Source organism: Mirounga leonina, unplaced genomic scaffold (genome assembly GCF_011800145.1).
Source record: "Mirounga leonina isolate KUSES-001 unplaced genomic scaffold, KU_Mleo_1.0 Mir_168, whole genome shotgun sequence".
Lineage (NCBI taxonomy): Eukaryota > Metazoa > Chordata > Mammalia > Carnivora > Phocidae > Mirounga > Mirounga leonina.
This window is the reverse complement of record NW_023270426.1, coordinates 23,209,696-23,454,206: the sequence shown is the minus strand read 5'-3', so window position 1 is coordinate 23,454,206 and position 244,511 is coordinate 23,209,696. Positions and strand designations below refer to the sequence as shown.

Genomic DNA, 244,511 nt, shown 5'->3' with positions numbered 1-244,511 from the left:
GATCAGCGCCATAGCATAGACTGACCCGGAAGGAGGTCCTTAGATCCACTGCAACGTTCCCGTAGAAGGAAGGGACTTGTCCAAGGTCACACAGCTCCACAGAGGCAAAGCTGGGATTCCCTGAAGTCCAGGGTCTTGTCAGATCCCTTTCTAGAAGCCTCGTGGTAACAACCTGGGCACCTGCTGGGAATGTGTTTCCTTGAGCATGTCTCGGGCATCCCTGAGATGACCTTTCTAACCAAGGCCCCAGCAGGATGACAACTTGAATGTCTCTTAGCCACAGACGTGTCACTTATAGGAGAGGTACTCAGCCCTTGCTCTGCATGGTGAATTGTTACAAACAAGCACTGCACCAATCACCTCAAAAAACACGCAGGAGTTAAAACAAACGGTTTCAGATCACTGTCAAGGAGCAAGCGTAGAAAACCTATTCTGCAGTTGCTTTTTAAGAGGTAGAGGCAAAAATTAATTCACTGAGCAACTAGTATGTGTTGAGCCATAGGTCACGACCTGTGAGATAAAAGACCAGGCCTAGGCCAGGAGGTACTTACCTGCCTGGAGACACACTGGAGAATAAGGATTATTTTCCTGGTGGGTGATGCCCACATTCTCAACATCCCAAGGTTTTCTTTTCTTTCTTTTTTTTTTTTTTTTTAAGATTTATTTGATAGAGCACACACAAGCAGGGGGAACGGCAGGCAGAGGGAGAGAGAGAAGCAGGCTCCCCACCCAGCGGGGAGCCCCATGCAGGACTCCATCCCAGGATCCCAGGATCCTGACCTGAGCCGAAGGCAGACACTTAACTGACAGCCACCCTGGCATCCCCATCCAAGCGTTTCTGATTCTAAAACTGTGTTCTTTCCTCTATCTGGAAGGGACCTTGGAGGTCATTGATTCTAACCTGAATTTAGACAGATTTTAGAAACTGGAGCTCCTAAGGGAAAAGTCCTGCCAAATGTTGCACGGTATGTCAGTGGCAAAATTTATACTGCCTCACCTACTGAGTAAAGGTTGGACCAATAGGGCAGGCCAAGTGGGCACAGCAAATCAAAGGAGGGAAAAACTGCATCCAGTCGTCCAAGGTGGGTATATTTGAGCTTGGAGGTGAAAATGAACATTACACAGTCCCAAAACTTTTCATCCTAAGAATTGTGATGGAATAGGTACAAAAATGCCCATTGGCCAGATTTTTTAAATCTTTTCTTCAACAGTAACATTTTTTGTATTAGAAAAACTATATATTTTTTGCAAGAAATATAGATAAGCAAAAAGAAGGAAATAAAGCCAACCATACTCTCATCATTTAATGATTAACCATTTTGGACATTTGGTTTATGCCTTCCCGTCTTTTTCCTTACATATAAATATATACTTTTATTTGAAAAAAGTAGAATCATGCCATAATACTATTTGGTAATCTGCCTGTTGTAAAAAAAAAAAACCAAAACTGTATGTATTTAAGGTCTACAACATGATGGTTTGAAATACATAAACATAGGGGCACCTGACTGGCTCAGTTGGTAGAGCATGCAACTCTTGATCTTGGGGTTGTAACTTCGAGCCCAAAGTTGGGTGTAGAGATTACTTTAAAATAAAATATTAGGGGCGCCTGAGTGGCTCAGTCAGTTAGGTGCCCAACTCTTGATTTCAGCTCTGGTCATGATCTCAGAGTTGTGGAATCAACCCCTGTGTTGGGCTCCACACTCAGTGGGGAGTCAGCTTGAAATTCTCTCTCTCCCTCTGCCCCCGCCCCGCTCATGCGCACCCGCTCCCTCTCTCTCAAATAAATCTTTAAAAAACAAAAAAATATTAAAAAACAAAATATATATAGTGAGATGACTATTACAGTCAAGATAATGAACATATCCGTTGCCTTGCTTTTTTTTATAGTGAGATCTTTGATAATCACTTTTATAGATTTTATATATTTTATTTTAGAGAGAGTGTGAGTGAGAGAGCGGGGGCTGGGGGGAGAGAGGAGCAGAGGGGCAGAGGGAGAGGGAGAGATTATCTCCAGCAGACTCACTACTCAGTGCAGAGCATGATGTGGGGTTGATCCCACAACCCTGAGATCATGACCTGAGCTGAAACCAAGAGTCAGATGCTTAACCCACTGAGCCACCCAGGTGCCCCTTGATAATCTACTTTTAAAATAAATAATATATAGTGAGTTGTGGGATTTATTGTATGACCAATAAATCTTTGGCTTACTTTTCCTTTCAGGGCCTATACTTTCTCCTGCTTACCAGATCTTCACAGAAAAATGGGAAAAAATGTAATGGTACACTAAAATCTGGATATTTAAAAATAAAGCACTGTATTACTAAGTTCATTATTCTTCCTTCTTTCTTTATTTTTAAAGTAATCTCTACACCCAATGTGGGGCTAAAACTCACAACCCTGAGATCAAGAGTTGCATACTCTACCATATGAGCGAGCCAGGTGCCCCTATATTATTTTAAATATAAAATAAGGACTACCTTCTTACACTAAATATCAATAATGTGCTGAAGGATTTGAGAGCCAGAAGAGTCAAAGGAGCTCAAAAAGTTTCGTTGTAACCAACAGTTTCTCTTTTCTGAAGATTAAATTCTGCCTCCTTATAATATTTAGCTACCCAATTACACTCTGTTTTATCCTTATACAATTCATCAGGAAGACCTTATCAAGACTTTTTGACAGTAATTTATCTCAGCTGTTCTCAAGCACTCCCTAAAGTTTTCTTGGGGGCTTTCAGCCTGGAAAACCAACAGCCTGGTCATTCAATCTAAAGACAGTCCCCCCAAACTCCATGTCCTGGAGAGGAGGTGGGAAGATAAGGAACACTTGAATGGAAGGCTATGCATATACAGGATGTCCACCAACTCTCTTAGTCATTTACTTTTTTTTTTTTTAAAGATTATTTATTTATTTATTTGAGAGAGAGAATGAGACAGAGAGCATGAGAGAGGGGAGGGTCAGAGGGAGAAGCAGACTCCCCACTGAGCAGGGAGCCTGATACGGGACTCGATCCTGGGACTCCAGGATCATGACCTGAGCCGAAGGCAGCCGCTTAACCGGCTGAGCCACCCAGGCGCCCAGTCATTTACTTTTTTAAAAAAGATTTTACTTATTAGAGAGAGAGAGCACGAGTGGGGGGGGGCAGCAAATGGAGAGGGAAAAGCAGGGTCCCCGCTGAGCAGGGAGCCAGATCCGAGGCTCAATCCCAGAACCCCGAGATCGTGTCTCCAAGATCATGACCTGAGCCAAAGGCAGATGCTGAACCGACAGAGCCACCCAGGTGCCCCTCTCTTACTCATTATTATTTGGTATTATTCAAAGAGAAAGATTAAACAATTTTAAAATGTGACTCTGTTGGTTTTAAGCCTACTGCATAAATAAAGGATTTACCTATCTGTAAAAGTGGCTTACATAACAAAGGATGTGCACAGGTCATATATATATCAAGCATGCATGTTGTGGGCATGGCAGGGGGCGGGGAGATTTGTAAAGATAAGAACAGAAAAAGACTCCGAATTCCAGAGTAGTATGGGATCCTGGGAGAGAAGGAGAGGGGGGCTGTCCTGGAGGGGGAATGTCTAAGGACAATGAGGCAGAAGAGGTGGCAGAGCCAAGTAAAGTCCTGAGTTCTGAGGATTTGGTTCTCACAATCTGTAGCTTAAAAGGGCCCAGCCTTTTCACTGCTGGGAAGTGGGAGAAGACCCAGAATTCAAGACCCAATGGTTTTAGCAGCAAACAAGATGTATAGTACAGCCCTGCTTGTGTTTTCAATAGTGTATAGCGATGACAAAATATAGATGATATATGTGGTATACATAGAGAATAACATCTGTATTTGGTGGTTATCTGAGAGGGAATTATGAAGGACTTCTGCTTTCTAAGCCACACATTTCTGAAACGTCCAGTGTTTTATACTGAGCATGTATTATTCTTACATAAAGTAAAAAAGTAAAAGTTTAAAAATCTAATAATGTGTAAAAGCAAAAACTTGGATACAACCTAACTAGTTGTCAACTGGGAGAGGTTAGAGTACTGATCACAGATTCAGCCTATAGAATACTATGCCAGCCTGAAAAGTATCTTAGATCTGTATGTCCCACTACAGAAGAAATAGCACAGTACTGTTGAGTTAAAAAAAAAAAAAAAAAAACTGCAGTGAAATGTAGTTGATATAATTCCCTTTGGGTGGATTAAAAAAATGTCTCAGTGTTATATATATATAAAAGTCATGGAGCTGTACACTTGAGATTTGCACAATTTAAGTTATACCTCAATAAAAGGGTTTTTTTTTTTTTTATCTTCATGAAATTCTGTTGTGTGTGTCTGTATGTATATATGTTAGAATGTGCATAGAAAAAATCTAGCTAAGCAGAGGCCCCTGGCTGGCTCAGGGGAAAGAACCCGTGACTGTTGACCTACAGGTTGTGGGTTTGAGCCCCATGTTGGGTGCAGAGATTAAAGAAATAAATTTTAGGAAAAAGATCTAGGGGCGCCTGGGTGGCTCAGTCGTTAAGCGTCTGCCTTCGGCTCAGGTCATGATCCCAGGGTCCTGGGATCCAGCCCCGCATCGGGCTCCCTGCTCCGCGGGAAGCCTGCTTCTCCCTCTCCCACTCCCCCTGCTTGTGTTCCCTCTCTCGCTGTCTCTCTCGCTGTCAAATAAATAAAAAATCTTTAAAAAAAAAAAAAAAGAAAAAGATCTAGACAGATGAAGACCGAATTTTTAACAGTGATTACTTATTCCTCACTTGCCCCATGCAAATATTTCAAAAATAAAGTTTAAAACAGTGAATGTATAGAACTTTATGTGTAGTATGAGTCCACTTAGGTAAAACATTATTTACATTTTAAAATAATAAGCATGATTTGCTTTGGTTATTAAAAACAACAACAACAAAAGAAATAGAAAAAAAATTCTTTGTCTTCATTGGGGTTTCCTAAATCACCCCATTGATGCTGCCTTACCTCCCTCTCGGTGGGTGGGTAAAGAACACGAAGTGAGGGCGCCTGGGTGGCTCAGTTGGTTAAGCGACTGCCTTCGGCTCAGGTCATGATCCTGGAGTCCCGGGATCGAGTCCCGCATCGGGCTCCCTGCTCGGCGGGGGGTCTGCTTCTCCCTCTGACCCTCCTCCCTCTCATGCTCTCTGTCTCTCATTCTCTCTCTCTCTCAAATAAATAAATAAAATCTTTATAAAAAAAAAAAAAAACACGAAGTGAGAACATACCAAAGGCTTCAGGCCAGTTGTGCCCAGTCTAGATGATGGTGTTGCTGATGGCCCTCCAATTGACACTGAGGAAATGGAACTTCTTGGTTGAAGTCCATCTTGTTTAAACAAGAAAGCGGACAAAACTTTAATGCTATGGGCTCACGACCTTGTAACATCGGCACTCCTCTGGGGGAAAGAACTGGGATTCGGCGGTGAAGCTCCGCGTGAACGTTATCACATTTTAAACGTCTATTGTGACCGACGCCCTAGAAGCATTCCTTGGGAAAGATTCTTGGTCCAGTAGAAGTAAGGCATGTGGGACGCCAGGCACGGGGACCTGGTAGGCGAGGCTGGATTTGAGAAGGATCAGCCGCGCGGGAGAAAGCAGCCTCTGCCGCCGGGCCCCTCCCTCCAGCCTCCGGCTCCGACCCGTGCCCGGTCCCCGGTCCCCGGTCGCCGGCAACTGCCGCGCTCGGGAGGGGTGGGGCGGGCCCCCACCCGAACTGCGCCCTCCCCCTGCAGCCGGTGCCCCCTGCAGCCGGTCCCCCGTGCACTCCACGAGCCACGCGGATTTAGACGGATGGTTGGTCCCAAAGGAAGCTGAATAGCCAAAGAGAGGAGCACGGGGGCCGCACGCTGCCAAGATTTATGCTTCAGAATAATGGTGGTGACTAGTGGATAACCCACGTCCATCATTAAGGCGTGAAAGAGGGGGTGCCTCACGGGCTTTACCTTTTTCCCCCAAAGTGAAAATTTCTTTAATAGGTTTATTATAAAAGTAACATGTGTATTGTAAACGAGTCAAACGATACAGAAACCCATGAGCTGAAAATTAAAGCCCGCTTCCCCCATTTCTACCTTCCCAGGCGTAACCACCATAACAAATGGTGTGTGTCTGTCTAAACTTTCTTTTTTTAAAAGATTTATTTATTTATTTGAGGTGGGGGGAGTGGCGGGAAGGGGCAGAGGGAGAGTCTCAAGCAGCCTCCCTGCTGAGGGCATGTTTGTCCAGACTTTTTTTTTTTTTTTTAAGATTTTATTTATTTTTTTGACAGAGAGAGACACAGCGAGAGAGAGAACACAAGCAGGGGGAGTGGGAGAGGGAGAAGCAGGCTTCCCGCTGAGCAGGGAGCCCGATGCGGGGCTCGATGCGGGGCTGATGCGGGGCTCGATCCTAAGACCCTGGGTTCAGACCCTGGGATCATAACCTGAGCCGAAAGCAGATGCTTAACGACTGAGCCACCCAGGCGCCCCTGTCCAGACTTTTTAATGTAACAATTGTATGGCTAAATATACACACGGTATGACATAGTGGTTAAGAATACAAGCTGACGGGACGCCTGGGTGGCTCAGTCGGTTAAGCGTCTGCCTTCGGCTCAGGTCATGATCCCAGGGTCCTGGGATCGAGCCCCGCATCGGGCTCCCTGCTCCTTGGGAGCCTGCTTCTCCCTCTGCCTCTGTCTCGCTCTCTGTCTCTCATGAATAAATAAATAAAATCTTAAAAAAAAAAAAAAAAAAGAATACAAGCTGACTTTGACAATCACCCCTTAACCTGGACCTCAGTTTTCTCAAATACAAGATGAGGATAATAATAAATAATAACTGCTACTTAAAATGTTTTTATGTAAGTGGACTCATACTACACATAAGGTTCTATACATTCACTGTTTTAAACTTTATTTTTTTTTTAAGATTTTATTTATTTATTTGAGAGAGAGAAAATGAGAGACAGAGAGCATGAGAGGGAGGAGGGTCAGAGGGAGAAGCAGACTCCCTGCCGAGCAGGGAGCCCGTTGCGGGACTCAATCCCGGGACTCCAGGATCATGACCTGAGCCGAAGGCAGTCGCTTAACCGACTGAGCCACCCAGGCACCCTTAAACTTTATTTTTGAAATATTTATAGATTCACAGAAAGTTCCAACATGCCCTTCTAGTACAATATCAAAACCATAGATTGATGCTGCTATAATGTGCATATCGTTTAATGTCATTTTATCCCAGGTGCATATTCCTGGAACTACTGTTGCAGTCAAGATGCCGAGCTATTACATTACAACAGCGATTTTTTCAAGGCACCTCTCCATAGTCACATCGACCACCCTCCACCCCAACATCTCTAACCCCTGGCAATTACTAATCTATTTCTATTTTCCAACTCTATAATTTTGTCACTTTAAGAATGTTAAGTAAATGGAATCATACAGTATGTGACCTTTGAGATTGGCTTTTCTCACTCAGCATAATGTCCTTGAGATCCATCCAAAGTGTGTAACAACATTTGCTCCTTTTTATTTCTGTGTAGTATTCCATTCTATAATGTACTTAATTTTTCTTTTTTTAGAATATCCACATTTTGCAATCTCTAATGAATTAATTGATTGAGGCATGGAGCATAAGTGGGTGCTAACTTTTTAGAAAGAGACCACCAGACACTATGTGCTTTCTTTTCTTTTCTTTCTTTTTAAGATTTGTTTATTTGGGAGAGAGAGAGCACGCATGAGCAGGAGGGGCAGAGGGAGAGGGTGAGAGAATCTCAGGCCGACTCCCCGCCGAGCAGGTAGCTGGTTTCGGGATTCGATCCCATGACCCATGAGATCGTGATCTGAGCCAAAACCAAGAGTCAGACGCTTAATTAACTGTACCACCCAGGCGGTCCGACACTATGTGCTTTCTATTAGAAGAACCCCACATTGGGGCGCCTGGGTGACTCAGTCGTTAAGCGTCTGCCTTCGGCTTGGGTCATGATCCCAGGGTCCTGGGATCGAGCCCCGGCATCGGGCTCCCTGCTCAGCGGGAAGCCTGCTTCTCCCTCTCCCACTCCCCCGCTTGTGTTCCCTCTCTCTCTGCCAAATAAATAAATAAAATCTTTTTTAAAAAAAGAAGTACTCCACACCAATTATGAAGTACTCTTTTTTTTTCTGAAAGATTTTATTTTTAAGTAATCTATGCACCCAATGTGGTGCTCAAACCCACAACTCCGAGATCAAGAGTTGCATGCTCTACCAACTGAGCGAACCAGGCACCCCAATCTTGCCATCAAATCTCTACATTCAACTATAAAGTAGCAAGGAGTAGAAAGGAAAACATGTCAAGACTACCCCTTGCAAACCCAACCAGGAAAATCCAGATTTTGAGAAACTGCATGACAAACATCACAATTTCTTCAGCAAATAAATTGCAAATGAGCACATTCTCTCTCTCTCTCTCTCTCTCTCACACACACACACACACACACACACATAAACACATAGATGGAGGATACTTATAAATCAAGGGAAATTTAAAAATCCCCACCAAACTTGTACATACTCATAGAGCATTATTAGTCAAAAAATGGAAACAACCCTAACGTTTATCAGCTGATGAATGGGTAAACAAAATGTAGTATATCCATACAATGAAATATTGCTTAGCAAAAAAAAGTAATGAAGTATTAATACATGCTACAACATAGATGAACCTTGTAAACATGAAAGTGAAAACCTTATAAACATAACCAGTGAAAGAAGCTGGTCACATGAAATGTAAGAATAGGCAATTCCATAGAGATACAAAGCAGATATGGAGAAATGAGAGAATTGGGGAGTGATGGCCAAGGGGAGGGAGTTACTTATGGGGGGGGGAGGATTAAAGTGTTCTAAAATTGGTTGTACTGATGGATGTACAAATCTGCAAATACATTAAAATCTACTAGATTGTACTTTAAATGGATGAATTGTATGGTATGTGATTACATATTAATAAAATTGTGAAAGATATTTGAGAAGCATATCAATCAGTCATAATGTATGGTCCCTACTTACATTCTGATTCAAACAAACTTAAAAAAGATACTGATAAAATTGGAAATTTGAACACTGACTAGATATTTGAGGATATTAAAGATTTATTACTATTTTTTAAAGTGTGAGAATACTGTGGTGATTTTTTTAAAAGACTTTATTTATTTATTTGACAGAGAGACAGCGAGAGAGGGAACACAAGCAGGGGGAGCGGGAGAGGGAGAAGCAGGCTTCCCGCGGAGCAGGGAGCCTGATACTGGGCTCAATCCCAGGATGCTGGGATCATGACTAAGCCGAAGGCAGATGCTTAACGACTGAGCCACCCAGGCACCCAAGACTTTATTTATTTTTTTTTTTTAAAGATTTTATTTATTTATTTGAGAGAGAGAGAATGAGAGAGAGCACATGAGAGGGGGGAGGGTCGGAGGGAGAAGCAGACTCCCTGCAGAGCAGGGAGCCTGATGCGGGACTCGATCCAGGGACTCCAGGATCATGACCTGAGCCGAAGGCAGTCGCTTAACCAACTGAGCCACCCAGGTGCCCCCAAGACTTTATTTTTAAGTAATTTCTATACCCAGTGTGGGGCTCGAACTCATAACCCAGAGATCAAGAGTTGCATGCTCTACCGACTGAGCCAGCCAGGTGCCCCTGGGGTGATTTTTTTTGTTAGAGTCATTTCTTTCAGAGATACATACCGAAATACTTACAGATGAAATGATGTCTGGAATTTGCTGCAAAATAATACAAGAAATAAGCAAGTGGGAGTGCAAATGAGACAAGACTTCCTATAACACAGTAATTGTTGAAAGCTGTTGAACAAGTAATTGTTGAAGGGCTCATTATAATCTGTTTTCTACCTTTGTCAATGTTGAAAATTTTCCATAATAATAAAAATACATATCAATAGACATATATTTTTTTAAGATTTTATTTATTTATTTGACAGAGAGAGAGCACAAGCAGGGGGAGCTGCAGGCAGAGGGAGAAGCAGGCTTCCCGCTGAGTAGGGAGCCCGATGCGGGGCTTGATCCCAGGACCCTAGGATCATGACCTGACCTGAAGGCAGACGCTTAACCGACTGAGCCACCCAGGTACCCCCAATAAATGTATTTTCATGTCAGTACATGAAGACCTACTTCATGCTCTTTAAGAGCTGCCTAACCTTCCATATTTATTTAGTCAATTATCTATTAGAGGACGTTTGGATTGTCTCCAAATATTTAATATACTAAACAATACCTCAGGAAATATCCTTGTACAAATGTCTCTGCCCAAGTAACTGACTATTTCCTTAGAATAAATTCCTAGAAGTGAAAGTGCTAGGTGGAAGGATGTGCATGTTTTAGATTTTTGTATATATGGGGAGATTGTTCTCTAGAAAAATCCTTGAGGTTATCTGTTTCCTAACACCTCCAGGCACCCCTAGAATAATATGTTGGTCATTAGCAATCTTTTTCTTTTTTTTTTTTTTTAAGTTTACAGCAATATAAGTTATACACCATCAAATTCACTCATTTCAAGGGTACAAGACTGATTTTTAGTATATTTATAGAATTATGCAAACACCCCAGGAACTAATTTTAGAATTCTTTTTTTTTAAATTTTATTTATTTTTGAGAGAGAATTACAGAGAGGGAGAATGAGAGGGGTGAGGGTCAGAGGGAGAAGCAGTCTCCCTGCCGAGCAGGGAGCTCAATGCGGGACTCGATCCCGGGACTCCAGGATCATGACCTGAGCCGAAGGCAGTCGCTTAACCAACTGAGCCACCCAGGCACCCCTAGAATTCTTTTATCATCCCATATCTAGTCACTCCTTAATCGTACTCCCAGCCCTAGGTAACCATGAGTCTACTTCCTATCTCCATAGATTTGCCTTTTCTAGACATTTCACATAGATGGAATCATAGAACATATGTTCTTTTGTGTCTGGTTTCTTTCGCTGAGCATAATGTTTTTGAAGTTCATCCATGTTGTAGCATATATCAGTATTTTGTTCCTGTTTATTGCTAAATAGTATTCCATTGTATAGATATGCCACATTTTGTTTATGCATTCATCAGTTGTTTAATAAATTGTTTAATAAACAACATAAATTCTGTTCCCACTTTTTGGCTCTTGTGAGGAACACTGTTATGAACATTCACATGCCAAACCTGTGTGGACTTATGGTTTCATTTCTCCTGGGTAGATTGCTGGAGGTAGAACTGCTGTGTCCTATGAAAATTCTATATTTAACATTTTGAGAAATTGATCAACTGTTTTCCAAAGCAGCTGTACCATTTTACATTCCCACCAGCAGTGTATGAGGATTCTAGTTTCTCCACATTGTCACCAATTCTTATTATTATCTTTCTTTTTAATTTTTTATTTATTTTTAAAAGATTTTATTTATTTATTTGAGAGAGACAGTGAGGGAGAGAGGGATCACAAACCGGGGGAGTGGTGGGGCAGAGAGGCAGAAGGAGAAGCAGACTCCCCGCTGAGCAGGGAGCCCAATGTGGGGCTTGATCCCAGGACCCTGGGATCAAAACCTGAGGCAAAAGCAGATGCTTAACCAACTGAGCCACACAGGCGCCCCTGTTTTTTTTTTTTTTTTTAAGATTTTATTTATTTATTCATAAGAGACGGGGAGAGAGAGAGAGGCAGAGGGAGAAGCAGGCTCCCCGCTGAGCAGGGAGCCTGATGTGGGACTCGATCCCAGGACCCTGGGATCATGACCTGAGCTGAAGGCAGACACTTAACCATCTGAGCCACCCAGGGGCCCCCCTGTTTTTTTTTTTTTAATTATTATTATTATAGGGATGCCTGGCTGGCTTAGTCGGTACAGTATGCTACTCTTAATCTCAGGGTCATGATTTCAAGCCCCACATTGGGCATAAAGCCTACTTAAAAATATATATATATTTTATATATATATATTTATAGTCATCCGAGTACGTGGTATCTCATTGTGGTCTTGATTTGCATTTCCCTGATGGTTAATAAGGTTGAACATCTTTTCATGTGCTTATTGGCTATTCGTATATCTCCTTTGGAGAAATATCTATTCAAGTCCTTCACTCATTTTTAAAATTGTATTGTTTGTCCTTTTATTCTTTACCATGTATGAAGTGAAAAATTGTTTCCATTTACATTTATTTAATTATCATTAAATTGGACACCTTTTCACATATTTATTGGCCAACTGTATTTTTTTATTTGTGAATTTTCAGGGCTTATAAGAGCTCTTTTTACATAAAAAAAGATTAAATCTTTTTTATACATGTTAAAAATACTTCCCCAAATTTTTCATCTGACCTCAGCAACTGTGCATGCCATCTTCATACAAATAGCCCAAACAGCTCAGGGTAATTGGGTTATAGACAGACACTTGATCCTGCCCAAGAACACCTAGTAATTGGTTCTAAAGCTCAGCTGATCTCCCCTAGACCTTTATCATCCTCTATCGTCAAGCCATATTGAAGCAACCCATTGAAGTCACTCTCCCTTGATTACGGCATCCAATCCTGCTCCTGAATAATCAATCCCCTGCAAAGAGATACAAAGATAATAAAGCTTTTAGTCCCAACTCACCCTCCTTCTCTTCTAACAACAAGAACCTGAATAATCTCATTTATTGAACACTGACCAAGAATGCCAGACACTTTGCTTTGGCACCTTATGCAGATCATTATCTCTCTACTGTTATGTTCCTCAGGTAACAGATGAGGAAATGAAGCGGGGGGGGGGGGGGGGGTGCTTTAGTAACACGCCCAAGGCCACAGAGCTAGGGAGTGGTGTGGCTGGGATTAGACCCGGGTCTATCTGACTCCAGAGATGGTGCTTTTGCCCACTGAGCTACATTTCTGCAAGTTTTGTAGCCACGGCTTTCTGTTGGCTTCAGGTGTGCTTGAGAAGGAAGGCCAAAGCACAAAGGCTGGGAAATATCCCCCCAGTGAATATTTGACATTAGGAAATTGAGTGGAGATTCTGAATCCTACCACCCCACCCTGAAATGGAGGATGATTTTTTCAAGGGTGGCTCAGTTTTCTGTCATTCTTTCAACAAATAGTTCCTGAGCATTTAAGAATGCCTGAACTGTGCCTGGCACATATCAGGTGATGGGTCAATAAATATTCGTTCCATGAATGAATAAATGAATGAGTAAATGAACAAATGGGCGTCTCCTGTGTTCCAAGCATTGTACCTGGGCCTTGGGATACAATGAATAAGACTGACCTAAAGATGCTCATGGTTAAGTGGGACCATGATATATAGGGCAATTATAATCCTGAGACAAATACGTAAGAGATTTTAATCCTGTGGGATAAACTCTAGAGCATCAGCAGAAACAGCAATCGTTTTTACTGCACCCTGACTCTAAAGTTTGCCTCATTAAAATTCTCTTGACTACCCTATGAAGGGAATACTATTTTTATTTTATGGATGAGTAAACAGTTTCCAGATGAAGAAACTAAGGCTTTGGTAGGGATAGGCACAGGGACCCATGTGGCACAATGCAGGGGTCCTAATCCAGCTTGTGGGTTTCAGAGGCGTCTTGGAAGGGAAGACTTCGCATCTGAAACCCAAATTAGAGGTAGGAGGTAACCTGGCCTGGGTGAAGAGAGGCCGCCTTTCCAGGTGGAGGGAAAGCATACACAAAGGCCTGTGAGTCAGGGGGAAATAGCTGTGGCCTCTCCTTCTGCAGCACTAGCTTCCATGGTTCAAAAGTCCCAGAACAAGCATCTGCTCTGTTCCAGCTCTTCTTGTGTTCCCCCAAAGGCTTTTTCGTCATCTTGCAGACCACAGCCTGCAACCAGATTGCCCTTTGGGAGTACCCCGTCCCTCCAAATACTGCCAGGCTCCTGGGAATGGGTGGCCGAACTGAGGGCGACCAGAGCAAGATTGGTGTGGCCAGCTGCTGACACTAAAGCCAGACCAGAAGTCAAGCGTGTGTGTGTGTGCGCGCGCGCACGTGCGGTGTCCCCTCGTGAGCCACACCCTCCCCTAACAGTATCACTTAACATGGATGATGGGAGGGAAACAAAATCCCTCTTGCAGTCTAATCTCAACGGTTTCTACAGCCTGGTCAGCTCACTTGTTTGAGTTCTGTAGTGAGGGGATGTCATTTTTTTTTTAAAGATTTTATTTATTTGTTTGTCAGAGAGAGAGAGAGACAGCACAAGCAGGGGGAGCGGCAGGCAGAGGGAGAAGCAGGCTCCTCGCTGAGCAGGGAGCCCGATGCGGGGCTTGATCCCAGGACCCTAGGATCATGACCCGAGCTGAAGGCAGATGCTTAACGACTGAGCCACCCAGGCACCCCAAGAGGATGTCATTTTTAAGGCCCTCCGTAGCTTTTGCTTTTTCCACGTGGTTCCAGGCACAGTCAGTCAAACTCTGTGGCGGAGAGAAAGCAGCAAAGGGGATGGGAGTGGGGGCACCGGCCACTCTTTCTTGACTCTGCACCTATCTCTGGAGACCCGGGTGCTGTCTGCTGGCATCCGGAGGTAGGGAGTTTGGGGGGTGGTGGTGCATTCTCACCTGGCCCAGCTTGAGAGTGTGGTTTTCTCACCTCTTTCCACCCAGATCTTTTTTTTTTTTTAAGATTTTATTTATTTATTTATTTGACAGAGAGAGAATGAGTGAGAGAGAGCGCACATGAGAGAGGGGAGGGTCAGAGGGAGAAGCAGACTCCCCACTGAGCAGGGAGCCTGATGCGGGACTCGATCGCAGGACTCCGGGATCATGACCTGAGCCGAAGGCAGTCGCTTAACCAACTGAGCCACCCAGGCATCCCATCCACCTAGATCTTTATACTTCTCCTGCGAAGGCCCAGGGGGACTGTTGACCCCTTCCAGAGAAGGAGACAGTAGGGTGATTGGGCTAAGTTTGGAACTGGGCCTCTGCCTAGGGTTTAATGATCATCACAAAGGTCCTCCTGGCTAGGGTACAGGAGTTTGGGGCCTCCTAAGGGGATTTCACATTTAGGATCCTCAGGCCTCCTTTGAGGGAGTATCCAGGCTGGGCCTTCAGAGATGGCCAAGTAATGCATAACTATGGTTCCTTACCACACACAGTAGCAGATCTTCAACACTTGGCACTAAAAATAGCTAGCCTTTATTGCGTGCTTATTAGACACCAAGCCCCTCACAACTATGTTGGGCAGAAGATACTGTTACAGGCAAGGGAAAAAAAAGGCTTAGGGTCCTTAACTGCTCCAAGTGACAAGGCTCCCAAAGGGCTGGGCTGGCATCGAAAGCCCAGGCTGGGACTCTGTAACCAGTGCTTCTGCCTCCAAGCCAACTGTACTTCCAAACCTTCCTGCTGGTAATTCGTATTCCCCTGACCTCCTTGTATCAGGAGTTTTTCCCAGGCCTCTCTCACCTCTGGTCCACCCACTGGGATTTTCAATAGCCCCCATCATCAATCATTGTCTCTCCAGTTATTCAAGACCCTCCTAGGGACACGAAGGGATTAATTCCCCAATCCCTTCTAATCCAGCTACCCCTCCATCCTTTCTAGAGCTAGCCAATCCACCTAAAGGTCAAATGTCACCAGTGCCAGAGGAGTAAGCCTCCCTCATCACAGGGTCAGCTCCTGGAGAAGGTTGGGAGGTGGCCTAGGCTGAAGCTTCAAGCCTTCTTTTGCCAAGTTCCTCCTTCCCAGGGTGGCCAAGTCTGGATCCATCCCAGGCAGCCCACCCAACAGGGCTGAGCGTGGGGGAAGCTTCTTATCTTCAGAGCTCTTGCTCACCTCTGGCTAGCTCTATGTCCTTAATCAAATCACTTGGCTCCTCTGTGCCTCAGTGTCCTTATCCATACACTGGGAATAAAGATAATACCTACCTCCTCAGGCTTTGGTGAGAATTGAATCATATAATGCCTGTAAATCATTTAGTACAATGTCTAAAATGAAATCCCGAGGAAAAGCAGAATAGTTTAGGTCATCAGTTTAGCACCACTGGCTCTAATCTCCCATTCCCCAGGGATAGGTTTCCCTCCCCTCCTAAGGATCCCTTGGGAGGCCCTGGTTGGTGGGGAACTGAGACAACATACAGGGAAGTTGGAGTAGGGGAGCTAACTGGTTCCATATTTATATGAAATATTTTCTAGCTTCACATCCCAGGGCTCCCTAGGAATAGCTGCAAACTCAGGCTGGCTTCCTCTCCTCCTGCCCACCCCTCTCCACCAACCACCAGGTTTATCTCCTAACTTGACTCCTAAAATCTCTCTTTTTTTTAAGATTTAATTTATTTATTTGAGAGAGAGAGCATGCACAAACAGGGGGAGGGGCAATGGGAGAGGAAGAAGCAGGCTCCCCGCTGAGCAGGAAGCCCAATGCAGGACTCGATCCCAGGACCCTGACATTGTGACCTGAGCCGAAGGCAGACGCTTAGCCAACTGAGCCACCCAGGTGCCCCTTGACTCCTAAAATCTGATACTAAATAGGCCTATCTGTATTTTGGCAATATAGTTAAAAATGGACTCCCTTTGACCCAACAAATCCACACCTAGAAATGTACCTTGAAATAACTAAGGAACCTCGCAAGGATTTTGTTATAAGGATGGTCCTCTCGTGTTCTTTATAAGCAGAAACAAGCTCTGTGTCTAATGATAGGTGATTGGCCACACACACACATCTATCTCTACCACAACAGTCTATAGCCATCACAATTTGTGCCGCAGAAGAAGGTTCTAGAGCTAGGAGCAAGTGTTCAGAGTATGTTTTGTTTAACTTTTCATATTTTTGAGGGAAATGATAAAATTTATATGAAATATTTCTTTTTGTTGCTTATTTGTAGTTTCTAATTTATTTGCAACTGAGCGTATATGTATCCTGTAATGAGAAAGAAAAGCCCACATTTGGCAAAACTTGAGTAGAGATGGGAGTTGAAGGACTGGCTTTATAGTTAGCCCCTGGATATAGGGGCCGGATGGATTCCCGGCTCCCTGTGGCCCAATGAACTCCAGAATAAGAAACCCCAGCAGATCTAAAAGTTTGGGTCAAAGGAGAAGCAGTAGCAACAAAGAAGACCCAAGCACTTCTGTGGTCCCTTTTTGATACTCTTTGGCATCAGCAGTTGTGTGTTTGGTGATCTGGAGAGTTGGGGACACCACCAGGCAGGGTCAAGGAGGGCACTTCTCTTTTTCTGATTGGAATAATTGATGCTTTCTCATTCTCATGCAAATGGACCTCCAAGACAAGTCCTCAAGGAGCTGCCTTCCATTCAAAGGGCCCTTTGTTGTTCACTGGCAACCTAAAGGTCTGAGCTACCTCCTCCAGAGGTGCAGCCCCTCCCTCCATCTTTCTCCCATTGTTGTCCCCCCTCCATTGTCCTCTGTTTAGGTGATGAACCCAGGCTATCTGTGAAGGGGAGAGGGGGATGCTCATTTCTACTCAGGGGTGCTGTGAATGATGACTATAGAGATCGAATGGGGGTAGTTCATATTTGTTGGGTATTTGTTGGGGAGCCTGCAGAAGGCTTAGAGGATAAGCTGGATGCTAGACTTCTGCATCTTCAACAGCCTCTTGAGTAAGTATTTTCTGATTACTCCCTGCATGTCATGTTTAGCACTAAGCACTTTCATAGTATCATCTGATGCCGGTTTCGGCCTCTAAGCACTGCACCACATTGCCGGTCCCTAGTTCACATAATCCTCTCAGACTTGTCACATCTTGTCCTGATGACTGACTCATCTCTGTCATTAGACTGTGAGTCCCAAGACGGCAAGAAGAACATTGTTCTATCTGTCCCACCTATCGAGCATTGCTCAGCCCAAGGTCTAGAACACATATTTGTAAGTCCTGGGGAAAGACTCAGATGGTTGGGAAGGAGTTTAATACTGCACGTCCTTCAGCTCTGTGAGATTGGCCAGTTCAGTGGAGGCTTGGGATGACCTGATTGGTGCGAGAGTGCTGAAGGACATTGGGCGTGAATAAGGGCATATCAGGTTATTTAAGGAGTCTGCTGGGGTCCAGATTACTCGCAGAGACTGTCGATTCAGACCTCCATCAGCTCACATGGTCCCAGGTCTGGTTGGTCTCCTCACATATGCTTGCCTCTGGTTTTCAGGGGACCAGATGCCAATGGGCAGGTGACTCAGTGGCATCCATTCCCACATCCAGAAAAGTTGCTCAAATAGGTGTGCAGCAATAGCCTCCAAGAACCTGTAAACCGGTTCTGTCTGGAGACCTGATCTGGTTCCTTGGCGGCGGGGGGGGGGGCGGAATGGTCTCCTCAGGACCTGGGCACCTGTTGAGCTAAACGATGAGGGAAACTCTTCTTCTTTGCTCCTCACTCCCTGCTCCTCTTCTCTTTTAATATCCCAGCTCAATCATCTCCCCAGCTATTTCTGTCCCTGTAACTAAGCACAGAGTTCTCAAACATATTCATAATTGTGACATATTGTTCCTCAGTCTTTCCATTTTGTTTCTGATAATGCCGTTCTGGGCATCTTAAAACTTTGGAATCGTTGGGGAGTTTGACAGGTAGGCTTTTGAGATGGGACCCAAAAGTGAGGAGAGAAAATGGGAAAGGGTATTCAGGTCAAGGCACAGAGAAGTCTATGAAAAAACCAACAAAAGATGTGGGGGAGGAAGAGATGGGAAATGACAGGAAATGAGACTGAAATGTCCTTGCGGGCCAAGCTAAAGGTTTGGACTGGATCCCGAGGGCAGTCAGAAGCCATTGAAAAGTCTGGGTCAGTGACTGTATTCCAGCAACAGAAAGAGAAATGTTCAGATAGCTGATACGTATTGACCACTTGCTTTATAGTGAAAAAGATGATTAATTTAGTCCTCCTAACAATCTTATGAGTGGTATTACCATTTCCATCTAATCCGAAGGGAAACTGGAGCAAGAGAAGATTGTTTCCTCAAGGTCAGAGTTAGGTGTTGATTCTGGAGTCCATTCCTTTACTCTCGCGCTGGCGGATCTGAGAGAGCGCAGGGTTCAGGGAAGGGTTCTGGAGAGTGCAGAAAGGCCAGCCAGACTCCAGGACTGCCTGGATGTGGGTGTGAGGACGACAGCCCTCTCGGGAATGGAGCCAAGCTTTCGGCCCTGCGCACCCCAGAAGCGTGCAAAAACGCAGACTCTCTGGGCAAAAGCGCGGTGGCGGGGGCCAGAGGCAGCCAGGCAGTGGCCCCGGCTCCGAGAATGACGGCCCCGCCGGGACAGGGCCGGACCTGTTGCCCAAGCGGAGCCGGAGCCGGAGCCGGAGCGGTGGCCGGCAGGCCGGCCGGGTCTTCCCGCTCCTCCCCCGAGAGCCGAGCGCCGCTGGCGGGGCCGAGGACTGTCGGGAGCAGTGCCACCTAGCGGAGGCGCGGGCCTTGGCACCCGAGCATCATGAGGTCACCGCCCTGAGGCCTGCCGGGAATGGCAGAAGCTGGCGGGGGGGTACCAAAGGGACAGAGGAAGGGTTTGGAACCAGCTGCAGTCTGGACCTCTGTGACCGCTGTCCAACTGTGGACTCCGCGCGCCGGAGCGTGGGGCCGTCCGACTCCGGTTCCGGATGTGTCGTCCCCACCCCTATCCTGTGCGTCCTTGGGCAGCAGGCACGGCCGCAGCGGTCTGTCCCTCTCACCCCTCAGCTTCCACATTGGATCCCTTCCTCCCTGCTTCACACTCCTCCAACTTCCCTTACCCGATTTTGGTTTCTCCCACACATTCCCCTGCCTTCTGGCTGCTTTCCTTCTCTTGTCTCATCACGGGGTCCTGTGGATGCTCCAGCGGCACCTCCTCTCCCAAGTCCGGCTTCTTCTCTGTCCCCACTGCCTCTTTCTTGACTCAGGCCAACATCCACTCCAGGCTGGAAGGCCACATCAGCCAGCAGTACAGCTCTCTTCCACCCATTTTCCACATTGCAGAGGGGTCTTCCTAAAGATTCTGGTGCTCCCAGGATGAACGTTCTTCAGTGGCTTTCCTGTTACTTTGGTATAAAGACCAAACACCGTCCGACCTACCAACCTTTCACAGCGTGGCCCCTGTGACCTCCAGCCCATCTTTCATAATGCCTTTCTCACATGTTGAGCCACAGTCCCACCTATATCAAAATCACTAGTGGGGCTTGTTAACTGTGCTGATTCGGGGTCCCCACCCCGGGCCCTGGAAGTGGTACCCATGTTTAACAGGTCTCCTGTGGTTGAGACTCACTTCTTGCAGCTCCTGAGAAATGCCAGGGCTCTTTCCCCCCTGGCCTGCACGCACAATCCCCCCCGCCTAGAGACTATACCCCACCCATTTCCTTCAGATCGAGTTTAAAAGCCACCTCTCTCCTGCCCTCTGCAAGCCCTGGGCTTTCTCCTAAAACAGCACTTACTAACTGGAGTTTTGTCTGTCTGCTCCTTTGTCTGACCCTCCAATCACAACGTAAGCTCCAATGGCAAGGTGACTGGCAGAGAAGGGGCTCAATAAATACTTGTTGACTATTGAGTGAATGAATGTCTGGGAATATTCCAAGCTCAGGGTAACTCTAGGACCTGGCATGATGGCATGAGAAAGAAGACCAACCCAGAATAAAGGAGCCCTAAGGATGGAGGAGAGGGAATGATTGGGCAGCAGTGGGCCCTTCCAGTTCCCCTCACACTACTACCCGCAGAGGTCTGGTGCAGGGACACACGCCTCCCAAGGAAGCCAAAGAGAATCTGTGCCTATATATCAGCTTTCTTCTCTGTGGCCTCATGGACCTATCCCTCCTCCTCTGCTGAGGGTTTTGAGTCCCCCTTTCCCCTCCAGGTCATCTGGGGATGGCATCTTTGTACTCCTGGCAGCACCCTGTCTCTCTGTTTTTTGGCCTGTTGGAGAGATCCCAAGCCCACTCCATACAAATGATTCACTGCAGCCACAAGGAATGGAAGGCCAGAGAGCCAGCCTCAGACAGCAGGGCCACCCCCTGTCCAACCTCTAAGGAAGTCACTAAAGGAAACCAGCCAGCAGGTGCCCTGTAGAGTCAACACAGACCACTGCTGTGTCCTGAGGCTTCTCTGGATACAGAGTCAAGGTACTCTAACTGATGCTCCCAGGGGCCCGGGGGGCTCAACTGATCGTCTGCCTTCGACTCAGGTCCTGATTCCAGGGTCCTGGGATCAAGTCCCACATTGGGCTCCCTGCTCAGCAGGGAGTCTGCTTCTCCCTCTGCCCCGCCCCCCCATGCATGCTCTCTCTCGCTCTCTCTCACAAAAATAAACAAGTAAAATCTTAAAAAAAAAATCCTTATACCACTGCCCTCAAAGATGTCTCCATCTAGATGGGGGTTGTGGGAAGGACTTGTATTGGGTCTACAGCGATGATAATAGCTGCCGGGATTCTTTTTTTTTTTTTTTTTAGAGAGAGAGAGCAAGTGAGAGGGGAGTGGGGGCAGAAGGAGAGGGAGAAAGAGAATCCCAAGCAGACTCCAAGCCCAGTGCAGATCCTGATTCGGGGCTCCATCTCATGACCCTGAGATCATGACCTGAGCCGAAATCAAAAGTTGGACAGTCAACGAACTGAGCCATGCAGGCACCCCTGATTCTTTTATTTTTAAGATTTTATTTATTTATTTATTTATTTATTTATTTATTTATTTATTTATGAGAGAGAGCATGCATGAGTTGGGGGAGGAGCAGAGGGAGAGGGACAAGCAGATTCCCCACTGAGGGAGGAGCCCAACACGGAGCTTGATCTCATAAGCCTAGATCACACACTGAGCGGCAATCAAAGGGTCGGAGGCTTCACCGACTGAGCCACCCAGGCCCACCCCCCTGATTCTTATTGAATGCCTACCATACGCTGGCACTGCTCTAAGCATTTGACATGCAGCCTGTCTCACACCTTCAACAATCCCTTTGCAGATGAGGAGAATGTGGCTCCGGGAATTGAAGCCTGTCCATACAGTTGAAATGATGGGTATGAAGCAGAGTGGCTGAGAGGTGGGCTCTGAGTGAGTTGGGAGGGAATACCCCTTCAGTTTGGGGTAGAGACAGTGCCCCAGCTCTTCAGCCGGAAGGGAAGATGCATGCTGGGGGAGCCACCCGTGCCTGGTGAGCCCTGCTGGCCAGGCTAAGTTGCTTGTACTTGTTCCTCTAGGCTCCACACCAACGGCTCCCTTCCTGTTTCTATCTTAGGGGGTCAAATGCTATGTTTTGACCTAAAGAACCGAAGCTGGGGGTCCTGGCCCTGCTACAATCTGGTTGGGGGCCTTAGGCAGGTTCCTGCTCTCTCTGGGCCTCAAAGTCCTCTCTTTGAAAGGAGCCTTACTCAGGCACTTCTAACCCAGCCCATAGGTCTCTATTCATAGCTCTAGAGCACAATTAAGCTCAGATGCAGGAACAGCTTTTAGTTAACTTTAGCCTTTTCCTAAAATAGCCCTTCCCCCCCCCCTTCGCATGTGCCCCTAGGACAGGACAGACACGGAGGAGGGAGGAAGGAGAGAGATGAGATGCCCTTCTGTCTGTCTATCCCTGAGCGGATGAATTGTCCAGCCCTCTCCTGCAGTTTTGGTTGGTCCTCTTGATTAGTCTCCAGGCCCATAGAGGCAGTATCTCTTCTTCCTCCTCTTCTTTACCATCTGTATTCACTCACTCATTCATTCATTCATTCCTTCCTCAAAGGTGAGGGCCTCCTGTGTACCAAGCATTGTAGTAGGCCCTGGGATATAGCCACGAACCAAATGGACCAGTAGGTGGTAGGGCTGCTTCTCTGCTAGTCCAAATGGCCACCAGGTGTCACCAGTGCCAGCCATACCTCCTCTCCTGGGCATGAGAAGAGATGGGTTGGGAAGAGGAAGTGTGGGTGGCTGAACTTGACCAGCTGGGCTCAGTCAGTCTGAATCACAAGCAAGTTCCTCAAGTGGAAAAAACAAATTTACCTCCTTGCCCCTCCCCCACCAAAAGACACCCTCATGACTTCCTCAAAGCCCATCTTGCCTGGGACCTTGGGAACTCACAAATTCGGCAGCCCATCCCTCACAGAGAGCCTACCATGCTTCTTGTAAACTCCTTTGGTGATCACAGCTCACTACCTCATAGGCAGCCTATATTATTAGAAGATTCTTCCTGATTTAGAACCCAAACCTGACACTTTGATTTGTCTTAGTTCTGCCTTCTGTGGTTACAAAGAGGAAGGCTCTTCTCCCTCATACAGCCCTTCAGACATTTGGAGAGATTGCTCAGGTCTCCTGAGTTTGTTTGTTTATTGTTCATGACTCTATACAGAGCATTTACTGTGTGTCAGGCCTTGGGGCCACAGCAGAGAACAAGCAAGGTTGATGCTGCCCTCCATGGCATATAGTCTTATAGAAACCAGCAACCAGCCAGCAGTAACAATAAAGCATGCACAAGGCCAAATAGGAAAGATCTGGACTGACACAGAGCAGGAGGCAAGGCTCTTACCCAGCATGAGGTCTGGGAAGACTTCCTGGGGAGATCTCCTTGTGGTCAGGTGAGCAGCTACAAGGCTGTTCAAACGCCGAAGTTTTAAAGAAAAATTAGGGAGGTGCCTGGATGCTTCCGTTGGTTGGGTGTCTGACTCTTGATTTAGACTTGGGTCGTGATCTGGGGGTCATGGGATTGAGCCCCATGTCCGGATCCATGCTCATCGGGAGTCTGCTTGAGATTCTCTCTGTCTGCCCCTCCCTCGGCTCATGCTCTCTCTCTCTCTCTCTCAAATGAATAAATAAATCTTTTTTTGTTTAAAGATTTTATTTATTTGTCAGCACAAGCAGGGGGAGCGGCAGGCGGAGGGAAAGGGAGAAGTGGGCTCCTCAGCAAGGAGCCCAATGTAAGACTCGATCCCAGGACCCTGGGATCATGACCTGAGCCAAAGGAAGACGCTTAACTGACTGAGCCACCCAGGCGTCCCATGAATAAATAAATCTTTTTTAAAAATAAAGAAAAATTGGGAGAGTTTTTGCTCATGTCCTGAGCTTAGTCTGCTCGTCGGGAAATACAGCATCATGGGGTGGCAGGGGGGAGGGTTGGGGACAGAACAGGGGACAGGAAGAGCCATCTAGGCAGTGAGAGAGAGCATGGAGTTTTTTGGGACGCTGACGAGGCCCAGTCTGGTTGGAGTGCACAACTGAGAAAGGAGCTATGAGACAAAGGGCCCCCAAAAGAAGGAAGAGACAACTACTAGGCCTTCAACAGCTTCTAGACACCAGTGTCTAATGCCCAGATCTGGTCTGATGTGGGGTGTGGGGGAACCACAAGGTCACCTTCCATGATGCAGATCTACCTTCCCATGAGCACAGCCCAGGAAGGCAGTGGCCTTTTGATGGCAAGTCAAACTGCACCTGAAGTCCTCTAAAGCCCTTAAGGATGCTTCACTCAAACTGCTAAAAAGCCAGAGCGTCCCCATCTAAGGATCACACAGCTGAATTAATGAACCTCAGACTGAGCTGTTTTTTTATTGCTCTCTGGCTCATTTCTCCCTCAGTTTTGATTACTCCCACAATATGTGTTCATTTTAATAAACATTTCTAAATACAATAAACAAAATGAAAATCCAAAATTACCTTGTGTTATTATATCTATTGCTGTGTAACAAATTACCCCAAAACTTAGTCGCTTCAAACAACAAACACGGATTATCTCACAGTTTCTCAGATTCAAGAATTTTGGGGTTGCTCAGTTGGGTGGTTCTGGCTCAGAATTTCTCATGAGATTGCAGTGAGGCCGTCGGCCAGAGCTGCAGTGATTTGAAGACTTGACCAGGGCGGGCAGTTTCACTTTCAAGGTTGCTAATTTGTACGCCTGGCAAGATGTTGCTGGTGGTTGGTAGGAGGCCTTGAGGCTCACAACTTGGACCTTTCCATAGCTGCATGCGTCTCTTATGACAGGGCGGCTGACGGTCCCCAGAACGAGTGATCCAATTAGTCCTATACTTGGGAGGGGATTAGTCTCCACCTTTTGAAGGGAGGAGTATCAAAGATTTGTTGATCTGGTTTTTTAAAATTTTATTTTATGTAAATTCAACTAAATAACAAATAGTGTATTAGTAGTTTCAGAGGTAGAGTTCAGTGATTCATCAGTTGCATGTAACACCCAGTGCTCATTACATCATGTGCCTTCCTTAATGTCCATCACCCAGTTACCCCATCCCCCACCCCCCTCTAGCAACCCTCGGTTCATCTTATTTTATTTTTTCCTCCCTTCTCCTATGATCTTCTGTTTGGTTTCTTAAATTCCACATATGAGTGAAATCATATGATAATTGTCTTTCTCTGATTGAGTTATTTTGCTTAGCATAATACCTTCTAGTTCCATCCACATCATTGCAAATGGTAAGATTTCATTTTTTGATGGTTGAGTAATATTCCATTGTATATAAATACCACATCTTCTTTATCCATTCATCTGTGGATGGACATCTTGGCTCTTTCCATAGTTTGGCTATTGTGGACATTGCTGCTATAAACATTGGGGTGCAGGTGCCGCTTCGGATCACTACATTTGTATCCTTTGGGTAAATACCTGGTAGTGCGATTGCTGGATCGTAGAGTAGCTCTATTTTTAACTTTTTGAGGAATCACCATACTGTTTTCCAGAGTGGCTGCACCAGCTTGCATTCCCACCGGCAGCATAAGAGGGTTTGCAGATATGTTTTTAAACTTCCAGTTACCCCAAATCTCTTTCCAAAATAACCATTATGAACATTTTGTTGTATTTACAACCAGAATATTTCTCACTCAGAGATATACATCTACTTTAAACAAAAAAAATGGGATCATAATATAAGTACTGTGGTTTACTGCTATTTTATTTAATGTTGGAATAGGTAATAATGCACACAAAATAAAATTTAAAAGGTACAAAAGCACAAAATGACATGCAGCTGCAAGTGAGTCTCCCTTGTTCCCTTGCTCTCAGCCACTCAGCTGCCCTCCCTGATGCTCACCACTTTCACCATCTTCTTGCATATTACAAATATATAAGCAGAGCTACTCTTTGGTTTCCACACTCACTGTTCTGCAGTGTGCTCTTTCACCTCACTATATTATTGCTCAGATATTTCCGTATCAGCATATAGGAAACTGCCTCAATTCTTAAAGAGCTATAGAGTATTTCCTTGAATGGAGGCACCAGAGCTTACTTAATATGAACTCTTTTGTGACAAGTTCTGTGACTTCAAAACATACTCTAAGTGTCCTTCAGTGTCAGCAAGTGTACCTGCCCACCCTGCCACTCTATGGATGTACCATCATTATTTGAACTGATCCTGTGGTGTTGAAAGTTTGGGTTGTTTCCTATTTTCTCATTTTTCTCTATCTTGCTTCTAAAGCAAACAGCATACATCTACTGAGCCTTTTGGGACTACTCATCAGAAGCTTGAAATATGCATATAATCTTTAACCCAGCAACCCTACTTCTGAGAATTGCTCCTAATAACCAGAAAAGTGAGTGTGCAAAGATGCACTTCCTTAAGTTTATTGCAAAGTTTCTTAGAGTAGAGAAAAATTTAAAAGAACCTAAATGCCCAATAATAGGTGACTGCTTCAATCATGATTCATAATTCTATGCTATAGAATACTGGGAATACACCAAAAATTATGATTTTATTTTTATTGCCCTACAAATATGCCTAATAATATATTCCTTAGTTAAAAAGCAGGATACAAAACAACAGATCTAGTGAAATTAAGAAAACAATTCCATTTATGATAGCATTAAAAAGAACAGAATAGAAAACAGTTTGGTGTTTCCTCGAAAGGTTAAACATAGAATTAGTATATGACCCAACATTTCCACTTCTATGTATATGCCCCAAAGAATTGAAATCAGGGATTCAAACAGATACTAGCATATGTTCATAGAATGTTCATAGCAGCATTACTCACAATAGTTAAAGGGTGGAAACAAGCCAAGCACCCATCAACAGATGAATGAGTAAACAAAATGTAGTGTGTGTGTGTATGTATGAATATATTATTGATCCATAGAAAAGAATCAAGGTCTGATATATGCTTGTATATGGATGAACCTTGAAAACATTATGCTAAGTGAAATAAACCAGACACAAAAGGACAAATATTGTACAATTTCATTTACATAAAATATCTAAAATGGGCAAATTCATAGAGACAAAAAGTAGATTAGAGGTTACCAGGGGCTGAGGCGTAGAGAAAATAGGGAGTTATTGCTTAATGGGTAGAGAGCTTATTTGGGATGATAAAAAATGTTAGAAATATGTAGTGGTGGGGTGATTGTACAACAATGTGAATGTAATTAATGTCACCGAATTTTACACTTAAAATGGTTAAAATGACAATTTTTATGTTATATTTATTTTACCACAATAAAAAATCCAAAAAATACCTGTGAATAAATTAACAAAAGAAGTGTAAAACTTATACTCTATACACTATAAAACATTGCTAAAAAGAAATAAAGAAGATCTCAGTAAATGGAAAGACACCTCATGTTTATGGACTTGACTTATGTTAGGATGGTGATACTCTATTAGATTCATTGCAATCCCTGTCAAAATTTTAGCTGGCATCCTTGCAGAAGTTGATAAGCTGATCCCAAAATTCATATGGAAATTTATGGGACCCAGAATAGCCAAAACAATCTTAAAAAAGAAGAGCCAAGTTGGAGGACTCACACTTCCCGATTTCAAAACTTACTACAAAACTATAGTAATCAATATGGTATGGACTGGCATAAAGATAGACATACAGATGAATGGAAAAGAACTGAGAATTCACAAATAAACTCTCACATTCTCGGTTGATTTTTTTAAAAGGTTTATTTATTTATTTGAGAGAGAACGAGAGAATGAACAGGAGGGGCAGAGGGAGAGGGAAAGAGAATCCCAAGCAGATTCTGTGACAAGCGCAGAGCCCAATGTGGTGCTGCATTTCAATATCGTGACCGGAGTCAAAACCAAGAACTGGCCATCCAACCAACTGTGCCACGCAGGCGCCCCCCAGTTGGTTGACTTTTGACAATAGTGCTAAAACGATTCAACAGAGAAAGTCTTTTCAACAAATGATGCTGGGACAACTGGATGTCTACATGCAAAAGAATGAATGTGAACCCCTAAGTCATACCACATACAAAAAACTCAAAATGGACCAAAGACCTAAATGTAACAGTCAAAACTATTAAATTCTAGATGGAAACATAGGTTTGAATCTTTGTGACCTTGATGAGGTGATAGTTTCTTAGATATAGTACCAAAAGGACAAGAGACAAAAGAAAAGATAGATATTTAGATCTCATCAAAGTCAATAAATTTTGTTGTTGTTGTTGTTAAAGATTTTATTTATTTGACAGAAAGAGAGATAGCGAGAGCAGGAACACAAGCAGGGGGAGTGGGAGAGGGAGAAGCAGGCTTCCTGCTGAGCAGGGAGCCCGATGTGGGACTCCATCTCAGGACCTCGGGATCACTACCCGAGCCGAAGGCAGACGCTTAACAGCTGAGCCACCCAGGCACCCCAAAGTTAATAACTTTTGTGCTTTAAAGGACACCACAAGGAAAGTGAAAAGACAATCCACAGAATGGGGGAAATTTTTGCAAAGCACATATCTGATAAGGGACTTGTATCTAGAATATAAAAAAAAACTCATGATAATTACAATAATAAATTATTATTATAATAAGAAAAAGACAAATAACCCAATTTTAAGAATGGGCACAGGATACGAATAGACAATTCTTGCAAAAGATATATGATGGCAATAAGCACATAAAAGGATGCTCAATATCATTTGCCATCAGGGAAATGTAAATCAAAACCATAATGAGATACCACTTCACACCTACTAGGATGGCTACAATCAAAAAAGATAGATAAGAAACAAGTATAGGCTAGAATGTAGAGAAATTAGAACCCTCTTACAATGCTGGTGGGATGTAAAATAGTGCAGACACTTTGGAAAATAGTCTGATGGTTCTTCAAAAAATTAAACATAGAGTTACCATATGACCCAGCAACCACACTCCTAGGCATATACCCAAAAGAAATGAGAATGTATGTCCACAAAACATTTGCACATAAAGTTCATAGCAGCATTATTCATAATAGCCAAAAAATGGAAACAACTCAAATGTCCTCAATTAATTAATGAATAAATAAATGTAATATAGTTACACAATAGGATATTATTTAGCAATAAAATGGAATGAAGTACGGATGTATGCTACAATGTGGATGAACCTTTAAAACATAAGAAGACCGACGCAATAACATATTGTTTGATTTCACTTACAGGAAATGTCCAGAATAGGCACATCTGTAGAGACAGAAGGTAAATTAGTGATTACCTGGGGTGAGGTTGGGGTGAGGGTGGCTGGGTGGTGATGGCTACAGGGTTTTTTTGGGGGGGTGATGAAAATGTTCTAAAATTGATTGTGGTGATGGTTGCACAATTCTGTGAATATATTAAAAAGTAATGAATTATGCATTTTATTTTTTAAAAGATTTTATTCATTTATTTGAGAAAGAGAGAGAGCGAGAAGGAGCAGGGAGAGGGGCAGAGGGAGAAGGAGAAACAGACTCCCTGCTGAGCAAGGAGCCCAACTTTGTGGGGCTCCATCTCCAGACTCCAGGATTATGACCTGAGCCAAAGGCAGACGCTTAACCAACTGAGCCACCCAGGCGCCCCTAATTTTACTTTTTTTAAGATTGAATTATTTATTTTATTTATTTATTTTTTTAAAGATTTTATTTATTTATTTGACAGAGAGAGAGATAGCGAGAGCAGGAACACAAGCAGGGGGAATGGGAGAGGGAGAAGCAGGCTTCTTGCCGAGCAGGGAGCCCGATGTGGGACTCAATCCCAGGACCCTGGGATCATGACCTGAGCCGAAGGCAGACGCTTAACCAACTGAGCCACCCAGGCGCCCGAATTATTTATTTTAGAGAGAAAGAGCATGAGTATGAGGGGCAGAGGGAGAGGGAAAGAGAATCAGAAACACACTCCTCACCGAGCACAGAGCCCGCCGACTTGGGCCTGATCTCACGACCCCAAGATCACTACCAGAGCCCAAACGAAGACTGGGATGCTCAAAGGATTGTGCCACCCAGGCGCCCCTGAATTGTACATTTTAAATATATGAGTTGTATGTTATGTAAATTATATCTCAATAAAGCTGTTAGCATAAACGAACAAACAAAAAAGCAACTAGATCTCTTTGCCCTGCTGGATACCTCCTTCTGGGAGGACATGGGTCCATTATTCACTCCCTATGCTCCCCCACCCCTAATCATGCATCTTCCAGCCTCTCCTTCTCTATCACATCTACTTGGATATTGTCCTGTCCAAGAAAGATCATGACACACTATTGGGCTCCATGATCGGGCAATGGAAGGAAGTGGCTGGGGTCAGGCTCAGAGCCACCCATGGATGAGACATCAAATCTGTGTCTTGAGCCCATTTTAGAGGCCAAGGTGATCGAAGCTGGCAACTCCAAGAGTGTGACTCTCAGTGTTGCTGTTGCTGCTGCTGGCGGTGGTTAGAATGAGTAATTACTGAGCATCTAGAGCAAGTCATGCCTACAAGTGCAATGTTTCTTTTTATCCTCCTGACAGTCTGATATGGTAAAAGTTATTACTTACCATCCTCATTGTAACTAAGGCTCAAAGAATTTAAATAACTGGGCCAGGGTCACATAGCTAGGAGAGGCAGAGGCGAGATTGGATCCCAGGTATACCATAGTCAACTGATCTTAAATCCCCCCCAAAATCCTGTCCTAGCAGGATTCAGGGACCTGACACATGAATATCAGGGACCTGTAAACATGGAAGGGGTTGTGTGGGCAAAAGGGCAGCTCCTCAGAGGCCAGAGGTCTCCCAACCCCACTCACACTCTGTCTCAGGCCCAAAGTCCCCTAAATGAGTGTGTAGGGGTTTATTTCTCTCTCAGGAACACTGATGACGCATTTCAGGGGAGACCCGTGGGAGCTGTGACTGGGCTGGAAATGGAAATGTGTAGCGCTGGCCGACAAGCACTCGTGGGGTGTCTGGAGGGAAGAAGCAACTACCAGCAAGTGAGGAGGAGGCCCCGGCAGCAAGCTGACCCATGGAGCAGAGCTATCACGCTCCCCTGGCCTGAGGGAAGCAGCCTGTGAGCCGGGGGTGGAAACTTGGGCCTCAACTCCCCCTGGGGCCCTTAGGTTCCTCCTTGGACACCGAGGCGTTCGGTCTGGAAGAGCTTCAAGTTCCTTGCCTGTCAGTCCAGCTGTCCGTCTGAGCGCTGAGGAAGACCCCAGGCACGCAGCTGTTGTGATGCCCCTCGGCTCTGAGGCCCTGGTCACAGACCCACTCCCTCATCCCCTTCCTACACCATAGACCCTCTTAGGGGTTGAATTGCGTCCCCTAAAAAGATACGTTGAAGTCTTAACCTCCCAGCACCTGTGAATGTGACCTTATTTGAAGATAGCGATTTTGCAGGTGTAATCAAGATGAAGTCATTAGGGTGCGCCCTGATCCAGTACGATGGGTGTCCTCATAAGAAGAGGAAAAGCCATGTGGAGACAGAGATGCAAAGTTGAGGAACGTTGTGTGACAGAGGCCGAGACTGCACAGCTGTAGCTGTAAACCAAGGACCACCTCGGGGCACCAGCAAGGGGAAGAGGCCAGGGAAGATCCTTCTCTTGAGACTTCAGAAGAAGCATGGCCCTGCCAATACCTTGACTGCAGACTTCTTGCTTCCAGAGCTGTGAGTCACTTTCTGTTTAATAAATTTCTGTTGTTTTAAGCCACCACATTTCTAGGGCTTCTGTAGAACAGCCCTAAGAATCTGATACAGAACTCCGACATGCTCACACGCTCCCGCCGCACCAGCCATTTCTCTGTTCCTCCACGGACCCAACTCCTTCCCACCCTTTTACATGTGATGCTCTGTCAGAAGGTTCTACACCTGCCCTTCTCTCCAACACCCTTGCCTTGCTCCTTCCAAACTCAGCTTAAAAGGCATTTCTTCAGGAAAGCCTAGACTTGGGTATTCCAGGCTCCCCTCAGAACAGCAACAGAAGTGCGCTCTCTGAAGCCCTCGCCACATCTGTATGTAGTTAATTCCTGGTGCGGTCGCGTAATGCCCGCTGCCCGTGCCCCCGCTGGGGGTGTCATGACAGTGGGGCCTGGCCTGACATATTCACCAGCAATCCTACCCCTCGCTCCTGAGGCAATGCTGGGATTTTTTTCTTTTCACGACATACTCTAAGCATGAAACAAACAATACGTGTTCAAATTGGGAAAAGAAACCCAAGAAAACATAATGAGCAAACATGGAAAAATATGCTAAAAATCACCTACATTCCTTTTTTTAAAAAATATTTTATTTATTTATTTATAAAATAAATAGTGGGAGAGGGAGAAGCAGGCTTCCCGCCGTGCAGGGAGCCCGATGTGGGGCTCCATCCCAGGACCCTGGGATCATGACGTGAGCCGAAGGCAGACACTTAACGACTGAGCCACCCAGGCGCCCCAAAATCACCTACATTCCTACTGCATAGAGTAATCACTGTTGGCATTTTGACATATGTGCTTTCAGACCTTTTTTCATGCAAGATATATTTCTTAAAATGCAATTATACTGTATTATATGCTGCTTTTTTTCCAGTAAGAAATGTATAAAAGGCATGTTTAAGAGTCAATAAATACAGGGGTGCCTGGTGGCTCAGTTGGTTGGGCGTCCGACTCTCGGTTTTGGCTTGGGTCATATCTAAGGGTTGTGGGATCGAGCCCCGTGTTGGGCTCTGCGCTGGGGCTGGGTGGGGAGTCTGCTGGAGATTCTCTCCCTCCCTCTCCCTCTGCTCCTCCTCCCCTAAAATAAACAAATCTTAAAAAAATAAAGGTCATTAATACAAAATTACCTCATCATTTTTGGTGCCTACGCATCCTTCTACTGTAAGATGAATCACAATTTAGTTAACAAGTCCTCATTGTTGGGCATTTAGATACCTTTCAGTTTTTCTCTGGTGTAAACAATACTGCTACAAACATCTGAAAAATAGGTATTTTTGTGCCCTTGTCTGATTCTTTCTTTCTTTCTTTTTAAGATTTTATTTATTTATTTGACAGAGAAAGACACAGTGAGAGAGAGAACACAAACAGGGGGAGTGGGAGAGGGAGAAGCAGGCTTCCCGCGGAGCAGGGAGCCCGATGCGGGGCCCGATCCAAGGACTGTGGGATCATGACCTGAGCCGAAGTCAGATGCTTAACCGACTGAGCCACCCAGTCGCCCCTTGTCTGATTATTTCTTGACGAAGCTTTCCTAGAAGTGGATTGCTAGGTCCATGATGACAAGTGTGTTTTTTAAAGCTTCTGAGGCATAGTGGCAACCTGCCCTTAAAAATAGAGGAACTTCAGGGGCGCCTGGGTGGCTCAGTCGTTAAGCGCCTGCCTTCGGCTCAGGTCATGATCCCAGGGTCCTGGGATCGAGCCCCGCATCGGGCTCCCAGCTCCGTGGGAAGCCTGCTTCTCCCTCTCCCACTCCCCCTGCTTGTGTTCCCTCTCTCGCTATGTCTCTCTCTGTCAAATAAATAAAATCTTTAAAAAAAAAAAAAAAGCGCTCACCCCTGATGCCCCCGTAACTCCATAAAAAAAAAAAAAAATAGAGGAACTTCTATTTTAGGGAGATGGGATGAAGGAAGGGATGGGATGAAGAACACGTTTGGGGGAAACAGTGACCAGTGTAGAGCCGCAGAGCAGGCAACCGTGGGGCCCCCTGGGGGAGTGGGTCCTCCGTAGCCTGGAGGCCCTCGGCTACTTGGCAGAGCTGGCTCTTGGGGCTGGGAGGACTCTGCTCAGGCCTTCTTTTGGGCACCCTTGATTTTCTTTGGTTTTGATGTAGCTGAGCCCTTGCTCACCTCACGGCGTCCCTTTGTGAGCCACTTGTAGGGAAGAGAAGTTGTAGGGGCCTCCCCCATTTATAGGAAGTGATTTTCACAAACAAGAGTTTTCAGGAAGTCTTGTTCCTGGGAGGCCAGTGTCATCTATGAATGCGTGTGTCACCCACCTTGTTTCTGGCTGTGATGTGGGGAAGGGTCCAGGCGAAGACTCTGACCTGGGCGGAATGAACGGCTGCTGCCCTGTGGGGGCCACCCCAGTCCCCCCTCTAGGCCTGCCCTGTCCTCAAATCAAATCAGCTTCTCAGTTTGCCGGAGAGCAGTAGAGACACCCCCGGCCACCCCAAGAGAACCTGTAGGCATGAAACTTGGTGCTGGTACCTCCTACCCCTTCCCGAGTAGGGAAGGCACAGAGCAAGCCATTCACCGCACTGAGCCTCAGAGGGCTCCCCTGTAAAATGGGGACGGATACTATATCTATCTTCCAGAGTGGCTCAGTGGATTAAGTAACATACTGTGTGTAACACTTAGCATCATATCTGGAACATGGTAAACACTTTATGGTGATGATTGATGGTGAGGCTCCCCAAGACTGCTTTTTTGGCTAGAATCACCGGGTTCTCTCTGAGAAGTCAGAGGCATGGCTACTTGCTGGGGCAAGCCAGAGCCCCACTCCCCTGAAGGCTCTCTGCTACTACAAAGCCTTTTACCCGAAAGGCTGCTGTTACAGGAAATAACTTTCATTCTCCTTCCGCCTTCCTCATACCACAGTCTTCAGAAAAAGAGGATCTGCGTCTCGAAATCAGAATAAAAATCAGGCAGGTCAGTGTGGTGTGGTGTGTGTTCTGCCTTTGTCTGGGAGCGTGTGGAGTCCTGCCTGGGTGTTGGAGAGTCTGTTTGGTCGTGGGGGCTTGAGGCGTTCAGGGTTGTGGCCGCAGGGGACAGTGAGGGGGAGCAAAGGGCAATGGAACGAGGGCCTCCTCAAGCTGCCCTCCCCATACCAAGACTGGGGCATGGCTCATCAGAGCTCTTCCTCCCTTCCTGGGGAGCAGGAAATACCCTCCTCTCCTAAGCTGTGGTCTGGTGAAATGCCAGGGCTGGAATGCTGTGGAGAAAGTTTAGATTGTTTTTTAATGTTTCGTTTTCAGGCCTTACCCAGAGAGGCTGGCCTTGGTCGCTGGGAGCCATTGCACTAGACCTTCTCTCCTTGTCATCTTCCAGAAATAACCTACAGTCTCAGAGGTAAAAGGTAGGTAGGATCGGGAGAGTGGAGCATAGGCTCCAAGGCTGAGGCCCCCCGAGACCCAGAGATGGGTCTGCCCTGCCTGCACCCGCAGACTGTGGTGTCACCTTTGCTGACTAAGGTCTTCCCTGGGGTGGATTCGGGGGGAGAGGGAAGCCCAGGTTCCCAACAGTCCCTAGGTGGGTGGCACCTCACAGGATATTTTCGGGTCTGGGTCTGGGACAGTCACTGCCTTCTTTCTTCTCTACAACCTGTGGTCTTCCTGGGGTTGGGTAGGCTGTAGATATATGAGCACATGCACTTCTCCCCCTGCTCCCTTTACAACAAATCTCTCCCGGACAGGAGCGCTGGGATGCTATATGCCCAGCCTGTCCCCTAGAGGCATCTCCAGCCTCTGACTATGGCTGGGCACCAGGAATAAAGAGAGCTGTCCCGAAGCGGTAGGAGAGGGAGAGGATAGATAACAGCAATGGGTTTCTTGGTACCCACAGATGCCCCAGTCTAGCCTGCACCCATCCATCCCGCGGCCCAGGGGGACCAGGGCCCAGAAGGCAGCCTTGGTCCTGTTGGCCGTCTGCCTGGCAGCCCTTTGGGGGCTGGGGGAGCCACCAGAACACATTCTCCGATGGCTGGTGCTCCACCTGGCCTCCCTGCAGCTGGGACTGCTCTTCAAGGGGGTCTGCCATCTGACTGAGGAGCTGTGCCACCTCCATTCCAGGTGACTCCATTACCCATGGCGACTGGGCACCCCGCATGTCTTACTCTCTTGACGCCCAGCCCTGCCCCTCCTTGAATCTCTCGGGCTGAGCTGGGCTGGAGTCCGGAGCTTGACTGTCCCCTGCAGGTACCAGGGCAGCTCCTGGAGGGCTATGTGCTCTTGCCTGGGCTGCCCCATTCGCGGTGGGGCCCTGATGCTGCTGTCCTGCTATTTCTATGGCTCCCTCCCAAACCCAGCTGGCCGGCCCTTCCTTTGGACGCTTGCGCTCCTGGGCCTCTCGCAGGCCCTGAACATCCTCCTGGAGCTCCAGGTAAGACACAGAGGGAGGCGGAGGGTGTAGCCAAGTGGAAGCGGCAGCTAGTGTGTCCTACTCTGAGCTCGGTATCGGGAGTGGGACGAGTTTAGAGGTCGGCCCTTAGAGTAGAGCCTATAATGTCCTGCAATGGGAGGTCAATGGCAGAGAAGGGAGCAAGCTGGTAGCTGGTTGGGAAATCTTCTTGAGGAGGAGGGCTCTGGTTATCCTTCGTGGAGGCTCCCCAGGCCCACCCTGCTGTCTACAGGCCCTAGCCCCAGCTGAGGTCTCTGCAGTCTGTGAAAAAAGGAACTTCAATGTGGCCCATGGGCTGGCATGGTCATATTACATTGGGTACCTGCGGCTGATCCTGCCAGGTGAGCCATTTTCTATGCCCCTATTTCTAGAGCTTCACGACAGACAGTAAGACAAAAAACTCGCGTTTCTAGAACCTGCTGTATTTTTCAAAGCATTTTTATTCCTCAGGAATCATTTGATTCGCAAAGCAATTCTGTAGGCATGAAGGATATTATTATGCCTGGTTTTCAGGGAGGAATATGGCACTTAGAGCCACTAAGTGACTTCTCTCAGGTTAACTATGAATTCTTCCAATGAATATTGACTGTATGTTCTGCGCCCTTCGTGCGCATTTTCACTTTTAATTCATACCCTGTGGGCAAGGGATAATCATCATCCCTGTTTTAGAGATATAAGAAAATTGTGGTTCTAAGAGGTGAAGTGACTTCTCCAAAGTCACACAGCTTTGTGAGTGGAGGAGACAGGATTTGGACCCAGGTCTGTCCAGAGCCTGGATCCTTGACCACTCTACTGTGAGCCCATGTGTCATGTCTCATTTCTTCTGACTTGCTGGCCAAGGCCGTGGTTCTCCCATATCTCATTGATGTCTGCCCTTGTTACCTAGCTTCTGCTAGGAAACAGGCCTGGAGCTAGAGGCCAGACCCCGTGCACCTGGGATTGCTGGGAATGTCACCTTCCAGGGCACTTCCTGCCTCTCAGAGCCCTAAAAGCTGTGGTGGGAAGGAGTGGGGGTGAGCAGAGAAATCTGGACAAAGGACAATTGAGGGGAGAGAGAGGTGGTGGGAGTAGAGGGAGGGGTGGGAGTGTTCCTGAATTCTCTGCTCCTCCTGGCTCCTGCACAGTGCAAGTGGACTGGACCCTTGGTTCTCCTGCACCTACACATTGAGGGAACCAATGACCTGAGTATCTATCCTGGGTTGGGTGGGAGATAGGGTTGTAGGAATGACTTCTCGGGCCTCTCCACCCCAGGGTTCCCAACCCGGATACGCAAGTACAATCAGCTGCAGACCAACATGCTACAGGTCATAGGGAGCCATCGGCTGCACATCCTCTTCCCTTTGGACTGTGGGGTGCCTGATGACCTGAGTGTGGCCGACCCCAACATTCGCTTCCTGTATCAGCTGCCCCAGCAAAGTGCCGACCGTGCTGGCATCAAGGGCCGGGTTTACACCAACAGTGTCTATGAGCTTCTGGAACACGGGAAACCGGTGAGTGTGCGGGGAGGTGGGTGCTGCTAAGGAGGAGTCAGGCCCAGAGCACCAGAATTCTGACCCCTGGCCAAGCACTGATAAAAATTCATTGCCCTTCTCTGAGCCTTACTTTCCCCAGCTGGGCATGCTTCAGCTCTGAATGATGATAATGATCAGTAACACTAATTGAGCCCTTACTGCATACCAGATGCTATTCATCTGACCACCTCATCTAACCCTTGCCACCACCTGTGGGGTGAGGCCTGCTATGACCCCTACTTTACAGATGAGGAAACTGAGTACAGACTCAGAGAACCAGGAAGAAATTGGACGATTTCAACCTGACAAGCCACGCACTTGACCATAAAGCTGTCCTAGACCAAGATGTGAGAACATCTGAAAGATCTCACATAGGTGGGGGGGAAACCCAGGCCAGGGTTGAACCCCAGAGCCCAGCCCCCAGGAGCAGTTGACGGCAGGTGACTCCGTGGGCCTTGCCCTGGGATCTGAGAAGGAGGATCTGTGGAAGATAAATCTAGCACAGTCCTGGTGCTGATTTTAGGAGCAAAGGCCACCAGACACCATAGATCCCAGCAGGGTAGCCACCTCCCAGAACGCCATCTCTACAGGCTGAGGGAGCAGGGCCCTAGCAGTGGCACCAGGGTCCAGAGTCTGTCTGCCCTGGCCCTGGCTGAGTTTTGCGTTCCTGTCGCCTCCTCCAGGTGGGCATCTGTGTCCTGGAGTACGCCACCCCCTTGCAGACGCTTTTTGCCATGTCCCAGGATGGCCGAGCTGGCTTTAGCCAGCAGGATCGGCTGGAGCAGGCCAAACTCTTCTGCCGGATACTGGAAGACATCCTGGCAGATGCCCCTGAGTCGCAGAACAACTGCCGCCTCATTGTCTACTCCGGTGAGGACTGAGTAGGCTACCAGGCAGGAAGAGGCAGATATCCCGAAGGGTTAGAAGTAGCTAGAGCAACACCATGCCCTGGGCCTTCCCAAGTGGTCAAGGCATTTGAGCCCGGCCTCTTCCTTCCCCAGGAGAGGTCCTACCTCTCCACCTAGGACACTCAGTTGCTTTCTGGGGTACCTGGCTACGGGTCCTGGGTGGAGTGTGAAGAGATGGGCTCTAGGAGCCCCTGACGTCATCTAGGGATTGCCAGAAGAAGCAGAAGAGCCCCAGGCTCAGGACAAAGAGACCGGGGCTGCAGCCTCAGCGGCAGGTCTGTGCCCCTCTCTGAGCACCATCTCTAAGACTGAGGAGGTCAAATTCTGTTATCTCTGAAACCACTTCTAGCTCCAGAATTCCAGGAAACTCTAGCCCCAGGCCAGGGATGGGGAGGGATGCAGGGAGGTGAGGGAGAGGGAGTGTTGGAAGATCTGCCCACCAAGTCTCAGGGCATGTTCAAGTGAGAACCTAAGAGGTCCTCACTGCACTCCTCCCCCACCTTCCCCATCCTTGTGCCAGAACCTGCAGACGGAAGCAGCTTCTCCCTGTCCCAAGAGATTCTCCGGCACTTGCGGCAGGAGGAAAGGGAGGTCACTATGGGCAGCCTGGACACCTCGGTTGTACCCAGTTCCTCCACGCTCTCCCAGGAGCCCAAGCTCCTCATCAGTGGCTTGGAACAGCCTCTCCCACTCCGCACGGATGTCTTCTGAAGCTCAGTGTTTGCTGGCCTGAACCCCCAGTGCTCCCCAAGACTCTTGATCCACAAGACTGGATTGAAGGGCTTTCTTCAGCAGCTGGATGCCCAGCAGAACCACTTCCTCCCACAGGGAGCCTCTCAGAGAAGGTCCTTGAACTTAACATCTCAAGACGACCTTAGGCAAGTTGTTTTACCTCTCTGAACCTCAGTGTCATCATCTATGAAATGGGATTATAATCACTGTCTTACCTACCTCACAGGGTTGTTGTGAGGATTTTGACTGTATGGAACATTTTTGTAAACTATAAATGCCAGGTAAACTTAAGGGATGTGTCAGATGTCTTCCATTGGACCCTCCAGACTGACTGTCTACCCCTCCCTGCCTCCTCTGCCCTGGGATGGCATCAACAGGCTCCCTTGCTCTCTGAATTCTGGTCATGTTCAGTCCACAGGAAGCCCCAGTAGAGGAACAGAGGGAAAGAGGGGGGTGAGGTTGGGGTAGTTATTCCCCCAGATCCTTCCCTGCAGTACCAAGGTCACTGTGGGCTCTCTGCATCTCCAACCTAAAGTCATGGTTCTGCCATGTTCTCCGTAACTCTGTCTCTCCCCAGGTTCCATTACCTGTCCCTTCCCCATGCTGCTCAGACCCAGCGATGGTCCTGGTTTTCTGCAATGTCCCCTCTGGAGCACTCACTCTCACTTGTGGTTTCCTTATACCTGCCCTTTCTAAACAGCCCCCTTTCTTTTTTTTAATTTTTTTTTTTCAGAGAGTGCATACATGGGTGTATGTGGGGGAGGCTGACCCTGAGATCATGACCTGAGCTGAAATCAAGAGTCAGACGCTCAACCGACTGAGCCACCCAGGCGCCCCTAAACAGCCCCCTTTTTCAACACTGCTCAGATGACCTATTTGAGTGTGCCATCTTTCTCTAGCTGGACTCTGACTGACACAAGTGATTGGCATTTATTATCTGAAATGCCCAAATCCACTTGCACAGTCATACTTCCTTAGACCCCCTCCTTATTCTAGGACAGGGTGGTGCAGTGGTGGGTATGGTTTCACTGTGGACAGAGCCCAGGAATCAGACTGAGGGCATGGAGGGTAGAATGCCCCACGGTGTCTGCATGCCCTTGCAGGGCCCTTGTCTCTAGTGAGAGGCTTGGGGAATACGGAGTAGCCTGAGCAGGCACGCTGATGTCATGAGGGGCACACAGCCGCGTCCAGGGCAAGGGGCTACTCAAAGGAGCAGGGGCCACTGGATGAATGTCCCCGGATGATAGAGCCTGCAAAGGGATAAGGGGGGGGGGTTCGTGTGAGGAGACGGGATATGCTCTGGGAGACCTTGGACCACACAGCCGGGCACCTGCTGTGTCTTATGACATCACTGTTAGAACCAAGCCATTACAACACTGTAGTGACCTGTTTGGGAGGGCAGGCGGCCCATTTCTACCAGTTCCTTCTGTTCTATCCACGACTTATTCCCTACCTCCCACCTCTGGTTTGGTTTTGTTTTAATTTTTTCTAAAGTAATCTCTACACCCAACGTGTGGCTCAAACTCACAACCCCAAGATCAAGAGTTGGATGCTCTATTGACAGAGCCAGCCAGGGGCCCCTCACCTCTGTTTTTATCACAGAAGCTCAATACGAATTTCTGTGTACAGCATCACTGTGGAGAAAGGCTCAACAGACAGACACATGTTTGCCAGAAGGAACCAACTGCTCCCAAGGATGCCACAGCCTAAGGAGTAAAGGGGGACACAGTCTCTTCTTCACAGCTGTCCCAGCCATTCTGCCCCCAAGGCCTGAGGCTCCTCCAACATTACACCAATCATTCCTGTGACTAGAAACCAGGGCAGAATCAAGGGCCTTTCCAAAATGCCCCTCTCCCACCCATCCAGCCCCCAACTTGGTGCTTAGGCTGTGGAGTCTGAGAGCTCAGGTTCAAATCGTGACTTTACCACTTAGTACTCGTGTCTGCCTGGGGATCTTGATATCCTCCGCTATAACATGGAGACAAGAGTGGCTCCTCCTCCCAAGCTTGTTATGGGGAGTGAACGGTCTGATAGCCACAGGTCGGTGGATGAGCTGGGTGGCCGGCACAGGGCTGGGCCGCAAGGAGCAGCCATGAACATTATAGTTGCCTCTCACGAAGGAGGCAGGCCAGTCCTCTGTACACATTACAATCTCCACCTCTGTTCCTCTTCATCGTCTGCTATCCTTGCCTTCCTGACTGTGCTAGGGTCTCGCCAAGGCTGGTACCAGGGTGCACCGGCTGTCCTCAGGTGTTCCCCAGGGTAAAGAACTCAGAGGCCCCTCCATAAATGCCTATCCTTATGTTCTCGACTGCACATCAGTGAGGTGCGGATGTGTCAGGGAGAGAGTGACTTTCCAGAGAGCCACCCGGAGGCTCAGCTCTGCCTTCCTGCATCTTACCTCCATGCCCACACCCCCTGCAAAACCTCTCCTCATTCCTTCTTTCCCTTAGACAAGCTGCATGGAGCTCCTCTTCCTTTCTTGTTTTCCCACCAGCTGGAAGGTTCTGGATTTGGGCAATGTCATGGGATAAGTTTTAGGCTGGTTCCAACTGGCCGGTACACACAAAAAAGGGGATATAATGAGAACCCCCAAATTCCCCATCCCATCTTGGGAAGGCAAGACAAAATCTTGCCCCAACATAGTAGGAGGCATTCAAAAGTGATGTGGGGAGCTATAATTGGTGCTTGGGGCTTTACAAGGGCCTTGGAAGTTGCTGATGAGGCATAAGCTCCAATAGCCAAAGGGATGTCTTCCAATTGGTGAAGGGCAACAGATTTTCCTTCTCTTCCTGAGTACCAGAGAAGGCAGGCCCCTAGGTTCTTTGCCGTGGCTCTCCCTGACTAGCCCTCACAGGACCTGGGGGCTTTGGGGGTAGGACCTACAAGGAGACTCTGAGATCCATGCACAGGGGTAGGGTGGGTGGGGGAATCTTGCGAGCTGGACTCATGTTGACACCAAAAGCAAAGGAGATTAGGGGTGAGAGGAGGAGGTAAGGACTTGGTAAAGGAGGGTCAGGGATCTGATGGTCCCTGAAAAGCAGGGAGTCACTTTGTAAGGGCAGCTTTGGGCCCTAGCAATGCTCATAGGAGCGTGTTTCCAGGCAAAGCCCTCAAGCTTCTTTTATTTCTTCTGTCCACATCAGCGTTTTCTCTATAAATATTCTGCAGAGAGAGCAGCTCCAGCTGAGTCCATGTGTGCATTTCCAAAGCTCTGATGTCCAGGCCCCAATTTGCTTGTGCCCTAATTCTCTGTCCGGTTTCTTGTTCTGAGCCAGGTCAGTCCAACTTTTCAAAGTCTCCCTCCTACAGACATGTGACTTCATCAATGCTGAGCCTAGGCCCATCTGGCACAGGGCAGGAGCCAGGGACAGGAGGCTCCCGCTGGGCATCTTCATGACTGTCCTGGGGGCCCAGCACTCGCCAGTGGATGAGGTAGATGCCGCCTTCCGGCTTTGGGGTTGGTGGCTCTGTGGGGAGAGTGGCACGGCCCTGATGTAGTCTTGGCCCAAAGTGAACTGCCACCACGATACAGACGGCCAGCAGGACAAAGGCAGCGACAATGACGGTGAGCAGGGGCAGCCCATCCCCTCGCGGTGGTTCCCAGGCCCCACCTGGCACCTCTGGGAGTTGCCTCTGGAGCTCTTGACCCCCTGAGCCGTTCACAGCTGGAGAAGGCCAGGGATGGTGGCCAGCCTGGTAGGGGAGTGGCAGAGAGAGAGGGTGACATGGGCATGTGCACACAGAAAAAGAGCCAAATGGAGAGACAGACACCCAAAGGGAACTGAGAGAGAAACAGACAGAGAGACTTAGGGAGAGAGAAACATAGACAAAGAAAGAAAGAGACAGAGTGCAGACATGGAGAGACAGAGAAACATACAGATAAACACATGCGTAGCAACCCTCCCCCCAAAAAAACCCTGCACATAGGAAGAGAGAGAATTAAAGAAAAAGACAGGTGTGTTTGGGGTGGGGGGGATACAGAGAGAAAGAGAAAAACACAAAGCCAAGAAGACAAAGAAAAAGAGAGATAAAGAAAGGACAAGGAATGAAATAGATGCAGAGAGACAAAGACAGAGAAAAAAGAAACAGAGATAGGGAGACAAAGTCATTCAGAAAGGGATGGAGAGGGGCTTCCTTACAGTCTGGGATACAGAGTGTGGCCCCCCAAGTCCGTCCCCTCCCACTGCTCTGTCTTGCCAGGACTCCAGTAAAATTCCTCAATAGATAATACATCCTAGGTCAGGAATCCGAGCACACTAGTTGTCTGCTGTCCCACGGCCTGGCCCTCCAGCAGTGAGCAGCTGTTCTTCAAGTCCTGGGAAAAGGGAGTCATTGTGTCTTAGGTTCCCACTACCCTCAACTCACACAGAAGGTGGAGGGGTGGTACCCTGGGGGATGGAGAAAGGAAAATGAGGCAGGAACCCCCAAAGCTTGGGGTGAAGCAAAGGGGATACCTCATCCCATAATATAGGATCTTCTTACGGGTCTCAGGATCTGGACCTGGAGGGGAGGGGGTGCCCAGTGTGGACTCCTGGCTGGATTGAGGAGAACCCACGCCAGCCTAGGCCTGTTTCAGGGTCCCAGCCAGAACCTGGGGGTACTGTCTGTCCGTCTCCGCTCTGCTAACTGTTGAGGAGGGGTGGGATGGATTACCATGAAGGTAGCAAACCTCCCAACGATAAACGTCAGAGCCAGCTGATGAAGTCACCACAGGCTCAAGAAGCCTTCTCTCCCTAGCCTCCCCTTGCCCGCTGGACCATCATGGGTCTGACCCTCCAGGGTGGAGCCTCTCCCCTAAACCTGAGCCATCAGCCTGGCCCTGCCCCAAGAGAAGGCAATTGGGGTCCAGGGAAGGCTATCCAGAACACTCTTTAGTTTCTCAGTCACACTGTCATCCCCAACACTGTCCCTTTGCAAGTAGAAAGCCCAATACTCACCCCCAGTTAAAAGTCTAAGGCTCTCTGGGGCCCAGGCCACAGAGCCCCCAGGGCAGGGGAGGGAAGGGGGAAGCAGCTCCGGATGTACAGGGGAAAAAGGGAAGTTCAGGCTGGTGAAAGGGTTGGGGTCCCTGCAGGGAGTCAAGCAGCCTAGCAGGAGGGGATGAGCCAAGAGTCTACCTGGTGCATTGTCCGCCTGGTGCAAGGCTTCCTGGGAATGGCAGCCAGCCCTGCGAAGAAGAGCCTGCCACCCCAGCTTGGCCCCTACCCGGAGCTGCCACGTCTATGGGGCTTACCTGGCACACACACCCTCTGCACACACACTCTCAACATCTCTCCCTCGCTTTCACTTCCGTGAATACTGGGACTCTTCTGGGCCCAGCCCTTCCTCAACTGTGATTGGACCTTGATCTTGGCACCTCCTTTCACGCTCCCTGCTAGCTTCAGCAGCCTGGGTCTGCCTGCCTACCCCTCTTCCAGCAGGTCTCAGACACCTTGCCAGCACCCCCACCCCGCCCCACTCCCCACCATGACATGTCCACTCCCCACCCCAACTAATTTCCTGATGTTACTGTTTCTTCAATTTTTTTTTAATGCAATATCTCAAACACACTGAAAAGTGTAGACTGTAATATACTAAATCTCTTAGGCATAACCACCAGCTCTGTCCATCTTAACAGTTTGTCACATTTATTTCAAAATTTTTTAAGAACCCAAATATTACAAATAAAAAAGAAGCCCCACTTCTTGACCTCTCCCCTCCTTCTTACCCCATGGGTAACCATGTTGTTGAATTTGATGTTTATCATTCCTGTGCAAGGTATTTTTTTTCTCTTTGGATTTTTTCTTCTTTGGTTTTTACAAATATGAATTCTGCATGTCTCTTTGCATCTGTCTGAATGTAACTTCATTTTGAGAATGTGAGTGCTTCAATGTGTCCAAGTCACAAAAAGTGCCCACCAGGGGCACCTGGCTGGTTCTGTCCATATAGCATGTGGCTCTTGATTTCAGGGTTGTAGCCCCATGTTGGGTGTAGAGATTACTTAAAAAAAAAAAAATCTTTTTAAAAAAAGTGCCCACCAGTTTCTCCTCTATCTGGAGAGTTCATAAAGGATAATTTTTGGTCTCAACTAAGTCCATGAAACCAAGCATCCCTCATTCTGTCCCTTGCTGTGCATGGACCCTCCATCCCAGTCTGGAGACCAGGAGACCCCTGGGAATCCCTTCACCCAGTGGTCTGATCTCAGGAGGCAAGATGTAGCCTCTTGATTCCTGTCCCTCAGCCAAGCTTCTCCACACTCTGACATTCAGGGACCTCACTCAGAGCTCCCAGCTCACTGAAGCCCAGGTCACTGGGCTGCTGACCTGACCTGCCAACTGAGTGAGTCCAATGGCTGGCTGGCCTTAAAGCCAGCTAGGAGGCTGACCCCCTACCAGTGCCATCCAAGGCTCTGGATGTCCCACGTTGGATCACTTAGACTTCAGCCAGAGGGAATATGGGCTCTGCCACAGTCCAGAGCTCCAGCCTCTGCTCTTTGGTTCCTGCCCCCTCAAGGCACATGTCCCATCACTCTTATAGGCCCCGCCACTGAGGCTCCAGTCCCTGAGTCCAACAGCCCAATTCCTGATCCTGCTGAGGGCTCATTTCCCCCTTCCCTCCCTCGTCAATCTTGGATCTACCTCCTAAAAGGCCTCAGAAAAGATAAGGGGGTGGAATTTTGGGACTAGACAATTGTTCCAGCCTTCCTTTACTCATCCATCTCTATGCTCACTGTTGTGAGCTGCCCTTCCCCCATTCTCACCATCTAAACTTTAACCATCTTTTATGGCTTTAGTTCAAGTGTCACCTCTGCCAGGAATATAGTCTTCAGCCCACTCTACTGAGGTAGCTTTCTTTCTTTTCCTTAAACCCTACACCAGTATGTTTTTTCCCTCACTCCTGACATTTGTCACACTTTGATATACAGGTGTGTGGGCGCTCATTTTTCCTCCCAGCCTCTGAACCGCATCAGGGAATTCCTGCCTGTGTCCCAGAGTCCGTCACAGTGCCTGGTACTACACAACAGGTGCTGGACAAAGGTTGCGGAATAGAACTGGAAACCAGAAGCATCCCCCCACCCCCATCCTGAGTCCTGGAGGTTTGTAAGCCATCACCCTTCACCTGTGAGGATGGCACTTCTGAGCTACAAGTGTTCAGTGACTTATTCCCTCTGTCTCTTTTTTGGCTTTGTCTTATAATGGAACCTCTTCGATAGGTTCAGGTTCTAAAATGATCAAGAATCTGCTCTTATTTCAGAGCAGAAAAGTCCTGGTTTTCAATGTTTGAGCCCTGGAACCACAGATGAAAAGGCTCTGGGGTCCTCCCCACTGTCACCCCTCTGGCCTGGAGGCCCCTGACTCAGTTCCGTAAACTGGGGTCATTTCTCTTTTCCAACTCCCTGGGGGAGGTAGAAGTGGCCCTGTTGCCTAAGGAAAGCAAGGAGCAGCCCTTCCTCCCTCCTTCTTTCCTCAATGAAGGAAGTCATGGTTAGGAGCCTGCCGAGGAAGCTGAAGGAGAGGGACTTGGGTGGACATTCTGAGCAGGCCAGCAGGAGATTGCCAGGATAGGGGACATCTGGGACCTGGCTCCCTTTTGGGCTTCATCTTAACTTCTGCGTCACTGGAAGTAGTCCGAGAGCAAGGGCTACCCATCGCAACCCTATCCTATTTCCAGCCTTCTTATTTAAAGCTATAGGTCTATAAGGGGTATCTGATTTCTCTGTGTGGTAATGAAAATGTCCTAAAATTGATCGTAGTGCTGGTTGCACAAATCTCTGAATAATACTAAAAGCCACTGAATTGTACAGTTTAAATTGGTAAATTATATAGTATGCGTCTAGTGTGGTCAGGTTGCTATACCAAAATACCATAAACTGTGTGGCTTATAAACAACAGAAGTTTATTTCCCACAGTTCCGGAGGCTGGGAAGTTCAAGATCAGGATAACAGCTGATTTAGTGTCTGGCAAGAGCCCACTTCCTGACTCATAGATGGTGCCTTCTCACTGTGTCCTCAGAGGGGCAAGCTGGCTCTCTGCCTGCAGTCTCTTTTATAAGGGTACTCATCCTGTTCAGGAAGGCTCCACCCTTATGACATAATCCTCTCCCAAAGGCCCCACCTCCTAATACTATCACCTTGGAAGTTAGGATTTTTTTTTCTAAAGATTTTATTTATTTATTTGACAGAGAGAGACACAGTGAGAGAGGGAACACAAGTAGGGGGAGCGGGAGAGGGAGAAGCAGGCTCCCCGCTGAGCAGGGAGCCCTATGCGTGGCTCAATCCCAGGACCCTGGGATCATGACCTGAGCCAAAGGCAGCCACTTAACAACTGAGCCACCCAGGTGCCCCGAAAGTTAGGATTTTAATATGAATTTTGAGGGGACACAAACTTTCAGCCTTTAGCGGTATGTGAATTATATCTCAATAAAGCTCTTCAAAAACCACAATAGGGGCACCTGGGTGGCTCAGTTAGTTAAGCGTCAGACTCTTGGTTTCAGCTCAGGTCATGATCTCAGGGTCCTGGGATCCAGCCCCGTGTCAGGCTCCCCACTCATTGTGGAGTCTGCTTGTCCTTCTCCCTCCCCCTCTGTTCCTCCCTTCACTCTCTCTCTCTCTCTCTCTCAAATAAATAGAATCTTAAAAAAATAATAAAAAAGGAAAAGGAAAAAACACAATAAAAAACTACAGATCTATTAGAATGGCTAAAACAAACTATGTGATAAGCCTATAGCTGTCTACAGCAGTTATCAGTCATAAAAAGAAAAACCAGAAGCACCTTAAATGTTTAAAAACAGGGAAGTGGTTACACAGACCATAGAATAGTAAATATGCTGCCATTAAAAATTATCATAATGAGGGGCGCCTGGGTGGCTCAGTGGGTTGAGCGTCTGACTCTTGGTTTCGGCTCAGGTCATGATCTTGGAGTCGTGGGATCCAGCTCTGTACTCAGTGTGGAGTGGGCCAGTCTCTCTCCCTACCTCTTCCCACCCCCTGCCCCCGCCATAGGCACACTTTCTCTTGATAAATAAAATCTAAAAAAAAAAAATAACCATGATGAAGACTGTGAGCCAGCAGAAAATGCTTATGATTTGAAAATAAAGGGAAAAATCTTCCTTCTCTTGTTTTCCCTTTACTTCTGGAATAATTCAGTCCTAAAGGTGAGGCAGAACAAGTTAGGCAATGTGCCCATGGGGGTGGGAGGGAGTCCCAGAGAAGGGTGTCAGAGCCCAGGAGGAGTGAGGAAGGGCCCAGAATGGTCAGAGCCTGAGTAGAAGGTATCCATGAGGGGAGGGTGGTGCTGAGATGGAAGGTTATTTACAAGGGGAGTGATCAAATAAGCATAAGTAAGGCCAGATTTAACAGAAGGGCTTTGGAGGGGCGCCTGGGTGGCTCAGTTGGTTAAGCATCTGACTCTAGATTTTGTCTCAGGTCATGATCTCACGATCATGGGATCGAGCTCGGCATGGGGCTCTACGCTCAGCACAAAGTCTGCTTGTCCCTCTCCCTCTGCTCCTCTGCCCACCCCTCACTCTGTAAAATAAATAAATTAAAGATTTTTAAAAATCTTTAAAAAAAAAAAGAGGGGAGGGGCGCCTGGGTGGTTCAGTTGGTTAAGCGACTGCCCCGCATCAGTCTCCCTGCTTGCGGGGAGCCTGCTTCTTCCTCTCTCCCTGCTCATGCTCTCTCTTGCTATCTCTCTCTCTCAAATAAATAAAATCTTAAAAAAAAATTCCTGGTTTATTTAAGAAAAAAAGAAGCCGGGGAGAGAAGGGCCTTGGAGAAGCTACCCCCTAGTAGCAATGAGCACACCCAGTGCCTGGATCTCAGTTTCTAAATACCATCTGCCACTAAAAGGAACTGGGGCTCCTTGGAGAAACAGCCGATTCCAAGGTTGGGCACAGGATGAACATGAAACACCTTGTTATTCCAGAAAGTAAGAAAGTGCTCAAAGAATGATGGAACCATGTCAACAGGACATGAAAGCCAGCTTGAAGGGACCCCCAGTGACCAAAATGGGGACAATTTGTGCATCAAAATAATAAATGATTGTAATATGTAATATTTACATAATTCAAAGTACTTATTTACAAATAATACTTAATTACAAAGATGAAAAGAGTAACTTTAAAGTCAGAGAAAGCTAGCCATAGTGGCTGAACGGTGGCCCCCACAAAAATACGTCCGTATCTTGGTCCTCAGAACTTGTGAATATTACCTTACATGGAAAAACAGTCTTTGCAGATGTAACTAAATTAAGGATTTAGGGATGAGGAGGTCATCCTGGATTATCCAGATGGTCATGAGATTCAACGACAAGTGAATATAAGAGAAACACAGAGGGCGCCTGGGTGGCTCAGTCGTTAAGTGTCTGCCTTCAGCTCAGGTCATGATCCCAGGCTCCTGGGATTGAGTCCCACATCGGGATCCCTGCTCAGCGGGAAGCCTGCTTCTCCCTCTCCCACTCCCCCTGCTTGTGTTCCCTCTCTCACTGTCTCTCTCTCTCTGTTGAAAAATAAATAAAATCTTTAAAAAAAAAAATGAGACACACAAAGGAGAAGGTGACGTGAAGACAGAGACAGAGATTGAAGTGATGTGACCACAAGCCAAGAAATGTCCAACAGTCACTGGAAGCCAGAAGAGGCAAGGAACAGATACTCCCCTAGAGGGGCGCCTGGGTGGCTCAGGCGGGTAAGCGTCTGCCCTCGGCTGGGGTCGTGATCCCAGCTGGGATCGAGCCCCACGTCAGGCTCCCTGCTCAGCAGAGAGGCTGCTTCTCCTTCTCCCTCTGCTTGCCTCTCTGCCTACTTGTGCTCTCTCTCTGTCAAATAAATAAATACAATCTTAAAAAAAAAAAAAGATATTGCCCTAGAGCCTTGGGAGGGAATGCAGCCCTGCAACATTAAGAATTGTTAAGAATAACCAGAGGGGTGGGCACCTGGGTGGCTCAGTTGGTTAAGCGACTGCCTTCGGCTCAGGTCATGATCCTGGAGTCCCTGGATCGAGTCCCGCATCCGGCTCCCTGCTCGGCAGGGAGTCTGCTTCTCCCTCTGACCCTCCCCTCTCTCATTCTCTCTCTCTCAAATAAATAAATAAAATCTTTAAAAAAAAAAAAAAAGAATAACCAGAGGGGTGCCTGGCTGGCTCAGTCAGGGGAGCATGCGACTCTTGATCTCAGGCTTCTAAGTTTGAGCCCCATGTTGGTTGTAGAGATTACCTAAAAATAAAACCCTAAAAAAAGAAAAAAGAAGAACAATGTTTGTAAGGCCTCCCTGAAAGATGCTGGGAGTCCCATTTGCATTGGGAGCCCCGAGGAGGGAGAGGACTGGGAAGCATTCAGCGTCTACAGAGCATGGATGGCTGGTGGGCCGAGCTTTAGGGCTCAATCATGGGAGAGGGGGACCTGGTCTGAAACAGTATGGGGAGGGGTTGGAGTTAGACTCCAGGAAAACCTCCAAAAGCCTCCAGACGGTGTGTGGAGGGACGTGATGGCCCCCTCAGAGGGGAAGAGAGGGGGCATTGAGCCTCGCGGCCATCGCTGATCTTTGTTGAAAGGCCCTGGAGGACAGACACCCCAGTAGCTCTAGCCCAGGCCGGGCAGAGCCCCGGACACGGTCACTGCTGCTTCAGCCTTACATCCTCATCTGGGCTGCCGGGCTGAGCAGGGCCCCTGGAGCCAGTCCCAATCTGTTTCCTTCTATTCTTCGACAGGAAGCTCCTGGAGAGCCAGCCCCCACCCCCCACCCCGCCCCAGCACTCCCTCTCTTCTCCACTATGGACAGAGCCACCGCGGAGCGGCTGACATGGGCACCGTCGGAGCAACGCCGCTGTGCTGGGCCATCCTTGGCTTCCTCCTCCTCCAAGGTAAGAGGCACTTGCCTCCCTGCTTCAGCAGCTCCCCTCCCGCAGCTGGGAGTCCTGGGCGCCTGTCCGTCCTTCACCATGGACGAGGCATATGCTCTCCATCCAGGCCCGTGCCCAAGGGAAATTCCAGAGCCTTCTCATGAAGGGACCCAGTTGAATTGGGGGTGAGGGGGGCCATTACTGAGCGAAGGTAAAGTCGAGATGTGGTTAAACCCTTTTGTGGGAAAATTGCCAGGGTGAACCGCGGTCCCCACAGAGGCTGGCCTCCTGAAATGTGGGGAAGTGACTCTCTTGGCATGAGACTGAGGCCAGAGAGCTCCTTCCAGGGTGTTCTAGCACAAAATTGTCTGCACCTTGGGCTTTACAGGTGATCCTTATTCTTCTTTCACATGAGGAGTAACAACTTGAAGCTCCAATCACAGCCAGAGGGACTCAGGTTAGATACAAAGAACTGTTTATCAGAGAGGACAGCACCCTCGCCCGGTGGGGGGCTGGGTGAGAAGACACCCAGAGGAGATGACTGGAACTAACACCTCTGAGACTGGACTCTGCTAGCTGATGAAGTGTGAAGCCGCTCAGAAGGGGTCCTCTAATTAGGGAGCAGTTGCTGGGAACCATGAGAAATCCAGGAGATTCTGACTCACAGGGCAGCAACTTCCCTTTGGTCATCCCTTCCCCACCCCCACCTCACTCTCCAGCAGTCCTCTGTTGGAGACTTATGAGCCTGCCCTCATGGCAGCAGCAAAGAGTGCAAAATGCTTGGATGGGGAGAGAGGGTGGCTCTCCCCTGGTGTGGGGGGGGGGGCGCTAGACTCTTGTAGAAACCACAGGAATGGCAGAGGAGATTAAAAGGCGAGACTCGTGAGAGGGCACTGTCCAGGCAAGCAGCAGGGCTTGAAATGCCCTGGGTAAACTCTGCATAAGCCATGCTCACCCCTTGCCCTGCGAGTTTCCTCATCTATCATCGCAAAATCTCAGCACACTTACTATCCTCCTTGAGGAACCCTTTTGAGGCTAATCAGGCCCACAAGGAGACTTGACTTGGATACACAGAAACTTGGAGGATTGGAGAGAATGGCACAAAAATAAAAATGTCTAGCATATATTGAGCGTGGACTGTCTGTCAGGCATGGGGTTAAGCACTTTATATGAATTTTCTTATCCACACAAGCACTTATGAGGTATGAAAGCCATTTGCATTTTATTTTTTTTTTTAAGATTTTATTTATTTATTTGAGAGAGAAAGTGAGAGACAGAGAGCATGAGAGGAAAGAGGGTCAGAGGGAGAAGCAGACCCCCTCGCTGAGCAGGGAGCCCGATGCGGGACTCGATCCCAGGACTCGATCCCAGGACTCCAGGATCATGACCTGAGCCGAAGGCAGTCGCTCAACCAACTGAGCCACCCAGGCGCCCGCCATTTGCATTTTAAAGAAGGGGCCCAGGTCAGAGAGAAAGTGGTCGAGTCTGGACTTAAACTCACACCTGTCAGACTCCAAAATCTGTGATTTTTTTAACTACTAAGTTATGCTATTGAGGAAAATAGGGGACGGGGGTGGTGGTGAGGGAGAAAGGAGAAGCTGGAAGGTCATGAAGCAGGTAGGGATTAGGGAGGAGAGGCAGGAAAATCAGAATCTCTGTGGCCGGGGTTGTGGGGTTCTTGGGCTGTCTGCAGGCCCAGTGGTCAGAGATACCCTGGCCTGCAGAAACAGATGTTCCTGAAATCTCTCCCCTACTCACAGAGGAATCCACTGGTGACAGAAAGTTCTGGTAGGGGGACAGGGCCAGAAGACAGAGAACAGGGTACTGGCACTTGGAGCCTGTGACTTTGGAACTCCTTCCGAGACCCTAATTTTGTTTCCACATCTGCAGGAAGGCAGTGCACTGTGGCTACTCGCTAAAAGCTAACGTTACAACCTGACAGAGCGCAGATGGTACCTAGGACACGCTTGATCAGTAACTGCCGGGTGTTTTCAGGCTGTGCCTTGAAAGGTGTTCTTCCAGGGTCATTTACAGCTGGGCAGAGTTCTCTCTAGCCTCGGGCACCTACAAGTGTTAATCCCCCTCTGATGTCCCCACCCAAACCGGGGGTGGGGCTACCAGAGATTGGTGACCTGGAAAAACACAGCCAGGGTTTGGGCAAGCTTGGGTTTGGAAACCATTAAACCCACACCATCCAAAGTGATAGCCCCATGGAGGAAGGCAGTGGCTAAGGAAAATAAACAGAGTGGCAGGCTGCCGCAGGCTGGGAAGGCCCTGGCTGTGGCCACCTCGGCTCACCCAGGCCCAGGCTTGGGACTTCCCTGTGGACGGGGGCCTGGGAGGCCGAAGGCCAGGCCAGAGGCTGCGGTCCCAGCCGTGGCAGAGGGACGGGAACCCAGCTGGGCGGCTCCACTTCCCCACGTTGTTTTCCTTTCACATTGTTCACAGGTTTCAAGAATGATTTCATTGTGGAAAATGAGCAAACACAACCTGACCTTTCAGGTCCCACACACACAGGGGACACACAGAGGGGCACACAAGCACACGTACACATGGACCCAGAGGCCCACAGGCGTACACGTGTCCATACAAAAAAGTCAATGAGGGCTTCTGACTGGGGCCTCCTGGTAACTGGCTCCTCCCTGGGTTCGGCTAACAACGGGCCATTTCTGAAGTAGCCTCTGCCTATGAAAGTAAAATTGGCCACATGTTCTAGAGCTTTCCTGCCCCCTATATATACCTCAGAACTCACTTCTTGTGTGCACCCCTCCTTCCAGCTGGGGGGTGGGGCGGGCAGAGAGACAGCCCAGATACCAACCCCAATCCCTAACCTCATTTTATTCACCACATCTTTCCATCCCTTTCCCTTGGGGGCAGGACCAAGATGACAATATTCACAGGGAGAAATGGATGGCTCAATGGTAGGGTAGCAAGAACCTGAAGTCCTAGGTCCTTATCTAGATGTCACAGGTCACTGGCCCTCTGTCCTTGGACAAATCACTAGTTTGAAATAACCTTCCCCTGACCTCCTATCAGCTTGGCATAAAACCCATGTGGGATTAAAGAGACAGGAAAGGACTCTGGGACACTGAACCATGAGGTGGTGGTGATGGTGCTATTGAGTTGTGGGTGGTTTCAGAGGAAGCTAGCCCTGTGAGCCAGAGCCACGTCCTGCAGCCCTCTGCCAAGTGTGTCTGCCTTCCAGCACGGAGGGCTTGGAAAGCCTGGGTTCTTCTGTGGGCTCTGTGCTGGGCAAGAGACTCACCAAGTGAGTCAAAGTCTTCTGCTCTCTCTTGCAGGCCACCACTCCCAGCCCACTACAATGCAGACATCTCGCCCTCAGGGTAAGACCAAACACACGGGGTCTACTCTGGCATTTAGGCCTGGCAGCTTAGGAAGGGCAAGAGGAGCACAGAGCTCAGGTCACGGGGGCCGGGGCCAGAGGTCTCAGGACATCAAAGGCTGAGTCCAGCTTGACCCAGGCTAATGAGCCTCAGAAGAGGACAGAGATAAATGGCTGGCGGGGGCGGGGGGGCAGGGAGAAAGACTAGAAAACTCAGGCTACAGGGAAGAAGAGAGGGAGACAGAGCTATACGTAGCAGTGACCCTCAGCCTCAGATGATTTATTTCAGGAGCCTTCAGCCATCAAAGTCTAACCACAAAGCTACTTTCTTCCAACATAGGTGAGTGAGTGTGGCTGCGGAGGGGCAGGTCCCTGTCCCCGCCCGGTCCCCTGCCCAGCCCTTCAGATCTGCTTGGAGCCCAAGGGTTCTCAGGTGGGCAAGGGACAGTGGTGTCACCCAGCCTGCCCCCTCCAACCTCCCCTTGCCTCTGTCCTTGCAGGAGACAGCCCTTCCTCAGAGCCCAGCAGCCCAAGCCCTCTGGCCAGCACTGGGACCCCAGGTACTCTGCTGCTCAGATCCAGATGCCCTCTGGGGAGGGCCCAGTGAGGAAGCAGACACAGTTGCTGCCCTACAGGAGAATACAGACTGGTGGGGGAACAGAGAAGTAAACAGGACCGTATGTTGCCAACTACAAAGCAGGGGGAAAGGGCTGTGATGAGCACAAGCAGAAAGGGCTGCAAGGGCCAAGACAGACACAGACATAGGCCGCTTCAGACTCAGGAGCCTGGGAAGACATGCTAGAGTGAGTGACCTCGGAAGCTGAGGCCCAAGAGGGAGTTAACCAGATGAGGAGTGTGGGGTGGAGGGTGGTAGGGTATATTCCAGGCAGAGGCCTTTATAGGTAAAGGCCCAAAGTTAGAAGAGAGGATGGCTCCTTCTGGAACTGAAAGCAGTAAAGAAAAGGAAGATTTTGGACTAAAGAGGCCCCCTCGTACAGGCTGGCTGAGGCCCTGAGCAGGCCTACCCATGCTTCCTAATCCACAGCAGCTCCAGAGAAGGCCTCACAGGTCCTCATGGTAGCCAGGAAACCCGTGACACCGAGCACCAGTACTGTGGATGGTCACTCCCAGTCCCCGCTGGGCCTGACTCAGTCCCAGACACAGAAGTACACAGCAGGACTTGGTGAGTACCTGGGGCTGAGGGTCAAGAGCATGGGGTCATATCTAGTTGGGGTCCTTCTCCACCTCCTCAGAAGACCCAGGATCTGCCCCACAAGGAGGCCTCACAGGGCCAGGATCCACATCAGTGGCAGCCTGATTTGGGGATGAGAGAGGTTTGGTGGGAGGTAGAGACACAGCCTTGGGCCTGGTCACAATGAAGGCAAAAGGAGCCTGGATGGACTCGGGACTGATAAAGGCATGGAGGGGAAAGGGAGAGGTAGAACCCAAAATGATGGCAAGGGAGGCAAAAGGCGTTTGGCCAGGGCCACACACTCTTTGGGGCAGGTTGACCTTCACACGCCAATGTGGGGCAAGAGCTGGGAGGGGGTGGACCTGCTGGTTCATGGCATATAGGCCCAGCACAGCAGCCTGACCATTTCTCTCATCCTACCCCTTGGCTCTGGGAATTTTTTATACTCACAGACTTATTTGGCAGTGCAGGGATGGATAAGGAAACGGACAGCGATCAGACCTGCAGTACAATGAGTGGAAGAGGGGGTGCCTGGCTGGCTCAGTCGCTGGAGCTGTGACCCTTGATCTCAGGGTTACAAGTTCAAGCCCCATGTTGGCTGTAAAGATTACTTAAAAATAAAAGCTTAAAAAAAAAAAAAGAGTTGAAGAGGGGAAGAGATGGGTGATAGTACTACTTTTTAAGAGGGCCAGAAACTTGTGTCCCTTAACTGGCAGCCTGCCTCATTAAATCGGTGCCTGGGGATAAACATCCAGTGAGCTTTTTTCCGCCCACTTCAACCTTTGGCAAAAACACAGATTGCTCTACATTGCCCAGCCTGGCTCTCTATCTCTGGAGCATAAATGGGCCCCAAGGGGATGGTGGGAAGAGATTAACGGTTGGGGGGGGGTGGCATCTTGAATTTTTGGAGTCCCCTGGAGCTAGTAACATGAGCAACCAGCAATGCCATTCACCTGATCCCACATTACCCAGTTCCGACCTCCATCCTCATGAGATCTGGTCTGAGTGGCAAGGAGGAAGTCTTTTTTGTAGGGCATGAGCTCCTTCTGAGTTCTTTACCTGAGGAAGTGGGAGGGGAGCTAGCTTTCTCTCTCTCTGGTGGGCCATCCCAGTCCCGTCACTGATGCACCCATCCTCACTCCATTTCAGACACTTCTCAAAATATTACTCCCATATCAACCACCATGAGTCTGAGGACAAGAGAAGACTCTTCCATCCTGCCCAGCCCCACATCAGAGACGGTGCTCACTGTGGCTGCATTTGGTAAGAGGGAGAAGGTGGGAAGAGTGGTAGAACCAAGAACTAACTTGGACTCTGGATCTGGAAACATAAGTTTAAATCCCACCTATTTGTTCTAGGAGGGCTTGGCTGATGAAGAAGGCCCTGGTAGGAAGGAGCCTCCACTGGCCCTCCAGTCAGCTCTTCTGGGCTCTGCTGGGTTCCATGTTCTTATGGGAGGGTGAGGCAGGGCTGTGGAGCTCGCTCTGGGCAGGGGTAGTGGGCTGAGAGCTCATTCATTCAGCAGAGAAGGGGAATTCACTTTGCTCTCAGAGCCTATCTACACAGCACTTAGCTGGGAGGGGAATTTGGACTCCTGTTGCCCCCTTTTGACCCTCCTTTGCCTCACCTTTACCCTGTCCTTTTCCCTGTTCAGGTGTTATCAGCTTCATTGTCATCCTGGTGGTTGTGGTGATCGTCCTAGTCAGTGTGGTCAGTCTAAGGTTTAAGTGTCGGAAGAACAAAGAGTCTGAAGGTACATGCCCTGCCACTCAGGGCCCCCCTTTGCCCCTCTTTGCTAAGAGACCAAGAGCTACATTTGGAGTTTAGGAAAAGAATGGCACATAAGCACCACTGATGAGACAGAAGGGCAGTCCACTTGGGTGGGCTTCTGAGTTATAGCATGTGACCCCCAATTTGTGCCTTTGAATATTTTACAGATCCCCAGAAACCTGGGAGTCCGGGGCTATCTGAAAGGTAAGATTGTCAGAGGTGTAAGGGAGGAATCATCTATCTGACCCCTCAGTCCCCCACTCCAAGAGAGAACTGATATTTCCTGGAGCGCCTGTGTGATTCAGTCAGTTGGGCGTCCAGCTCTTGGTTTCAGCTCAGGTCATGGTCTCAGGGTCGTGAGATCAAACCCCGTGTCAGGCTCTGCATTCAGTGAGGAGTCTGCTTGAGATTCTCTCCCTCTCCCTCTACCCCTCCCCCTGCTCTCTCTCTAACATAAATAAATAAAATCTTAAAAAAAAAAAAAAAAAGAACTGATACTTCCTGCACATATGCTCCCACAAGCATGCATGGAATCTTGACAGCCACCACTGAGGCCAGGACTAGGGATGGGCAGGACAGGGGCGACCCTAAAATGAAACAATCAGGAGACAGGAGATGAACTGGAACTCTTCAGCCTGTGGGCTAAGCCTCTATAACTCCCTCATGAAAAATGTAGGAATTCAGATTCTAATATACCCCGCTTTTTAAAAAAATGTTATTGATTTATTTTAGAGAAAGAGAGAGAGGAGGGGAGAGGGGCAGAGGAAGAGGGAGAGAGAAACTTAAGCAGACTCCACACTGAGCTCAGAGCCCGACGCAGGGCTGGATCTCATGACCCTGAGATCACAACCTGAGCTGAAACCAAGAGTCGGGCGCTTAACCAACTGAGCCATCCAGGCGCCCCTCTAATATACCCTTTAAATAAGAAAATATTTAAGGAACATCTTGTATGTGCCAGGCACTATGGCAGGTATTTTATAATATTATCTCAAATCCTTACAGCAATGCCTCAAGGCAGATACACTGCATTCTGTACATTTGAACAAATTGAGACTTGGAGAGGTTGTAACTTGGTCAAGATCACGCAAGTAGCAAGTAGAAAAACTAAGATTTATATACAAGTTTTTTAGGCTTCCAAGCACACTCCCATTTCATTAGGGTCCACCACCAAAATACAGGTTTATTGAAACAAAGGTGGAAGTTCCAACACTTAACCCCACAGCTGCCTGACCACCCCATTGCCCTCCTCCTCCTCCATTTTACAACCCATGTTCCTTTCTTACCCCCAGCTGCTCTACAGCCAATGGAGAGAAAGACAGCATCACCCTGATCTCCATGAAGAATATCAACATGAATAACAGCAAAGGATGCCCCACAGCAGAGAAGGTACATTTTTCCTGATTCCTTCCTCCCTTCTCTCTCCTTTTCTTACCTTCAGGTTCTAGTTCCTTAACCAGAAAGGAGATACTTTCAGAGATGCAGGCTCTGCTCTCCTCTTCCCTAACCTGCCACTCCCGAGAAGTTCACCCTTTTTCATGATGTATTTATTTTGCAGGTTCTTTAGAAGCAATGTTGGGTCCCCATGGGTCAAAGGATGACGCAGCTGCCCTGTGTCTGTAAAGAGGAAGGCGATGGAAGTGGTAGAGGCATGAACCACATATAAATTATTTTATTATTTCACACTTACTCCAAGATCTAAAAGGACACTGGCATTCCTCCAGATCTAGGAGCAAGCTGCCAGTATGAGAGACTCTTTCCCATATGGGCAGCCACTCTGGAAACACAGCCTGCTCCTCCCACCTGCTCACCGTCACAGGAAGGGGGAGTCTGGAGAGCAAGAGCAAGGAAAATGACAAAGTGGAGTGGCCTTTGCTACTTTGCATTAAAATTATTTTCTGGCCGACGGTCTAATTTCTTTTAAGGTCTGTGCTCTCGTGCGTGTTTGTTAACGGTGTTCTAGCAGCTGCGGGGTCTCCTTTCCTGGGCAAGGTATGGATCCAAGTTTCTGCCCCTGTGGGGAGCTCTCCAAGCAACCTGCGAGGTAGACTGAACATTTTGTCAGGTCTGCCTCAGTTCCCCCGGATTTTTTTTTTTTTTTAAGATTTTATTTATTTATTTGAGAGAGAGAAAGAGCACAAGAGGGGGGAGCGGGAGAGGGAGAAGCAGACTCCCTGCTGAGCAGGGAGCCCGATGCGGGACTCGATCCCGGGACTCCAGGATCATGACCTGAGCCGAAGGCAGTCGCTTAACCAACTGAGCCACCCAGGCGCCCGTTCCCCCGGATTATCAAGGAAGAATGAGGTCCTGAGGGACTAATCGCTTCAAGAGAGGAGAGAGAAAGGGAGCTGGAAACAGTGACCATTCGTCACCAGTAAAGACGTGTTGAACCTGGAGAGTGAGAACATGAGAGGCACAGCGCATTCTGACTAGGGAAGGCCAGCAGGGAGAGCTGAGTAATATGAGGGTAGATGTCCTCTGCCTGCCTCAGGGTAGACATGCCTTGCTTTGGTCCTAGCTATTGGAATAACACCGGGGAGGTCTGGAACAGGGGTAGGTCTGTGACTTCATAAGCCAAAACCCACCCCCTTTACCCCATACAGCTGTAATCTTTGTGTCCTAGAAAGAGAATAAAGGGTGACAAACACTCTTAAGTCTTTTAAAGGGAAGGAGGAAAAGCAGTTACTCATTTTCTTAGAAATCTCCACCATGACACTGGTTTGGAAATGAATCTTGGTTGGGGAAAATTCAGTGGAAGAGTCACCTGTGGGTGTCTGCACAGAGGGGTTAACTTTATAAGTATCTGCTAGTTGGCAGTTCAGATTACAAGGAGCTTACACATTCGGAACAACGTGCAACAATATGCTATTTGCTTCTGGATTTAGACTCTGCGAGGTGATCTGAGAGAGAAAGCCTGGAACAATTTCTTTGCAACTATTCAAGCGGACTGAAGAAACCTATTGGATTCTAAAATCTTCTAGGACAAGGCTTGAAATCTAGTCACCTCTGTAGCTCCTATTTGGTACACGGTGCCCAGCACATCGAAGGTCATAAAAACTGGCTCTTGAGGGCAGGATTTGTCATCACAGGCTGAGCTGTGCAGCTGGGCAAAATCACTCCCCAGCTCCCAGCCTGTTTTCTTACTTTTAAAGCAAGGTGGCTGGACTATTTGGTCTTCACTATCTTTTCTGGTTCTTATATTCTACAGTTCTATAAACTCTAGATGTAAGAAAAAATGAACACAATCTTTTGAGTAGAGATCACCCTGGGTGGAAGCCAGAGACAAGTCTTAGGTGAGTCTGGGCAAGTCTTCTACATTCTCTGGACTTAAGATTTCCCTGTGTCTTGGGGCGCCTGGGTGGCTCAGTCGTTAAGTGTCTGCCTTTGGCTCAGGTCATGATCCCAGTGTCCTGGGATCGAGCCCCACATCGGGCTCCCTGCTCCGCGGGAAGCCTGCTTCTCCCTCCCCCACTCCCCCTGCTTGTGTTCCCACTCTTGCTGTCTCTCTCTCTGTCATCTTTAAAAAAAAAAAAAAAAGATTTCCCTGTGTCTTGAGGGAAGAATGATTCCTAACTGGCCTTTGGTAGCTACTTGGTAGGTAAAATGGAAGAGTAAATGTGGAGACATGTGGGAAGCAGAAGTACTAGTTGGCAATTGCAGCAGACAATGTGGAGTATCACCACCCAGGTCTCACTTCAAGGTCAACGCGCTGTTTCCCCAGCTGTTAGGAGTGTTGGCTGCTCAAAATTAAAAAAAAAAAAGGAGCATTGGCTGCTGAGGGCTCATAGCTGGCTGATGACTGGTTGATGGGGGTGGGATAAAGACCTAGACCTCTTGCCTCAATTTCCCCCTCTGTCCAATCCAGCTTCCCTTACTCCTCACAGCTCTTGTTCCCAGGAGCACTCACCAATGAACCCTCAGCATGCAAATCTCAGAGTCTATTTCCAACCTATGACAGCAATACTACAGCATTTTAAAAAATACTACAGCATTTTAAAAAATAATTTATTTGGGGAGAGGGGCAGAGGGAGAGGGAAAAGCAGGCTCCCTGCTGAGCAGGGAGCTCAATCCCAGGACCCTGGGATCATGACCTGAGCCAAAGGCAAATGCTTAACCAACTGAGTCACCCAGGTGCCCCTAAAATATGACAGCATTTTTTAAAATAACTCAGAGATATTTATTTAAGCCACACTGCAAAAAGCACGACTTCCTAGCCAGTTCCAGCACACACAAAAAAATCCATCATTGTGATAGAACTCTCCAGGTGACATAACAATGTCTAGAAGTACTAGATTCTGTTTGAATTGTTGTTATTCTGGCTGCCATGGGCACTTCATTCAGCTGCTTATCATACTGGACAAATTAGGTCAAGAACATGAGGTTCACTCTAGGTAACTCAGTTGATGTCTCCATTCTAAGACAAACTTCCCCCTGACTCTGGACAATGTCCTGCAAATATGAGCTGTTAGTCATAAGGTATTTATATGCGGGGGAAAGGGTGTGAACTGGTATGAATATGAGATTGGATGGCTTTTACCCAGAAACCGACATTGCAGTTCTTCATTAGCCAGGTTGCTTTTCCTGTTGCTAAATAGCTTTCCTTTGAGAAGGGGGCAAGGATGAATTCACTTAATTCTCTAGCAAACTGCTTTAGAAGGAGTTCTGCTAGAGGATCCTACTATATATGCAAATACAAGAACCCACCTCTGATAGGAAATCCGAGTGCAGCCTTCTGCAGCCCCTGCAACTTCCCTGAGACAGTATCTCTTCCTTGATGTCTAGACAACAGGATGGTGGCCATTTACAAGACAGCTTCCTCCCTATTCTAACACAGGACTAGATGGCCCCAAAGCAGGAACAGGTGGTGGGGTGGGGTGGTTACTGTAAAGGGTCCTTCTTTTGCTTCTTTCCCCATCTTATAGGAGGGCAACCAACAAACCAGCTCAGGCACACAGGCCCAGTTGGACAGAGGGAACATTTACTCAGTATCTTTCTTCCAGGGATAAATGGGGCAGTATCTCAATCATATAGGGCACAAGGCAAACCTCAGTATCACCAGCAAAAATTCACTACAGTTCAACAAATATTTCTAAAAGTAGAGAAAACTGATAGATATCAGAGGCCAGCTCTCAATAAAATGGTTTAGCAGATGAAGGATCATTGCAGGCCCCTTGGCCTAGTACATGCATATAATTTCCTAAAGCCAGGCTAGTACTAATCAACTCAATTTGAATCTGTTGGACAACATCGTGTGGCTCTGCTCAGCGGTCTCCTTCTGGATTTGTGGACGTCCTTTATCACCTCTTTGAACTCCTTTCTATACCTATGTCCTTCTCCTTGAGAACCACCTCAGAGTTCCCAAATTCTCTTTCCTTATTTCCTTCCCAGTTGCTTCCTCACTCCTCCTGCTGGTTACTTTCCCCGGGCACCTCCATCCTGAACCTTCTGAGCCCAAAGCTTCCTCTTTTAACAAACACAGAGACTGAATTTGATAGTGGGAATTGTTTTGTTGAGTGGTTGGTGTGCTTAAGCCAAAACTGGCACAGAAGTGTTCTAAATGTTGAGGTTTGGAGTTCTAAGTTACTCTTAGTGCTACAGTCATAGAAACATTCATCTAGTAGTGTTAATTCAGGTGTAAATGAGCTAAAGGGTATGTTTGCTCGCAGTATCTGACAAGGTTACCATGCTAAGCCATTTTTTACTGATTTAGGACTAAATGAGTCTTGTAGAAAAAAAGTGGGGAGTGAGGTTTCAGAGGACGATGGAAAAGGTTTGTTGAGGTACCAGACATTTCCAAAAGGCTGCAACTTCCCAAATCTTGTTCAGCATTCTTGAACCTGGACTCTACTCCTAAGTAGCCCCATAATTCACAGTACCCCTTCTCAATCCAATTACTCCCCACAGTGCTCTAGCACCCCCACTATCAATCAGATACCTCTCACTTCATAGCACTCTGAGATTTCTGAGTACCTCCAGACCTTAGCCCTGTGCCCCTAGACTCTTAAGGCATACCCCACCTTCCCCTGTCCATATTTTAGAGCAGTCTAGTTTCTCAAAACCAAATAAATTTCCTTCTTAAGTTTAATCACCTAATGTATATCCCTGATCAGGTCCCTTGCCTGCAAAGCACAAGTGCCTTCCTTAGCATACTGATGCTCATATATCCTAGAGCCACCACTAACTGCAGGGAAGGAATAAGAACTGCATACAACTGGAGGAGTTTACCCTATCAGTTTGTGTCTCCAGCTGATTATCTCCCAGTCCCCAAATGCCTAAGTAGCTGCTGCTTGGTATCATTGTTGGCATACTGATGTGTTCTTCCTGGGTAAGATCTCAATGAATTCTAAGTAATTTTTTGTTTTGGAATGAATTGATCATTTTTCACTTTTGAAACCTGATCTTTGGCCATCCCAATTCACCCGCAGGCACGAGTCAGTAAGGCACTATGAGAATTGCTTTTATTCTTTGCTAGGCCCCATGCAGACCTGAGTGGGAAAACGCAGGAATATTTTACTTTCCTTTTACTAATTCCGTAGGGCCTTCAGAAAACAAGCAAATGGGCCACGGAAACGAGTGGGGTGGAACAGAAGAGAAAAGTCTCAGAGGTGCCCTGGAGTAGGATGGGATGGATGAAGGATAAGGAACAGCAAAGATAGGGGCTTTAATGCTGGCTCCAACACCTGCCCCTTTCTTCTTTCTCTACCCCTAGACCCCAGAGGTCCCTCGAATGATGCTGCGCCAAAGCAAACGCACGAAGAGGGGCATACCCAGACTGCCCTCTACATAAATCTACCTCACTTTTCTGTTTTCTTGGTTCTTAAAATCTCAGGATTGGGTTCACATCCCCAAAACCCGTCTCTCAATCTCCAGGACCAAACATACACTTTGCACAGAACGGGCATTAGCATATATTTTAAAAGGACATCCTTGAGATGAATAGTCATACTGTGATCCTCTAGTTTGCAAAACCCTTCCCAGGCAGGATTTCATCGCGCCTCCCTGAATGCCCCCAGTGTTAGGTGAGGCCGAAGCCACTATTCCCACGCTACAGACGAGTGAAAGTGTGGTCCGCAGTCGCCCAGCAGTCAACCAGCAGCAACAAACCTCCACAGACCTCACTTCCAAGGGTCGAGCCCCACCCGCCCCTACAGCTCCAACAGCCCCTCGCTCGGAGCCTGCCGGGAGTTGTAGTCCAATGTCCCGCGGCTCCTATGAGTTGGACTACAATGACCAGCATGCCCCGCGCTTCTCGCCCCGTCCCTTTCAGCCTCGGGCGCTGGGGAGGCTCCGCAGACCTGCTGATTGGGAACCGATATGGCTGCGACTCTGGGCAGCGGAGAGCGCTGGACCGAAGGTACCAGGTCCTTGCCGGAGGGTGGGACAGGGCAGAGTTGGGAGAGGGATGGAGCTCCTTGAGATTACTGAGGGCTGAGACCCTGGGCCTGAGGTGAAGGATGGAGGCCTATGAAGAGATGCTGAGCCTGAGTAGGGTTCCGAATTAGGTGGGGGACCGCCCAGGGCAGGGGCCGGGATCTGAAAATCAGGAGCGCTGGCTCAAGCTAAGGAACTGGCTAGGAGCCCAGAGTACCCGTGATGACTTTTTTGCCTCCGGCCCCCAGCCCCGCCCCGTCTTGGCCCGTGCCCAGCTTAGGGCCCGCGGTGGTCAGGTCCCGCCTGTGCCAGGGTGGCTGGGAGGTCAGCAGGGTGATGCGAATTCCCACAGCTTGCTTTTCCGGCCCCTATCCTCGCTCCGCCCAAGTAGGCCGCCTGACTCTCAATCTCCGTTTGGTCCTGTTCCTGCAGCCCACATCGGGACCGATAGGCCGGCCTTTTCCATCCTGCAGTCAAGCAAAGAGTATTGATTCAATACCTATTATGTACCCTGCATTATGCTGATCGTGCAGTAGGGATCTGACAGACTTGGGCCCCTGCGATCACAAAACTCACAATCCATTGAGGGAGTTCGACAGGTAGACAGACAATTATGAAACAGAGCCACTAAGTCCTGAGCTACACAGCAAGGTCTTAGGTTTGGGAAGCACACTGACAGCCTGGGTGTCAGAGGAGGCCTCAGGAAGAAAGCGTGACATATGATGACATGAAGGATGCTTTGGAGTTAGTCAGGATGACTTAGAGGAAGAATGTTGTAAGCAGAGGGAACAGCATGTGCAAAGGCACAGAGAAAAGAGAAAGCATTGCTGATCTGAAAGGCATTTGGTGTGGCTAGAGCATAGGCTGCAAAAGAGCTCGTGGTGAGGGAGGAGGCTGCAGAGGCAGGCTGAGCCTATAAGAAATTTGGACAAGGAGCAGTGGGTAGTCACTAAGGGATTTTAGGCAGGAGAGAGACATTTTTAAAGCCTCTTCCAGATCCTCTAGACAGGACCTGAGTCTTCTGCCTTCCTTGACTGGATTGCTATGGCCTTCTTTACATTCTCCAGGTGTTATGATGAATCGAATCTTCTCCCTTTAAACTATAACCCCTTTGTGGTCAGAAGTAGGTCTTACCCATATATCTAGCCAAGTGTGTTGTTCTATAACTGCTAGTTTAAAAGAACTGAACTCACCCCTACTTTAAATCTTAGTGGTGGGAAGCATGGCAACAACAACAACAACAAATTATTTTATGAGCAATGTGACTTCTGACCATGGATCACAGAAAAATAGGCTTCCCCCTCCACTGCACTAAAGGAAGACACCTTTTGAAAGGCAAGGTACTGAGGAGATGCCTCTTAAGCCCCTTCTCTGGCTCTGATTCAAAATTATTTGTTGAATGACCACTGTAGGTATGGTGGACATTATTATGCTTCATATTTCTAGCATTATAAGTTTTTCATGGTTGCCTCCGTATTTACTATATTATTTTCTCAAGGAAGATGTTCATTCAATTTTATATGGATGCTTAAAAGTCAGTATGATGTCAGTAGTTTGGCCTTCACACTCAGGGCCACAAGCAGCCTCCCTGATAGCGAGGGCAAGTAGCAAAGTTAATTGCAGATCAGACTGAGGCCTAACGGAGGGGCTATTGCTTTGCAGCTTACATTGATGCAGTTAGAAGAAACAAATACCCAGAAGATAGACTTCCTGAAAGTCATGATCCCTGTGGGTGCTGTAACTGCATGAAAGTGCAAAAGGAAAAGAAGTCTGAGCATGAGTGGAATGCAACCCGACAGGGTGAGGGAAGTGCCACTTACACTGAGGAACAGCTGCTCGGGGTACAAAGGTGAGTCTGTGGTGGGATTCAATGAGTGATTTTAATGTAGAGTTCCTGGCAGAATGTGTTACATAAGCATTGACTGTTATTGGTACTTTTATTATTATTATGGAAGCACAACAGCTTCTTGGCTTCAGAGGCAAGACTAGGTGGGAGTGGAGTGTTAGGGTGTAATCTGAGGTAACTTTACTGCTTCTGTGTCGGAGAGGCAGGGAAAACCAACTAGATGAAACAGACATCTATACAACAGTCTAGCCAACAACATCAGAATACACATTCTTCTCAATATACATGAAACATTCTCCAGGATAGATCAGATGTTAGGCTGCAAAACAAGTGTCAATAAATTTAAAAGGATTAAAATCATACAATGTATGTTCTCTGATATCGACAACAGAAGCAAATTTAGGAAATTCACAAATATGTGAAAATTAAACAATATATTCCTGAAATAACAAATAGGTCACAGAAGAAATCATACGAAAAATTAGAAAATACTTTGAGATGAATGAAAATGAAAACACAACATACCAAAATATACAGGATGCAACTAAAGCAATACATAGAAGGACATTTATAGCTGTAAATGTTTATATATATATATACATATATATATATTTAAAAATCTCAGATCAGTAACCTAATCTTTCACCTTAACAAACCAGAAAAAGAAGAGCAAAAAGAGTACACTAAATCCAAGCAAGCAGAATGAAGGAAATAATATAGAGTGGAAATAAATGAAATCAAGGTTAGAAAAACAACAGAAAATCAACAAAACCAAAAGTTGGCTTTTTGAAAATATCAACAAAATTGAAAAACCCTTAGCTAGGCTAACCAAGAAAAAGAGAGAAGACTCAAATAACTAAAATCAGAAATAAAAGAGGGGACATCACTACCAATCTTACAATGATAATAAAGATTTTAAAAGGATACTATGAACAATTGTATGCCAACAAATTAGATAACCTAGATGAAACAGACAAATTTGCAGAAATGTACAAACTAGGAAATCATACAGACCTACCACAAATACAGTGATTAAATTAATAATAAAAAAATTTTACCCTGTGACCCAGCAGTTGCACTACTAGGTTTTTACCCGAAGGATACAAACAGTGATCTGAAGGGGCACCTGCACCCCAATGTTTATAGCAGCAATGTCCACAATCACCAAACTATGGAAAGAGTGCAGATGTCCACTGACAGATGAATGGATAAAGAAGAATGGATAAAGAAGATACACACACACACACACACACACATAGATACATAAAATGGAATATTACTCAGACATCAAAAAAATGAAATCTTGCCATTTGCAATGATGGGGATGGAATTAGAGGGTATCATGCTAATTCCACATCCACTTATATGTGGAATTAAGAAACAAAACAGGATCATAGGGGAAGGGAGGGAAAAATAAAATAAGACAAAATTAGAGAGGGAGACAAACCATAAGAGACTTTTAACTATAGGAAACAAACAGGGTTGCTGGGGGTGGGGGGTGGACGGATGGGGTAACTGGGTGACGGGCATTAAGGATGTAATGAGCACTGGGTGTTATATGCAAATGATAAATCACTGAACTACCTCTGAAACTATCTCTGAAACTGTTAACACACTATATGTTAATTTTTTTCCCCACACTATATGTTAATTAATTGAATTTAAATAAAATAAAATTTTTAAAAAATTTTCCCACAAAGAAAAACCTAGGCCCAGAAGCCTTCACTGGTAAATTCTACCAAACATTTGAAGAATTAACTAATCCTTCATAAACTATTAGAGAAAATACAAGAGAGGGGAGCACTTCCCAACTCATTCTATGGGGCCAATATTACAAGTAAAACCAGACAAAGACATAAGAAAACTAAACTAGCAATCAATATCCCTTATGGATATAGATTCTAGCAACATATAAAAACATATAAAAAGGATTATATACCTTGGGGCATCTGGGTGGCTCAGTTGGTTAAGCTTCTGACTCTTGGTTTTGGCTCAGGTCATGATCTTGTGTCCGTGAGATTGAGCCCTGCATCTGGCTCTGTGCTCAGCGGGGAGTCTGCTCCTCTCCTCCTCCCTCTGCTGCTCCCCCCAATTATGTGCCCTCTCTCTCTCTCAAATAAAAAAAAAGAATAAATATTTTTAAAAAAAGATTATATACCTTGACCAAGTGGTATTTATCCCAGGAATGCAAGGTTGTTTAACACATGAAGATTAATCAGTGTGATACACCATATTAATAGAATAAAGGACAAGGCCACATGATCATTTTAATAGGTACAGAAAAAGCATTTGAGGGCGCCTGGGTGGCTCAGATGGTTAAGCGTCTGCCTTCGGCTCAGGTCATGATCTCAGGGTCCTGGGATCGAGTCCTGCATCGGGCTCCCTGCTCCTTTGGGAGCCTGCTTCTCCCTCTGCCTCTCTCTCTCTGTCTCTGTCTCTCATGAATAAATAAATAAAATCTTAAAAAAAAAAAAAAAAAAAAAGCATTTGACAAAATCCAACACTATTTCATGATAACAATACTCAACACAATAGGAGTAGAAGAGAACCTCCTCAGCTGATAAAGGCCATCTACCAAAAACCCACAGCTAACATCGTCATACTTAATGGTGAAAAACTGGATGCTTTCCAAGGTCAAGAAAAAGACAAGTATGTTCACTCTAGCCACTAGAGGTTCAAGCCAGGGCATTTTGGCAAGAAAAAGAGATATAGAAGTCATCCAGATTGGTGGCGCCTGGGTGGCTCAGTCAATTGAGCTTCAGACTCTTGGCTTTGGCTCAGGTTATGATCTCAGGGTCGAGAGGTCCAGCTCCATGTTCGGGCTCCACACTCAGCAGGTAGTCTGCTTGAGATTCTCTCCCTCTCCCTCTGACCCTCCCCCGCCCACTTATGTGTGCTCAGGCTCTCTCTAAAATAAATAAGTAATGGGATTCCTGGGTGGCTCAGTCGGTTAAGCGTCTGCCCTTAGCTCGGGTCATGGTCTTGGGGTCCTAGGATAGAGCCCCATGTCTGGCTCTCCTCTCAGTGGGGAGCCTGCTTCTCCCTCTCCCCTTGCCTGCTGCTCCCCCTGCTAATGCTCTCTCTCTGTCAAATAAATAAAATCTTTAAAAAATAAAAAATAAAATAAATAAGTAAATCTTTTAAAAAATTAAAAAAAAAAAAGAATTCACCCAGATTGGAAAGAAGTAAAACTGTATTCATAGATGATATGATATAATACAGACAATCCTAAGGAATAGGGGCGCCTGGGTGGCTCAGTCAGTTAAGCGTCTACCTTGCGCTCGGGTCGTTATCCCGCGGTCCTGGGATCGAGACCCAGGACAGGCTCTCTGCTCAGCGGGAAACCTGCTTCTCCCTCTGCCCGCTGCTCCCCCTGACCTGTGTGCTGTCTCTCTCAAATAAATAAATAAAATCTTTATTTAAAAAAAAGAAAGAAAATCCTAAGGAATACACACACACACACACACACAGTTAGAACTAATAAATGAGGGGCACCTGGGTGGCTCAGTTGGTTGGGATTCTGCCTTCAGCTCAAGTCATGATCCCAGGGTCCTGGAATGGATCCCCGCGTTGGGCTCCCTGCTCAATGGGGTCTGCTTCTCCCTCCGATCCCCCCCCACTTGAGCTCGTTCTCTCTCTCTCTCTCAAATGAACAAATAAAATCTTAAAAAAAAAGAACTAATAATTGAGTTCAACAAAGTTGAACTCAAAATACAAGATCAGTACACAAAAATCATTGTTTTTCTGTACTGTAGCAATGAACAATCCAAAAATGGAAAAGAAAATAATTTCATTTATAACACCATCAAAAAAGTATAAAATGCTTAGGAATAAATTTAACAAGAGAAGAGTAAGATGTACATTGAAAACTACAAACTTCATTTAAGGAAATTAAAGAATGTGTAAATAAATGGGAAGATTGACTGTGTTCATGGAGCTAAATATTGGAAAGGCTTATTTTATTAAGGTTTAATATTGGAAATATGGTAATACTACTCAAATCGATCAATAGATTCAACATATCCCTATCAAATCCCTCGCTGCCTTTTTTGAAGAAATTGACAATCCAATCCTAAAATTCATATGGTAATACAAGAGACCCAGAATAGCCAGAACAGTCTTGAAAAAGAACAAAGTTGGAGGACTCACATTTCCCAGTTTGAAAACTTATTACAAAGCTACAGTTATGATGTAGACTAGCATAGGATAGACATGTAGATCAATGGAATAGACTTGAGAGTCCAGAAGTAGGCCTTTATATTTATGGTCAATTGATTTTTTTTTTAATGTAGGCTCCACACCCAGCATGAGCTTGAACTCAGGACCCTGAGATCATGACCTGAGCCAAAACTAAGAGTCAGAAACTTAACAGACTGAGCCACCCATACATCCCAGGGTGTCTGACTCTTGATCTTGGCTCAGGTCTCGATCTCAGGGTCCTGAGATCCAGCCTGGCGTCGGGCTCTGCACTTAGCACAGAGTCTGCTTTTCTTCCTCTCTCTCTCTCTCTCTCCCCCTCTCTCTGCCCCCCCCAAATAAACAAAATCTTTAAAAAAAAAAGTCAGACATCCACCAACCAAGCCACCCAGACGTCCCCAGTCAACTGATTTTTTTTAAAGATTTTATTTGAGAGAGAGAGAGAGCATGAGAGGGGGGAGGGTCAGAGGGAGAAGCAGACTCCCTGCTGAGCAGGGAGCCCAATGTGGGACTCAGTCCTAGGACCCCGGGATCATGACCTGAGCTAAAGGCAGTTGTGTAACTAACTGAGCCACCCAGGCACCCTCAACTGATTTTTTTGACAAGAGTGCCAAAGCAGGGGCACCTGGCTGGCTCAGTCAGTGGAGCATGCAACTCTTGATCTCAGGGTCATGAGTTTAATCCCTACATTGGGTGTAGAGCTTACTTTAAAAAAAGAAAAGAAAAGAAAGAGTGCCAAGGCAATTTAATAGGGGAAAGAATTGTCTTTAATACATGTGTTGGGACAACTGGGTACCCACATGCAAAACAATGCACTTGGACTCCTTTCTCACACAAACACAAAAGTTAACTCAAAGACCTAAAGTAAGGCCTAAATTAAGAGCTACAGCTATAACACTCTTAGGAGAAAACATAAATGTACCTCTTCCATGACATGACACCCAAAATACAAATGACAAAAGAAAAAAATAGGTAACTGCATTTCATGAAAATTTAAAGCTTTTGTATTCAAAAGATACCATCAAGAAAGTGAAAAATCAATTCACAGTACAGGAGAAAATGTTTCAAATTATGTTTGAAAGTCCCTGATAAGGGACTTATATCTAGAACATATAAAATACTCTTACAATTCAACAATAAAAAGACAAATAGCCCAATTGAAAAATGGGCAAAGGATCTGCTAGGCATTCCTCCAAAGAATATATACAAATGTTTAAAAAATATATTTAAAAAAAATAATCTACAAATGGCCAATAGCACATGAAAAGTTGCTCAGTATCATGAGTCAGTAGGGAAATACAAACCAAAGCCACAGTGAGATACCACATCACCTCACACCCACTAGGATGGCAATAATCAAAAAGATGGACAACAGCAAGTATTGATAAGAATGTGGAGAAATGGGAACACTTATATATTGCTTGTAGGAATGGAAAACAGTGTGGCCAGGTTGGAAAATACAATGCCAGTTCCTCAGAAGGTTAAACATAGCACCTGACCTAGCAATCCGCTCCTAGGTAAATACCAAGAGAAATAAAAACATACTTCCACACAAAAACTTGTACGTGAACATTCGTACAGAATTATCCATAATAACCCCCAAATGGAAACAACCTGCATGTCCATTAACTGATGAATCGATAAACAAAATGGGGAATATCCATACAATGAATACTTCTTGGTAATAAAAGGAATGAAGTACTGATACATACTACAACATGAATGAATCTTGAACATTATGCTAGTCAAAGAAGCCAGACACAAAAGTCCACATTTTGTATAATTCCTTTTATATGAAATGTCCAGAATGGCAAATTTATAGAGACAGAAAGTACATTATTGGTTGCCAGGGGTTGCTAAGTAAAATGAGGAATGACTGCCAATGAGTATGGGGTTTCTTTCTGGTGTAATGAAGATGTTCTGGAATTAGATAATGATGATGGGTGCACAACTCTGTGAATATACTTTGTAAAAGATCAGTGAATTGTGCATTTTAAAAGAGTAAACTTTGTGATATGTGAATTGTAGCTCAAGAAAAATGTTATTAAACAAATAACAAATTTATACAAAAGAGAGAAAGAGGCAGAGGAGTATCTGCCATGGAAGCAGAGATTGGAAACTGGGCTGGGGATCCAAAGGATCCCCATGGGCAGCTCTTGGGGAAGGACCATGACTGACATTCCAGACCCTGCTTTACAGTCCAGCCTGTGTTACTGACTTACTTTGAACTCCTGAGCAAGACCCTGGGCCTCTCTCTGCCTAATTGGATCGTGTAGTTGCAAAAGACTGGAGATATTCTGTAAGTGCCTATCAGTAGAGGATATATATAATCCATAAAATGCAATAAATATAATCCATAAAAGCAATGCAGCTTTTGAAAAGAATGACATAGATATATAATAGCCAATATTTATGGGGTGTCACATGCTATCAAGCACTTTGATGAATACTTCATTTAAATGATAACAGCTTGTGAAATATAGTTCAAATTATTAGCCCATTTCAGAAGATAACACTAAGGCACAGAGGTTAATTACACAGCAAGATAAGATCCCAACCAAGGCATTTTGGCCCCAGAGTTCATGCTCTAGTACAACATTTCTCAGAGTGTAGCTTGGGAACCCCAAAACCCTTGGGGGTCTGCAAGTTTAAAACAATTTTCATAATGGTACAAACACATTATTTGCCTTTTTCACTCTCATTCTCTCATGATAGTAGAGTGGAATTTTTGAGAAGCTACCTGATAGGTAGTATATCATCACTCTGTTTTTAAATTTCTTGTTTTCATTTCTAGTATGGTAAATATTGATAGCTATAACTCACATGAACAAAAACTCTTCTGGGACTTAGGTAATTTTTAAGAGTATAAGAAACTTCTGAGATCAAAAAGTTCAGAACTGCCACTCTAGTCTAAACTATTATCCTGTACTCATTTCTATATGTTATCAATCCATCTCTAAAATAAACTTTTGGTTTTTTAAAAAGAAGGATGTATAAAGGTGATTACAATATGCTCCTAGGTAAAAAAAAAAAAAAAAAAAAAAGGAGAGGTGTCTATATGTATACACAGGATTCACAGAACACTAACAGTGGTTGTCCTTAGGGTGGGAGACTGGGGGGCAGGGAATAGGGAAGCAGGAAGTTTTTTCACTGTATATAGTTTAGTACTGTTGGATATTTATCTTCTACCGTGTGTGTATATATTAACTTTTTTTTTTTTAAGATTTTATTTATTTATTTGACAGAGAAAGACACAGCGAGAGAGGGAACACAAGCAGGGGGAGTGGGAGAGGGAGAAGCAGGCTTCCCACGGAGCAGGGAGCTAGATGTGGGACTCGATCCCAGGACCCCGGGATCATGACCCGAGCTGAAGGCAGACAGTTAAGGACTGAGCCACCCAAGCGCCCCTATATTAACTTTTCAAAACAAAGTTTTGAAAGGCAGCCTTAAGGAAAAAGAGAGAGAAATCACTAGAGTGATTAGGTGTTTCTTCTGACTTTGCCGTCCTGTGGTTGAACTCTCAGGGGCTTAGCCTGCACCTTGATATAAGGATCAGCATGTCTGTTCTACCCACTTGTAGGGATACAGGAAGAATAAAATATTGGATGTAAAAATACCTTGAAAGGCATTAAGCTCTCGGTGGGAGGAGGACCTTGTTAATCAATTTGAAAGTTTCATGAATGTGTTCACCAGTTTTCTTTTAGGTTTGTTTTGGGGCTCACAGATTGGAGGATCAGATGTAAATGTAAAATGTAAACATACTATTTTACAGTTAATCGTACAAAAGGAGCCTTTGTAGACATACATGTTTCTGATGTGTGTTTTTAGGATCAAGAAATGCAGAAATTACTATGAAATTCTAGGAGTTTCTCGAAATGCCAGTGATGAAGAGCTTAAGAAAGCTTACCGAAAACTTGCCCTGAAATTTCACCCTGACAAGAATTGTGCTCCTGGAGCAACTGACGCTTTCAAAGGTCTGATCCTGAATTAATGTTTAATTCTGCCCTTGTCAAGTTGTTTTCAGCCTCCCCTATAATTGTTTTATAAGGCCACAAACAGGGCCTTTCTTTCCTGCCATACCTCTTAAATAGTGATTATCAGCATAGCTCCCTCTTGTCTTCATTCACTTACCTTAATTTCTTTTGGGAAAAAAAAATATTTGATTTCTCTGTAATGGTACCTTTTTAGATGTGAGACATAAATAAAAATCTCACTTAAGAGCTTCACCCCCAAGGAAGCCTTTGATTCAGGCAAGAATTATCAATGGATGCTAAAACTGCCGGGTGACAGGTTTTTGCTGAATAGGATATTCACATGATTGTCAGAGGATCATCCCCCAGAATACCTACTGATTTCAAAGGGGAAACATTGCTTTATAATGGAGATATCTAGCTGTCAACACTTTAACCCAGTGATCCAACTTATTGTCACCAATACTGGACCCACCTCACATTATATGATATGGCACCTGTGTGGTATTCTTGCCAAAATGTTCAACCTGAATCTAATAATGAGGAAACCATCAAAATATGGGACATTCTACAAAGAACACTGACCTGCTCTTCAAAAAAGTCAATATAATGAAAAGCAGAAAAGGTGGGTGACTATTCTAGAGGAAAAGAAACTAAAAGGATATAAAAGCAAATACAATACATGAACCTCGCATGAATTGCATGGGTTGATGTTAATTTTCTTAGCTATGATAATGGTACTGTGATCATGTAGGAGATCATTCTAGGAGATAGATGCTGAAATATTTAGGGATGACGTGCCATAATATCTGCAGCCTACTTTCAAATGGTTCAGCAAAAGAAATGTATACATACTACATGTATGCATGTATTTATGTATGTATGGAGAGTTGAGGGAAGCAATGTGGCAAATACTAACAGCTGATGAATCAAATAGAGGGTATACATGTATTTATTTACTATTTTTTCAAATTTTCTGTAGATTTGGAATTTTTCTAAAGAAAAAGTAAAAAAATTTTAAAAGTCAACGTTTACCTAAAAGATAATCTCCCTTTGCTGATGTGCCATTGTGAATCTTGTTCTCCCCACAGTTTCTACAAGGAAACAACTAGATAACCCACATTCTCTTTACACCTTCACATAAAGTATCTCACAGACTAATGCCATTTCTATGAGAAATTGGCCAGATTTCAAGGGATGTGATGTTGATGCAACTATTTAGCCTTTTTTGTTTGTTTTTTCTACTTAGCTGTTATATTGCCGTAAATATTTAATATAATTCCCTCGCTAGAAGAATCATAAAGAAATGCTCTTTCTGACTGTGTTTCTCATAGTGTTGGCTGAATTAGAGGCAGGGAATGCGGATGTCTTAAAGATTTGTTTTCAAGGTTTCTTTGATTAGTGGCACTGATTGCATGTTTAAATGAATTTTAATTGGACAACATTTGCACATTTGTGCATAGGGAGAAGAGGTGATGGTAAGCATTTGTAATCTATCCAGTCTTTGATCTGTCATTGAGACACTGGAGATAGGTTTCTTAATTTCTAAAGCCTACTTTCTAAGGTAAGCTGAAACGTGACTGGGATTAGTGAGGACCTTGCTTTTAGCCAAGCAATTGATTTTACTGATTATTTTATTTAGGAAATTGTTTCTGACTTCAAGTTAGAATACCACTGCTTATGTATGAACTGTTTCCAACCATAAACTAATTGCTCTCAAGGAAAATAAGGACACATTTTTGATGAATGAAAGCAGTAGTTCTTAGTTCATCTTGAGTCCAATATTGCTTCTGGCTTATGAAACTAGATCATGGAAAATGTGAAGGGCAAGAACTCTGGTGAACTTTCTAGGTCCAAGCACCTTTTCTTAGGCCCCTGTGAGGTCATCTAGCAGCCAACAGCTCTGGGCTCTTCCTTGCTGCTTCTTGCATCACCCTCAGCTACAGCAAAGACTGTGTCCTCAGATACTTTTTGGTTTTGGTTGCAGCAATAGGAAATGCCTTTGCAGTCCTGAGCAATCCTGACAAGCGACTCCGCTACGATGAATATGGAGATGAACAGGTGACTTTCACTGCCCCTCGAGGCAGACCTTATAATTATTACAGGGACTTCGAAGCTGACATCACTCCAGAAGAGCTATTCAATGTCTTCTTTGGAGGACATTTTCCTACAGGTGAGTTTTTCAAAATTATAGCTGAAAAATTTATATATATATATTTCTGTATCTCAGCTAGCTCCTCTTTGAGGATCTGAATAGAGGGACCATGGTATGGTGGAAAGAATAAGAATTTGGAATCAGGGTGCCTGGGTGGCTCAGTCAGTTAAGTGTCTGCCTTTGACTTGGGTCATGATCCCTGGGTCCTGGGATCGAGCCCCGCATCAGGCTCCCTGCTCCGCGGGAAGCCTGTTTCTCCCTCTCCCTTGCCTGCCACTCCCCCTGCTTGTGCTCTCTCTCTCTCTCTCCGTCAAATAAATAAATAAAATCTTAAAAAAAAAAAGAAAGTATTTGGAATCAGATGAGCTGGGGTTTGAGGCAAGTCTCCAGCCTCCAACTGTGCATGATTTTAACCAAATCACTTGGTCTCTCTGATCCTGTTTCCTCACCTGAGAAATGGGACTGATAATATCAACCTCACAGGGCTGCTGTGAGGATTAGATTTTTTTTTTAAAGATTTTATTTATTTATTTGAGAGAGAGAGAGAATGAGAAACAGAGAGCATGAGAGGGAGGAGGGTCAGAGGGAGAAGCAGACTCCCTGCCGAGCAGGGAGCCCGATGCGGGACTCGATCCTGGGACTCCAGGATCATGACCTGAGCCGAAGGCAGTCGCTTAACCAACTGAGCCATCCAGGCGCCCCGAGGATTAGATATTTTTAAGTGCTTTATAAATAAGTAGCCAGATGCCTATTATCATTATTGCAAAATAGCAGCTATATAAAGATAAAAGTTAGAAAAATACCTCCAGAGAGTTCAATGTTGGGGTAATTAAATGCCCAGGAAGTAAACTGAATTCTATGAATTGCTGTTAAAGACACTAGTGTTGGGGCGCCTGGGTGGCTTAGTCAGTTGGGCATTCAACTCTTGATCTCAGCTCAGGTCTTGATCTCAGGATTCTGAGTTCGGGCCCCATTTTGGACTCCATGCTGGGTGTGGAGGAAAGAAAGAGAGAGAGAGAGAGAGAGAAGGAAGGAAGGAAAGAAGGAAGGGGAAGGGAGGGAGAGAGAAAGGAAGGAAGAAAGTAAGAAGGAAAGGAAGGGAGGGAGGGAGGGAGGAAGAAAGGAAGAAAGAAGGAAAGAAAGAAAGAGGAAGGAAGGAAGATACTAGTGACATAATCTGATCCTGGGCAAGGAAGCAGAAAAAAGCAGAAAACCTGACAAAGGCATGTCAGGATTCATGGCCCAAATGCTCTTTCTTTACTAGACTTTTGGGGTTCTCTCACTCACTAGTTCTAAAGGACTACTTAAATAAAAGCAGGAGAACTAAGCACATTCCATTACACCTGGTTCACTTGGTTTACCTACTGTTTTATTTTTCTACTGAGTAAAATGGGACAATACTCTGCCGTCAGAGAACCTAGCTGGGAACAAGGAGCTTGGAAAAAGCAAGGAAGGAGTGTTTGCCATATCCCATACTAGGTTTTTCTTTCTTTCCCAGGAAACATTCATATGTTTTCAAATGTGACAGATGACAGCCACTATTACCGCCGGCGGCACCGACATGAGCGGATGCAGACACGGAAGGAAGAAGAAGAAGAAAAGCCTCAGGTACCAAGGGCGGACAGCCAAACTACTGCTCATCCACACTTGTACTGAGCAGACTCTTACGGTGTCTATGATCAGGTTTTAAAAGTTCAACTTGAATTATGTTGTTAAAACGTGTTTTAGGAAAGCAGAGGTAGTGGTAGGAAGGGGTGGATCACTGGCCCAAATAGGCCAGAATGGTACCTCCTTCCCCACCCGTTCTTCGGTGGTTGTTCCAGGAAATCAGTTCCCCTGTGGGGCTGTCTTGACCAAGGTTTTCTTCCCTGCAGAAAATAGGAACCCCCTTCAAAATATTCAGAACTAAAGGGAGTTTAAAGTAAGGGATCTAGGGGGTCTCATGAAGCTCAAGGGCAGGAAGCACACGTGGGCCTCAGAACAGATGGGAACCAGAAACTAGGGTATAGTCAGGTACCCATGCAGCTATCTTTCCATGACTCTTTGTGGCCAGATTGTCTCCACCTTTCCCGCCTCTCTGCATCTGCTTTATTCTCTCTAAGCAGCCTAGCTTGTTCTGCTTCCTCTTACAAATAGCCCATCCACACTGCCTAAGAGTACATGTCCTTTCTTCAGGTGACTGCCCAGCAGTGAACAGTATGATGAGTCTCAGTTCCAAACTCCTGGGAGGGAGTAGTGATTACCCCTGCTAGGGTTAGATGTCTCCCAGTCCATTCAGCTGTGGCCAAGGTGACAGAGCTGCATAATACTGACGTGGCCCCGTGAGAGTCACAGTCTGGGCAGACTCACCCAGAAGTGTCTTCTTCATTGGTCTTAGAAAAGGGGGCTGCATGAGAATTACTGGGTGTCAGTACAGGTTGTGGGTGGGTCTCCTTCAGTCTTCTCCACAGAGAGAACAGCCTTCCTAGAAAAGCTTTGGGCTTTGTGCAATATATTGCAGTCATTTGAATTTTCTTTGGGAAAACTATCCTGTTTTCTGTAAGCTTTATACTGATGAAGAACACTTACGCCAGATATTTTTTCTTTTCAGACCACGTATTCTGCATTTATTCAGTTACTTCCAGTTCTTGTGATTGTGATTATATCTGTCATTACTCAGCTGCTAGCTGCTAATCCCCCATACAGTCTATTCTATAAATCGTAAGTCAAATATTTATAAATCTTTCTTAACAATTGGGAGGGCAAAAGACTTGAACATTTTGCTGGTACTGCTAACATTTCATTTCGCCTTTGTAGAAAACACGGATTTTTTGTTTAAAGGAACAGCTGGATAGTAATAGTGCAGAGACTCAAAATTACTGTAGGCGTTTCCTGTGTGCTCGGGCCATGGATTATTTTGCTCTACAGCGACATCATCCGGTCAGCCGCAGAACAGCCGCAACTGGTTTCTGAAGGATGAATAGACTTACCTCCAGTTTCAGATTAAATCCTTATTATATCATGTTAGCTTTAGAGTGGACCCTATTGAGCTTGTGATCGGATCACTGGACTCCTCCAGGTTGGGAACATAGTATCTGAGATCCAGTGATTATTTTCAATTTAAGTAATTGGAAGAATGGGACATTTATTCATGATGAGGCTACACAGTCAAACCATAGCATCACATTTCTTTGCTATGAGCTATGGTAGGAATTTCTTTATTTCTTCAATTAATTATTTCAATTAGTTCAGTTTTCATAGTTCGGTCCCCAGACCAGCATCATCTAGAGCAACTGGTAACATGTTAGAAATGCAAACTCTTAAGCCTCACGCCATACGTATTGAATCAGAAACTCTGAGGATGAGAACTAGCAATCTGAGTTTTAATAAACTCTCCAAATAACTCTGGTTCATAGTCTGATGATCATTGGATTAATTTTTTTTTTTAAGTAGGCTCCACACCCAGCATGGAGCCCAACATGGGGCTTAAACTCACCACCCTGAGATCCAGACCTGTTAAAAATAAAATCTTTAAAAGAATAAAAAAACCTTAAAAAATGTGGAACCCGGGGCGCCTGGGTGGCTCAGTTGGTTAAGCGACTGCCTTCGGCTCAGGTCATGATCCTGGAGTCCCGGGATCGAGTCCCGCATCGGGCTCCCTGCTCGGCAGGGTGTCTGCTTCTCCCTCTGACGCTCCTCCCTCTCATGCTCTCTGTCTCTCATTCTCTCTGTCTCAAATAAATAAATAAAATCTTTAAAAAAAAAAAAGAAAATGTGGAACCCATGGGGCAGTACATAACAGGAAGAGGCTTTGCTAGCAATCACTGTAGACTGAAGACTGTATTCTAGATCAATATCTTCCTTTTACAGAGAAGAAAGCTGAGTCTCAGAGAGGGGTTATTACTATCAGGTCACTCTGGCCTGATTCCCTCTATTTCTCGACTTCCTATGTTTCTCCATTTGCTACTTCTTCCTCCTTTTTTGCCTAGCCAGTGGGGCAGAGAGGAACCTGCCCTGCTGACACCTTCCCAGATGGAGGTGGGAGCAGTCATGGCCTGAACCCTTAGACATCCAGCACGATGCTTAAGTAGGGAGATCAAAGGAGAAAACTGGGAAAATATTAACTCAGTTGAGATGGAATTTGTCTAGTTTGAATAAAACTAGCCTGGATTTTGCACATTGCTGTCACATTGTTTTAACTTGAATTTGAGCTTCCTTCCATACTTCCTTATGGTTAGTATTTAGTTAACCCAGACCTACTGATGTTTCTGAGCACCACATACCATTGGATATATTAGACCCACAAAGAGTTGGTGCAGAAGCATCACTGAAATCTTTTGTCTGACGTTTTTGCAGTTCTCACTTAGCAGCTGTGTGTGAAGTACTTCCTCTCCTGTCCTAAAAATTGATGCTAGGTTGGTGTAAGCTATCTGGTTATTTGTGAATAGTTTACTGTAACGATCAGTTCATTTGCCCAACGTTTACCAATAGCCTGGTCTGTGCCAGGTACCATGCTAGGTCCTACACAATGTACATTTTTTTTTTAAAGATTTTATTTATTTATTTGAGAGAGAGAGAATGAGAGACAGAGAGCATGAGAGGGGGAGGGTCAGAGGGAGAAGCAGACTCCCCGCTGAGCAGGGAGCCCGATGCGGGACTCGATCCCGGGACTCCAGGATCATGACCTGAGCCGAAGGCAGTCGCTTAACCAACTGAGCCACCCAGGCGCCCCCACAATGTACATTTTTTTAAGCATTCAGCACTCGTGCTCACTTCCGCAGCACATATACTAAAAAAAGCATTCAGCACTCAACTTTTAGCACAGAAAGCAATATAAGAGAGGTAAATCCTTGAAGAGAATAAAGTAACTATACTGAGGCTGAATTCACAATATGAATACACTCAAATAATGATGACATTACAGTTGCTATGGAAATAATAAATGTTAGGAGTATTAGACAGTGGTACTTGCAGCTGCCCTATGAAGAGGGGATTATGGTCATGATATCTGTGCAGTCAGTGCGAAGAGTGAGATTGTCAAATATAACCAGCTTACCTGAGCCTCCCTCTCTTTGTCTCAGGACCTTGGGCTACACCATCTCTAGAGAAACACAGAACCTGCAGGTGCCTTACTTTGTGGATAAAAACTTTGAGAAGGCCTACAGAGGAGCATCTCTCCGTGACCTGGAGAAGACGATAGAGAAGGATTACATTGATTACGTCCAGACAAGTTGTTGGAAGGAGAAACAACAAAGTAAGATGTTCTAAAAGGGACTTTAACTGGTGGTCATGCTTCCGACCTGAGGCATGCCCAGCTTCCCAATCCCTCCTCTTCCCTTGTTTGAGTAGCACGTGTTTATGTATGTGATCAGAGACAGGGCAGAGGCCCATTTGGGACACCACCAAAAGAGTGAAGTTCGTTGTCAGGATACATGTGGCCAGCATTTGGAAACGTTAGGAACTTAGGCAGGCAGCACTAGTTGCCTGTCCATCTGTCTGTCTCTGAGTGTCTGCCACTCACTGCCCGTCTGCCCCACTCTCCTCTCTGCCAATTGCCTTCCTTTGCTTCTTCAAGCTTTCAAGGTTTTGGTTGCTACCCTCCCCATCCCTCTCCCAGCTCCCACAGCCCCACTAGTTATTGGCCCCTTTCTAGCTGGATTGGTCCAGTTTCCTAATTCCACATTCCCTATGGGAAAATCTGATTGATCCAGCCTAATTTTTTGAGCCAGACCAAAAGTCAGCGCTAGCCGGCTGGGGCCACCTAGATCAAACGTGACCCTACCTCTGGGTCTGCCCCTTCAATAAGGGTGGGTTTGAGCAGGCCTTCCACTCTGTTCCCTCTCTGGAGACAATGGGGGTGTCAGTGTCCGCCAGTTGGCTTACAACTCCAGTTGAGTATTAATGGGGAGTACGGGTAGCAAGGGTAGCCCTGCCTCTCAGCCAACAGGTTCACTTTTCATCCCTTTGAATTCTACACATACACACACGTATGCACACCTGTGCAGGCGGCGGGGGGGCACATACACACAACCTTAATAACTGTATCCTATAAAACGTGGCTTTAATTTTTAACAAGCAAACGAACTCATTTTTTAAATGGTATAACTGGATATCATTAAATGTCTACCAGTGCCTGATAAGATTAGCTCTTCAGTCACAGTGCTGCTAAGCCCTTGCTGACCCATCATGCAGCCCAACCCCACCGCCACGTTAATCTGTCCTTCCTATGTGTTCTTAAAGCTCTTGGTCCATGCTGCTAACACAGTACTGCTCTCAGCGTTCGTGCGCTGTCGGTATGTGTCAGTCTCCCTGCCGGACCACGGGCCTCTGACGATAAGAGCCATGTCTTACCAATCTTGTGTCCCAGGCCCCTGGCACCATCCTTGCTCCAGAACAGGTGCTCAACAAATGTCCTTGGAAGAGAGGATTCTCAGACCTGGAAAATAATGAAAATGTGTGCGGATTAAAAATCACAGAGCAGGGTTAGCGTCCTTACCCTAGCCCCTAGGGACCTTGTCTCTGCCTTCTACTTCTGTAGGGCAGAGCCCACCTCCACTCTCAGGTGCATTAGGAGCTTGATGGGCAATGATTCTGAGACGTAAGGGGAAATTAAGCAGGAGGAAGTTGCTTTTCAAAATTTACTGAAAAATAAATACTGAAAAAAACTGAGGAGGTCAGGAAGTACCCTACCTCATGTTAAACTAGTTGTTGCAAGTTTCAAAGATCAGGAAAGAATTTTGGAGCAAGAAAAGGCTTTGGACAGAAAGGCATTTTATACACAGATCTAAATCAGGTGAAGGCCACAGTGTGTGTCCTAAAAGTCCCCATTGTATTCAACCCTGGGAGTGTTTTGAATTTGTTGCTTTCTGCAAGAACTGGATGAAAATCTGCATTTCACATTCTTCAAACACACACCCACCCACATACACTCCCCAGCTGGAACTATGCAAAGAGCTCACGGTAAAGATTACATCTAAAATGGCTTTTAGGCTTCTTCTCCCCATCTCCATGAGGCCTAGTTTCAGGACTTTGGTACTCTCTAGGTATAAATAAAAATCCAATGGGTAAGCAGGATGCATGTACCCACAAGTTCCAAAGAGGGGGTTATCTGCACACACCCCTTAAAAATCTATTTCTGGCATTTAAGGGTGGTTGTCCAGACTCTCTCCACAACCCAAATGCCATTTGAGAATGAGCAGCATGTGCCCTCCGGATCCAGCAGCAAGTGCAGCCAAGGTTAAATTTAGCACTTGGAGGTTGTAAAAATAAACCCACTTGAGAACAGAGTTCACTCTTGGCAAAATACCGAATGGAAACTGTTTTTAGCAAAGTTAGCCATTGTCTTTTTTAATCTTTTGTTCATTTCTCTTCTCTGTTTTCCCTAGAATGCTTAATCTGAGTGAACTTCTGTGAGTAATTCCCTACTATGAACACTGATTGCCCTGTTTACTCCTCCACAGCTGCGTCTAGATAATCAACCCAATGCCAGGGGAAGTGCCACTGGGCTGGGATGGACAAAAGTAACAGGCAGGATCTGCCGCCCAGCCTGGCAGAGCTGAGCTGAGATCCTGGCCCTGCCCGGCCGAGGAGCACTTTTTCCATGCCCTGGACCAGGGCAGCACCGTGGGTAGAAGCTTAGGCTTTGAAATGGGGATAAGACGCACTTCCTCCTAGAGACGCCGTACGGGCTATAGAAGAGGGTATGGGTATAATGCTTAGCCTGATGTCTGGCACATAGTAAGCGCCCAGTTCCTGCTGGAGTCCAGGCCTTGTGTGACCTGGCTAGACTGTATGTAGTTCTGTCTCATGGAGCTGGATCCTGAGGGTGGCTGGGATCCGCTGCGGTCTTCCAGACCACAAGAGTGCAGAGGGTTCTTTGGAGGGGCTTTGGGACTTGTTTCTTTAGCAATTTGCCTGAGTCTGTTTGCCTGGAAGGCTCAGTGCTCTGTCCATCTATCACAAGGGGCAAGGGAAACATTTGGTAAAGAAGGAAAAAAAAAAAAAGAAAAGCCGTTGTCCTGATGCCCCTTCCAAGGATTTTTTTTTTCTTTTTTTCACTTAGAAGTCACTGAGTATTAACAGTCAAAATGTGTCAAAAGTAACATATTGAGCTGACCTTTTTACTCATGGAAGGGCAAAAGCATTCACTGGCAGTTTGGAGAGAAGTTTCTCCAAGCATGGTGGTGGTCATTGAAACACTGACATTGTTGCAAAGTCATTGAACTGGAGCAGGGGTCTCAACCCCTGGAGCTTTGAAACCTGGTTTTAATGAACTTTATGTAAAGCAATGTGATATTTTGAGAAAAGCATCTATCTAATCCTTCATCAGCTTGTTAGAGTGGACTTCAATGTAGAAAATAGTAAGAATCACTAGCCCTTAATTCTTTCTAGAATGAGATGTCAGGCAATGAGGCATTGAGATAAGCTCAGCAAACAAAAAATCTAAGGAAATCGTTGAAGGAAAAGCAAAGCCACAGAATCTGTTCCATATGCGGGCGTAACAGTGACTCCAGAGGACCAAAGGCATAGAGGCCTCCTGAACAGGTTTCCCACACACCAGAGAAGCCAGGGAAATGGAATTGGTGCGGTGGGCAGGCCCCCCGGCGGGGGAGGGGGGGGGGGCTTTCATTTGGGCGTGGCACCCAGTCCTCCAGGAAGCCCCGTCGCCTGCAAGGATGACGGTGCCAGGGCAAGCCCGGGCGAGCAGGCAGTGCGGGCACTCACACCAGCGGGTGAGAGCACATTGTTCTGGGGCCCAGGAGCCACGCCGCTTGCCAAGCCACTGCTGGGCTAGGGCCTGGGCTCTGAGCCTCCATTGTAGAGGGAGGGTTTTCATGCATGGCCACCCCTCACCCTGGAGTCCTGCACTTAATCTGCACTTTGGGCCTTACTTGGTGTAAATAGAATCATTGTGAGCAGAAATGCCAGACAGCGTTTTGTGTTGATAGAAACTTATTCAGAAACCAATGCCCATTGTTCCCCCTGGCTAAGTATTAATTCCTGTTTCCAGTCAGTTTGCTGATTAATCAGACAGGTGCCTCTCGTTCCAGCAAGAAAAACAAAATCTGTTGGCAGGATGATTAAGAATGGATAGACATATTTCAAAATGATTAAAATAGCATTTTCACAAGTATGGTCCTTTAAACACCGAGAAGCTGCCTGCTGTCGGAGGCTTTCAGAAGCCACACAGCCCATCCAAGCGTGCCATCCTGTTAATACACAACACGTCTCTGGGGGGGTGCTTTTCAGGCTTTCCTTCCTAAGAATGTCTCTGAAACTTGACAAAAGAATGAAAACTAGAGGCAGCCAAACCGCCGTTGCGTCGGCAAAGACAGCAGAGATTATATTCTGGTTAAAAATAGAATGACCTTCTCCACCATGAAGAGAAAGTGAAATTCATTTAGTCTAGGAGACAAAGGTCACCGGATCCAGATGATTTCACTTTTCAAAGAGCCCAGCTGCCTTTGGCCTTTGAGTTAGGGACCCCACATGTGGTGAAGGAATGAAGAAAGCGGCCAGCAGCCTGGCCTTCTATAGAAGGCATGCCCAGCGGAGGGAGGCTCTGTGTCAGTTAGCATGTCTGAGTTATGATCCTGCAACGCAGGGGACAGAATGGAGCAGCTGTCTTTGTTTCAGATGACAGGAACAGGCGATTGGGCTCCACTCTCTCCCAACTGCCATCTGAAAGCCATCCGTACGAAGGCCGTGAAACAGAGTCTCCTCTTACTGCACACGTGCACGTTTCCTAAGTCTGGTGCCAAATGTTCTATTGATAAGAACTAAGCCCAGTGCTTTCATAATAGAGCACAGATACTGTAGGACTCTGGGACCACAGGTGGCCTTTAATCCTCGGCACCTGGTGTAGCGTAGCTGCCGGATTCGCGTTTCTTGAACAAATGAGTAAGCGTTTCTTAAATTTAATTAAAAGAAAAAGCATGAAAGTAAAAGGAGCTTTGATTCCAGAAATATTGAAACAAAACAAAGGAGCCCAACTCTCTTGATGAATTGGTTACCTCTTTTATCTTTCAGAGTCGGAATTGACAAATTTGGCAGGATTATACAGAGACGAACGACTGAAACAGAAGGCAGAGTCGCTGAAACTTGAAAACTGTGAAAAACTTTCCAAACTTATTGGCCTGCGCAGAGGTGGCTGAGAGGATGCTAGTCCTACACAGGGTTGGGGTTTTGCTACTTGTTACTATTTATGTTCCTAATTCCATTTTATAATACAAAATTAGGAAATGACGAACATTTTACAAGTTGCTCACTTTGGTGGGCAGAGCTGAAGGCACTTGAGCATGGAGCCAGACTCGTCATCACAGAAGCCTTCCTGGGGGTTGGCTCCAGGGGCCACGAACAGTTCATCTGAATCGAATTAAAGGCAAAGCATTTGATGCAGGCCCTCTGCTCCTTGCCTGCCCCGCCTCTGGGATTGTAGTTCAGGCATCCCAGGGCAGACGCACATTGTCTTCCTCCTTCCCTTCTTCAGTTAAGTCTCGATACCCAGTCATTCCTAGGCATGGCCAAAGCAGCTTCGTATTAGCCGTTTACAGTGTACACCAAGAATGATACCTCTCCCTTCCTGTGAGTCATCGTGGCCCCTGGCATTCAGCCCTTGGAACAGGTGCCTGCCCAACTTCGCACTTTCTAAGGGAAATGTGGAGAGATGTAAACTATTATTACAATCAATACTTTTCCATTTGCCTATCTCTGTTCAGAGTTACTAGCATTAGCAAACTGCCTGATTGGAGTTTCTTTTACTTCCTTAACTCTCTCTCTTGTAGAGGGTCCAGAAAGTAAAAGCCACTGGGTGAAAGAAACAGTTCCATGGACAGCCCAGCAGCAGAAAGCAGGGACCCAGGGATGAAGGTAAAACGCAAGACTGAGTCTCAGCTTCTCGGTGCAGGTTCCCCAGTCCGTCACAGACCCGGAGAATATGGGTGGGTTTTGCCCTTTCCCCTGCAGCATCACACTTGACCGGAGTCCCTACACCCCACAGAAGGACAGTGGTCAGACCTAAAGCAGGCATTGCTGGCCCCCCAGGCTTGTTGCTCAAGCCTAGAGCTGGAGGGGAAAGACCCTCTTTCCGTTGCTTCAGAGGTCGGTATTGGTCCCAGCCGTCCCTGTCTTTACCCCAGGGCCCCATAGCTGTGACGTGAGATGCCTTTTCGTGTAGTCAACATGTATTGAGTGCCTAGTATGAAGCAGGAGCTCTCACATATATTTTTTTATTTTAGCCTCCTCACAACTCTGTGAAGGAGACATGTTATCCCTTTGTTTATGAAAGAGAACATTGGCCCAGAGATGATGAATGGCTGACCCAGTCATACAGCTGGTAATGGCAGAGCGAGGTGGTAGGCTGACCCTGGGACCCTGCATCCTCTTTACGGCAGTCCTGCGTTCACTCCAGACACCTTCCTCCCTGGCCTTGAGGAAGCAAGACCCTGTCTATAACAATTCTGTATACAAAACAAGAGGTCCCTCAAAAGCAGGCAGCCCTTCCCACTGGTGACAAGGAAGAGGTAAATTACTGCCTAGGCCCCGTGGTTCTGGGCCCTCTCGTCTAGGTGAACTACCAGGGTTGAGCTGCCTAGATCATCATGAGTCAGAACCTGGAAGATCAATAGGTGACTGTAGTCTACACTCCATGTTTTCTTCAGGAGGAAAGGAAAGTTCCTATATCAAAACTGATTTCCAAAGTAGAGTTTGTCCTTTCAGAGGTACAGCCTTGATTTAGGCAGACATGTCTAGCATGGTTCAACATGGACATTTCACAGGGTCAGGAGATGGGTCCAGAGGTGAAGAGTGGATCTTTGGTGGCTGGTAGGGGCCACCTGCTCGGCTGTGGGGAGGGGAGCAGCTCCAGAGATAGCCAGATTTTGCTGCTCAACTAGGTCTATCTTCCTGGTTTGGGGGACTTCCTTGATCCTTTCTGAGTAGCTGAGGGGATTTACACTATAAAATATGCCTGTGAGCCAAACAGGCTTATGGAAAGATTCCCTATACACACACAAATCAAAGCTCTCCCCTCCCCAGCTCCAGTCTCTGCTAGAAAAAAGGGGCCATGATTAAATTGACTTGACATGGATTTCATGGCAGAGATGAGTTACCTGTGATGACACTAAAGAGAGGTAGAACTACATTAAACATCAGGTCTCTTGTCTGTTTTCATAGCACGGATGGTACTGTTGTGTTTATCACCTCAGAGACTACACCACCTCTGGCTTTCCTCAGCAGAAGGGTTTTTGCCTTTGTTGAAGAATAGTTTAATCCATTTGGCACGGTCCAGAATATGGCTACACTCTAATTTCCTGGGTTCTATTTTAGATGGGTTGTCTGCATGATGGTAAAATAAGCATCTTCCTCTTGCCTACATCTTTTGGAAGGGTTCCTGATGATGTATAAACTCCTTAGGTCAGGCTGATTCTTGCTGTGTTGCCATGTCGCTCTCTGCATTAATGCAGAATGGAGAGCTCTGAGGTGGGAGTGGGGCTAAGAAGCAGGGCTAGCGGCTCAAGCAGAAGGTGAAGCTCCCACTCATCAGAATGAAAGGACACTCTGCGCCGCCTGATCAGCAGTGAGGAGGGGAGGGGGAAAGCCCTTCTCACACAGAGGACACCACAGCTTCAAGGAATCCGTGTCCCCACATTAGCAACCCTGGGGTTCATCTGTTCAAACCAGAAAACTTCTGAACTTCCTTGATCAGCTCCAGGCCTCCCAGCTTGGGACAACTGACCAGTAAGAAAATGCCGTTGCTGTGCTTTCTGTTGGGAACTCTTAGAAATCCAAACCCCACTGGAACATGGGATCCAGCAGCCCCGCCAAGCCTTGTGTTGTTCCTCATTTTCATCCTCACGCTCAGGACCGGCTTTGTGAGGAGACACTGGTGGGATTCCAGAAGTTTTCTGTTACAACTGGCCACACTTGCTAGTTCATTGTCTCTGCATGCTCTGTTCCTCACAGAGGCTAGCTCTTAATTAGTATTTATTTTGGACTCATTTATGGTATAAGCTTAGTGTTCTAATATATTTATTTTTGGAAAGGGCCAAGTTACTCTACATCATATTTGTTGAGCCTGCATTGTTGATACCTCCTGCAATGACCACCGAGTAACTATATATCCATGTGTTCGATATTGAGTACATCATTTGCATCACACTCAGTATTTGGAATCAAAGATGTGAATGTTCTGTGACCAGAGCCGGGTTTGACACAGATGGAATCAGCTCCTGGGGAAATACGAATCCTGAAAACTCTGGTCACCTGATCCACTGCATCTGGATTGAGTGTAATTTAACAGAGAAAGAAATTAAATGATTTTATATAAAAAGAATGGGTCTATAATGGGTCCCTTTGTCCTTTTACCCTTGCTCCTGTCACCCTTGGGCACCACATACTGTCTCACTCCCTTGGAGCCAGCTGGGACTAGAGGAGGCCTAGTGTATCTCCTCTGCGCCAACCTTCCCGAATCCATCACTGGAACTGTCGGTGTTCAGAACAACAGATGACTGGGGGCATCGCCAATCCGTAGTTTTTTTCCATCAGGTAACAACAGCAGCCGCAGCATATTCCAGCCAGTGTACAGAGCTAAACTACTTAGCTTCTGAAAACCAGGTGGTATCCCAGTTCCTTACTGGCCTTGTTCCCAGTGACCCATGTTTAGGAAAGTCTTGGTTTAAATATACAGTACATGGGAGACGCCTGGCTGACTCAGAAGAACATGTGACTTTTGATGTCAGGGTCATGAGCCCGAGCCCCAGCTTGGGTGCAGAGATAACTAACAATAAATAAAAGACTTTAAAAATACAATGCGTGGGTCATAATAATACCTTTCATTTGGAAAAAGATGGAGATGAGATTCAATTAATCAAAGATGGAGAACTTACTCTGTGTCAAGTGGGCTGAGTTTGGGGATGGGGTTGGGGAACAAGTGAGACCCAGCACCACGGGCTCCTGGAGCTCACATCTGAGGGGGAAGCTAACTTCGGACAGTGCTCCCCAGCGGGATGAATGTCAGAGGGGAAACCAAGGAAACCTTGGGGAGCTATAACAGAGGAATTCAGTCCAGCCCGAGGCTTCAGTGAAAGCACCTCTGAAGAAGAGACTTGAAATATAATCACCCTTCTTACAGAATGCAGTCATTTTTTTTTTTAACAGAAGAGGGAAGCCACACTCGGTGCTCCCAATTCCCTGCATAGCACCACCATCCATCCAAGTGCGAAAGTCAGAAAGCTAGGAAGCTCTGTATGGGAGACCTCATTTTGTATCCCCCAAAGGACCACAAGTAGTATTTGTGCCCTTGTGTTGTCCCCTTTCTAATCTGAACTGACCTTTGATCTTTAACCAATAGAACGTGGCAAAACTAGCAGCTTCCATTTTTGCACTTAGGGGAAGCCAGCTGCCACGTAAGTCCAAGCACCCTGTGAGCACTAAGCTAACCACATGGAGAAGCCATGCAGAGGAGAACCAAACAACCGAGTCGGCAGCAAGCACTGAGCACCCAGACATAAAATCCAAGCCGAGCCATGTCGGCCGCCACCCAAGCCAACGGGCAGGACAGAAATGAGCTGCCCCACCAAGCCCTGTCCAAACTGCAGAATCATGAGCAGATGATAATACGGTTACTGTTTTAAGTCATGACATTTTGTGGCTGTTTGTTTGCAGCAGTAGACAATCAGAACACCTTGGCTCCCTTTTTCTCCCGTATCCCCTCCCTCCTTAAGTCCTATCAGTTTGACCTCCTGAACAGCCTAAATCTAACTACTCCCTTCATCTCCTCTGACACCATCTGACTCCAAAACTACCAGCCACTTTTCCTGATAAAAACTGCAATAGCTCTGGGGCGCCTGGAGGGGCACAGCTGGTTGAGTGTTGGACTCTTGGTTTCGGCTCAGGTCTGATCTCAGGGTTGTGAGATCGAGCCCTGCGTCGGGCTCTGCACTCAGCCCTGAGTCTGCTTGTATTTCTCCCTCCCTCTCCCTCCGCCCCTCCCCACTGCGCGTGTGCTCTCTCTCTCTCAAATAAATAAATCTTTAAAAAATGCAATAGCTTCTTCTTCTTTTTTTTTAAGTTTATTTAAGCAATCTCTATACCCAACATGGGGCTCGAACTCACAACCCCGAGATCAAGAGCCGCTTGCTATACTGACTGACCCAGCCAGGTGCTCGAAAACTGTAATAGCTTCTTTTTTTTTTTTTCTTTAAGATTTTATTTATTTGTCAGAGAGAGGGAGGGAGAGAGAGAACAGCAGGCAGAGGGAGAAGCAGACTCCCCGCTGAACAGGGAGCCCGACATGGGACTCGATCCCAGGACCCTGAGATCATGACCTGAACCAAAGGCAGATGCTTAACCGACTGAGCCACCCAGGTGTCCCTGTAATAGCTTTTTCTTTTCTTTTTTTTTTTTTTTTTTTACGATTTTTATTTATTTATTGGCAGAGAGGGACACAGTGAGAGAGGGAACACAAGCAGGGGGGAGTGGGAGAAGCAGGCTTCCAGCTGAGCAGGGAGCCCGACGCGGGGCTCCATCCCAGGACCCTGGGATCATGATCTGACCTGAGCTGAAGGCAGACGCTTAACGACTGAGCCACCCAGGCGCCCCCCTGTAATAGCTTTTTTTTTTTTTTAAAGATTTTATTTATTTATTGGAGACAGAGAATGAGAGAGAGAGAGAGTACATGAGAGGGGTGAGGGTCAGAGGGAGAAGCAGGCTCCCTGCCGAGCAGGGAACCCGATGCGGGACTTGATCCAGGGACTCCAGGATCATGACCTGAGCCGAAAGCAGTCGCTTAACCAACTGAGCCACCTAGGCGCCCCCCTGTAATAGCTTCTTAAGTAGTCTCTATGCATCTATTCAGGGCCACCTCCAATTTGTACACCTCACTGCAACCAGAGAGGTCTTTTCAGAGCATAAATTATGTCACCCTATTGCCTAAAGTATTTGAGTAGCTTTCTTTTTTTTTTTTTGAGATTTTATTTTATTTACTTGACAGAGAGAGAGAACGCGAGAGAGGGAACACAAGCAGGGAGAGTGGGAGAGGGAGAAGCAAGCTTCCCACGGAGCAGGGAGCCAGATGTGGGGCTCGATCCCAGGACCCTGGGATCATGACCTGAGCCGAAGGCAGACGCTTAACCATTAACCACCCAGGCACCCCTGAGTAGCCTTCTTTTGTCCCCAGAATAAAAACCATCAGCTTTCTTAACACGGCCTAACGCTTAACAAGGTTCTACCAAGTTTCTGGCCACTGACCCTTCTTGCCTCTACAACCTTTTCTTTTCTGCCATACTAGCCTTTTAATTACTATACTTTGCCAACTCCTTTTGCCCCAGGGACCTTATGAATACTGTTTCCTCTTTCTGGAACCCTTTCCAACTCACCTGCCCTTACCTGTTTTGTTAAGTGCCTCCTGGTAATCTTAATAGGTTTCAGCACAAACATCCCATTTCCTCACAGAAGCCTTCCCTGACACCCCAGACTGGGCAAAAATCTCCCTTTAAAATACTCTCATTCCAGGGCAACTAGCTAGCTCAGTAGGTAGAACATGTGACTCTTAATCGCAGAGTCATCAGTTCAACCGCACGTTGGGCATGAAGACTAGTTAAAATAAAACAAAACAAAACATAATGCATTCCTCTCTTTCTTACCACCTGTCAGAGCTATGATGTTATTTCTTTGGATAATGACTCAATTTGGGATTTAAGTGGCTGTTTATTTGATGCCTGTCTCCCTCACTAGACTGTTTCATTCTGGTTTTATCTGAGGTGAACCTTGGAGAAATGACATAGTCATCCGCCAGGACGTCCACTGGAAGTGCAGCCCAAATTCTTTGAAACTACTCCTATCAATAGGTGGGATGTATCCCTGCTGATACAACATGGAGCAGAGATGAGTTTCACTATTGAACCCTGCCCAAATTGGAGTTTCCTGAGTGAAATTATTTTTTTTTTTAAGCTGTAAATTTTGAATGGTTTGTTATACAGCAATAGATAATGGGAACGTCAACCAGAATGACAACGCTGTGCAGAAAGGCAACACTTCCTGGGTCAGGATCACAGAGCTGTTTGTGATGTTTTGTCATCCCGACCCTCACTGAGCCCTGACTGAGGCCAGAAGCCTGTAGTATTTGTTGACATATAGAATGGGAGTCTGTAGCAGTCCCCAACGAGGGTGACCATCTGTCACGTCCATGCTGGTATGGATGTGGATCCAGGGTTCTTTCTTGCTCATAATCTCCTATCCGCAGGGAACTGACTGGTGACTAGCGCACTCCAGAGTTTTGCCCTGGAGGGCAGCCTATTCCAGCTTCTGGAGGTGAACGTAAATGGCAAGGGACATCAAAGTAGCACTTCATGAAAGACTCCAGAGAGAGAACACAGGTCAAGGGGGAAATCCAGTGATTTCTGCCCCAGAGGAAGGTGCAGCTCGGTCAAGGGTGATTCAGGTGAACACTCACATTTGATAGACAAATTTCCAAGAAGGTTCTGTGCTGAGGCACACAACCCACATGGCACCTTCTAGGCTCATGCTATCCAACCCAGTAGCCACTAGCTACTATGGCTATGTAAATTTTAATTTTAATTTTAACTAATTAAACATTTTTTTTAATTTAAAATGGTTCCTCAAGTCACATGAGCGACATTTCCAGTGCTGAACCGCTAGCTATCTGTGGCTCTAGGCTGCAGTACTGGACAGTGCAGATGTAGACTAATTCCATCACAGAAGTTTTATTGCACTGTACCGCTCTAGGCCCTTTAAGATTGGTCAGTAGAAATGGCCTTGCTCTCTTGGGGTCCCGGGTGGCACAGTTGGTTGAGTGTCCGACTCTTGGTTTTGGCTGGGGTTGTGATCTCCGGGTCTCAGGATCCAGCCTGCAGTGGGCTCTGTGCCCCACCTGGGGCTCCAAACTCATCATGGAGCCTGATGGAGTTTCTCTCTCCCTCTCCCTCTGCCTCTTACCATACTTGCACCCTCTGTCTCCACCCCCCATCTCTCTGTCTCTCTCTCAAATAGATGGATAGATGAAAGAAAGAAAGAAAGAAAGAAAGAAAGAAAGAAAGAAAGAAAGAAAGAAAGAAAGAAAGAAGGAAAGAAGGAAAGAAGGAAAGAAGGAAAGAAGGAAAGAAAGAAGGAAAGAAGGAAAGAAGGAAAGAAGGAAAGAAGGAAAGAAAGAACGAAAGAACGAGAGAGAGAGAGAAAGAAAGAAAGAAAGAAAGAAAGAAAGAAAGAAAGAAAGAAAGAAAGAAAGAAAGAAAGAAAGAAAGAAAGAGCGGCACCTGGGTGGCTCAGCTCAGTCGTTAAGCGTCTGCCTTCGGCTCAGGTCATGATCCCAGGGTCCTGGGATCGAGCCCCACATCGGGCTCCCTGCTCCGCGGGAAGCCTGCTTCTCCCTCTCCCACTCCCCCTGTTTGTGTTCCCTCTCTGGCTGTGTCTGTCTGTTAAATAAATAAATAAAATCTTTAAAGAAAGAAAGAGAGAGAGAGAGAGAGGGAGGGAGGGAAGGAAGGAGGGAGGGAGGGAGAGAGGGAGGGAGGAAGGAAGGAAGGGCCTTGCTCTTAAGGATGTGAGAATAGACATAAGAAACATGGAAAAAATGAAACAAGAGCTACTACTGGGAGATCCACAGAAATGGCCACATTTATCAAGCCACAAATTTCAACCCCGAAAGAGGCCCCTGGGGAGATTTGGGGAGCAGCCTGAGCTGCTTTCAGCTCCCCTTCCTGGTCACTAATCATACTTTTTTTTAAGTTTCTTTTTTTTTAAGATTTTTATTTATTTATTGACAGAGACAGAGAATGATAGAGAGAGAGCATGAGAGGGAGGAGGGTCAGAGGGAGAAGCAGACTTCCTGCTGAGCAGGGAGCCCCATGCGGGACTCAATCCTGGGACCCCAGGATCATGACCTGAGCAGAAGGCAGTTGCTTAACCAACTGAACCACCCAGGCGCCCCCACTGATAATACTTTTTCCAAACTCCTTAATATAGTCATTTCCTGCTTGGGGGTATCAAATTCTACAACTTTAGTATCCATTATGTTCATCAAAAATCTAACACAGCATCACGGTTAAGAACATGGACTCTGGAATCAAACTTCCCATGTTAAAACCCTGTTCCAAAGCTTCCTAGCTTGGGTGACCTTGGCAAGTTACTCATCCTCATAGAACCTGCATTTCCTCATCTGTAAAAGAATATTATAACCTATTTCCCAAGATTATTGTGATGATTACATTAAATAGTACTAAAAAGGCACAATGGTGCCACAAAATAGTAAATACTCAGTAAATTTTAGCTCTGACTTTTCCTAAGCTTACTTAATCTTATTTGGGTTTCAAAAAAAAAGCCCTCAAAGGGGATTCGGTGAGGATGTGTGGTCACTTTAGGAACACTTTATCCTTCTGTACCTCTGTTCCCCGTCACTTTCATGCCCCTCTTCAGTTCTCCTGATCTCTTCAGGGCCCTCCCCGGTACCTTGACACGGTCGCACATGGGTCCAGTGTGGCTGCCAAAAGCCTGGTACCAGAGCACGAGTATTCTTATCTTGGGTGAGGCCACTTTCCTTTCCTGTTCCTGGGCTTCCCTTCATTGCTTGGGTTCAGGCCACCTAAGTACTGAGTGTATTCATGCGTGGAAGAGTGATCACAGGAGGCTGGAGTCCCGTACTCTGGGGGAAATCTAGAAACTAGGGCGCGACAAAGAAGCCTGGTAAGGTAAAGATGCAGGGGTTGCCTTAGCTAGCTTTTGCTTCAGAGGTCTAGCAGTTTAACAGGCCCTGGGAGAAGGCTGAGAGAGACGTTGTCTGAGTAAGGCCTGTTCACTTCCTTAAAGAAGTATAAGCCGGGCCCCGACTGCTCCTCCGGTCTGCGTGACAAACATAAGACAAAACAGGTGTGCTGATAAACTATGAACTTAAATTCTTAAGGGTTGTTAGAGAGTCCCCCGCCCCAGTAGGCTCCTTTCAGAGAGCGGCTCCTTTAAGAGGCGGGCCCTATCCCCGCTAACAAAGGAAGTCCCCACCCCTGGTTGCCAGGGTGCTCTATGGCGTTGCATTCTCATTGGTGGGCGACGGTGAGTGAGGCGCCCAGGGACAGCCATTTCCAACGAGCTGGCGGGGGCGAAAGATGGCGACGCCCCTCGGGTGGTCGCAGGGGGGGTCAGGATCAGTGTGTCTCGCCTTCGATCAACTGCGGGACGTGATCGAATCTCAGGAGGAACTGATCCATCAGCTGAGGAACGTGGTACGCAGCCAGAAAAGCTGGGGTAGAGGCCAGACCTGACACCTAAATGGAGGGGGCGGGGCCAAACCCTGTCCCGAAGCCATTGGCGAGCTTAGAGCACCTTGCCAATGGCGTCATCAGGAGGAGGCGGGGCCCAGATGTGTTCCAGGTGATAGGGGTGGAGCCAAAATGGGGCAAGGTCTTTATGAAGATTTACCAGGGAATTTAAATCAAAATCAAGTTGTTTTCTGCTCTCTGGTTGTGTAAGGCCTGGTAGTTATGTCCCGGTCTATTCACCGAGCCTCACTTTCCCCATTTCTTCTTTTTTTTAATTTATTTTTTTAAGATTTTATTTATTCATTTGAGACACAGAGATACAGAGAGAGAGAGAGAAAGCATGAGCAGGGAGAGAGACAGAGGGAGAGGGAAAAGCAGGCTCCTCGCTGAGCCAGGAGCCCAATGTGGGGCTCGATCCCAAGACCCTGAGATCATGACCTGAGCCGAAGGCAGACGCTTAACCATCTGAGCCACCCAGGCGCCCCACTTTCCCCATTTCTAGTTGGAGAGGACTTCGTTGGCTTCCCAGGGCCCTCAGGTGCAGGCCTTGAAACTATAATATCTTTTCTATTGTGGACATCCCCTTCCCTGTGTCTAATGCAGCGCCATGCTGAGTGCAGTAAGCACAGGTTGTCCCTTACACATGTTAACTTAAGGGCTTCTGACCCCTTTATGTCCCTTTGCTTTTGCCTTCTCAAGCAAACCCTCGTTCGCGAGTTCAAAACATTGGAGCCACAGATTACCTGGCATGGTAAAATCCTGGCCAGTTGGAGTTTTCATGGTTTTTCCCTTTTTTTTTTTTTTTTATATATATCTTGATAAGAAGGTTGTGAAATAGCTCCATCTCAGAAACAAAACTGACTTAAGTATTTCTCACTCTAATGGGTGTGTGCAGCTCTAGGCACTGAATTACTTGCAATTCCCTGAGGGTACCCAGCTCTTTTTCTTCGAAGCTGGCATTTGCATGTGTGTTCTCACCCGAACACTTTTCTATCCCACCCTTCTTCTGGCCTGCCCCTGTTTAGCAGTCAGATGTCCTGTCTGATGATCCTTCTCTGGAAGCAATTCTGATCTTTCCCCAGGCCAGGGGCCTCCCCTGACCACCACAGCCCTTTGTGGTTCTCCATCATAGCACACACCATGTTAGAAGTGCTGGCCATGAGCTATCTCCTATATCAGACTGGTTGCTCCTTGAGGGTAGGACCTAGAGCTGAGCCTCTGTGAATCTTGTGGAACCAAATTCTCCCTTCTCAGAGCCCAAGTCTCATCCTAGGTGCCGTGGGTATCAGCCCACTGTCTAACCTTGCTCCTGGTCCCTAGAGAGTACCCCTCCCACTCCAGCCCCAGGCCCTCCCTGAGCCTGGCTCTGTTGCAGATGGTTCTCCAGGATGAAAATTTTGTCAGTAAGGAAGAGTTCCAGGCAGTGGAGAAGAAGCTGGTGGTAAGTAATGGACTCTGCAGGCTCCTAATCTTCCCCCATTTCCTGGGATCCCTGTGGATGGGCACAGTTACTGAGAGCCTCCAGCCCTAGTAGTGAGAACAGAATCTTCCTGGGTCCTGGCTTCCATGTGCCTCTTTGAGAAATAGAGCTGGTTAAGGGAACCGAGGAGACCCAGGGTGCCTTAGGGTTAATGAGGTCACTGCTGCTGCCCCTGCAGGAAGAGAAAGCTGCCCACGCCAAGACCAAGGTCCTCCTGGCCAAAGAAGAGGAGAAGTTGCAGTTTGCCCTCGGAGAGGTAGAGGTGCTATCTAAACAGCTGGAGCAAGAGAAGCTGGCTTTTGAGAAGGCGTGAGTGGACCTTGGTAGGGGGGTGAAGGGTTAGGGGTCCAGTCTGCCTGTCAGCCTTCCCACCCTTTCTTATCTTCTCCACCAGGCTCTCCAGTGTCAAGAGCAGAGCCCTGCAGGAATCCAGCAAGAAGGACCAGCTCATCACCAAGTGCAATGGTAGGCGGGAGGCCCGTGCCCCCCCCCCACGCTTACATGCATGGGCTCTTCCCTAACAGCCCAGTGCCTGTGTCCAGGGCAGGGTTTCACCCCAACTTCTGCCCCCGGCTGAGGATACAGGCAGGCCCAGGCGGGCCACACCTTCGCAAAGGCCTTCAGGGACCAGGCAGGCCACGGAAATGAGGGAAGCAGTTGGTGTACAATATTCTTCATGGCCATAAAAGAACGGGCTTGCTCCCATTTTTCTTGAAACATACAACCTTCTTAGTCCACCTTTTGTTTTCCCACTTTTGATGGGTATTAGAAATAGTGTACTTGACTCATAACTGTTGTAAGAGGAACAACAGGGCAAGTTCAGTCCTATTTGGGAGCTGACCCCTAGTGTCAGGGTTGGGTCCCAACAGGGAGGAGTGGGGACCCTGGTGATGGGAAGAGCCATGCCACCTCTCAAGGGCTTAGTGCCTCTGCCGTGGGAATGGAGGCCCAGTATTGTCAGATCCTTTTTTTTGTTTTTTAACAAAAACTTTTCTGATTTTTTAGTGTTGGCAACTGATTTAGAAATTTTAAAACTATTGTATGGGCTGAGTAGAATATGTCTGTAGGCCATTAATTTTCATCTCTGCTCTGTGCCAGATGTCTGTGGCCACTTGTTGGCTCAGTTGGTGCTGTGAGTTTGGGGGCACTTTCTGTCAGCCATCCAGTGGCCCTAGATCTTAGGACCCCCTTTTTAGTTCCCCAGGACACTAAATTCCCTTTACCTATTCATATCTATTAAGAAATAGATATGAATTCCATATGTAACCTGCTTCATGCATTGCAGCCAATTTTGAGTAGGCCAAACACCAGAGCCCAAGTCCAAAAGAGATTCAGGGTCCCTCCTGATGGGCTGCCACCTGGAGTCTTGGGCACCCCATACCCATCAATCCAGCCCTCTGTCTCCCTTGGTGAGTACTCTCACTGGTAAGATGCCAGCAGGCTGATGTCTTGATCTGACTAGGTGGGCTGACAGGCCCCATGGCTGTTTGATCAAGGGCTCCCATTGGGGCCCCCTGGGGCTCAACCTGTAGTCACTGCCTCCATACCCAAGGCCACTGGACCCCAGTTCTTCCTCCCTCTCTACCTATCCACCCCCCATTTCCCTAAAAGGAACATAGACTTCTTTCCTGGTGGTGCCAGAGCATTTCCTAGAGATTAGTCAAGGCCAGAGGGCTCTGCTTGTGCAAGGTGCATGTGTGTATGTGATGGGGATGGAACATGGCTGCCTCCCCGCAGAATGTCCCAAACCCCTCTACTGGGACACAAGCCTGAGCAAATGTCATGACCTGAGCCTTCCCTGGCCTGTGCCCTCCCTACCCTCCAACCTCCCTTTATGTGGGTTTAGTTTGGTTTTTACACTTACAAAGTTTCTTATTTTTCTCAAAGGGATTTTCTAACCATTCTCTCATTAGGTGCTATTTATTTTAAATTTATCTCTCATTTGTTTTAAAAGATTCATATAAATTTCTGATGCCTTTTCCCAAAAGAACTTCACAATCAATCAATCTGGGTGACCTTGGGAAGAAGGTTCAACAATCCTGGTTCTGTGACCCACATAGCTCATTTTCATTCTCTCCCTTCCCCTGTGTCTTTGTTTGTCTTCTCTTTTCTTTGCCGTGCCTTAACTTTTTACCAAGTCTTTTCTTCTGAAACCTTCAATGCTTCAGCATTTCTGCATTTTTAGAGTTTGTGTTCTAGTCAATGTTCATCCAGTCTTTAAAGGCAATGGGATCAGAATTTTCCAGGGCTCCTCAAGGAACAGTTCATATAAATGAAGCACCCTCTAGATCCCTACAGCCTCTTTCAATTTTGATACAAGACACAAAAATCATCCTTGCGTCTAATGAGCACTTAATGTGGGGGTAAGCTTTGCCACCACTATCTCCCTGGGTGCTCCTCACGCCCCTGTGGAACAGGGGCTGTCCCCGTCCCCATTACAGATGAGGAAACGGGTCTAGAAAAGGAGGCAACTTGCCCAAAGTGGTAATACTGTCTCATCAATAGTAACGCTGTTGAAACATTGCCTTGTTCTGTGTTCTGGTCAGTTTCGGAGTCTTAACTCTCTTTCAGGAGCTGCCTCCTTGAGGTTAGGGACCCTGTCTTCTCCCCTGAAGCCCTAGCACAGGGCTGGGCATCCAACTGGCCCTTAGTAGGTCTGCTGGGATTGAGATGACTGAATGAACTAAGTGATATTTCTAAGTCCTAAACCCCCAGAGGCTATCCTGTTCATTCACTCCACAAATAAATTTGTTGGGCACCTTCTATATGCCAGGTACTATTTTAGACCTTAGGGTTAAAGCAGTAAATGTAAAAAATCTTTATCCTTATGCATTTATGGATATAAATCCCAGTAGGGAAGAAGACAAGTGAGTAAAATATATGGTATGTTAGCTATAAGGGCTAAGAAAAAGAAAGCAGGGATAGGAACTATTAAGAGGGGATGTACTTTTAGATTGGGAGGGGTCTTGCCAAGGAGGTCATATCTGTACAGATCGGCAGGAATTAAGGGCAGGAGCCGTTCATCCTCCTGCCTTTGGGCAGCACTGTCCACCTCTCTGCAAGGCCCTTCGTCTGCCCTCATGTGGGTCACCTGGTCCAGAATAGAATTGTGAAATCACTGACACATCATCAGACATTGCGCCCCTCAGCCACCAGCCTGTCACAACTCCATAATAAACTCATTCTTACTAAGGTGTTAGCAGCTACTCGTGGAGAACCCCTGGGTGGGGGGAGCCAAGTTCTTAAAAGTCCTGTAAGGGAATGAATGCCTTATCTCAGGAAGGAGCTCTTGGGATGGGAACCACCCCTCCTCCCTGCCTCTCTCCCCCACAGAAATTGAGTCTCACATTATAAAGCAAGAAGATATACTTAATGGCAAAGAGAATGAGATTAAGGAGTTGCAGCAAGTTATCAGCCAGCAGAAACAGATCTTCAGGTGAGGGGTCTGGGCCAGGCTGGGGGTTGTTGATGGAAGTGGGGAGCCAGCTCTCTGGCCCCTACCCTATACTGCCCCCAGCCCATGCCCAGCCGGCTCCGTTGCAGGAATCACATGTCTGACTACCGGATCCAGAAGCAGCAGGAGAACTACATGGCCCAAGTGCTGGACCGGAAGCATAAGAAAGCCTCCGGGACGCGTCAGGCCCGGAGCCACCAGCGTCCCAGGGAAAAATAAAATGGTCGTCGCCTTCCTGTTCACTGGCTGTAATGCCCGACCTCTGCCTTCTCTGCTGTGGGGGTCCCCATCCCTATCCTTCCTATCCCTGTGGGTCCTGGCCTCTGCCATCACAGGCCTCACCAGTGACCTGATTCCCAGGGAAGAGGCAGGGGAAGAAGCAGAAGGTGCTCTTTTTTTTTCCTTCCTGCCTGTCTCCTGGAGGGCCTTGGTGACAGAAGGGAGAATCAAGTTACCAAGGACTGGGTCAGGGACAGGCCTTGGACCACCACCTTCCAGGCCACTCCTGAGCTCAGAAAAGGATGATGCTCAAGTCTCCAGCCCCTGCCACTTCCTTCCCTCCCTTGGGTGGTAGGGGGAGGGGAAGCGTGGGGGTGTAGCCTAGGGGAGGACTACTTTGTTGTCTAATAGGCACTGTCCTTCCTACTCTTGGTATTTAATCCCCTCCCTATGTAAACAGCTCTGGTTACCCCTGGTTACCTGTAAACACCCCACCCCACTCCCAGCGCCCTGGTAAATTTAACTCTCCCAACTTGGCTATAGAGCAGGAAGGGCTGTGTGTGTGTGTGTGGGTGTGGGTGTGTGTGTGGGTGTGAGAGAGAGAGAGAAGCCCTGACCAGAGACATCAAAGTCGGTTCCAGGCCCACAGTGAATTTGGGAAATCCATTTCCATCATATAACAAGACTGTTATACCTGTGAATCACACTTGTACCCTCTTACACTTCCCCCAAACAGAGGCTCGACTGACTCTTCACAAGGGGAAGGAAGGGAAAAGGACAATGCTCTGTCTATTTTTAAGTTGGGAGAACAGTCTCTGAAGGGGCAATGACTTGCTAAGTTTACATATGCAGGGCTAGATGATGGGCAGGTTTGATCCTTTCACAAGGCATCACTGATGGCTAGGTGATCATGGGGACACACCCAGGCAGGAGACCCACTGGGAGGCTGAGTCAGATTTGTGAAGTCTAGCCTAACCTGGGTCAGTGTGAGGGTGAGTGCACGGGAGAGGGGGAGGTGCTGGTGCTTTTGCTCTAAGGCCAGCCAGGGCCTGAATCATAGCAGGAACTTGAAGCCAGAAGTTTAAAGGCAAATGGTGCCCACTGTCATTATCCCAGGACAGTGACAGGTGGTGGCTGCTTCCCCACCAGTGCCTGTCCCAGGGTGAGTCCTGAGTTGGTGGGGGCTGGAGTGAGGGCCTTGCAAGTGCCTGGGGGAGCACAGAGCTCTTTCTGCCTCAGAGGGGCTTTAGAGAGGGGGCTACAGCTACCCCAAAGGGTCCTAAGAGACCCCACATCAGCATCTAGGGCTTGTTCTAGGTACCAAGGCCATCTGTAAAAGTTACAGCTATCCACTCCAGCCCCTTCCAGTATGTTCCCACTAAAGGCAATGGGTCCAGCAAGGGACAGCACCTTCCTGAGGCCCTAGCACTTCTGGATTTGGGGGAGCCCTCCAAGCAATGCTGCTCCATCAAAGATTGTGGGGTGATGGGTCAAAGAAAGTGGTGAGTGCACCCTTATGAACTCTAGCTGGGACAAGTGATGAGAGGGCCAGGGAGAAGGGGTGCACTGGGGTGATGGGAAGACACTGGGGGCTAAGGGGAAGATGAAATTGCTCAGAAGACCTGAGTTGCCCGACCCAAAAGTGTGGTCCTGGTCCCCTGGCTCGCATTCTGATCCACACGCCTCGGTGCTTGACCTCAGGCAGGTGGTCCCTGCTCAGCCTGTTTCCTAGCCTGTGAAGAGCGGAGTTAGGCCTAGCTCCCGGCTTCCAACTGGACACCTGCCCATCCCTCACCTTCCTGTCAGCCCGAGGCTGGAGAGCCCTCCTAGGCCTCTGGCCCGCACCAGAGAAGAAGGTTAGAAAAGCGAAGCCCAGGGCCCAAGGCTGTCCCGTTGGCGACGCCGCCGATTCGCAAGCGGACGCGGACGCGGCCGCTTTAAGGCGCGATGACCCCACGACATCTGCGGGCGGGGCGGGGACAGTGCGGGCGTCCGCGGCACCGGCGGAGGCGAACGTGAGAGAGGTAGTGCGCGGCGTCCAGCCCCACCATGCTGATCGCGCTCGCCCGGCCAGCCCTGCCCGGCCTCCCAGGGCAGCTGCCTGCGGCCCCCGCCCGGCGTCAGGACTCCTCCGGTTCGTCAGGCTCCTACCACACGGCTCTGGGTTCTCCAGAGCCCCCGGACGCTGGGCCGGACGCGGAGTGCCGGGCGAATTGGCCCGGGGTGGCCCCTGCGCGGGGGGCGGGCGCGCAGCCTCGCCTGTCCGTCAGCGCCCAGAATAGCCGCCAGCAGCTCGGGCCCGGCTCGGGTTTCCCGCGAGGCCCGGGCTCCCGCCCGCGGCCACCCCAGCCCCAGCTGCGCATGCTGCCGTCGGGGGAGATGGAAGTCATCTTCGGCGCCGGGGCTCTGTTCGGCCGCTCGGACGCGGCGGATAGCGAGGTGCAACAGCTCACCAAGCGGGCTTTCCGCAGCCTCTCTCCGCCCGGGCCCGCGACTCCGGCTCCCGCCACACCGACGCCCCAGACCCCCGACGGTGGCTCCCGCTGGGCCACTTACCTGGAGCTGCGGCCCCGCGGGCCGAGTCCTGGGACCCCAGCGCAGTTCGAGTGTGTGGAGGTGGCGCTGGAGGAGCGCGACGCGCCCGCTAGGACCCGGACGGTGCCCAAGCGTCAGATCGAGCTGCGCCCCCGGCCCCGGAGTCCGCCGCGGGAGGCGGGAGCACCGCGCCCCCGACTGCTTCTGCGCACTGGCTCCCTGGACGAGTCGCTGGGCCGCCTGCAGGAAGCCGCGGGCCTAGTGCAGACAGCACTGGCCAGAAAACTGAGCCCTGCGGCCCCTGCCCCGGGCAGCGCCACCTTCGGGCCCACGGGGCGGCCAGAGTGTGCGACTCGGGAAACGGCCCGCAGTACCCGAAAGGTCCTGGAGGAGGCCAGGTCTCGGCCACCCCGCGTGCACTATAGTTCAGCCCCCACCAGGGCACCACGGCCGTGGCCCAGCCTCCGAGAGCGCGCGATTCGGCGCGACAAGCCCGCGCCGGGGACCGAGCCGCTGGGTCCGGTTAGTTCCAGCATCTTCCTGCAGTCAGGGGAGAAGACTCGGGAGGCTCACAGTCAGGAACTCAAGACTCGGTTCCCGCGAGAGACTCTGGATCCAACCGTCCTGAGGGCACAAAGTCCGCCTTTCGAGTCTACGGCCCCCCGGGAAGTTCCGAGTAAGGCTGGGAGGCCAAGGAGCTCGTCCCCGCTGTGGCAGGCTCCAAATGGGACGATACGAGGTCCACACTGCCCGTCCCCCCAGAATCTGCCCCCGTGGAATCGGGCTATTCGGAGGGTAAGTAGCCCGTCGTTCCCTGAGGCATCATCTGCATGGGGAAATCAGGACGCCGCTGTTGAGGAAACTGTCCGCAGAAGCCCTTCCCCACCGACCCTTCCCCAGTGGAATCACGGTGTTGCCAGGACAAGAAGCCCATCCCCCGAAGCTCCTTCCCTATCGGAGGTTCGGCAACCCGCAGTTAGGAATGCCACAGCGAGCTGTAGGAACCCGTCCCCGCCGGCCCTGTCCTCATGGGAGGCACCAGATCGTACTAATGGGACGTGGAACCCATCTCCCCAAGAGACGTGGGATCGCACACTGCAGGGCTCATCGATGGTATCTGCGTCGGAAGCTCTGAATGGGATAGGACAAGAGGAGCTCGAGCTGCCTGGGCCGTCCGCAGCCGGGACTCCCGAGCTCACAGAGGCGCCGAGGCAGTCCACGCGGGAGAGGCGGGATCTTGCCTTCCGAGGCAGTCAGCCGTCGCCAGAAGTGGCTGCACCTGAGCTGCGCCTCAGTCGCCCCGTGGGTACCCTGGAGGCCGATGTGCACCCGGAAGCCTTGGGCCCGGGAGAAGCCGCCTCCGGACGGCCGCGCGTGGCCGTCCCGCGGCCCCGCGACGTGCGCAAGATGGTGAAGACCACGTACGCGCCAAGCTTCTCCGCGGGAACCCCAGCTTTGGGGCGGCCTGTGCCTCCTGCGGAACCCCGCGGGGAGGAGGGCGGCGCATCCAAGACACAAGAGTTCCAGGCGCTGGGGTCCCCAGCCCCAGCTCACTACACTTCTGTTTATCTCAAGGACTTTCTTCCGGTTGTGACGCACCCCTACGAGCCCCCAGAGCCGCCTCCTGACCCAGTCCCCCGGGACGCTTCGCAGCCCAACGGGGTGGTCCTGAGGCGGAGAGCAGAGAACAGCACGGCAAAACCCTTCGCGCGCACTGAGATCCGCCTGCCTGGTGCACTGGTCTTGGGCCGCCGGCCAGAGGGAGCCGGGGGAGTTCTGGCGCGCGGTGCTGGCAGAGAGAACCGGGACGCTGAGGCCCAGGGCCTGGTCCCCGACGGCGAGGGGCGGAACAGCCCTCCAGGCGGCGCTCGCACCTCACCCCAGCAGTCGCCCATCGGGCCGGCCGGGCCCCAACCACCCCGACCACCCTGCCCCAGCTCCCCTCAGGCGCACCCTAGCTCGAGCCCTGGGATAGCACCCAAATTGGAGGCTCCCCCTGTAGCCCTCGAGCCTGCGACTGAGGTCCGGTCGTCTGTCCCGCGGGAGCCGCAGGCGTCGGCCCGCAGAACAGCCCCGCCCCAGCCCCGTGCCGCCTCGGCGCCTCCGATGGACCGGTCCCCCGAAGGTTCCTTCCAGGGGGCGCGCAGGCCACCTGGGACCGCGTACGCTGGGAAGGTCCTGGTGGACCCCGAGAGCGGCCGCTACTACTTTGTGGAGGCGCCGCGGCAGCCTCGGCTACGGCTGCTCTTCGACCCCGAAAGCGGGCAATACGTAGAGGTGCTGCTGCCGCCGTCGCCCCCGGGGCCACCCCGCCGCGTCTACACCCCGCTAGCCCTGGGCTCTGGCCTCTACCCGCCCGCCTATGGGCCTATCCCGGGCCTCTCAATGCCGCCGTCCCCCGGCCCACAGGCCTTCAGCGGCCCCCATGTACCCTGGGCCTCCGAGGCGGGGCCCCTGGACGGGATGTACTACCTGCCAGTGAGTGGAACCCTCAGCCCCGCTCCTCCTCTGCTCCTCTGTGCTCCGCCCAACAGTTCAGGTTCAGCCCAGCCCGGCAAGGGGTCCTTGTTCCCCGTGTGAGGCCCCAGGGCCTGTTCCGCGGGTGTTGGGGCCTGTTTGATAGCCTTGGAGGTTCTAGCATCCAGTCCCCTGACCTCCTTTCCTTCTATCAACTCCTTTACCCATCCCACCCAGTCTTCACACTGGAAGTTACCTTCAGAGAACTATCAGACTTTGGGACTGATGGAGCTGGGACTCAGAAAGTGGCTGCCTACTTCCTCCCCCAACAAAATTGTATACTCCTTTCCCAGGCATTCCCAGAGTGTGGTGTGTTTGTGTGCGTGTGAAAGTGAGGCGTCTCAGGAGTTGTTCCTAGGAGCTGACTTGAGGGCGTGTTGGGAGTTCACTAGGGGCAACAAGAAAGAGGATCAGCAGAGGTGGGGGCTGCCCCCAGAGGTAGTGAGCTGTCTGTCCCTCCCCGAAGGTGACCCAGCTGAGGAGGAACAGGCTAGGGAGCGCTGGTGGATGGAGGGAGGACTCTGACTAGCAACTCTGGTACTATTTGGAAGAGGCTCTGAGCCTCGGCCTGGGAGGCTGTGGGAAAGTGGCCAGTGCAGCCCTCGGCCAGGCTGAATCGGAGAAAGGGAGCTGCGGGGACAGCAGGTGGAGATGGAACAGGGATGTAATATGGAAGGGGCTATGGAGGGTCAGCCTGGGCATGGGGGTTGGGTGGGGAGGCAGCGGTAGTCTCCAGCTGGGAGCCCCACTTCCCATCCTCCCCTCAACCTCGGCATCTGACTCGCCTCTCTAAGCCCTCGATGCTGAGCGGGCTCATCCTGGGGCCAGGAGTGGAGCCTTGAGCCATTCCCACCCAGGGTGGGGGGACAGATGAAGTGCTTAGCAAGCAGGGAGGATGGTAGTGTAGGGTGGGTTAGGGCTGGCAGTAGAAGGGATGCCGTGGGGGTGGGGAGCAGGGCAGAGAGACTTGGAGCCCTCAGCTGGTTCCCCTCCCTCTGTAACAGATGTGGCAGCCATGCCCAGAGAGGGCCTAGCTCGGCAGGCTGGTCACGGCAAGGAAGGAACAGGACCTGAAGCGTGTGTTCTAATTGAGAACATTGAACCTTGAGATTGCCGGAGCCTCTGAGGAGGGCTGAGAGAGATGCATGTGGTAGGAGGTGCTCTGCCGTGGGGGGGTCTGTGTGTAGTTCTGAGCTTGAAGTGGCAGGGCCTTGCTGAACTGATATGTGATGTAATGAGTTTGGGGAAGAACAGTTCCCACTAGAAGCAGTTGTTAGGGATGGAGATTGATGCCTTACTTAAGTTCCAAGCCTCTGGGCGGCCTGGGTCCCTGGAAGTCCCTGCCTCCCTGCCTTGGGCTGGAAGCTGACTGTGAGAGCTGTGAGGCAGATTCACCTGAACAACTTCTCATGGCCAAAGATGCTGGTTCTGATGGCATGGAGGACCCGGGGCCCCTCCTGGTCCCCTCACCTCATCCTGGTGTGCAATAAATCACTGACCCAATGAGCCATGATGCTTGGAACAGCTCGTGTAAGTTGTCTGATTTCTGATTTCCTGCTGTGACCTGTGACACCCCCTATAATGTTCTTCCATGCCTGGGTATGGTCTGGGTGGAGAGGGCCCCAGGGCCCAGGGAGGGAGCCCATGTGTGTCTTTCATGCACTCTGGCCTCCTTGCCTCCGCAAACTTGCCTCCCAGGGAGAGAGCCCTAGGCCTGCAACCATGCCCGTGACAGGTGTGCGTGTGCCTGGTGGCTGGGTGGCCAGTGGGCTTTGGGGTCAGTCAAGCTTGGGTTCTAACTTGAGTATGGCCCTTCTAAGCTGTATGGTCTTGGATTCATCACTTCTCTCTGAGCCTTCATGTGCTCATAAAAATGACACTAACTAACCACCTCTGCCCCCAAGGTACTCCGTACAGTGCCCACCGAGTGGCCAGATCCCAGGACATGGGAGGGGTCAGCCCCCATGTGTCCCTGAGCAGGCCCAGCCCCCCTCCTTACGTCACTGTTCCCTATTTGTGAAATGGGGCTGAGTTGGCTGCAGCAGGGATCCCAGTAGGGGAGGTGCACACGTGGCGTCTCTGGGGGAAGGAAGAGAGTGGGAGGGGTGAGCTGTTGGTTCCCCATTGGTCTGGGTCAGGCTTTCCGGGGTGGCCCCCCCAGCACGCAGGCACACGCACACCTGCGCCCAAACCACAGCCCAGGCTCACTGAGCCAGAGCCACTGACCATGAGGCTGTCACTGCGCCTGCTACTGCTGCTGGGAGCCTGGGCCATCGCAGGGGGCTTCAGGGACAGGGCCCCACTCACAGCCACGGCCCCACAGCTGGACGACGAGGAGAAGTACTCAGCTCATATGCCTGCTCACCTGCGGTGTGACTCCTGCAGGGCAGTGGTCTACCAGGTGAGTACCCCCCCTGCAGTTCCCCTGCCCCTGTCCACGTCCCTCCTGAAGCCACGCCCCTCCATCGGCCTCAGATTCTACCACTGGCCTTTGATTTCCAAGCCCCCACCCCTGGGCCCTGAGCTAGACTCAGCTTTCCGTGACATTGCCATCTGCACCTTACCCAAACCACCATGCCTCAGTTTACCCATCTCTCAGCCCAACAGAGAGCAAATAATCTGGGACACCCCACAGTATCTCGAGACCCCAGGGAGTCACCCGCTTGTCCTCTCTGACTCCTCCCTTTCCAGGCTTATTCTCCGGCCTGGACTCCTTCTCTGGCTGGCAAGCCCTGGTGTATATGTACGTGTGTGCACATGGGTTGAGGGCATGAATATATGAGTCTGTGTGGTCTCGAGTTCACACAGAAACCTGTCAAGCATGCCTGAGTACCTCTGTGGGGGGAGGGAAGCCTATGAGTACACGTGTCACTGAAGACTGGGCTCTGTTTTGTTTTTTTTGGTTTTTTTCCTTTCCTTGTTCTTATGGTTTAAAATAGCATGGCTGATGGGCAGGTGTGCCCTGGGGAAGGAGCTCCAGTGTTCAGGCCTACCTTCACACCTCAGCATTTCCTACCCACCCACCCCACCCCAGGGAGGTGGATCCTACGTCAGCAGACCCAGTCCCAACTTTCAGAACCTGGGGGAGGGCCCAAAAGTCTCCCTTGGCACCTCACTCTCTCCCGGAGACCCAGTCTTCTGTCTGACCCTCCGCCGCCATTGAGCAGTCCCGAAGCCTTGGGTCTCAGCCCCTCCTTGTTCTAGATGTGGCAACATTTGGCAAAGGCAGAGGCCAAGCTTCACACCCCAGGCTCAGGGGGACAGCGGCGGGAGCTGAGCGAGTCAGTATACACAGACGTCCTGGACCAGAGCTGCACCCAGACCTGGCAGGGGTGAGTCAAGAATCTGGCCCCTAGGACCCTCCTCTAGGGGTAGGGCTGATGGGTAGAGGTTCCCACTCTCCCACTCACACCAGACACACAATCCACTAGGGCTTTGGTCCAAGGGAGGGGGCTGGCTGGGATGAAATCTGAGGTCTGGAGCTGGGGGCAAGTAGAATGCTACATGGCCAGGGGACAAGGTTGCTGTGTGACCTTGGGACAGGGGCTTTCCCTCTCTGGTTCTCAGTTTTCCAACAGGGAGGATCAGAATCTGCATTCTGAATTCAGCAAATGCCCCGTGTGCCTGGCTTCATGTGGGGATGTATCCCTTGCTGGCAGGGCTCCCACTAATGCTGTCTCCCTCTCCTTCCTACTGTTTCCAGCTATGGGGTCCGAGAAGTGAACCAGGTGAAACGTCTCACAGGCCCAGGACTCAGCAAGGGGCCAGAGCCAAGCATCAGCGTGATGATCACAGGGGGCCCCTGGCCCACCAGGTGATGACAGGGGTGTGGGAGTAGGATGGAGACCTTGGAGCCGTGATCAGCCCCCTGAGGGGCAGGCAGGGTCTGAGGCTCCTGTTGGGCTCCCCTAGGCTCTCCACGACATGTTTCCACTACCTGGGGGAGTTTGGAGAAGACCAGATCTACAAAGCCCACCAACAAGGCCAAGGGGCTCTGGAGGCATTGCTGTGTGGAGGACCCCAAGGGGCCTGCTCGGAAGAGGCGACTGTCACAAGGACAGAGCTCTAGTCGGGGGTGTCGGGGGTGGGGTGGGGGTAGGCCTTCCCTTCTGGACTAAAATAAAACCCAGTGACCTCGATTTCTTCATTCTCTCTCTCTGCAAAAAGTGGTTGTGGGCTGGGAGGACAGACATTGGCATTTCTGCTAATGTTGTACCTAGAGAGAGCCAAATACACTTACTTCCCACCAGTCTCCCAGAGGTAGGTGAGATGTGTCATGGGTTGAAATGTGAGCGAGCTGTCAAAGGCATATGGGACTGTGGTGAAACCCCAAATCCACCAAGAGAGAAAAACCAAGGAAAACTCCATGAGCAGACTACCTTGTAGACACGCCTACTCAGCCACTGCAAGCTATCTGGGCCCCTTCCTGAACATTAGTCTAACTGGGTCTATTCCCAGCAGCTGCTCAATTTCTGGCCTCTACCTCTGACCCCAGCTGACAGGGTTGGGCCCTAGGTGTCTGCCTGGGACTGGGTAGGGCAGGGTTCCTGGAACAGCTGGATTCAGTATCTTGGCTCTCAGTCCTGCTTTCCCAGAAGTTCTTTTGACCTGGGACCTTTCCTTAGCAATGGAGGAAAGCACCCCACCTGAGCCCCACCTGAGAACGGGAGCCTGTGGGCAGGCCACGCTCTAACTTGTCGCTTCCTTGGTGAGTATCTCCCTGATCTGCTGAAGGTGGACAGACCTGGCACGTGGACAGAACAGATACTCGAATCCCCAGCTGACAGACACTGAAACTGAGGCTTAGAAAATAAAAGAGGGGCATCTGGGTGGCTTAGACAGTTAAGCATCCGACTCTTGATCTAGGCTCAGGTCATGATCTCGGGGTTGTGAGCTCGAGCCCCAAGATAGACTCGGCGCTGAGGGCGGAGTCTGCTTAAGATTCTCTCCCTCTCCCTCTGTGCCCCCCCACTTGCGAGCGTGTGTGCTCTCTCTCTCTAAACTGATAAGAGCAGATGCTACACTTGATCTTAGCCAAAAGGCCGAGAAGCGATGTGCTCTTTCTCTCTAAAAAAAAAAAGGAAGGAAGAAAGAAAGAAAGAGAGAAAGAAAGAAAAGAAAAGAGGTGCTCAGGCCAAGTCCCAGGCTGAGTAGCGGCAGGGCTGGGAGGGGACTCAGATTCTGGGGGTGGGGGCAGGTTGTTGCTGGAGAAATAGGGGTGCTCCAGGCAGGCCCTGACCCCTCCAATGTCCATGAGCTGTACTGAAGCCTGGCCCCTACATTCCATTACTTGGTCCCTACCTGCCAGAGGCCCCTCCTCCCTGGCCTTCAACCCAGGAGAGAACCCCTCGTCTTCGGGAAGAGAGCCAGGGCCCAAGGAACCCAGTGAGCTCAGTAGTATTGGGTGTGGAGATGGGAGCGTGTGACACGGACCTGTGTGGCTCTGTGTTTATATGGAGTGATTTAGACACACTCTGCAGCACAGTCTGGGTGTTGTAGGTCCATTTGTTTGTGCATCTGAAACCATGTGCAACGTAGCTGCCCCATCTCTATGTGGATGGCATATGGTTTGGGTTGAATTGAATGTCCATGGGACTGTGCACATAAGTGTAAGGGGTGGAGCTCAGACCCCTGGGGAGTACTGGGGTGGAGAGGGGTGGGGAGGCAAATGCTAAGGAGCAGTTCCGAAGCTTCGAACTGGTCAGACAACTTTGGGACACCCCGGAGCAGGAGCCAAGGAAGTAGAGCAGGAGATAGGCAGACAGGAGACAAGCTGGAGGTTGGACAGGCGGACGGACGCACGGCTGTAGCATGAAACTCCTGCCCAGCTGGAGAGCCCGGCTGCCTGTGGGCCCTTGGAGCAGGGCCTGGCCGTGGGCCCAACAACCGAGAAGTAGGTGGGCCCTGGGGGGCTGGGCCTGGGGCAGCACAGAGGGGAGCAGAACCAGGAACCTTAGGCCTAATCCTCACCAGCTGAGGAGCCCCAGCTCCTCGGAACCTCCCCAGGCCCCTTTAGCCAGCTCTGGGCCCCATGGCCAGGCCAGAGGGCCTGCCCGGAGGAAAAGACAGGCTGAGTCCAGGGCAGGCTTCAGCGGCTGTAGGACAGGCACTCACACAGGGCCCTGTGCTTAGAAAAGTTTGGTTTGATCTGGTTTAATACTCTGTTGTTGCTGTATCAAAATTCATAATACTAAACAACAAAAAAAATCCGTAATACTTTTGGAATGGGGGCCCCAAATTTTCATTGTGCACTGGGTCCTGCAGATTATGTAGCCAGTCCTGATGTGGGGCGGGGGGCTGGGGGTGGAGGAGATCGTTGTCCTGACACAGGGAACAGGCAAGGTGGGCCAGCCTGGGCAGCTTCTCCTGCAGCAGCCCCTCTGTTTTGTGCCTCTGTGACACTGAGGGTACTTGGCCATGTGGGAAAGGCAGCCCTTTATTGAATCTATTGGCTGTTTATAGCATGCACTCAGGAGTTCAGGCTAACCTGCGTTTTTGGAATGATGTTCTAAAATCTTGCTACCTATATGGCCTCGGTCAGATCACATCTCCTAGATCTGTTTCCTCAGCAGTAGTTACCACCGCCTAAGGCCTGGGGTAAGCACGGGAATACATAGCAGTTGCTGGGCATGCAGTCATCCCTCATTAAGGAGAGTGACTTTGATGAGGATAATGATTAACTTGTTATTAAAAAGTGGGGAAGAGTCTCATTCAGAGTGTGATCTATTAAGGGCCACTGCCATTCTCTTCCCCGTCACCCGGGGCTTGGTGTCTGTCGTCACCTCCACCCTGGCCCTCTCTTGGAAACAAGACCAGGTCCCATGCCGGGCTCAGGCGCAGGCAGGGAAGGGCGCATGCTCGGGAGGGAAATGTGACCGAGGCTCAGGTGGCCTTTACCACTCGGGCCGGAGTTAATACGTTACCTCTGCCCAGGTCTGCCTTTCGCAATCAGGGCTGTGGATCTGGTTACAGATTTACTTCGAACAATGTCTGATGTGTGGACTAAAGTCCTCCTTGGCCTTTGTAAAGCCAACCCCTCTTTTCCTCAGGAACCGCTCACACCTGTGCCCCAAAGATGAGGGCCCAGGAGAACCTGGAGGGCCAGACACAGGTGCTGGGGAATGGGTGGGAGCTGGGTGGGGGCAGGGTTGGGTGGGGGCTAGAGGGCCTGCTCATGTCTTCCCCCTGGGAAGGCAGAAACACAAGTTCTAATGAACTTGATTGAAAGTGACTATCCCAGGCTGAAAGTAGCGACTGGGGGATGGGGTGTGGGTGGCAGTGAGGGTGCAGTTGTCAGCTTTGGGACTGGCTGACTCCAGCCTGAGGGTCAGCAGGGACCACCTACCCCACCCCCAGGGCAACCCCAAGGAACCCCAAGTGGCAAGGGTAGGACCAGAGTGTGCCCAAGAGGGCCTGTCCACGGACTTCAGCCCTCTTGGCCCCCCTCCTGTTGCCCCTTGGGGCCTTCTGACTTAGGGGCCCATCCCCTTGGCCAGAATGCCTCAGTCCCAAGGCCTCCAGGAGCCAGCACAGAGGACTCATCCCTGCACAAAGGAATGTGAGGAGGGAGCCAGGGGTGGCCAGACCGAGAGACAGCTGGGTGGATGAACCGGGAGGGAAGGTGGGGCTCAGACACCGTTGTGAGGATCTGACAGGCCACTCAGGCCATTTGATTGCTTCTGGGGCAGAATGCACTTGGTTGGTGCCCATCACTCCACCCTGAGTTACTTCTCTCTGCTGCCCTAGCAGGAGTCCCTGGGCTCCGCAGGGAACTCCACAAGGGATCCCACGGTGTCCCTGCCCAGAGAGCCCACGTTTGACATGTTGTACAAGATTGAGGATGTGCCACCCTGGTACCTGTGTATTCTGCTGGGCTTCCAGGTGGGTTTCCCTGCAGGGCCTCCCCACCCCCACTCTGCATGCTCCCCAGGATCCCACCCCCCTTCCTAGCCAACAAGTTTATCTTGGGTAACAGGAAGAGAAACCTAAGGTCAACAACAGTGACTGTCATGGAGCTGGGGTGGGAGGGGGCGTCTGATGGGGCCTGAGAGATCATCCCCGGGAATATGTGTCACCTGCCAGGCAGAATGTCAGTCACAGGGAAAGGACCCACTCCACAGAAGCCACAGGAAGAACTTGGGGGCAGATTAGTGCCCCAAAGAGAGAGGTGAACAGTAGCTCTCTGGGACTCCCTTGTGCGAGTATCAGGCCTGGGTGAGCACCCTGCCAGGGGCAGCAGGGTTTCAGGCCCCCTGAGGCAGGCATGAGGATCGTTAGGGTGTCCCTGTTTGCCTGTGAGCCGCCTCACGCCCTCCCCCCCGACCCCTAGCATTATTTGACATGCTTCAGTGGCACCATCGCTGTGCCCTTCCTTCTGGCTGAGGCGCTGTGCGTGGGCCGGGACCAGCACATGGTCAGCCAGCTCATCGGTACCATCTTCACCTGCGTGGGCATCACCACCCTCATCCAGAGCACACTGGGAATCCGGTGAGCTGCCTGCCCCCACCTGTGAGCCACACCACAGGACCAGGTGGTTTCTCCGAGGGCGCTTCTGGGGAGGGGGGAGCTGCTATCTTCCCCCACCTGCTACTCCTACTCCCAAGCCAGCCTTAGAGCCAGGCAGCTGGGATCCTACCTTGGGCCCCTGAGGCTCCCCAAAGACAAGGAGTCGGTGGGTTTAAGGGAATGTACCCTTAGCTGGGCTCTCCCCCTGTTAGGCCCTACTCTGAGTAATCAGAATCACCCACTCCCGGCTTTTAGGCTGTGTGTGAGCTTCTTCAACGGCCCATCCTCCTGGGGGCCCCCTGCCCCCGAGCACACAGCTCAAGGCTTGGGTGGCCAAAAAACGGTTGTGTGGTGGGAGGATGGAGGAAGGTTGTGAGTGGAGCTTGGATGCAAGAGCTGAGCTGTCTACTTCCTTGCACGGGGCTCCTCACAGTGCAGGAGCTGGGGCTGAGAAGGAAAGGGGGGAAGATTGTGAGGCAGGGACTCTATTTGTTTTCTTCCTTGGGCCCCCCAAATTCATGGAGTCCTGCCTGGGGCTGCAGTGACTTCTCTTAGCTCTGCCCTGTCCCTTGTCCCTCTGTTTCTCTGCCTCTGGGTGTGATTCTGTCTCCTTCTCTTGGTGCCCTCTGTCTCCATCTCTCCTGTCTCTGTGTCCCTGCCCACCCCTGACCCCACCCCTGCCGCTCTGTGCCTCTTCTTCCAGGCTGCCGCTGTTCCAGGCCAGCGCCTTTGCATTTCTGGTCCCAGCCAAAGCCATCCTGGCCCTGGAGAGATGGAAATGCCCCCCAGAAGGTGGGCACACTTCTGGGGGCTGTGCTGGAGAGGGGAAGCCCAGGAGCCTGGAAGTCTGGACAACTGTCCCAAGTCCAGACACTGGGGTGCATTCATGGCAGCATCTTCTCTTCCTCTCTGTCTCTGTTCCCTGGCCATGTGTGTGTCCCTGTCTCTGCTCCCAGAGGAGATCTACGGTAACTGGAGTCTTCCCCTGAACACGTCTCATATCTGGCACCCACGGATACGAGAGGTGGGCTTGCACCTGGGGTAGAAGAGACCTGGACTTAAGGAGGGGGCTAGATGGGAGGGGAGCCACTGCTGAGTTGGGGGATTCAAGGAGGCAGTCCAGGAGCTTTTTTTTTTTTTTTTAATGTAGAGGTGATAGACTCTACATAGGAACTTACAGCTGATCTTTGCTTTTCTAGGTCCAGGGTGCAATCATGGTGTCCAGCACAGTGGAGGTGGTGATCGGGCTGATGGGGCTGCCTGGGGCCCTGCTCAGCTACATAGGACCTCTCACGGTCACCCCCACTGTCTCCCTCATTGGCCTCTCTGTCTTCCAAGCTGCTGGTGACCGAGCTGGCTCCCACTGGGGCATCTCAGCTTGGTGAGCAGGCACCAGGCCTGATCCTTGCCCAGCCTCTGCTCTTTCACCCTCTTCATGTCCTGTCCCTAGCCCAGCCTACCAGCCATCTTTCCTTTGTGCCTCTGCCCCCAGTTCCATTCTCCTGATCGTCCTCTTCTCCCAGTACCTGCGTAACTTCACCTTCCTGCTGCCTGTCTACCGCTGCGGCAAGGGCCTGACTCTCTTCCGCATCCAGATCTTCAAGATGTTTCCAGTGAGGAGCTGACAGGCAGCTGGGGCTGGGACTAGGGCAGGGGCTGGACCTGTGTCCAGGGCAAAGGTTGGGGGCAGGTCCGGGACCCCAGAAGAGCTGGAGCCAGAGCACAGATAAGGTCCCAGTCAGGGGCTAGAGCAGGTATTGGGGCTCAGGCTTGAGCTCGGGCAGGGGTGAAGGCTGCAGCTGGGGTTGTGGCAGAGGCTGGGGCTGAGGTAGGGGCTGGTTGGCTGGACCAAGACCTCCAGGGCCCTCAGTGCTCCCCCCACCCCACCCCACTTCAGATTGTGCTGGCCATCATGACCGTGTGGCTACTCTGCTATGTCCTGACCCTGACGAATGTGCTGCCCTCAGACCCCACAGCTTACGGCTTCCAGGCACGGACGGACGCACGAGGGGAGATCATGGCTATTGCGCCCTGGATCCGCATCCCCTACCCCTGTGAGCCACCCCACTGGCCCCCTCTGCCTCCAGCTGAGACCATCTACAAGGCCCCCGATGATACCAATCCCGCTGACGATATAATTGGCATTACATGTACATTTCTAGTGTGCCAGGCAGAGTGTTTTCCTCAAAGCCTCACTCCAGCTTCACGACTCCAAGTGATCCCAAATATGCTCCCACAAGCGTAGAGCTCCTGCCCCAGCTCGAGGTCCCTTCACCCCCCCTCTCACCCCCACGAACTGCCTAGTCCCCTCCCTGGCCCACCCAGCGACATTGCATCCACGCTATCACGCCCCAATCCAGGTCAGTGGGGCCTGCCCACGGTGACTGCGGCTGCTGTCCTGGGAATGTTCAGTGCCACAGTGGCGGGCATCATTGAGTCCATCGGAGATTACTATGCTTGTGCCCGCCTGGCTGGCGCCCCACCCCCTCCAGTACATGCCATCAACAGGTATGGCCACCTGCCCTCTTCTGTATCGGATCTTCTCAGGGGCCACTCAGAAAGCAAATGTAGGGACAGGGTTGAGTCCCAAAGGTGTGGACTTGGACTGTCCAGACCTCGTTCTCCATACTTATGAAATGGGGATGCTCTCATCATTCAGTCTGAGTGTTTGAGTCGCTGAGATAATGAAGCCTAAGGGAAACTATGGTTGTTGACAGTCTTCAACATGCCTGGCCCTCCATGTGCATTCTCTTATGCAGTCTGCTAAGGACTCTGTGAGACAGGTACCCTTATCCCCATTTTACAGATGAGGAAATTGAAGCCCAGGGGCACTGGGACTAGCGCTTGGACGTGGGCTCTTGGCTCCCAGACTTACCTCTGGCCTGGAGTGGGGAGTACTAGGACAGAGAGTTGCAGCTTGCACAGTCCCCAAGAAGGCGAGCAGCCCACCTAGGGTGGGGGGGGACCCAAGCCAAGGCAGGGGCTGGACCAAGCCCCCAACGCGCCCTTTCCTTACAGGGGCATCTTCACCGAAGGCATCTGCTGCATTATCGCAGGGCTGTTGGGCACAGGCAACGGGTCCACCTCGTCGAGCCCCAACATCGGCGTTCTGGGGATTACCAAGGTGCCACAAGCCAGAGCCGCACAAAGCCCCACCTCCATTCCTCGGGCCGCAGCCACACCCCGTCTCTGAATGGTCCTACCCCGCAAGGAGCCCGGGCTCCTTTGTGCTCGCTTTCGTAACAGGGCCCCCCGCCGCCCAGCTCCGCTCCCAGGGCCTAACCCCGCCCCCCTCCCGGCTCCCCTGCAGGTAGGCAGCCGGCGCGTGGTGCAGTATGGTGCGGGCATCATGCTAGTGCTGGGCACGATTGGCAAGTTCACCGCCCTTTTTGCTTCGCTCCCTGACCCCATATTGGGAGGCATGTTCTGCACCCTTTTCGGTGAGTGCCGCGTGCGGGCCGGGGGTGTCCGTGCGGTCTGGGAGTGGTGGAGCCCGCCCTGCCCGCGCGGCAGCTCCAGCGGTTAACCCTGCGCCCTCAGGCATGATTACGGCTGTGGGGCTGTCCAACCTGCAGTTCGTGGACATGAACTCCTCCCGCAACCTGTTCGTGCTCGGATTTTCCATGTTCTTCGGGCTCACGCTGCCCAATTACCTGGAGTCCAACCCCGGCGCCATCAACACAGGTACCTCCGCGAGTCCGAATGTCCGGGGCTGGGGGATGCGTGGTGGGCTCTGGGCACGGCTCCCTCCCTCAAAGGCACCCTACAACTGAGCCACAAATCCTGGCCAACTTTGGGTGTGAAGCAGAAGCGGAGAAGCGAATTAGCAGCTGTCCTTGACGGAGACACTTTTTAGGGACAGGCGTGGAGCTTTACATGTGCTCATTTAACATGCACAACAGCGTCCAGAGACAGATACTACTGTCCTCTCCACAGAGGAGGAAAGTGAGGCTCAGGGAAGTTAAATGATGTGTCCCAAGACAAAACAACTGGGATTATAGGTGTGAACGTTGGGATTTGTACCGTTTCATCACCATGCTTGCTCAAAGAAGTCAGCAAGCTGCACAAGTGGGAACAAAGTCCCTGGGCTCTGTCTCCAAACCCCACCAAGATGCCCATCGGCCCTTGGCCTATTCCACAGGCATTCCTGAAGTGGACCAGATTCTGACGGTGCTGCTGACCACAGAGATGTTCGTGGGTGGGTGTCTCGCTTTCATACTGGACAACACAGTGCCAGGTATGGGTCAGCCCCGGGAGGGGCACACAGGACTAGGCTGGGCTCATCTGCACTCTGACAGATGGCCCCTCGACCAGAAGTGTGGCCAGCACCCAGGCAATGCAGGCCCTGCAAGGAGAAGCAGGGACACTTGGGCTGGCGGAGTGCCCACTGGCTGGAGAGACACTGGTGGGACAGAGGCACAGACATGCCCTATAGGGCTTGAAGAGCGTGGGTCTAGGGGAGTCTTTCCCAGGCCCTGTGGGTTGTTTCCTCTCCATTTCTTGATAGCCACCAAGTGGAAGGGTGCCTCTGGGAGCCTTTGCTTTCTTCCATTAGGCCAGATACAAATGAAGCGGTAGTTTGGGTGGCAAAACCCACTCCAAATACGCCAGCAACCTGTCACACTTGACTACTAGGAGAGCCCCTAACATTCTCTTTGGAATCGGGGTTTTTTGCAGGGATTGTGGAGGATACTTAGCGTGGGCCCCTGAGAACGCTCCTGGCCCATGTTCAGGTGCCCTGTAAAATATAAAAACTAAATGCCACCAGTTGTATTAACGAGTAACGAGTTTTTCATGTTCTAATGAGTAACAAGCATAGTTAACATTTACCAAACATTTACTGTGGGTCTGGAATGAAACTTTAGGTCTCGCGTTAATTCTCAAAAACTATCCTGTTAGGCAGAGACTGTCAACACCATTTCACAAGGAGACAGAATTAGAGAGGTTAAGTGACTCACCGAAGTTCACATTTGCATATTTAAAAGGTTGCAAATCTGAGATTTTAACGAAGTCCATTGGATGCAGTCTATGGCTTGTGTCCCAGCCACTGCACCATACGGCCTCTGTTGGAGGGTTTCAGGGGACCTGGAAGATCAGGGAAAACTCTGTGGGGGCAGAGGTTAAAGATTGCATCAGTCCAGGGAGAGGAGGGATGGGAGTACCAGGATGATGGCCCTCCATTCCCCACCACTTACCAGCCTAAACGCAGCTGCAGGGCTGGAGCATGGGCAGGAAGGGCCTAGGTACCAGGGCCCTTTTTTTTTTTTTTTTTAAAGATTTTATGTGTTTGACAGAGAGAGACACGGCGAGAGAGGGAACACAAGCAGGGGGAGTGGGAGAGGGAAAGCAGGCTTCCCGTGGAGCAGGGAGCCCGACGTAGGGCTCAATCCCAAGATCCTGGGTTCACGACCTGAGCCGAAGGCAGACGCTTAACGACTGAGCCACCCAGGCGACCTGCCAGGGCCCTTTTAGGGATTTTAGCATAAGATGACATGAGAACTCTTGGTAGCAGCTACCCCATGGACTAATGGGAGGTACCTGCCCTTCCCCAGTGAGAGGAACCCAGGCTGCGGACCAGAGACAAGGACGTGGCAGTCTCAATGCTCAGGGAATCGGGGAAAATGGAAGGCATCAGGTGGACAGCTGTATACAGAGGGGCTTCTTTGTGATCTAGATAGCTGGATTAAGCTACCCAGATGTTAAGAGCCTTACTGCTTTACTGAGTTCTTCACATCTCCATCCTTCAACGCAACAGCCTATCAGCAACCATCTCTGCCAAGGATCATGTATGTTGTGCCACATAATCTTCAGTAGTCCTTCAATGTGCATGGATGAGAAATCTGAAGCTCAGAGCGGTCAAGTAACTTGCCTAAGGTCACCCAACCTGAATTCACACCCAGGTCTGGCTAAATCAGAAGCCAGTCCTTAATCATGGAATCACACTTTCTTCTGTGTGATGGGCATTTTACTGATGGGCTGCTTTGCTTTTGCCCTTTCCCCATCTACAGCCCAAACTTAGAAAAATTACTCCTAGGAAAGGCAGGATGTGTGTTACGACTGTCTTTTGTAGGACGGTTAAAAAAAATCACAATATTCTTAGATTTTAACCAGAGAAAAACAAAACCACTCAGTTTCTATTTCTGTGACTTTTGGATCACAAATTAGTTCAGCAAATGCTAGTGGGGCTAGTGGAAACCTCTTTCCACTAGATTTACACTCCCAACAATCTTCTTTCACCCCAGCCCTCTTGTGAAAACCCCAGACCTGGGTACCTGGGTGGCTCAGTCAGTTAAGCGACTGCCTTCGGCTCAGATCATGATTCCAGGGTCCTGGGATCGAGTCCCACATCAGGCTCCCTGCTCCGCGGGGAGCCTGCTTCTCCCTCTCCCACTCCCCCTGCTTGTGTTACCTCTCTCGCTGTCTCTGTCAAATAAAATTTAAAAAGAAAAAAAAAAAAAACACCCAAGACCTCATGCACCCCTCCCCCACCTGAGGGAGCATTCCCCTAGATGTAAATAATCTTTTGTGTATCCACACTACCAACAAAGACTTTACTTGGCTTGACTTTCTGAGGTTTATGTTATAAAAATGAGTTTATTTCCCAAATATGGAATCCTAATATTGAATAGTAATACTGATTATAGTGTCTTTTTTTTTATAAATTCCAGACTTTTTTTTTTATATAGATTTTATTTGACAGAGAGAGACACAGCGAGAGAGGGAACACAAGCAGGGGGAGTGGGAGAGGGAGAAGCAGGCTTCCCGCTGAGCAGGGAGCCTGACGCGGGGCTCAATCCCAGGACCCTGGGATCATGACCCTAGCCAAAGGCAGGCGCTTAACGACTGAGCCACCCAGGCACCCCTATAGTGTTTCTAAATAGCCCTCCCTGCCCCCAGTGCAGACTGGGCACTGTTGGTCCTCATCAGCTTAGCACATGCTAGGCCCATACTAAAGATGTAAGTTGACAATTACTTAACCTTTCTGCCTATTTCTTCATCATAAAAATGTGTATGTTAGTGCCTATATGCCTTCCACAGGTATGTTTTGAAGAAATGAGATAATTTTTTGATTTTTTTAATTAATGAAATTAAAGTCCTTAGCACAGAGACTGGCAACTATAGATACACAATAGATACTAATTATAACCAGTATCTTTTAGGGTTTCCTAGAGCTCTGGCCAAGTTAAACGCCGAGAAATCATGGATTCAGTAACCTTTCAGTCCCAGAAAATACTTGAGAATGAAGACAATGGATTCCAGAAATCTGTCTCAGGACTAGGTTATGGAGGTATGGAGGGGAGGTAGTGGAGGGCTGCTGGTCTTGATAACCTCACTGTCCTATTTCAGGGAGCCCAGAGGAACGAGGTCTGATACAGTGGAAAGCTGGGGCCCATGCCAACAGCGAGATGTCTACCAGTCTCAAGAGCTATGACTTCCCCATTGGGATGAGCATGGTAAAAAGGATTGCCTTTCTGAAATACATTCCTATTTGCCCCGTCTTCAAAGGATTTTCTTCAAGGTCGAAAACCCAGCTTCCAGGTCCAGAAGACACTCCAGAAAATATACAAACTGGATCTGCATGCACCAAAGTCTGAAAAATTACTCCTAGGAAAGGTAGGACGTGTGTTAAGACTGCCTTTTGTAGGAGGGTTGAAAAAAAATCACAATATTCTTATATTTTAACCAAAGAAAAACAAAACCACTCAGTTTCTATTTTTGTGACCTATTTGATTGTCTTCAAGGGAAAGGTAGACTGGGTAAAAAGTCAAAGTATGGATTTTGAGTGGAATTTCTTAAGCTATTTCATAATGAGAAGAGAACTTTCCAACTGGTGTGGGTCACTAGGAGGTTACAAGTATGCTGACATATTGACCCCTTCGGCCTTCTGAGTAGGCAGGAAATGGGTCAACTGTAGCCCATGAGCCATAAACTCTAGCCACAGGTAGCCCCATCAGTGTACTCCAATATGCTAAAAAAACCACAAAAAACAAAAAACACCAAAAAACCCACAACACTTTATGACATGAAATAGGTTAATACACTGCACAAGAACAGGGAAATTTCTCTCATATATGCTGCTTTGTTTCAGTAGTGGTAACATAAAAATCCCTAAAATCAAAACAGGATGACTTCAATTACCCTAAAACTATGCTGCATAGGCCTGATGGGATGATCTGTTCAAAGGACTTCAAAATAGAATAGCTGATGCTCTGAAACTTTCCATCTCTACCTCTAATGCAGATGCCTGACTCTCCAGTTAAACAGCTAAGTAGTTTTAATATGCGGTTTCCCTGACAATCAAGAAAAGTTCCAACAAAATGAGAGCTAAGCCTAGAACACTCCTCTCTTAGTAAAAACAATTACTTAAACAGAATTTTCTATGTGCCAGGGGCTCTCTTAAGTGCTTGATGTGTATTAATTAATCACACAATCCTGAGACAGTTATTACTGCCATTTTATTTTTATTTATTTTTGTTTTAAAATAATTTTTTTAAAGATTTTATTTATGAGAGAGTACAAGCAGGGGGAGGGGCAGAGGGAGAAGCAGACTCCCCACTGAGCAGGAAGCCTGATGTGGGGCTCAATCCCAGGAACCCGAGATCATGACCTGAGCCAAAGGCAGATGCCTAACCAACCGAGCCACCCAGGTGCCTCTTTAATTTTTTTTTTAGTAATCTCTACACCCTGAGCATGGGGCTCAAACTCACAACTCTGAGATCAAGAGTCACATGCTCTTCCAAATGAGCCAGCCAGGTGCCCCTGTTAATACTACCATTTTAAACAGGTGGAAACTAAGGCACAGAAAGGTTAAGTGATTTGTCCATGATCACTGGATTCACATCCAGGAAGTCTGGCTAGTCTTTGCTCTTATCATTAGGTTACAGTGCCTCTCTAATTCAAGTTTATAATCTTCCAGTTACATTGCACTATGGTAATTTGGCAGTATGTGGAAATGAACCCATTTGCCCCATCTGAGCTTGAGAGAGAGAGGATCTGTAAGCCTTATACATCTGGCAGCCTGCTGTGCCACCTGTGGTACTTAGCTGTTAAAGACTGAGGGGACTGGCTGTATCATGGCTCCAAAAAGAAAGCAAGCCAGGGGCGCCTGGGTGGCTCAGTTGTTAAGCGTCTGCCTTTCAGGTCATGGTCCCAGGGTCCTGGGATCAAGCCCCACATCGGGCTCCCTGCTCGGCAGGAAGCCTGCTTCTCCCTCTCCCACTCCCCCTGCTTGTGTTCCCTCTCTCTCTCTGTCAAATAAATAAATAAATAAATAAATAAATAAAATCTTTAAAACAAAAGAAAGTCAAGTAGGATTATCTCTGCTTCAGAGTTTCTTAAAGATCTGCTTGTGTTCCCTCTTCTCACTGTGTCTCTCTGTCAAACAATAAAATCTTAAAAAAAAAAAAAAAAGGCTTAAAGATCTACCTATTTTGGGTTGCCCTGGCTGGCTCTGTCAGAACATGCAACTCTTGATCTCGGGGTCGTCAGTTTGAGCCCATGGGGATCAAGAGACGCATGCTCTACTGACTGAGCCAGCCAGGCACCCCAAGATTAGTAAAAACAACAACAAAAAACCTGTTTAGTTTGTCTTTTAATGGAGCTATTAAAAAACACTGGGGCACCTGGGCACACCAAAGGACTATCCCCCAACCCCCGCCCCTGGATAATGTGAGCCAGAACAGACTACATGGCCTTTTTAATTTTGAGCCCAACAAACTCAAGAAAAGCAGAGGGCATTATCAACAACTGAGTAGGGCCATGAGGCAGAACTGTAGTATGTAGAACCAGAGAATTGCTATATGGTTGACAACCTATCCCAAAATAAAGATTAGCCACGAACATATTATAAATAAGCTCGTGAGGGGAAAATAGAGATGGTCCAGGTGAATCAAAATAGCAAACCATTCCAATCAGACCAGCAATGGCTTATCAAGGGCAGAAGCCAAAAGCGATTATACTAGAGTAAGGTTACCATTATACTGGTCAGCCAGAAAGTTTCTTAACATGGATATCTACAACTGCCCTGACACTGACTGCTGCCTGAGGCAATCAAGGTGGGTTACAGAAGGGGATACAGGGTTTATTTTACTGCTGTATTCTGGACAGATACATGCATAGTGACATACTTGACACTAATAAAGCCTGCTCTCTCAGCAAATCTTGCCAGCAGGGTTGTCCTGAAGTACTGAGCCCACACTAAAGTGAGTATCAATCACCACAGGAGAGTCTGCATTCCAGCACCAATAAACACAAGCCATCAGCTCAGTTCTACTATTATTTATTTTTTTAAATATTTTTGAAAAAATATAATTTTTTTACAATATTTTCAACTTAAACACTATTCACACTGAACACGTATGGCAGCTTAACCTACCCAAGTATGAAGTTTAAGAAGCCAAAACTGTTCTAGCTTTGTTAAAAGAAAAGTTGTGCTGTAGACTATTGTAGTGATGGTTAACAAGGCAAGGAAAAGCACCACTCAAATCATGTTACCATTACTTTGTTCAGTTGGATTATGGTGGGTCAAATGTTGCACTTCACATAGGCATAGCTATGATGCAGTGAGTCCTTAGAAAAAGATGCAATTCTCAAATTACATACTTCCTCAGATGTAACATTAGAAGAATTCACTATTTCTTAGGTGATAAAATACCATCGAAGTCAGGACTAGTTCTCATCTGATTACTACCTTATAACCTCAGTAAACCAAAGATATACTTGTCTATAAAGAATTATTTCAAATTAACAAGGCCTTCTTCAGAAAAAGGAGATCCTTTTTGATAGTTACAAATGTAAATTTAAGTCTGAACTGAGAAATATGCCTAACAACTAGAACTTAATTTAAATGTACTCATTTTTATAAAGTTTAGACATTAACAAGCGTTTGCTAACCGTAAGGGACTAGTTTAGCCTCAAAAAAGACAATTCACTAAGATTTAGAGGTCATTTTAATTTGGTGCTTTGTCACAACTTGACTGGTGCTTCTTTCCTCGCTGTCTTCACATCAAGCCATGGGGCCAATTCTATTTTCAGTAAATGTTTGACAGCTTATTACTTAATAACAGTCTCAGCACTTTTATTAAGCATGCAAGACTAACAAAACTTTGGCAATGCATAAGTGTAACACAGTGACAAGAGAGAGCTTTTACAATTAAGTCTTCTAATACTGCCTTCACAGTGTGGAAATTGTGCTACATCCACCAAAAGAGGGCCCCGTCTACTCAAATATTTTAGTACTTCACCCCAGGAACAAACTCCTTTGCATTTGGATTCAGATTGCTCTTGACCTGGAAAATAAGTACATAAAAAAGCAAGTTCATTAACAAATGGCTTCAAATACTCAGAAGCATTCAACCCAGATCCACATGCAAAAATATCTTCCAAAAAAATATAAATCAAAAGAACTCAGATTGTAAGGTTAAACTTAACCCCCCAAATCTATCTATAGCAGGGAAAGAAGGAATCAGATATAAACTATTTATTTATATGAAAACTTATCACCTTCTAAAGAGAAAGTAGGAATTGAAATTAAATTTGCTAAGTGTAACCAGACCCACTAACTTCACACAAACTAAAAAGGTGTCCTAGAATACGGAATTCTGTTAACTATGTTATTTTATTTTAACCGTTTCATACTATGCAAACATATTAAACAAGTGTTGAAATGATGACTAAAGGGGACTGAGGAATTGTTTATGGATTAATTTTGCTCATGATCCTCACTGAAAATATGGATTTATCTTTCTAAAATTGCTGTATTCTGATTCCCACAGGAAGCAAGGTTTATAACAGGAAAAGAAAACTACATGGGGAATCTGAAGACCTAAGATGGAATTTCGGCTCTGCTCCTAACTTCCTATGAAAGCCTAGATAAGTCACTCTCTCTGGGACTCTTTTTTTGCCTAAGTTAGGAGAAGAATGGGCCAAAATCTCTAAGAGCCATTATTCTATACCTCTAAATCTTTATTTTCCTAGGCAGACATGTCAGCATATTGAGAATAGCTGGAAATTTGCCTCCACCACAGTTGATAAAAGATGAAAAGAAATCAAGATGTATTCCAGGCCCTGAAATGTAGGAATGCTGAGAGGCTTTTAGACAGAATCTGAACCCCCTATATCACTTACTTCAAGACCAAAGCATATTAAATAACATGTTGGAGCAATAATTTAATTTTAGTTTCATAATTTATACACAACCATTTCCTTGGACAGGACATAGTCTCACTTCTCTCAAGGGAATTGTATCTAAACTTTAAAAATGTGAGGTTTAAATAAAAAAGCAGTGTTCTTGAATGTGTAATCTTTTGGCAGCTACAAAAGAATGAGAAGGAATTAACATAATCTCAAATAGACCAAGTCAAGTCGAACAAACCAGTTTCTAGGTAATAATACTGGGTCCACATTAAAGTTATACATTATGACCAGCAAAGGACTTTACTCATCAGAATTATTCATCATAATTCCTAAAAAACCTTTTACTGCAAATATACCATCCCCAGCAACAAGACATGGAGAATAGCTAAAAATGCAAATAGGTTTGAGTTCCTTTTCTGCCAAGAGCTTATAAAAGTCCCTATTAAATCCAAGTTCCAAATGGGAGTTAGGGTAACTAAATCTTGGGCCAGAAAAAAAAAAATATCCAAACTTTCACCTTTCAGATAAAATTTTGAAAATTTCGCCAAATGTTTAAGGCAAAATTGAAGAGCAAAACCTCTTCATCAAGCTACTTTTGTATAAGCAAGTCACATGGACATACCGTATACTTCTTTTGGATTAATGCTTTAAGTCATCTACATATCCTAGGGCAACATAGTTATTAAAACTAAAAGCAGTGGCAAGTAGTCTGTTAGTAGTCTGAGACTAGCCCCAGAGTGTTGCCAGAAGTCACTCCATGTCATAAGTGAGGAGACCAGAAGGCCTCTGCTTCCATAGTAAGAAGCAGTACAATTTCCGAAGAGAAAGAAATGTAGAACTCTTCTTAAACAGATGACTGCTGGCTTTTCTGCTTACAGGCAAGATGAGCTAGTTTTTAAAAAGATGAAAAATAACTTTACCACAAGATCTTCCAGAGAAGAGCCATCACTGATAACAAGATCATTAAACTGGTCTTGGATTTGGTCCATAGTTTGTGGGAGATCTCGAGCTGGAATAAACCACTCATGTTCTTCTTCTTCCTCCAGCATTTCTTGGAAGCAGCGTTCAATAAATTCTTCTTCCCATAACTCCTCTTCTATCTGGATTTATAATATATAAAGCATAATTTATAGCACATTTGGTAAGACATCACTAGGAACGGCTTAAAGTATCTTGTATTAAAGCACTTAAAACCACAATATTGTAACCTCCTCTGCTTCTCTACCAAGAAAAAGAAACGTTTACCGTAAGACTAGGGAATATCTGTTTAGGGTTTTGTGGTCTTTGTTTTAGCAGAATATTCTTTTTTCCACTGAGGGTGGTGGGGAAGTAATAAATAAAGGAATAGTTTCATTGAGGAATTTGTCAGAATTACCTGTGATATTTTAAAACTACACAAACCCTAAACCCACCCAAAAATGATTAAAATTCTGTAGAGGGTAGGGTTGGGGCATGGTTAATTAAAAACAAACCAAAAAGAGCCCAAATGATTCTCACTGAAATAAGACTACACTTTTTTACTCTTGACTATCCATCACTGGATATGGTGAAATCAAGCTGGCTACTGATTACCAAAGCCATGATCAAGGAGGAACTAGACACAAGATGGAAACAGATGTCAGAAATATGGGAATAAAAGACAACATTCATCAATGTATGAACATTCTCTAAGGATTAACACTGGTGTCAGGTTTTCAGGCTTATCAAATTAAGAACCTCAGGTGAAAAAACAGCACAATTCTGTATCCTAGTACCCATGCCTGTCTGCTCCTAATTTATATTCTCTTAAGTGCAATGTGATCGATGCAAGCAGTAGTTCCCAAACCTAACTGCACACTGGAACCCCATCTGGGAGATTTTTTTTTTTTTACGGTTTTATTTTTAATTAATCTCTACACCCAACATGCAGCTTGAACTCACAAACCTGAGATCAAGAGTCACATACAACTAAACCAGGCAGGCGCCCCTGATTTGGGAGCTTTTAAAAAACAAGTTTTCCAGGCTCCACCCTAGTCCTCCTGGATAAGACTATCTGGGGTGGGACCCTGCAAATTTCCCTAAGTTATTTCAGTGAGCAGATAAACCTGGTAGTACTCAGCATACAAATAAAATAGGAGTGGTAGCATATAAATTCCTATATTTCACTAATATAAGGGACCAGATGAAAAACACATTACAGGGACAAGTACAATTATATTGAGGGCTGTAATGGGCTATGAGAAAGATCATGTTTGTACACAAAACTAACTTGTCTGTTGAATTCCTCTTCATTTTCCATCCACATGTACTCTGCAAATGGATTGTCATCTTCATGAGAATGACCATTAATAATCACATCTTCATTGATGATGCTTGGGCTAGTACTGCTGCGACTTGGATCTTTCATGGTTGGCGTTAGTTGTCGTTTTTAACCTTCAAAGAAGAACAATAGTTAATTTTGTCAGTCAGTCCTTCAGTTCTTAATGAGCATCTATTACCACCAGGCATCATGGTTAGGTACCAGATGCACATGACATATTAATGCACATGATAAATCAAGCAATTGGGAAGTTTCCGTTTTTTCTCAAATGATCTTAATGTTTAAGCAACAGCTGAGAGGGGCGCCTCGGTGACTCAGATGGCTAAGCGTCTGCCTTCGGCTCAAGTCATGATCCCAGGGTCCTGGGATTGAGCCCCGCATCGGGTTCCCTGCTTGGCGGGGAACCTGCTTCTCCCTCTCCCTCTACTGTTCCCCCTGCTTGTGCTCTCTCACTCTATCAAATAAATAAAATCTTTAAAAAAAAAGAAGAAGAAACAGCTGAGAACAGCCTAGATTCATCTAGTATTTTTTGGTAACAGTCAATGATGGTAATCAACTGCTTGAATGTAACTCCCAAATCATCTGATTTTCAAAATATTGGATATCCCTTGCTTTATAAAACAAGCATGGTATGGAAGACTTAAGTCATCAAGTGACTTTATGAAAAGCAAATTCTACTTTTAAAAACTGGTGTTGGGGCACCTGGGTGGCTCAGTCGTTAAGCGTCTGCCTTCGGCTCAGGTCATGATCCTGGGGTCCTGGGATCGAGCCCCGCATCGGGCTCCCCACTCCACGGGAAGCCTGCTTCTCCCTCTCCCACTCCCCCTGCTTGTGTTCCTGCTCTCGCGCTCTCTCTCTCTCTGTCAAATAAATAAATAAAATCTTAAAAAAAAAGAAAGAAATAAAGAAATAAAACCTGGTGTTAAAAAGCCCAGGGACTGCAAATGAAAACACTTTTTTTTTTTTTTTTTTTAAGATTTTGTATTTATTTGAAAGAGAGGAGAGTGAGAGAGCAAGCATGAGGGTAAGGGTAGGGGCAGAGAGAGAGGGAGAGGCAGGCTCTCCACTGAGCAGGGAGCCCGATGTAGGGCTCAATCTCAGGACCCCGGGATCATGACCCAAGCCAAAGGCAGACGCCTAACTGACTGAGCCACCCAGGCGTCCCGAAAACACACTTTTAATAACCTCTTAGTACCTCAGTTCCAAGGTACAGAGGGCTCTGGATCTTTTATTCTTCTTTTAATTTTTTTAGGATTTATTTGAGAGAGAGAGAGAGAGAGGTAGGGGGAGAGGGGGTAAAGGAGAGAAAGAATCTCAAGCAGACTCTTTGCTGAATGTGGAACCTGATGCGGGGCTCAATCTCACAACGCTGAGATCATGACCTGAGCTGAAACCAAGAGTCGGAGGCTTAACCAACTGAGCCACCCTTTTATTATTTCAGGATCTTTTGACTTCATAGCATACTCTCTATTTGCTTAATCTCTGGGTCCATGTTGAATTACTCCGTGTCTGGACTAGTCCACTGTACAATGAGTGTCAAGCACCTAAACTGCATAATATGCATGCTTTTAAATGAGATAGTGTCTACAGACTGCTTTAAAAAATTTTTTTATTTGAGAGAGTGTGAGAGAGCGATCATGAGCAGGGGGGAGGGGTAGAGGGAGAAGCAGACTCCCCACTGAGCAGGGAGCCCGATGTGGGACACAATCCCAGGACCCTGGGATCATGACCTGAGCCAAAGGCAGACACTTAACCGACTAAGCTACCCAGGCACCCCTACAGACTGCCTTTAAAACTGTTTTATTACCCTCATAGTATGTAATAAACATCTTTCCATGAAAGGCAATAGCAAGCCCCCACACAGCCACAAACGACTACCAGACTCCAACTAGCTCAAGCACCTAATTTTTTTTTTTTTTTTTTAAAGATTTTATTTATTTGACAGAGAGAGACACAGCGAGAGAGGGAACACAAGCAGGGGGAGTGGGAGAGGGAGAAGCAGGCTTCCCGCTGAGCAGGGAGCCCGATGCGGGGCTCAATCCCAGGACCCTGGGATCATGACCTGAGCCGAAGGCAGACGCCCAACGGCTGAGCCACCCAGGCGCCCCGCACCTAATCTCTTCTTTCGTGAGTAAAAGCAGAGCAGTATCTGATACAGTAGTCTGGTTTCTTATACACTACTCAACAGGTGATAACATGATCTAACCCAGCTGATATATTGCTGGCTAAAAGTTTGAAGCATAAGGTTCAGATTCTACAATATTCTACTAATTCTTTAAGTATGAAATTGCTAGATTGGGTTTACATATAACAAGAGTCACTTGCACATAAAATCAAACAGCAGTGTGACTGGCGCCAAAGGGAGGAATCAGCATACCTAATATGAGGATAGTTTTATTATTATTATTATTTTTTAAATATTTTGTTTATTTGATAGAGAGAGAGCACAAGCAGGGGAAGTGGCAGGCAGAGGGAGAAGCAGGCTTCCTGCTGAGCAGGGAGCCCAATACGGGGACCTTGGGATCATGACCTGAGCCGAAGGTAGCCGCCTAACTGACTGAGCCACCCAGGTGCCCCTATTATTTTTTTTTTTTAAGATTTTCTTTATTTGACAGAGAGACACAGCGAGAGAGGGAACACAAGCAGGGGAAGTGGGAGAGGGAGAAGCAGGCCTCCCGCCGAGCAGGGAGCCCGATGAGGGGCTCAATCCCATTCATGACCTGAGCCGAAGGCAGATGCTTAATGACTGAGCCACCCATGCACCCTGAGGATAGAGTCTTAAAATCTTTAAGGCCTGGGGCACCTGCATGTCTTAGTCAGTTAAGCATTCGACTCTTGATTTCGGCTCTGGTAATGATCTCAGGGTCTTGATATCGAGCCCCACATCAGTCTCCGTGCTGGGCGTGGAGCCTGTTTAAAGTTCTCTCTCCCCTCTTCTGCTCACCCCCGCCCCCACCCTCTCTCTCTCTAAAACAAAAGCAAAAATAAGTAACAACAAAACAAACTTCAGGCCTTCTTACTCCAAAGTTATCATAATCAAATAAAACACTAAAACTAAAACCTCCTACTACAAATAGTTTTTTCCTTGGGTTTACGGTTCAGGGAGTGCTGGCTCTATGTGTACTGCTGGTCCTTTAGATTTTTTTTTTTTTTTAAGTAGGTTCCAGGGGCACCTGGGTGGCTCAGTTGTTAAGCGTCTGCCTTCTGCTCAGGTCATGGTCCCAGGGTCCTGGGATCGAGCCCCGCATTGGGCTCCCTGCTCCGCTGGAAGCCTGCTTCTCCCTCCTCCACTCCCCCTGCTTGTTTTTCTGCTCTCGCTCTGTCAAATAAGTAAAATCTTAAAAAAATAAATAAAGTAGGCGCCACGCCCAATGCGAGGCTCGAACTCACAACCCTGAGATCAAGGGTCGCATACTCTACTGACTGAGCCAGCCAGGTGTCCCTCCTTTAGATTCATTTTATGGACTTATCCTTAAGAGTATGTAAGTATAATAAAAACTCATACCGTTCATATAATGTGAATTTAGTCTCTCAAGCTGGGAGTGGGGGGAGGTTTCTAGCCTGACACACATATGTATATTCTGAAATACTGAATACTACTTACAATACCATCATGGTAGTGAGATTTTTAGTTAAGAGGTCCTCAACTAGAAATTATTAAGAACTTCTGCCCTAGTTATTATTGTATACATATGAAAGAGAGGCAGAGACAGAGTATGGGTAGAAGGAAACATGACTTGAGTTAGGAAAAAGAGGCACTATAAAAGCAGACAGGACAGAAAACAGACGATGGTATCCTTGTTATTTTTTATTTATCATTTATCTTGGATGAAATAAAACCCTTTTTTTGGATAACAAGTTCTGACTAAAGATCAATCCAGTTCCTCTGAAGAAAATTACTCATTCTCATATGTCAGGTATTACATTTTATTTTTTATTTTTTAAAGATTTATTTATTTATTTATTTGAAAGAGAGAGAATGAGAGAGAGAGCACACGAGAGGGGGGAGGGTCAGAGGGAGAAGCAGGCTCCCCGCCAAGCAGGGAGCCCGATGCGGGACTCGATCCAGGGACTCCAGGATCATGACCTGAGCCGAAGGCAGTCGCTTAACCAACTGAGCCACCCAGGCGCCCCTCAGGTATTACATTTTAGATTAAACTCAAATATTATGAAAAGCAGAGGTCAATCCTGTTTTACAACTGGATGTTACTCTGCATATGAGCTGATCATTATGTTCAAAGACACTGCAATTTATAACAGCTTTTGTTATTTTCCCAACATGTATCCTATCCCAACTTATACCCATTAAATCCTCCCTTTCAGAAGACCACAATATTAACAAGTGGCTTACAGCTTCAGTTAAAAAAAACAACAACAACAAAGTTTAGCAGACTATGGGATATTCAATATTTAAATGGAATTGAGTAAGTAGCAACCACGTGTGAGACATGTCCATCCACAAACACATCAAATTTGTTTTTAAATAAGCCTCAGTGACTGAAAGTACATCTACATATAAATGCAATCTATTTTTTTGAAGAAAAAAAATTTTCCATACAATATATGAGCACAAGCTTCTATAAACAATGAAAAGTCTGCTTCGGCAAATTCTATAGTTTGAGAATCCCAGGGTACTCCCCTCCTTCTTTGTTTGATGCCAACCAGTAACAAAACCTAACAGAGTTTAGCAAAAAAGGGCTCAATCCCTGTGTTTGACAAGGCTGTAGGTCAGCTTTTTGCTCATTATCACCTCATCAAACAAGCAGTGGCTTTGGTATAGATCCTAGTGAAAAAGTCTCTAAAGGACGATAAATAAAATTACTTTATCAAGCAATATTTGGGAAACAAATCACAACTGAAACCAAGAATAACGAACTGAAACCTGGACCAGTGTTAGACAACTGAGGGAGGGAACAACTGCTGACCAGATCACATTTCCAGCTACAGCCAGCCAAGTGAAAGCCAGGGGGGTAAGGATCATTTACTTTCAGAACTTTGATGGACCTACAATTATTGAACACAAGGTGTTCTAGTTCTAATGTAAGGCAATGTATCGAATTTTAAATTTTCTTCTATGACTTGTTCTTTTTTTTTTTTTTTTTGAGAGCCTCTATGACTTGTTCTTGACCCTTCTTGGACCACACTCATTATACTTTATCCTCTGTGTGTTATGCTATTTTTTAAAAATTGGGTATAGGATCACCTAGTCAGCTCAGTCCGTGGAGCATATGACTTTTTTTAAAAAGATTTATTTTAGAGAAAGAAAGAACATGCGTGGCCAAGAGAGCACATGCACAGTGGGGAGGGGCAGAGGGAGAAGGAGAGAGTCTCAAATTCCACTCTAGGCCTGACATGGGGCTCGATCCCATGACCCTGCGATCACAACCTGAGCTGAAACCAAGAGTCAGACACTTAACCGACTACACCATCCAGTCACCCCAAGTATGTGACTCTTAATTTCAGGGTTGTGAGTTCAAGACCCATGCTGGGTGTAATGCTTACTTTAAAAAAAAAAAAAATTGGGTATATAGTTCAAATACCATAAAATTTATCATTTTAAAGTGCTGGACTGGCATCTATTAAAAATAGTTAAAGGCAAATAAAATAGCCAAAGCCACCTAGGGCAAGGAATAACAGTTGTGACAGACAAAAGACAAAGCAAAAAGCCTGGGAGCAAAGACTGGTAAAGGAAATCCTTTGGGAATAAGGACTTTGAAAAGCTCCTGTATATTCTGGGGAATCTAGAAGGCTATGGGCAGGTTCAGTGCTGGGAGCATGCTCAGAAAAGAGCTGAGAATGCCCTACACTTTCATCTCTGGCTGACCTTCAGGCTATGCATATGTAGGGTGGGCTAAGAAAGACTTGAAAACTGCCTGAGTTTTGAAGGTATGCCTCAACATAAACAGCCCATCTGCAAAGACTGGGAGAGTTGTTTTTTGCTTATAGGTATTTAAGAAAATCTCTTTTAGGGGCGCCTGGGTGGCTCAGTTCATTAAGCGTCTGCCTTTGGCTCAGGTCATGATCCCAGGGTCCTGGAATAGAGCCCCGCATCAGGTTCCTGCCTCAGTGGGGAGGCAGCTTCTCCCTCAGCCTCTCCCCCTGCTTGTGCTCTATCCCTCTCTGTCAAATAAAATCTTAAACAAAACAACCTCTTAAAGACTTTTTTTAAAGCAATCCCTACACCCAACTTGGGGCTCAAACTCACAACCCCAACATCAAGAGTCATACACTCTACCAACTGAGTCAGACAGGAGCCCCAGAAAATCTTTCTTATTTAAATTTTTAAAAGATTTTAATTTAGGGATGCCTGGTGGCTCAGTCGCTTGGGCGTCTGCCTTCAACTCAGGTCATGATACTGGGGTCCTGGAATAGAGTCCCATGTCAGGCTCCTTGCTCTGAGGGAAGCCTGCGAGAATTCTCCCTCTGCCTGCTGCTCTCCCTGCTTGTGCTCTTTCTCTCTCTGTCCAATAAATAACATCTTAAAAAAAAAATTCTTTTTTATTTTATTGGGGAGCCTGGGTGGCTCGGTCGGTTAAGTGTCTGCCTTCGGCTCAGGTCATGATCCCGGAGTCCCAGGATAGATCCCTGCATCAGGCTCCCTGCTCAGAAGGGAGTCTGCTTCTCCCTCTGCCCCTTACCCCCCTGGTGCTCTCTTTCTTTCTCAAATAAATAAAGTCTTAAAAAAATTTTATTTATTTGTGAGAGAGATAGCTAAAAGGGAGCATGAGCAGGGGGCGCTGGAAGGAGGAGAAGCAGTCTCCCCGCTGAGGGGCTCAATCCCAGGACCGTGGGATCATGACCTGGGCTGAAGGCAGCTGATTGACTGAGCCATCCAGGTGCCCCTAAGATTTTATTTATTTGACAGAGAGCGAGAGGGAACAAAGGAGGGGGAGTGGGAGAGGGAGAAGCAGGCTTCCCGCTGATCAGGGAGCCCAATGCGGGCCTTGATCCCAGGACCCTGGAATCATGACCCGAGCTGAAGGCAAATGCTTAACGAATGAGCCACCCAGGCACCCCCTTAAGATTTTATTTTTAAGGGGCGCCTGGGTGGCTCAGTCGTTAAGCGTCTGCCTTCGGCTCAGGTCATGATCCCAGGGACCTGGGATCGAGCCCCACATCGGGCTCCCTGCTCAGTGGGAAGCCTGCTTCTCCCTCTCCCACTCCCCCTGCTTGTGTTCCTTCTCTCGCTTTGTCTCTGTCAAATAAATAAATAAAATCTTTAAAAAAAAAAAGATTTTATTTTTAAGTAATCTCCACATCCAACATAGGGGCTTGAACTCATAACCCCAAGATCAAGAGTTGCACGCTCCACCAACTGAGCCAGCCAAGTACCCCTGGAAAATCTCTTTTAAATAACTACCTGACCTCTAAGCTAATAGAACAGAGACTTCAATGGCCACACACACACAATTCAAACTCTTACAAAATTAGTTTAGAAAAGTCACTAAACAAACAAACATCAAGCAGAAAGACATCCCTGGGGGGGGCGCCTGGGTGGCTCGGTTGGTTGAGCGTCTGCCTTCGGCTCAGGTCGTGGTCCCGGGGTCCTGGGATAGAGCCCCGCACATCAGGCTCCCTGCTCAGTGGGGAGCCTGCTTCTCCCTCTCCCTCTGATCCTTCTCCCCGCTTGTGCTCTCTCAAGTAAGTAAATAAAATCTTTTTATTTTAAAGATTTTATTTATTTGAGAGAGCGAGAATGAGAGAGAGCGAGCGAGCACACGTGAAGGGGAAGGGTCAGAGGGAGAAGCAGACTCCCTGCTGAGCAGGGAGCCCGATATGGGACTCGATCCCGGGACTCCAGGATCATGACCTGAGCTGAGAGCAGTCGCTGAACCAACTGAGCCACCCAGGCACCCCGTAAATAAAATCTTAAAAAAAAAAAAGAAAAGAAAAGAAAAACAACCCTGGGGAAAGGAGAGAATCTAACTGCCAAAGATGCCATATTATAATGTTCAAAATGTCCAGTTTACAAAAAAATTAGGAAGCATGCAAAGAAGAAAATGACTTATACATAAACTTCCCTGAGGAAGCCTAGACACTAGACTTATTAGACTTTAAATTGGTACAAAAAACGAGAGGAAACCGTAAGAATGAGGTCTCATCAGGCTTCCTGCTCAGCAGGGAGCCTGCTTCTCCCTCCCCCCACCCCACACCCCTACTTGTGCTCTCTCAAATAAATAAAATCTTAAAAAACAAAAAAACAAAAACAAATGAGGTCTCATCAAATAGAGGACACTAATACAGAGAAATTATTAAAAAAAAAAAAAAGAAAAAGAGGGATGTTTGGATGGCTCAGGCAGTTAAACGTCTGCCTTCAGCTCAGTTCATGATCTCAGGGTCCTGGGATCGAGTTCCACATCAGGCTCCTTGCTCAGCAGGGAGCCTGCTTCTGCCCCTACTTGTGCTCGATCCTGCTCTCTCTCTCTCTGACAAATAAATAAATAAATAAAATCTTAAAAAAAAAAATTTTCTGCAGTTGAAAAGTACAATAATGGATGCCTGAGTGGCTCAGTCCGTTAAGCATCTGCCTTCGGCTCAGGTCATGATCCCAAGGTCCTGGGACTGAGTCCCACGTTGAGCTCCCTGCTCTGCGGGGAGCCTGCTTCTCCCTCTGCCTCTGCTTCTCTGTCTCTCTCATGAGAAAGAGAATAAATAAATTCTTTAAAAAAAAAAGTACAATAACTGAAATGGAAAATTTACTAGATGGATTACAACAGATCTGATCAAGGAGAAAAAAAATCAGCAACCTTGAAGATAAGTCAATTGAGATTACTGAGCCTGAGGCAAAAAATAAAGCAATGAAGAAAAATTAATAGAACCTTAGAGACCAGTGGGGACCATCCAATGTACCAACATACACATAATGAGACAAGGAGCCAGAAAGAATATTTTAAGAATTAATGGCCCCTTGCGGTGCTTGGTTGGCTCAGTTGCTGATCTCAGGATTGTGGATTCAAGCTACACGTTGGTTGTAGAGACTGCTTAAAAATAAAATTGTAGGGGCACCTGGGTGACTCAATCTGTTAAGCATCTCTTGGTTTCAGCTTGGGTCGTGACCTCGAGGTTGTTGGATGGAGCCCTACACTGGGTTCCTCGCTGAGCACGGAGTCAGCTTCAGATTCTCTCCCCCTCTCTCTCAAATAAATAAATAAAATCCTTAAAAAATTAAAATAAAATCTTAAAAAAAAAAAAAAACCAATAGCTCCAAACTCCTTAAACTTGATGAAATCCATGTTACTCTACATATCCAAGAAGCTCAACAAACTCTAAGATAAACTCAAAGTGATCCACATCAAGACACATTATAATCAAATTACTGAAAGACAAAGAGAAGAGAGATAATCTCTAAAACAAGTGACCCTACATACAAGGGATCCTCAAAATAAGATTAACAGTTGATTTCACATCAGATACCATAGGGGTCAGAAAACATATTCGAAGTGCTGAAAGAAAAAAACAAAACAAAACTATTTTTCAAAAATTAAGGAGAGGGACACCTAGGTGGCTTAGTCTCTTAAGTGTCTGCCTTTAGCTTAGGTCATGATCCCGGGGTCCTGGGATGGGGTCCTGGGATGGGGTCCTGGGATTGAGTCCCGCTTAGGCTCCTTGCTCAGTGGGAAGTCTGCTTCTCCCTCTGCCTGCCACTCCCCTTGCTTGTGCTGACAAATAAATAAATTCTTAAAAAAAAATTAAGGAGAGGGCGCCTGGGTGGCTCAGTTGGTTGAGCGACTGCCTTCGGCTCAGGTCATGATCCTGGAGTCCCTGGATCGAGTCCTGCATCGGGCTCCCTGCTCGGCAGGGAGCCTGCTTCTCCCTCTGACCCTCTCCCCTCTCATGTGCTCTCTCTCTCAAATAAATAAATAAAATCTTTAAAAAAAAAAAAATTAAGGAGAGGGGCACATGGGTGGCTCAGATGGTTAAGCGTCTGCCTTCGGCTCAGGTCATGATCCCAGGGTCCTGGGATAGAGCCCCGCATCGGGCTCCCTGCTTGGCGGGGAGCCTGCTTCTCCCTCTCCCTCTACAGTTCTCCCTGCTTGTGCTCTCTTGCTCTATCAAATAAATAAATAAAATCTTAAAAAAAAAAATTAAGAAATTAAGACATTCCCAGATAAATAAAAAAATGAGAGGGGCACCTGGGTGGCTCAGTGGGTTAAGTGTCTGCATTCAGCTCAGGTCATGATGTCAGGGTCCTGGGATCCAGTCCCCTGTGGGGCCCCTGCTCAGCAGGGAGTCTGCTTCTCCCTCTCCCTTTGTCCCCAACCCCCACTACCTGCTCATGCTCGTGTTCTCTCAAATAATCTTAAAAAAAAAAAAAGAGAGAACAAGAGAGAGCGCATGCATGCGCAGCACCAGTAGACCTATCCTGTAAGAAACACTAAAGCGAGTCCTTCAGGCTGAAACAAGGACACTACACATTTAACTTGAATCCAAGGTAACTACACAAATTCGGAAATCAGTAATAATGTACTTTTGGCTCTTAACTCCTTTTTCTTTATGTGATTTAAAAGACAAATACAGGCGCCTGGGTGGCTCAGTCATTAAGCGTCTGCCTTCAGCTCAGGTCATGATCCCAGGGTCCTGGGATCGAGCCCCACATCGGGCTCCCTGCTTGGCGGGGAGCCTGCTTCTCCCTCTCCCACTCACCCTGCTCGTGTTCCTGCTCTCGCTATCTCTCTGTCAAATAAATAAAATCTTTAAAAAAATAATAATAATAATAAATAAAATAAAACTGGCAGAAATAGGGCACCTAGCTCTTCAGTCAATGGAGCATGAGACTCTCAATCTCGGGGTCATAAATTTAAGCCCCACTTTGGGTGCAGAGATTAAACATAAAATCCTAGGTGTCCCTGGGTGGCTCAGTCGGTTAAGCATCAGACTCTTGGTTTCAGTTCAGGTCATGATTTCATGGAGCCCCAGGCTCAGCAGGAAGTATGCTTGAAGATCTCTCCCTCTGCTCCTCCTCTCACAAGTGCACTGTAGCTCTCTCTCAAATAAATAAATGAATCTTAGTAAAATCTTAAAAACAAAACTGGCAGAAATGAACTGAGAAAGCCAGTAATTTCCCCCAATTAATGTTCACTATTTGCTTCAAAGCATGATTATGCTATAAAATCCTCAAATTATCAGAAAATGATTCAAAAATTATTTTCAAAAAAATTAAAATTTTCATCCTTAATCTCATGCAAAAATTTATTTTATTATTATTTTTTAAGTAAGCTCCATGCCCAACATGAGGCTTGAACTCAGGACCCTGAGATTAAGAGTCATGTGCTCTACCAACTGAGCCAGCCAAATGCTCCTCATGCAAACAATTTTTTTTTTAAGATTTTATTTATCTATTTGACAGAGAGCAAGAGAGCACAAACAGGGGGAGTGACAGAGGAAGAAGGAGAAGCAGGGTCCTCACTGAGCAGGGGGCCCGATGTGGGGCTCGATCCCAGGACCCTGTGATCATGACCTGAGCCAAAGGCAGACACTTACTTGACTGATCAAATAATTTTCAAAGTAATATACTCAGGTGTCTGGTTGGCTCAGTCGGTTAAGTGGCTAACTCTTGGTTTTGGCTCAGGTCCTGATCCATGCTCAGTGGGGAGTCTGCTTAAGGATTCTCTCTCCCTCTGCCCTTCCCCCTGCTCACCCTCTCTCACTCTCTAAATCATTAAAAAAAAAAAGAAAAAAGAATATAGTAATACTAACTCAGAACAAGTAGTTTAATATATCTAGAAATTGCTAAAATATTTGTAATAAGATTTCCCGAAATTAAAACCACCAAATAGTAAAAACAGTAATGTATCACCCTATACTTGCTTTGTTTTCAATCATTTAAAAATTTTTAGATAGGTGTTTGTACACAGGAAATTTTGTTGGAAAAGGAAGCATCGAAGTGAAAGAAATGTATATACAAACCACATACTACTTAGAGAAGAAGTAAACACAAGTTAGATATACAAAACAGGCCTAACACCAGATGCCTGGGTGGCTCAGTCCGTTAAGTGTCCAACTCTTTATCTCAGCTCAGGTCTTGATCTCAGGGTCTTGAGTTCAAGCCTTGTGTTGAGCTCCACACTGGGTGTGGAACCTACTTAAAAAAAAAAGAAAAAAACCCAGGTCTCACATATATACATTTTTTCCTCTCCATCTCCATTCCTACCCAGAGGTAATCAGTGTTAAGAGCTTAGTGTGTATCCCTTCATATTTTTTTTTTTAAGATTTTATTTATTTATTTGACAAAGAGACAAACAGTGAGAGAAGGAACACAAGCAGGGGGAGTGGGAGAGGGAGAAGCAGGCTTCCCGTGGAGTTGGAAGCCCAATGCAGGGCTCGATCCCAGGACCCTGGTATCATGACCTGAGCCGAAGGCAGACGCTTAACAACTGAGCCACCCAGGCGCCCCTTTCATATTTTTTTTGCTTATAGAAACACACAAAGAGGATTTTTGTATTTTAATAGAATCATACTAAATAAATTACGTTGAAGATCCATACTAGTCAACATGTACAGGTATATCTCACTTTTTAACGGATGCAACAGCACCAGTTACTCAACTACTTCCCCCTCCGATGCACATCTACATTCCCAGGTTTTTTTTTTTTGGTTACAATCCTGCTTTGATCACCATTGCACACATATCCTTCCTTTTCTATGTATGCTGTGTTCTACATTTTCTTAAGTGGGAATAACTGAAGTCAAAAGCCAAAGGCCATGTGCATTTGTAACTTTAAGACAGATTATTTGGGGTGGGGTGCCTGGGTGGCTCAGTCGCTAAGCGTCTGCCTTCGGCTCAGGTCATGATCCCAGGATCCAGGGATCGAGCCCCGCATCGGGCTCCCTGCTCCGCTGAAGGCCTGCTTCTCCCTCTCCCACTCCCCCTGCTTGTGTTCCCTCTCTCGCTATTTCTCTCTCTGTCAAATAAATAAATAAAAAATCTTAAAAAAAAAAAAAAGATTATTTGGGGGAAAAAACAGATTATTTGCCACAAATGTGGTAATGGACATTCCTGTAATATACTGAGTGCTCTCATTTCTCTATCCTCAACAGTTCTGAACATAACTAATATATTTTAGTTTTGCAAATAGACTCAAGTAGAATCTCACTGTTTTCCTTTACACCTTCTAGGATATGCTTATCTTGCTTAGGAAGTTTTTTCCTACCTTGAGGTTTTATTTTTTGTATTTTCTCTATTGGTACAGTGTCACTTTTTTTTACATTTAAATCTTTAATTCACATGAGACTTTAAGTATGATGCTAAGGATCAAATATTATATTTCCCCATATGAATATATCACACATCATTATTTAACCAAAGCTTATTCCCCATGTTTATCATAATTAAATTCCCATTTATACTGTTTCTAGAACACTTATTCTGTAATTGTATAATGTATACTGTTTTATCTTCAACTATTTTGAAAAATTTTAAACCTACAATAAAGTTTTATAATAGTACAATGAACGCTTTGTACCTTTCATCTACATTCACCAACTTTTAACATTGTGCCATTGTCACTTTCTCTATATAATTTTTTTTTGCTTAGGGGCGCCTGCGTGGCTCTGGTGGATAAAATGTCTGCCTTTGGCTCAGGTCCTGATCCCAGGGTCCTGGGATGGAGCTCCACACTGGGCTCGCGGCTCAGCATGGAGTCCGCTTCCCCTCTGCCTCTCCCTCTGCCCCTCCCCACACTCAGGCACGCTCTCTCTCTGAAATAAATTAATCTAAAAAATAAAAATTAGGGGTGCCTGGATAGCTCAGGCGTTAAGCGTCTGCGTTTGGCTCGGGTCATGATCCCAGGGTCCTGGGATCAAGCCCCGCATCGGGCTCCCTGCTCAGCGGGAAGCCTGCTTCTCCCTCTCCCACTCCCCCTGCTTGTGTTCCCTCTCTCGCTGTGTCTCTGTCAGATAAATAAATTTAAAAAAATAAAATAAATAAAATAAATAAAAATTAAAAAGCGTTGGATGACATATTTTAAAAGAAACTTTTAAAAGCACTAAAGTATTGGGGCACCTGGGTGGCTCAGTCAGTTAAGGGTCTGCCTTCGGCTCAGGTCATGATCCTAGGGTCCTGGGATTGAGTCCCGCATCAGGCTCCCTGCTCAGCGAGGAGTCGAGGAGTCGGCTTGTTGGCTTCTCCCTCTCCTGCCTCCCCCTGAGCTCCCACGCACTCTCTCTCTCTTAAATAAGTAACATCTTAAAAAAAAAGAAAACATTATGCTAAGTTAAAGAAACCCGTCACAGGAACCATGAGAGACGATGGACTCTGAAAAACAAACTGAGGGTTCTAGAGGGGAGGGGGGTGGGAGGATGGGTTAGCCTGGTGGTGGGTATTGAGGAGGGCACGTTCTGCATGGAGCACTGGGTGTTATGCACAAACAATGAATCATGGAACACTTCATCTAAAACTAATGATGTAATGTATGGGGATTAACATAAGAATTAAAAAAAAATTTTTTTAAAAGAAACCCGTCACAAAGCACTACATATTATATGAAAGCTAAGGGATAACAAGGTTTCTAAAACTGATTGTGGTGACAGATATACAACTCTATGACTATCCTAAAAATCACTCTGCTGTGTACTTTAAATGAGATAAATGCAATGAATTCTAGCTCAATAAGAACTATTAAAAAAACAATACTCATTGCCTAGAGGGATAACTAGGTGGCAAGAGATAGTTTGTTACATCTTTTGAGTTTTGAATGGGTTACCTATTAAAAATTCAACTTCAATAAACAAAACCCCTACTCTAATTCCACTGATTTTTTCTACTTTTTTTTATTAATTTGTTTTTTACACTTTATTTTCCCTCCCCTCCTATCTACTTAATTTCAGCCAACTTGTTCCTGTTTTTCAAGTTGACAAACATGTTCATTTTCAACCTTTCATTTAATAAAAATGGCTTATAAATTTCCCATATATACAGAATTTAGTTCTTACCAGTCTTTGGTAATTACAAATTATTTATTTTATAATGAACCAGAGATTATTTGGAAGAATATTTTTTAAATTTCCAAGTGGTTAAGGTTCTTCTGATTACACTTTGTTAACCTGATTTCTAGTTTAATTTCATTATGTTACAAAATACAGCCAGAGGGCGCCTGGGTGGCTCAATTGGTTAAGCGACTGCCTTCGGCTCAGGTCATGATCCTGGAGTCCCTGGATCGAGTCCCGCATCGGGCTCCCTGCTCGGCAGGGAGTCTGCTTTGTCCTCTGACCCTATCCCCTCTCATGTGTTCTCTCTCTCTCATTCTCTCTCTCTCTCAAATAAATAAATAAAATCTTTTAAAAATAAATAAATAAATAAAAATAAACAAAATACAGCCAGAAAAATCTTCACTTTTTGGGATTTATTGCAGTTTTGTTTGCAGACAATTATGGTTTTTGCAAAATGTCCCTTGGGCCTAAAGAGAAAAATGTGGGATTTCTATTTCTAAGGTACACATACACACACATACAATCTTTTTCTACTTCATCTGTTAAATTCTGAAAGTGGTGTATTCAAGTTCTCTACTATAAAGAGTTAGATTACTTAACCCAGCTTATAGAAATTTATCATTTTTGGGGACACATGGGTAGCTCAGTTGGTTAGGTGTCTTGCCTTCAGCTCAGGTCATGATCCCAGAGTCCTGGGATTGAGTCCCCCATAGGGCTCCTTGCTCAGCAGGGAGTCTGCTTCTCCCTGTCTGCCCCTCCCTGTTTATATGCGCCCGCATATGCTCTAATAATTTTTTAAAAATCTTTTTTTTTTTAAGTAATTATTTTTTTTAAAAAGATTTTATTTATTTATTTGACAGAGAGCGAGCACAAGTAGGCAGTGGCAGGCAGAGGGAGAGGGAGAAGCAGGCTCTCTGCTGAGCAGGGAGCCGGATGCGGGGCTCAATCCCAGGGCCCCAGGATCACGACCCGAGCCGAAGGCAGCCGCTTAACCTACTGAGCCACCCAGGCACCCCTAATTTTTTAAAAATCTTAAAAAATTTATCATTTTTGAAAACTGATGCTTGGTTTTATGTCTTCCATCATAATTTCATGTTTATTTTTCTTACATTCTATTCCTGTACTTTATTTTCCTTTTTTTAAAAAGATTTTAAGTAATCTCTACACCCAACATGGGGCTCAAACTCAACCCCAAGATCAAGAGTCGCATGCTCTACACCAACTAGGCTAGCCAGGTGCCCCTATTTTTTTTTTTTTTAAGATTTTATTTATTTGTCAGAGAGAGAGAGAGAGAGCACAAGCAAGGGGAGAGGCAGGCAGGGGGAGAAGCAGTCTTCCTGCTGAGCGGGGAGCTGGATGTGGGACTCAATCCCAGGACCCTGGGATCATGACCTGAGCTGAAGGCAGACGCTTAACCGACTGAGCCACTCAGGCGTCCCTATTTTCCTATTTTTAAATAGAGTTTTTATTTATTTATTTATTTATTTATTGAAAAGATTTTATTTATTTATTTGACAGAGAGAGAGATAGCAAGAGCAGGAACACAAGCAGGGGGAACGGGAGAGGGAGAAGCAGGGAGCCCGATGTGGGACTCGATCCCAAGACCCTGGGATCATGACCTGAGCCAAAGGCAGACGCTTAACGACTGAGCCACCCAGGCGCCCTTAACTAGAGTTTTTAAAATATCGGATTTATTTTCCGTGACTTACAAACTACTGAGGAATATCAGTTTTCTCCCCCTAGTCTGAGATATAATTGACATCAGCACTGTAAAGTTTAAGGTGTACAGCATAATAATATGACTTACATCTATCAGGAAATTAGAATAGATTTACATAGATTCCTATTAATTAAAAACATGCTCTATACACCCTCAACCAATTCAAGACATTTAGAATGCTTTTCCTTGGGGCGCCTGGGTGGCTCAGTCAAGCATCTGCCTTCAGCTCAGGTCATGATCTTAGGGTCCTGGGACTGAGACCCGCGTCCCTCTCCCTCTGCAGCTCCCCCTGCTTGTGCTCTTTTTCTCTGTCAAATAAATAAAATCTTAAAAAAAAAAAGAATGCTTTTCTTTGTTCAGGGTATCCAACCCAATCCCTGCTCCCAGACAAGAACCTTTAGAATGATTTTACTTACCCCATTTCCTTCCTCCCACTCCACCTCCCAAGTTTTGTGGAAATAATTTAAGCAGTGTTTGTTTCATACTACTTGGTTTTCTCTCAGGTATAGATTTTTTAGAAGAATTTCTGAACCGAACACTTAAAATTCACATTACTGTCTATTTATATTTTATTAGAGTCATTGCTCATCATTGTTTCTTTTATTCATCATCTTCCCCTAACCTGACATCTTAGTTTTGGCTTAGTATTTCTTCAAAAGGTTACCCGAAGACATTTATTTCTGAGCCACTGCATGTCTGAGAGTATCTTCTGCTTTCATATTTGAATATTATTATTAAATGGGACAGATTTACACTTGTCCTTTCTATTTTCTGCAAATATTCCAGTTTTCACAGTTTTCTTTCTTTTGTAAAGATCCTATTCAGGTGAGAGTCTAAATGAGAGCCTAACACTTAAATTCAGAAATTTCACCAGATTTTGGTTAAGTAAGAGCAGTTTTTTTCCTATTAATGCTGTCTGGTGCTTTCAATCCACAAGCTCACATATTCAGCTGTTTCTTCCCTTTCAAAATGCCTCTTCCGCATAATGGTTTCTATAAAATTTTAAAATATGGGTATCATTTCAGTTTAGAAACTTTCTCCCCTAGTTTCATCTCTTAAGAATTTTCATTAAAATTCAAGTAGAGGGGTGCCTGGGTGGCTCAGTCTGTTAAGGGCCCAACTCTTAGTTTTGGCTCAGGTCATGATTTCAGGGTCCTGGGATGAGCCCTGTGTCAGGCTCAACACTCAGCAGGGAGTCTGTTGTCCCTCTCCTTCTGCCCCTTCTCACACTCGTGCTCTCTCTCTCAAATAAATAGAATCTTAAAAAAAAAACCTGTAAACACAGTTCTCTTTTTCTTTTCTTTTCTTTTTTTTTTTTATTCATGAGAGAGCGAGAGAGAAAGGCAGAGGGAGAAGCAGGCTCCCAAGGAGCAGGGAGCCCGATGCGGGACTCGATCCCAGGACCCTGAGATCATGACCTGAGCCAAAGGCAGATGCTTAACCATCTGAGCCACCCAGGCGCCCCTCTCCTTTTTCTTTAAGCTGACTCCACAGACACCTTTTCTTCCTTAACATTATTTGCATACACACATTATTATCATAATCAGTTGTCTCTCCAGCAGTTAGTGAGAGAGGATAAAGAAATTTCTGCTTCAGCTGTTTTCCACTTAAGTTTGTAAGCAGTACTGAATTTTTCATTTTAATGTTTGGCAGTATACATTAATAATTAAAAGCAGGGGCTCTGGAACCCAAGGGCAAGTTTTAACCCCTCCGTGTCTCAGGTTCCCCATCTATTAAGTGGATAATAATAATAGTAACTAGGTACAGAGCCTGGCACATGACACTATTACCTATTTTGGTGCTTATTAAACATTTAGAGCAATTAAAGGTTGCTGGAGCAAGGTATAAGGTAAAAAAAAAAAAAAAAATCACATGTTCAAAAACCTGTAGAAGTGAAACAACATCACAGAATGAGGCCTTTAACCCTAATCTCAACTAGATGTAACAAAGGTGATCTGGTGAGAGTAAGGATGGCTCAAGTACTGCCGATCATCACTACTAATTAAAAGCTCAAAGCACATCAGAAATATCATCCTTATTTATAAAAACTGATACAAAAATAAGCAGATGGGGCGCCTGGGTGGCTCAGTCGGTTAAGCATCTGACTCTTGATTTTGGCTCAGGTCATGATCTCAGGGTCATGAGACCCAGCCCTGCGTGGGGCCTGCACTTGTGTGTGGAGCCTGCTTAAGAATCCCTCTTTCCAGGGCGCCTGGGTGGCTCAGTCAGTTAAGTGTCTGCCTTCGGCTCAGGTCATGATCCCAGGGTCCTGGGATGGAGCCCCACATCGGGCTCCTTGCTCAGTAGGGAGCCTGCTTCTCCCTCTCCTTCTGCCTGCTGCTCCTCCTGCTTGTGCTCTGTCAAAAAAAAAAATTTCCCTCTTTCCCTCCTCTCCCCCAACCCCTCCACCTCCCTGCTCCCTCTCTCAAAACAAAAAACAAAGAATCAATAAATGTAAAAATGCAAAAATAAAAGTTAAAAAAAAAATAAGCAGAAGCAATTCAAACCTCTAAACCCACACTATCCAATATGGTGGCCAGTAGCTACATATGGTTTTAAATCTAAGTTAATTAGAATTCAGTAACATAAAAAATTTAGTTCTTTAGTTGCACTCGCCACATTTCAAGTGCTCAATAGACACATGTGCTTTAGTAGTTATCTAACTGGACAACACTGCTCTAAACAATAAGGAAATTTAGGATGCCTGGGTGGCTCAGATGGTTAAGCGTCTGCCTTCGGCTCAGGTCATGATCCCAGGGTCCTGGGATCGAGTCTGGCATCGGGCTCTCTGCTCCTTGGAAGCCTGCTTCTCCCTCTGCCTCTCTCTCTCTGTCTCTCATGAATAAATAAATAAAATCTTAAAAAAATAATAAAAATAAGGAAATTTAGAAGAAAAAAGGGAAAAAAGATTGTTACTATAACCGAACCTTAGGCTGTATCAAACGCAAATTACTAATGCACCTATGCAACAGGGTGTTCAGATCACAAAGAGATAACTTGGACAACTTTAATCTTGGACTGAGTCCAAATCTACGATATGCCACTAACCACCTAGAGGATCCTGAATATGTCACTAAACCACAAGCAGCACAGTAAAATGGTTAAGAGCACATAATCTCTGGACTACTTGGGTCTGAATTCCAGTTCTTACCAGCTGTGCAACAGTGGACCAGTTAATTCACATCATTACTTGTTATCTTTACTTTACAGTAGTACTTACCACCTAGAGAAGGTGAATATTAAATACTTGTAAAAGCACTCAGAACAATGTCTGGCATTACTAAGTGCTACAGAAATATGTGCCTAATAAAACTCTATTTTCTCAATTTCAAAATGGGCAAGATAAAACTTGCTCTGCCTATTTCATAGGTTATAATGAACACGTTTGTAAATTACAAGGATATGTAAAAGCACAAAAGGAAGGGAGCTGAGTCCTTATTTTCTACCTTCTTTCACCTCACACTGTCCATGAAATTGCTATGCTAACAGCATTTTGTTTATATTTTCTACTGAAACTGGAGCATCACTCTCTAGAGTCATAAAGGGGTAAACCTGAATAAGGTGTACAGTGCTTACTGAAGGAAAAGCCTACTATAAACTTACTCTGTTCCAGAGAGGTTAGAGATCATCTACCTCAACTGGAGCTCCTTAACAGCAACATGCAATATATTATAATAAAACCCTCCCAGCTCTCAAGCCTTTAACCATCACAGGAGTTTCCATTGCCTAAAACCCATCCCTTAAAGAAAGAGATAAATAGGCTGTCATTTTTGGAAAGTCACCTATCTTTATTTGTCGTAGACACTTATCCGTGATAAAAGATTAAGTTTTGTACAAATTCACAATTAACAAGGAGCATAAACAAGCTAATTTGCCCCAAATATCCTTTCACAAACTGGAATCAGAAGCACAAACCAGCAAACACTCGGAATCACATTAAAAATCCTTAGACCCTTTCCTTATTTCCAAACATAACCTGCAGCGGTTGAAATTTCAAAGGCTATTTTGAAGAAAATGAAGACCAACACCTGCTCAACTGCAATTTGTGAAAAATCATGCCACGAGACTACAATATTAGCCACACACGAAAACGGGAATTTGTCTTCTGTTGAAATAAATGTCAAAAGCTGTCAGCTGTTAGACTTTCTCCCACGGCAAATTAGAAACCAAATTCTTTCTAGAGTTTGAGGTTTCGGTGAGGTGATGGGGCTGCAAAATCAGGGAAAGCAAGACAACAAGAGGAAGCAGAAAAGGCCCCTTTTTGAGTCACCAGAAAATCACACTGCTGGCTGCTTCAACAAATGTTTTGAAAAAACAAACTTCACCACAAGCCACATAATTTTTGTGGTAGCGGGCAGTAAGCACATAGTGGAAAAGAAATTTAAGAGCACCGGAATCCAAGAATATGAACTGGATGGGCCCTTAAAGTTCATCTGGCTCACAACCCTCCCGGAGTAGGAGTCCAGCCCTCCTATCCTGAGCATGGGAAACAATATAACTAAAAATAAAGAGTAAGTGAAGGTGAAGAAACGGGAGAAAGCCGATCAGAAAGGTACGGGCCCGTGCACGGTCGCAGAACGCTCCCCTAGGACGCTCGCCAGCCCACCAGTCCCTCCGCCCCTTTCTCTTCCCCCACCTCAGCTTCGAGAGCAGCGCGCACGCGCAGCAAGTAGGAGCTGCGCGTGGCGACGCGCAGGCGTAAACTGGGGAGAAACAATGAGCTTTGTTGCCGAAGCGGCAGTGGGGGGCAGGGGAAAAGGGTACCAGTGAGGAGGTGAAGAAAGTGGGGGGGGGGGGCGCACGAGAAAGTGCTATCCCGGCAACCCTCGCGCGCCACTGAAGACCCGGATAGAGTGCTGCGAGATCCAAATCATAAATAATAATGACAATGAGAAAAAAAGCGACGGCCATTTCTCAGAGAAGAAAGAGTCTAAGTCGGTCCCAACTCATCTCTCGGACGCAACGAAAGGTGCAAGGAATAAAGGAAGCCATACGAGGCTTGGTGGCCAACAACCCGGGGGACCCTCCAGGCCCCTCAACCGTTGCCGAGGTGCTGTCCCTCGACCGCCGGGGTCGCCGCACCCTTCTGGCCGCTCCGCCCGAGGGAACCCCTCACCCAGTGCACGGCAGCGGGGACGGCAGCCAACGAATCCGGTCGGCCTCCGCGGATCTCCACAGGCAGCGCCGCTTCCCCGCTCGACGCGCGCTTCGCCCGCCGCCTCCCTTCTCCAGTCCAAACAAACACCCCAGCCCGGAAGTGACTTCACTTCCGCCGCCGTCGGCTCCGCCCCCTCGTTCTGTCAGCGCTGCTCTCTGAGGCCACTAGAGAGCGCGCGAGAGAAGGCGCGACCCCAAGGTTTTCTTCGTATCCCAGGCTGAACGCGTGTGCGTGCACAACGGCCTCTTCTGCGTGCCTGGCGGACGCGGGGTTTACGGGAAGTCCTGTTGCGTTCTCTCTGGGAAACTGGAGTTAGGCGAGCTTGTGCCCCAACACCCGCCCATCCTTCAAGAATGTTGGCATGCAGGGCGCCTGGGTGGCTCAGATGGTTAAGCGTCTGCCTTCGGCTCAGGTCATGATCCCAGGGTCCTGGGATCGAGCCCCACATCGGGCTACCGGCTCGGCGGGGAGCCTGCTTCTCCCTCTGACCCTCTCCCCTCTCATGCTGTTCCCTCTCGCTCGCTCTCTAAAAAATAAATAAAATCTTAAAAAAAAAAAATGTTGGCATGCAGTGAGTGGGGGACCTGGGGGCTGAAGAATACAGATCACAGCGGTTATCTAAAATAACACCAAACAGGATCGTCTGGATAAGGACAGCGCATTCACACACGCGCATACACACCAAACATGATAGTGTCACACTAACAGTGACACGCACCCAGTGACATCCAGAGATCCTGACACAGACCCATAATAGGGAAACAACAAACTAGGACAAATTCACATTAAGGATGTGATCTATACAACTCCCTGAATTCAGACACGTTCATGCACACACACTTTAAAATTATGAATATTTGGTTCCTAGGCAGCCTATGGAAGCTTCTTTGTGGGTAAGGGAAGAAATATCCTGTCCAGAGATAGTATAGAAGGGTGGGACCTCAGGGTCCAAGAGCTTCCTAGTCCATGATCCTAATACACTGCCCCCACACATTACTTTAATCCTTGCGGTCATCATTGGCAAGCCTCAATATATATATTTTACTGATACTAACCAAAGTGCGTTATATAGTATGTGTAAAAAAATTTGGATGTTTGAGTATATATACACTATATTTTAAAGAGGACACACAAAAAGTAATTTCTTACCTTTGGGGAAGGAAAATGAAGGAGTGAGATTTACCTTTTTACTCTGGTAAAATTTGAATATTAAAAAGCACAAAGGTACAACTGGCTGGGTCAGTCGATAGAGCGTGCAACTCTTGATCCTGGGGTCGTGAGTTCAAGCCCCATATTGGGTGTAGAGCTTACTTAAAAAAAACAACAAACATGCTTTTAGTATCTACTAAAACTAAGGAAAGAAAAATGGTTCCCTCCATGGGAAGGAATCCAGAAGAGGGCTTACTCATCTTTAGGTCCATTACATTCATTGAAAGTCTGCTTAAAAAAAAAAAGTCTGCTTTAGGTTGGTTTTCCAAAGGCCCAAAGAAGTGAGAACACAGTTGTTCTGTCATAGCCCCTGAGTGAACCTCTTTGGCCACATTTTCAGATCTGTAGCCTAAACTGGGAGGAAGCGTTTGGCTTTGATGCTTGCTGAGCAAACAGCTCTGGGAGGAAGGAGATGGTGCTGTTTTACAGGTCTGCAGAGTATGATTCATCCAGGGAAGGTGAAAGATAAACTATCAACCTGAGGCTGGAAGAGGCATGAACAGGAGGAGGGAGGAAAACAAAATCAAAATAGGTGGAGTTTACATTATCTGTAGTTGACCAGACACTCAGAAGCTAATCATGAAAAGATTAGAATTTGTGACTTAGTAAACTACTTGATTACATTGAAAAAGTATTTTTGATAAATCCTGGTGTGTGTGGTTTTTTGTTTTTTTTAAAGATTTTATTTATTTGACAGCGAGAGAGGGAACACAAGCAGCGGGAGTGGGAGAGGGAGAAGCAGGCTTCCCGCGGAGCAGGGAGCCCGATGCAGGGCTCGATCCCAGGACCCTGGGATCATGACCCGAGCTGAAGGCAGACGCTTAACGACTGAGCCACCCAGGCGCCCCGGTGTGTGTGGTTTTTTAAAAAATTTATTTATTAGAGAGCATGCGCAGGGGTAAGGGCAGAGGAAGAGAATCTTCAAGCAGATTCCCCACTGAGTGTGGAGCCCAACTCAGGGCTTGATCCCACGACCCATGAGATCATGACCTGAGCCAAAACCAAGAGTCAGATGCCCAACCAAGGGAGCCACCCAGGCACCCCAATCCCGGTTGTTTTTTTTTTTAAAGATTTTATTTATTTATTTGAGAGAGAGAATGAGATAGAGAGAGCAGATGGGGGGAGGGTCAGAGGGAGAAGCAGACTCCCTGCTGAGCGGTGAGCCTGATGTGGGACTTGATTCCGGACTCCAGGATCATGACCTGAGCCGAAGGCAGTCGCTTAACCAACTGAGCCACCCAGGCGCCCCATGTCGTTTTTTTAAAATATTTTGTTAGAGAGAGTGTGAGAGAGCAGGAGCAGGGGCAGAGGGAGAGGGAGAAGCAGACTCCCTGCTGAGCAGAGAGCCCAACGCGGGGCTCCATCCCAGGACCCTGGGATCATGACCTGAGCCGAAGACGGACGCTTAACCAACTGAACCTCCCAGGAGCCCCCCTGGTTTGTTTTCATCTGAACCATTCAAAGGCTTACATTCATTTTCTCAAAGGGGTTAAGATCTCAATTTCTGGGGCACCTGACTGGCTCAATTGGTAGAACATGCAACTCCTGATTTGTCGGTTGTGAGTTCGAGCCCCACCTTGGGGACAGAACTTACTTAAAGAAAAAATTCCGTATATAGTTCAAATACGATTTCCAGCTCACAGTGGGAGTTCACCATTGTGGCTGGGAAAGCTTGATGGGCCCAGAGTACTTCCTTGATATCCTCTGGCTATCCTTCCTTCCAAGAACCCTGTGCTCATTTGCATAATGTTCATGCTATGTCTGGACGGTGGTGGTGATGGTCTATGCATGGAAAGTGCTGTTGTAGAGCAGAGGCTAACAATTTGCCAATGGTAAGGACAGACACTTCAATGAGACTATTAGAGATCCAGTTTAAAGACACTGCAGAAATCCTTCTGTTTGGTTCAGTTAGTAAAATGAATCCTAACTTGAGATGGAAGTTGAAGTAGGAATCAGGAAAGTATAGTAATGAAGGCCCAGGATGGCTGTAAATAAGCTCCCAGTGTAAACTACCAACTTCCTGCAGACTTTACTTTTTTTTTTTTTAAAGTAGGATCCATGCCCAATGTGGAGCTTGAACTCAGGACCCTAAGATCAGGAGCTCTACCAACTGAGCCAGCCAGGCACCCCATTCCTGCAGACTTTTTATCAAAATGTAAAATGGGCAGATCTTCTGACTCAAACACTCCTATGTATAGGAATTTGCCCAAAGAAGATAGACCTATGTAGGGACATGTAAGGCTTTCACAGAAACAAAAACCTATCAATATGGAATTGGTCAAATGAATTATGGTGTAACAGAGTAAAACATTAGTTATTAAAAAGATGTGTATCCTGGGGCGCCTGGGTGGCTCAGTTGGTTAAGTGACTGCCTTCGGCTCAGGTCATGATCCTGGAGTCCCGGGATCGAGTCCCGCATCGGGCTCCCTGCTCGGCAGGGAGTCTGCTTCTCCCTCTGACCCTCTTCCCTCTCTTGCTGTCTCTCATTCTCTCTCTCTCAAATAAATAAAATCTTTTAAAAAAATAAAAAAATAAATAAAAATAAAAAGATGTGTATCCTGGGTGCCTGGGTGGCTCAGTCAGTTAAGTGTCTGCCTTTGGCTCAGGTCATGATTCCACAGTCCTGGGATCTAGTCCCACATGGGGCTCCCTGCTCAGCGGGGAGTTTGCTTCTCCCTCTTCCTTACCCCCTGCTTGTGTGCTCTCTCTCAAATAAATAAATAAAATCTTAAAAAAAAAAAGATGTATATCTCTTGGTAGGGTTTGATGCTCATTTTTTTTTTTTTTTTAAGCTGCAAGGGGCGCCTGGGTGGCTCAGTCAGTTGAGCGTCCAACTCTTGCTTTGCACTGGGATCATCATCTCATGGATTCTGAGATCCATTTTGAGTTGCAAGACAGCCCCACATCAGGCTCCGTGCTCAGTGGGGAGTTTGCATGAAGATTCTCTCCCTCCGACCCTCCCCTCACTCTCTCAAATCTTATAAAAAAAATTAAAAAGGCTGCAAAATAGCACATATAATCTTCTAAAATTATATATGCAAAAATAAGCATGTGGATATAAATGCAAATATGATTGAATAGCATTATCTATAATAGCAATAGCTCTACATCTCAAAACAGAATAAACAGTATCTCAGATTCTGGAAGATTTACTGTCTACTGTATATTTTTTATAGTCTGAATTCCCAATTGCATTTATAAAGAGGAAAAAAATCATACCTCAAATAAAATCTACCTTATGTTTTTTTTAAGATTTTATTTATTTGACAGGGAGAGACACAGTGAGAGAGGGGACACAAGCAGGAGCAGAGGGGGAGGGAGAAGCAGGCTCCCCGCTGAGCAGGGAGCCCGATGCGGGACTCGATCCCAGAACCCTGGGATCATGACCTGAGCGAAGGCAGACACGTAACAACTGAGCCACCCAGGCGCCCTACCTTATGTTTCTATAGCAGTTTGGTCTCATCTCTATGCTCATTTGTATCATGTGGAAGCTGGGAAGAGTATGTATCCCAGCATTACTTAATCTTTAGTAAGGCCTAGCACTGTGGGGGTAAGCAATGGTTCCTGCTCTGAATATTTACAATTCAGGTGAGGATACAAAAGCATCATGCAACAAATTTTGAATGCGTGCTATGTGCCAGCATGGTCCTAAACACTGATACACAAGGCAGTAACTGGCATGATCTTTTCCTAGAAAAGCTGTTACTACCTCACACCCATTAGGATAGCTACATTCAAATAAGCAAAAGATAACACGTGTTGGTGAGAATGTAGAAAAACTGGAACCTTTGTGCAGATGGAAACGTAATATGGTACAGCTGCTGTGGAAAACAGTATGGAGGTTCCTCAAAAATCTAACATTACCATATGATCCAGCAATACAACTTCAGGATATATATCCAAAAGAACTGAAAGCAGGATCTCGAAGACCTGTATTTGTACATTCATGTTCATAGCAGCATTACTAACAGGTAAAATGTGGAAGCAACCCATGTCTATCAACAGGTGAATGGATAAGCAAAATATGGCATATATATACAATGAAGTATTACTCAGCCTCTGAGGAGGAAATTCTGCAATATGCTACATCATGGATGAAACTTAAGATACTGTAGGATTCCACTTCTATGATAGTCAAAATCATAAAAACAAATTATGATTGCGAGGGGCCGGGAGAAAGGGTGGATGGAGAGTTTTTCCTTAATAGGTAGTTTCAGTTTTATAAGATGGAAGAGTTATGGGGATGGATATGGTTGCAGAACAAAGTGGATGTAATACCACTGAACTGTGTACTTAAGAATGGTTATGATGATAAATTGTTATGTGTATTTAACCAAAAGAATCCCAAAAAGAAACAAAAAACTATTCTGAATTAAAAGGAGGATCAAATTTGTACAGGCTGAGTAGGCAGGATGACCAGGACTTAGACACTAAGGTGTAGATGTGGAGTAGGTAAAAGTTTTTGCAGAAGGGTGATGTGTGCCTCCGTATTGCAGAATACTGGAAGGGCAGAGGCAATTCCTCCTGGTTGGGCCAAGCCCTTCCCAGCTGATGAGACTGGTCAGTGGGCACCTGGGTGGCTCAGCTGGTTGAGTGTCTGAGGGGCTCAGTCGGTTGAGCATCTGACTTTGGCTCGGGTCATGATCTCAGGGTCCTGGGATAGAGCCCCTGGGATGGAGCCCTGAGCTCAGGGGGGAGTCTGCTTCTCCCTCTCCTCTCCCTCTGCCCCTCCCCTCCTTGTGCTCTTGCTTTCTCTCAAATAAAATCTTAAAAAAAAAAAAAAAAAGCCAGACACACCTGGTGCTTGTGAGAAGTAGCCACAATCAGGAACATGAATTAGGAGGCACCACTACAGCTTCACCATCCACCATACTAATAATAAACTGCCATACCTTCCCCCACAGGCCCTCATGACACCACAAAATAAACTACAGAACTCACACACAAGAGAGCAGAAACTGGGGATTACCCTGATAAAAGTGGAGTAATAAGAAAAAGGAAGTCCATATAGACTTGTAGTTGCCAAGAAAGTAGCCAGAATCTGATTGCTAATGCCTTTTGATGTTCATAGCCAACTTCTTTTTAAGATTTTGAAGTAATCTCTACACCTAACGTGAAGCTCGAACTTAGAACCCTGAGATCAAGAGATGCATGCTCTACCGACTGAGCCACCCAGGCACCCAACTCTTAAAAGTGAAGAAAAAAAGTCATTTAAATCTCAAGAGTCAGGGCGCCTGGGTGGCTCAGTTGGTTAAGCGACTGCCTTTGGCTTGGGTCATGATCCTGGAGTCCCGGACCGAGTCCTGCATCGGGCTCCCTGCTCGGCAGGGAGTCTGCTTCTCCCTCTGACCCTCCTCCCTCTCATGTGCTCTCTCTCATTCTCTCTCAAATAAATAAATAAAATCTTTAAAAACAAACAAAATCTCAAGAGTGAAATAGCCAACAAGAAACCACTACTTTTTTTTTTTATTTGCGAGAGAGAGAATGAGAGACAGAGAGCATGAGAGGGAGGAGGGTCAGAGGGAGAAGCAGACTCCCTGCCGAGCAGGGAGCCCGATGCAGGACTCGGTCCGGGACTCCAGGATCATGACCCAAGCCAAAGGCAGTCGCTTAACCAGCTGAGCCACCCAGGCGCCCAAGAAACCACTACTTCTGAGTTAACTACCCTGGCAAAGTTGAGCATGTAAGAATTAGTCCTGCTTTACAGTAGGCAAATGCAATGATTTAAACTTGAGTACTGTCCTAATGAAAGGTGGGACATTCCTGATGGTGTTGGCACAGCCCATTTGCATCAGGTTTTCATATATATATATATATATATATTTTTTTTTTTAAGATTTTATTTGACAGAGAGAGACACAACAAGAGAGGGAACACAAGCAGGGGGAGTGGGAGAGGGAGAAGCAGGCTTCCTGCAGGGCAAGGAGCCCAATGCAGGGCTCAATCCCAGGACCCTGGGATCATGACCTGAGCTGAAGGCAGATGCCTAACGACTGAGCCACCCAGGTGCCCCTTTTATTTTTTTTAAAGATTTTATTTATTTGACAGAGAGAACAAGCAGGGGGGAGTCATAGAGGGAGAGAGAGAAGCAGGCTTCCCACTGAGCAGGGAGCCTGACGCGGGGCTCGATCCCAGGACCCTGAGATCACGACCTGAGCAGAAGGCAGATGCTTAACCATCTGAGCCATCCAGGCACCCCGCATCAGGTCTTTAGAACCAATACTTCATCAATGCTACCATGCATGAAGCACAAGGACATCATGGATTAGAAGTCATTAAAGCTGTACTTAATGCCATTCTCACTCCAAGTTTACTTGGGGTGGGCACCTAATGTCCATTTTTTGGTCTACTAGCCCCAATATAGACCGCCTTTCCTTTTCACACTGTTTTCCTATTTCCTATTGTACATCTTTACAGAGTTCTTAAATTGTGTGGAAATTATAAAACTTTCTAAGGCTAGAACTTCAGGTTCACAGAAAAGCCAGGGCTAAAAATCTTAAACATAAATCCTTTAAGTATGTTAACATGGTCTTAAAAATTACCTTCCAACAATCCTCACCGTACTTTTTCAGTCTGTCTGTAATTTAATACAGTTTCATCTTTTACCTAGTACTTTGAGCTCCACCCAGTATCAACTATAGTTTATCAGCAAGTTAGATGTACTTGAGTGATGAGGTAGCCATTTCCATTTTCCCATTCACTTGAAACTTCAACTAGTTGTTACCAAGCCTTATCATTAGTTCCTATGTTATTAAGTGATACAGTGGGAAAAGAAACATTTAGCTAGGCAAAGTAGTGAATTCCCAAGACTTCATCATGTTTCTGCCCCAGTAACTTTCCTTGAAACGTCTGGTTGTAGCTAGTTCCCAGAAAATTACAAGACTTTAATGTTCCGAGCAAAAGACAAGACACATCTGGGAGGGGCACCTGGGTGGCTCCGTCGGTTAAGTGTCTGCCTTCAGCTTGGGTCATGATCCCAGGGTTCTGGGATCGAGTCCCACATCAGGCTCCCTGCTCAGCGGGAAGCCTGCTTCTCCCTCTCCCTGCCGCTCTGTCAAATAAATAAAATCTTAAAAAAAAAAAAAAAAAAAAAAGGGCGCCTGGGTGGCTCAGTTAGTTAAGTGACTGCCTTCGGCTCAGGTCATGATCCTGGAGTCCCGGGATCAAGTCCCACATCGGCCTCCCTGCTCAGCAGGGAGTCTGCTTCTCCCTCTGACCCTCCTCCCTCTCATGCTCTGTCTCCCATTGTCTCTCTCACAAATAAATAAAATCTTAAAAAAAAAAAAAATCTTAAAAAAAAAAAGACATCTGGGAAAGCAGTACCTAGGGCTCTGAAATGGGGTATCTTCCATTGGTGGGTTTTTAAAATTCAGTTTTGAAAGAGTGTGGGGGGGGGAGGGGGAAGTCCCCCAGGGCCTGAGATCGTAACCTGAGCTGAAACCCAAGAGTCAGACACTCAACTGACTGAACCACCCCCCATTGGTGTGTTTTTTGTTTTAATTCTTTGCACAGGTTTCTAATGGTGATTATTTTCTAGCATTTCCCCTAGTTCTAGGTTTGGAACAATAACAAAAGCAGTACCTCAAGCAAGAGTACCTGAAGCAGGCATGATTACAACTCCCTAGCCTAAATACTTCTTTGGCTACAGGTAAAACTATCATTCTCAAAGTGTAGCTTCTTCGCTTGATACCACCATCACCTGATAACTTGTTTAAAATGGAAATTATCAAGACCCACCCTAGCGAAGTGGAAATTCTAGTGGACCCCATCCATATTTTAACGAAGCCTCCAGATAATTCTGATGCATGCTAACATTTGAGAACCACTAAAGGAAAACATTTTGTTTGTATACTAATGCTGACCCTAAGAAATCTTGGCCTCACCCGTCATAGGACTTGCATCAAAGTGAAAGGGTATTTTATTTAAGAGAGATCTTATTTTGGGGGCGCCTGGGTGGCTCAGTCGCGTAAGTGTCCATCTCTTGATGTTGGCTCCGGTCATGATCACAGGATTATGAGACTGAGCCCTGCTTCAGGATCCACTCCTGCTTTGGGCTCTCCCTCCGCCCTTCCCCCACCAGCTTGTGCTGTCTCTTAAAAGCCCTACCCACAGAGCCAGCCAGGTGCCCCGGAGAGGGCATTTTAAACTCCAGCTCAGCAAACAGCTCAGAGTTGCCAGGGAATACCCAATCCTAAATGCATTACCATTCAATACTTGAGCTTTTAGCTATACTAAGCCATATTCTGTAATGGAGACCAATAAAAGAGCACACAGAGCTGCTCCTAGCCATACTGCAAATTATGTTAAATAACCCACACAGACTGGACCAAACACTTTACTGCTCTGATTTTTTTGGTAATCTCTACACCCAACGTGGGACTCAAACTCACAATCCCAAGATCGAGTTTGCATGTTTCACTGACTGAGCCAGCCAGGCACCCGATTCTGATTTTTAAAAAATTGTTCTACAGTGTTCCTGCAGATTCCACTACGTCAGCCTCCTTTTAAGGTTACTTGAAAGAGAGAGCCTGAGAGGTGGGGGAGGAGGGGGGCAAAGGGAGAGGGAGAGCGAATTCCAACCAGATTCCATGCTGAGCACAATGCAGGGATCGCTCATGGCCCTGAGATCACACCTGAGCCAAAACTAAGAGCCAGATGCTTAACTTACTGTACCACCCAGGCACCCCCACCACCAGCCTGTTTTTGTCACAATTTTCACTCAGGTAATACTACATTTTACTGTTCAAAGCCACTGAAATCCACTGTGAACAAAGCTAGACAAAAAATAAGGGTATTCTTCCCCCGTAACTCTAATATCTGCCATTAATACTTAACAGGGTGCATTTTGTGTTCCACATCACTGGGTGAGGAAAGCCATCCCTCTTAGAAGAATTCAAGAGAATGGATATAACCTAAAAAATTTCCTTAGAATTTTATTATTTAGACTCTACAGGAAGTCAGTGTACTCTGTGGCCAGAAATTCCTGTTCCTCATTAATGAAATTTCAAATCAAACTTTTACAATATAGCTAGCCAACTCATGCCTTTATCAGTCACGATCAAATCCCAAATTTACCAGCAATAGGCTTAAAAAAATAATAATACATACTCAAGGTGTTTTTAAAGGTTTCCTTCACAGAGTAATTAACCTAAGATTAAACTGAAGGCTAAAATGATACTGGTAACAACGTTCTTCAACTTTATACCAGGTTTAAGTGAAAACATTCCTATGAAAAAAGGTCTGCCATAATCTGGGAAATACTAATAGCTTACTTATGAAAATTTTTGCTTTCTAAATGTTATCAAATGAAGATACTGAACTTTCTCTTCTACAGCTTGCTACAGCCAACAATGTCAGACCTATGAAAAAAAGCTATCACTGATAGGAAACAATTAGGGATTCCAATGCACACACGTTTTCTGTTGCTTGCTGTTAGTTAACAGTTGGAATTAAACAGAAGTGGGTAATTAGTAAAGGCCAATATTAAACTGCAGAAATAAACTGGCGAGGATTTTTTGTGCATGTCACATTAAGAAAATGTTAACTGCCTTTCAGAGATACACCATGGAATTTTGATATATCCCTTAAACACATTCAGACCTAAGAGTTCCAAAGAGAATTCCTATTAAGTTGTTTTTCTTAAAATTAAAAATGTTTTTTGACAATAGGTAAATCCCTTACACCAAGAACCCTGAAAGATTTTGAAAAGCTGGTAAGACTAATTCTTGATATTCCATGTTATTTCCAATTTTATTGTTTGATACTTAGACAGGTCTAAACATGAGCTTTTGCCATTTCTTCACCCTTAGCGTTTTAACCTCCAAAGGTTTTTAAAGACCACAAATAGCCCGATTTTTATGTAACAGGAACAAGAAATCCACCAGCACCAAAAACTTTAAAACTCAGATCTTTAGTAGCAGTCTTTTAGAACACTCTAGATTAAAAATGTAATAATTTGTTAAAGCATGCAAAAAAGTGTAACAGTGAATAAAAACCACAACTGACAAAAATATTGGTTAACATTCCAAACATGTATAACCAATGAACATGGCCTAGGTTTTTTTTTTATTGGTATTCACTTCAGAAACTTGAATCCACAGATATAAGCAGTATATTACCAGAAAGTTACAAGTAAACACAGATTATACATGCAAATTTCTGTTCACAAAGGTCACATGTGCAGGTATATGAATTAGAAGCGTGCGTCTAGATTATGGCCAAACTGTTTTTAAAATGCAGAAATGTAAAATTACATCTTGAAATATGAAGAGATGGTCTACACACTTCAAAAATCAAATGTTGCTTATACCAGATGTATGACAGCTACAGGATTCAAGTGACAAGCAATAAGATCTCAAGAAATTAATACTGCTCAAAGAGAACGGGAGTATTTTTACATTTCACTGAAAATACATTGACTACTAGAATACGAAATCTAGCAGGAACTTAGGGGAAAAAATTACAAAAATCTAAAGCCAATTACTTAGTATTTCTTATTACCTAAACAACAGCATGACATTAAAAGAAAACTGCACCTGCTTTTTAATTGCCAATCTCATATTAATGAAGATCTCCAAATAAAAAGCAACCCAAAAAGCTTCCAACTCCAAATGAAAAGTCTGCAAGGCTCAGATTAAAATGTGGAATGTTTCAGATGAAAGTAATAAAAATACAATTGGTTTTGTTCTTTATTGAATGGAATCAAAAGTTTTGACATTTCTTTGAAGCTTGGAACTAAATTTCATTTCTCTGAATGATTCTACATCTTTTTTCTTAGTGGTGCAAGTTGTCTTAAGTAGCGAGTCAGTCTCTACAAAGTACTTCGGTCTGTTACCATTCTGATAAAACAAAAACAATTCTTCATTAACTTAACCGTATATGTATTTTTGCTGTAACACTTAACACATGAACAGACATCTATTATTTTTCCACTAAAACAAAAGAGTACAATAGTTTTCTTCTAACTATCAGTATTATATTTAAAAAAGGTTAACATTAAAAACAAAGAACCATTATTTTCTTTGAAATCGTTAAGCTTCTTGCACATCTTAAGCTTCCTTCTTCTGCCTGCGTTCTTCTGCCAATTTATTCAGAAATTTCTGAAAAGAAAAAAAAATTACAAGGATTAAGTCACCTAAGAAAAACTAAATGGATGAACTCCAAAATAAAATATTCGATCGAAGTTTATGAATTTGAATGTAATTTAACTGTAACATTATCAGTTGTTTTTAAAGATTCAGTTATTCTTAAGTCAGTATACAAAACTAGATCACAGTACATAAGACATGAAAAAAATGGTAAAATGTGAAAAAAGGTTATTTCAACTTAAAATTAACATTAACTTACAGAGATAAGAAAACAAAGATCATACTTGCATAGAAGAACTGCCACTGCTCCAAGAAAATTACATGCATTAAAATAACATGCGTTTATTCAAATAGTGCATCTTCCATTAAAGTGGGGAAACATTTTCTTAAAGGTAGTAAATATTTTGTCTGTGGGCCACTCTTTATTTCAACTACTCAATTCTGTTACAGCAATAAAGCCAGCCATAAACAATACTTAAGTGAATGACTACGGCTATGTTCCAAAAAAAACCCCACCTCACCTACAAAAGCAGTGACCCCTGCCTGTATTCCACTTGTAATTTCTAGAGTTCTTGGACATATTAAGACATTAATAAGTAACCCTCCCCCCCAAATCTAAAACACCCGAAGTTTCTTTACTTCTGGGTAGAATTTCTCAACTCTATAGTTACTCCCAATTGATGAGAGGGTTAAAAAGCATTGGAAAAAACACTCAGGAAAGTATCAAGTTATTTATCATTAGCAAAATATTATATTGCATAATACATTTTAGTGAAGTCGACAAAGTTCCTTTAAAATAGAAATAAGTAATAAAGAGAGCCGCCTCCAATAAACAAATGAAAATTAGAATAGCTAGGAAATATTAGATAGCATATCATTTATAAAGTATCAAGTATTAAGAGACAACTTTTGTATTTCAATACTCTTCCATGTAATACACAATGTCTGCTACTAATGGAATTAAACCATTTTTTTCATATGCTAAATGTAAGATACATATAGGTAGCAAAGAACACCTCCATTTGATTTCATCTCAAACTAGTGACACAGGCCAAGAACTGGCATTATTTCCTAAATTCAAGGCTATCTACCCCCCCCCCACAGGCTATCTTTATCCATCTAAATCAACACACAGAACATGTTTGATAACGGAATACTCCAATAGCTCTCTACTATAAAACAGTGCAAAAAACCAGGTTATTTATAATTAATGAGTTAACTCCTTTCAAGTTTTTCCCTAGTTATCTGTTTTAATACTCAGTCCTTAAAGAAGTCAGTAAAATACCAAATTTCAAAATATCCAACTAGGAATTTGTTATGCTTCATTATGCTTTATTTACTCATTTATCCTTATATCCCACTGGTCATAAAACTCAGAGTATCATTATTAATAAATAATTTAATGGCAATATAAAAATCATTAAGTATGAAGGGACATGGCACTTCACAAAGTTGAAAAAGCTTCTTATTATTCCACTTGGCTTTCAGGTCTCCAGAATCTTCCAAATAAGAGAAATTATATTCCAATACCCATTTGGAAATATTTAGATAACTTTAATTATAACAGAATTTATAACATGGTTAGAAAATTATTCAATTATTTAATTAGAATGTACTATAGAAAAAGGCTCAACAGAAGTTCCTAGAATTCATTAGACTGCTTAAGGCCCATCAACAAAGAAATAAAAGTGTCAGGGGCGCCTGGGTGGCTCAGTTGTTAAGCATCTGCCTTTGGCTCAGGTCGTGATCCCAGGGCCCTGGGATTGAGCCCTGCCTCAGGCTCCCTGTTCTGCGGGAAGGCTGCTTCTCCCTCTCCCACTCTCCCTGCTTGTGTTCCCACCCTCACTGTCTCTGTCAAATAAATAAAATCTTAAAAAAAAAATAAAAATAAAAGTGTCATCTCCAGGATAAGGCATTGTGATGGGTCTACAGAAGGTACCATACACATTTTACTTTGCATAAATATACACGATCTATTTTCATAAAGGGACTCTCCTCTTTAGATTCAGCCTTACCTTTAATTTCTGATAATGAGGAAGGCTGCTGCAATGAGTATTCTTTGCAACTTCTTCATTTGTATAAAAGAGTGAACACAGCTTACAGTAAAACCCTGTTTTAGGTATCACATAGTCTATACCTAGAACACAAACATACATTCTTACAAATTTAGTAAATCGAAAATTTTAATTAGTGTTCTCAAATCTTTTTTCCGTCATTATTATGTGAATGAGATAATATTTGTGAGAAGTCCAACATAACCTAAGCTAAAACAAAACAAAAACCATATTAGTTAATTGTACTTAACTGATGTTTAAGGTCCCACCTAACTGTACTCTTAAAAGGCAAAAATATAAAAGATTAAAAAAAAAAAGCAATGTGAAATACTCAGAAACCTTTATGCGGAGCAAGAACATATTGTGAAATGGTAACAAAAGATAATACAAAATGAGGAGAGCTGGTTAAGTGGAAAAGAAAGAATATGTCAATTAAGATTTACAAATTGTTCTGCAGAGAAATAAAACTTAAAACGGTATCAGAGTTTATGTAAGACCAAGTAGTAAGAACTTGGGAAGGGTGAGAGGGGAAGAACAAAGCCTTAAATCTCACCAACAGGAACATTGGGCTGATATGGTCCAATTCTATACTCATCTGGGATTGTATAGTCCTCCTTGTTTTCATCACTTTGGCCATCTGCATTTTCACTTGTATCTTTGTTGGGATCATCAGCATTCTCAGCAGGTTCAGCGCCTGGTTCTGTATTTTCCTCATTTTTAATTCCATTTTCCAACGCTGCTTCGTTTTCTTGATCAAGTTCCTCGATCTTGTCCACCTTAATTTCAACCAAACCATCATCATTTTTGTCACCAGATTTAAATGCCATGCCCGATTTACGAAGTTTCTGAAGTTCCGAATCTTCCTCATCACCAACCTCATCTAGAGTGACAAAACCTTCCATACTCCCTGGGAAACGACGCTGTTAAGAAAGACAAATTTACTCTGCAACAATTATCCTGCAGCATCCCTTCCATCTGCTTTACTTGAAGGGAAAGGGATAGCATCTTTGTCTATTCATTCTTTCAAAATACTGACTTTTTCCTTTCTCTCCCAAAATCACTGTTTTGTTTTGTTTTTTTTAAACAGCTTTGTTTTAAATCTGTATAATTAAAAGCTTGCCTCACACGAAGAGCAGAAAATAAATAAGGACATTATATTCTACACTTCTGAAAACTATTAGGCTGCAAGGACTATATCAAAATGTGATTTGATAAAAGTAGTTCAATGGTATCCTTTGGAAGATAGTATCTTATGATACAACTTATTTAGAGAACACTCAGTCTAAAGTATGTAGCGGTTAAAAAAGGGAAAAAAAAAAAAAATCAAGCTCTGGAGCATGACTGCCTATGTTTAAATTTTGACTCTGCCGCTTATAAGCAGTATGACCAAGGACAATTTACTGAACTTCTCTATGCCTAAATTTTCTCATTCATGAAACCAAGTTAACAAAGATATGTATCTACTGCTTACAGTTACTGCGAGGATTAAGTTTATTAGCATACACAAAGAGCTCATAAAAATGTATAGCATGTAATAAGTATCAGCTCTTAAGAGTGCAAACATATTATACAACAATCATCCACTTCAGCCAGAAAAATAACTTGAAGACCAAGTTATGTCTTGACTAGGCGCCTGGGTGGCTCAGTCGGTTAAGCGTTGGCCTTCGGCTCAGGTCACGATCCCAGGGTCCTTGGATCCAGTCCTGCGTCAGGCTCCCTGCTCAGCAGGGAGGCTTAATTCTCCCTCTGCCTTTGCCCTTGCCCCCTGCTCGTGCTCGCTAGCTCTCTCTTAAATAAAATCTTAAAAAAAAAAAAAAAAAAGAAGAAGAAGAAGAAGACTGTTATGTGACCAAACCATTAAAATCTGGAGGCTAAAAATTCATCTTCCAATAGTTGAACATTGGTTACAAAGGACCAATGGGCCAGGAATACTAAGATCTCATTGAAAGAGCCATTTAACATAAGGAGCTTCAAGGGCATTTTAATGCTCTAATCCTTAACACATAATCAGTACACCATGGTTTTTTACTTTCTTTATGCTATGTATATAATTTTATATTTGTATTCACCTTATATGCTTATCTGTAACGTGTGTTCTAAGAAAAATGTTTTAAAAGCTACTGAATTATCTGATATAGCTTATGTTTCTCAAATAGAATTTTTCAAAGTTAACAATTTTTATTTATTTTTTAAAAAGATCTTATTTTGGGGGCGCCTGGGTGGCTCAGTTGTTAAAGCGTCTGCCTTCGGCTCAGGTTGTGATTCCACGGTCCTGGGATCGAGCCCTACATCGGGCTCCCTGCTCCGTGGGAGGCCTGCTTCTCCTTCTCCCACTCCCCCTGCTCGTGTTCCCTCTCTCGCTCGCTCTGTCAAATAAAATCTTTAAAAAATAGATAGATAGATAATAAATAAAAAGAAAGATCTTATTTTTAAGTAATCTCTACACCCAACCTGGGGCTCAAACCCACAACCCCAAGATAAGAGTTGCATGCTCCACTGACTGAGCCAGCCAGGTGCCCCAAGTTTAATAATTTTTAAGTGAGTGGCAAAATGTTTTAAGTATCTTGGGTCAATTAACTTATTATAAACTCGTATCTCCCATCTTTTTAAAAACAAGCTGGACTAAAAGGCTGCCTACATGTACTTATACACTACCACTATAATACACAAATATAGATTTAGGTCTTCCTCCTTCCTTAGTAAAAATTTCCTTCTGTGAGTTGACAGTTTTTAACAACTATTATAAAAAGTCTTATTTAACCTATTTATTGCAGAGTTTACTTTTAAATATTTATATTATGGTTCATGACTGACTTTTTCTAATATTAAGTGACTAATTCTCTTTAATCTGATCCTGCTAGTGTAAATAATATGAAACTTTTATCTGATCTAGTTTTCTATCAACACAGGTCAATATACAATCTTCCTTTACCTTTTTTAGCTTTTTCTTTGCAGCTGCCGAAGCACTGGCATTTCCGTCTTTTTTCACAGCTTTGTCCGAAGGTTCCTTTTTCCCATCAGAAGCCACATCACCTAAATTAGCAAGATCTGTCTCATCTCCCACTGAACTGCCACTTTCTAGCAGTGCTGCTGCTTCTTCTTCATCTACAAGTAGCTCATCTTCAGATTCAAGAAGCATGTTAGGTTCTTGCTCAGCTTGGTCATCCTTTGTATCTTTTTCACCATCTTCACCTGACTTCTCTTCTTGTTCTTTACCTTCAGTTGTACTTTCAGTCTTCTGGGAACCATCAATCTTGGATTTCTTATCGCTTGGAGATTCTTTGCCATCTGGAGAATAAGATCTTTTCCTGAAATCAAAAGGATACCCCCTCAATTAATTCTCCTGAGTTGGAAAACAAAAGGTGAATATACCAGTATATATACACACACAAAATGAAATTACCGAGATTTATCTTTTTTCAGTAAGTCAATGCCTCTGTTGGGAATCTAGAAGACAAAATTTTGTATCAGTGAAATAAATGTATTAGAATATGCTCATGTGCAGATTATATAATTATGCAATTAACTAATAGTTGAGGAACATTCTTTATATCAACTAAGCTTATTCAATCCCAGTAACCATACCTAAGAATGTAAGTAAGCAGTTCATTACAATCAACATTTCAACAGAGCATAGAGCAAGTGGATAGTAAGTATTTTGGTAGCAGAACTCAAGTTCAAATAAAATCTTAGAATAGATAAAAGCAATAAAGGCATTTTTAACGTAACATCATCAAAACAACAACAACAACAAACTTCTACTGAAGAATACCAGGGGAAAAAAGGTTGCTATCTTTAAATAACCAAACCCTATATTCTTAACAAATAAAAGTATTTAAGAATGTTGTGGCTTGAAATATGTGAAACAAGCTTTATAACGATGACAAATCCATTACTACATACCCTCAGTACCAATTTTTTATATTTTTCAGACAAGTCTACTTTCACACATCTCCCCTGAAACCAAAGGGCCTTTTTCAAACAGTGGTCAACCATTGCCATTGCATCTTCCCTGGTCTCCATCTCAATAAAGGCCTTAAAAAAAAGGGGAAAAAAAAGCAATCAGCTTACAAGATATTACTTAATACTGTAAGAAAAAATTAACTTAAAAAGTCTGGAAAGATACAAACTCTAAATGCCATATACAAGAGTTAACAACAAAATAAAGATGCTTGACTCTGAATTTTTAAAACGAAAAACCACAAGTGATTATAAACTGGTATTTTTTGCAGACCAATTTGGCAGTATCAAAGTAAAGAAAGTATGAGGATACAATATTCTAATTCTGAAATTTATCCTTCAATTATATGATACAAATATGTAAAAATCTATATGCTGCCAAGTCCATAGCACCAATGGTACAGTCCAAAAACCTCTAAATATCCATCAACTCAGGAAGTTAAATTTGTTAGTTTACTCAATGGAATCACATATAAAGTGGAAAGCAACAGTATAATATAATACCACTTGAGGCAAGGAAGAAACAGTATACCTACATACACACACGGAGAGATTTTTTTGGATGCAAACTTGGAATACCATCTTTACTTTCCACTTTATAGTTTCTCAGTATTTACTAACTGTTCTACACACTGAGAATCTACTGTGACTTAAAAAAATATCATTTATCAGGCAAGGAAAATTTAAAATTTATCTGAGAAGATAATTATTCTCCCTTTATTAAAAATGAAGATACACACAAAAAACCTTGAAGCACTGAGAAATAATCTTAAAAACTCATTTTTATTTTTTAAGATTTTATTTATTTGAGAGGGAGAGAGAGAGAGAGCGCATGACAGGGGAGAGGGTCAGAGGGAGAAGCAGACTCCTCACTGAGCGGGGAGCCCGATGTGGGACTCAATCCCGGGATTCCAGGATCATGACCTGAGCTGAAGGCAGTCGCTCAACCAACTGAGCCACCCAGGCACTCTCTTAAAAACTTTTTTAAAAATTTTATTTAAATTCAATTAACATATAGTGTATTATTAGTTTCAGAGGGAGAGTTCAGTGATTCATCAGTTGCATATAACACCTAGTGCTCATTACATCTCATGCCCTCCTTAATGCCCATTACCTAATTACCCCACCCCCCAACCCCAGCAACCCTCAGTTTGTTTCCTTTAGTTAAAAGTCTCTTATGGTTTGTCTCACTCGCTCTCTGATTTTGTCTTATTTTATTTTTCCTTCCCTTCCCCCATGATCCTCCTTAAAAACTTCTATATGTGGTATTACCTGACTTTTCATCCTCATCAGTATATAATTTTTTATTTTTCCATAAGGCTCAGCAAGCTTGAGAACTGCACTGTCAGAATAGCCAGAATGAGGTAAATTGCTGAGATGTATCACACGTCCAAGCTCTTGCTTTTGATCAAACTTCTGGTCTGGCTTCCCCTCGGGTTTCTAAATAATAAACAAGCACACAAATAAAAAAGGCAAATCGAATGGTGACAGGTATGCTATAATTATTTGTTAATAGATAAGGTAATTCTAGTTATTAGCAACAACTTAAAGTAGCTAAAGTTAATAAATATTAAATTAAAATGATGTATTAAATGGTTTGTGGTGCAAATCTGGAAAAAATCGATAATTACCTTTATTCTTTTATACTTCTGTGATAAATGAACTCTCACTGGCTTGCCAAATACTAATGCTGGTGTGGTTGTATAATAATCCACTGCAGCTTGAGCATCCTCTGTAGTTGCCATTTCAATAAATGCCTAAAATTGGACAAAATTATCATTTCTGAAACAAAAGAACAATGCCAAGTCTTTCTAGATATATTTAATCATTAGAAAGCATCTTTAAGAGTCTAAAAACAGAACCAACACTGCTAATTTGCTATTATTTATTTATTTATTATGCTATGCTAATCACCATACATTACAGCATTAGTTTTTGTAATTTGCTATTTTTTTAAAAGGTCATCTCAGATTTTACTATCTTCATGCTACTCAAGTGTCATTATGTCTACTGTATTTGAAACAATAATTTGGCACCCATTTTGGTAAAAGTTTAGAATGGCTTCTCAAATAATTATCATCCTTTATAAAAGAGCCCTTATAATAATAATATGATGACAATTTTACTGCTTAAGGACTACAATTAATAAATTTACTAAATAATCCATTAGGCTGAGAAATTAATGTTATTGACACACTTCAACTCTTTGCTTTTTTCTCTATTAAATTCCGTATTAATGATTTAAAATTATATTGAGTTTTCACTCTCTCTCAAATAAAATAAAATTAAAAAAAATTATATTGAGTTCTTTTTATAATACAAAATCATGTAATTCCTTCAGGAAATATATTAGTAATGAATAAATACTACACTTATTTCAACTCATACCTCATTAATTTTATTTAGAATCAGATGATTTGAAATGACTCCAAACGGTTCCACCAGCTGTAATAGTTGATATCTCAAGTTTTTCCCTCGCTGAAAATCCATGATGTGAACAACTCTACTTGTTTCCTATCCATTAGGAAAAAATCAAGTCAAGAAGTCTCTTTAGAATCAAGATGAAACAAGTTATATATTAGAAGTTTCAAGTCTAAAGTTAACCACACCAGATTAAGTATTTAAAACTACTCCTTAACATTCTAGAGAATTTTAAAACTACACAGGAAGTCAGATTCACTGGGATATATCCCAAAGTTTCAGAAAGCCTCCTCTGCAGTTATTTTTAAATAGAATACACATAAATGGGCAGCAAAATTTGGTACACTCAAAGTGAGATCTCTATACTATGGGTATATGAAAAAAGTCATGTAAAAGCCTGATGGTTTTCAAGCAATAGCAGTCTTTCTATAATAAAGAACTACAATACAGGTTCAATTTATAGAAATCTTGAAGTTAAATTACATTTCCCCAAAAAACAAAGTAAAAGAAAGAGCTGTATTACTGACCACTCTGCCTTTCTGCATGTGTCTTGGTCCTTGCAGGTTCCCATTTCCAGCACCTTTATGGAGAAAAAATGGTTTTTTTAATCTTATAATAAATATACTTAACAGTTTTAAGTGAAAAATGAGACATCTTCCTTTTTTAAAGATTTTACAGAGAGAGAGAACACACAAGAGTGGGCTGGTGGGGGGGCAGAGGAAGAGAAGCAGACTCTCTGCTGAGTGCAGAGCCTTACAAAGGGCTCCATCTCAGGACACTGAGATCATGAACTGAGCAGAAACCAAGAGTAGGGACACTTAACCAACTGAGCCACACATGCACCCCTCTTTTTCTTTTCTCTATTTAAAAGTAGGTTCTACACCCAGCCAGGAGCCCAATGCGGGGCCAGAATTCACAACCCTGAGATCAAGACCTGAGCTGAGATCAAGAGTCAGACGCTAAACCGACTGAGCCACCCAGGCGCCTCAGGAAAACAGGACATCTTTCAAACACAAATCAGAGGTTACCACAAATATAGTAAGAACCATGTCTTCTCATGTGATATGTTATTTTTGGATAGTTTTTCAACAAGCCTTCTTTTACCTCTAATCACTGCATTTCATTTTTATGGTAAAAGCTCTTAGGGAAAGGTAACAAATTTTATAATCACCCAGATTTCCTCTTGGTCCAACTGCTGGTCCCCCAAGATGAAATGAGGGAGGTGGAGGTCCCAGAATTCCTGGTGCTGGGTTTGTAGACTGCTGCAGCATGAATGGATCACCCCTAGTAACGTGAGACATAAAATGTAATGAATGACAAAGAGGTCCATCAGAAATAATTTAAGATTTATTGTTAAAATACCCCTTTAGTGATTTTAATTCCAATCGTTGTAGGCATTTATATGTGTGAAGTAACTAGGGAAAAAGCTATAATAACAATAAAATAAAAATCACTAACATAAAAATTAAAATTCTAAAGATTCTTTTACCCACAGTGACTTATACCAAACTCTCATATTTAATGAAGATACTCAGAAAACATTTTTTGTTTATAAATTTTGAAAGTTTAACCTGAATTCCTTATAATGATCTCCTTTATAAACAAGAGCTTAAAAATTTTAACTTACATTGTGTGTCCTGTATCATTGTCAGGATTCCATTCTGGGTAGCTTTAAAGAGACCAGAAAATTAACTTTAAAATAAAACTGTCCTTTTCACAAAATAGCCTTGTTTGGCCTTTAAAACAGAGTTTATTTATTAGTGAAGTTATAGGAGAGTCTAAGTGTTAGAAATATTACAGTTTAAAACATATCATATAGATACTTCCAAAAAAACCTCCAGAACTACAAAATAATCCAAATGAACAAGAATAAACTTGTTCTGAATTGAAAATGTAGGTAATATATGTTGAAGTTTAATTTTTAAATTTATTTGGTAAGTCATAAGGAGGAAAAAGTGCTGCATGGGGAATTGGAAATGTTGAGTATATAGGGAAATAAGGACCAACCACAGATTTTCCTTCTCCAATTGTAATACCAATACCAAAAACAGAGTTGAGTTGTTGACACTAGAAAGAAAAGAAAGCCCCAACAGAGCTAGACATATGTGAAAACTGGCATTCTAGTAAACAATGGGTATGTGTGTTTAGGCAGGGAGATGCTTTATGAATTCAATTCCATTCCAGCAGCTTAAAATCAGAACCAAAGGTAACTCAAAAGCAAAAAATGTATATTGACGGATTCTGCTTGATAACTTGTAATTTCTAACGACTTTTCCCCTTTTCTCTATCTTCTATATTTTTAGAGCATGTATTAACTGTTATTGAAAATGCTTGAGTCAGAATATTCTATGTATCAAAGGCCATCTGTAAGTCTATTAAAAATTCTTGCAATTTGTAGAAAAAGAGCCATTGTTTATTTGTCCTACAAGTAATATTAAATAACAAAATACCACTATCACTGAACCTAATATTCCGAAAGAGAGATTCCAGATCTAAACATTTTGTTTATAACTGGTAAAGTCTGGTCAGTATCAACTATGCAGTGGTAACAATGTGGATATTACAAGCAAATGATGAACTCCCCAAAACCAATCAATGGCTGTTTCTGATTCACGGTACGGATGCTTTAAAGGTATTTCAAACTCCTACATTTCAAGAAGAAGCTGGCATCGACGACTGTGACTTGCTCCATTGATATGTTGACTCCACTCCTGCAGCAAAGTAAATTAGTAGAATTAACAAAAATAAAGCTAAAATATTTTCATTTGAACCAAACTCTAGGAAGTTAATTTATATGCAGTATGACAGATGGTAGAAACACCTGACCATTCACTAGTCACAATGAATTAATTTAAAACCATTTCTCTGAATCCTTGTAGCATGATCCTGCCCTCAAATACGCCATGCACATTCTTGGAAAAACTGGATAACTTGGTTAACATACTAATAGACCTGACAGGGAAGAGATAAGAGTTAATAAAGATCAAGAATAATAACTGACCTTGAGATCAGCTAGACATACTATTCTCTTCTGTGGACCAAATTGGATTATATATATTGTATCATTAGAACTGCTTTTATATAATTCAATGGTAAAATATCCATGCTTCTATTTTTCTAGAAATGTTATAAATGTAGTTAAAAATAGACTTTCATCATTTTATCCAGCTTTGAGGCATGTTCCAAGTGTACTACAGCCATGAAAAGCTAAGATTCAACAGTAATGGCTTTTCTAGAAAATGCTCCCCATTTATCAAAAAACTAAGCTCCCATTATATTTCCCAAAAGTAAAGAAGCAAATTTCAGGAATGTCTGTTTCCAAATTTTAGGGAGCGGAAACACTATATTCATCGATATTTGTGCTCCTTTGTGGTTATTTTTAATTTAAGGGATTAACTTCTTTCCTATTTTATGCAAATAAGCTTTCCTTTTTTAAAAAATGCACATATAAATGATCAATGTTTTAGACAACTGAAGAAAGAGGAGTTAGGAAAAGTAGGCTCTGCAGTCAGACTGCCTAGGTTCCATTCCCAAGGTGCCACTTAGTAGACATGAATCCTTGGTACGTATTATTGAAATTTACTATGATTCAATACTCTCCTAGGATTTTGTGTAAATTGAATGACTAAAGGTAAACTGCTTATCAGAACATTGCCAGGCACATAAGAAGTGCTCAAAAAAGAAAAAAAAAATGAACTGTCATTACACTGCTTATAAAGCTACTTCGTTTTACAATTCCTGCTTTACAAGTATTGTTGTTTTACAAATTCCCACAAAATGAGGCAAGTTTTGTCACATCCACACTACCTAATACATTGTATTTGGAATATAAAACAGGGTCAGGCAATGTTTTTAAAAGGGGGTCTCACTTAGAGCTGAACTAAAATAAGAAACCAAATTACAAGAGATACCTTCTTGAAAAGCTTCAGAATGGTATTTTATAAACCTAATTTAAAAAAAATGGATTTATATTACAACAGCTTACAAACTTCCTCTGCCCTAAAAGAACTAAAATCCTGTGAAAGAACTATGAAAGCTGTTATCTCAAATCTAGATTGTCTTTTAAAAATAATGGCTAACAGCTAAGGAACTTGAAGAAATCTCTCCAGCTGGCTCCACAACTAGTTATTTGGGATATAAAAAGTTTGTACTTGCAAAGCAACAGACCACTGACTTACTGGAGGACACTTTTAAAATGGCTGTTAAGAAGAGGCGCCATAGGTAAAGTTCACAAAATTCGTAAGAGGGATTAAACAAATACCTTAACTTAGAATTTTCTGAACTAAAAATAGATTTTATTTAAAATGTCCTTGAGAAGCAGTGTGCTGGGAGAGGAGTAAAAGTTACCCTATTAGGCACGTTTCTAATTCATAGGAGATGGAAAGGGTATCTAGTTGAACAGAAAACTATTTATATCCAATCCTCTATGCTCTTTAAAGTTTCAAATTTATGGTAAAAGTGTAGCTGGTCTTTCAAAGTACTAGAAGGAAGGCTAAGATCAAAGAATTATTATGTACCTCCCAAACCAACCCATTCCTAATCTGCACTACACCACACCGGATCTTTGGTTTAAAGTGAGGATTAAGAGTCAAAAGGGTTTTTAAAAAACCTATATCCTTAATTCTACATTGAGGTAGCTTTCACATCAGATTAAGGTAAAAGGATTCACGTTTTGAATGTAGAAGTTCTGTAGGAAAACTATATTCACCTTGATGTCTTTGAGATACCTAAATTATATAAAGAAAGGATAATTTGGGAGAAGCACTTCTGGAATGGCAGAATAAAGAATTTAAGGGCTTCTAGAATAATACTAAAAGGAAAAATATGAACCCAAGTGACAAGACAGTGAAAAGGCTGTAGCGGGCACTTTGCTTTAAAGTGAAAAGAATTTGAGGCAAGTTTGAGGTCGTGGAGAAAAGCAATTTGACATTCTAAAATGACCTAGAAAGAAATAAAAGCAACACCATCACTGAAAGTCACTTAAAATATCAAATAATGATGACAAATTAGATCACGTTTTTCACCTAAAAGTTCCTTATTTCATAGTAAGATGAAGTTTTGCTCATGTAAGCTATTTAACACTACCACTAAGTGAAAAGAACAGATTTTCCAAGTTATGCAGCAATACCAGAGAGCAGGATTAAATGTTTAAAAATTTTCATTATCTACTTTCACCACAGGAATTTTCTCTCAAGTCGTTGTTTCTATGTCAGCTATAAAATGAGAAAGGACCACAACTAAAGGTAAATAATTATTTTTTCAATAACACAGATACCCAGAAAACATGAGCTATGTTAAGGAAACTGGAATACATTGAGAATCCAAGTGCTTAAACTTCTTTTTAAATTGGCCCAATTTACAAATACAAATTTTGTAAATCAATCAATCAATCAAAGGGCCTCAAGTAATTCTTAAATGTTCCCAATACTGTGGCATAATACCAAAACCAGCTAGGGCCTAAGCATTTTTACAGGTTTAAAATACTTCTTGCACTAGGCAGGGTATCTTACTCTTGAATCCAAAGTTTCATCAGATATTTTAAAACTGTTCTCTTGTTAATTTAGACTCATTTAACTATAGTGATTTATTAATATTATTGTTCAGGAACTAATAGGCAGCAAAATCTGGAGAGAAAAGATTAATCACATATAATATAGAAACTTTTCTCTGATTAAAGCCCTCTTCTGGTTTCCTTTTGTGTTCCTTTAGTGTTTTTCTATGTGCAAACAACAAGGGTAAATACTGCTCAAAGTCAGAATAAGATTTCCAGCAACAGTTGTTGATGTATGAGGACTCCATTAGCAAAGATTTTAAGTCCCTCAGAATCACTTTTCATTTGAGACACTGTAGCTATTCTGCTTGGAATTTAGAGATCCTATCTGAGAACACTGATCATGTTGCCAATTCTGCAAAAAGGCAAGAACAGAAAAAACTGAGTCACCAAAGTTTTGTGGACCTTTTCACTAAATCAACTCCCAGCAGAGCTAAAACTTTATCCAACGTATTTGGAAAAAAGACAACACTAAAGACACCTAGTAAATAAAACTCCTTAACTTTTATGAGTTTGGGGCTACGTCTTCAATAAAAATTAATCTAGGAATTTAAATTTAGCATCCAATGTTAAGTTTATTTTATTTGGATTAAAGATTAAAATATTCCTTGTTTGTGCTGTACTTAAACTATTATACACTAATTCAAAAGATTTTTGTATTATAGAAACACATAAACTTGGCTAAGAATTAACTTCTTAAAGACATTTTTCAAAGTATTCTGTAAATTCAAATAAAAGAAGTCTCTTAATTATCTGAGGCAAAAATACTGAGATTGAAACAGAAAAGGGAGTGACTGGTAATACTTTTAAATAGAATATTAAAAACAAAATCACTCATCATCTATCATTTAGTTTACTCAAAAAAATCAAGTCACTAAAAAATGCATTTTAAAGGGAGAGATATGAAAAAGAAATGACCCTTCCAGATGTTACCTTAAAGAAAAAACCCTGAAGAGTAATCATCAAATCAATTTCATGGCAGCAACATGGTAAGTAGAATAACTGTACAGCACATCAGGAAATATGGACGGTCAGAGCATAGATCAAGCTATTAGAGTGCTGTTATGTTGACTTTTAAGCCAACTGCACTATATATCGAAAAAAAATTCAGTGAGAACGAGTAACATTGAAAACGGAAGAGAAAGGACAATGTATTTATAAGGGCATTTTGAAAAAGCTCCCATTTTGCTAGATGTGATAATTAAAGCAAAGGAGAATTAGATATATATATATATATTTTTTTTTTTTTTCCTCTCAAATGACTATACCAGAAGTCTAAGCCTAGTCAGAAAAAGAATATGCTTATGAGGAACATAGAGCAGGATACTGCAGTAGTTGATTTTTCCAAGTCTCTAAAGGGACAGATGCAATATGGGATAATAAAAAGTGAGTTTTGAAGTATGTTTAAGAAAGTTGTGGAAAAGGAGGAAAAAAATGATGAAAAATTTCAGTCATAGTATGAGAGTTTGTGTTAAAGGGAAATTAAAAAAGAAGAATGAACTAATCTAAAATATGAAACATACTGAAACAAACACCAGGGCTCTACATTAACTCTTTCCCTGTAGCCACAGATAAGGAAAAAAAGAGAATTGTTCAAGAATACATCTTTACTACATACAAATCAGCAATCAAGACAGATGGAGAGCTGAAATCTAGCATCCTGAATGGCAGAGCACATTGACTGCAAAAAAAAAAAAAATACTTAAAACAATTCAACAAAGCAGACAAAAAACCTGCTTAAATATATGGTTAAGAAGAACATATTGATGCCAAAAACCAACAAGATAATCCCAGTGGATGACAGCTTTGTGGCTAGAAGTCATCTAGGCAGATTATATTAATGTAAAGCCCTGGTTTAATGCTCAAAAACAATTACCTTCCAAATAAAGTGTTCTCAAAAGCATAAAAATTCTTGATCAACTCAGTGTCACCAGACTACAGAATTAGAGTAAAAGATATAGGTAAATACAGAATAGTCACTACAATGTAAAAGAAATTAGAAGTATCTGTTGCATTAACTCACCTTATTAGAATGAACTGGCAAATCACATATAGAGCACAGATGGGGATAACCCTTCGGTAAGAGTCCATGGAAGTCTTCAATATTGCTACTTGGAGGAGCGCCCCTCTTTTTCTCAAAGAGAGATCTCTCTTGTAAGGGGCCAGGACCACGTCCCATTCTCTCATACTCACTGTCAAATTTATGATAGTTATGCGAGGTCTCACCAAAAAAAGAATCATCCCTACACCTTTCTCCATCTCTTAATCTGTCATCTTCATAATCCATTCTGTCATAATAACCAGATTCTTGAGAACGACTTCCATGGTCATAATCAAGCACTGGGTTGAGACTAGGACCACGATCATCAAAACTATCTCTTCTAAAGTGCCTTTTTTCTTCCCAATCATCCCTAGGTACTCTGTATGGTGGTTCCCGTGTAGCAGATCTGCCATCTCTACCATAACTCAATGTAGGGCCTTCTTCAGTTCTCCTCCTTTTAAGCTGTAGAAGGATTTGGGGCAAATTCTCAGGAGTAATCTTGTCCTCTGGATAACGACTCAGTTCATCTAAGTCTCTAGCAGACAGACCAAAGCTGGCCAAAATGTTACTGGCCTGGTCTGCATCTCCACGGTGTTGAGAAGACAAAGGGAGTGGACCTCTACTTCCAATGTTAAATATAGACTGCAAATTATGGGAAGAAGTACTAGCAGAAGACAGTGCACTATGAGCTCCTTGTTGATTCAATGAAGAACTCATTCCAAGATTCATTAAACTAGCAAGGCGTGCAGTACCCTGGTTCATCCTTCCAAGAGATGCTGGCATACTTAAAGACTGGGTAGCAGCAGCAAGAAGGCCTATTCCTGCTGCAGACAGGTCACGCCCATGACCCTGCGAATCCCTACCGAGAGATGACTGCTGGAATGACTTGGACATTGTAGAACTATCTCTTGTCTAGTTTATAGACTTAAAAAAAATTTTTTTTTAAAGAAGGCCAAAAAGAAAGCTCAAACTAGCAAACTAGGTTAACTTTGCTTCAAAAAATGGTAACGCCAAGAAAAAGGATCAATAAGGACTGTAGAATCTTCTTCAAGCTGAGAACCAGCAGACAACTCTGTAGAAAAATAAGCAATTTTAGTCATAAATCCCTTTAAGTAGATGCTGTTTTTTTAGAAAAAAAACTTATGCATCATGTTGATTTAAAAAAAAACATTTAAGATCTCAAACTTACAAGGAATTTATTACATATCTTAAACAGATTCCAGATGTATGCAGAGCCTGCATATAGATATTTAAAAAGTAGTCTTTCATGCCAAAGTTTATTAAAGGGAATTCCATACTGAATTTAAAAACATTTCAATTGAAGGATTAGATGTCTGAGTACATCAAAATTTCAATAAAAATATAGATGGGTCTCTTCTTTTGGAAGAATAAAAATACACCTATAGTATGATGTTTAAGTTCCAGGAGAAGACTAAAAACAAACAAAAAATCAAGGTCAGCAAGTCAGATGAATCAGTTGTATTCTGCTTTAGAAAATGAGACCTATTATTACTATCAGAAAGAACCAAGTAAAATCACAAGTAAATGAAGCTTAGGACCAAGTACCTAGGTATAAGATCTAAGACCAAACACAATAGTCGAGACCTTTATGCAGCAAAATCAATTTGAGGTAAAGACAGATGTGAAGAAAAATAAGTGACTTCCTAGTTTCAGGATTTCTGCACAAATTTAAGCCATTTAACTAACTGCCTTCTTACTATCCATCCTGTATCAGGCAGTGCTTATTTCTAATATTAAAAAGTAAGGAGAACTAAATATGGTCAATATAGAAATAGGAGAACGCCAAAGAAAAAACCCAGGTACAGGAAGTATAAGTGATTTAAAAGAAGTGAAACTCCCCTCTAAGTTAGCATCCATCAAAGCTCATTTAATACTCTGGGCTACAGAACCTTCTAGAGCTCAAAACAGGTAAAAATGAAAATGGTATTGTGCTTACACAGATTTCTGTAAACTTTTCACAAGATTAGCCCATTCACCTGGAAATTTTAAATTCTGAACACAATCCCCCAAGATATGTTTCTGGATGAAATTACTGTCATTATCTTCCTTAAATTACTATTTTATCTCAAATTGTTACAGACGAATTTGAAAAGCATTTACATATGATTCTCATAAAATATCAAATGACATACATAACAAATGTTCTTGAGGAAATAATTTTTTATAATCACAACTATTTACCGAGGTTAAGTCTAAAGTTGTTTGCTACATAATTCAATTAAGAAGCATTGCTCTGTTAAGTTTCATACATTTGATCACCCATACACCTAAGCACTCGTGGTTTAATATTATTAAACTTTATTACATTAAAAACTGGGCAATATTCAATAGTTACAAGTCTATTATGGGACCAATTCCACCAATGATCGAATAAAGCAAGGAACACTGGACATACAGTGGTAGAGAAGTATAAAAAAAAGTTGCAGGCAAGACTTAGTTAGATTTTACAAAAAGATGTAACAAAGTTAAAGACACAGAAATGCTATCAGAGGTGATTGGAATTACAGAAGATGTTTTTGCACACCAAGAGAGATGAAACTGAGAAAAGATACTAAAGAAACTAGTTCTAGATGAGATATACTATATAAACTACTTATGCTTTAAGAATAATAAAGACAAGAGTAAGTGGACCTTTTTGGATGACAGTTTCCTTGGTAGGTCTTATAGAAAATGCCATACAGAATGGCAGCTGAAAAACTGCAAACATTAACAGGACCCTCTAAATTTTCATGTATACTTTATTTTAAAAGATCAAAACCTTTAAGAGGGTTTTCTAAAACCAGCATTTCGAAGTAGCAATATTACTATTAATGGCAGTTTTGCACTTCATGGTACAGACAAAGCTGTGTAATACAGAAAAGCCAGTTTTTCTTTTTTTTTTTTTAAGGACTAATCCTTTCCCTTAAGGAAATTACACAATAGTATTAAGACTATGTAAAATTTTTAAAATGACCATACTTTAAGGAAATGACTCTTGGATTACAGAGATCTCAATTACTTTTCTTTATAGCACATATGATAAGGGTGGATCTGAAAAAGGAAAGGTTAAGAGAAGTAAAGATAAAAGATAACCTTAAGACAAAACAGAAAATGGATGTCAGGAAAACTGAGAAAAAGAGCAAGACAGACAATGTAAATCCCATGACAACTTGTAATCTCGTAAGACTAACCATAATTATTTTTGAGACTCAAGAGTTTCAACTTAAATGCAGCCCCACACAAAGACATGAGAACATTATTAGTGAAAAGTGACTTAAGTCAGACTTTTGACCGGAACACAAATAACCAAAGTCTTAATTTTTTTTTTCATTAAAACAAATTGAGAGAAATCAGACATGACAGCACTGTTCAAAGAGCACTTACAAAAATAGTTCCACTAGTATCTTCAGTCAGGGATAATAAAATGACAAGCCATTTTAAAAGGCTCATTTAAGCAAGACCTACTGCCTATTAAGGTTAGCACAACAGTGAGGTGTTTACTAAATTACTTTTTAAAAAAGAGTAGCTTATTGTACTGTTTTTCCCCATATTATAAAACTGCCTTCCCATAGTACACTATACTACAGGGTAAGAAAGTTCAAAAATAGTTCCTTTGAAATAACTACTCTAGAATGTAATGTCAAAATCCAATTTATCCATTAAAATCTTAATGCCCATCAATGCAAAAAAAACTTTCACTTCCAAAAAAAGCAGCATCTCCACCCTAAAATCAGGAAACATGGGACAATTCTAAGTAATTAACCTGGAACTTAAACCTAGTTCATGACGTAAGTATAAATGCTACTAAAAATGTTAACTTCACAGTCAACATCTGAATAACTGTATGTATGGTTAAGAAGTTTCACTTAGTAACACTGAAGTCTCTCCATTCCATCAATAGCTTTATTGGATTTACTTTCTTCAACTAAAAGAAGTGGAATACTAAAATAACTACAGAACACGATTACAGCTTAACACATCCACAAAGTTCATGGTAAAGAGAAGCAAATGGTCATTCCCCATCTAGATTTCCTATGTAAAATAAGTTTGTCTCATTATTCATTCTTCCAGAGGATTATTTAGCAGGATTACTAAAATGAGCGTAAGAGGACTTTGGTTCTTTAAAACATTAGAGAAAAAAATCCTTCAGCTTTTAAATTCAAAATTTTAAAATGCTACGTCTTAAAGTAACTACTATCATATCAAACTTTAGTTATGTTCTCAATTATGTGAAATAACCGCATCCTAAAAACAACTATTTTTAATGCATGTATAATCATAAAAGTTTGTAGAGATGCTTAAGGAAAAATACCTTTATGTTGACATTTTAACCCTTCAATCTTAGAAAAACTTAAAAGCAACAGCTAGAAAACTGTAGCTTATAGTATTTTTCCTCCTTCTGAATTAAAAACGCAAGTGGGTATTAAGAAATTTTCAGATTTTGGGGCACCTGGGTGGCTCAGTTGGTTGTGTCTGCTTAGCGGGGAGCCTTGCTTCTCCCTCTCTCGCTCCCCCTGCTTGTACTCTCTCTCTCTTTCATAAATAAAATCTTAAATTTTTTTTTCACATTTCCCAAACGTTCTATGAAAGCCAAACACCCTTGTGATTTGTTAAATTATTCGTGTGAAAATACGCCAGGGGCGCCTGAGTGGTTCAGTCAGTTAAGCGTCTGCCTTCGGCTCAGGTCAGGATCCCAGGGTTCTGGGATTGAGCCCCACATCGGGCTCCCTGCTCAGCGAGGAGCCTGCTTCTCCCTCTCCCTCTGCCTGCCTCTCTGCCTACTTGTGCTCTCTGTCAAAAAAAAAAAAGAAAAAAAGAAAATACGCCAAGTATGTTTAAGGTAGCAACCAACAATACCAATATAGCAAAAACCAACAATACCAATATAGCAAAAAAAATTCTAATCGTCACCAATAGACAGGAGGAAAAGATCACTATTAGTAATTTCAAAGAAGCATCATTTCGGAAGGCAGCAGCTTAATTTTTGTCATCAATCACACAAAAGCACAGATTCCTGTGGTCAGAATTTGGAAACCAAGCACCTGATTCATTTCCAACTACAGTAAAGGGTTAGGTTAATTATTCCTTAAAGTTTCACACTTTTAATTAATTTAAAATGGTCTCACAATTCAACATAGTTTCCAACTTAAAGTTAGTAAATTTTTATTTTAATGTTAGTTCACGTCACTATCTTTTCTTAATAGATTTTGTAACATACATCTTAAGAGTTTGGTTTTTAAAAATGGATTTACTATCTGAGGAATTACTCAATCTTTTATATAGAGAGCTTAAACCACTTTGAAACCTTATACTTTAATCTGTGGTTCTTCAGTGCCATAATCTCATTTTAGAATGGCATACCTTTGAGTGACTTAAAAGGTTTTTTTCATAATAAAATGAACTACTAATAGTTCACAAACCTCTTAGGAAATAAAGTCCCAGCTCTATTCATTTAGTTTTGTGTAAAGCAATACGCATCTCATCACACCTGAGGAAAAAAACATTGTAAAAAGTAGTGCTGAGAAGGCTGAAAAAGTCCTTTACGATTATCATTCTTAATCCATTTTACAGACCTGGATTCAACTTCTAGCCCACTTCTTGGTCCTTAGGCTAATGATATAAGAGTGTTTGTTGCAAAATGCCTTCAGCTGCTAAAACAGAAAACAATCAGGAGGGATTCCTATTCAGGCTTGGAATATTTTTCTTCTTCCTACACTTAAATTTTTTCTTAGCGACTTTCAATTAGACATTAAAAATTTTTAGATTAAAGCAATGCAGGATGGAAAGTTATTCCATTTACCTGACACTTGTGACTCGATTTGATTTTGATACTAGCTTGTCTTACTTTCTTCTCAGAATTAGTGGTTTTCCTCAAGGTGCCATTCTGCACCCCTGAGACATTTCCTTCCACTTTATATTCAACGCTCAGTTCCCACAAAAATTTGTACAACTCTTTAATTTGGTATATATGGAGATTTTAGCAGGGTCGGATCCGGTCAGGACTTGGATGGTACATATGGAGATTTTTTACCAAATACCTTGATGTGAATGCTAGTTCTACTATAAAATAGCTGACTAAGCAAATCATTTAACATTTGTGTTTTGTTTTTTCACTTGTAAAATGGGCAAGAAAATACCCATTTCATAAGACTGTAAACATTTAATAAATTAGTCCACATAAAACACTTAGAATGGTTTCGGACACGTGGTCAGGACTGTAGTAATCACCTACTTTTATGTAGATGACCCTAAAATCCAATGCAATCTGATCCTAACAACCAATGAGAAAAACCTTAGATGCAGAAGGACTGACCCGGAGACATACAATAAAGAGCTTATAAACCTTTCACTTGCACTGTACTCCCCATTTCATATGTCAACTTTAGTGCCTCATTCATTTTCCTTTCAAAGCTGGAATTCATATTTGAATTTTGCTACTGAACCACAAGTAAGCTTTAAAAGACATCAGATTTAAAGTCTGGTAGTGACCAAGAACACTGAAGAAAAGCAGAGGCTAGGGCAACTGGACAAATTAAACCTCTTCCTTGGGCGCCTGGGTGGCTCAGTCATTAAGCGTCTGCCTTCGGCTCAGGTCATAATCCCAGGGTCCTGGGATCGAGTCCCACATCGGGCTCCCTGCTCGGCGGGAAGCCTGCTTCTCCCTCTCCCACTCCCCCTGCTTGTGTTCCTGCTCTCGCTCTCTCTCTGTGTCAAATAAATAAATAAAATCTTTAAAAAACAACAACAAAAAACCTCTTCCTTTATTCTCCATTACCAATCTACCTTTAAATTATCTTCTCATCCTTCAAAAAGAAGTCCTTACTTCCCTGATTCCCTGCCATAATCTTACTGGAGATAGCCAGTCCTCCTGCCTTTTCAGTTGGCCTCTTTGCATCCATGTTTACAACTTCCAATACAAACCTCCCAAAACATCACTATTTTATATACTCCCCTGCTAAAAAACACATTACTCCCTCCTACTTACCACATGAAAAGCACACCATGGTATTCAATGCCTTTCACATTCTAGTTGCATCCTACTTCTCGAAATCTATTTTCCACCATAAGCCAACACCTTATGCAAAATATTTTAGAAGCAGTCACAGGGACTGCTCAGTACTTGTGTAAATATATTTGCTGGACTATCTCCCCTCTTCATTAATACTAGTAATTCTCTTAAGGCCCAGCACTGCCCCCCCCTTATATCATGCCAGTTTATATAACCACAGTGTATACAACACCAAAGTTTAGAAAGGGAACGCTAACAACATCTTAGATACCATTTACCTACCAATTTCCAATGCCTTCATCTTCCCTTTCTGCAGTCCCTTGTTTTTAAGTTTTATCACTTAATATATACATCTTTAAAAAGGTGTTAATTTTGGGGCGCCTGGGTGGCTCAGTTGGTTGAGCGACTGCCTTCGGCTCAGGTCATGATCCTGGAGTCCTGGGATCGAGTCCCGCATCGGGCTCCCTGCTCAGCAGGGAGTCTGCTTCTCCCTGACCCTCCTCCCTTTCATGCTCTCTGTCTCTCATTCTCTCTCTCTCAAATAAATAAATAAAATCTTAAAAAAAAAAAGGTGTTAATTTTGCATTTATGAATCTTATGCAAATTGACTTTTAATATGTATGGACTGTTCTTACATACTTCTAAAAAACGGATTCATACATGCATTAAACCTACATTTCACTGCAATATACATAACCACATGGCACATACACTTATTTATCCTGCAGATGATGAACATTTAGGCTGTTTCCAGTTTCCTGCCATTACCAAGAATGTTGGTAGGAATATTTCTTGGTATCTCCGGCAGTTTCAAGTTTTAAACTCCCTCCTCTGTGGTTCTCTTTCAGAATACTATAGCCCATACAAGGATACTCAGTTAAGCACTGTAAGTGTTCTGCTGTTCCACATTTTCTTGCATCAAGAATTTTTAAGTACAAATGTTTGTAATTCTTTGATACCCAACAGGGGCTCAAACACTTGATTTTAAATTTTCACGTATGGAATAGGTTCTTATAAAAGTTACCATACCAAAGGGAGATATTTAATATCTTAGTAATTGCCACAAAGGGGAAAAAAACCACCATACAAATCTCGAAAGATCAGAAACTTACCTTTATTAGCAATCAATGATACTGCAAATCTAAGATCCTATTTAGAACTTAACATCAACTCATTACTTTCCATACTTGCTACATTTATTGCTGCCCAGAAGGACATCTACCATAGGTATCATCCTTTGCTCTTATCCAGCAGCAGTAGCTGGGATTACCTCACCCTCCCTTCATTCACCTTGTTTTCCTACGAACTTGTTTGTATTTTAAAATAGGCACCAACACCCACAAGCTATTGGGACTGTAGATCAAAGAGAAATGTCAGATCTGATTTTTTAAAAACTTTCCAAAAAAAGCAAGCTCTTTATATCAATTAACCTTTGAACCTGGAAAAGCTTTTTAAACTAAAACAAAATTTTTTATTTTTAAAAATTTAACCTTAAGATTTCATTGCTATTTGGGGCACCTGGGTGGCTCAGTTGGTTAAGCAACTGCCTTCGGTTCATTCAGGTCGTGATCCTGGGGTCCCAGGATGGAGTCCCATATCGCGCTCCCTGTTCAGGAGGGAGTCTGCTTCTCCCTCTAACCCTCCCCCCTCTCATTCTCTCTCTCTCACATAAAATAAAGTCTTAAAAAAAAAAAATTCCATTGCTATTTCAGGTAAATTTTAATTTCAAAGTCTTGAGCCTTATATATGCAGAGAAGATTGAAGTTTGATACACAGCTGGAAATTATGTGGAAGCTGCATCATATCAAAGGCACTCCATCTACTCAGACCTGCCACAGTAATTATATTTGTCAGGCAAGATAACAGCACTTTATCATGTAACTCTTATTGTATTACATGTTTGTATTTAAGCTTATGATAGACACAGGCTGCAGTAAGTCAAAAGCTAAAGAAGCAAACTTTAAAAACCACTTACAAATATCTTTTAAAGCTACATATATACAATTCTCTCAAACCACTGGCTTTTCTCTCTGCTCATTTTAACTATCCAATAAAATTTTGTACATGTAAACTTTTTTTTTAAATCAAGAATTTCAGAGCTCTCAATCCCAATGATCCAATGAGAAGGCCCAATACATAGCTAAGAACTATAAATTAGAGCTTCATTTCCTTGCAATAACCACGTGTATACATATACATATATAAAACCGTGAAACTACACGGTCTACAACCCTTCCACCGCACCCTCAAAGAACTCAGTATTGTCCATCCCAAACCTGCTGCCACAAGTGTGGGACAGTTTTAATGCAACTCTAAAAGAATATATTTAAAAAACAAAGATTTTTTTTTAAAAGTACCTTTTAAGATGCGCTATGAATAACACTTTAACAAACCATTACCCCATTCTTTGATTTTGATCATTCTTAAAATAGTTTAATGGCTGCACTTCACACTGTAACCTAATTACCATCAGTCCCCATAATGGTAAATTAAATATTCTTACATAAGGATGTCTTCGGATTCCTCCATTTGTCTACACATAATAACCAGGGTATCTTACATAATAAACACTACTTTCTGCCACTTCTGAATACTCTGCACTTCAGACTTAAAGAAACTGGCTCCCTTTTATCTCAATTCCCCTCAAAAATACACAAGGGCCTAAAGAAACAAAACAACATGATAAGCAGTCTAGCATGTATAAAAAATGTTTCATTGCCCTCCACCTACAAAAATAAATGTAATTTCTCATGGAAATGTCACAAAAACACAAAGAAAGAAATATAAATCACCGGTAATGCCAACGCCAACATCCAGGGCTAAGAAAATTTTTTGGTACATCTCCATTTTTATGCTTATTCACAAAGTTCCTTTAAAAACCAACAAAAAAGACATCAAATCTGGGATCAGCAGAGTTTTACTATTTCCTTTCCAAGTAATACTATATTCCATTATTTTCCCCATCATTACTCTCCTCTTAAAACAGTTTTAAAGAGCTATACAGATTTCCATCAGATGGCCACACTATAATTAGCACATCTCTAAGTGTTAAATCTTTCAGACTTTTAGCAAGCTTGATAACGGAGATTACAATGATGTACACAAATCTTTTGTATACTGTTCCCTTAAGATAAACTCCTTTAAGTATATTCCATTTTTAAGCCTATTTATTATAACATGAGTCTGAATCAAGTACCCAATCAAGACGCAAGCATTTTAGAACACACCCACAGCACTGCCACTGTTTATATTGCCACCACCTCCTTGGGCTTTAATCTTTTCTTCTATGAAACTAGGGATTTGAATCACATTTATTTCCATCTGAAGTCATGTAAGACAATTTACTTGCTTTCCTCATGCTAACATTTGTTTACCTATCATTAACTCACTTGTTATATTATTTAACATTTACAATACCCTAAAAACATTAATGAAATTATGTTTAAAGACTCCTTTAACATACATGATCAGACCAAGAGTGATTAAATCCTTTAGCATTAGTTCAAAATGGTATGTAAAGGCAGCTTCACTTAAACATAGCTGAGAAGGGAGTTGTGTGAAAACCTCCTCTGTGGGTAAAATGTACGTTAATGTTATAACCATATAAATGTTAAGTGCCAGGGAAAAATTGTAAATTTAAAGCACTTCACCACAAACATCTGGCTAAAGATCTCTTTTCCCAGTCGTACATAACAAACCAGAACAATCTTCATTTAGTACTTCAATTGTGTTCAATTTCAAGTTTGCAAAAACATTCTGGTTAAGTACAAAAGGCATACACAGCGTTTCGGCAACAAAAATCTTTGCCCACCTTCCATTTCTAAAACATTACTGTTGAAAAATTATGACGACAGACTGCGCAGATGACCGAGCCACTTAGTTTTCAAAAGGAAATTTTATTTTCAACCTCTATGAAAATAGCCTAAAATAGAATTTTTGCCCGTCGAGTACAACTGTTTTAATTTATCTGGGAGAAAACTGTATTTTATCGACTACTTAAAAATCTTAAGCCAAGCTCTATTCAAAAGAACGCAGCATAAAGACAAAAATCTCATGACTAAGACCTGGGAAATAAACGACTCTCGCATTATTCCAGCGCGCTTCAAAGACTAGAAATTTCGGAATCGCCATAAGCGTTCTAGAAATATCTGTCCGGAAAACTGTAACTGATCCAATAGGAATATTCCACAGTATAGGGCCACAGAGCAGGAAAAACATCTAGGAGAATTCTTCCGCGGCAAACGGGAAGAGTCCCTGTAAAACACCGAACATGGCACAAGGCTAGCAATGAAAAGAACAACGATGCGCCGACTACACCACGGTACTCCCAGCCCTTTGTCTGGAAACCGGAAGGTCCCACAACACACGATCCTCTTTAGAGGAACGCAGACTGATAATATCTTAATAAAGAGAAAAGGAATAGGAGGTGACTCTCTAAACAAGTCTCCTGGCTCGCAGCCTACTGCAGAAGGCTTTCTCCACGACGCAATACGAAAAACAAGCGTTAACGTTTCATTTTTCGGCCATTTTTACGCGATGGGGGTGGGGAGGAATTGTTTCTGAGGTCCGGCTAAAATCCCGCGCGGATGTGTGTGGGCGGCGGATAGGGGAGTCTTAGGGGGCGCTATGAAGCTATCGGCCAAAAGCAGAGCGAAGGCCGCCGTGACACCAAGAGAAGAAAGAAACGCTGCTCAAACGGCTAAGCTTTCAGAGTCTGCGAAATCCTCCATTTTGCTTCACAATTTAAAGGGGCAAAGAGGGGGGAAAAAAAAAAAAAGCAAACACCTATCTGGGGCTGGCGCTATTCTAAGACTTCGCTGCTTTAACTATTCTCCCCAAACGGCAGGCCCCCTATGGATAGCCAGTCCCTCAGGCCTCGAGCGCTCCTCCCTTCGCCTCAGAGCTGCAGCCCGCGTGTAACGGGCTCGTCGTCCCGCCCCCGCCCACAGCAAGCCCAGGACGCGGGAAGCTCTGCCGATCGGCTGCCCTCGGCGCCCCCCGACTCTCCCGCCGCACCCCGGGCCCTTGGCTGGCCGCGTGTCTCCCTCCGGGACCGCTCACCTCCGCCGCCCGAGGAGGCTGGTTGCGCCGCCACTGCGCTCCTAACATGGCGGCCGCCGATGAGGCGGCTCACATACGCAACGAGGAGGGAGGCAGAGCGGGCGAGCGGGAGCGAGCAAGAAAGGCGCGCCGCCGGCTCCCCGCGGCCCCTGTCGCCGTCCCTGCCTCCTCCCGGCGGACGCGGAGAGCCCCCGGCCACCCCACCCCGATTCTTACCCGCTTCACGCCTACCTTAAGGAAAGGGAGAGGGAAAAGGAGAGGCAGCTCTCTCCTAGCGAGCGGGACGCGGAGGCTCCCACAATCCCCCGCAGCAACGGCGCTGGTAAGAGGTGGCAGCGGCGGCTGTAGCCCAAGAACAAACCCGCTCTCGCGAGAGAGTACACCCACCCCACCTCCTCTCGGGTCCTGTTTCTGCGCGCGCCAGGCCCCTCCCCCTACTCAGGGCGCGCACTCCAAGCGCGCCTTCGACGACGGTCGTTGTTCTCTAATTCTGGAGCCCGCCCGTGGCGGGAAATGGATAGAGCGCTATAGTTTACGAGTTCGAGTCCCATTCCCCAAAAAAGCTTTTTTCCAACCCTTAACTTCATGGTGCAAAATTTAAATAGGGTATGCGTTAGAAGCGAGTCGCGGGAGTCAGTAGCTTAGACCCGATTTCTATTCTGATTATTCTCAGTATTTGCCAAGCGCCAGACGGGGAAACCTATACCATTTTAGCCGGCTTTTAATCTCAGTAATTCCGTGGAGGGTCATGGAGACGGAAGATAGAGAATCCAGCCCATTCAAAGAAAGACCACCGCCGCCACTATGAATTTGACTGAATGTAAAACGCTCCTGAGACTGATAGAGGTTCCCGAATTACACATGTGAAAATCCTGAGGTAGACTTTGAGACACTGCAGTAGGGCTCCAGGAAAGGGCCATTTCCCTGGGTTTTCAAATTTAAATGCAGAGGGACCAGCAGTCACCTGAAGCCTGAAGTAAATTAGTGAATACAAATACTAATAGCCCTCAAATTTTTAAAATCTTGACTGCTGAATCAGACTGAAAAATCGTTCAGGGTCCTCTGTGAAGGTAGTGGAGAGGGCAAAGATGGAGAAGACCAGAGACCAGTAGAGAATTGAAGAGATCGTCTAGTTCAGAACTTAACTCTTGTTAATTTGACTGGATACTGAAGATGAGGAAGGGAAGGGTCATGAATGAGTAACAACTCAATGGTTAGCAGTGCTATTAAGTGGCACTGGCAGAGTACCAGGAGGGGAAACCATAGGGCAAGATGTTTGGCATCAATTTTAAAGTAAGGAGTGGTATTTATGGGTCTTGAGCTCAGGGGAAAAAGATGTAGGTTAGTGGCACATTTGAGTTAATGACATAAACGAAGCAATGGGATTTCAAAGTTAAGCTGGAGATAGTACAGTGAAGAGAGGACTTAGGGCCTTGAGAAAATCAGGTAGAGCTGAGTGGCAGTGGAGACCAAGTGAGTACAGAGGTTGGGGGGGGAAGCAAAAAGGTTTGGGAAGAGCAGGGAGGCACACAAATTGTACTGCCTTGACAGCCAAAATAGTTAGAGGTCAAAGTGATCAACAGGGTCAGATGCTATCAACAGGGAAGACTAGGACTAAAAACATCTACAAAAGATTTAGCAACATGGACATCATCCTTAACATTATGGACTTGCTTCCAATAAAGTGGGAAAGGAAGTCAGACCAGAGGTGTATTGAAACAGAAAGATGGAAACTACCCCATGCAGGAAAGGTTTGGCTGGAGAAAGCAGGGTTGAGTTTTTCATTTTACTCTGAGAGTTTTGTGGGTTTTTAAAAAAAGATTATTTTAGAGAGCATGAGCAGGAGGAGCAGAGGGAGAGAAAGAATCTCAAGTGGACTCCACACTGGGCACAGAGCCCGAAGTGGGGCTCCATCCCAGGACCCCAAGATCATGACCTGGGTCTGACGCTCAACTGCCTGCACCACCCAGGCACCCCTTACTACAGGAGTTTTGAGCACAATTAAAATGTTGGCAGGAAGGGTATTTTAGGAAAGGACTGGTTGAAGAGAAAACAAGTTAAAGGAGGGGCAATTTGTAATGGACACTAAAATAGGATCCAGAGAAAGGAGACATGACTTTAACAGGAGGCATTGGAGAGGATGGTGTAGAGTTCTCATTAGGTTTGGTTGAAGCCTTGGGAATTATATTCAGGTGACTTCAATTTTGTGACTAAGTCATCCTTGAGGGCTAGAGTTGAAGAAGGGATAATTTTTTTAAAAAAATTTTATTTATTCATTAGAGACAGAGAGGGGGAAGCAGAGGCAGACTCCCCGTGGAGCAGGGAGCCCGATGTGGGACTCAATCCCAGGACTCTGGGATCAGGACCCGAGCCAAAGGCAGACGCTTAACTGACTGAACCACCCAGGTGCCCCTAAGGGACAATTTTTAAATAGCCATAGTGAAGAGTGGAACTGCAATCCCACATCTCCATGTATGTTGTATAACCATCAAGAACTGAAGCTCCTCTGATAAGTGATGTTTAAAGCCTACTGGTTAGCTCTGTAATGAAACTTTGGGGGATCCTAATTCCTCTGTGAATCTCAAATCTTCCATTCAAAGCCGTATCTGCTTTCCACTTGGTGAGCCTTTGATTCCAAGTAATCTTGGCTAAGACTTCCCTTTATGTTGTTTCCAGCACTTAGATGAAACAAGAGGCTCTGCTCCTCATTTAGAAACATAAATGCATCTTAGAACTAAGATATGCACTTACCCGTGCTTTTGTATAAGGCTGTAATGCCATCTGGTGATCATACAAAGAAGAAAAGTCAAACTTTATCATTGAATATTTATTTAGTGGCTCATCAGCAAAAAGACACACTGCAAACCAAACTTAATACAAGATTTCAGTCATTAAATGCCTATTTCATTAAGGACACATTACAAGGGTAGGGATTCAATGACCAATTGCCAGCTCTTAAGGATCATAGTCTGATGGTGAATGGACAAGGAGTCTGGCCTCAAGGTGGGCCTGGCTGTGAGTAGAGATGAATCAAGAGCTCTACGTTGGTTTAGGTTACTTGGGAGTGGGTGAGGTGTGCACCAGGGATGGTAAAGAATGAGGCTACAAAGCAAGAATTTCTGCTAAGACTTTGAAAGGTCTAAGTGACAAGCTTGATACAGCTATGTTATGTAAGACTTTAAACACCAGGAAAGAATCTGGATTTGCGCTGATAATGAAGACCTTTTACAGTTTTGCACAGGAGACATATTGAGGACATGTATTTGATACCACACAATCACTAAGCAGCTGATAATACTTTCTAATTATTATAATTTTTGAGGGTAAAGTACCATTATAGCTGTTTTATGTAAGAGATTAAGAAGCTTGCAGGTGATGCAGCTAAATAGTGACAAAAGCCAGAATCTGAACCCAGTTCTGTATCAATCCAAACACAGAGCTTGAGCATTACATGATATTGCCTTCACCAGAGCTGTAGTCTCAACCTCTTGACAGTCCACCATCTACTTATTTTTTTAACAGATTTAATGCCCTGAAACCAGGTCATTCCTATACTTTAAGCTATTTAAAAATAGAGAACTATTAACCAGTGGCTCTTTTAGCAGTGGCATGGTGGGGGGGTGGGGGGGTGGGAGGACAGGCAAGAGGAGGTTTAAGTAATTTTTGAACAAGTATTACATATAATAAAATTCAAAGAACACAAGTTTTCCCCAACTTGGGTTCCCCTACATAAAGGCAACCCACTTACCAATCATTTCTTGTATATTCTAAGGATTTTCTATAAAGAAACACTTTGAATATACATATATGTGTATATGCTTGTGGTTTACTAAAGATGACCACAAATTATTTGCCATTCTTCTCATAGTGGAATCAATTTCTACTCTACCTGCATCTGGAAGGGCCCTATAAATGGCTTTCACCAACAGAATGCAGAAGTGACTTTTTCTCAGAAGAGACAAAATTTTTTTTTTTTTAAGATTTTATTTATTTATTTGAGAGAGAGAATGAGAGAGAGCACACGAGAGGGGGGAGGGTCAGAGGGAGAAGCAGACTCCCTGCTGAGCAGGGAGCCCGATGCGGGACTCCAGGATCATGACCTGAGCCGAAGGCAGTCGCTTAACCAACTGAGCCACCCAGGCACCCGAGACAAAATTTTAAGATCTTTTTTCATCCACTTGGAACCCAGTTGCCATGTGAAATCCCAACCACTGTGAAGAGGCCACAACAAAAGAACCAAAGCACTTCAAGTCTACAGCTCCAGCTGAATGAAGCCTCCAAATGGCTAGAGCTCCAGCCAAGTCCATGTAGAACACAACCACCCAGCTGAGCCCTATCAACCTGAAGAATTTTAATACTTGTTTGAACCATTAAGTTTTAAGGTGGTTTGTTATGTCATGATGCACTAAATGGAGATTTATTTACTTTTTATTTATTTATTTTTTTTAAAGATTTTATTTATTTGACAGAGAGAAACACAGCGAGAGAGGGAACACAAGCAGGGGGAGAAAGGGAGAACCTTGGGATCATGACCTGAGCCAAAGGCAGATGCTTAATGACTGAGCCACCCAGGCGCCCTTTTTACTTTTTTTAATACTTTAATAGTAATCTCTATGCCCAGTATGGGGCCTGAACTCATGAGCCTGAAATCGAGTTGCATGCTCTACTGATGGAGCCAGCCAAGTGCCCCTCCATACAGAATTTAAAAAATCTAGTCACATAATTCATTCCTTTTAAGTACTCTTCATTTTGTTTTTTTAACTCAGAAGGCAAAGGGATACTACACGATATTTTTTTTTTTAAAGATTTTATTTATTTGACAGAGAGAGACACAGCAAGAGAGGGAACACAAGTGGTGGGGGGAGTGGGAGAGGAAGAAGCAGGCCTCCCGCGGAGCAGGGAGCCCGATGTGGGGCTCGATCCCAGGACCCCGGGATCATGACCTGAGCCGAAGGCAGACGCTTAACGACTGAGCCACCCAGGCACCCCAAGGGATACTACACGATTAAAGGAAAAACCATGCTTTCTTATTGTACTTTCTAAATTTAATTCAGAGTCTATTTCTGGACTTCCTTTTATCTGTTCTATTCATTGAGTAAGCTAGTCAGGTGCCAGTATCAACATTTTACTTTTTGTGACATTTTAATATCTGGTAGGTCTAGTTATCCTGTATGATTCTACTTTTTCACATTATGGTTATTCTTATTCTTCCATATGAATGTTACAATCAACTTGTGTAGTACCAAAAAAAATCCTGTTATTTTTATTGGAATTTTTATAAACTTACATTTTTCTTTAGGAGATTTATCTTTGGGGCACCTGGCTGGCTCAGTTGTTAAGCGTCTGCCTTTGGCTCGGGTCATGATCCTGGGGTCCTAGGATCGAGCCCCGCATCGGGCTCCCTGCTCAGCGGGGAGTCTGCTTCTCCCTCTCTCTGCCGCTACCCCTGCCTGTGCTCTCTCTCTCTGACAAATAAATAAATAAAATCTATAAAAAAGGGGGGGCGTCTGGGTGGCTCAGTCGTTAAGCGTCTGCCTTCGGCTCAGGTCCTAATCCCAGCGTCCTCGGATCGAGCCCCACATCCGGCTCCCTGCTCCGCGGGGAGCCTGCTTCTCCCTCTCCCACTCCCCCTGCTCGCGTGTCCTCTCTGTCTCTCTGTCAAATAAATAAATAAAATCTTAAAAAAAAGGGAGATTTATCTTTATGTTGAAATTTCTTAGACATGGTATGATTTACCATTTAAGGTCTCATTTGTGTCTGTCAGTATTTTAATGTTTTCCTCATCTGTAACATCTGTACATCTATCTAATTATTCCCATATTTATTTTCCTTCCAATTTATCTTCTACCTATTACTTGTTACTTCAATAAACCACTTTCAATGGACACCCATAGACATATTTCCAAGTAAACTTACCATCTATGAGTGATTTTTACTTCTTTCCCCATTTTTTTTTCTAATTATGTTTGATAGTAACCTTGAAAAAAGCTCTTTTTTTAAAAAATAGGATCATTTCTAGGGTTTCCTCATTAAGCATCACACAGTCTTTTGGAGTAAGACACTTTTAACAGGTTAGGAATGTTGACCCTCAGCAGTTTTAGCAAATGCTGTTTTAGCATGTAGGGAGATTATTCTCTTTTCTTTTTTTAAAGATTTTATTTATTTGACAGGGAGAGAGACAGAGAGAGAGGGAACACAAGCTGGGGGCAGGGGGGGAGTGGGAGAGGGAGAAGCAAGCCTCCCGCCGAGCGGGAGCCCAATGCAGGGCTAGATCCCAGGACCCTGGGGTCATGACCTGAGCTGAAGGCAGAGGCTTAACAACTGAGCCACCCAGGCGCCCATAGGGGGATTATTCTTGATATATTCTTGAAATAATCTCAGAATGACTTTTCTGTGTTGCATTATTATTTAACTGTTTATTACATGTATCTATAACATCTTTATGTCCCTAATTTAGCAGTTGTACTACTATATATGTAAAACTAAAATGGGAACCCTACTCTACTCCATCCTTTAATAAAGTAAATCTTTGAGGCACCTGGCTGGATCAGTCGGTTGAGCGTCCAACTCTTGATTTTCACTGAAGTCATCATCTCAGAGTTGTGAGATGGGACCCAGCATCGGGCTCTGTAGGGGCCTAGAGCCTGCTTAAGATTCTCTCCCTCTCCACCCTGCATTCTCTTTCTCTAAAAAAAGAATAGGTAAATCTTTGAGGAATTTTTTAATGTCTCAATTTTCTTCTTCTGACCCTCACTGAACCCATAGTTTAGTAGGGCTAGCACTGAATAATTTTAATAAAATGTGACAAACACCATCAGAGGGCAAGCCTGGGTGTGGGAATGTGTGACCCATTGAGGCCTTCCAGAGGAACATTTTAAAAAAACCTAAGAGGGGTGCCTGGGTGGCTCAGTCGTTAAGCGTCTGCCTTCGGCTCAGGTCATGATCCCAGGGTCCTGGGATCGAGCCCCGCATCGGGCTCCCTGCTCCGCGGGAAGCCTGCTTCTTCCTCTCCCACTCCCCCTGCTTGTGTTCCCTCTCTGGCTTTCTCTCTGTCAAATAAATAAAACCTTTAAAAAATAAAAATAAAAAAACCTAAGAGATTCATGGTGATATGACAGGAAGAATAAAGTAGATGTGTGCTAAAAGCAAGGCTAATGGGTTTGTCTGTATATGTTCTTTGTATGCCAAGAGCAAAAGGAAGCCTCTTCAAGCTTCAGCAACAGTGGCCAAGATGCTGATAGCCTGAAAGAAGGTATTTGGCATTTGGAATAGTTTTAAGAAACTAGAAAAAACTGTTATTTCAGTAGTTCATGAAAGATGTTAATCCTTAGTCTCAATGAGTTTGATGATTAAAGAAGGCAAGCAATTATTTATTAGAATTAGTTGGAAAGACCTGGGGGCACCATACTTAAAAGTTCCAAGTCAAACACTAGTTTTGGAGCTAGATTAATTGAACACCACAGTAGTTCCTGGACCCACTGTGTGACCTTGGGCAAGTAACAGCAGTACCTTGTAGGCCTGTTGAGAGGATTAAGATATGTAGAATGAGTTTACCAATTCTGGCACATCAACATGTAGTAAATGTTGTCAGTGTTGTAGAGTGCCACACGTCCTGCAGTATATTTACAGGGATATCCTAAAATGACAAAACCATAGATTCAAAGGTTATTTATTTTTATAGAGCCCCAGAGTAAGCATGTTAAAATTATCCATATAAGTCTGGTTATAACCTACGTTTAATCTGGCACCTACTTGTCAGCACAATGACCGCTAGTTAGAGAGTTTTCCAGTTATAATTTACACACAAAGCTGTTTCACAAAATTTAACTATAAAGACATAGATTACTGAAAAAAGTAACAAAAGGCCACACATATATTTTAGTTAACAGATGTCTCGGGGCACCTGGGTGGCTCCATCGTTAAACGTTTGCCTTCGGCTCAGGTCATGGTCTCAGGGCCCTGGGATTGAGCCCTGCGTCAGGCTCCCTCCTTGGCAGGAAGCCCACTTCTCCCTCTCTCACTCCCCCTGCTTGTGTTCCCTCTCTTACTGTGTCTCTCTCTGTCAAATAAATAAATAAAATCTTAAAAAAACAAACAAAAAAAACAGATGTCTCAAATTGGAACAACAAATCTTCTGCAAATCCATTATTTTCTTTCAATACTTTCTGAAGTTAAACTTAGTTTTAAATAGTTGCACACTAGGTTACATCTTTAGAGTCCAAGAGCAAATGCTTTGGAAATCAGACACCTTTGTTTTCATGATTTTTTCTCAAACCGTTAAAGAACAAAACCAGCACTGTTGATACCTTCAGTTACTGTGGTAATCTTGAAAAGCAGGATATGCCAATGGCATTACTCTATTTTGGATACATTCTGACACAAAGATATTAATATTTACCAGCTGAAGGTCTTTAGTCAGCTGTCAGCAGAACTGAGGCTGCTTGGCAGTATGGGAAATAAGTAAACCTTGAGAAGCTGGTGCATAAGACCTTTCAAAGGACTCTTACACAGCATCTGACTATCTAGCTCTGTGGGGAGCCATGGTGCAAAGACGCATGGAATGGGTACTCAGATACTCAGGGAAGGCGGCTTCTCTGCAGAAGGGCTGTCTGAGCTAAGACCTGAAAGGAGACAAAATGGAGAAGGAAGATGGAACCAGAAAGGCAAACAGCATGTGCAGAGACCTAAGAGCAAAAGGCTTATCAAGGACTGAAAGAAACCAGTGTGGCCAGAAGGGAATCTGAGGGTGGTAAAGATGGGGAGATGAGAGGGTAAGGGTTAGACTGTGTTAAGGCCTGACAGGCCATGTTAAGGTAAGCAGGGACTATTTCTTCCCCATCACTCACCACAACGTCTAGCAGAGTTCACTTAATAAAGGCTATAAACTCATAAAAAGGGTGAGTTAAATGACAGTCTTCTGATAAGATGTGTGATTGGCATAGGTCATTGTCTTCCTCTAACGCAGCCCTGGAGATTACACAAACAAGAAGTAAGTCAGAGATCTGAAAAATTAAATATGATGAGTTCTTGGAGGAACTGATCATGATTGGGTCCTACTATAGAAGGGCAAGAAATGGAAGCCTAGTGCAGAAAAGGGCAGAGTGCAATGAGAGTAGGGGTAGTAGAGGCTAGGGCAGAACTTTTCCATTATGCCTTTTCCCCTCCTGCTCATTGCCTTACATCTTTCACTGGCAGGGTGGCCAACATCTTGCAACCTTACGTAGCCCCTGGAGTTCTCCAGAGTATTACAACTGAGGAGAAGGAGAGAGAGTTCTACTAGCTGCCACTCTGGTGAAGTCCAGATTCTAACTCAGAAGCTTTATGCCTTTGAGGGCATCTCCACCCTCCAACCCATTCTGACACCAGAACAAGGGCTTGGCTCCTCCCTTCTACAAGATTAAAACAACAACAACAACAAGTCCCATCCTCCACCGTGAGCTCATAGGGTAAGAAGAATCAACTTTTGCATCCGCTATAAAAGAAAACAAGGTCAAAGAATTCCCTCTCTCACTCCCCCTGCTTGTGTTCCCTCTCTCGCTGTGTCTCCCTCTGTCAAATAAATAAATAAAATCTTAAAAAAACAAACAAAAAAACCCAGATGTCTCAAATTGGAACAACAAATTTCAAGGGGAATTTCAAGGTCAACCATTATTCTAGATGAGGGAGAATAAACGACTATAGAATAAAAGGTGTTGAATATTAAAAATGAAATGTTTACACAATACGGGGGACAGTGAAGTAAAGATCCTGGTTATACAGTTCATTGTTCTACCAGCAGACAGGGCCTAGAAGCAACAGGACCTCAGTATCAAGAGCGTATCTAGTGCCCAGATCTTGTTTCGTAATGCCATTCACCAGTAAAGGAACCAGGGGTCCCTGGACAAATGTTTGACACTGAGACAGGAAAGATACAAGATGAGCATGGAGCATCTTAATAGTGCCATAAAGTGAGAAGTGCTTAAAAACCAAAACCCCACAATGATGGAGGCATACTGAAGGTATACAGTAGCCAAAGAGCTCTCCCAAAGGCCAAAGCTGGAACACTGAACAAAATAAAGTATTACTGGATTACTTCCCAAAGCATAACAGAAATAGCCATGGGTTTATAGTGGTATAAATAAATTGAATGAGAGGTCAATTTATTTCTTAAGAATTCCAAGTAACCTACATAGATATTCCACCTTCAAAGAGAGCACAACTCCTGTCTTTTTAACTGTTTGTTGCACACAGTGATTTCATTCCAAAGCACACAGAATTGGGTCAGGGAGAGTAACTCTACAGTGGAGAAATTTGGCAAGACAAACCTCAGCCAGCTGATCAAGGTTAACAGCAACACTAATAAGTCACCTTGATAAAGAGAATGGAAATTTACCTCTATGGTCTTCCTCTCAAAATCCCTTAAGCCCAGCTTAATCATGAGAAAAACTCAATCCTGAGGGACTCAAATTCAAGGTCATCAAAAATAAGCAAGTCTAAGAAGCTGTCATAGCTAAAAGGAACCTAAGGAGGGGCGCCTGGCTGGCTCAGTTGGTAAAGTATGTGACTTGATCTCAGAGTTTTAAGTTTGAGCCCCATGCGGGGTATAGAGGTTACTCCAGAATAAAATCTTTTTTAAAAAAAATAAATAATAATTTTTAAAAGGAGCCCAAGGAGATATAACTAAATGTGATATCCTCAATGAGATCTTAGAACAAAGGACATTAAGTAAAAACTAAGGAAATGTGAATAAAGTATGGACTTAGGTAATAGTAATGTATCTATATTAGCTCACTAATTATGACAAATGAACTATACCAATGTAAAATGTTATTAGAGGAAACTGAGTGTAGGGTACATGGGAATTCTTTGTACTATCTTCACAAATTTTCTGTAAATCTACAATTATTCTAAAATAAAATTTCAAGGTCCATTTTATCAGCCTTTTCTGAGGTAGTAGTTAAGTCACCCTTAACAAGTAGTACAGAATAGTCTCATACTCTAAAGGGCCTTTACTGGAGAATAGGGAGGGCCAAAGTAACAGGCTTCTTAGAGCCAGACCTTAGGATACTAAACTGACAAATATATGACCCAGCAAGCTGGCTTATTGTTTCTAAATAGCAGTAAAGAGAAAGAATTGCTAAGCAGACATTCTAAGTATTACAGTTGATTTGTTAATTCAGTGAAATTGTTTTCCAAGAGAATATTGACAGGTCCATTAACTGAAGCTGTTCATAAAGCCCTAATTAGGCAACAAGATTCAAGGAGTCATTGTCACTCTTTTAAGTACTTAATTAGTTGCTCTTAAGGGATTGTTTTCTTTTGTGTGAATTCCCAGGCAGTGATCCACCTTTGTGTCCCTTTGGGGCCTGCACAATTTATTTCTCTGGGGTTTTATTTTTATTTTCCTGATTACAATTTGAGACATGATCCACAATTTTAATGCAAAACTCCACTGATAGCAGTTTCAACCCTGAAGGAAGGGAAGTAAATTACTGATAGGCACCAGGGATGGTCTACTCAATACTTGTGTCTCCCTACCCATCCTGGTTTAGTTTTTCCTCTTAGTGTGGCATAGGACTGAGCCTTGAAACTTGAGCAGGACAATGAAGAGGGTCACTGTCTACTAATTGCTACCTACAATAGGAGGTGGCAGCTTGGGGCTAAATAGTTACTTTAAAATGTTTTACTTCATCTTCTTTTATTTCCTCACTAGGAGATTAAAAAAAAAAAATCAAGTCAACAGGGAGTAGTAGGTGACTGACTAACTTCACCTATCAACTAGGAAATCCCATTACATTATTTTAATGTGCATGATTAAGCCACTGAAATCTCCTGGGGTATTGAATACAGGTATCAATGAATCATCCTTCTTCAAGTAGCAACAAAGAAGCACCCTCCCTGCACGTGAGTAGCCTTAAGAGTAGTCAGGAAGGCAATCTGTATGCTCAGAGGAGCATACCATCCCAGATTTTAAACCAATATGTCATGACAAAGTCTTCCTCCTTTCTTAGGGACCATTTCTATTTCACGACCTAGGGCTGAAGCTGTGATCAGACTGCTGTTCTTAGAACCTCTCCTTTGGGTATACATTAAAAATGAAGAGAACCACTACGATAAAAGTAAGCCACGCAAAGAGTGTACACAAAAAACTCCAAACACAAGAAAGGACTATTCTAGTACTGGATAATTTACGAAAGTCATCTTAGTCCTCTAAAAGAGGTAGAGTTTAAGGCTAGAATGGTAAAGGCTTGCTGTGAGGCAAAGGTACTGATAACATGGAATTCTTCAGAGACATGTTGGTCTTGGCCCTGAACCTGTCACTAAATGAGCTGTCAAATCTCAAGGCCTGAATTTAATTTTCTAGAACAGGGATTGGCAAACCCTAGCTCACGGGCCAATTTTGGCCTGCCAATCTGTTTTTGAAAAGCCCTCAAGCTTAGAATGATTGGGGGAAATTTTTCAGTTATAACACTGAAAACTTTACAAAATTCCAATTTCAGTGTCCATTAATAAAGTTTTATTGGAACACAGCAATGCTCATTTGCTGACACACTGTTTATGCCTATGGCTGCTTTCATACTGCAAATGCAGAATTGAGTAGCTACAAGAGACTATATGGTGTACAAACCTAAAATATTATCTGGCCTTTCACACCAAGTTTGTCAACCCGTGCTCTAGAACATCAGTGTATAGTGAAACTTCCCACATTGGTCGAAATGTTCTTAGCTGTCCACTATGGTAGTCACTAAACACTGACATGGAAAACCACATTTAGTTTTTGTCAGTTGAAGTAGTGTCATGTATTGTACAACACAACTCTATGAGACTTTAGTTTAAGCCTTGGACCTTAGATCAAGTATTCTCTAATATTCTCGTACTCTAACTTTTTAGAGTACTAAGTTTTAGATAGGCAGCCCTATGTGAACTCTAAGTTTTAGAACTCTAAATTTTTCCACCTGTGAAGAAAACCTGTTTTTTAAAAAAATTTTCTTTCTTTTAAAGTAAGCTTTACAAACAACATGGGGCTTGAACTCAGGACCCTGAGATCAAGAGTCGCATGCTCTTAAAAAAAAAAAAAAAAAAGTCACATGCTCTATGGACTGAGCCAGCCAGGAGCCCCAAGAAAACTTCACTTTATATTTGTCCTTTACTCTCACACTGCTACCACACTCCCACCATTTCTGACACCAGATGTGTGTGGGTTTTCCCCCACACCAAGCAAGTCTGTGTCACCAGCTGGGTGTCCTACAGTTTCACTCAGTTCTGACACTATACACCTGGAGTATCATCAGACCCCACAGGTTAAGGGCACAGTCCAACAAGACTGCTCCTCCCTCACTGCAGATGCCAATCACAAGTCCAGGTTGTTACCAGTGCTTCTGACCAGTTTCTGATATAAATCAGAGGTTCCCACAAACCCCCCTCAGGTTTGATTAATTTGCTAGAGTAGTTTCAGAACTCAGGAAAATGGTTTCATTACTGTTTACCAGTTTATTTTAAAAGGATATGAGACAGGCTATAAACATCCAGATGGGAGATGCACAGGGCAAGGCTATATGGAAAGGGACATCGAGCTTCCACGCCTTCTCTGGGTGCACTACTCTCCCAGCCCCTCCAAGTGTTCACCACCTAGAAGTTCTCTCAACTCCACACTACTGGGATTTTTATGGAGGCTTCATCATGTGGGAATGATCAATTATTAACTCCATTTCCAGGCCCTTTCCCTTTTCTGAAGAATGCAGGTGGGGCTGAAACTTCTAAGCTTCTAATCATTGCTTGGCCTTTCTGGTGACCAGCCTCATTAGAACAAGACATTCCAATCACCCAGGAAATTCCTGGGTTTAGGAGCTCAGTGTCAGGAATCAGAATCAAAGACCAAATATTAAAACAAAAGATGCTCCTACTGTTCTTATCACTTAGGGAATTTTAAGAGTTCTGGGAACTCTGTGCCAAGATGGGAGCAGAGGCCAATATGTATTTTTTCTATTATTTCACACCACCCATCTGAGCTGAAACAAGTTCATGAGAACCTACACGACAAAAGGGACTATATACATTACCTATCCTGATGTCACATAGGGTTGTCAGACATCTGAGGTCCTGATGGAGGCAGATTTCTCACTCGGGTAAAGGCATCTAGGATTCAAAGAGGAAAGGAATGACAAACTATCCCTAAGATAGGGTCCTTTCCTCAAAAAACAAACAAACAAACAAAACTGTTTGCACCCAGACTAGGACCAACTCCACAGGAGTTACTCCACTCTCACAGGTGCAAAACGCTGCCCAAGAGTACTTAGCCACAACACCAAAACAGTGCTTGGAGCCAGACCTCAATAAAGGCCGCATTTGCTCTTCCAACAGTGTAACACCATCCAAGGCATCATACTAGCCTGGATAGCTGACAACAGCTGGGTGATTCCCAAAACAGCTTTCTTTGTTTCAGATACCCAGACACCCCAAGTAGAAGATAGGGATACAGGTATCCTCATGAATTCAATTGTTGACTACAAACCAGAAGCCTGGAAGCACTGATGGCAGACTTTGCTGCCAAGCCCTTTAAACAAATAGGAAACAGGAACCCCTTTCCCATGCCTTCAGTCATTCTGTCCAACATTCAGGGAATTCCTGCTATGTGCCAGGCACTATGATTGGGATCTAGCAGTGAACACACAAGATACACCATCCTTGTTATCCGGGACTTTACAATCTCCTTTTACATTCCTCAGATGGAATGGTACAGATAATCTCAGAGATCCTACATGACTTCAGACCATAACCACCAAAATCCCACTTAGCCTTTCACAGCTCAGAGGCCGAACTTGTTTGGGCGGGGGGGGGGGTGTTGGCGCGGGAGCGCAAAAACGGTGATTTTGCCTCCCCGCTGCTTCCTGATGGTTACCAACCAGCAAACAGGCCTGCCACACAGGAGGCAGTCACTGTTGGAATGAATAGGGACATTTACCTGAGAATGCCATTACAGACTGTTGACCAGCCACTAATTTTCTCTTTAGGAGGACCCAGGATGCCCCACTTTCAAGTCATCCTGAAAAAGAAAAAGATTTCATGGTTCAACACCCCAGACTAAAACAGTAGCTCCTGAAGCTGCTTTTCTGTAGAAATGGAAACAATGCTGTCTGCCATTTATGATTTACTCTATTTTCAATACCCTCCAGAATTATTTTATTTCCCATTGTCTTTTTCTTGCCTATAATTACCATTAAAGCTAACCGTTTCCCCAAACCCTCTAGATTGCGTGACTCCTAAGACGCCATATGTAAAAGGCTATTTACAATGAACATCTGAGGTATTCACACAAAGCACTCAACATTTAGCTAAGTTAACCCTTTTCAGGGAAAGCCAATTGACATAACAAAGCTAGCTTTTATAAATAACTCCCATGCCTCCTAACATCCTCACCAGTTCCTCCTATGGAATCTAGGCTGTCACTTCACAGAAGCAACAACTAAGTCAGCCCTATTGGACAATCTCCAGCATCACCCTGACTGCAAAACAAAATCACTACAAAAAGGGACCCAGTATTTACTGCTCCAAAGGGGCAACAACTCTGTTCACTCCTGAAAATCAGTAAGAAACCAACAAAAATATAGTGTCAGCCTAAAGCAGAAATTAGTATGGTTGTAGCTAAGCCTACTGCCTAGAGCTTCTCAATCTATTGTTTTTTTTCTATTTTATTAAAGACCTAGAGAAGAATGCCCTAATTTTAAAGCAAATTCACATCAACATTTCCCTAATCAGGCATTCCTATAGGTAACTGCATCTATGAAACCCCCTACAAAGGGATCAGCATGACTAGCTTTCTATGGTGCAGGAATGGGGGCCAGGCACTTTGATTTCAGTGAAAAATTGCAAAAATCCCATTGACTCTTTGGAGCACTTGGTAGGCACTCAAAAAATAAAAAGGTGACTTTCTCCCTCTACTACATTCCTCATGGCTCGATTACCTTTGTTCTGTTTCCAAGGTATGATTCAAGTAACTTCATACTAGCCAAACCTGTTGAACAAGAACCACTCAAAAAGATTTGGATTTTTAGGTTTCTCCCTGCAAAGTCATGCCCTTACAGATTTAACCTTAATGAATAAACAATTATGCTGGCATCCTGGTATAGTTAACAACAGAGTTGGCATGAACCAGGCCCAGAATGCCAACCAGCTATCGGCTGCTGTTCTCCCAGCAGTGTAACACGTGCCTAGGTACACAGCAACCTAGGCAGCTGCCTACAGCTGGGGCCGAAGGCAGGCTAATGAAGTTGCACTCACCTGGGGCTGTCTCTGTCCAAAGCCCACGGCTGTCCCCTCTGCAATCAAAGCACTCCAGGTTAGAGTCAGCCAACAGTAGTGAACACTAACATGAAGTTCAAGACCTCTGCCCGCAAAAACCCCATAAATTATTTCTGAGTCATAGAAATAGGCAATAAAACAAAAAGCTTTTCCTTGGGTAGCTTTATTTTCTCACGTCATCTGTTAGCCATGGGCCACAGCAACTCAACCGGAGCATTTTTTTTTTTTTAACATTTTAAGTAATTTACACCCAACATGGGGCTCGCACTTACAACCCTGAGATCAAGAGTTGCATGCTCTTGATGAGCGACTGAGCCAGCCAGGGGCCCCTCAACAGCGGCGTATTAATGATCTAGTCAACAAGTAGAAGGACGCTTGGCTCTATCACTTAACAGCTAAGTAACAGTGAACAAGTAACCTCTCCATACCTCTCAGTCTCATTTGTAAAATGGGAATGTTATCAATAGTACTCTGTACACGAGCTGGTTGTTAGACCAAAAAATAATACAAATTAAGCCCAAGAATATCTGGTATAAAGTATGTGGTCAATAAACACTTCCTGTTATCAAGAGCTACATTCCAGGCAAGGAGATGATGAATAGGGGGAATAGAAGTGGGAAAGTTACCTTGGGAGAGCAATGGGCAGGGAAAATCGGAAAGGCTGGTTAAAACTAGATTGGAGAGGATGTGGATTATGAGACCTTTTGAAGAACAATAAAGCAGTACTTCGGAGAAATCCGATGTGATAATGGTATGAAAGGAACTGGAAACAAGCTGCCATTCCTGCCAACGACCTCAACTATTGGTTGAAAGCAGTAACCAAAATGTTTGCAAGAATGTTAATAAATATTCCTACCCATTCACCATTGTAATTTACCTTATTTACGTAAGATTAGGGTATCTAAGACAATACCTTTTTCCAGCCATGCTCTAATTTCACTCTTAACAAACTCCAAACAATTGAGAGAAAAAGTAAAATAGAGGGGGGCCCACTGTTGAGGTCTAAAAACGAAATCTTAAGAAAGCCTGCCCCTTTCAGGGGCTTGAAAGACCTGACCGAGCTCCACCCGGACACGTGCTCATCACAAATCTTCCCCAGCTCCTGGCCCCGGCGCCAGGCGCCTGGGAAACGAGACTCGCTCAGACCAGATCTAGGTGACTCTCCAGGGACAAGAGGGATGGTAGAAAACAGGGGGCGACTCTAGGGCTACACTCTCGCAGCGACTCTTCTAGATGCCCTCCAAACCCGGGGTCATGATGGAACGAACCCCAAATTCGTCCCGTGCCTCAGAAGAAGCCTCCCCACAGCTGCCTCTCTCCCCGAACTAGCAAACCTCCCAAGCTTCTCCCCACTTGGCCCTTAACTCACCCGCACGTGTCGGGAGCTCCGCCGGGGCGCTCCCGCCGGAGCAGAGGCCGCAAGGAAAAGGACAGCCCGAGACCGAGGGGAGCCCCGCCCCGGGGCGGATACGGAGCAGGCCCTTAGTGGGCGGGGCCCGGAAGCCCCGCCCAGGAAAGTCCGGGTTAGAAAGATGCAGGAGCCGTGGCAGAGGTGAGCTTACTCCTTAGAGAAGCTAGCACCTCACAATAGGAAGGGCAGGAATCTGCACGAGGGCTACACTTATTTGACCCCCATCCCGTTTGTTACTTACCGATGGGAGGGGGCGTTGGGTTTGGAGGTGCTAAAGACTGAACTTGGTGTGTCCTAAGGGGGGCCGTGCTTCCTGCCTGCCCACACCGAGAGCCCGCCGGATGCCGGATCCTGTCGCACGAGTGGCGCCTTTGGGTTCCTGCTGGTGCAGCCCACGCTTTTTCCACCTCCCGCTCAGATCTCTCAGGCTTTCTCCAGTAGGGTTGTCCCTGGGCTGATGGCTCGCCCACCCACACAGGTCACCTTAGTTTTCGGGTTCTCTCCAGAAGATTTTCGGGTAGATTCTGCCTGGCACTCCTACAGCCTAACCCTGTGGGTCAGCGTCCCTGATGCCCTGCAGTGGCATCCTTAGTTGAGTTGCAGTACCTAAAGAATACTGGCTTTCTCTCTGCCAGAGTTGCCTTGCACCGTGGCACAGTCAGCCAAGGAGGCACATCTTGAGTTTAGACAGATTGCCCACCAGGTTATCAGCATTTCTTATGAACACTAAAACTTCTCCCATTAGCTAGAGTCAGTACAATTCTGTCCTGCTGAATAGTTGGTAAAGCTGGAGCCCCTCTCTCCTAGCCCCCACGGCAGCCTATCCTGTCTGCTCATCTATAGCACCTGGCACCTTTGCCAGGCAAGCCCCTAGGAATCAGCCACTGCCCTTGGCATTTGCCAACATGTTTTATTATCTTCCCTCAGCTGTCATAATGAGAGGAAATGTGTTTCCTGCGCACCGCATTCCTCACAGACCTCTGCTGAGAAAGGCCAGAGTGCAAAATTGATTCCGGCTAGAGACAGGCACTAGGCTCTAAGGCGAGAGAGAGACAGAAGTAGTAAGCACAATTCCTCCAGTTCTGATGGAGTCGGACACAGGCTGTGGTTGGAAAAAGGCTTACATAAATGCAGTAATTAAAAAAGTCACATGAGCAGTGCTGAGCTAGTAGGCAGGAGCTCTGCTTTGCAGTTAAATAGGAATGTGGATGAAGACTGCTGCCATAATCAATGCCTGCATCCGGCTGTCACAGTGTGTTCATAAAAGAGGGTTATGAGAGCTATAAAACCCTGCAGATTGGGTGGGTAATTGTCCCGTGGAGCTCTGCTAAAGGCGAAATTGCATTGACATCTCACATATTTTGCTTTCTTTTCTTCTAAACACACAAAATGGAGAAGGAGAGCTATCCTGAGGATTCAGGAAAAGGAAAGGTGAGGTTTGTGTGAATATGTGCATGTGTGCTTTCAGGGAAGAGACAGGAAGTAATTGAGGCTAGAGAAATACAGGGCCTTTGGGGAGAGAAGGACCAATGACCTGGTGACTACTGGATTCATAGATTAGTCAGGTAGGAGGCAGGATTTGTGTGGAAAGAAGGCCAACCATTATGAGTAAGGCTGAGTGGTGGGCCATGTTGTCATGTCATTGAAAATGTAAACTTTTTTAGGTATAGGGCATTCAGTGTCCTACGGAGGAAAACCTAGATTATGATTTCTGCATTTCCTAGTTAAAAAATTCTTCATAGTCAACCTTCTTAGCCTCTAACCTTTTAAATTCTGAACTCATTTTGGTGAGTTGATTGACATGGTCTTTTACCTGTCATAGCAACTACTTTTCTACTGTGTTTCTGTGTTATTCTTTTTTTTTTCCTTCCACATTTTTATTTAATGTTTCTTATTCTTGCAAAGACAAAATTGTTAGGAATAATAACAAAAAAAGAAAAGGGAAAATTTCTAGGAAAAAAAAAAATGCAGCCAGATGAGAGACAAAGGATTAGGGTAGGTTCATTAGCTTTGAGTTTGACCTCATAATTGGATCTAGCCCTAAGGGACACTAGGTCCCCAAACTTCTTGCGTGCCTTTCCCTCTCTCCTCTGTCTATACTCTCCTTGCTTCCCTTCTTGAAGCCTTTTGCCCTTGAGATTGATCCCTTTCCTCTCCTCCCTGGACAGGAACCACCAGTAGAGAAATGTTCAATCATATATTCAGTCAGTCAGTAAACCAGCATTTACTGAACATCTACCATTTGCCAGACCCTGTGCAGGTGCTTCAGATAAAGTCAGAGCAATAGAGATCTCTGCTTACCTAAAGCTTACAATTTAGTGGGGGGGGAAATGACAAATAGTCTAGGTATCCCTGGACAGATGTCAGAGGACAGCTAACCTAGCTGGGGGAGTCAGGGAGAGTACTAGAGATGGCAGCATTCCCTCTGGATGATCCTAAGAGCTTAGAGTTGAAGAGGGATCCCTCCTTCATCCCTGTACTCTACCCCTCCTGCTGCTTCTCTGTAATAGCTATCCAGAGTAGAGTGGGGCCCTGTAGTTGTCCTTGTGATTTCTCAAAAGCATAGTTGAATTGGCAAGGATATACAGAAATTGGACTCCTCATACGCTTCTGGTGGGAATGTAAAATGGTGCAACTGCTTTGAAAAACAGTCTGGCAGTTCTACAAATGATTAACCACAGAGTTACTTTATGATTCAGCAATTCCACTCCTAGGTATATACCCCAGAAAATGAAAATATATATCCACACAAAAACTTGTACACAGATTTTCGTAGCAGCATTATTCATAAGAGATAAAAGGTTGAAATAGCCCAAATGTCCATTAACTGACAAATGGATAAATAAAATGTGGGATATCCATACAGTGGAATATTACTTGGTCATAAAAGGAATGAATGCTACAACGTGAATGAACCTTGAAAATGTTACATTAAGTTAAAGAAGCCAGACCATATATTGTTTGATTCCATTCATACAGAAGTCCAGAATAGGAAAATCTGTAGAGACAGAAAATAGATTAAGGGCTGCTCAGGCCTGAAGGGGAAAGGAGTGAAAGATCAAGGTTCTAGGTTTCTTTTTGAGGTGATGATGAAATATTCTAAAATTGTGATGGTTGTACATATCTGTGAATATAATAAAAACCACTGAATTTTATACTTTAAATGGGTGAATTGTATAGTATGTGACTTCCATGCCAAAAAAGCTATTAAAACAAGAATGAAAAACATATTAGGCGACCTGAAAGATATGCAGTTCTGATTAAAATTGTGGTCTGCATGGTCGTTGCCAATTTTAAGGTTTAAAAAGGACTTTTTATTCTGGGTCCTATGGCCCCTCGGAGCTCCTTTCTCACTATACAGAGAAGTTAATGCATTTGAGTGGGCAGCATGAACAGAAGCAAAGGAGTAGACTGTGCATTCCCATCCTTGCACTACCTAACTTCCCTCCCTCATAATGATTTGGTTAACATTTATGGTATACCTACTGTGTGTAAGACTTATGGACCTGAAAGAGACAGAGTCTCTTTATTCATTCCAGTGGCAGAAGTTAAATCATTAATATAATGCTGTTTATATAAAGAACTCTTTAGGAGATAGACAGTGTGACAGAAAGAATCGTTGCAAGGCATTTTGGGATTCTGGACTTCTTCTATAGCATGTAGGGAAACATCATAATGACATCAGCTAGAGCAAGACCAATTCCCAGTCCTTCTTGATGTTGAGCAAGTTCCAAGAGTTGGCTGCCTCCTCACATGCCTCCAATCACCTCTTCATTTGGTTTCTAGACTCAATTAGTCTATTTCCATACCCTTCATTTTCTCACCAACTCCACCCCCACAATGTCCAAATTGGCCCTCCAATGCTGAAACCATTTGCCAGAAATTCATTAAGCTGAACACATGGGAAATTACAGAGGAGATTTCACTTGTCACTTAGGCTCAAATATAGCAAGTAATTTTAAAAGGACAGTGGCAAGAGGCTATTTTTATCTTGCTTGTTTGTGCTGAGTTTTCTTATCTTGCTGTCTCTCAGTCTCTTCCTAGCTACCTCTCTTCTCCTTCTTTAAATTAAATGTTGGCCTTTTAAGTCTTTTTCTCGGATTCTCTTATCTTGTTTTACAGAGTCTTCTCCTTCTGTCCTCATCATACATTCAGTCAACACATATTGAGTATCTACCACATGGCAGGCCCTCTGGTAGGCACTAGGAGAGATGGAGTGATGAATAAGACAAACATGGTCCTTACCATTATGATTACAGTCTGATGAGGCAGGTGGACATCAGGTGGAGTGAGTTCAAATTTGGTCACAGCAAAGACTTGAGGGAGTTATTTGCACTTTTATGATGTTAAGTGTACCCCCCGGTAAATGGGCATGTAAAAATCGCCAGAATCCCAGCATGTTTGTGGGGTTAGGGAATAAATCTAATATATCACAAGGAATGGAAAAAAAACAAAGATCCAGGTTTCTGTGTGATACAGTCAAGCCCCCTGGGTAGAGAGAACATGGATTTGGGAGTCATATGTTGGTGAGATTCTAACACCACGACCTTACATGTCAGCTATTTGACTTTAAGTGACCTCTGGACATCAGTACCTTCACCTATAAAATGGGAATTATAATCTCTACATTTTAGGTTGTTGTGAAGATGGAATGAGATGTCTTATATAAGGGACCAGGCAGGTGCTCAACCTATGTTACTTTCTTTCTCATGACCTCCCTACCCCACTTTGAATCATATACTCGGAAAAAAGAAAAAAAAAAAAAGCCCAGTCTCCCAGCTGGTGGGAAGTGGGGTTCCTCAAATAATATTCACCAATCATATGCCCAGAGAGATGGGTTATAACCATATTGATTAGTATAAATTGCTCTATACATGCAACTTAGGACAGTCAAATCCCTCCCTTCTTCTTTGGTAAAGGAAAGGTAGTAAAAAATGAAGTTATAGGGAAAAGACTGAAATGAGATGTAACAAAGGACTTCCTAGCCATGAGGGCTGGAAGTGTGAGTGGATGCCTGAGAGACCTACATCCTTTCCGGTTAGTGTGTGGACTGGGCTGGGGCAGGCCTACCTGGAGGTCAAGAATAAACCTGCCGACCTCTTCCTCTCCCGCTTAGCTTAGGGAGTCTTCAAGGGAGGAACTGCAGCTCCTCTCCCTTTTCCAAGCCAGGCGTGCTGGGGAAGGTGAACGCTGCTGGGAAGGCTATTGCTCCCGAGGAAAGGAAAAATGGCAGCTGCCATTTCAGGCACTTAATAAGTACACTATCAGAAGCTGCTGATTTGGTTTACCTGATTCCTTCCTGATAAAGGAGAAACCTCTTCAGTCAGAGGTTTCCTGAAGCTGAAAAGGAAGCCTGAGCTCCAACTGCGGAAATTGGCAGAGGCAACGCTCAAAGGAGTAAGCTGGGCTCCGTGGGCAGCACCAGGATTCTTGGATTCCTCCCCCACCCTCCAGCCCTGGGAAATTTCAGGTTGCCTTTGTTCTGCAGAGTTCTTTTCGACGGGGATGAGTTTAGTTGTCCTTTTCTCCCTTCACCACCATTTTTCTTTCTTCTTCCTTTTCCTTGTTCTCCCTTTCCCTCCCCCCTCTCTCTTCCCTCCTCCTTTTTCTTTTTCTCCTCCTCCTCCCTCCTGCCGATCTCCGTTTCAGCTGTTGTATCTCATTGCCCGCCCCACTCGGATTTCTGTTTCAGGAACTTTAGAATTCCTTCTTGATCTAAAGTAGCAATACCATCCTGACAACACAGGCGCTACTCTGTGTGTATTTGTAGAGATCAAGACCAAGTTTAGTCAGGTGCTTTAGGAAAAGATCTTTCCTGCGGATTTTCAGAGCCTTTCATATGCTAATGGTTGTGAATGTCCAAAAGGAGTCATTGGATTACTGGAACCCAAATTTCCCAGATCTCTTTTTATTTCCCCCAACCCCAAAGACTATATCCTGAGACACATGACATGGCCTTTGGAAAACATTTCAGAAACATATGTTAGATTTTAAAAAAATTTTGTAACATTCATTTATTGATTTCTACACCTACACTATAGGTAGGACAGGAGGTTATAATAATCTCACTTTACAAATGAGTAAAACTGAGGCTCAGAGAGTAATACATGCCTTTCTTATAGTAACGTAGCTAGCCAGCAAGCAACAAAGCTAGGTCTTGTTAATTATGGCTCTAGGCTCTCTGCACTGTCTTACACTGCGTTTAAATATAATATACATGTGACATCATAACTTGGCATGTGACATATGAGATGGCATCTAGGAGATATACATGCTGTAATTGATGAATTATAACAATTTCCCCCATTCAACTGAATATGTATCACACATCTGTTATGTGCATCACTAATCACTAGTCCAGGTGCTAGGGCTAGAGCAGTGACCAAAATAGACAAAAACACAAATTATTGCCTTCATGGAATTTACATTCAAGGGGAGAGATAGAAATTATAAGATAGGGCACCTGGGTGGCTCAGTCAGTTAAGTGTCTGCCTTCAGCTCAGGTCATGATCTCAGGTCCTGGAGTTGCGCCCCATATGGAGCTCCCTGCTCGGCAGGGACTCTGCTTCTCCCTCTCCCTCTGCCACTCCCCCTACTTGTGCTCTCTCTCTCTCTCCCATGCTCTCTTTCTCAAATAAAATCTTTTAAAAAATTATAAGATAAATTATAAAATATATTTTATTTTATATGTTATATAATCATAAGGGCTAAGGATAAAAATAGGGAAAAGAATAGGTACGTGTAGGAGCTGCAGTTCAGGTGTGCATAGGATCAAGGAAAGCTACATTGAAAAGTCTACATGTGACTACAGACCTCAAGGAGATAAGGGAGTGACTGACTGTGCAGAGATTTAGGGGTAGCTGGGAAGGGGCTCCAGGAGAGAGAAAAGCAAATTCAATGGGCCAGAGTGAAGCAGGAGTGAGCCTTGGGTGAGGCTGAGCTGGGAAGAGGGTGGGGTAGAAGGAGATGAGTTAAAAAGGGGGTAGGGTCCACATATTAGATCTTATAAGGAAATGAAGTGATATAATGCAGATGATATGCCATGATATTATAATAATAATACCATATGACAGATTTATTATGTTGCTGCATAACAAATTACCCCAAACTTTGAACATTTATCTCAGTTTCGGGTAAGGAAATGGGAGTAATTCAGCTGAGCTGGCTCAGGGTCACTCATGAGTTTACAGTCAGGCTGCCTGCCAGGGCTAGAGTCATCTGAAGGTTTCCCAAGGGGATCTGCTTGAGTCTCACTCATGTGGCTATTGACAGAAGACCTTAGTTTCTTACCACAGGAGCCTCTCCATAGGGCTGCTCGCAACATGGCCACTGGCTTCCTTCAGAGTAAGTGATGAGGGAGAGAGGCAGAGAGACAGAGGGAGGGAGAGAGGGACATGAAGAAGGAAGCCACAGAGTCTTTTATAATCTAATCTTGGAAGTTACACACCATTACTTCTGTCATATTCCATTGGCCACACAGATTAACCCTTGTACTTTGTAGGAGGGGGACTATAAGTGGGTGACTTTCAGGAGATGGGGATCATTGCGGAATCACCTCAGAGGTTGACCTCCTCAGCTGGTTTGCAGGAATTTTCCTCAAGCTAACCCTTAGTTGAACAAATATCAAAAATAGGTGCCTGGCATTGGTGTGGCCCCTACACTGGAGCTCATAACCCTACCTGGGTTGAGGCCTGAAAAGGGACAACACAGCAGGAAAGTCAGAAACCCGCTGAGAGTCTGAAGGTCTTATTTCAATTCAGCATGCGCATGCTTATTTCTTCAAAGCCCCACTTTCTCTAGGCCTGGCCTCATTATTTCATTCACCCAATTAATATAACTGGGAATAATCTTACTTAAACCTGCAAAGAAAAAAAAGGTTTGAGGAGAGCTGTGGAACTTCAAAGGCAGGCTGGGACCTCTCTGGACAATTTAATCTGGAGACAACACTGGACTTTGATGAAGGGCAGAGCCAACCTACCCATCCCTCCAGAACCCTGAGGTACCTTCCTATAAAAGAGAGGCATCCTGCCTTGTCTAAGGAGAATGACGACAGGGAACAGAGCAGTTGCTCTGTCCCTGACGCCCAGTACTGGGTCTGTCCACAGATAAGGACATGGCTCTTCTGAGCCCCAGGTAGGCCCCCTTCCCAACTCCTGCCCTGATTGGCCTTGGTTGTGCAGCCAGAGTCGGCCAGTTTCCTGAATTGAGCAGCAGATGGCATCACAGCCTCAGGAGCGAGCGGCTGAAGCTGCTGGCAAGAGCAGGGCATGATTAGCAACTCAGGCTCGTGCTTGGCATCTGGGGGCTCCTGGGGGTGGGGGCTGCTTCCCCAGCTCCCAGCTCAGAGGAGTTTGTGCTGTGCCTGCAGATTGGCATAGTGTTAGGCTGGTATCTCAGAGAGCAGAGCCTGGAGCCCCCAGTGAGGAAACAGATGGTGAACACAGGGTCTTTTCTATGATCTTTTCTGAAAAAGATGAAAATCAGGGACTGCTGTTCCCAGACCAACTGCGTTTTTCCATCACTGCCTGTCCCTACTCATGAGGGTCACATGGAATATATCCTGGCTTGGGGGCTGGCGGGTCCCTGGCAGAAGCCTCCTGGGCCAGATGGGGCCAGAGATAATTTGAGGGATCATCTAGGGAATCCCAAGAGGTCAAAACTGAGTCCTTTCCAGCACTCCCCTCAGTCACCCAAATGAGAGGGGCAGGGCTCAGTCCTGCAGTCCTTTGGTCCGCCTTCATCTCCTTCTCTGTCTGTGTGTTTCTGACTCCTCTTCTTCCTACTCTGTGTTCACTTTTCCTCTCCTTCCTTTCTCCTCTGTTATCCCTATCCATTTATGTCTTTCCCCCTGTCGATCTCTTTCTTTCTAGGTTCCAGGGTAAGAAAAAAGCCAGTTGCCAGATTTGCTGGATGTAGGCACTGGGCTGCAACACTATGTCCACTCTCCTCCCTCCCTCCCATTTCCCACCACTGCTGGATGGCTAGTCCCATGGACACCTAGACAAAGGGAGGTCTAGAGGTCACCAAGAGAATATGTTCTCTTTCCACAGAGGCTGTAGTTTGTAGACAGGAAAGCCCTCAGGGGCTTCCCAGTAGGACTGAGGTCCACTGAACCTCCTGTTCACTAGGCACCCATATATGCCAATAGAATGTGAGCTTGAGGGCAGCTACCTTGTTCATTGCTGCATCCAAAGTATCTATTATATAGTAGCTATTCAACAAAAATGTGTTAAAAATAATGAGAATTAACAAATAAAAGAAGATGGATGGAAGGTGAATGCTGACCTCTGTATTAGGCACTGGAGTACATTCAAGGTGCCATCCTCATCCATCAGCAGAGAGGAACACGCAGGGAAGCAATCACCCATAATCCAGAATAGTAACCATGAGGTGGCAGTGGTAGAAATTACAGTGGGTGCCTAAGTCCACATTGTGAAGACAGGGAAGGCTTTGTTCACTCACCAATTCAACAGTTTTTCATGGAGAGCCTACCAGTACTAGACTCTGGGTTATATCTGGGAAGAAGGTAGGCTCCTAGGTGGGTGTGGGAAACATATGAGCTAATAGATAGGTAGTAACAGACAGGATAGATGCTGTCCTAGGGGAAATCATGGGCAGTGGGGACAGAAAGCAGAGGCATCTCGCTTCATCAGGGGGGTTCTGGAAGGCTCTGTAGTGAAGTGAGTCCAAGCTGAGATCTGCCTCAAAAGTTAGTAGAAGTCAGCTGGTGGAGAAGGAGGGAAGAGAGTTCCAGCCAAGGGAACATTACCTAGTCAAGAGAGAACAGGCAGTTTTCAAGGAACTGAGTGAAAGTGTCAGGAAATCTGGCTTGAGTACCAGTAGGGTGGTGGGCAGGGCCGGAAGACATGAAGCAAGAGAAGTGGGTGGGAGCAGGGTAGAAGAAGCACGCAAACCAAGTTGAGTTATGAGTTTACCTTCAGGGCATGGGAAACCATTTGAAAGTTTTAAGAAGGGAAGTGATAAGATCAAGTTTGGATTTTAGAGAGGTTACTCTGGGTACAGTGTGGGCACTGGATGGCGTAGGGCCAGAGAAGCATCCTAAAGGCCAGTGAGGGAACAGTCCAGACAAGAGATGAGAGCCTGAGTGATGATGACATCCCTGGGGCTGGAGATCATGTTTGAGCCAAGCCTGAGGAAAAACTTGGGATAGGAAGGATGCTGGCATTCCAGAGAAAGAAAATGCACATACAAACATTTCAGGAATTTGGCATGTTTGAGGCAGCACATGGTTATATATTTGTAGCCTGTGAGAGGGCACAGGGGTAGGTGTGGGAGATGAGGTAGAGAGGAGCTAACCTTTGCTGAAGAGCCTTAGAAGCCCAGGGTCAGGCCAGATCCTTTTTGTTAGAGTTGGAGAGCACAGGGTGAGTAGGTAGAGCCTTTCTCTCTAGACACTCAAATTATCTGCAGAGCTTCCAGAGTGTCCCACTCCATCCAGACATTTTCAGAACAAATGTATCACCTAGAACCTGAAAGACAAGGACAAACCGTATATAAGGAGGTGAAGGAGGATGTAGGAACTGGAGTAAGCAAGTGGATCAGGACAGGGCATGGGGAGAATGGGAGACACTTCCTGCCAAGCAGAGAGAGGAGCAAGGCTGGGTGAGAGAGGTCCCATCAGAACCTGGAAATCCCAGTTCCAGAATAGTCTGGTTCTATACTCGCTCTCCCCAGTTCTACCTCCTGACCTCAAAGACCTCCTTACAGGCATCTCCCCCAAAGAGGACGTTTCCCCCAAAGAAGAAATTTGCAAAAAGGTAGAGAGCAGGGACCAATTGGTATGATTAAGAAATTGGGCTCTGCTTCTTCCTTAGTTTCCAACAGGGCAAGTCACTCACTGGAGTCATTTTCCTTACCTGAAGTGGGGGCAATAACACCTACCTCATCAGTGCTGAAAGGTGGAAATGAGATAATATGAACAGAAAACTAACACAGTGAAGGTTCTCAATAAATCTTTGGTGTTATTAAGATTCTGGTATGAGACAAATGGAGTGGGGTGGGGGGCAGAGAGAAATAGGAAGGGATGTAAGTAAGGAGGGCTGAGTGAAAGGGGAGTGAGTTCCAATCTGTGCAGAATTCTTCAATGGCTTCCATGGCCTGTGGGACAAAATCCTCCACCAGGGCTGATTCCTGCCTACCTGTCCTGCCTCATCTCCCGTGGCTCCCAAACTCACTTTATAGACTGAACAGGATCCTACCACCTGTGATTCCCAGAACAGAGCAAGCTCATCAAGCCTTTCCATGAGCTGTTGTGGAGAAAAAAAATACCCCTCAACCCTGTCTTCATACCAAAAATTAGGAAGCGTGAGCTACCTGGAACAGATGTTGGGAAGGGACCCAGGATGTGTATATTGTGGGGAAGGGGTGGAGGACTAAGGGAGGGAGGAGCAGGGGAAAGTTATTATGGCTCAAATAAATGGTATTTGACCCAGTACTTAGGTGAGACAGAGAGGCAGGCAAGCCGATGTGCATGCTTCTCTTGGTGGTGAGGCCAAGACTGGAGGAGAAGAGAGAAAGGGCAGAGGTTTAAGGGAGTCCCAGGATATGCCTGGTTTTCCACCTCCTCCCGTGTTTTCTCTCTTCTTCCTTCCTTTAGGATCTAAATTCCCTAAGAGGGAATTGCAAGCCTGAGAGTGTTGACCTGGGACTGACTGACTCCTTTTAGGAGCTAAGACCCCAGGATACAAAGGTCCAGTTATAATTCAGTGTGAGAAATGTGTTATGAAGACTTGTGCTAAGGACTATGGGGAGCCTGTGGGCTTTGCAGAGGCAGAGAACTGGGCCTTGGCAAAGGAATAGATTATCAAATGGGAAAGGGTTTCCGGGAGGTGAGCACAGCATGAAGGTAAGCAGATTCTGCCTGGTCCCTGTGAGGATAAAACATATTCTTCACTTCTTCTCCTTTCCTCCATCTCCAGAATTGAGCTCCTATGCCTCCTCCCAGGGCACCTTTAGAATCATTGACTGTTAGAGCTGAGAGAAACCTTGGTGATCTTGCAGGTCATCCCAGTCTTTTGAATTTTATATGTGGGGAAACAAAGACCCAGAGGGAGGAAGAAACTTGTGTGAAGTCGCTTAGTGGATGAAGAACTCAGTCAGATTTCAGAGTTTCTGACTCATCTCTGCTTGCATTTCCTAGTTCTACATTGCCTCAGCGTCAACCACTTTGGCCCCCATCCTCCAGGGGCTGGGTTTTGTTTTGTTTTGTTTTTTTCTGGGTGAGGATAGAGAAGGGATTTTTACCTACCCCCCTGTTATCAAAAAATAATAATTACAACTATCCCTTATCAAACATTTACTGTGTGTCAGGCACAGTTCTAGGTGCAAGGGACATACACTAAACAAAGTTTCTCCTTGCATGCAGCTCACATTCTAGGGTGGAGACAGAAGTTAAATAAACAAACATATCATGTGGTGTCACCTGATAAGTGCTATGAAGAAAATTGAGGCTAGAAAGGGGGGTTGAGTGTGACTAGAAGGAGGCTATTTTAGATAGTTTACTCTAAAACTCAGAGGCCTAAAACAGCAATAAATTATTGCTTCACAGTTTCTGAGGTGACCCTCAGAATTCAGAAGTGGCTTAGCTGGGTCATTCTGGCTCAGGGTCTTTCTTGATGTTGCAGTCCAAATGTCAGACAGGACTGCAGTTGCCTGAAACCTTGACTGGGGCTGGAGGATTCTCTTCCAGGATGGTTCGCTCACATGGCTGTTGGCTGGACACCTTCGTCGCTTACCACATAGGTAGCCCTCCCCATAGGGCTGTTTGAGTATCCTCATGACATGGCAGCATGCACATGGTCTAAGAAAGAAAGCAAGGAGGAAGACACAATGCCTTTTTTTAAAAAAACTTTTTATTTAGGAATAATTTTAGATTTACAGACAAGTTACAAAAATAGTACAAAGAGTTCCTTACAAACTTCACTTGGCTTCCTCTAACATTGATATCTTATATAACCATGGTACATTTCTCAAAGTCAAGAGATTAACACTGAGACACTACTATTAATTAAACTACAGACTTTATTCAGATTTCCCCAGTTTTTCCATTAATGTCTTTTCTGTTCCATGATCCAGTCCCGGAGATCACATTGTGTTTAGTCATCATGTTTCCTTAGTCTTCTTTGATCAACAGTAGTTTCCTACTCTTTCTTGTTTTTCATAAACTTTTTAAAAAGTTTTTATTGTAATTCTAGTTAGTTAACATATAGTGTAATCTTAGTCTCAGGTGTATAATACAGTGATTCAACAATTCCATACATCATCGGGTGCTCATCACAACAAGTGCGCTCCTTAATCCCCCCATCACCTATTTCACCCCCCCACCTCCCCTCTGGTAACCATCAATTTGTTCTCTAGAATTAAGAGTCTGGGGGCACCTGGGTGGCTCAGTCTGTTAAGCATCTGCTTTCAGCTCAGGTCATGATCCTAGGGTCCTGGGATTGAATCCTCCATCGGGATCCTTGCTCAGCGGGGAGTCTGCTTCTCTCTCTCCCAATGCCTGCCACTCCCCCTGCTTGTGCTCTCTGTCAAATAAATAAATAAAACCTTTAAAAAAATAGAATTAAGAATCTGTTTTTTTGGTTTGTGTCTCTCTCCCTCTTTTTTCCCCCTTCGCTTGTTTTGTTTCTTAAATTCCACATTCAAGTGAAATGTGGGAATACCCATTCATATGGTATTTGTCTTTCTCTGATGGACTTACTTTGCTTAGCATTATACTCTCTAGCTCCATCCCCATTTTTGCAAATGGCAAGATTTTTTTTTTAAAGATTTTATTTATTTATTTGAGAGAGAGAGACTGAGAGAGAGAGAGCATGAAAGGGGGGAGGGTCGGAGGGAGAAGCAGACTCCTTGCCGAGCAGGGAGCCTGATGCGGGACTCGATCCAGGGACTCCAGGATCATGACCTGAGCCGAAGGCAGTCGCTTAACCAACTGAGCCACCCAGGCGCCCACAAATGGCAAGATTTTATTCTTTTTTTATGGCTGAGTAATATTCCACAACACACACACACACACACACATCTTTTTTATCCCTTCATCAGTTGATGTACACTTGGGCTGCTTCCATTATTTGGGTATTATAAATAATGCTGCTATAAATATAGAGGTGCATGTATCCCTTTGAATTGGTGTTTTTGTTTTCTTTGGGCAAATACCCAGTCATGAGATTGCTGGATCCTAGGGTAGTTCTATTTTTAACTTTTTGAGGAAACTCTAGCCTGTTTTCCAGAGTGGCTGCACCAGTTTGCATTCCTAACAGTGAATAGGGTTCTCCTCTCTCCACATCCTTGCCAACACCTGTTGTTTCTGGTGTTGTTGATTTTAGTCATTTTGACAGGTGTGAGGTGATAGCTCATTCTAGTTTTGATTTGCATTTCCCTGATGGTAAAAACATGGAACCCGTCATGAATTTGTGTGTCCTCCTTGTGAAGGGGCCATGCTAACTGTCTCTGTATCGTTCCAGTTTTAGTATGTGTGCTGCCGAAGCAGGCACTGTTTTTCATAATCTTGACAATTTTGAAGAGTACTGATCAGGTATTATGTAGAATGTCCCTGAATTTGCATTTGCCTGATGTGGTCTCATTACCAAACTAAGGTAATCACAAAATCTCTTATGACCTTGTCTTAGAAGTCACACGCTGTTACTTTTACCGTATTCTGTTATTTAGGAGTTAGACACTAAGTCAAGCCAATACTCAAGGGGGTGGGGAGGATTGTGTTCTACCTCTTGAAGGGAGGAGTATCAGAGATTTTGTGGGCATATTTTAAAATCACCACAGGGGGGTCAAGGAAGGTTTCTCTGACACAGTGACACTTGAACAAAACTTGAAATAAGCAAGGGAATAAGCCATGGAGAGATCAAGATAAAGCTTTGTAGGCACAGGGTACAGCCAGGAAGGGCCTGAGGCAGGAGTATACGCAGCAATGTTTGAGAAGTATGTCAGGAAGCCGGTGTGGCTTACCAGAGGCAGCAAGGGGGAGCGTGGTGGCATGAGGTCATTAAGTTTGTGGGCTGGGGGTTAGGGAGGTAATGTAGGGCGCTGTAGAACGTAGTAAGGATGTGGATTTTATGCTGAGTGAAATGAGAGCCATTGAAGTGTTCTGAGCAGAACAGTGACATGATTTTAAAGATTTTATTTATTTATTTGACAGAGACAGAGATAGTCAGAGCAGGAACACAAGCAGGGGGAGTGGGAGAGGGAGAAGGAGGCTTCCCACCAATCAGGGAGCCCGATACGGGGCTCGATCATGACCTGAGCTGAAGGCAGACGCTTAACGACTGAGCCACCCAGGCACCCCACAGTGACATGATTTTAAAAGGATAATTCTGTCTGCTGTGTGCATACCCTGTTGATGGGAAGAGCAGAAGTTGGGTATCAGATGAGGAAGAACTCAGTGTTCTTCCAGAAGGAGGCTCTTTCCATAATCCAGGTGAGAGATAATGCTTATTGTCTCAATCCCTAACTCAAGGGCCATTATGAGGACCAAAGAAGAAAACATCATTAGGTTGCCTGGCATACAGTAGGTGCTAAGCACATCAAAGTCTTAAGGAATAGCAGTATCCTGAGGAAGAAAACGAGTACCTTCCATTGTCTGAAAGAAAATGAAGGTCTGTACAATGTCCTTCTTTTATGTCCAGCATGTGGCCTGGCTCTAGGGATACAAAGAAAAAATTGACTTCTTGACTTTGAGGAGCTCAGTCTGGTGGGTTGAACATTGCTGCAAGAAATAATTCCAACTTCACTGGCCAAATGCTACAACTGATTTGGTACAGGAGGCTCTGGTGGGCCTAGGAGGAATGCCCGATTTGGGGAAAGTACCAAAGGACTCATCTGACACCCAACTTCCACCCTTGTCACCTATTATCTCTTCATACAGAAGCCAGACTCCAAACTCAAAGCTGTTTGAATCTCAAGGCCCACATTCCCAGCCACTCTGATATACTACCAACCCTGTGGAGACATGGTCTTCATACACTTATCCCATGGTCTTGCCATTTAAACCTTCAGCAGGCACTGCTATTTAATGGATTGAGGAGTTTTCAAAACCCTAAAGACAGAGGGAAAGTGAGGCTTATTATCCTCTGATTTATATTTATTGCAAGTTGCATTAAATAGTACACACCATGAGAGAGGAAATAGCTCTCTGTTGGGTATTGTATGCCAGTGGTCTCAAGGCTTTGGCAAGGCTTCCCTGGATAAGGATGTGGGAAGGTCAGTGCTGTGGTTCTGAGACCCCTCCCTCATAGGCCCACCAGCCGTGGCTCAAAAACCCTGTAAAAAAACTCTGTCCATTTTATAGATGGAGAAAAATGCCCTCTGCAGGGGGAAGGCTTTGGTACAAGACTGGACTTCCAGCAATGAAAGTTGGCCTCTGAAATCACCAATTGCCATTTAGTTGGATGAGCTTTCTCTCAAGAGAGGTATGGGAAAGAGAAGCAAGCTGGGAAGCAAAAAGAACAAGAATGAGAGTGAGACAGAACTTGAGGAGTCGAGATGATTAGCAGATGCCGAATTAATTGTGGGATGGGAAGGGGCACAAGACCTGAGGGAAGTGAAAGAAAGAAAGAAAGAAAGAAGGAAGGAAGGAAGGAAGGAAGGAAGGAAGGAAGGAAGGAAGGAAAGAAAGAAAGAAAGAAAGAAAGAAAGAAAGAAAGAAAGAAAGAAAGAAAGAAAGAAAGAGAAAGAAAACAACTGAAAAGGATGGAGGAGATAATAGGTTTTTTCCTCACTAAATACACACCAGCCGAGAACAGTACCCTCTGTGTCTGTGGAGAGAGAGAGAGCACCTCCAGCACCTGCCCTCCGCCCACCCTCCCCATCACATCACCCTGCGCGGGAGGTGGGGGCTCACTCCCCAGCAGCTTCTCATCCCTTTTTTCCTTCAACAAGTATTCTTACTAAGAACCTACTTCAGGTCAGAAACTGGTCAAAGGCTGTGAACAAGGCAGTAAGCACACAAGTGAGTTAATAAGCCCATTGTAGATAGTGGCAAAATAAAACGGGCGAAACGGGATGGGGTGTTGTCATCTGTGCAATGGCGGTGTTAACCTGACTCCTTTGTCCTCACTGGGTTGCTGTGAGGATTCGCGGAATTAATCCCTGGAAACACTTAGCACAGTACCTGGCACAGAGTGAGTTCTCGTTGGTGTTATCCATCCTTCCTTCCTTCCTTCCTTCCTTCCTTCCTTCCTTCCTTCCTTCCTTCCTTCCTTCCTTCCTTCCTTCTTTCCTTCCTTCCTTCCTTCCTCCTTCTACTTTGCCTAAAGCTCTCCCTTTCTTCCTGTGTCTTCCTCTCTCATTCATCCCCCTCTTTCCAGATCTCTCATCTTCCTCCCTCCCTTTCTCCTTTCTCTCCTTTCCACCCTCCCTTCATAAGGCAATAGCCTTGCTCTTTCCTCCCTAAATTGAAGGGCAGTGTTGTAGTAAAACAAATCGCTGTCAACAAAGTACATTTCCACTGCATTCATCCCCATGCAGAGAAGATTTATCAGGGTCTCTCACCCTCTCACATGTTATGTAAATGTGGTAATCCAGTGGAAATATGATATCTGAGGAGTCTGAGGATAAAGACACCATAAAAACTATCAATTACCCACTGGAGCTTGGGTTTCGTTAACTCACTCACTGCCTTGCCTGTCTTCTGCCTTTCCTCTCGGGGGGAAAACTTGACAGGTGGTGACAGCTTATAAAAAGATGCTTTCTTCCTCCTTGGGTCCTAGGAGGTCATCTGGAGGATCAAATGTTTGTAAAGTGCCTGAGAAATTTTAAAGTGCTACATAATTCAAGGGTATTATTATTTCTATTGTCATGTGGGCCATCTCCGTGCCTCTTCTGTGTGACAGATGTCTGCTCTCTCTGCAAGCCTGGGCTGACCCCACGCTTGGGTTTCTGTAATATCCTTCTGCCGCCTGAACCTATAAGCAATGCTCCTTCTTTTCGCTCTTTCTAGGTACCCCCTGGTACCCCAGAATCACATTGATGTTTGCCCTGAGTTTAATAGGAAGTTAAGCTCTCAAAAGGGATGAAAATCCTCTGAGTAGCCCACCACAGGAGTAAAGAGTGGGGCAGGTCCACAAGAGCCAATGGCAGCTAGGAGGGAGGCTAGGGTGAAAGCCCTCAGCCCCCCAGACCTCAGGGCAGCTGTACTGAGAGCTCAGGGGTGCATACGCTGCCCTAGATGACACAGAGGCTGTGCTCGGAGAGGCCTGCCCTGTCCTCCATCCCTAAAGAGGCAGGCAGAAGAGGCTGGTGGTTCAGATCCTAATATCTGAGTCCTGGGTTTGATCCCCAGTCTGCTACTTTCCAAATTATTTCTCTCTTACTTTTCTCATTTGCCAAATGGCAGTGATAATAGCATCTTTTCATCTAGTTGTTGTGAGGAATAAATGAAACAAAGCTTGTGAAGCACTTAGCATGTAATAAAATAATTGTGTTGTTGTTTTAAGTGTTGCTTAGAATGCTTTCTACATCATAGGCCCTGTTCCTCAAAGGCCTGGCCATGGGGATACAGACCTTGCCTGGCTACCTCCCCCAGGAAAGGGTCCCTAGGTCTGGGTTGTGCCTGCTTCTCTTGGAAACTCAGCAGCCCCATGAGGGCTGGAGTTGAGGGACCGGAAGAGGCAATAGAAAGGCAAGAAGCGTTTTGGGGGAGGTGGGTGTTTCTTACCCAGAAATGTCAGGAGTCAGAGCTGGAAGTGGGGGAGGTGGTGGGGGTGGGGGGAGGAGGGGAAAAGATAGGATGTCTCCAAGCTGCCAGAATCCGGATGGGGATGCAACTCTGGGGTTCTGGCACTTCCTGCCACCCCCAGTCTTGGGAATGAGTCATTAAAGGGAGGAGTGATGGAGGTGTCACGCTCTGCCCACAGATCATCGGGCCGTTCCCCAAAAGAGGGCTGATGGGAGGGAAAAGGAGAAAATCTGGAGGCTTAAGGGTGGAGAGGAGCTAGGAATAAGGGGAGAGAGGAGGAGCTTCTAAGGTTCAGCTCACCTATTGGCAGCCCAGGGAGGCAGGCCCTAGCCTCCACCTCCTGTACCAGCTTCACTGCCCATCCTGGCCACGAATAATAAATCCACAACTGCTCTTTTGACCTCCGCCTCTGTGTTGGGCTGGCTCTCTCCAGTTTTCTCACAGTGGGGTGCTTCACATCTTTTTGCTAACCTACAGTGGGGAAGGGGACAGGGGATCCACTTGTCCCTTTTCCATCTGGCCAACTCCTGAAGTCTCCTCCCCCTTAAAGTCCTTTGCCTCCGACCCTGAGCAACCCATCTGTAACTGTGTCATAGCAACTGGCTCATTTCATTGGGATTATGTTTCTTCAGGAATGCCTGATCCCTTAGCCTTCCAGCTCCTCAATGTCAGGGACTTCTTTATGTCTCTAGAGTCCAGCCAAAGGTTAGATATCAATGTATGGATATGGCCTTGGCCCACAAATACTATTTTTTCTCCTTCTTTAGCTCTCTAGTTACTGCTATTCCCAACTCTTTATATTTTCTATTTACTGAGCACTTATTATGTGGCAGGTATTTTTACACGTTAATTTATTTAATCCTCACAATGATCTGCCTTAGATGAGAAAACTTTTACAGATGAGAAAACTGAGCTCAGTGAAATTAAGTAACTTGTCCAAGGTCACAGAGTCTCAGGTGTCAGAGCTGAAATTTGCCAGCAGAGCTTTCAGATTTGTTTGTTTGTTTGTTTGTTTGTTTGTTTTGAGAGTCTTTTTTTTAAAAGGTTTTATTTATTTATTCATGAGAGACAGAGAGAGAGAGGCAGAGGGAGAAACAGGCTCCCCGCAGAGCAGGGAACCTAGGGAGCCTGATGCGGGACTCAATCCCAGGATCCTGGGATCATGACCTGAGTTGAACACAGACACTTAACTGACTGAACCACCCAGGAGCCGTTTTGAGAGTCTTTTTATAATTTTTTTAAAATACAAAAATGAGGGGGCGCCTGGGTGGCTCAGTCAGTTAAGCATCTGGCTTTGGCTCAGGTCATGATCCCAGAGTCCTGGGATAGAGTCCCGCCAGGGTTTCCTTGCTCAGCGGAGAGCCTGTTTCTCCCACTAACTGCTGTTCCCCCTTCTTATATGCTCTCTTTCTTCCTCACTCTCTGACAAATAAATAAATAAAATCTTAAAAAAAAAAAAGAAAATACAAAAATGAGACCTCTTAGTTGTAATAATTTCATACAGAATTTTTAAATTTTAGTTAATTTTTTCAGATATCTTTTTTAAATTTAAATTTAATTAATATATGGTGTATCATTAGTTTCAGAGGTAGAGTTTAGTGATTCATCAGTTGCATGTAACACTCAATGCTCATTACATCAAGTGCCCTTCTTAATGCCCATCACCCAGTTACCCCATCCCTCCACCCACCTCCCCTCCTCAGTTTGTTTTCTATAGTTAAGAGTCTCTTATGGTTTGTCTCCCTCTCTGATTTCATCAGATTTTAGTTAATTTTTGAGTTTCCTGTTGCTTTATTGAGATGTAATTTATATACTATACAATTTACCCATTTAAGGTACACAATTCAATGGTTTTTGGTATATTTATAGAGTTATGCAACCGTTACCACAATTAATCCTAGGACATTTTCATCCCTGGAAAAGGAAGCCCCATACCCATTTGGAGTCACTATCCATATCCTCTCAACATCCTCAGCCCTAGGCAACCATAAGTCTACTTTTTGTCTCTCTAGATTTGCTTACTTTGGAGATTCCCTATGAATGGAATCACACAATATGTGGCCTTTGTGACTGACTTCTTTCACTTAGCATAATGTTAAGTTTCATCCATGTTGTAGCATTTATCAGTACTTCATTTTTTTCATTGCCGAATAGTATTCCATTAACATTAATGAAATGGAATAGTAGTATTCCATTGTGTGGATATTGCATGGAAATACCATGCAATACCATGTTGTATGATCCATTTATCAAGTGATGGAAATTTGGATTGCTTCCCCTTTATGGCTGTTATGAATAATGTTGCTATGAACGTTCATGTACAAATTTTTGTATGAACACCTGTTTTCAGTTCCCTTGGGTATATGTCTAGGAGTGGAATTGCTGGACCATATGGTAACTCTATGTTCAACCATTTGAGGAAATGCCAGACTGTTTTCCAAAGCAGATGTAGCATATTACAATCCCACCAGAGGTGCATCAGGGTTCCAATTTCTCCACATCCATCTGACATTTGTTGTTATCTTTTTTATTATAGCCATCCTGGTGGTGTGAAGTAGTATCTCATTGTGGTTTTGTTTTTCATTTCTCTGATGACTAATGATGTTGAACATCTTTTTATGTGCTTGTTGCCTATCTTCTTTAGTGAAATATCTATCCAGATCCTTTGCCCTTTTGAAAATTGGTTTTTTTGTCTTTTTGTTAGTGAGTTGTGGAGTTCTTTATTTTTTTAAAAGATTTTATTTTATTTATTTGAGAGAGAGAGAGAGAGCGGGAACAGGGGAGAGGAGCAGATAGAGAGGGAGAAGAAGACTCCCCACTGAGCAGGGAGCCCAACATGGGCCTTGGTCCCAGGATCCAGAGATAATGACCTGAGCCCAAGGCAGAGGCTTAACTGACTGAGGCACCCAGGAGCCCTTTGGAGTTCTTTATATATTCCAGATTTAAGTTCCTTATCTGATACATAATTCTTAGATATATATTTTCTCCCATTCTGTGTTTTATCTCCCACTTTCTTGATGGAATCCTTTGAAGCACAAAAATTTTTAATTTTGATGAAGTCCAGCTTAGTTTTTTCTGTCACTTGTACTTTTGTTGTTGTACCTAAGATGGCTTTCCCTAACCCAAAGTCAGAAAGATTTACTTCTAATTTTTTTCTGAGAGTTTTACAGTTTTAGCTTTGTAAGTCTATGATCCATTTTTTATATGGTGTGAAGAAAGGGGTCCAAGTTCATTCTTTTACATGTGGATATCTAGTTGTCCCAGCATCATTTGTTAAAAAAACTATCTTTTCACCATCAAATTGACTTGACATAAAATCAGCTGACTATAAATGTGAGGGTTTACTCTGAACTCTCAAGTCTATTCCATTGGTCTACATGTCTTTCCTTATACCAGGACCACACTATCTTGATTATTATAGATTTGTTTAAGTTTTCAATTCAGAAAAGTGTGGATCTTCCCAATGTTGTTCTCTTTTTTCAGGATTGCTGTGGGTATTCTGGGTCGCTTGCATTTCTATGTGATTCTTAGGATCAGTTGTAAATTTCTACAAGGAACCCAGCTGGGATTTTGATAGGGATCGTGTTGAATCTCTACATCAATTTGGAGAGAAAGCCTATGGAATACCTAGTTGGAATACCATACCATCTATCATTTACAATCCAAAAGGAGACAGGAAAATCATTGAAGAGGAGAAAGAGAGAGGGAGAGGGGGAGAGAAAAAGTGAAGGAGAGGGAGAGAGAGAGAAAGAGGGAAGGAGGAAGAGAATTAAAGAAGAGGAGTGGTCATCCATATGGAACAAGTAGAAATGAATCCATATGTGAGGAGGCCCCAGGCCAATCAAGAGGCAGAATCTTGGGAACACTGAATTCTTCATCACCAGACACATCTTCCGTTAACCCAATTTCAGTTCATATGTTGGTAAATAGTACAGCTTCTTCCTTCCCCAAATCATTTTTTTCCCCTAAGATCTCTTCCATATAACTGGAAGTTATGAGGATGCCTTATATACCTTCATTTGTGGGATTTAATGGAAGTTCCTGTTGAAAAACCCCAAGTCTCTAATGGAAAGAAATGAATCTCATCCCTACCGCCTTTTCTGCAGTAAGAAGTGCTACAGCCCATTCTTGGTGAGTATTAGGGAAATTAGTCTGCCCTGGGACCTCAGTTCTGGGGAGACTGGTGTATGGAAGGTATGCATGGGTCTCCATGGGTGCTTTGGGGCATGCAGGGTGGGGAATGGGGTCGTAACTCTCTTAGAGCCTCATCATCTGGTGAACTTAGCTGGGCCCAAAGTGTCTTGCTACAATCTGTACCTTCTTCTTCTTCTTCTTTTTTTTAAATAATTTGTTTATTTTTATTAACATACAATGTATTATTTGTTTCAGGGGTACAGGTCTATGATTCATCCGTCTTACACAATTCACAGCACTCACCATAGCACATACCCTCCAATCGTATCTTCTGTATCTCAACCAGACCATCCTTCTTACTAAGAGCTGGTGAGGGAGTGAGGATATGGGAGGTGGGGATACAGACTGGAAAAGTGAGCTTAATTCCCTCCTAGTGGGTGGAGAAGGGATGATTGAAATTGCTCATTTAGCAAACGATTTAGCCTGCTGTAGAAAATCCTATTAAATCACAATTCTTATCTCAGTCCGTGGCTCCTGGGAAGAGCAGCTCTGGGCTTTGTGAAGACCTGGGCACAGTCTTTTCTGAATCCGGCCAACCAGTCATCAACACTAAGAAGCTAAAATCCAGAGGCAGGGAAACTTCACCAGGTTTCCCTGTCTCTTCCCACCCCTTCACCCTAGTTGCTGCTATCATCCATCAATTATCTGGTTAGTTGAGGCTTTTCTCTGCCCTTTGCAATATAAATAGCAAGCATTTTATGGGTCCCCATTAAGCAATGTGATCAGCATCAATTACCTAATGAGACTCTGGAAAGTCGTGATTTAAAATCCTGTCCTCAGTTGTGACTCGGCTTTGTATGCAGCCAACGTGATAATTGCAGTGACATCCAAACTAATGGCACTCCAGATGTGGGGCCTCTGCTCTCAGCCTGGGTTTGGCCCTGGGGAAAATTTGCCCTGTGCCGAAGGTGCTGATCTCTTTACTTTATTCTGAAAGGGAGAGTTTTATTTGTCCTACCAGGGCTCAGGGAGTGATGGCACAGATCAGGGCACAGCTCTGCCCTATGGTTTCAGGGCCTCTGGGCACGAAGACTAGAGGAAAGTGCAAGGACACAGCTCCCGAGGGTGGGCAGTTTTGTCTGTTTTGTTCTATGCTGTTTTCATAGAGCCTAGACTACCTGGCACACAGCAGGGCCTTCATAAATATTGGATAAATGAAGAAATAAAATCCTGGGATGGTCCCTTAGCCAGCAAGCCCTTCTCTTTGCAACTTTAGGTGTACTTCCCTGGAAGACACGGAGAGATTTTTGTGTTTAGTGATGATCTTTCCAGTGTGAAGATTTAGTAATTGTCCCATTTGGGCTGGTGGCCTGAGATACAAGTATCCGATGTTGGCAACCTAAAGGTTTTCATCTTTCTTTCAAAACATTCCCATCCCTATTCCGAGACAGCCTGGTTAAGGATTACATTCTGGCTTGTTCCCCCCCCCCCCCCCCCGCCCCCCAGAGCAACACTGGTGGCTCTTTTCTTCCTCACTTTTCTTTTCTTTTTTTTTAATTTTTATGTACTCTGTACACCCAACATGGAGCTTGAACTTACAACCCCGAGATCACGAGTTGCATGCTCTTCCGACAAGCCAGCCAGGTGCCCCTTCTTCCTCACTTTCCTTAGCTCCTCCCTTGGATAAGAAGCAACTTGAAGCCATTTGCCGAATCCATTTGTCAGTTTTCAGTAGTCATTTATTCTGTGTCTCAGCAGCATTTGACCTACTTGGTCCCACCCTTCCTTTTGAAACACTTTCTCCACTTGGTCTCCTTGGCACTAACACTTTCAAGTGTCAGCTTTTATTTTAGGATACTTTAAAATTTATAGAAAAGTTGCAAAGCCACTACAGAATTGCCCTATACCACATACCCAGTCCCCCTCCCACCCTGCCGTTATCAGCATCTTCCTTCAGTATGGTACATTTGTCACACCTGTTGAGACAAATTCTAATATATTATTATTATTTTTTTAAAGATTTTATTTATTTATTTGGCAGAGAGAGAGATAGCGAGAGCAGGAACACGAGCAGGGGGAGTGGGAGAGGGAGAAGCAGGCTCCCCGCTGAGCAGGGAGCCTGATACGGGGCTCGATCCCAGGACCCTAGGACCATGACCTGAGCCAAAGGCAGACGCTTAACGACTGAGCCACCCAGGTGCCCCTCTAATATATTATTATTAACAAAAATCCATATTTGATTCAGATTTTTACCTAATGCCCTTTTTTTCGTTCAGGATGCCGCATTTCATTTAGTTGTCATATCTCCTTAGGCTCCTCTTGACTATGACAGTTTCTCAGACTTTCCTTGTTTTTTTTTATGATTTTATTTATTTATTTAACAGAGAGAGAGATATCAAAAGAGGGAACACAAGCAGGGGGAGTGGGAGAGGGAGAAGCAGGCTTCCCGCTGAGCAGGGAGCCTGATGCCGGGCTCGGTCCCAGGACCCTGGGATCATGACCTGAGCGGAAGGCAGACACTTAACGACTGAGCCACCCAGGCGCCCCCAGACTTTCCTTGTTTTTGAAGATTACTGGCCAGGTATTTTGTAGAAGGTCCCTGCATTGGGATTTGTCTGGGTTTTTCCTATGATTAGATTAGGGTTACATGTTTTCCGGAGGAAGACTATAGAAGTGCCGTTTTCACTATATCCTATCAATTGACATGATTTATTTCTATTGATGTTAACCCTGGTTGAGTTTAAGTCTGCCAGATTTCTCCACTATAAAGTTACTCTTCCACCATCCCTGCCGTCCTTCCTTACTATATTCTTTGGAATGAAGTCAATATATACAGTCCACATTTAAGGAATCCTTGAAGGCAGAGTATCTCCATACATTATTTGGAATCCTATAAAGGGGATTTGTCTCTTCTCCATTTATTTGTTTATTTAGTCAATTAATTTATATCAGTATGAGCTCATAATTACTTATTTTACAGTCAGGTTACAATCCAGTAAAGTTTATTTTTTAAAAAAATTGTTATTGTTATGTTAATCACCATACATTACATCATTAGTTTTTGATGTAGTGTTCCATGATTCATTGTTTGTGCATAACACCCAGTGCTCCATGCAGAACGTGCCCTCTTTAATACCCATCACCAGGCTAACCCATCCTCCCACCCCCCTCCCCTCTAGAACCCTCAGTTTGTTTTTCAGAGTCCATCGTCTCTCATGGTTAAACTTTGTTTTTTTTGCTCAAATCTTTCCACTTTTGGTTATTGGGAGCTCTTTCACTTAGCTATGTCCCTTTGATATACTTCCATCACTGGGTTTTTGTTTGAGCCCTTACTTTCTTTCTGACACTGCAAGATGCTCCAGGCTTATATTATGTATTTCCTGCCCCAGCTCTAGAATCAGCGTTTCTCCAAGGAGCTCTGTTGTTGTTGTTTTTTTTCCATAACAAAAGAGTTTCACTCCCTGAAATTATATTATTTCCTTGCATTCTATCTGTATCTCCTACTAGAACATTAGGTCCTTAAACAGGACCTTTTCTGCTTATTCACTGCTGAATCCTGATTACCTAGAATAGTGTCTGGCACACAAGAAGATATCAATAAAAGTGTAGTGAATGAATGAATAAGACCAAGTATTATGCCTTTTATATACATGTATTCTTTTTTTAAAATTCAAGTATAATTAACATACAGTGTTATATTAGTTTCAGGTGTGCAATGTAATGATTCAATAATTCTATACACTGCTCCGTGTTCATCATGACAAGTGTACTCTTAATCCCATTCACCTATTTCACCCATCCCCCCACCCACCTCCCCTCTGACAATCTTTCAGTTTGTTCTTTGTGTTTAAGAGTCTGTTTTTTTGTTTGTTTGTCTCTTTTTTTCTTTGTTCATGTGTTTTGTTTCTTAAATTCCACATATGAGTAAAATCATATGGTATTTGTCTGTCTCTGACTGACTTATTTCACTTAGCATTATACCCTCTAAATCCATCCATGTTGTTGCAAATGGCAAGATCTCATTCTTTTTTTAATGGTTGCATAATATTCTATTGTGTGTATCTGTCTATCTATCTATCTATCTATCTATCTATCTATCTATCTAACTATCTCACATCTTTATCCATTCATCTATAGATGAACACTTGGGTTGCTTCCATATGTTGGGTATTGTAAATAACGCTACAGTAAACAGAGGGGTGCATATATCTTTTCAAATTAGTATCTTCATTTTCTTTGGGTAAATCTCCGGTAGTGGAATTACTGGATCATATGTATACATGCATTCTTCAAGATGCTTTGACACTTCTAAGAATTTGATCAAAGGATAGATGTAGAGATGGATGGACATATGGATATATGAGTCAAAAAATGGATGAATGAATGACTGAACAGATGGATAGATTATTAGATGTATGAATGAATTGAGAAATGGCTGGAAGATGGTGTTACCACTTTGCACTCCAGTTATTCATGATAGAAAGTGAGTGGTGAGGGGCCTCATTCTTGATTCCTTCCACACTTTCTTCTTCCACGTTCAATCAAGTGCTAAGTCCTGCCAATTTTACATCTCAAATACTTCCTAAATCCATTTCCTGTTTTTCATTTCAACTGCTCATTGCCCTAGTGCACACTCTCTTCATCTCTTGCCTGGATGCTGTTATAGCCTCCTAACTCATCTCTCTGCCTTCAGCCTTGTTCCCACCCCCACAAGCATCCGCATTCCTGCCAGAGGGATCATTCTAAAATACAGCTATGCCTGTGTTACTCCACTGCTTAAATGCTTAGGGTAAAGTCTAAACTCCTTTAGCGTGATATAAAGCACCTTTGATGACCTGGTTCTTGGCCATCTCTCTAGCCTCTCTTCTGCCATTCTCTACCTTGCACTGATTTGTATGCCTCAAAAATACCAAATTGCTTATAGTTCCCACCAGGGAGCATGCTGTCTCCCTGCTCTGTCCTTTGCTTATAGTCATCCCCCTGCCTGGAATGCCCTTTCCTCACATCCATGGTTTAGAATTCTTACGTGTTTCAAGTTGAGAAACAGTTACAAAGCATGTAACTTTGCAGTTGTGATTATGCTTCTTAACAGGGCCAGGACTAGGGTGCCAAGTTTAAGGAGAGCAGGTGACAGTGAACACACCCTTCACTTTTGTGCCCTTGCTATCTCACTTGACTCACCCTAGTCCTGGTCCTAGTCTTTTCTAGACTGGGAGCCTCCTGAGGGCAAGAACTTCGTCTGTTATTCCTATAATCCCTAGCTCAAGGACTGGTGCCAGGCAGGTGCTCAGTATATGTGGGAGGGAGGGAGGAAGGATGAATTGGAGGTCTACGGCCTAGGCCTTGAGTCCAGACTCTACATCTTACTAGCTATGGGAATCTGAACAAGTTTCTCTCTGTTCCTCAGTTTCTTCATCTGTGGAAAAGTAATAATAATGAATATCTCTATTAGAGGATTATCTTTCCATTGTAAGGGAGATTATCCATTTCTCCAAAGTTTTAAGATTTATTGACCTAAATTAAAGTTTTTTACAGTGTTCCCTCATGACTAAATTTTCTGCCATATCTTCAGGTATGTATCCTTTAAACATTTGTTGATATTGTTTATTAGGCCTTCTCTTTTTCTGGATTGAGCTTATCAAAATGCTTTTTAGATCCTCTATAGTATCTCTATTTTCTAATTCATTAATTTTTGTTTTTGTCTTATGATTTCTTCCTCCTACTCTCTTTTGGATTAAGCTGTTCTTTTTTAACTTCTTGAGTTGGATGCTGTGTTTCAGCTTTTGATTTTCTTATATAAACATTTAAATCCATATATTTCCCTTTAAGTACCACTGTATCTGCCTTCCACAGCTACCTTTCATTTCTAAATAGCTCCATTTTTTTTTAAAGATTTTATTTATTTTTATTTGAGAGAGAGAGAGAATGAGAGAGAGCGAGTACATGACGGGGGAGGGTCAGAGGGAGAAGCAGACTCCCCGCCGAGCAGGGAGCCCGATGCGGGACTCGATCCAGGGACTCCAGGATCATGACCTGAGCCGAAGGCAGTCGCTTAACCAACTGAGCCACCCAGGCGCCCTAAATAGCTCCATTTTGATTTATCTTTTTGTCCTATGAGTTTGGAAGTGTTTTCAAATGCATGGGTCCTTGTTATCTTTCTGTTGTTAAGTTCTATTTTGATTAGAGAAAGTAGTCTATTGATTTTTTTTTTTTTAATCTGATGAGATGAGCTCTCAGGACTAGTATGTGATCAGTGCTTTAGATGTCACATGGGTGCTTGAAAGGATAGTCGTTGGCTGCCTCATGGGATTATTGTGTAGATAAATATTAGATAACACCTGTACAGCTCTTAAAACAGCGCTTAGCACTTAGTAACATCTCAAGAAGCAGTGGCTCTCATTGTTGGTTTGTTATTGTTGGTGGATGACGATCTTAGTTGTTCCTCTGTGTGTCACTAGGAGCTCTGGGAATTAGGGAAATTGAGCCCTTTCCTGCAAGTCAGCCCTCTACAGTTTAACATCTATACTGGCTGCAAGGTCAATTACTCTTTGACACTCACAGAAAGTACCACTCAGCTCATTATGGGAAAAAGAGCCCAGAGTTTGAATCAGTCTGACCAGTGCTGGGGCCCTGGCGTGGCCCCTCACTAGTCGTGTAACACTTCCCTTCCCCCAAATTCTACTTTCCTTACTGGGGTTTGATCTTGGACATGCAGGCTTGTTGAGAAGATTAAAGTGAAAGCCTTCAACACAGGACTGGACACAAAGTAGACCTCTGATAGTATTGCTTTGTTTTCCTTTCTTTCCACTGAGCCTGCAGGAACAGAGAGGAAGGAGGTTAGAGCTGTAATATTGTAGCCATTTCTCCTCTCCTCTGCTGGACTTCTCTCCTAGAAAGCCTCCTTATCACCCCTGCAAGGCTGCATTTCTTTGATCCTCCTTATCATGGAGCAGCTTGAAACTAGCCATGACTGAGGGAGGGGAGGGGGGAGAAAGGGGATGTTGACATATGCAAATCATTACCCAGCCTCTTGCCAAATTAGTGTGACGCCTGCTTGGACAGAATTTCTTTTTTATCTCTTATGTCGAACAGCCCAATTAATTTTTCAGGCCACCAGTCACCATATCCAATAGATAGCAGCTCCTCAGACCTTCAGTGAGAGCAGCGTCATCCTCCTTGGAGGCCACTCAAAGTTGGGATTTGTCTCTGCTCATTCTGGGGTCCCTAGGTGGACTGCACGTCTTGGGCACCTCTGCCTTGTCCTGGGGCTGATGCTGAGCTTCCCTCAACACTGACTTCAACCTCTCCTACTTTCTCTCCTTTAAGCCTCAGTCCCAGTGTGCAAAATGGGTTGGTTGATTTTCCTACCTTTGAATAGGAGATATGAGGGGCGCCTGGGTGGCTCAGTCGTTAAACGTCTGCCTTTGGCTCAGGTCATGATTCCAGGGTCCTGGGATCGAGCCCCGCATCGGACTCCCTGCTCTGCAGGAAGCCTGCTTCTCCCTCTCCCACTCCCCCTGCTTGTGTTCCCTCTCTCGCTGTGTCTCTCTCTGTCAAATAAGTAAATAAAATCTTAAAAAAAAATGAATAGGAGGTATGAAACACAGAGAGGGCAGAGCTAAAGGGAACAGAGTTAGGGAAGCTCTGGACAGGGGTGTTTCAATGCACTTTCAGACAAAGATATACTTCTTACTGTTCCTTCTAGTTCCTTTGCCTCCTGTCATTTTGTCCCTCCCACTATAATTCCCACACAGATCAGACAAGTTTCATTTTCTCTGCTTCTGCCTCCAGGCTACTAGAGAAAACCACAGAACCATGCTCACTGGCTCCAGTGTCCAATTTCCAGGTGTGGTGAGGCCTTCAATGCCCCTTGATAATCTTTTTAATTATCCCCAGTCCATGATTTTTTTTCATTCTCCTGTTATGGGCGTTGGGCTTGTTTCCAGTTTTAGCTATCATGAATAAAGTTGCTATGGATATTCTTATACACATCTTTATGTGAACATATGTTTTTCTTTTTCTTGGGTAAATATCAAGGAGTGGAATTATAGGGGCACCTGGGTGGCTCAGTCGGTTAAGTGTCTGACTCTTGGTTTCGGCTCAGGTCATGATCTCACTGTTGTGGGATCAAGCCCTGCATCAGGTTCTGAGCTCATTGTGGAGTCTGCTTCAGATTCTCTCTCTCTCTCTCTCTTTTCTGCCCCTCCCCCTGCTTGCACTCACTCTCTTTCTAAAATAAATAAGTAAAATCTTAAAAAAATAAATACAAAAAAGAGTGGAATTGTAGATTATTTATAAGAAAGTACCAACAATTTTCTAAAACAGTGTACCAGTTGGTGCCCTTATTACAAAGAAAAATCTCTGGGCTCCATTGCTGGACTTACTAAATCAGAATATTCCAGGAATAAAGGCCATAAAGCTGTATTTTTAATTAATTAATTAATTAATTAATTAATTAATAAAGTGAGCTGTACACTCGACGTGGGGCTTGAACTTATGACCCCGAGATCAAGAGTCACATCCACCCCCTAGGAAAATGTGTTTTTAAAGAAATCTCCCCATGTAATTTTATTTTATTTATTTATTTTTAAAGATTTTATTTATTTATTTGACAGAGAGAGACACAGCAAGAGAGAGAACACAGGCAGGGGGAGTGGAGGAGGGAGAAGCAGTCTTCCTGCGGAGGAGGGAGCCCGATGCGGGGCTCGATCCCAGGACCCTGGGATTATGACCTGAGCCGAAGGTAGATGCTTAACGACTGAGCCACCCAGGCGCCCCTCCCCATGTAATTTTAATGCAGCTAGTTCATTAATTGACATGTGGAAACCACTGGAGAACACAAAAAATCTTTGCTTTCAGGTTTTACATTCCCTCCTGAATAGATGCAATTTTGGCTTCCCTGTCCACCATGTATCATGATTGCCAATAATGAAATAGTTGACTAACAGTGATGTAAGGAGTAAGGACAGTTGTTTATCTCACATAACAAGAAACAGAGGTTAGTAGCTTCATGTTTGGTTAATTTAGCCACTCAACAATGTCATCAAGGATCCAGGTTTTCTCCTTTGCCATCCTCAGGGTATTTGTTCCATTCTAGGGCTTGTCCCCTTATGGTCCTAAAATGGCTGCTGCAGCTCTGAAGAGCATGAGCTCACATGGTGACTTCCAAGGAGGGAAAGAAAGGGGTTGAAGAAGATATCTATTGAATTGAGTAGGAAAATCTTTTCCAGAAGCTTCCAGGTTTCATTGTCCAGAACCAGGTCACTTGTCTATCTTTAGGTTTAAAGGGTGGGGAAAGGGGTATTGAGAAAATATCTGGCATTTTTGAGCCCCTATAGTGGGAGGTAAGGAAAAAGGGTGGGAAAATGGCTTTTGGGTAAAACTCTCTTTTATTTTATTTTTAAAAAGATTTTATTTATTTATTTGAGAGAGAGAAAGAGAGAGAGAGCACATGAGAAGGGGGAGGGTCAGAGGGAGAAGCAGACTCCCTGCTGAGCAGGGAGCCCGATGCGGGACTCGATCCCAGGACTCCAGGATCATGACCTGAGCCGAAGGCAGTCGCCTAACCAACTGAGCCACCGGCGCCCTAAAACTCTCTTTTAAACTTTCTCTAAAACTAAACTTTCTCTAAAACTACTCTTAGAAAGTCACCTTAAGGGCGCCTGGGTGGCTCAGTCGTTAAGCGTCTGCTTTCGGCTCAGGTCAGGATCCCAGGGTCCTGGGGTCGAGCCCCACATCGGGCTCCCTGCTTGGCGGGAAGCCTGCTTCTCCCTCTCCCACTCCCGCCGATTGTGTTCCCTCTCTCGCTGTATCTCTCTGTCAAATAAATAAATAAAATCTTAAAAAAAAAAAAAAAAAAAGCATAAACCGTCCAGATTTCAATCCTTTGAAAAAAAAAAAAAAAGAGGTTCACCTTAATTGCTAGATCCAATGACTTCTCTCCAGCTGTCCTTGCACTTGACCTCTCTGTGATGTTTTATGTTGCCGGCTCTCTTTTTCTTGAAACTCTTTTCTTGTTTGTTGCTATACATTCTTTCTACCTCTCTGATCACTTCTGCTTGGGCTTCCCTCCACTACCCCTCTCTTCTTTATAGGTTAGTGTTACCATGGGTTTTTAACCAGACCCTGTCTTAGCACCTTTGAGCATCAGAACCAAGCAATCCATCCTAAAATGTGACCAAGACCTAATGAGAGCTGTTTGTGGTCTACCCCTTGAGACTTTGTTTTTGGCCATGGGCTTCCTCTCCCCACTACAGTCCTGATACTCTCTCTGCCATGACTCTTTCCCTTCTCTGCATTACAGAGGTATTGCTCTTGATAAGATCCTTATCAGCTCTCTCAAGGACAGACTTAAAAAAATGTTACTTGTAACCTCTCATAGGGATAGATGCTGGAACTGAAGGACACTTTGTTTTTCCACACTCCCTGGGATTTCAGAATAGAAGCTGCATTACTCCACAAAATGAAGAGGTGATGAGTTTGGAGTTCCAGAGATTAAAAGATCAAGAAGAGAGAGACTAGAGTCAGTTGAGAACTGGGTGATAGAGTTGAGAAGCACCTAACACTTATGGTTACATGAGAGAATTTGAATAGACATATCTAGAACTGAGTTTTTAAGTGAAACAATGTGTGTTATGACCCCTCTGTGACTCTACAAATTTTTATTGAATACTTCCGAAGCTACCATATATGTAATATGACTCGATTTCAGACAGACAGCAGAGAGGGGGCTGTAGATTTAGGAAGCTGGCAGTGTGGACAGCCCCACATCTGAGGCACACCCAGACTATCAAAACCTCTCTTTGATCCCTGGCCTCGAGCAGCTTCCAGCCCACCCTCCATGTAGCTGCCCCTTTATTAAGACACAAACCCAGGTCCTTTCCCTGCCTAAATCTTTTACTGGCTCCTCAGTTGGTTCTTCTCAAATGTGGGGTTTTTCATGGCTCATCATTGTCGGGGTCTTCAGTACCCATTAGAACATTTGTTATTTAATTTCAGGATTATTATTTTTTTTTAAATGTAAGCATAGTCTATACCCAGATGACGACCTTATAACCAAGTACTTTGAGGAGATTTTATTTTATTTTATTTTATTTTATTTTTTTTTTAAAGATTTTATTTATTTATTTGACAGAGACACAGCGAGAGAGGGAACACAAGCAGGGGGAGTGGGAGAGGGAGAAGCAGGCTTCCTGCCGAGCAGGGAGCCTGATGAGGGGCTCGATCCCACGACCCTGGGATCATGACCTGAGCCGAAGGCAGACGCTTAATGACTGAGCCACCCAGGCACCCCGAGGAGATTTTAGTATTAGTTTCCACTCGTATTTATTGATCAGATTGGTGCCAAGTAATCTTCTGAAATGACGGCATTTAACTTTTAATGTTGTAATTATTTTTTTTAAAGATTATTTATTTATTTATTTGACAGAGAGAGACACAGCGAGAGAGGGAACACAAGCAGGGGGAGTGGGAGCGGGAGAAGCAGGCTTCCCGCGGAGCAAGGAGCCTGATGTGGGGCTCAATCCCAGGGCCCCAGGATCATGACCCGAGCCGAAGG

At 44.8% G+C, this 244,511-nt stretch overlaps 10 protein-coding genes, 2 non-coding genes and 1 pseudogene across 23 annotated transcripts; 7 read left to right on the top strand and 6 right to left on the bottom strand.

The window, feature by feature from the left end:
• Positions 1-34,492: 34,492 nt before the first annotated feature.
• On the top strand, positions 34,493-39,477 carry STING1 (stimulator of interferon response cGAMP interactor 1). 2 transcript variants are annotated; one of them, XM_035014262.1, is made up of 8 exons: positions 34,493-34,555; positions 34,882-34,975; positions 35,468-35,694; positions 35,821-36,004; positions 36,255-36,363; positions 37,274-37,512; positions 38,217-38,403; positions 38,962-39,477. In XM_035014262.1, exons 3-8 carry the CDS (start codon positions 35,468-35,470, stop codon positions 39,150-39,152), a joined length of 1,137 nt encoding a protein of 378 aa, XP_034870153.1. In that variant the 5' UTR covers positions 34,493-34,555; positions 34,882-34,975; the 3' UTR covers positions 39,153-39,477. The 2 variants fall into 2 exon arrangements, with proteins under 2 accessions (XP_034870153.1, XP_034870151.1); XM_035014260.1 differs by having other exon boundaries at positions 34,882-34,982.
• Positions 39,478-39,577: 100 nt separating this feature from the next.
• Positions 39,578-44,302, bottom strand: SMIM33 (small integral membrane protein 33). The gene is made up of 2 exons (XM_035015045.1): positions 44,294-44,302; positions 39,578-42,869 (listed from the first exon to the last, which is right to left on the bottom strand). Exons 1-2 carry the CDS (start codon positions 44,300-44,302, stop codon positions 42,480-42,482), a joined length of 399 nt encoding a protein of 132 aa, XP_034870936.1. The 3' UTR covers positions 39,578-42,479.
• A 6,599-nt stretch (positions 44,303-50,901) lies between these two features.
• ECSCR (endothelial cell surface expressed chemotaxis and apoptosis regulator) lies at positions 50,902-59,217 on the top strand. 3 transcript variants are annotated; one of them, XM_035014266.1, is made up of 10 exons: positions 50,902-51,012; positions 54,291-54,335; positions 54,624-54,674; positions 54,835-54,894; positions 55,383-55,517; positions 56,676-56,789; positions 57,181-57,279; positions 57,464-57,500; positions 58,586-58,682; positions 58,852-59,217. In XM_035014266.1, the coding sequence occupies exons 1-10, from the start codon at positions 50,952-50,954 to the stop codon at positions 58,858-58,860; spliced, it is 708 nt and encodes a 235-aa protein (XP_034870157.1). In that variant the 5' UTR covers positions 50,902-50,951; the 3' UTR covers positions 58,861-59,217. The 3 variants fall into 3 exon arrangements, with proteins under 3 accessions (XP_034870157.1, XP_034870158.1, XP_034870156.1); XM_035014265.1 differs by having other exon boundaries at positions 50,903-51,012; positions 55,380-55,517; XM_035014267.1 differs by lacking the exon at positions 54,624-54,674 and having other exon boundaries at positions 55,380-55,517.
• Positions 59,218-59,518: 301 nt separating this feature from the next.
• On the top strand, positions 59,519-90,621 carry DNAJC18 (DnaJ heat shock protein family (Hsp40) member C18). Of its 2 annotated transcripts, XM_035014264.1 has the most exons (9): positions 59,519-60,586; positions 64,561-64,647; positions 66,327-66,513; positions 74,536-74,681; positions 76,666-76,851; positions 78,332-78,441; positions 79,424-79,533; positions 81,894-82,066; positions 86,842-90,621. In XM_035014264.1, the coding sequence occupies exons 2-9, from the start codon at positions 64,608-64,610 to the stop codon at positions 86,964-86,966; spliced, it is 1,077 nt and encodes a 358-aa protein (XP_034870155.1). In that variant the 5' UTR covers positions 59,519-60,586; positions 64,561-64,607; the 3' UTR covers positions 86,967-90,621. The 2 variants fall into 2 exon arrangements, with proteins under 2 accessions (XP_034870155.1, XP_034870154.1); XM_035014263.1 differs by lacking the exon at positions 59,519-60,586 and having other exon boundaries at positions 63,681-64,647.
• Positions 90,622-96,821: 6,200 nt separating this feature from the next.
• SPATA24 (spermatogenesis associated 24) lies at positions 96,822-102,255 on the top strand. The gene is made up of 6 exons (XM_035014268.1): positions 96,822-97,043; positions 98,455-98,520; positions 98,738-98,868; positions 98,954-99,024; positions 101,893-101,995; positions 102,103-102,255. Exons 1-6 carry the CDS (start codon positions 96,927-96,929, stop codon positions 102,230-102,232), a joined length of 618 nt encoding a protein of 205 aa, XP_034870159.1. The 5' UTR covers positions 96,822-96,926; the 3' UTR covers positions 102,233-102,255.
• Positions 102,256-103,940: 1,685 nt separating this feature from the next.
• PROB1 (proline rich basic protein 1) lies at positions 103,941-107,366 on the top strand. The gene has a single exon (XM_035014259.1). The coding sequence runs from the start codon at positions 104,282-104,284 to the stop codon at positions 107,345-107,347; it is 3,066 nt and encodes a 1,021-aa protein (XP_034870150.1). The 5' UTR covers positions 103,941-104,281; the 3' UTR covers positions 107,348-107,366.
• Positions 107,367-109,491: 2,125 nt separating this feature from the next.
• MZB1 (marginal zone B and B1 cell specific protein) lies at positions 109,492-111,353 on the top strand. The gene is made up of 4 exons (XM_035014269.1): positions 109,492-109,685; positions 110,489-110,616; positions 110,988-111,098; positions 111,197-111,353. The coding sequence occupies exons 1-4, from the start codon at positions 109,512-109,514 to the stop codon at positions 111,351-111,353; spliced, it is 570 nt and encodes a 189-aa protein (XP_034870160.1). The 5' UTR covers positions 109,492-109,511.
• Positions 111,354-112,221: 868 nt separating this feature from the next.
• LOC118017248 lies at positions 112,222-112,338 on the bottom strand (annotated as a pseudogene).
• A 1,899-nt stretch (positions 112,339-114,237) lies between these two features.
• SLC23A1 (solute carrier family 23 member 1) lies at positions 114,238-123,384 on the top strand. Its single transcript, XM_035014258.1, has 14 exons — positions 114,238-114,395; positions 115,031-115,165; positions 115,614-115,771; positions 116,493-116,581; positions 116,746-116,813; positions 116,989-117,170; positions 117,282-117,402; positions 117,687-117,843; positions 118,150-118,297; positions 118,808-118,913; positions 119,100-119,229; positions 119,330-119,473; positions 119,931-120,026; positions 123,137-123,384. Exons 1-14 carry the CDS (start codon positions 114,360-114,362, stop codon positions 123,382-123,384), a joined length of 1,818 nt encoding a protein of 605 aa, XP_034870149.1. The 5' UTR covers positions 114,238-114,359.
• A 2,668-nt stretch (positions 123,385-126,052) lies between these two features.
• On the bottom strand, positions 126,053-152,139 carry PAIP2 (poly(A) binding protein interacting protein 2). Its single transcript, XM_035014257.1, has 4 exons — positions 151,988-152,139; positions 130,173-130,336; positions 128,845-129,024; positions 126,053-127,077 (listed from the first exon to the last, which is right to left on the bottom strand). The coding sequence occupies exons 2-4, from the start codon at positions 130,308-130,310 to the stop codon at positions 127,021-127,023; spliced, it is 375 nt and encodes a 124-aa protein (XP_034870148.1). The 5' UTR covers positions 130,311-130,336; positions 151,988-152,139; the 3' UTR covers positions 126,053-127,020.
• A 10,019-nt stretch (positions 152,140-162,158) lies between these two features.
• Positions 162,159-210,087, bottom strand: MATR3 (matrin 3). Of its 8 annotated transcripts, XM_035014250.1 has the most exons (19): positions 210,070-210,087; positions 207,364-207,444; positions 206,462-206,537; positions 201,269-201,389; positions 199,932-200,058; positions 180,335-181,424; positions 175,410-175,471; positions 174,388-174,429; positions 173,932-174,044; positions 173,288-173,340; positions 172,728-172,853; positions 171,971-172,096; positions 171,612-171,779; positions 170,283-170,414; positions 169,783-169,826; positions 169,312-169,687; positions 166,933-167,299; positions 166,341-166,462; positions 162,159-164,337 (listed from the first exon to the last, which is right to left on the bottom strand). In XM_035014250.1, the coding sequence occupies exons 6-19, from the start codon at positions 181,244-181,246 to the stop codon at positions 164,287-164,289; spliced, it is 2,694 nt and encodes an 897-aa protein (XP_034870141.1). In that variant the 5' UTR covers positions 181,247-181,424; positions 199,932-200,058; positions 201,269-201,389; positions 206,462-206,537; positions 207,364-207,444; positions 210,070-210,087; the 3' UTR covers positions 162,159-164,286. The 8 variants fall into 8 exon arrangements, with proteins under 8 accessions (XP_034870141.1, XP_034870139.1, XP_034870140.1 ...); XM_035014248.1 differs by lacking the exon at positions 201,269-201,389; XM_035014249.1 differs by lacking the exon at positions 201,269-201,389 and having other exon boundaries at positions 199,977-200,058.
• On the bottom strand, positions 206,617-206,814 carry LOC118017217. Its single transcript, XR_004681081.1, has one exon. It is a non-coding gene; the product is annotated as a small nucleolar RNA SNORA74 (small nucleolar RNA).
• Positions 210,088-224,517: 14,430 nt separating the features above from the next.
• On the bottom strand, positions 224,518-224,624 carry LOC118017188. The gene has a single exon (XR_004681059.1). It is a non-coding gene; the product is annotated as a U6 spliceosomal RNA (small nuclear RNA).
• Positions 224,625-244,511: the final 19,887 nt, after the last annotated feature.

Bases quoted from the DNA above. Each gene is read 5' to 3' on its own strand.
- STING1 (XM_035014262.1), top strand. From the start codon at position 35,468: ATGCCCCAGTCTAGCCTGCACCCATCCATCCCGCGGCCCAGGGGGACC. The intron at 36,005-36,254 runs GTAAGACACAGA...TGCTGTCTACAG, and splicing joins ACATCCTCCTGGAGCTCCAG to GCCCTAGCCCCAGCTGAGGT. The intron at 37,513-38,216 runs GTGAGTGTGCGG...CGCCTCCTCCAG, and splicing joins TTCTGGAACACGGGAAACCG to GTGGGCATCTGTGTCCTGGA.
- ECSCR (XM_035014265.1), top strand. From the start codon at position 50,952: ATGGGCACCGTCGGAGCAACGCCGCTGTGCTGGGCCATCCTTGGCTTC. The intron at 54,336-54,623 runs GTAAGACCAAAC...GATTTATTTCAG, and splicing joins GCAGACATCTCGCCCTCAGG to GAGCCTTCAGCCATCAAAGT. The intron at 54,895-55,379 runs GTACTCTGCTGC...CCTAATCCACAG, and splicing joins GGCCAGCACTGGGACCCCAG to CAGCTCCAGAGAAGGCCTCA.
- DNAJC18 (XM_035014264.1), top strand. From the start codon at position 64,608: ATGGCTGCGACTCTGGGCAGCGGAGAGCGCTGGACCGAAG. The intron at 66,514-74,535 runs GTGAGTCTGTGG...GTGTGTTTTTAG, and splicing joins CAGCTGCTCGGGGTACAAAG to GATCAAGAAATGCAGAAATT. The intron at 79,534-81,893 runs GTAAGTCAAATA...TCTTTGTCTCAG, and splicing joins TACAGTCTATTCTATAAATC to GACCTTGGGCTACACCATCT.
- SPATA24 (XM_035014268.1), top strand. From the start codon at position 96,927: ATGGCGACGCCCCTCGGGTGGTCGCAGGGGGGGTCAGGATCAGTGTGT. The intron at 97,044-98,454 runs GTACGCAGCCAG...GCTCTGTTGCAG, and splicing joins TCCATCAGCTGAGGAACGTG to ATGGTTCTCCAGGATGAAAA. The intron at 98,869-98,953 runs GTGAGTGGACCT...CTTCTCCACCAG, and splicing joins AAGCTGGCTTTTGAGAAGGC to GCTCTCCAGTGTCAAGAGCA.
- PROB1 (XM_035014259.1), top strand. From the start codon at position 104,282: ATGCTGATCGCGCTCGCCCGGCCAGCCCTGCCCGGCCTCCCAGGGCAG.
- MZB1 (XM_035014269.1), top strand. From the start codon at position 109,512: ATGAGGCTGTCACTGCGCCTGCTACTGCTGCTGGGAGCCTGGGCCATC. The intron at 110,617-110,987 runs GTGAGTCAAGAA...TACTGTTTCCAG, and splicing joins TGCACCCAGACCTGGCAGGG to CTATGGGGTCCGAGAAGTGA. The intron at 111,099-111,196 runs GTGATGACAGGG...GGGCTCCCCTAG, and splicing joins GGGGGCCCCTGGCCCACCAG to GCTCTCCACGACATGTTTCC.
- SLC23A1 (XM_035014258.1), top strand. From the start codon at position 114,360: ATGAGGGCCCAGGAGAACCTGGAGGGCCAGACACAG. The intron at 116,814-116,988 runs GTGGGCTTGCAC...TTGCTTTTCTAG, and splicing joins GGCACCCACGGATACGAGAG to GTCCAGGGTGCAATCATGGT. The intron at 118,298-118,807 runs GTATGGCCACCT...CTTTCCTTACAG, and splicing joins CCAGTACATGCCATCAACAG to GGGCATCTTCACCGAAGGCA.
- PAIP2 (XM_035014257.1), bottom strand. From the start codon at position 130,310: ATGAAAGATCCAAGTCGCAGCAGTACTAGCCCAAGCATCATCAATGAA. The intron at 129,025-130,172 runs GTTAGTTTTGTG...TTATAAATCCAG, and splicing joins AAGAGGAATTCAACAGACAA to ATAGAAGAGGAGTTATGGGA. The intron at 127,078-128,844 runs GTAAAGTTATTT...CTTATTTTCCAG, and splicing joins CTTCTCTGGAAGATCTTGTG to GTCAAGAGCAATCTGAATCC.
- MATR3 (XM_035014250.1), bottom strand. From the start codon at position 181,246: ATGTCCAAGTCATTCCAGCAGTCATCTCTCGGTAGGGATTCGCAGGGT. The intron at 175,472-180,334 runs GTGAGTTAATGC...ACTTTGCTGCAG, and splicing joins TGCCAGTTCATTCTAATAAG to GAGTGGAGTCAACATATCAA. The intron at 174,045-174,387 runs GTAAGTTAAAAT...TCACGTTACTAG, and splicing joins AATGATACAGGACACACAAT to GGGTGATCCATTCATGCTGC.